This window comes from Trichoplusia ni, chromosome 18, assembly GCF_003590095.1.
Source record: "Trichoplusia ni isolate ovarian cell line Hi5 chromosome 18, tn1, whole genome shotgun sequence".
In the NCBI taxonomy this organism is placed as follows: domain Eukaryota; kingdom Metazoa; phylum Arthropoda; class Insecta; order Lepidoptera; family Noctuidae; genus Trichoplusia; species Trichoplusia ni.
Genome location: NC_039495.1, coordinates 6457582 through 6723690, shown reverse-complemented (window position 1 = coordinate 6723690; position 266109 = coordinate 6457582). Strand labels below are relative to the sequence as shown.

The 266109-nt window shown below is 36.6% G+C and overlaps 27 protein-coding genes across 42 annotated transcripts; 12 read left to right on the top strand and 15 right to left on the bottom strand.

Moving 5' to 3' along the window:
- The first annotated feature begins 22630 nt into the window (after positions 1-22630).
- On the top strand, positions 22631-34385 carry LOC113503217. Of its 2 annotated transcripts, none has more exons than XM_026885103.1 (2): positions 22631-23075; positions 30510-34385. In XM_026885103.1, exon 2 carries the CDS (start codon positions 30517-30519, stop codon positions 34015-34017), a length of 3501 nt encoding a protein of 1166 aa, XP_026740904.1. In that variant the 5' UTR covers positions 22631-23075; positions 30510-30516; the 3' UTR covers positions 34018-34385. The 2 variants fall into 2 exon arrangements, with proteins under 2 accessions (XP_026740904.1, XP_026740903.1); XM_026885102.1 differs by lacking the exon at positions 30510-34385 and adding an exon at positions 25610-29901 and having other exon boundaries at positions 22862-23075.
- A 638-nt stretch (positions 34386-35023) lies between these two features.
- Positions 35024-38004, bottom strand: LOC113503218 (chromobox protein homolog 1-like). Of its 6 annotated transcripts, XM_026885107.1 has the most exons (7): positions 37754-37889; positions 37488-37573; positions 37145-37241; positions 36762-36885; positions 36370-36516; positions 35960-36149; positions 35024-35732 (listed from the first exon to the last, which is right to left on the bottom strand). In XM_026885107.1, exons 3-6 carry the CDS (start codon positions 37232-37234, stop codon positions 35971-35973), a joined length of 540 nt encoding a protein of 179 aa, XP_026740908.1. In that variant the 5' UTR covers positions 37235-37241; positions 37488-37573; positions 37754-37889; the 3' UTR covers positions 35024-35732; positions 35960-35970. The 6 variants fall into 6 exon arrangements, with proteins under 6 accessions (XP_026740908.1, XP_026740906.1, XP_026740905.1 ...); XM_026885105.1 differs by lacking the exons at positions 37488-37573; positions 37754-37889 and adding an exon at positions 37897-38004; XM_026885104.1 differs by lacking the exon at positions 37488-37573.
- Positions 38005-39650: 1646 nt separating this feature from the next.
- Positions 39651-57636, top strand: LOC113502828 (serine/threonine-protein kinase Tao). 8 transcript variants are annotated; one of them, XM_026884550.1, is made up of 21 exons: positions 39651-39889; positions 40250-40336; positions 41138-41367; positions 42202-42319; positions 44545-44808; positions 45142-45264; positions 45456-45708; positions 46239-46375; positions 46966-47054; positions 47839-48146; positions 48265-48380; positions 48578-48748; positions 49149-49360; positions 49563-49713; positions 50045-50157; positions 50483-50609; positions 50929-51030; positions 51225-51359; positions 52973-53131; positions 53244-53362; positions 53440-57636. In XM_026884550.1, the coding sequence occupies exons 3-21, from the start codon at positions 41144-41146 to the stop codon at positions 53561-53563; spliced, it is 3045 nt and encodes a 1014-aa protein (XP_026740351.1). In that variant the 5' UTR covers positions 39651-39889; positions 40250-40336; positions 41138-41143; the 3' UTR covers positions 53564-57636. The 8 variants fall into 8 exon arrangements, with proteins under 8 accessions (XP_026740351.1, XP_026740353.1, XP_026740354.1 ...); XM_026884552.1 differs by having other exon boundaries at positions 39651-40047; positions 46969-47054; XM_026884553.1 differs by having other exon boundaries at positions 39651-40047; positions 48581-48748.
- A 76-nt stretch (positions 57637-57712) lies between these two features.
- LOC113502831 (protein NipSnap) lies at positions 57713-60761 on the bottom strand. The gene is made up of 6 exons (XM_026884558.1): positions 60537-60761; positions 60274-60456; positions 59574-59742; positions 59247-59380; positions 58873-59006; positions 57713-58664 (listed from the first exon to the last, which is right to left on the bottom strand). The coding sequence occupies exons 1-6, from the start codon at positions 60596-60598 to the stop codon at positions 58516-58518; spliced, it is 831 nt and encodes a 276-aa protein (XP_026740359.1). The 5' UTR covers positions 60599-60761; the 3' UTR covers positions 57713-58515.
- Positions 60762-61061: 300 nt separating this feature from the next.
- On the top strand, positions 61062-110206 carry LOC113502827 (rabankyrin-5). Of its 2 annotated transcripts, XM_026884548.1 has the most exons (21): positions 61062-61280; positions 61384-61689; positions 61865-62045; positions 62379-62479; positions 64591-64727; positions 100622-100848; positions 101240-101383; positions 101608-101977; positions 102214-102398; positions 102832-103019; positions 103376-103529; positions 104237-104399; positions 104730-104806; positions 105114-105282; positions 105796-106032; positions 106436-106653; positions 107059-107258; positions 107737-107849; positions 107948-108070; positions 108401-108525; positions 108714-110206. In XM_026884548.1, the coding sequence occupies exons 1-21, from the start codon at positions 61277-61279 to the stop codon at positions 108841-108843; spliced, it is 3552 nt and encodes a 1183-aa protein (XP_026740349.1). In that variant the 5' UTR covers positions 61062-61276; the 3' UTR covers positions 108844-110206. The 2 variants fall into 2 exon arrangements, with proteins under 2 accessions (XP_026740349.1, XP_026740347.1); XM_026884546.1 differs by lacking the exon at positions 61062-61280 and having other exon boundaries at positions 61328-61689.
- LOC113502833 lies at positions 66883-75687 on the bottom strand. Its single transcript, XM_026884562.1, has 3 exons — positions 74897-75687; positions 71881-72030; positions 66883-68727 (listed from the first exon to the last, which is right to left on the bottom strand). Exons 1-3 carry the CDS (start codon positions 74940-74942, stop codon positions 68468-68470), a joined length of 456 nt encoding a protein of 151 aa, XP_026740363.1. The 5' UTR covers positions 74943-75687; the 3' UTR covers positions 66883-68467.
- Positions 81301-96731, bottom strand: LOC113502832. Of its 2 annotated transcripts, none has more exons than XM_026884559.1 (5): positions 96177-96731; positions 90340-90479; positions 84425-84598; positions 82690-82846; positions 81301-81755 (listed from the first exon to the last, which is right to left on the bottom strand). In XM_026884559.1, the coding sequence occupies exons 2-5, from the start codon at positions 90392-90394 to the stop codon at positions 81632-81634; spliced, it is 510 nt and encodes a 169-aa protein (XP_026740360.1). In that variant the 5' UTR covers positions 90395-90479; positions 96177-96731; the 3' UTR covers positions 81301-81631. The 2 variants fall into 2 exon arrangements, with proteins under 2 accessions (XP_026740360.1, XP_026740361.1); XM_026884560.1 differs by having other exon boundaries at positions 96267-96731.
- On the top strand, positions 86392-90333 carry LOC113502829. The gene is made up of 2 exons (XM_026884557.1): positions 86392-88429; positions 88512-90333. The coding sequence occupies exons 1-2, from the start codon at positions 87192-87194 to the stop codon at positions 89269-89271; spliced, it is 1998 nt and encodes a 665-aa protein (XP_026740358.1). The 5' UTR covers positions 86392-87191; the 3' UTR covers positions 89272-90333.
- Positions 110207-110407: 201 nt separating the features above from the next.
- LOC113502981 (cytochrome b-c1 complex subunit 6, mitochondrial-like) lies at positions 110408-112530 on the bottom strand. Its single transcript, XM_026884762.1, has 3 exons — positions 112434-112530; positions 112232-112320; positions 110408-110768 (listed from the first exon to the last, which is right to left on the bottom strand). Exons 2-3 carry the CDS (start codon positions 112313-112315, stop codon positions 110595-110597), a joined length of 258 nt encoding a protein of 85 aa, XP_026740563.1. The 5' UTR covers positions 112316-112320; positions 112434-112530; the 3' UTR covers positions 110408-110594.
- A 449-nt stretch (positions 112531-112979) lies between these two features.
- LOC113503142 (histone-lysine N-methyltransferase SETD1) lies at positions 112980-133002 on the top strand. Its single transcript, XM_026884961.1, has 29 exons — positions 112980-113213; positions 113369-113605; positions 114042-114291; positions 114797-114985; positions 115298-115455; positions 115883-116062; positions 116421-116520; positions 117356-117466; positions 118795-118925; positions 119270-119421; positions 119860-119999; positions 120366-120530; positions 121019-121145; positions 121572-121756; positions 122121-122321; positions 122765-122974; positions 123409-123524; positions 123934-124048; positions 125446-125527; positions 125876-126012; positions 126307-126425; positions 126796-127042; positions 127594-127753; positions 128096-128222; positions 128593-128884; positions 129307-129502; positions 129970-130076; positions 130352-130546; positions 130910-133002. Exons 2-29 carry the CDS (start codon positions 113370-113372, stop codon positions 131081-131083), a joined length of 4602 nt encoding a protein of 1533 aa, XP_026740762.1. The 5' UTR covers positions 112980-113213; position 113369; the 3' UTR covers positions 131084-133002.
- A 1846-nt stretch (positions 133003-134848) lies between these two features.
- Positions 134849-156499, bottom strand: LOC113503141 (citron Rho-interacting kinase-like). The gene is made up of 33 exons (XM_026884960.1): positions 156106-156499; positions 155187-155284; positions 154607-154750; positions 153608-153804; positions 152806-152983; positions 151854-151969; positions 151288-151468; positions 150645-150780; positions 150301-150394; positions 149868-150050; positions 149231-149495; positions 148194-148296; positions 147870-147886; positions 147269-147490; positions 146836-146952; positions 146304-146456; positions 145694-145963; positions 145537-145605; positions 145096-145343; positions 143502-143658; positions 142374-142475; positions 140456-140623; positions 139954-140163; positions 139573-139689; positions 139105-139211; positions 138705-138770; positions 138375-138434; positions 138243-138302; positions 137796-137940; positions 137384-137495; positions 137240-137341; positions 136737-136993; positions 134849-136486 (listed from the first exon to the last, which is right to left on the bottom strand). Exons 1-33 carry the CDS (start codon positions 156311-156313, stop codon positions 135416-135418), a joined length of 5733 nt encoding a protein of 1910 aa, XP_026740761.1. The 5' UTR covers positions 156314-156499; the 3' UTR covers positions 134849-135415.
- A 978-nt stretch (positions 156500-157477) lies between these two features.
- On the top strand, positions 157478-168535 carry LOC113503207 (alpha-tocopherol transfer protein-like). Its single transcript, XM_026885085.1, has 5 exons — positions 157478-157987; positions 166268-166427; positions 166844-167024; positions 167453-167644; positions 168085-168535. The coding sequence occupies exons 1-5, from the start codon at positions 157840-157842 to the stop codon at positions 168325-168327; spliced, it is 924 nt and encodes a 307-aa protein (XP_026740886.1). The 5' UTR covers positions 157478-157839; the 3' UTR covers positions 168328-168535.
- Positions 168536-172372: 3837 nt separating this feature from the next.
- Positions 172373-175106, top strand: LOC113502958 (transmembrane emp24 domain-containing protein 2). The gene is made up of 4 exons (XM_026884723.1): positions 172373-172637; positions 173140-173321; positions 173704-173853; positions 174536-175106. Exons 1-4 carry the CDS (start codon positions 172496-172498, stop codon positions 174683-174685), a joined length of 624 nt encoding a protein of 207 aa, XP_026740524.1. The 5' UTR covers positions 172373-172495; the 3' UTR covers positions 174686-175106.
- Positions 175107-175497: 391 nt separating this feature from the next.
- On the bottom strand, positions 175498-185187 carry LOC113502955 (gephyrin). The gene is made up of 10 exons (XM_026884719.1): positions 185011-185187; positions 184083-184839; positions 181511-181665; positions 180246-180387; positions 179756-179835; positions 179429-179535; positions 178076-178235; positions 177579-177690; positions 176916-177121; positions 175498-176497 (listed from the first exon to the last, which is right to left on the bottom strand). Exons 2-10 carry the CDS (start codon positions 184828-184830, stop codon positions 176360-176362), a joined length of 1848 nt encoding a protein of 615 aa, XP_026740520.1. The 5' UTR covers positions 184831-184839; positions 185011-185187; the 3' UTR covers positions 175498-176359.
- A 142-nt stretch (positions 185188-185329) lies between these two features.
- Positions 185330-198068, bottom strand: LOC113502952 (DNA replication ATP-dependent helicase/nuclease DNA2). Its single transcript, XM_026884716.1, has 24 exons — positions 197926-198068; positions 197275-197848; positions 196608-196771; positions 195768-196211; positions 195386-195519; positions 194757-194967; positions 194228-194458; positions 193769-193907; positions 193164-193323; positions 192502-192617; positions 192099-192219; positions 191545-191733; positions 191142-191239; positions 190889-191027; positions 190265-190399; positions 189648-189814; positions 189200-189305; positions 188731-188866; positions 188232-188321; positions 187619-187722; positions 187084-187267; positions 186453-186635; positions 185975-186163; positions 185330-185627 (listed from the first exon to the last, which is right to left on the bottom strand). The coding sequence occupies exons 1-24, from the start codon at positions 197950-197952 to the stop codon at positions 185427-185429; spliced, it is 4242 nt and encodes a 1413-aa protein (XP_026740517.1). The 5' UTR covers positions 197953-198068; the 3' UTR covers positions 185330-185426.
- A 191-nt stretch (positions 198069-198259) lies between these two features.
- Positions 198260-200212, top strand: LOC113502957 (probable 18S rRNA (guanine-N(7))-methyltransferase). The gene is made up of 6 exons (XM_026884721.1): positions 198260-198422; positions 198504-198541; positions 198645-198823; positions 199089-199282; positions 199556-199745; positions 199948-200212. The coding sequence occupies exons 1-6, from the start codon at positions 198384-198386 to the stop codon at positions 200136-200138; spliced, it is 831 nt and encodes a 276-aa protein (XP_026740522.1). The 5' UTR covers positions 198260-198383; the 3' UTR covers positions 200139-200212.
- Positions 200198-201041, bottom strand: LOC113502959 (protein N-lysine methyltransferase FAM173B). The gene has a single exon (XM_026884724.1). The coding sequence runs from the start codon at positions 200808-200810 to the stop codon at positions 200214-200216; it is 597 nt and encodes a 198-aa protein (XP_026740525.1). The 5' UTR covers positions 200811-201041; the 3' UTR covers positions 200198-200213.
- A 97-nt stretch (positions 201042-201138) lies between these two features.
- On the top strand, positions 201139-207441 carry LOC113502953 (ATP-dependent RNA helicase Ddx1). The gene is made up of 13 exons (XM_026884717.1): positions 201139-201674; positions 202080-202197; positions 202373-202542; positions 202870-203004; positions 203273-203462; positions 203878-204065; positions 204348-204472; positions 204733-204870; positions 205146-205360; positions 205507-205622; positions 205703-205810; positions 206108-206242; positions 206913-207441. The coding sequence occupies exons 1-13, from the start codon at positions 201225-201227 to the stop codon at positions 207012-207014; spliced, it is 2190 nt and encodes a 729-aa protein (XP_026740518.1). The 5' UTR covers positions 201139-201224; the 3' UTR covers positions 207015-207441.
- Positions 207442-207444: 3 nt separating this feature from the next.
- On the bottom strand, positions 207445-219196 carry LOC113502956 (histone-lysine N-methyltransferase PR-Set7). Its single transcript, XM_026884720.1, has 6 exons — positions 218857-219196; positions 217516-217618; positions 216900-217323; positions 214212-214402; positions 213505-213717; positions 207445-211968 (listed from the first exon to the last, which is right to left on the bottom strand). Exons 1-5 carry the CDS (start codon positions 218864-218866, stop codon positions 213510-213512), a joined length of 936 nt encoding a protein of 311 aa, XP_026740521.1. The 5' UTR covers positions 218867-219196; the 3' UTR covers positions 207445-211968; positions 213505-213509.
- A 470-nt stretch (positions 219197-219666) lies between these two features.
- Positions 219667-222860, top strand: LOC113503062 (histone deacetylase 8-like). The gene is made up of 8 exons (XM_026884867.1): positions 219667-219860; positions 219944-220133; positions 220509-220650; positions 220781-220887; positions 221135-221327; positions 221702-221874; positions 222319-222519; positions 222639-222860. Exons 1-8 carry the CDS (start codon positions 219780-219782, stop codon positions 222845-222847), a joined length of 1296 nt encoding a protein of 431 aa, XP_026740668.1. The 5' UTR covers positions 219667-219779; the 3' UTR covers positions 222848-222860.
- Positions 222861-222894: 34 nt separating this feature from the next.
- LOC113503065 (ubiquitin-conjugating enzyme E2 L3) lies at positions 222895-225961 on the bottom strand. The gene is made up of 4 exons (XM_026884871.1): positions 225731-225961; positions 225127-225222; positions 224014-224200; positions 222895-223883 (listed from the first exon to the last, which is right to left on the bottom strand). Exons 1-4 carry the CDS (start codon positions 225755-225757, stop codon positions 223729-223731), a joined length of 465 nt encoding a protein of 154 aa, XP_026740672.1. The 5' UTR covers positions 225758-225961; the 3' UTR covers positions 222895-223728.
- A 581-nt stretch (positions 225962-226542) lies between these two features.
- Positions 226543-231287, bottom strand: LOC113503061 (eukaryotic translation initiation factor 3 subunit C). The gene is made up of 7 exons (XM_026884866.1): positions 231146-231287; positions 230847-230963; positions 229666-230083; positions 229090-229475; positions 227728-229011; positions 227355-227648; positions 226543-227237 (listed from the first exon to the last, which is right to left on the bottom strand). The coding sequence occupies exons 2-7, from the start codon at positions 230937-230939 to the stop codon at positions 227058-227060; spliced, it is 2655 nt and encodes an 884-aa protein (XP_026740667.1). The 5' UTR covers positions 230940-230963; positions 231146-231287; the 3' UTR covers positions 226543-227057.
- A 295-nt stretch (positions 231288-231582) lies between these two features.
- Positions 231583-233095, top strand: LOC113503063 (zinc finger protein 501-like). The gene has a single exon (XM_026884868.1). The coding sequence runs from the start codon at positions 231755-231757 to the stop codon at positions 233000-233002; it is 1248 nt and encodes a 415-aa protein (XP_026740669.1). The 5' UTR covers positions 231583-231754; the 3' UTR covers positions 233003-233095.
- Positions 233096-233376: 281 nt separating this feature from the next.
- LOC113503064 (synaptosomal-associated protein 29) lies at positions 233377-235451 on the bottom strand. The gene has a single exon (XM_026884870.1). It carries the CDS (start codon positions 235252-235254, stop codon positions 234451-234453), a length of 804 nt encoding a protein of 267 aa, XP_026740671.1. The 5' UTR covers positions 235255-235451; the 3' UTR covers positions 233377-234450.
- Positions 235452-235703: 252 nt separating this feature from the next.
- Positions 235704-237983, top strand: LOC113503066 (mediator of RNA polymerase II transcription subunit 31). Its single transcript, XM_026884872.1, has 4 exons — positions 235704-235990; positions 236155-236244; positions 236678-236847; positions 237108-237983. Exons 1-4 carry the CDS (start codon positions 235975-235977, stop codon positions 237252-237254), a joined length of 423 nt encoding a protein of 140 aa, XP_026740673.1. The 5' UTR covers positions 235704-235974; the 3' UTR covers positions 237255-237983.
- A 301-nt stretch (positions 237984-238284) lies between these two features.
- LOC113503140 (pickpocket protein 28-like) lies at positions 238285-243575 on the bottom strand. Its single transcript, XM_026884959.1, has 14 exons — positions 243510-243575; positions 243329-243404; positions 242858-243044; positions 242306-242512; positions 241552-241672; positions 240847-240995; positions 240637-240749; positions 240460-240548; positions 240199-240383; positions 240011-240096; positions 239856-239930; positions 239429-239570; positions 238782-238873; positions 238285-238433 (listed from the first exon to the last, which is right to left on the bottom strand). Exons 1-14 carry the CDS (start codon positions 243573-243575, stop codon positions 238300-238302), a joined length of 1722 nt encoding a protein of 573 aa, XP_026740760.1. The 3' UTR covers positions 238285-238299.
- A 2075-nt stretch (positions 243576-245650) lies between these two features.
- LOC113503008 (pupal cuticle protein-like) lies at positions 245651-253504 on the bottom strand. Its single transcript, XM_026884793.1, has 2 exons — positions 253081-253504; positions 245651-246620 (listed from the first exon to the last, which is right to left on the bottom strand). The coding sequence occupies exons 1-2, from the start codon at positions 253090-253092 to the stop codon at positions 245925-245927; spliced, it is 708 nt and encodes a 235-aa protein (XP_026740594.1). The 5' UTR covers positions 253093-253504; the 3' UTR covers positions 245651-245924.
- Positions 253505-266109: the final 12605 nt, after the last annotated feature.

Here is a 266109-nt window from a genome sequence, read left to right as displayed (position 1 = left end):
ATAGCGTTTTTTAGAGTATTGTGTCAAGTTGTACCTGGGTCAGGATCTTCCTCGCGGAAGTATTTATAATAAAAAACTACTAGTCCTACTGTTTACTTCATGTAACTTGTAGGTATATTTATTACTAAGCCATTCTAACGTACGAAATGAACCAAAATAACAATAAACCTTTATACAAAACCTTTGTTTATTAACTAGAGTACGAAACATAATGTTAATGGTAACAAATTAGATAGAAAGGCGTGTTAGCTACTTTGCTACATAATGGACAAAACGTATTAAAATAATGACCTGATTTAGATGCAACTAAAACACATAAAACAGTTTAGGCTAGCGACATAGTTGCTACAATGTTACTTTATTGTTGCACAACAACTGTTTACTGTTATTTCGTTTTTGACCTCCAAAACTGCTGATCTAATAATGATAAAAATTTGTTGTACTTAACTCAATAACTGCGCGGATGCTTTGCTTCCTTATGCAATAACGCATCTGCTTTATACTATTTTTTTTACTAAGATTTTACCTAACTGTAATTAATTGGTTACGGTATTACAATTAATATACACAACAAATTAGAGGCAGAATTGAGAAACTGGTCAAGTGCGAGTCATACTCACAATGCTGAGAGTTTCGTGCAAACGCGGAACAGAAAACCCAATTTGCAAACAAAAATTGGTTACCATCAAATTTATGACCGTAGCCAACGCTTGCTGCACCTTGTTTTTATTTGTTTTTAATCATCATCATCATCTCAGCTTATAGTTGTCTACTGCTGGACATAGGCCTCTCAATATGTTCTCCAGCACGACCGGTTCACTGCCACCTGCATCCAACGGCACCCAGCGGCTTTCACCTGGTTTTTATAGTGGCAGCAGAAATGTATTAAATATGAAAAGTTAACCGTCTAGCTATTATTTATGAGAGGCAGCCAGATGACGGATGGACAAACAGACAGCGGAGTCCGGATGTCAGGATTCCGTTTTAACCTTTGGGTACCCTAACCAGAAACAATATACCTAAGTATTTTTCTATCCCTCGTTGACGAATCATTTTCTTATCGAAAACCATTAGACATTCAGATTTCATTAAAACAACAATATTTCTTAGGGCGGATCAATAACTATCTTATCTACAATTTAAACATTATTTTACACTGAAAACAGAACGGTTCTTCTAAAATTTTCTTTACAAAAGTACCTGTAAGCTATACTAAGACTAGTTTCAAGCTTCTAACTTCCTCGAAAACAATAAACAAAGCATTTGTCAAATCACAAAGATTGTTGTGCTCAGTAGCACCACAGCACCGTTAGCCCAGTTACCTGGTTACCTAAGACATTTTATTACTCAGCTCACTGGATGAAATACCTACTTATGTTTAATTATAATAATGCATTAACATAATGCGTCAACTCAAGTTACAAGAATTTCGAAATGTTTTGACTGACTGTGGACAAAATTAAGTACTGTCTCCCATTCTTGAAGTACTTATAGTAAATATGTTATTACGTATCTATATAGAAGCTCTGCTCCACCGAGCTATTGATGAAAAGGACTACAACACTGATCGCTAACCTTCACTCGGTGGAGCTTCCGCTAGAAGAATAAGAAGTAGGAAGATGGAGAGGAAGTAGTTTTTCACGGCACGGATAGACGAATGGTGTGCACCCACTGCGCGCGACGTGTCGCCGGTTCGATCCCCTCGTAGTACAAGCATCTGTGTGACCCACGCATGCTTGTTCTGAGCCTGGGTGTTTTTGTGCATGTGAATTGTACGGTTGTGAAACCCCTTGCACACGAGGATCATGATTAGCAAATAATTCTTCCTTGGTTTAAATCTATAGACAGCCTTTTTATTACTGTTAATGCGACATTTTCGACCTGTTTATTTGGATAACAAATCAACTTTGAAAAGTTGTAAAAGCAAGTTAATGCCTGCAGAGAAATCGATCGAAGGCAGAAAAGATCTCGTCAAGAACGCTGGCAGAGAGGAGGATCATTGCGAGATATATCTTCGTGGATTTTCGGAAGAAACCCCTTTCCCGCCAGAATAGGATTATGATTCGAAAATGGACTCTTCCCATTAGTCTCTACTAAGGAGGGAGGGAGGAGTACATTTAGTAACCACACCAGAGTAGGTTGAAGTCTAGAACTCACATAGTGATTTCTTAATAATGTGGGCACATTATAACACAGGTCTTTAGGGTCTCGAGGCGTGACGCTTATGTTTATGTAAAGTTGTATTATAATAAAGAATATAAAGGGCATGCTCCGATTGTTCGTGTTGAAACGCCGGAGGAAAGATGACGAAACGGAAATACGCGCCGCACGAAATAGGAAACCGCCAATACCTTATCTGGCTTATCACTGCACTTAATATTGTGGAGGAATGTTACTGAATCCGTGATAGTACTGCAAGGTTACTCGAAGCCTCTAAGTGAAAAAGCAAAACTCTTACATCATTGCATTATCTCCGTTGTCAGTCCTGTTTGTTTGCGAGGCCCTTTTTCTCAGGAACGTGAGGAGTTATCAAACTGAAATGTATATTCCTTGATGCTGAAATGTAAACTTCTATGCAAAACAATCAAAAGATATTAACCGTATTGAGATCATCCGTGAATGCCACAAATTTCCTCAATTTTTTGTACTCTTTTCTTTTATTGTGCAGAAACATCATCGCCACCACTCCGTTTGGATTCAAGGAACGGGTTTTCAAATATGAAGCAAGATTGGCAAAACAAAACTATAAAGCCAAAAATATTTATTAGTGTTCAATTAAACTCCATTAAAACTCATAATCGTTTTATTTCAATACTGTTTTATTATATTTATTATAAGCTTAAAATTTCATTAAATACTCGTATCGTATCCGTGTCTTATACATATAAATAGTCAATAGTGTGAACTCGTGAGACAGCCTACGTCTATCCGACGCACAAACGCACTGACGCAGATCTATGCGAGCCATGTCCAAACGCCCTAATAAATAGCTTGTAAGACATTCAAGCGGTATGCGGTACAAAAGGTCCTCGACGGTTATCTGGTATTAAGTGCCGGCGAGACGATCGGACAGGATTGTCTCAAACTTTACGAAGTTTTAGGTCCGTTTGTAGCTCGGATAACTGCACAAGTATATCGATTACAGGCTAACACGTTTGTTCCTTTAATGGGCTACCATCTATGTCATAACGAGTTTCTGAGTATTTCGGAAGGCATTGTGATTCATCATTATGGGTAGTTTATAACCTAGAAAATCTAACAGCCCCACTCTAACTAAGAGGTGTCATATTGTCCAGGTAACTTTTTTTTTTTTTTTTAAATAAACTGGGTTGAAGAGGTCAGATAGGCAGTTGCGTCCCATTGCTAGACACATACCCCTTTTCGTATCGGGGTTACAAAACCCTGCAGGCTTTATCATTTAGCAATACTATGATTTTAAGTGCTTGACCACTAGTTTTAGAGAACATGAAATTGCCTTCGGTCATAGTTGTATTTCGGATAACATTTAGATTCGGACAAAAGAACAATGAGATTGCAATTTACATTTAGCGCGAGTCCAAATGTTATAGATACTAAAAGTTTGATTAGTAGGATACAAGACTAGGAGTGCCTAGCCGTTTTATTATTTTAAATAAATATATAGGACAGGCGATATATCAGCAGTACAGAAATAAGTACTACTATACTACTACTATAGTAGCTGTGGAAGCGCTCTCTTTCACATTTTTTTACACCATCATATTTTTCACCTAGTCTCCCTCACTCACTCAACTAAGCAAAGTGTGTATTATGAGTACTATACAACTGATAAATATACATTCATATTTCCAAATACATTAACAATTTATAGATAAATAACACGCATACAAAGAACAAATGATCGTGCTCATCACACAAACACTTTTCCTGGGTTGGAATCGAACCCACAACCTTGGTGGCGGCTTGATGGTGCTAGGCATTGTTAGTAATGTCCCTTAACGTCTTGTACAGACTACGCCTTGTAGATCTTCTTTCTGATCTATTTGCAGGCTATTTTTTTCAACAACCCACTTGACACTAAAACACAGCGGGATTAACGGCGACTTTTAACACAGCGTCTTTCTTGAATAAGACGTGAAGGAATTTGCGCATTCAAGTAATATTTACTATAAGATATTAATATAAATATACTAAATATTATATTGTTATAGTCCAGGCTTACAATAAAATTAAACTAGTGCAGATTTTATAGTTATCAGGCTCAAAGGAACTGGTCGTTCGCAATTAGAATTTAGCAATAAACCGTTTATATCGAAACAAAATGACCCGAAGAAAATTAAGTAGTGCTTTATTCAGCGGCGTAATAAAATTAGTACTGGGGTTCAATCACCATCTTTTAAACTAATCTGTAGAACTATATTTGACAGGTGTGGAAGCGAGATGCCGCTCTACTTAATAATACACCGTCTTGCTCCCACAACTGCGAAGGTTTGACTTTATATGGCGGTAGACAGTCGTACGAATTTACTGTACATTATAACAGGACCTTTAGCTTTAAATATAATAAATTATAACTTAATAGATCGTAAAAATTTTAGTTGTTTACATTTGTATCATGTTGCTTACTTGTATTGACAAGTATCAAAATCACAAGCAAATCGTGTCAATAGAGACAATGGAAAAAAATAAACCTCACAGAGAAGTGGACCTGTCTAAGTTAGGTTTATATATTTCCATTGTATTTAATTGTGAATATCAGCCGCTAACAGCAATTACCTACTGCAGATTAAATAATTAACATCAAAAATCCTTACTTGTAGGTTTTTATGAAAATAATGTTAACTAAAATATATATCTCCTTTTGACGAAGGGAAGTTAAAAGTAGTTTTTTATGTATATCAATACAAGCATATTGACACCTATTTGAATATTTTTAAATTTTTTTTAAGAAAATAAATTAAAAAGATATTAAAATTACTTTACATCAGATCGATTATTGACTACTGAGATTTTTATTTTTGTACTTAATTAACTAAGTTGTAAATGACTGTTATTTCGTTATAAAATATTAATGTTGATTTATCTAATTATTAATAAGATTAATTAAATGTACTTTTATATTAAGATGTAAATTATTGAATAGTCACTAAATTGAGTAAATGGTGGCGGGAAATGGAATGTAAAAAGAAAAGGTTGGGTGGAAAAAGGCGGGCAATTGGTTTGGTGACTGCTTATACGGAGGAGTGATATAAGGAGAACTGAGTGAGAGTTTTACTGTATTACTGTATTTCAAGTTAATGAAATAAAAAGACTTAACCAAGCTGTGCAGTTTCATTTAAAGTATTATACAAGGTGTCAAGTAACTCCATAACAATTTTATCAAAATTATATAATCATATACCTTGCAAAGACATGTTTACACACATATGCACAAAGATTTGATTTAATAATATTAGTGTCATAAATAAATAAAGTAAAATTAGTTCGTGCAAGCAACTGAACTCAGCTCAATGTTGACCTACCACTATTTCTTAAAGTATCACTGATGCAGGTGTGGAAGAGAGATACCGAGAGCTATATATAGCGCCATCACGCTTACACATCGGAGACCCCTCCGAACGAAGTAGTACGGCCCTTACCAGATAACTTTGACGAGCCACAATCACTCTTAGAACGTAAAGCCAAAACAATTTGTATTTCGTTGTGTTGAACAATAAATTTCTCAAATAGTTACCCCAGATACATATCAGTTAGTTAATAACATAGTGTTACGGATTACTATCAATCATAATAATCGATCAACTGAATAGTTACAGCCGCCGGCTAATGGGTACAATCAATTGTTTATCTTACATTAATATCTTAGCGCCTGTCTTTATTTGACACTGTCCGAGGTCGCAAATGAGTGCACCCATTATTACCTATGTATCTATAGATAATAGTCATGAAAACGGTTGTTATGAAGAAATAGGTATATTTCCAAAAATTATAATCAACTGTTTTTAGCAGGTAAGTCCAAATAAAAATGGTATTTATTTCCAATAGGCCTTTTCAACCCCCAACGCAAAAAGAGAAGGGTCTATCTGGTTTTCTGCCTGTGCCATCATTGCTCCAGAAAAAATTGAGCGGTTATTTTTAAAATTACACAAATAAACAAAACACCTTATTTCATTTGCATACTGCGTACCCTTTACGCGGTCCACAATCACGCATAGAAAATGCACAAGATTTAACCAATCGTCATAGAAGACAACCTTTAACTCAATGCAGTAAGGTTGTTTTCAACCATTAACATTTGTAATTAGTATCACTGACGAGCTGTACCCATATATTACAATTTAATTGTGTATCAACTGTAGCCTGAATTAATAAACCAATAAATACGTATAATTTATTTTGCTAACTGATAAATGCCTTAAATTATTATGTGACAATTATTAGTGTTTTGTACCTAGATATTTGTTTTAGGCTATATTTATTAAGTGTCGTAATGTCTTATGTTGAATTGGAAGTGTTGCGGAAATGTAGAGCAGGGCTGGTCGTCGCTTCGGGGCCTGTTCTTAAAGAAATTAAACCACGATTGTATAGTTCAAATGCATATCATTGGTGGAAGGGCTTAAGGTCAGTTCAGATATTCATTGTAACAGCATTTGGAATAAATCGAATTCTGTTTACATTCTGTATCATTGCTCTCGAATAGCACTAGGCATTTGTGCATGTGACTTGCTTGATAAACCCACATGCGGGAATCGTTAAAAAAGAAGAGCCTTATTTTAATAGAATAAATGCAATAATGTTCTAAAATTAAAATAATCGACTTATTAAAATATATCCTATGTATTTATCAGACGAGTACGAGTACGAGTACATTTATATCATTAAAAATGTTATTTTCTGAAAACACAGCATGAGACCAAAACATAGACAAGAACTTTGATTTGCTGTGTTAACAACAATATAAATAAAAATTACCGATAAAAGCCCCAAGCTTACCTACATAGCTTAACGCTTACCCCGCCCTAGTGTTAACCTCATCCCAGTTACAAGCAAGGCTCTAGCTCGGTCACAAGACAAACGAGGCTTTTACTAAACAAGGCATCAAATAAATAACCAACATAGCTTGAGAAATATCTTCAGAAAAATCCGAGGACATACAGCTACATACAATGCGGTTGTGCGTCAAATATAATTGTGTAACAGAAATAACTACGATTTCACTTCGCACGTGTTTTTTTTTATTAGAATGAAATCGAGACCCCGGAGGATTGATATCAATTGAATGGGCATGCATACATAAAAATAAATGAAATTAAATGTCGACCAATTTGTTATTTTTATTATAAACTATTTTTAGTACAAGCTTTTTATTTGAAGTGTACAAGTTATATGCAGAAGTGATTAATTAATGCTTAATTTTCTTCATTTAAGATTCTTCACTAAAATAAATCAGAACTATAACTTTAACTTTGAAGTGTCGAAATGGTATCAATAAGTATGGCAAAGAAAATAACAGTAATAAACTTAATTACTTTAGAAGTTAATTATTATCTTACTTGCAATACAGTCCTGCACTCGTCGGCAATAATATTTGGGCAACAACATAACTCTTGGGCCCTTGAAATTAAGGTTCTTATTTGAATCGTCGTTTTACAATGACGTTAGGGTTTGCTATGTCACAATACCTGTAAACGCGGCTGACAGCCATCTAAATACTTCAAATGCCAAACGGCCGACACCACCAAATGGGTATTATCAATACTTATCAGCGTTATTGGCGCGAAAAATGTCTTAGATACAGATTAGTGAGATTACAATTATTTAGAGAGACTGCTTTGTCACGAGTCGGTCTATGTTCACGACGGAACATTAATTTGTTATCTGTGGACTTAGATCAAAGAAATACTGCAAATTCTTATGGAGTTTTAAAAACCTAGGAAGTGTGTCAAGTGAAAATGTTCATTTCTTTCGTGGATATAGACATTAATACATAGGATATAAGCATTCGAAAAGATTTGGTCGTTTATATTATATGGTCACATACAGCACAATAGTCTATTGCCTACAATTAATAAGAATACATAAGTAAACGCGGGTGGCCGTTATTAATTAAGTAGGTATCCACAAGTTTCTTGGTTATCCTATTAAAATAAATTAAACAAAAAACTAAAATTTATAGAGCTAGCCCAGATCACCCACTGCCAACCTGACACACAAGGGCAAACATCAACATAAAAGTAACAATTGCATATATTATTTAGATGTTCAAGATTACCAAGTCGACCGCCATCGCGCCATCGCCCAGGGAATAAATACTGGACCAATTAGCAGGTAGCTGACGTATAAAACAGCAATATCATAATTTAAACTTCTAAAGACTTCCATTAATAGTGATTTGGCCGCAGGCATGGACAATTAAACATGATCTAACATTCAAGTACAATCAATTACGGTAAATGTCGACATGTTTTTTTTAAACGGTCATAAATAAAGTTGCAATGATAAAAAATGCTCAAATCAAAATGTTGGAAATGTCATGCATTCAACATGACGTGTGTATTAAAATATACGCTTAATGCTATTTGACTATTGACACGAAAAAACCAGACGAATTTCTACTTGTTGGGCGTAAGGCTAAAGACATCAAATTAATGATTTACGAGTATGTACAAACAAGTAAAAAAATTGTGATACCGTGATACGTTTATCTGAAGCATTTTCAGACGTTGAATACCATTTCAAAAATATTTATCTTTACATCTAAGAAAAAATACAAAGGACGAATTTGTTAATAACCAGCATAACACTAATATAGTTGGAAAATTATTTGAATATAACTGAGTGTTTACCATCATCATTAATAATAATTTTGCAGATGTGTAAGCAAGAAAGCACAGAGCGTAGAGCGACGTCCCTCTTCCACAACTGCAACACTCTTGATTTAAGAGATAGTGATACATTGCCTGAAACATCAAAGTCAGTGCTACGACATGCCTCGGTGGGCAACGAGGCTCACGAATCAAGTCATTCATAAAAAGAACAATGATTGTTTTCTTTATTTGAACATGTTTGACAGCCGCTTATTACTTTTTTTCAAATATGTATATTGTATACAGTTTAATTAGTTTTAGCAGCGTGTGTTTTGTAAATATTTTGCTAACAGTAGGTATTGCTTTTTTTTTCATTTAAGTTAGGAACGGAGGATTAAATTACAAAAAATATTTTTATTATTTTTAAGGCTGTCTATGAAACTTTTGATAACACCGGACTACAATTTGTCAATCATTTAAGTATCTATTTAATACCTTTAAACATGTAACATGTGGTGTGCAAATATAGTATCTGTTGAGTAAGAAACAAATTTAATGACGGTTTTCCTACAAATTGTTGATTGATCAAAAACAACAATCCGTCCAATTATATTTTTTACAAATTTAGTAACCTCTAGATTGGGATCTATTGCAGACTATTACCAAACTTAATACATGCATGTACTAATGTAACATGAGTTACAATTTGCAAGATAAGGGCAATAATTAACGGTATCTGTGCAATATAAGCTATTGCTTTGCCGAAATAGTGTGCTAAAATAGTTAATTGTAAATAAGCTGAACGTAATAATGAACGTATGTTTTAAGTGAGTTAGCATATTTAATTTATACAACCACACTTGTGAGTATCGAAGACAACAACATTTTAAAAAGATTTTAGACATCTTTATATTAATGTCTATAGAAAAATACTTGACAATTAAGAAAAATGTTTTTCTTATCCATCATAGAAATTCTTCCTATTATTACTTCAGCCCGCTTTTTAAATAAATTTATTAATTTCTTTTTCTTTACTTGTTGTTTATGTGGACAGCCATCTCGTCATTTTGAGTTCAACAGCGCATGAGACAAACTAGTCTTGACCGCCGAGGTCGTCGATTCGATTCCCGGATGCACATAACGCAGCGGCGTAAATATCGAACATTGTTTCTAGGGTTGACCAAGACTAGTTTATGATTTTTTATGATATTTCAATAAATAATTAGTATAATTAGTTTCAGTAAATAATTTTCTTTACTTCTAGCTACTACAACTAGCTATAAGTCATTAAAAATAATGATATTCCACATAGGTATTATTTTCATCATAGACTACAATTTCTTGCACTCTTTGAATTTTTCAAATATATATTATAGAATACGAAAAAACGAACAGTAAATTAAACAAATTTAAACAACACAAATATAACATTTTCTGTTACGTGACAGCCCTGCTTGCATGTAATATAACATTGTGTCTACAATAGAATTGTTACTTTGTGCGAGTAACGTTGTACACGAGGACATGGCCTAGCTGTCGAGATAATCCCCTATTTAATACCTACAATACAGTAACTGTCATCATTTAGGTTATGGAATGACAGAAATACATATCTCTATGTTAATTTTATAACTATGTCTGTATTAGTTTTTAAAGTACCCAGTTATCTATTGCATTGTTAATATGAATCGGAGTCTTATTAACAAGGTAGACGATATTGTGGGTTAATAATAGCAATAATTAAAAAAAAAACAATAATATGAAAATGTGTAGGTCTATTTTCACTCATACATCAAAAACAAATACGATAATTTGGTTTTATATCTTTAGTGTTGTTTTTTCTTTCCCAAAAATGCCATAGTCACTTTTAATTCAGGTAAGCAAGAGTTCAGTAATAAGGTAGTATTCAGAACTATTTTTTTTTATAAAAAAACGACAATGAGGAAATAACTCAATGCAAAATACTTACTCAAATTTTAAGACATTATCGATGTAATAATAGACATATTAATTCTAAACAACGAATAACAACCGGCAATAATCTCTTTACCCGCTAATTTGATACAATATTAATGGGTACAGACATATAATTTTTCACACTTCTAATAACATGCTTACATACGCAGTTATTTTTATGACATGTGAAGTTGATTATTATTTGTAAGGTTGGCACTAAATAGGTGTGGTCGACACTTTAGACCAAGGTAACGGATGGAGGCACAACCTGGTGCACCAAGACCTCTTAAATAATTTTATAGCTGTAGAAGGGAGATAGCGATCTTTATAGCGTTGAGTAGCGACCCGCTTCCCCAGCGACTTCAGTTTTAAATTTGGATCTAGTAGTAGGGAGTGCTAATCCAATAAAATTAGATCCAGTATCGAAGTTTTTAACAGGCATGATTGGCAAATTAATTAATTGATTAATTGGTACAAGTAATATTGCTACATGAATATGATTTGCGATGTATATTAACGCACTAATAAACAGGCTCAAGGTGGAAGATCTTTACGTTGAATAGGTTAAGTGGAGCAGTGATTAGGTATTGTTGGAAAGTTTGCTTGTTTGATTCCTAGACTTTTTAGGCATTTTGCCATGTTCCGAATCATAACCTTCAGCCAATTACTTTGATGACGTCTTCTAGATTGATAGGAAAACAGATACGTCAAATAAAAAAAAACGAACCCACGCGCTTGGCAAACTTCGACGGACGAACCATACAACAGGACCGTCTAAAGGGTCTACCTCCAAGGCGTAACATTATGTCGGTGCGGCGTAGAGCGGTGGTGCGCGGCGTCTCGTCTCGGCAATATTCCTTCAAGACGTGGCTTTAGGCCTCCTGGATGCGTTTGTAGTATGTTTTATCTAGGTCTACCACCACCATGTCACCACGTCTTAAGGTAATATTATAATAGTTCCCGGATGCGTGACAGCGCCATACACAAAGCGTGGGCGGAATCTCTCTTAAATTGGAGAAACCAAAACCAAAAGTTTGTAAAAATTGAAAATAATCGTGCGAATCTATGGTATCAATCAACAAGATGAGGAACCTCAAGAGATCCACGATGATAGGTTTTTAACAGCTGATCTTATGAAAATTTTGATATACATAGATACGTAACTCAAAACCAATTCAGTCTGAAGGTAGACTTTACAAGGCATTACTGGTAAGTTATACTCTATGATAATTAATACGAACCGGGAATTATTAATTGAACCTGTTGATTACTGTTATGTCCCTTATTTATTAAACACAAGAAACTCAACCGACGTAAATCGATACCGTATGCAAGTAAAACCGGGTTATTTATATTAGTTATTAATAAATAATGGTTATTGAGATAATATACTTCATAATAGAGAGATATTTAAGATTTTATAGTTTCAAATAAACTATGTTAAATTGTTCAATTAAAGAATCTACTACTATAAGTACTATTGTAATTGGTTTATGTATTATTTTAAGTTAGATTTTCAGGGGACTCTACGATTCTAGGGTTCTAGGACTAGGGACAAAAGTGAATAGAAATTAAAAACAATTTTCAATTAAAATTAAATGTACACTGAGCCAAAGGTGAAAATTTTGAAGATTTTAGAAAGCCGGCTCTAGTTGATATGATCGATTGAGTACGTTTATTTATCGGGATCGACCGACTAGTGTCATAGCATGAGCATTTACATGCGCCTTAAGTACGTGTTATGCCAGGTTTACCTACCTAGATTCTAAACATATAAATCATATCTAGAAATATGTTATAGCATGATGCATTTTATATCGGTATACCTAGTTACCGAATCACACATTTTATGCACCTAGCTCACGCATCTAGACTTGCAGTAAAAAGTGATAGTTATTACTTGGAAACATGCAAGGACTCATGCTAATTTAGAACGGCTGACTGATGAAGAGTTAGGCAGCTTTCTTATAATATCAGCCTGTGTCCTAGGCCGGGCTTAGGGCTCCTCCCAAACAGAGGATGATTAAGCATGGCAACTACACTATCTCACGGATGTCAATTCCAGTTTCGTCATGGTGTTTTTCTTCGCCTTTTTATTACTGGTGTATTAAAATAATTAGGAAAGTCTACATCACTACTGAATCACTTACCTGCTCTCGGTGCGAACCTCCAATTTCTTGTATATATTTTTTAATCTATGATCAAGAATCACTATGACAATTTTCAGGCGGTATAATTATCTTTGAAAAAAAAAATAGAGTCAAAACCAAATAGCAATGCTACATAAGGCATCCAAAACACATAGGGCGTTTATGTAAATACTCTGTTGTACGTATACATAATAATGCACGCATTTATTATAGGTCATGTAGCAACTTAGGTGGGTTCATAATGTAAGAACGGATTTAAATAAAACATTTAAATTATAAGTAGGTATACCAGTCTCAAAGTTAATTTATCTGTATCTTTGAGTAAATGCTTCCGCATAGCTGAATTAACCAGGAGGCCTACCACTACCTCTTAAAGTAAGGCTGTTGTTATTGTGGAAGCGAGACAGTGCTCTACAAAATGTTTTGCTGTCTCTTTCCTACAACTAATCCTATAACATTCAAAATTTTATAGATGGTGGTTTCCCTGGTTTCATGCTACGCCTTCGTAAACCACAAAGTAAAGGTTAGTCGAAATAAAGAGATTTTATCTAGAATACTGGATCTGTCAAGAAACGTTTGAATATTCAGTACCAAGCTGTCTCAAATGGCACTTAGTGTTGATAAATGGAGAAATGTCATTAAGTTAGTTTGTTTTATACCGACTTATAGTAAGGAAGAGGTTGTCAATTCGAAGGATTTTTTTTTATTATTTTGCTCACAAAATAATTTATATTACAGATACGGTTAAAGATACTTACTTTATTTGTTAATTATATTTAAAGAACGTTTTTTTGTTTCACAGGGACAACCCATAATGATTCAAGTCAGGGTCTGATGACGGGATTCTGAGTATTCATTTTATACGTTATCTTGTATAGGGAAAACCGATTCTAAACCGAATTCTATTTATTGAATATATCCAGAGGTCATGAATTTTCTTAGAAAAGATTCCCAAAATAGAATGCAAATGGCAATAATTATAATTTGTATGCGTTACTCTGAGTCCTCTAAACGTATTAATGTAAAATTAAGTGACATGTTGAAAGGACGTTGACAATAAAGGCAATATATGTCACAAATAACTATTTTATGATTTATACTGACTTTTATGATTTATGTAGGATAAACGTGAACATTCTGAAAAGTGCCGAATTCCGAGCTACTTGAGTGAAAGCTGAGCGATATTAACACGGTATTAAGCACGCGATCGTTGAGTAAAACGTCACGTGACAAGCAACTGCTAATTGGTCTATCTAATTGGTTATTGAGTGGAACTAAAAATTAAGAGAAGGTTTGTGTCTATCAAAAATGAAACCTAGAAACGAGATACTTCGATAAATGCGAACGCTCTAATGGTTTGAACTGTCAAAGTAATGAAAAGGCTTGCAATCAGGAATGTCATTCCTATGGATCGAGATCGGCGCTAATGCTTATAAAGATGTAATTTATTGGATGATGATAAACTCAGCGTTCAGCGCGATATAAGACTCGGCGATAGCAAAGTCCTTTACAAAAAAAAAACGACTCATATTCTAAGGAATTTGTCCTAATGTCGCGAAGTGTTTCACATACATTCTGAGTCTGGGTATTTTTGCTTTTATGCATGTGATGACAGCATTCGTGGAGCACACATCGCTTGTGAGTACAACAAATACTTGTTTTAGGCGGGGATGGAACCCGGGAAGCGTCGCAACATCAAGTTTTACGGGGTGACCTATACCACTTAGCACAACTTTCCGTCAAATACTACCACTAATATTGATAGTCTACCACTACGTCTCAAAATAACATAATATTCAGTTTGGAAAAACACGGCGGCCACCGCCCTTTTAAGACTAACTAGGTAAATGACAGCGATAGGAAGTTACTACACAAAAATAGTTGATTAATTCTAAGCTTCTATCTTCACAACAGAGTTTATTAAACTGTTAAATACCCTTACATAGTATCCTCTTCCGTTGGTACTCACCTATACAAATAAGTTACTAGTTGTTGCTTGGCTCGCGTGCGTGCGCTTCACTGCGCATGCCCAGAATCACGTTAATTGGATTAAATCATTATCAAACTTATTTCCAATTAATCAGCAATTTCCTCCTAAAAATTGCTCGAAGGAGTTCCGATTTGGATTATCATCTTATCTAGACATTCTTCGATAATTATTAATATTATAGCAGATTTTAGTTATAGTAATAGACATTACTGTTATCTTGATAAAATTAAATGGATAGAATTATATGAAGAAGTTTTGCATAGAATGCTTAAGACCCTTTTCCTAACCAACCTGTTACCAAATTGTGAACTGAACATGGTTAGATACTAAACATTTTTTTTAGTTTATATTTCACTTCCTCAAACATTTACATTATCATCACTATCATTAAATAAATAAGATCTGTGATAACCATTGCTCTGATATACCACACAACATAGCTTATCATTCCCCTCATTCATAACTATAATCACGATTTAAGTCTGATGAATCAATTAGTCAAGCCTACACGAATGCAGTAAGTTAATGAATTAGATAAAAGTATTGCGTCGAGCTGTAATGTTGCAATGTTGTAATGTAAATGGACATTAGTATAAATAAGTGTAAGCGTTCATTCTTCGATACGAGCCGCGCCCACTGCGCCTGCGCTCCATTGCGGTACTCTCGTAGGCGAAAGTGTTTTACAATGAGCAAATATTTCTGACTCCAGCCAAATTGACAGCTTTTGAATTATGTCGCTTTTGGACTGTGTTCCCGGCTGTACCATAATTGACAGTCAAAATATTCGCTCTGTGCATTCACGCCTTGCTCATTAAGCAAACGAATGTTATCTGTATTTTGTAGTAATTGTTCTTACGTGAGTCTAATCATTAAAATGGACTGTAATTAAAATTGTTCTTATTTATTGAGTGTCAGTTCTTACGCGATAAACATACTCGGTCATAAAGAATTTTAATTTAAACACTAGCTTAGTTAATTTGATCTCGTTCTTTCGCATTCATGTACCACAGAATTTGTTGAGGCTCTAGAATAATAATAATAAGGAATATTCACGAGGGCTTTGATTGGTTAGTAGAATGTTCACTGTAAGTATAGTCTTATAATTTTATACATAAGAAAGTTACAGCGGAAAAGAATTTTCGTCGTCCCTTATGCTTGCTCAGTTTAGCTTATCCATTCTCCTCCCGCTATACTGCCTTGCTAGCTGTCTTTTCATTCTGTTTATCAGATATCAGTCTTAGCTCAAACTTTTAGAACTTTTGACCCGAAACTTGACTACTTTTTGGTAAATTTCTTGATTCACCTATTTTATGGACTTAATTGTTTTGAAAAATTACATTCGTCGCTATGGAAGGTCCTATAAAAATACCACTTTATTCTTCCTACGATGCACGATATCTAACACGTTCGTATTATATCTGCCATACGCAAATAAACTAACGCGATCGGTATATCATTATCATCAGCCCATATTCGTCCTTTGCTGGACATAGGCCTCCTTAATTGCACGCCATCGAGATCTATCTGCGGCTGCTCGGTATATACCCTTACTAAAATCAAAATCTATTAAAGAGGTTTTAGTAGTGATGTTACTCTGCTATCAAACACAAAGCCTTGTTATTGTAGTGTAAGGTGCATGTCGGTCGCCGGTCTCGCCGGTGGCCCACTGCCGCCAGCCGGCCTTACTAGATAAGCCTTACGTAACGCACGCAGCCACTTTCATTCTCCGCGATACAATTTCACTATCATTATAGAAATAAATTATTTATGTTCTACACTTAATTATCTTATTATTAATGTACATATTTTGAGTTCTTGTTTATTTTTTATATGCGCAATTATTTAAATCGAATGCATTTATTTAGTTGTATATTTAAAGTTATTTTAATATCTTAAATCGTTTCGAAAACTGATGTGTAACTTAGACTTGGGTTCAGGGATTACCTACACCCCAATTAAAAATCTACTTAAAAGTTAAATTTGTGATTTTTTTGTGCCTCTTTGTAGTGTTTGGTTTTTTATTACAATGATTAAGAAACAATGAGCTATCTGCGGCTTGATCTACATTGAGAATATTATGATTCGGAGCACGTTAAACACAACTCAGTATTACCTAAATCCATTGTGGATTTATTATGAAGTACGTATCGTGATGCATATAATTCAAAAGTGATTGACATTTGACAACAACATTAAATATCAACATTGCCACTAAAGAGCTAAGAAAACGTTAAACGCCGCTAAATAGTGACATAACCTCAAAATATAACATTCCGACAATTCGTGATAGACAAAGACACACTTGTTTCTTGCGCGGTGCGTGTTACCCCACAATAAATTACAAAATAGCCCCTTGCCGGCAACCCAGTTGGCTTGAGACTATCCGATAGATATTGGGGCAAGAACGCGGTGTTGGGCGTGGAGGCCGCTACTAATAACTTTGCTGGCGGTAACTTGTAAAGGTGGTGTAGACTGATTGCTAAGGAGTTTTTTTTTCCTGTCACATTTACCGTGAGGGTACCAGCACACGAGAAACTTTCGAGGGTGTGTTAAGAAGCTAGACAGGTCTACGAGCGCGTTAAAGCTCTGACAATACGAACCACACGAAGTGAAGAAGCATCTAATATTATTGTAGGTATCATACATGTACATGGAGATCTAAAATAGCCCCAGGAGCAGTTAAATACCGGTAATTCCTGGGAGAATGAGTTTTAACTCTCGTTCAAATACTTTTATGTCCTTTATCTCTGTAACTTTAAAAACGATTTAACACAATGACCCACTTACAACCTCAAGTATGCCGAAAACCAATAACGAGGTAAGTAACCGATATTTTCATCTAAAATAAAACAAAAAGTGTGAGGAGTCCATAGGATAGATCATATAGATGTGTTTTTACAATGAGGAACATGCTTCATTTCTATTTTCATAGAATTGGTGTTTTCTCAAACATTTTATCAGTCAGAGTAATATAAGCGGCAATGTATGCCCACCGCACGCGATATTCCCGTCGACTTCTAGTGTTAACATTACGATCGAGATACTCATGTTAAAGCAATTTGTCCTAATATATTATTAAGCACGTCAGCTGTAAGAGGCGTCCTACTACTGTTTAATAACTCCTACAAGGCTTATATTACAGAGCATTTCTTAATTTAAGGCTAGAATGCTAAAAGTATCAATTTCGGTTGAGAAAAATGAAATTTATGCAAATATAGGATCGATTTGGTCGTCGTAGCTATTTAGAGGAGTTGTTTTTTAGGACTCAAGGACTTCCCGTAAGTTTTGGAAGATATAAGGGTAGGGATACTATTTTCTAAAAACTTTGCTTCTAAAGGTTTTTTCTTATAAAACAAATGAAGGGTTGGTATGAAAATTCCTTCAAAGGCTGAAAACTTCCGAAGCTTTAAGTCACCCGCCTTGTTGATTGTGAACTTTACTAACTACTGACACACTACTACTACACTACCCCTTTTCTCCTACTTTAAAGCACTACTAGTATTAATCTTTCCGGATATCACCAATATCTCACGTAACTCAAAAGCTATCCATAAATGTAAAAAACTAATCGATTCTAACACTAATGACGTGTATGATCTTTATTCATAACATGAGACATTTTCTTGGAAATATACAAGAAAATTTATATCCTGATTGTGAACATTCGTTGTAAAAACATAATTTATACGTGTTTCACATAGTTGACCCGAGAGCTATTGTATGATAGCTTAATTAAGCATTGGTATTGACATGTTTAAATTGAATATTATTTATTACAAGGCTTCGTGATAAATTAATTAAATGCGACCTTATTACAGAGGGCCTACCTCAATGTTTAAAAGTAATATTATTGCAGTTGTGGCAGAGAGAAGCCGCTAGCCGCACTGTATTTCCAAATCTACAAAAATACAGATTATGGTAGGGCCTTTGGTAGTAGGTATGGTTTAATGATGCATATAAGGTTTTCTTTTATATGAACAATGAACAATATTTAAGTTGTGACAACTTCCTTTTACGGAGCCAAAACATGCCCTTAATACTGAATCGTCTTTCAATGACTAATCGTCTGTAGGCATATGCAGAGTAAGTATAAAGTAGAGTCATATACGTGATTAAAAACCAATGATACAGTATGCGAACATAAAGAATCACAGTATATACGCTAACTTGAGAAATCTCTTAGATAATTAATCATTTGATTAAAAAAATATCTTTTCTGGACATTAAAATCCTCAGAATAAGAGGTTCTATACGCTTTTTTTACCTTTACCGACGTTATAATAGATCTTAGGTATTCCACAGAAAGGCCAGTTGGCCCAGCGGGTACTCACTCAGGCTATAATCTCGAGCACTCGGCCTTTAAATAAGGTTGACCTACATCGTGACCTTTCCACTCCCTAAACCATTGCCGAGGTGTGCAACCTATTTAACAAACTATGTAAAACTCTCGCAAAGACTATCTACAAACCATGACCTCTATTAAAATGTACTGGATTACTTATAAGTTGAGAGTTTTCCTCACAGCGCACCTGCGGACGTCCAGTGAAGTGGCAGTTCAATAGTTGCGGCCGGCTCATAGCGTCATTTACCTATTTCTGATTTGTTACACGCAGGACGCGCACACAATTCTTAGATACTTGCTATCATGGCGAATTTCAAGGAGTTAAATATTTTTTTTACCATAATAAGGATCAGTGTTCGATGAATAAGGTGTTAGTTTACCCGGTAAAATGAGGAATTAGAAAAGGAAATCTATCTTAGTCAATAGAATGAGCTAAGATTACTGGTGTATCATTATTATCTAGTAATTGTAGGTGTATAATTATATAGACTACTCTTCTATGTTGCAAATATAATCTTGCTGGTCTAACAGTGTTTGTTTTCTCTCCTTACTTGTGGTTGATGGTTTCTCTGATAATCTCAAACTATACTCCGGATAGCAAATTCATAGAAATCAGCCGAATCATTAAAAATACCAGAAAAGACAGACATATAGACAAAAAAGCAACGATTTTCTAGATTTAGAAATACCGATACTAATAAGTATCCTGAGTACTTACTAATATACAGTTCGTGCCTTAAATGTGCTGCGTGGGAGCAGGTAATATTAATGATCGCAATATTATTTCAATAAGTACGTATATGGTAGCTAAGTTGACTATTTAATATCCACTACTGTCTCATTTATTGAATTGCTGCATAACTGGCCGTCAGGACAATAATGACATTAAAAAATAATGAATTTATGAAACGAGGCTTTATTAATTCTTCAAGAGTTTCTTCGGAACAGAATACACCTATTTGCGATCACACCGCAAATACTATTGTTGTAAATATTCATTATATCATATTTTAAAGGTTTCCCAGTATACGTTTTGACTAAGCAAACAAGCCAACTGTTACAATGATAATTTAGACGTTTGTTACATAAAAGGATTTATTCGATTCGAATACCAGAATACTTTACCCATATTTATCATTAATTCCACGGCAAATGTCTTTGACACTATGCTAATTTATAATTTGTGATAAAATATTGATATCTAGGTAATTTTCAATTAAATTTCAAATACGAAATAATTCAATCCAGACTATTCCTTTATAAGTAATTGGCCGTATATTATGAGATACTTTGAATTATAATACTGTATTACAATTTAAGAATAGAGTGATTAATTACCGTTGATTATTATCGTACCACGCAGTTAGATATTTATCAATCATAGTCTGGATTATTAAAATTATCGTTAAATAAATCTGAACATTGCGAGATTGCCCTGGATAAGCTTTAACAATTTAATTGGGAACACGCGGTGTAATTGTTGTTGGCACTAGATGCTAATGTATTTGAACACCATTGGTTAAGGTTATCTAAATGTTAATGAAATACCATGTGGCTTTTGTAAAAACGTTGAATGATGTTGTATTCTATCATCATCATAACATGTATTTATGAATGTCTCACCGTCGGAAAAGTTTTTGTTCATAAAGAAATATCAGACCTATCAAAAAAGATTAATTTTAATCATGATTTAATACTGAAGACACAATAAATATGGCCAACTTATTTTTTTAGGTAACTGCTCGTTTCGTAATAGAGATCCACCGCTCTGGCTATATCTGATGATGAAAGCAGAGGTGATTTTAGGGACACTGTACCTAATTAGGTACGACTTATTTTGATGAACTAGACGAAAGCACTACAATAATTGTCACCTCTATGGGTCATCTCTTTTTTACAATCGCAATAATAATTTATGAGAATGTGCAGCCACAGAAACTTTATTCTTTCGGTAATAATCCTCGTGAAAAGCTTGGAAAAGTCTTTGGATGTCTTTCAGTCTACAAATGCCTGTTAAACGCAATGAGATCTACTTTGCACAATATATTTGATTATGTAGCGGCAAGGTAACAAAATAATCTTATCGCAAACGCTTAACGTAAAATGATAAGTAATGCCTTAATATCAAAGTTATATTCAACTTAATAGGCATTTTGCTGCCTCCAGATGTTTTGTGAAACTGCCTTAATTCGGGAACGTTTGTCACTAATTGTACGAATTATTGCAGTTATTTATAAACATGTGAATAATTGACATTGACCTACGACCTGCGACAAACAATGCAATATTAATGTTAAATAAAAATCTTCAACTACCTACTTTGTAATAAATAAAAGTCAATTTCATATAGAAGTACATATTTACTTACGATCCTGAGAAATTATGTATTTTACTACAATAACACTTAACAATTAATTAATATACTTTATGTAGGTATCTCTTATTAAAAAGAATCTTACCCAAGCTCAGACCTCGTATTTCCGCCACGAACACCCTATATCTATGCATTTATTCCATAAATAAATAAATAACTAAGATATGTGACCACTACTTTTGTAGTGGTTCGTAGTACTTTTGTACTAGGTAAACTACGTTCCCTTTACCTAATACAGAAACGGAAGTAGCACACAATCAAGATTAAATAAAAATATTCTTAATTTGATATGTTCATAAGGACACCCTTTTTATAGTTCGTACACTGCAAGAGGAGCACGTGGCTTAGCTATAACTGCAAAAGCGGATTGATCACAGGTTGAGCTACGTTTGATGCGGTTGTTCCGTAGATGAGTGACCATCTTTGTCATAACGAGTTAGTCCGTGTTTCGGAAGAAACGTTAAATTGTGGGTCCCGGCTGTTACTCATACATCTTTAACAGTCGTTACAGGTAGTCGGAAGCTAGAAAAGTTTGACAACCAGACTAACTAAGGGATATCGTGTTGCCCAGGTAACTGGGTTGAGCAGGGCACATAGGCAGTCGCTCCTTGTAAAATACTAGTACTTAGTTGAACCGGTTAGATTGGAAGCCGACCCCAAAATAGTTGGGAAAATGCTAGATGATGATGAGTTCATGTATTGCCTGAGTCCCTTTCTAATTATCTAATTATCAAAAAAAAACATTTGTACTGTTATTGAACTGATACATAAGAAAAAGCAATAAATAGCATAAGTTTGATATTGCTATTCTATTTTCAATAGGTACCTGCGTACGTTACATGTTTACCTACATCATACTTAACTCTCATTAAAATCTGCTTACTTTCAGCACTCGAAAACACTTATAAAAACCTTTTCAAAACCAAAATTCGAAGAGAAAAAAGAGTCATCGTTCAAATTATCAACTCTCTATCATGCTTCATGAATCATGAGATAGAGCCTGGCAATAGCCGGAGGACAGACAGCGGTGCCTGAATTAGGGTTCAGTCTTTTCCCTTCAGGTTCCTAACATTTGAAATAAATATTTATTCTATTTTTTTATAATAGGCCACGCTTAAATAATAATTCCTTCAGTGTAAGTGAAAGAATGAGCCAAAAGCCATGGCTTCCATAATGGTAAAATTAGAAAACAAACTATAGTGACTGATAAACAAGTAGAAAGCTCAAGTGGATTTGAACACTAAAATAGAGGTGCTACGGCACAAAATCCTTTAAATATTTTAGGGAATTGAGCTCTTTTACTTATGAACTGTAACATTTCTATTGAGTTGTTGATGTCATTACGTAGGCAGTGAACTTGTGTGTTAGTCACCATATACACCGGTTCCTAATTCATTTCACAATTAAATATTCGATTAGTGCATCATAGCAGGCTGGAAGACCAATTCTTTACGACGACAGCGTGAAATTTCAGAAAGTAAGTTATTTATGAACTAATTATAACAATGTTTGAGACGCCACTTCAGGGATCACATCGGCTTTTGATGAGATGAGGTCATAGCCAAACTTTGCGAAATAGTACACTTTTTTGTGTTCTATTTTCAAGGCTATTTCGGTACCTAAAATTATCCGTTGCAATCCCGGCTGTAATATTGTAGTATCAATATTTAGGAACTGGGAATACCGCTTATTTTTCCCAGCCGTCTCCCGCGACTTCGTTTACGTGTTAGTAATTCCTCAAATCAATTCATTAGCTCAGTACCGCGCAACAAACAATAGTTATGATTATTTGGCTGCGGAGTTGTTAAAACAGTGATATATTATATCCTTATTATATTCCTTGAATAGAACTTTTGACGCGTTCGAACAAAATTATTCAGCTTTACTACCTATATTAGAAACTAGGCATAGTTACGTAGGTAGGTGTAATTTACGTATGCACTGTCCCTATGAGTTGTTATCTTTCTATGATCCTATACTGTACAAAATATACCCACATGTGCAAAATAACTGGCGTCAAAGTTGGGATTAGATTTGGGCTATTTATAAATGTAAACATCGATTTCAATTCGTTCGACAAACTACTGGATATCCGAAAGATAAATTACCATATTCGGGATCGATATTAGTTTCGCGTAATTTTGGATGAGGGTGAAATTTAAATAGAAACGATATGAAAGTTTCTTCTGGGGTGACTAGCAAAATAATTAATACCCTCTAACGTTAATTTCTTCAAATCAAATACTTAATGTAACTAAAACTGAAATGCTACGTCCCTAACTAACAAATTAAAGCTTTGTTAATACCACAAGTTCGATTTTTTCCTGACCTTGGAATTTATAGCTATACAGAGGTCAGAGGTAGGTAATTGTTCGCCCGTGTGAGTGTTGTTATAAAACTATTTTCAGTCATTACCTACGTGAAAAATCCGATATTGAAGTGATACAGACAAAGTAGTTAAACAAACGAGATAGTAAAGTGTGTTAAGTGTTCATCAACTTTATCAATATTAATATTCGTTGTTTACTTACAATCTAAATATCAATCCGCTAATCAAAGATAAGCAAATACCACGGTATGATTGCATTGACTATCCGAACCAGCCGGCACAAATGCAGGCAGCGAAGGTTCATTACTTTAGAAAATAAATATCTTTTTTTATACCAATCACCTGTACAATAAATTGTTCGCTTGCGCGTATTAATTTCGAGTTGGGTGATGGAGAATAGACGCCTTTTTTAACCTTAATTATAGCTAAAGCTGTAATAGAGGATCGGGTTATCTTTTGAAATGACTTATTTAAAAATACTACTCAGTGTATCAGTATTGTATTCGCGGAACCTAAAGGCAGTGAATTCGTGCGATATTTTCCTCATCCTATTCTTCACTTACACTAACGTATTGCTTCGTATATTGTTCCGATAACCTATACATAAAATATAAATAAAAACTTACGCATAACCTAAAAAGAAAGTTCTTTTCGATCGGCATGCGACAACTGCACTATGACCGAACAAGAATGTGATACCATTCCCTTTTCTCACTCGAGTAACCCCTTGAAGCGGGCAAAACAATCAGACACTGATCGAAGCACAAGCGACCACGCGAAAAAGAAGACGAGAAACCAATCACCTTCTCTCTCGGGAGTAAGTACTCGGGATATCTCTACAACCTTCATCTTCCTAATTCTTAAATCTAAGTATGTGTATGTAATATATCTTATGTACTAGTATTATTTTCCTTAGTATGTAAATAAGTAAGTCTACATATTGCACTTTATGTATGTTTAATTAGGATAACATACGTGATTATATTACGATCTTTACTTATAGGCACACCTACCTCTTGATATCTCTGCATTAAGTCCGCCATTGTACATTTAATGTATAAAAGTGTAAATAAATAAATAAATATCTCGGCGTAAGCCTATAGCCGTTATAGCAATGACAATGGATGTTGCGGGTGCATTCAAGTAAGCTAGTTGTGTTCTGACTAACAATATATGGTATCTGCAGTCTTATAACAACACTTTGTGAATTGTCAGTGACACTCCCGATAATTTAAACGACATGGAGCAATGCATGGGCATGTCATGGCATGGCCCCGTATCGGCTCATTTTGGAAGCTACCACGGTGTAAAGAAGTTTTAGTTCAAAAAGTTTTCATTAAAGAAGATTAAATATTTATAATTTGTAAGATCACGAGCGGTGATCATGGTCCGGTATTCGGGCCAAATTATTTAAATTAATTTAGTTTATGTGATTTTGAATTTCTACTAATTGTTTGTTTTTCGTAATCGTTGTAAGCTGTGTTAATTAATAACGGATCTTTTTGTCTTCAATGATGGTGTCATTGAAGACAAAAAGATAGCCTGTTTATTTAGAAAGTTTTATACCTTTATTAAAAGTTGCTAGTAGTGTTTTACCAAAAAAAACAAATACAAAGAATACTAGTGTTATCGTTGACTACACACGCGTTTTTTTCTAAAACAATTAAATATTTTATTTACAGCTCATCAAAATGACGATAACGCTAGAAGGGGACACACTTGGCAAGAAACATGAACACTACAACAAACTTGTTCAAGACGCTGTGACCAAACAGAATTATGTATTAAATGAAATTAAACACGAAGACAGTGATTTGGACAACCTATTTAAAATTGACCTCGCTTGCAAAACCAGGCACGTAGATTTTATAATCGAAGTGTTGAAGTCTAATGACATGCTGTATGTGTCAAGAGCTATAAAGAAATCGCCGTGGCTGATCACAGATCCTCAGTATGCACACATTATTAATCCTGAGTATCTTCATTCACAACTCTTTCCAAGCATGCAAACAAAAGCAATAAGTAAACTGATGCTTAACATACGACTTAAACTAAAGGACACAAGAAGGGTTGAGGCTTTTTACGAGTATCTAAAAGAATCAAAGGAAGCGTACAAGTGGCTGCAAAATTGCTCCTTGCCTTTCATTGAAGTCGTCTTAAAAAATAACCGCAATATTCCACGGAATTTATTTAAACGACTGTGCCGAAAGTCAAGCTCATTTATTTCGTATCATGAAAATGTAGCAGATGTTTTCTCCCTAAAAACTACATTAGATGAATGTATGTTCTTGTTAAGGTCCCACACTACAGAATTTTTAGATGTAGTGGAGAAGAAGTATTTGGATCAAAGTGATTATTACTGCAGAATGTCTCCAATGGGACGAAGGCGAACAGAGATCTTGATGAAAAAATGTAGACAAAGAATTTTGGATAAGTTCCCCTTTTATGTGGGAAATATCGACCTTGCAGTCGTAGCCAAACATTTGGACAAATCTGGTATCAAAGCTTTTCTCGATGAACAAAGTAAAAATGATAAAGTAAAACGGTATTTGAAAACCTATGCAAATTTAAAGCCTTTTATAAATAATATGCCAAAAGATGAAAGATATCAGTTTATAAAGCTAACGTTTATAGACAAAGCAAATGAACAACCGTATCACAAGGTAGAGTGCAGCTTAGCAGATGATGTAAATACTTCTTTTTCCTGCAACGTCGAGTCATACCATTGGTACATACACGCTCCATATAGCGAAGCTTTCAATAATTTGGTAAAGTTAATGCGAGCTGAATCTTCGCCTTTAGAACGATGTCTAATACTTTCGGTATTAACTCAGTGTGCAAGAAATAGCCCACAGAACATAAAATCGTTGCTTGAATACTATTATGAAAAACATATCAATGAACCTTTCAAATTCAAAATTCAATTCGTCTACAATGTACTCAAACATATATCTAGTTACAATTTCAACGAAGAAAGCTGGAATATATTAGAACAGATTTTCCACAGTATGGAAGTATACACTGAATCGGAAAATAACGTACAAACCTGTCTTAAAGCCATCATCATACACAAGGTGACACAAGACGCAGAGGTGCCGGAAATAGTGGAAAGAAAGTTTCAATTTGATACTTTCATAAAAAGCTGCGGCAAGCTGAATCAGAAAGATAAAGATAAATTGTTCTCCTATCTCTTAAAGTTTGTTTCAGGAAAAATCCAAAACCAGATCATTGAAAATGAATGGAATTTGAACGACATGGTCTGTCATATCAATAACGCTTTGAGTTTACTGATAGATTGGAAGCGAGATATTAATGACTATCCCTTCATTTTAGACCACATTAAAAAACTAGCTAGCATTAAAAAGGATAAGTTGTGGAATACAGATTTGTCCAGTGTTTATAACAAGAAGAAATCATGGCGAAGGTATATGTTTGATGACTCTTTCACATTTTTAGTCAACGAAGAAGTATGTTTAAACGCGCTTAAACACAATGCACAGCTACTGGATAGTTACGATAACGAATTAGAGGTGTTACGAACCAACGACAAAGTTACGCTACGAAGACTTCTCGCCAAGATTCGAGTTTACTGGCCCCAAACCTTGGCGCAGCAATGGACCGACGCGTACTTGCTTAATCTTGACAACGCTACGGGACAGAAAGCTGCGATTAAAGGTCTTTTCATGCTAATGTCACAAAAACAAGTGATAGACATGGCAGAAAAACATAAACCAGAAGATTTTAAGATAAAGTGGGGCGAAATCAACCCAACTGATATTAACCTACGCAAATATGTTGCTCAAAATTTGCATCTAGCCAGACCGCTTGTTCCTCTTGAAACTGTGATGTGGTATGCTAAACAGGATTACTTGCAATATGCTGTACCATCAATAAATTCGGTAATGTCCTGCATGAGCAATGACCTTAGTCGTGATTGTTTGGTGACGTTATTAGAAGCACCGGTATCTTTACAGAAGTATGGAATCCGTTTCGCCTTTCTTAAACTGCAACCGCACGAAATAAAACCAATATATGCAAATATATGGCAATCTACTAAAAATGTGTCAATTCGATCGGTACTATTTACGCAAACATATAATGTTCTGTGTAAGACGAAAAATAAATCTGTGGAGCGAGAACTTTGGGAACTGTTAAGTATGTTTATAGATAATTTGTCGTCAGATGACAATAAACAGATATTTAACAAACTATCGAAACTCAAAGAACTGCCTCTTGATATACAAGCACATTTTTTTATGAAGTCTTACAATTTTCTGACGTTACTGCCCGAAAAAGCTAATGCTCAAACGTATGTTGACAGGTTATTAGACTATGCACCAAAAATAATAGAATTGCTCGATGAAGATTTCGTCGTAGAAAAAGTGTTGTCACCAATAAACACAAAGATTTTATCTACTAAAAGCGATCGCAGCAATGCTATTTCATTTCTTGCAATTTTCGTATTAGGCAGTAAAAATGAAGATGTCCAGTTACGAAGGTACAAGAGAGTGCTGTTACCAACAATGGAACTTGCTTTTTCATCTTGGGATTACATCAAAGACCGGGAATATATTTTCAAAAACAAGTTTAAAAGTCTCGTAAGAAGCTTGACTTGGAATTTCATAAAACTGGTATCTCTTAATAAAAGTGCACCGCCAGCCCAATTATTTACACTGATACAAAAACTTATGGAAGAGAAATTAGTAATACACAAGAACTATACATTATACACCAGTTGGAAACTGACTACGGAATATGTAAAGCTAATTGACGAAAACAAATCATTGTTAAGTGTATTTGAGCCCTTCGCAAATTCAAACATCAAAGTCGACACCTGGTTACCAGACGAACTGACAAGTCTATGGAACGATATAAATAGTAAAATATCACCAAAATTAGGTTTGAAATTTCTTGAGCATTTAAAGAAAGATACCGAGACATACTTTCCAACAATACAATTGCGTTTTGGTCATGCCATGTATAAAACATTTCAAGATCTGCAACATGGAGATACATTTACAGCTGAGACCTTGAGTCACATGCTTGACTTTGATTTCGTTCCCAGTTACATAGTAGTCAGTGAAGTGATGCCAAAATATGGCTCAAATCAGATTAAGGAGATCGTGGCACGAATACGTGAAAAACTTGAATCACATCCATCCAAGGAAGTGCAGATACATTATAATTTAGATTATGAAGATTTGCCTTGGCCTGACAATGAATTATAAAAATGGAACTTGGGCTTTTGCTTCACAGGCCTCCTACTACATCTTAAGTAAGAATGTTGCAGAAACTGTTGTGAAAACTCTACCAGGAGTAACGCAGCAACGGTAATCTCTTACTACTGCAACAATAATTCTATAAGAGGTAGTCTAGTCTCTCTTGTAGAACAGGATTGTATATTTAAATATGTTATCAATATTCAACCTTTATAAAATATTCAACTTATTTTTGTAAAAAGACAAGTTAATACTTTAATTTATAGTTTTAATCCGGTTATGATCTGTTTTCATCCGAACGTCTATTCTACACTTGGATTGATGTAAATGAATTATTTCATGATCTACCATATAACATTAAAGTGAACATTGACTTTCACAATCACGAGTAAAAGATTTAACGATTGCTGATTTTATTCACTTTACATTTTTAAACAGTAAGCCCAATTTATTTAATTAGTTACTTACATACTCATAATAATTGATTTGATGTTGATCCAAGAGGTTTGAGTTTGGTAGTTAGTGATCGTGACTACAATGCCAGAGGTGGTTGGTTCGGTTTCCCACACAGGACAGATGCTTCTGTAAGGAGCGCGATCATCTGTTCTGCATCTGGGTGTAATTTATTTTATGTATTAAGATAAGTTTGTTTATCAGATGTCTAGTACTTACTCAAAAACCAAGCTTACCATTTATATTAAATGACACACCTGCACATGCATTTTACTACACTTTTAATAAACATATTAATATACCCTAGTTTGTTTTATTTCCGTCAGAATTGGGATTGTTAACCAAAACACATACTAGGGAGATAACCGACGGTTTTAAATAGTTTAACGAGGAAAGTAGTTCCTACAAATGACATAGTAGAGACAGAATTTAGTATCACAAAATATTCGAGAGCTGTCTACACTAGAGAAAACACGACCTTATCCCGTCTATGCATACTTATATTATTTTAAACGGCTTCGATAGCCTATCGCTGAGTAATAAATAAAAATATGAGGAACCAAAAGTATCCAGCCTAATCAAATAAATATACAACAGGCAGGTAACACAGGTTTTACACTAAGGATAATGGAAATTTTGAAAATCATTAATATGATTTGACAAAATTAATATCGTTTTTAAAATGTCAGTCAGACTTACTGGCAAGATAGTCCAGATTTAGATAAGAGATTAGACCAGATTAAGATAATTCATTTTAATTTTAGTGTAAGTATATTAAGCTTTTATGTATAAAAAGAGGGAAGGCTAGAGTCCAAGATTGACAATTTATTATTCACAATTATTGACATGGTCATATAACTAAAGACGGAAAACAAGATGGAACTTTTAGGCTTTTACTTTTTTATTGCAGGTACAAGATGGCGCCGCTAGACTTGGATGGTGAAACACTTGGAGCGAAACGTAAAAATTACAATAAGCTGCTAAAAGAAGCCATCGCCAACAATGAAACAGTGCCTAGTTTCAAATTGAGCGAGAATGATGTGCAAAACTTATTTAATGTGGATCTTGCGTGTCACAACCGAGACGTGAATTATATCCTCGACGTGTTCAAATGTGGTGATATGCTATGCGTTTCGAGAGCTATCAGCCAGAGCACCTGGCTTATCACTGAACAACAGTACTCCAACATTATTAACCCCGAGTACATACAAAAGGAACTTTACCCACACATGTGCACCAAAGCTTATATCAAGCTTCACAAAAACATAAGACTTAACATCAAAGATGAACTTAGAGCTGAACAATTTTATCTTCAAGAGACGAAAAAAACTGAAGCAATTAAATGGTTACCGTATTGTTCAGTAACTTTCATTGGGAATAAAATTCGTGAACATTTCGACCATATTAATATTAGGATCTGGAAACGACTTTGTGAAAGGTCCATCAACATTTTCGAAATTGTATTCGAACACAGCCAGCGTTACAAGAGCCATCAATACGCACATGCTGTTCTGTTCCTTTTAAAAGTCGATCTCGATAAGTACCTTGACTTATTAGAAAAGGACCAAATATTACCTAAATTCAATGATAAAGCTACACATGTTATCATGAAAAAGTCGCCACAAAGGGTTTTTGACAAATTCCATGTATATATGAACAGCATCGATGTAGCAACGTTTTCAAAATATTTAAAGCCGGAAGAGATTTTCACATTTTTATGTACACAGATTAATAAAGATGCTAATTCGACATTGCATGTTTATCGGTCACTCTTTGATTATGACACATTGAAACACTTCGTAAGAAGAATGCCCAAAGACGAGCAATTCGATTTTGTTAAAAAAGTTTTTATAGTTAAACAAAACGCTGACATTCCGGACGATAATTTAGTTGAAGGTACAGAAGCCTATTTTCTCAGAAAGATGCATAACTACGGCAGTAGTCCTAGCTACCTCTGGTACCGATTTGCTACTTTCGAACGCGCTTTCGAAGATATCACTCAAATGCTGGATAAAGGAGTAAGCCATTGGGATAAAAATCACATGCTTAAGGTTCTCGTGTTATGTGCAAATAATAACATGAAGCACATTTACACTTTATTGGACTATTATATTGAAACTAACAAAAACGAGTCGCATAGTAACAAGTTTCACTTTACAACGGAGGTGTTAAAGGGTACCTCTATTTACAAATACGATGAAAAAACATGGAATAAATTAAACGAACTATTTAATTCTATGATGATATATGATGAAGGTTTAATAAACATTCATTACAATGAATGTCTTTTCAGGGAGTCTATTATCATATACAAAGTCATACATGACGAAAAGGTACCTGAAGTCATAGAAAACAGGTTTCAATTTAACACTTTACAAAAATACGTTACTAAGTTAAATGAAGAACAAGGAGAAAAGGTGTTTCGTTACTTATACGATCGTTTGCTTGGTCAATTTAAACCCATAAAAGAAGAAGTCGACTTGCTTGAATCAGTTAACCAGATAAAAAGAATTTTGAAATTGTTAAAAGATTGGAATAAGGAACTGCAGGATTATTCGAACGTGCTTGATAAAATAAAGGAATTAATAAAAATCCGAGAGACAAACTCTTGGAAGCATGATTTGTCTTCAATTTATAATTTTAAAAAATCTTGGCGTAGATTAATGTTCGAAGAGTCAATAGTTATGCATCCAAGTGAAGCAGTGTGCTTGAACGCCCTGAAACATGATCCACGACTATTGGAGCGCTATAACAACGAGATACAAGAGCTTCGAGTTAAGGACACTATCTATATGCGAAAACTTCTTTCTAAGTTTCGCACATTTTGGTCACGCACGTTAGCGAAAAACTGGGCCGAAGCTTATTTGCATGACCTTATCGAGAGGAATGATCAAGATAGCAAAAAGAAAGCGTCTGTGCGTGGTCTTTGTACTATACTCACACAAGAGCCGTTTAGTGACATCGTAGAGAAATACAAGCCAGCACAAGCTAAAATTGACTGGAACACGGTCGATGATCATGTCCTCAACATACAACGTTTTGTTGCGAAGAATATGCACCGCGCACGCCCGCAACCACCTCCAGACTCTATTTTGGCATATGCAAAAGGCGATTACTTACAATTTGCTCTTCCCTCTCTTATAGCTATATTTTACAATTTGAATATATCTCAAAGTAAGATTTACATACCAAAACTGTTAGATGCACCAGTTTCTATCCAAAAACACGGAATTAGATTCGCATATCGCAAGCTTAACGATAAAGACAGCAGCACAGTATTTTTAAATTGTTGGAAATCTTCAAAGAATGTTAGTATACGAGCAATAATTTTTAAATTTACGCACGAGCTCCTCTGTAAGGAAACACACCCAGACAGAGCGGTGGCTCTTTGGGAGCTAATCGAAATGTTTATTGACAGCTTGACGTTTGGAGAAGATAAAAAGATCTACGAACTTCTAGCAGGAGTGGATAAAATACCAATAAATGTTAGAGCTAACTACCTGATGAAATGTTATAAATTTATGAATAGCCTCATAGTTAATGCAAAAGAAACTGATCGTGACCAATACATAGCACTCAGGTCGAATCTCATCTGGCATTCCAGACAAATAATGGAACGATTGTGTCCCAACTTTGTTGTTGACTTAATAGAGGAGCATGTCGATGATACCTTCTTTGAATCTAAGGGTAACGGTATGCATGTATACGTTGCCACTGGAATTGTACCCGTCTTGTCCGCTTATGTACTGTGCACTAAAGATGAAAACTTGCAAATACAGAGGTATGAGCAAGTTCTTTTACCCATTTTAAATCGTGCTCTAACTATGTGGGAAGAAAGTCGTGATGGACATTTCTATATAAGATCTAATTTCATGAATTTGATAAACCAAATACAAACGGATTTAAGAGATTATGCTGTTGAGAATAATATGAATATACCTTTAAAGATGTTTATGAACATTCAAACAGAATTGCATAAATCTTTGTCACTAACCAAAAACTATGTATTGCTAACTAGATGGAAACTCATGGTAGCCCTGACCGTGCTTGTAGAAAAAGCTTATCCAGACTTAAAAGATTGGATGAACATAACTAAAAAAAATGCTCCAGAATTTGGTAAGCTTTGTTTACAATATCTAAAAGAGGATGTAACAACATATATGCCATGTATTTATAAACTTTTCTCTGAAGCTTTGAATCAAGTAATATCTTTATTACAAGACGATGAAAAAAAAGAAATTTACGATGCCTTTTTGTCTGACGAAGATTTTATTCAAGGTTACTTGCTTACAATACAAATGAATGGAAGTTTACGTAACAATGAAGAATTAAAGGAGAAATTGCTATCACATCCTTCGGTCGAAGTTAAGATGCATTACTATGATCAACATCAGCCCAACTCCCGTTACTTATTTTAGAAACTCCTGAGTAATCCTGAGTAGCGACGCCTTATTATTGTAACCACTAAATCACTGCTTCAACTAATTCGTTGATCCCTCACTACTTTTAGACTATGTATTCAGTGTGTGCTATAATAGTTTAGCTTTTTTGGAATGCACAATTCAATAAAAATATTATGTTTAATGTTTTTTTCCCTTAACCCTGCACTGTATCATTGCTAAGACAAGGAGCTATTATGTAGAGTATACGACGTAAGTGTACAATCGTCAAAGTAACAAAATATTTAAAAGTAATGTTTAGATTTATTGCTGACGTTTACTTAAGAACAAAGCAGTTAGAATTAAGATGTTTGTATTTTTTTTTTTTAATAAACGAAAATCATGAATTCGCCTCTTTTTATTAAATATAAGATTACCGATTAATCTGCAGAGACACCGGAAAACTCTGTCGGAGAATTGGTGTCGAAGAATCTGCGACACAATGGCAATCCGGCACATTGGGCAATCAAATTGTTATCTCATAAAAAACAAGTTTCAGCATCAGTGCTCGAAATACCAGCAAAGCGATATTCTGTGGCCGATTACCGAGCTCGTAGCTATGAACCTTATTGGTGTAGGATAGCTTCATGAAAAGAAACTTCATTCAAGCAAGTATTGAGACATGTCATAGCCACAAATCGAATTGATGTAACTTTGATTGTACCTAAATTGTTGTTATTCATGAATCTATAGATTTTAATAACTGTTGTTACGAGACTTACCTTGCCAGTCTTTAATTCAAGTTCTTTAAATTACTCAATAATATCCATCACGTAAAAGATATTTTAAATCTGACTCTCTTAAGGCTTCTCAGTACACCGACTTTGCTGCTTTAGCATAAGGCAAAGATTAAATACTTAGGAATGGCCTTAAACGTAAGACAGTGCTGTTGAAGGGAAGTCAGGAAAGGATTTCTACTTCTACCTACTACAATTCTCAACAACATAATGGGATATAACAGTAGTCAGTAAATAATAAGCAAAGATATGATCAAACATTATTACAATGCCGATTTTAATTCTTAAAACATATATATATAAGCACTAAAAATATTGCCACTTACTCTAACTTACATTAAACAAAAATAAACTTGGCAAAATACTTTACCAGGATTACAATATTATAGCTAAATGGAAAGTCATTTTTTCTAAATGATAAAGAAAAATATTAACCAATAATGGTTTAGTGTTAAGACATTCTTCGTAACATTTATAATAACAGTCAAATAAGTTAATCGCCGAAACCAAAAGGGTAGGCCATAACTTTTAGAGAAGTGAAAATATTAAGTAACTACTAAAAATATAATAGTTTGTCAAATTAATCGTGTCAATCACATAACAGTTGTTGTTTATTCCAGCTGTTTATTTATATAAAAGGAATCAACGTTTATAGGCCAAAACTTAAATTTAAAACAGAAACAGCTACAGATAATAGGTACAACAAGGGTTATCTTATGACTGAAATATTTATGTAGAAATACATAGTATAATCGTTTATACATAACAGTACAGAGAACTACCTATTCCATTATCCACAAATATAAATTTATTCTACGTCGCTATACTAAAATTTTATCAGAAATTATTTTAATTGAAACAAGTCTAAAAAAATGCTATTGTTTAAAACTGTTTTTGCTTACGATTAAAACTTATTCAGTTAATCATTTATTTCAAAACCATTTGTGGTAGACTGATCTGAAAACCAAGAAAAAGGGGAATCATTATTAAATTAAAATGAAATAGATGACAAGATTAATCAAATGGAAACAACTATTTTTCCTATATTAGAGACCAATCTTTGAATCAGTTAAGTATGAGATAAGTTTTATGTTAATAATTAATATGTTGATGCCTTGTTTCAATATTTCATTACTAGAAATTGTGGATCTAGGTGCATATAATGAGTTGCAGGTCTTACTCACATTTTTCTTTTTTAATCCTCAGCGCCAGCTTCATCGGGTGCTGGTGTGTGCCATGTTAACCTCTCTTCATAGAACTGGATCACAACCTGTGGGCACCTTACGTTAGCCTGCTTTGCTGGTACTAAGTCTGCCTCGTCTGTACCTTGCCATTTCATTAAAAACATTAACTCGCCACTACTGTCTGTTGCACCTGAAATTTTACATTAATAGCATATTATTAGTCTTAACTCTAAATTTGCTACTGGACTGGACTGGTTACTTCAACACAGATTCAAGTAGTTTCAATAAGAATATATTAATTGTGTTCATGGGCTACTCATCAAGACCTCACCGCCACATCAGCTTATTGTTAAGGACTTACCATAAATATGTGTGAGTAAACCAATCTTAAACATAAGAATAAAAATTACCAATAATCTTTTCAGGTTCCAGACCACGGTCAAACCCTGAGGCCTTTTTATCATCTGTTTTTGCTTTCTTAGCACCTTTCAGGTCTGGTGTTGCTACAGCAGATTTACGTTTCTTGGCATCCTTGTCAACTTTTACTGTTTTTCCCTCTGAAAATATTGAAACATAATTGTAATGAACTAAACTGTTCTCGATATTTGAACCATAGTGAGACATTTTAGATTTTGAAAGATTTAGTAATAAATAAATACATAGCTGTATACTCCCTTTACAAACCTACCATTTAAATCAACTATTCCATGGAATTAAAATTCAGCATTAGTATTATTCGCTTATGGTGTTATACATTTTTATATTAAGAATATTCACATGAATGTGTTTATACTTTACTCACCTGCTTCTTTCTTTTTTCTAGCCTCTTCAAAAGCTTGAATGAGGTCTGGACAGTCAAGATTCTCCTCTGGTTCCCAAGTGTTGTCTTCATCACTGTAGCCCTTCCATTTTAAATAATATTCAACCTAGAAAATTTAGAGAACAAAATTTTGTGATACTGTTTATAATAACATAACTTTAACATTTCTGGCATAATGGTTGCTCAAATAAACCATTCCTAGCTCTTATTCAGGGATTTTGTTTAAGTATGAAAAACATTCACTGAAAATTCAGTGTATCAACTACCTCTCCGCAGTTGCTGCAGAGTCTATATGTAAGAAGTAAGTAACATTATGGTTACACTGTGTGCTTTTTTAAAGTAAGAGTTTATTTTATAGAACTCACCTTCCCATTTCTTACGCGCCTGTCTAATACCTTCTCAACTGAGAATTCTTCTTCTCCTTCAGGCTCACCATCCTTCTTCTTATCAGCCATTGTTGGACTACAAAATATTAACGATAAATATTAACATAACACAATATATCACTAAATTTGTAACTTATAAAACAAAGTAAACAAACATAAGAAAGTGTAAACACAAACACAAAATTATAAAAAACGCGGGAATTGAAAAAAGACAGTTGATAACTATCTGAACGATTTTCACTTGGATACATTTACGTATTTATCTGGCATTGCTAAGATTAGAATATTAAATTAATAGGAATGTATTATATGAAGCAAATACGCTATATTTTCTTGAATTCCGTGCCTAACTCTTCCATACGGTGATGAAGAAGACCGGGCGATCTGCAACTTCAGCCAGCATATAACCTATACAAACATTACAAGCAATTCAGATAATACACCACCCAGGAAAATTATACTATCAGTAATGCTCTCTTGTATACCACACAACTTTAGAATAAACATGATTTATCAGTACACAAATTCAATACCGAGTCCCGCCATTTTGACTCGGAAGAGAAACCGTAAACGACTCTAAACACTTACTTGATATTCATTAAGAGTTTTAAGCTTGTTAGTAACTTAAATCAGGTTAGTCGCACAGTTAAATCGGAAAGTTTAATGTAAGTTGTTTTATTAACACACACTTTAGGAGTTTTGTTATAAACAAAACGAATTCAATTTCATACCGGTTCGTGGTATACTCGCTGGATGGATGGAGTTTATTTCGTTTTTTAGCTTATTCTATTCAAGCAAGACTGACTTTGATCAGGATCTCAAATGTTGCCAGAATAATGTTAGAAAACAATTCAACTGACAATTATTTTTCACAGTATATATAACCTGGATTCGTTCTTACCGAACTGGTCGACTTGTGGGAGGTGGACTCGGCAATCATTGTCCCGATAGTCGTAAGTGCCAATGGCTTAATAGCCAAGAGCCTCGATCAACATCTTCGGAGGCTCTCGTTGGGCGTCTGGGTCAAGGGTTTGATTCAGAAAGCGGTACTTCTGGACACGGCGCGCATCGTGAGGAGGTTCCTCTCTCTGGAGCCCTGACCACCGGCAGCTTGGGCCCTGTTCCCGTTGCCGGTTGGACACTATTTTTTATATTTTTAAATGTATGTTGTTTTTATATATATTTAAAAATGTAATTTACATGTATTTTAATGAAATAAAGGAAATAATAATAATATATAACGCTGTTAAAAAATATTTAATCAATTTCTGCCATTTTTCCATTTTAATACATCAATTTCAAACTATAAAGTAATAAGTGTGCAACTGTAAAATAATAATATCAGACTTAAATTTATTACCAAATATTAGTGCGATTTTATTGCTTGCAGTGCTAGTATCGTGATTTTTTTAATGAGATAAAGTTTATAGCAACCACAAGCTAAGGCGATCCATTTAATATATATACATTAAAACATTCGTTTAGCCAGAAACACAGGTATAAATAAATCTCTCTCGGATGGCCCTTACATTAGATTTAGTACATTCTAGGTCTCAACAAAATAGTGTTGTTCAACATTCGTAGCAGTGGATATATTAAAATATAATACATTATAATACGGAAGGAACCTATTAAACTTATACTTACATATATATGTTTAATAGGTAAGCTTAGTAACTTGAGCGGGTATCGTCACATTGTTTGCTTGAACCATATACCATTACACATATAAAACTGCTTACTGCAACCTGCAACGTCGTAATTTAGAGATAATTTGTAGTTTTGCAGTGCGGTGCGTTATCAAACAGCAAGGCCAAGATTCCGCTACTTTCAATGACCGATGAATGAATGGTAATGGAATTAAAATGAAATTGTTTGTATTCTTCCAAGCATTTTGTCAGCAAAAATTCATCGGTCATTGTAAGCAGCGGAATTGGAGCCCTGTCCTGGCGTTTACGTTTTTACTCCGGGTTCCGAATGATCTGGAATTACCCTACAGCAGTCTTAGTTAATATAAGGAACCAATGACAACTATTACTTAAAAGTCACGAAGTAAAGTAGTTTTGCAAATGCTGTTTTTTAGCGCGATATTGCTATAGCGAAATCGCCGACAACAGGTTAGCGTTGCTGCAAGGTTGACGTCTGTTTGACGAAAATAAAATAAGAGACCTTTTTAATTTAAAAATTTATGTGTGAGTCCTTACAATCGGCTAATCGTATTTTTAAACGTCCTCTCGGTTTGGTGCGCAGTGTTGTAGAGTATATGTATTTATAAATACAAATATCCGCATTATTACTATGAAACGATTTTACCATCCGAACTACTATATTGTATTAATCCAAATCATTAACCTAATCACAAATAATTAAAGAATTTTTCACAACGTAATTAGTAACCTTCAATCGACTACTCACCTCGTTCAAATCGAATGCTAAGTCGATTCAGCTTTTCGACGACATAAATTTATATATGTATGTATGTATTGTATTTATCTATCTGTGTGTGGTGTCTATGTATGTCTCAATACGGGAAAGTTGTAAATAATTTTCATTAAAATTTCGACGAAGCTCCTTTCATAGAAGCCTTAGATAAATAAAAAGTGACCTAATGATTACTAAGTGAGTTCTAAAAGTGATAGGAAACCGTAAATGGTGTGCCTAATGAAACAAAAAACTATCATTGCGCACGATACCCCAACGCCATTTTGAAGCGAAATTTTGTATGTAAGTGCCAAGTATTTCGCAATATTTTCAATTCACACCCTTGTAAAGGGGGTGCATGTGATAATTACTGATAACAGTGGATGTGAAACACGCCTGCGGAGGTGCCAGTATGTGATCAAGTGCCTTGACGGATGCCCAGAGTCGATAGTTACATTGAGGTGGGTTGCGGCGCCGTTTATCTGGAGCTCGCATTAATTAAATTAATAGTGGTATATTGAACTGACAAATTGTAAGCTAACGATGTGTTCAGTAGGCAGTAAAGTGAGCATTATTTATGTGGGATTGAAACGCTAGCAGTGTGTTCTGAGTGTTGTATTACGGCGTGGCAAGTGTTATCGGTGGCGTTTCCGACTGTTGCAGATAGCGGGTGGCGCGGAGGATGGCCCGGCCCGACGGGAGCGTTCTCAATAACTGACGGACGCTGCCGGCTTACAGCTGGCGCAAGCAGTAGGTTCATGGCTTTGTGTTCTCAACACTACATAACTTTACACAAGACATTGATTTTTCAAGTTTTAAAGGACATCAAATAAATGTGTCACTGTTCATGAGCCAGCTGAGGATGGTCCATAATGATATAATTGGATCCTAATATCATACTGTAGTTGCCTTCAATTTACTTCTTTTGACAGTCTGAGCTGCAAAGCACCATCAGTATCAAATGCACTTCTTATTAGGTTAGCATATAGTTTTCCTCCTGATACTGTCAGAATTAGATTCCAGAGCCATTTATTATTTTAGGCTCAGAAGGGACCATAAAATGCATGATAAAACAGCCTACATGTTTGAATCAGTTTAACAATTTATAATATTTAGTAAATGTTTGATTTTATTACCTAAATTTATACTCTGTAATATTTTCCTTAAAGAAGGAAATGAGAACTAAAAGAAGTCAATAAACAGTTATCTTTTTTGTTGTAAACATTATTTACTCAAAATACATCAGGAAGATGGAAACTATTTAGTAACTAGAAAACAGCAATTGCATAAAATTCATATTGGATTTGGCTCATAATTTATTGCTTTAAATTTGAACATTTTATTTTTCATCCAATTATTACATTAATATGTGTGTATTATTGTTTGTTAATTACAACTATGGAAAGTATATTTAGCTTTAGTTTTTCTATTAAACATTACCTTAACATTATCTCATTGATCATACAAGTATCAGCTGTTCCATTGCTGTCTTTAAAAAGTCAGTGTGGATATGTCAATTTTTTTTTGTAAACCTATCTAATGTTCTTGCAGATTAAAATGCCACGTCCTGGCAGTCTTAAGGACCCAGACATTGCTGAATTATTTAGCAGACATGATCCGGAGAAGATCTTCGAAGACCTCCGTGAGATCGGTCATGGGTCTTTCGGAGCAGTCTACTATGCTCGCTGCAATCTCACTAAAGAGATTGTGGCGATCAAGAAAATGTCATATGTGGGAAAACAGAGTGAGGAAAAATGGCAGGATATTTTGAAAGAAATAAAGTGAGTAAAACCCTTTGCCTGTATCCATAGTAACTAGCTTTAGTTATCAAACAAGTTCTATAAAATATTATTGTTGTGTATCTCCCAAAGATATCAACCTATCAAGCAATAGCTTTATAAACCTAATAATGCCAGATATATATGAATTAGGGTTCCAGGTACTTTAGAAATAACAGCCTTTACCTCTGATAATTATTTATAAACAGCTTGTTATTGTCACTTATAGTCTAATAGAACAGGCTCCTCATAATCAGAGTTGGCCAGTCATCAAGCAATTAGTCAGTGATGTCTTAGAATAAATATCACAATTACATACATCTTTGTTTACTGAACAAGACATCAATTTAAATCTAAATATGAGGTACATTATTGAGGCAACATTGAGAGCAATTCATCCATATTACACTCTAAATGTTTTTGTAAACTGTTGTCAGATTTATATAATGTGAATAATATTTTCAAGGGTGTTCTTACTTCTATTGTTGTTTTATTCCTTGAAGCTTATAATAAACAATTTAAAGTATTCTAAGTAATTGCTAAACCCTTAATAATGTAGCAAGTGATTAACACATTTTTATTTAATAAGGAAACCACCAGATGACCTTGTAACCATTAGATTTGGAAAATAAAAAAGTTATTTACTATGATTATTATAAACCTTGATGATTATGTATATTAAAGAAAACATAAATTATTAATATGAGTACTCTGTATCAAATAATAAACAGGGTAATACTTGAGTACAAAATTATATACTTTACCGGTTACTATAACATGTATTGTAATTCCAAAAGCTTTTGTAATCTCATTATTAAATCATGGTTGTACTTTTAGATTCTTAAAACAATTGGAACACCCAAACACCATTGAATACAAGGGTTGCTATAAAAGAGAGCACACAGCATGGCTGGTTATGGAGTATTGTGTTGGATCTGCATCGGATATCATAGAGGTAAGCATTATTAAAACAAATATTTCCCAGTTTTGTAACCACAAACAGATAGATTGTGGATAACATGCCATTAGATATACAATCAGATTTGGTTTTTACAATTTATTCACGCATAATCAATTAGATTAGAGCGAATTACGAAATTTTGGCGATAAAAACATACATATTATGTAATGTCACATTTCCCTATTTGTAATTTACCGAAAATACGCAAGAATTCAAATTGACGATTTAAGATTTTATCTTCAACCAATGCACGCGTAATTGTACTAAAGTATTATAGATCAAACCTGATTCTTTTATCGCGAAATCAATCCCACGAATGGTACTGATAAACAGTGGATCTGTGAAACGAATTCTCTGATACTGTAATACGATGACATGTTGATATTTATACTGTACCTAAATCTTAGTAAAATCTTTTGTCGAGATAGTGACTCAGTTTTAAATAAACCAATGTCATTTGTTTTGTTATTAGCTCAATATAAACGTGGTCACCGTGGTTCTAATTAAGTAGTCGCCTTTTACATACATTTTACTTTATAAGTGAGATATTTGTCTGTAAAATATATAACAGCTATCAGATAAATTTCGTAAGCTTCGTAAAAAAACAAAATTGATCTCCAATGACTACAAAATAGATCCTTTTCGATTTTCGTGCTAATAGGTGATAAAAGATAATAGTATTATGTCAAGGAAAACCTTTACTTCAAGAACCGAAGGCTTCTTGCTGCCTTGGAGATAACAGTTTTACTCAATTAATTGTACTTTAAGCGCGTTTTGTTTAAAGTCAAAGAATGCGGTCGTTAAATAAAAAAAAATACTCGACAATTATGTTAATATGAATGAAATACATTAAAATAATACTACGTTAAACAATAATAATACATTAATGAGTAAATGAATCTTTATATTAAATGCTTTGTTTACAAGCAACTTGTGCGTAACAGAATAGCCTGATCTGTTTCGTCATCCTAACCTCACGACGTCACGCCGTTCATCACCGCACACAACAAAAATGTTGGGAACACAAAAAAGGATGGTTAACGAATGCAACTTTGTGTTCGCAGAATTTCTATGACTAATAATATGAAAATTTAAATTATAGTTTTCTTATTGTATTCGCTGTAAGTTATCTTTGATTTCCCAGAATATTCTTGTAGTCGTGTTTTGAGTCATTCGTAATCTTAATAACTAAGTACGATGCTAATATTCCCTAAAGATTGTTTAATAGTAGTAGTTACAGTTCATAGTAGTACACCATTGATGGAAATAGAATTTATTCTATACTAGCTTTTCGCCCGCGTCGAGGTCGGTTATATCGCGTTTCCAAGAGAACTCTTCAAAAGTCCGGGCAAATAACTATCCTATGTTCTTTCTCAAGGTCAACTCTATCTTTGTACCAAATTCCATTAAAATCAGTGCAGTGGTTTAGACGTGAAAGCGTAACAGACAGACAGAGAGAGTTACTTTCGCATTTATAATATTCGTAGGGATTAGTAGGGACTATAAAAGCATAAAAACATATGTTGACTATAATAATTCGTCATTTTGAATAATCATATTGTATTTTCTAATCTTCATAAGAGTTTAACGCGAGTTCAATCACTGTTCGCCTTCTAGAAATAAGCCTAAATGCTACTTCAATTAAAACAATATATCATCCAGCAGCACGATCGTAACAAAAAGATAATAAACAAACAGAATGAAAAAACGTAAAGCACTGCTTGTTATGGATCAGTGAATTTAATTATTGTACAAAATGTCAGGTGTCGTCGAGTTCCGTCACACGTTGTCTAATTAATTCAAGCCGCATCGGCACGCGCAGTATATGCAAATAAAATAAATATGATATAATGTCATATTGTTTCCTGTTTTTGTGTTACATAATACAATCTGACTTCCGACATCGTGGATCGTGCTTCACTTGGCTCCCATTACTTTCATTTGCGACTGTATTGTTGTTTATTCGAATTAATTTGAAGCAATTGTTATGATTTTAATGATGTTTAAGTAAAGATTATCCTTATGAGAGACTAAATGATTGTTACAGTTTACACAAATTACACAATTGAGACATTTTTACAAGTATGAAAACTTTCAAGAATGTCTTATAGATGTATTTTGTTGTCGCTACGTTGTGCTTTCATGAAAATCAGGATGTAATTAAATAAACACGACAAAATTTAGCCAACATTTACAAATAAATTCTCCTTTCTTACTAGGTACACAAGCGGCCATTACGCGAGGAGGAGATTGCGGCGATCTGCGAGGGCGTGGTTTGCGGGCTGTCGTACCTGCACAGCCTCGGGCGTATCCACCGCGATATCAAGGCCGGCAACATCCTGCTCACCGAGAACGGCACCGTCAAGCTCGCCGACTTTGGCAGCGCCAGCATCAAGTGCCCCGCCAACAGCTTCGTAGGAACTCCCTACTGGATGGCTCCTGAAGTTATACTCGCCATGGACGAGGGGCAGTATGATGGGAAGGTCAGCAGTATACTTTGTTTTTCAATTACATAAATTTATGGACTACGATGTTCACCTTTTTTAAAATGCCTTTTCCCAGCCGTAGTACATTTTACGGGCTTATAATATTAGACGACCCTATCAACCCCACAAAGGCATGAAAGTTTGATATGTTTATTTGATTGAGTCTCGACTTTACTTCTTTGAGAATTTAACACTTTCTAGTACTTGTAGCCAATTACAAAACTTACTGGTTTTTTTAATACTATGTTGATATTAACGTAAGTTAAGGCAGTTTCAATAGTTTTTCTGCTGTGTTTGAGATTTGTTGTCAAAATTGCGTGTCCTTTTCAGGTGGATGTATGGTCGTTAGGCATCACGTGTATCGAGCTTGCCGAGCGTAAGCCTCCTTACTTCAACATGAACGCTATGTCCGCCCTATATCATATCGCGCAAAACGATTCACCCACCTTACAGGTAACTATCATATCATTGTGTTGTCTTTCCTATTTATTTGTGATTAATTACTTGTTAAAATTCGATTCCATGCATTGTGAGTGTTCTCATACTCTGTTGTTTTAGTATATTTCCATTTGTTTTGTTTATTCATTTTCATGCGCAAACCATTTATATCTGTTACTAATACAAAAAATTGATATACAAAAAAGTACGTATTGCAGGCGCCAGAATGGACGGACACATTCCGATACTTCGTGGAAGCGTGTCTGCAAAAGAACCCTCAGGATCGTCCGTCGTCTACTAAGCTGCTGTCGCACCCGTTCATCACGAGGCCAAGGTCGCCGAACGTGCTCGTGGACCTCATACAGCGGACTAAGGCTGCTGTGCGAGACCTTGATAACCTGAACTATCGGAAAATGAAGAAGATACTGATGGTCGACGCTGATAACGAGAGCGCTATTGGTAAGTACAACGTAATCTCATATATTTGGAAACACTTGACCGACTTTTGCGGTATTTGACCTTTTTTATCGTTCACATATGATTGAAGCTTATAAACATGTGTCGTTTTGACATTGTTTTTGTTAAATGCGATTTAGATGAAACTGAAAGCGTTTAGCTTTTGTCTTTTATTAATGTTGTGTAAAATGGTCGAATGTTTTATCGCTATTTAACATTTCAGCTCCCCAGTCGACCATACTAGTTATTATAATGGCGTTTGACGAAATTCTAAATAGTTTTACTTTTAATACGCTGAAAACTATTTTTCCGTATCACCAGTACAGTACTGACAGTAACAACTACAACAATACTTAGCCAAGTAAAGAGCAATATTAGTCGCCTAGACGAAGCTCCTACATTTTTCCACTGTTGTTCTCTTCGTCATAATCCAATATTCAAGCCAGATCTTCACTATTTAATATTAAAGACCATATTCTGTTATTCATAACTTTTAACTTACAGACATTACTAATAAACCCATTATTATGTAGGTGACAGTGAAGAGACAGCGGAAGAGCGGTCAGGCGGCGACAGCTCCAAGTCGAACTCCGCCACGTCCGAGCACAGCGCGGCCGGCGCCTCCAGCCAGAGCTCGTCCTCCGGCAGTCTGCGGCGGCGGCCACACCCGGTAACTACATATTTTATGGGAATAATAATTTATATAAAGCCCAAATTAGGTTTATCTCCACAAACAACAATAGTTTTGTAGCTACCTTGGGCCATCCATGTTTGTCTTTTATAGATCAGGGGTGGGTGGCCCCTGGTAGATACCCCAACATATTTAGATTAAAGTTCTCGACAAGGCCTCTGCAAGGAAGACCAGTGTCCCCGTGCAAGCCTTTAAAAAGGACCGGATCTCGTCCCATGAAGTTATTCCCTGACAGAAAAGAGATATATAATAATATAATAGGGAATTAAAATAAATATTAGACTAAGATCGCCTACTATAGACACAAAGTCGTATATTGGTCTATACGACTTTAAATGTGATCTTTGTTGACTAGGCTATACTGTCTGGAAAAAGTCAAATTAAGTTTAGAGTACAAAAAAAAAAACTGAATACAGTTTAAAGAAGTAGAGGAGGATGCAATTTAATGTTGAATTATTGATACATCTCTTGTTCTAAAGCATTAAATGATAGACTTAGTCGTTTATTTGAGCCCAAATAATATCAATTGATTATTTAGTTTCCCTAAAATATATTATTTCTTGTTTTAGCAGCAGGTGAACGCGAACCATCACGGGCAACATCAACAGCAGCCTCTTTACACGCATCTCAACCACCAGCACTCGTCGCACTCGGCCAGGTCAGTGAACCTTCGTATTATAATAGGAATAGTATGCACATAAATCAAGTACTCTCTGCTGCTGAGAGCCTACAACATCTTAAAAGATAATATTATAACAGTAGTGGAAGAAGCACAACATCTTATCTGTAGAAATGTTATGAGTAATTATAAAAATACGCTAAATAATTGATAAATGCAAAGAATATAAGAACCCTTACATAGAAAGTGGCATTAACAAGAATACAGTTACGAATTTTTCCTTATTGTATATTATGAGGAAAAGTTTGTGACTATTGTTAGTTTGTTTCATGCCAGTATTTAATGAAATAACAACTTATTGATTGACCCTATGTTGTTGTTATACTAAGTTTAGGAAAGAGGGTGATTTTTGATTTCTCCTAAATGAAGTTGAGTATTATGTCATGTTACTCTTCTCGTAGTTAGATGTATATAAATAAACATGCATGTTTCTCGTATATTGCATTTAGTAGTATTGGGTTGGAAAAAATATTGGGCCTTTGCTGTACAAATGTTTATTGTGCTTGTATGTGTTGTTCTGGGCTGGTAGAATGGTTTATTTGCATGGTAACCTGTCGTTGTTGTACATAATTGTCTATAGTTTGCATATATTTCGTAATGTATGATCTGTAGCAAAGCCAATAAGAATATTCGGGGCAAAGCCCTTTTTTACTGACTAGATGAATGTATCATATTTCTAAAAATAAGTTATAGCACTCGCACTCGTAGAGCTTGTAAGTAGTTTGCACGTCCCGCACTAGTTAGAAACGCACTTGCCTTTCAGAGTTCGCAAGAGCTGGCTTTACTCATGTTGGTGTTTCGTACGCAGAGAGAGCGAGAGCCCTCTGCCGGGCGCGCACGACGACTACGTGAACCGCGACGCCGTGCGCGACTACGCCAACCGCGACTCTCTCTGCGACGACTACGGCGACGACTACGCCAACCGCGACGCCATCCGCGAGGCGCGCGAGCGCGAGCGAGACCGCGAGCGGGAGCGGGAGCGAGACTACCGCGAGTACGTCAACGCGCCCGCCGCCTGGCACGACGCCGGCGACGACAACCGCAACACGCAGCGTCGACAGACCACGCGCAGTTAGTAGCCATTTACATATCTTGCTATCCATTTCATTTACATTGCTGTCAAATTGCAGATATGCCTAGATATAGTCATATAATATGAAGTCAAAAATTAATTTGCCTTTATTTATAGGCATAAGCAACAACGTGTCCGCAGCGATGTCGTTAGTATCGGAGCACGGTGCAAACAACTTCGCCACGATACGAACTACCAGTATCGTGACCAAGCAGCAGAAAGAGCACAACCAGGTAAGATTCATACTACTGAAAATAAAGTACTAAATAATTGTTATTAACACTGTTTAAACAGACAAGTCTGGCTCAGATTCTTGTATCCGCTCACTGTAGCGGAGTTGACCTAATTTTGAGCTTACTGCTAGACCTATTCTAGAGTAGGTCCTGTAGGTAGAGCGTGAGCTCGTAAAGCAGGAGTTGGTTCCCCCCAGGAGATGCACGAGCAGATGTCGGGCTACAAGCGCATGCGGCGCGAGCACCAGGCGGCGCTGCTGAAGCTGGAGGAGCGCTGCAAGGCCGACGTGGACGCGCACAAGGCGCAGCTCGACCGCGAGTACGAGGCGCTGCTGCAGCAGCTGTCGCGCGAGCTCGAGCGTCTGCAGGTAACCCACTTCGTATGCTCATGCGGGAGTATCCATGACGAGGAGAATCAGATAGGGTTAGGGTAGTGTCAGAATCTTACCGACGAAACCTGAACCGCTATACTACGATAACCTCGTTTTTGTGTGTATTGCAATGCGTTGTCATGGCTGGGACCTAGGTTTTATATATTTCTATTGGTTTTAATATCGTACAGGCATTGAAAAACTTTCACCCCCGAGGGAGTGGGTGTCCATGAGGATTCCCCCGCCTAAACAAAAAAAAAAAAAAAAGGCATTGAAAAACTTTGCACTTATCGCGTCTTGACCTGACAGCCTTAAAACAAAGCTTCTGTCGCTTCGACTTCGAAGATTTGACACATATAAGACAATAAATGTCCAATGTTAACTTTCGACGTTACAGACGAAACACGCGCAAGAATTAGAACGCAAACAAAAACAGAATGCTGCAGCGGAGAAGAAGTTGATCAAGGACATAACGGCGAGGCAAGAACAAGACCGCAAGGCTTTCGAGACGCAGCGCAAGCGCGAGTACAAGGCCAACAAGGAGAGGTGGAAAAAGGAACTCAGTATGGACGACGCCACGCCCAAGAGACAACGCGATGCCACGCTGCAGTACGTACACATTGACATTTACTAACTCGTGTCTTTTATTAAGGTTACGCGGGAATAAAAGCCACACCAAGTTATTTGACTCACTAGGTGTGGTCTGCGACATAATGGTCGATATCGATGACATTTTTAGCCTAGGATTTACAAGTTCGTATTCCAACTGTTATTGTGTGCTGTGTATCAAGACGTGGTTGTCCCGTTCCAGGTCTCAGAAGGACAACCTGAAGCAGGCGGAGGCCGCGGAGGAGATGCGGCTGGTGCGGTCGCAGCGCGAGTACCTGGAGCTGGAGCTGCGCCGCTTCCGCCGCCGCCGCATGCTGGCCGCGCATCACAAGGAGCAGGAGCTGCTGCGGGAGGTACGGGCTCTACACAGTCACGGGGCAATGCCAATAGTGCGAGTGTTAACACCCATCGAATCGCTAAAATCAATGATAAAAAACGGTTATATGCTTGTGCACATATACTAATTTGGCCTTCTACATCCAGTCTCATTCTGTCTGTTAAATCACACTGTACTTTTTAGCTTCTGTGCTTTTAATAAAAAAAGTTCATGTGCACTTTATTTATAAAACTTAAGTTTATCATCATCTATTACACTTTAAATATAATAAAACACTTGGTCACACTGTTCTTAAAATTCTGTTATCAGCAACATTACACTTTATAGGACGAATGGCATGTTTCCAGGAGCTGAACAAGCGTCAGAACCAGTTGGAGCAGGCGCACGCGATGCTGCTGCGACACCACGAGAAGACGCAGGAGCTCGAGTACCGCCAGCAGAAGGGCGTGCATGCCCTCAGGTAGATAACGTCAAATAGTGTTACAGACAAGAAACAAATATCTAACAATAAAATTGTTTGCATTAAACAACTTGACTCCACTTCATTAAAATATTCTAATATACTTAATTTACACGTAGATTTTAGTGTCAGTGTTCTGTCAAGTATGCTGTGGGTAAGCATCCTGTGTCACTATTTACCTGAAGTACTATATAAAACGTGTAACCAAACATTAAAAGTATAGTCATTTTTAATCAGAAAAACTTATGGCTACCTTTCTTTTAGTCCTTATCGTGATCAGTTGTCATCGTATCAGTTTTTACAAAGTTTGTACACCGTGTTTCAGGGATGAGCAGCTGGCGAACCAGCACTCGACGGAGCTGGCCAACCAGCGCGAGTACATGCAGCGAGCGGAACACGAACTGCGCAAGAAACACGCGCTACAGCTCAAACAGCAGCCCAAGAGCCTCAAGGTATACTACAATGCCTTTTATATACACCACAACTAACGAAATAAACGAACCATACTGTACTGTAAAATAGTGTAAATACACTAAAATATTCGAAAACGATTAATGATATGGTGTAATATATGGAATAACAGTAGAATGTATGCAATACAAATTTCACTACTCTCTAATAAGTATAGTCTTGAGGTAAAAAGCTTTTCGCTCAGATTTACCTAGATATGTAAAAAAAGATAGATCTATTGGTTGCTTAATGAAAATAATTAGTGTTTTGAATAAAATAAATTATATTGACTAACATTCCGTTAATTTTCCGTGTTTACAGCAAAAAGAGATGCAGATTCGCAAGCAATTCCGTGAGACGTGCAAGATACAAACACGCCAGTATAAAGCGCTCAAAGCGCAGATTCTTCAGATGACTGCGAAGGTAGGATATCCCTTATTTATTTGAAATAGGATTGAAACTAATCACATCTGTACCTTAAAAACAAGAAAGATATTTTCTACACGAGCCTTTACAGTTGATTCATACTTAATTATTGATGAAAGTCCGCTGTAACTTGAGAAGTGTGGTAGGAATATTTGAGGCAAAATAATTTACACATAGCCTTATGTTTCCAGGAGCAACAGAAGGAGGTTATAAAGACGCTGAAGGACGAGAAGCGTCGCAAGTTGGTGCTATTAGGCGAGCAGTACGACCAGAGCATCACCGAGATGCTACAGAAGCAGACCGTCAGGCTAGACGAGAGTCAGATGGTGAGCAAACAAGCTATCAGTCAGTGGCGAAGGCTCCATACAACTCGATTCCTACCGGCTTCCCTTTCGAAATATAGCAAATACTAGTGTCTATTATTTTTCATTATCATTTAAACAAATTAATAATAATATAATAATATATAAATATAATAACAATTGCTTTTAAAAATAACTATAAGAAATATCCGCCTACCATTTCACACCGCGCAATAAATCCCGCTCACGCACAATTGGTCGTCGTTAGTAAGGACTAAGGTAACTCGTAAGGCGAAATAGGAATCCAGTGCATAGTTTCTATTGCAGCGATCGTGACCTTGACGTCACAAACCGAGCAAATCTTAGGAGCTAGGGAAGCCGCAATTTTTCGAGTTATAGGGACGGAGAGATACGCCAGAACGAGATACCGAACTTCTGTCGCCGTCCGCCGTTCGCCAGAACGAGATAGAATGATAGTTTTATTTCACTTTTGGTTCGCGGTCATTTATCTGTCAAACTTTATATTTTTTTCACCAAACCATTTGCATTTCATTCGATATGTAAGTATCATAATTTAGAATTGTTCATGTATTATTGTTGAAATGTATTTATTTGTGTAAAGTAGTGTAAACTAGAGTGAATTGGTGATAGTTTTGTGTCGTGTTAGTGCAGTGTAGTGCAGTTTAGTATTATTGTTTGGAAGTCGTCTATTTCACGCAGGTATTTAGGTAAGTTGTTTTAGTTTGTAGTTTTAATAGAAGCAGTTGTTATTTAAGTAGTAATTTGTTATAATAGAGTAATTTCGATAGCATGGCGGCATTAGTGAATGTAGAATGCTGTCTGACAGATTATTTGTTGACTGAGGAAACTTCCTTTTCAAAGTTGAGTTTTGAAAATAAAAAAAATGTAATTCATTTAGGCCGTGCTCGCCCTGACATGATTATTTTATTATAAACGACGCGATGGGTTTTTTAAACATTTTAATAGGTCTTTTTACAACAAGTATCCTTAGCTCACGGGGAGTTGTAAATTAAATAAAATGTTTTGTTTTCCTTGCTTGTTATTCTCAGATTCTAATAGCTTATGGTGCCACACGGGATTTAATGATATTAATAATCTTACAAATTCATCTAAAAACATGTTCAGACCGAAAAACATATCCGTAGTTGTTTATCATTGTATGATTTCGGAAATCATAGGATAGAAACATTTTTTGCTAATACGCATGTAGTTCATAATAAGAATGCTAAAGAAAATTCATCGTACAAGATATAAGATACAACCCATAATAACTGGAATTCACGCATCACAAGCAAGGTAAGGTTTTTTTGGTCCGGCTTCCCTTCTAAGAAAATTCACCCTTCGCCACTGCTATCAGTTATGATTTAAACTGACGTTATCAACTTCCATTAGTCCTAACAGTAGTATTCGAGAAGGAAATTTTGCTAAATGGCCTTCTAAAAGTTTATCTGTTAGCTCAACATTACTACTAACGGTTACAAAGATAAACTAAAAGTTAAGGGCGATTTTTTACCCATAGCATCAAAATAAAAAGTCCACGTTGACAACTTTCTTTTAACAATCAATCGTCATTGTAACTAAGTGGAGCAGGCTTAAGCTTTACTGGTTTATTCCAGATGGAGTGCCAGCAGCTGAAGATGCAGCTGGAGCACGAGCTGGACATGTTGACGGCCTACCAGAGCAAGAGCAAGATGCAGGCCGACGCGCAGCGGAACCGCGAGCGGAGGGAGCTCGAGGACCGCGTGGCTGTGCGCAGGGCCCTGCTCGAGCAGAAGGTGCGCGATACATTATAAAACTATCTTGCCGTAGTCGACAAAATCGCATTTTTATTTTTATTTAATATAAAGCAATAGTGAGCTAAGAAAGAGTATTCGTATTCTTGTGCAGATGGAGTCGGAGTGCGCGCAGTTCGTGGCGGAGCGCGCGGAGCGGACGCGGCTGCTGCACGAGAGGCACGAGCGCGAGCTCGAGCACTTCGACAACGAGAGCGCGCGCCTCGGGTTCAGGTGAGAGGCGGCCCGGGGGGGGGGGCGCTGCCGGCCTGGCCCGCGGGACTAGACGTAACGGAGTGTGTTTGTTGCAGCGCGATGGCCATCGCGGAGGGCAGCCGGGAGGGCTACGGCGAGGAGGAGCAGTCGCTGTCGGGCTCGATGCTGTCGCTGGCGCACAGCAACTCGTCGGCGAGCTTCGCGGCCGGCTCGCTGTAGCCGCCCGCCCTCTAATGCTGTTGCCAAACCGCCGCCATACATTACTGTTACTCGCTTATAGACGCGATAGGTGTACGCTTCAGTAGATCATTGCTTGTTCGTATTCGTGATGAGAACTCTTTTGTATAATATTATATGACGGCGGCGTCGCGGTAGTGGACCGCCAGGCTGCCGGCCGCCGTGATAAGGCCGCAGCCCGGGTCCACGTCGGCGGCGGCCACCCTCGCGCGACTACCGAGCGTTACGAGACGCTCACAAAATCTTGTGGACCCCGAGTATAATTAAGTATTGTAAATTATTCATCGCGAATTTTGGAAGTGTCATACACTCGTTGCGCTCTCTAGTATTCGAAGCGTGTTACATACGATCGATTGTTGTTATTAACGTTAGCAATGTTCACGGGCTACCTCATTAGACTTGTTACGAAACAAATTATATGTGTTGGTTGATTGAATCGTGTGAATATTTTGTGGTCCGCAGAAGTATTATTCCGAGTATTGGGCATGGTGCAATGTTTTGGCAGCAGCATTAAACTCCACGTCCCATTCTATTTACTGAGACTGTCTGCCCTCCCGCGGTATGGAAATTCATGTTAATTGGCAACATGACGTTACCTAATATACTGTTGGACACTGATAATATTAGCCTAATTTTTTTATAATTTTTTGTTGTCTTCCAAAGTGAAAAGTTATTAAGGCCGTTTGGCAAATGGTTCGGGAGGGCATTTCCTATTTTATTACACTATTAAGTTTATTGCACTCCATAATTAAATACTTATATCTCTTAGCTACAGGCGAGTCGAGGATTAAACAAACAAAAGCAGCATCCGATATTGTAACAGGTTACTGTCGCTCACTGCATCGGGTGGGACCCGGATGTTTATGTATCTGTCTAATCGTAGACTATGTACGGTATATCGTTTAGTCATAATAGCAATACTATAATTTAGGTGAGTTAAATAAATTAAGTACTTCGTACTAAAGAAAAAGATTGAAGCCAATTCATAATGATATGTACATGTAAAGAATCCGGGTCCTAATAACATACCACACAAATTAATTGTTCGTCGACCCAATTGTAAATGCATCGCCATGTTTCTGGTATTTTGAAATCACAATCAATAAAAAAAGCATCTTTGTTTGTAAATACATAATATTATGTACCCTTGGTTTTATATTAGATACGACGGATCACTATTGAAGTGTAACATTATTTTTACATAACTTTAAAATATTTATATTAAAATCATGGATGTTTTAACCATCAATCGAATAATGTGCCTAAATCTACATAAGTGTTTTTTTATCAAAATATCGGAAACATGTGGATACATGAAGTGAAACTGTAATAGTAACAAAGAGGTTATACGCGAGTCTGTCTGCATATGTCTGAGGTTATTTAAATGATGCATCGATGTGAGAATGTGACGCTTTTTTCTATTAGAAATTTACTCACGGTACGACACTGTTCCGTTGGCTTGCCAGCCGCCACGGCGTTAGATAACAAAAATATTAGTTGTATATCTGAAAAGAAGATAGCAATACATGGTCGAAAGAATCGCACTACGCTCCTAACGTTGTGATCACACGATAATATTAAAAATTGTATTAAAAAAAGATTAAACTTAATTTAATTCCCGTCTGAATATTCGATCTCTTAGACATAAGAAATTTTATCATCTCTAGAATATGATTAGACCGTCCATCGTTGACCTGAAGCTCACGTGCGCGATGCGTACAGCGTACGTTGCGCACCAGAGGAACAACGGAACAGTGTCCAGTAGAGGGCATGATTACATTTTAAACTCTAGTATTCGTGATCCAGTCTTGTATAAATTTGTAGTTTTACATAAGTTTCCACAGTGGTTCTAGCTGATATTTCGTCTTGATGCTCTAATAAAACAAGATTGAAAATGTTGATAACGGAATACCACGAACACGTCAAATGATGAAGGTAAACTTTGCAGTGAAACCAAGGAATGTTGATCCTCAAAGTGTACGCTTAACAAGTTTGACAAAAGGCATTAATTAGATAAAGTAGTCAGTGAGACACCAGCCGCGCGCAGCCCCGCCCCGCCACTGTTTACAGAGAATGTTATTATTTACAACATTAGATAGTCCAAATTCTAATATTCATATCATTAGTTTTTACTTTAGGAACTTTTGCATGTTTGTGTAAACTGAAATTATTTGAAACACGGACTGACGGTATTTGTTTATTGGCCTAGAATTGAGTTTATTAAATGTTACTAGGATTTTTTATGGTAAACAGTATGTTTATTTTAGATATTTTTAGAAGTTAAAAGGAAGTTGTACGAACGCTTTACTAAATCATAATATCAACGCGCAGGCGGTGCTTGCCGCTGCGCGTTGTGTAAATGTATAGAGTATATATTATGTATTATTGTGAATATGTATTACGAGCACACGGTTTGCCTTAAGGGCGGAGGGGCGCGTTGGATCTGGCGTTATGTATATAAAGAACAATAATATATAATTAAAATATTATAAATAATTTGTTACTTTTGTAAGGTGCGAGTGCGGTTTTGTGTACATTGGAAGTGCGACGCGGCGGACCCCGTGCGGGGCCCGACTATGTGCTATTTTCTTTATTTAGTGTCCTAATACCCTATCGTATTGTGTACTAAGCTTATCAGTCAAATATGTATAGCAAATGTATTATTTAATTTAAAATGGATTATAGTCATAAATACCCAAATTTAGTTAATACTATTTTTAAAGTATTTTGTATTATTTTTATTAATATTCTTTTCCTAAAGCATCACATGATGTGATCGTATTATTTGAGTTGTTGGAGGTTTCTAAACAGATTTTAAGTATCGAAGCCTAAGTGAATTAGGTATAAAATTATATACAAAGCGTTTGACAAAAGTTAGCTGTTTACACGTGAGTCTTTACACAACGCTATTTACTTAACATAATATTATAAAATTTGCTTCAATTTCTTAATTAATGCCAGAAACTGGTAAATGGCACTGTGAATCGATCTCACGATATTCGTAGACTCCGCCCTTCCCCTCCAAATCTGACCAAATATATGACAATAATCTCTAGACACAGCCTAACTTGACTCGTCACCCTGTCTCTGTACATAATTAAGACTGCGAGCGCGCGGAGTGGACCTAAAAGTTGGAATTACGGCGCTCTATCTAACTGACTGCACTGAAATTGGTTTGCACTTTATTCTCTTATAAAAATAATACTCAATACCACCTAAATAAGTAATACTATTTCTGCTAAATTATCTAATTCTTCAACAGAGTAGTAAATAACAAACAATCGCTTATCCTGGGTTGCGTTATCAACCGGCTATCTTAGTGTCATTATATTTATGACAAAATAATGCCGGTACTATTCCGCTTAGTTACGTCCACTGTCGAACTCCGCCGATTTCGCAACTAATCAGGAAACGAAGCACTATGGAATTGAATTGTATGCTGTAACTTCGCTTGCGTGCAATAGATGGTCGGTACTTAACGTTAGGCGCGTAGTTTTTGCTCGCTGACATAGTCCCTTGCCTCGGCCGAGGAGCAGAGCGGACAGCGGTGTCGCGGAGGCGAGGCCGCGGCTGGCTCTGCCCTGGCGGCGGCTCGGGTATAGTGCGTAGGCGCGTCTTTTCCTATTCCAACCTCCCACCACTTAGCTGTTCTAGAGTTAGATGTTATCAGTTATCTGTCACCTTACAACGGTCACGATCTACAGAATTATTATTATGAGATAGAAGTACCAAACTCGTAGTTAGCGGTCACATATTTTGTAAATTGTAACTATACAATTTTTATATTTTACCATTGTATAGTCTTTTATCACAGATAGGTAGTTAGCAATATTGTGACCGATGTGACAAGGTGCGCACGCGGCCGCGGGTTATTCATTATTATAGTTTGCGATTGTTTGCGGCTCGCTCGGTGCACCGTTGTTTTCTTTTTATTTTTTGTTACATAATATTTAACAATGAATTTCTAGATTCTAACTATTATCACTAATAATACTGTAATATAATCTGGTTCATGAAAAATCAAACCGAAATAAATTAAATGGAAAGAAAATCAACCCTGTGTATTATTACTCTGACAATCCTGCTTTGTGTACACAAAACATTAACAATGACAAAGGAAACTACAGGTTAAACTGTTTAAAAAAAAATCTATTTCTGTATTAACATAAAATTAAAGAAACAGAAAAAAGTACGACATACAACAACAATACCAAAAGTACATGTTTTCAGATTATCGATTGATTATCTTGAATTAAGCCTAAGGTTGATCTTAAATGTATTTCGAAGGTATAATAAATGCTATCAAAAATAAGAATAAATCATTAAACAAATAACTACACTTTAAATCTGTCTCCACGTAAACAGTAACTACATCCAATTATTGCTGCAATATTTAATTTAGACTCAGTATAGTTCATAGACTTTGAAACAAATTGTAGAGACAATAAAGACGTTGTGCTTATTGTTAATATAACTGCAGAAAACAGGCATTTTATTAAAAAAGGCAAATACGCCTGGTTAACGATTTCTTGCCAAAACTAGTTCAATCTTAAAATATTGGCTTTTGATTTCAGCAACCAAATACATAAATATACATATATACATTCAAATTTATATCTTTTACGTACTATCCTTAGTAGGTTTTATAATTTTCGTATTTATATCTTCTACAAGTATTTGAAAACAATGACTTCATCTCATATATGAGCCCGAAGCCGAATAACATGCCCAGTTCTTTGCATTAGTTATCTCCCCTTCACTAATATACCTTTAGAATCGTAAAAGCAAATACTTATAATTATCTAAACATTTAAAGTCGCTAACTATTAAAACTGGGGCCATTGTACTAGTGATTTGTTTGCCCCATCCTACAAACGTTAAAGGCAGTAGTTCCAAGAGTGTAAATGCGGTTGTCGGAAGCGAGGGCTGGTTGTTTACTGGGTGGGGGAGAACTCTGTGGGCTCGAGGATGCGGCAGTGCATCTCGCGGATCAGCGGCACCGTGTAGGCCACGCACTCGTCCCAGCCCGGGTTACGCCAAGTACTCTCACGAGTCTCGCGACGGGCTTGGAGATTTTTATAGCCTGTAAACAATTTGTTTTGGTGTGAAGCTGGATGATATACATACATATTTTATCAAATTATTATTGTTATCAACAAATATTAGTACATCTTTGTTATTTATAACGCCATTTTCCATATTTATTGTGACATGACTGATAAGAATTTTGTCAACAAAAGAACTATTAAATTAGAATACTAGGGAAAACGAATGTTCTAGATAATACTTACACCAAATATGATGTACGTTGTATAGTCGTCCGACTTGCGAGAAGTAGCCGGCGAATGCCTCGTTCTGTGCCCGACGGTAGGTGAGGCCCCGTGCCCAGTTGTTACCCCATTCAATCATGGTGCCGGGTTTGAGACTGCGAACATGTGAACAAGGTTTTAGTATTTAAATACTTTCTACGTAATTCGTAAATTCGATTATATACCATGATTTATGAGAGTTTAATTCAGCAAATGGCATACTTATGTTTACTGAGTAATTTAGGTGTTGCAAAAAATTGATCCCATAGCAAAATATTTTTTATTGATCACTTCTTAAATATTAAAATTTGTCTAAAATAATTGATTTGTGTAAATTTACATATCTTTGTGTTTACCTGTATGATCGAATCTCATAAATATTGCTTGCTGATCGGGGTTCCCCATTGGGCCAGAAACTGAATGCAAGTAAGTACTGCAAGTGCCTGGACCTCACGAAGTTACCGCGCTCCTTTTCTAATGCCCTATAGTCCTATAAAAACAATTTTAAATTTTAAGTAATTTATTTGCAGATGTGATCTATACTTTTTGCTATAATGATGATTGGCGGTAACATAGTCTTATCTTGTTGATGTAATAATTTAATATGATAAGGTAATATTATGTATGAAATATATTGTTTTTCCTTAACAAATGCATACCCTAATTATTTTTTCGATACTCACAGCATTCTCTTTGAACAATATTTTAGCTTTGTCGATTTTTTCAAAGCCTCCAACATATCTCCACAAGTGTAGGGCCTGGTCCATGTCCCCCACAGACACCGTCCATGATCCCACTAACTCACAGCCAAGATCAGCCTTGTGAGAGTGCACAAACTCCACAGAGGTTTTGCTAAAAGTTAATGATAAAAGAGTTTATATACCTACAAATTTACAACATTTTTAGCTTACTTTTTCATAATATTTTATGGCTTTCAATAAAATAATAAATATTTGATGTTTAATTTTTAGCACCAATAAAGGATACTGCATCTACTACATCTTCTTTATGGTGAACAGATGTGAACAACAAAGTTTCAACTCAGATAAGATTTTACATCATAGCAAAGACTTGATAAATAGATATATTATGGATACATTTAAGTCCTATTCAGTAATAGGGTTTATATATCCCTATATCTTCTTATCAAGTCTTTATTGATGACTATAATATCATGATAGAATAATCAAACTGAACAAGCAGTAATGATCAATATGACTGATCAAAGGGTCAAGGCTTGACGCCGATAACGTCAATGTATAGAAATGTTTTGCTACAGAAATGCAGCGTTCTATTTACAGAATATTGCATAATAGGCATGTTTGTTCACCGCCAACCGGCACTAAGCACTACACTTATGTAAGAAAATTGACGTAAACATACTAATTCTGCAAGTATTTGTCGGTGGAATCGGGCCTTATGTTGTGTGTGTGTAGTGCATATATAATTTCCTTGTCGCTAAGCATCCGACTATGAGATTCCTTCGTCGGCTCTATCCTGCGGACCAGCAGCTTGGACAACCATCCATCGTCAGCATTCGATAATCGTGCACTTGTTGAAATGAACCTATAAAAATAACTTGCATTACACGACAGTTCCAAATTTAAATTCAACACTGTACAAAATAATAACATTAGGAAATATACCTTAAGTTGTTCGGCAATGATTTACTTAAAACTAGCACTCTATTTAAGGAATTCATATTCATCTTGGGAACAAAACACGCTTAATATGATTCTAAACTACTAAATAAAAGGTTGATAAAAAGTAATTCTTGTTATCAATAATTGACAAAATCACTTGAAGGTTATCTTGAAAATAGATTTTGCATTTGTAGTGACATCTATTGACAGTGACCCATACTACTGTACTTCAAGTTAAACTGCTTTCTTCAAGTTTTAGACTCCGTCCTTGTTTGACAAGTTATGATTCGCTTTTGCTCTCTCAACTCATATGTAATTTCATGCTTCTTTGACTTGCTCTACTGGATGGACCACTTCGTAATCTGTCACAATACTGCCAGTAACCCTCTGCACGCATTGAATTTAAACCAAAACAATCAACTGCTTTCCAATTTTAAGTCAACATTTTATAAAGTTTGTTTGAAAACAAATGTTTTACGTAACTAAGTTTGCTTTTTGGTTATGGTAATCATATAACAAATTTAATTAAAAGGTAGACAAGAAAATTTCATCGTACAATTTTTCAAAAATGTTTGGTAATGTTTTATCCGTGTAAAGAACTGTTATGTTTATTGACTGATGGCCGACAATTTGCTGACAATAGATAAATTGTCATATTTTCATACTATAAATATTTTTTTAATTGAACTAGAGAATTGAAGGCTTTTTATTAAGATCTTGCTTTACGCTTCTGAGACCTCGTGATGGGTGAGTAATTCTTATGAACAAGTTTTTTATTGTTAGCGAAACTTGTTTGTAATAGTGGGCGGTGTTGTCGGTGCTAATCTTGTGACTATGTCGGTTTGTTTAGCTTCAAGCGAGGTGACGAAGCTTCAGCAGCACTTAGCGCTGCTGAAGGAGGAGTATGGAAAACTGCAGAGTCACTGTGCCGAGGTGGAGCGGAAGTACACGCTGGCGGCGGCTTCGGCCGGTGATCTGAGTGAGACCAGCTTTGTGGCGCGCCTCCTCATGACTGTGGCTACCCTATACGGCAGGGAGACGTACTCTGACATCAGCATCAAGCTGCAGAGCAAGTCCATGCCCGGCCACAAGTTCGTCCTAAACGCGCGCTCAGACGACTGGAATGAGGATGCACTCAAAAATCTAGAAGAACTAGGTAAGGCTGCGTATCTTTTTTCATGTAGATAAGAGGACGTTACTAATACTCTTTATCTAATTAATTCTAATAAAGCATTGGTCTGCCCAATTTATATATCTATCTATGAAGTTATCTACTAATACATTAGATTACTTAATAGGCTTTTTTAAAATATTAAATTCTATGTTTACAGATTGGTCTACGCTTCCTGATGAGATAGGAGCAGCTCTCCTCAAGTGGCTTTACACAGATGTAGTGGACCTTTCTCGAGGAGATACTTTTGCTTTACAACTAATGAAGTCTGCGGCAAGTTTCAAACTTCATGGATTAGTTGGAAAGTGTGAACAAGCATTAATTGCATCAGTAGGAGTAAGGTGAGGAATTATTTCATTAGATTTTTTTAAATCAGACTTTGCATTTTGACAACCGTTTCTGTAGTTAGTATTATTTCTCAAAAATTAAGGAATTCTTATTAGTTGTGTAAGGAGGCAGATTTTTTTAAGCTAGCAGACCATTGATTTAAAAAACATATTGCCATTCCTTAACAACCATTTGACCATTATTACCCCTTATTGTTTCCGTCTTTGCATTAGACATATATTATTATGATGTCCTGACTTCTGTTCAGGATTTCAAGACCTAGCTGTGTAGTATAATATTATATGGATCATGTTATATATGTATAATTTTTCTGAATTAAATTTCAGGACTTGTGTGAAGTTCTACTCTGCAGCAGATGAGATTGGGGCAACGGCTCTCAAAGAGCATTGCTCGGGACTTATATCTGCACACTGGGATGACCTAACAGGTAAAAAATATTTTTTTATTTTTATTTTTTATTTTCATCTGGCATAATAAATTTATTACCCAAAGTGAGTCAATGTTGGACTTGTAAAAACTATTGTATATTTGCTTTCACATTTAACTCAAAATTTTATTCATAGATTTAAAGAATTCTTCCTTCATTAGAATATTATTAATAAAACACTATGAAACAATCTAACAAACCATAGAGTGGGTGCCTTGTAAATTCAGTATCAGTAATCTTTGAATTGTTTTATTTAAAAAAATGGTGTTAAAATATAATGATGACAGAACCAATGATCTAATTTTTATTCTATACTGTGTATTTTGTAAACAATTATGTTATGTCTTGGATAAATACAGCTGTGACATTGGCTGATATTGTACGGCAACCCTATCAGGCTATTGTTAATTATTATGCATAACTGCATATCATTGAGTTGCATCAATTTGTGTACTATGCTACCATCCATTACTGCTAATATGGTGACCAATTAGCATTAATTACGTATCATCAACTATGGAATATTGGAGGATAGGATACCTTGTTCTGAAATGTAAATATTGATCACAATGATACATTTGATTTTCGTATTTTAGATTATTTTTAACCGACTTCAAAAAAAGGAGGAGGTTCTCAATTCGACTGTATTTTTTTTTTTTTTTTTTATGTTTGTTACCTCGTAACTTGCGATTGGGTGAACCGATTTTCATGATTCTTTTTTTATTTGAAAGCTTGTGCTTCCCGTGTGGTCCCATTATCACCATTTCAATATCTGATGATGGGATCTTGTAGAAATCGGGGGAACTCTTCAATAAATAACAGCAGATTAACCGCAATTGTTGCTATAGCATATCTAAGCATTGTTTACGCCATCACACAACATATTATCACGCCTGTACTCACTACAAAGGTTATAAAAACTATTTCGAAAAAAAATAATGTTCAAGGTCACTTACAAAGTTTTACAAAAAACGCAATACTGAAACTAAAATAAACATAATTAGATGTTTGTTCTGATGAGATATCCGGTTATTCAAAATGGCCTCCATAAATTAACATCACTCTCAAATGGTAACAGACTGGGTGGAGGCTTTCGAACAAATATCACTGGGAATTCTGGGCAGTTTCACGGGGGTAAAGAACTCATTTGGGCAGCGCGTTTAGTAGGCGTATCTATACTAAAAATCACTAACTTTCCACTAAAAAGTGAAAAATAAAATTAATTTTGGAAAAAAATAAAAACCGACTTCAAGACTACACTAACAATATATGCAATTGAACTAAAAAGTATAAAATAATATTTTAATTACAAGCCAAAGAACACTAAAGGAAAATCAACGAAATTATTGATACTTATGCATACTATTTACATTTTAAAATCAGTTATTTTTGGAGTCGGTGCCAGGCAAAACAAAAACAATATATTAATGACACAAAAAGAAATTACATAAATAATTGAAAAACAACCGATAATTGAAAAGAAGACAATAAAATAATTTATCTATTAATAACACAAAAAAGAAACATAAACTAATACATACAAACATAAAACACAACCATCAGCGTCTTCTGCCCTCACGCGTCTGCCCGCATTTGGCACCGATCTCAAAAATAACTGATTTTCAAATGTAAATAGTATGCATAAGTATCAATAATTTCGTTGATTTTCCTTTAGTGTTCTTTGGCTTGTAATTAAAATATTATTTTATACTTTTTAGTTCAATTGTATATATTGTTAGTGTAGTCTTGAAGTCGGTTTTTATTTTTTTCCAAAATTAATTTTATTGTAATATAATGATAATATTTGGTTAGGATTGAACTTTTGGTTATTATTTTATGTTAAAACTATTTAGGTAAGACTCTCAGCACTTCAGTATTCAGTTTTAGCTAAATATCGGAATTGACAATTCAACTGCCTGTCTCACCTTCACAGTATAATGGGTATTATACTGCATGCAAGAGTAAGGTTGAATAAACACTAATAAACAAAAAAAATCAAACAGGCTACTGTAAACGCTAAAACGGTTACAGTCGTAATATTCCCGAGGGCATACGTTTTCTTTTGGTGATTCATCGATGATGTCTTCAATATGTTTTTTTTTTGTGCTTAGGCGAGGACTTCGCGCACATGTCCTCTGCTCTGCTGTACCGCATGCTGAAGAGCAAGACCGCGCAGCCGCTCCACGGCGCGGTGCGGCTCATGCGGGAGGACGTCGTGTTCCTCTGCCTCGTCGAGAACCACGCGAACGTGAGTACTTGCATGCATTATACTATGGACCAAGGGGGTCTATTATTGTGTCAAAAGTGATCTGCGGTGTCTAATACCAACTTTTAAACTTAAAGTAAGACTAGCCCGCTTAAAGTGAGGCATTGTAATTATGAAGGCGAGATATAGCAATCCCCGGTATCAATTATGCGGATCTTTGGTATTCTGTGATCTTATATCTAAAGGAAACTAAGCTATGATTTTTTGATACTACTTTATTTAGCGTAAACTAACTTAAATTAACCCTTCCTTTTACCTTAGACATGAATCGTGTCTTAACTTTAAAGGAGTAAGGTTCAATTTCGCCCTCGTTTTTAATACACCTTATGTGCATTTGACCGTAACAGTCCTTGCGTGTGCAGTTTAGCATTAACTACTCTATAGTCAGCGAATCTATACAAACCAAGGGAAACGTTGTGGCATCGCTAAATAATTGACGTGTGTAAAAAAATAACGTCACTGACTGACTAACTACGAAGACTGTTGCGTGTATAGTTTTTGTATTCGCATACAAAATAACTGTTGTCTTGACTTTGATTATTCAAGAACCTCAATAATAGCAGCATCTATTACGAGGCATTTTATAAATAATTCAGAAGTAAAAAAACATACTAATAAGTTCGAGTTCGGTGTAACTTAATTGATATACAAAATTAACAATGCATTTTAGCCCTATCCCAAGCCATGTTACGTTTAAAAAAAAAATTGGCGAAACGTAAATTCTAATTTTAACTGTATCGCAGATTAAGCGGTATGTGATATTCAAGGAACTCTTAGCTGTGTTTAATGTTAAAACCAGACATTTTCCAAACGATTTTCTTATCAACAAATTAGTTTTTAGTTATTTAAAATGTTTACTAATAATAGTTATTCTAGTAATGTATTTGCTGAAACAACAGCACACTGTATAAAGTTACAAACTATGGTCTTTTGTTTCATAATGTGTGTTACATGCTCACAATTATAATTATGACCTCTTTACAAATGCACATAATGGCTCATTAACATAAATATATACAGTCGAGTTGAGTCAAGTATTGTTAAAGTCACCTTATTAATAAAATTTTTGACAATAGTTATGCAATTGTGACTTGACTTCCTTTCCTATGTTGTATGTTCGATCTGGGGGTAGTCTTAATAATATGCGGTGGCTGGTCGGTCTCTTGACCTTGGCCGTTTAGTTGACAGTTTAAGTTCATAGTGGCTTAGGTACCACGACCTCAAATATTTGTTTGTTTGGCACGGCACCTACACACTTATTTGGATATATGCTTTAATAATTATATTGTAAATGGAAAGACAGCGTGCTGCTAGGGAGTTTGTTGCGCCGTTTTTTCTCTCACAGCAAAAGCACTTAGGAAGCGGTGACGGGTGGGCAAAACTGGGTGCTGTCCAATGTAATATGACCTTCAAAAAGTGCTACTTAGTAGTCTAATTTGAATAAATGGCTTTTGATTTTGATTATGTCCATAGGCTTGATGTTACTTAATACATTTTGTAAAAAAACTGTTATACTGCCTTCCTCGCGTACTATCTTTCACAGTTTTTATTCCGTTTTTAGCCAAGCACATGAACTTAAAAAGGCAGATTCGTGCCGGTATTCGAACTTAGGATCATTGAGTGGTTCCACTTTCATAGTAGGTAAATGTATTTCCTGATGTTAATCTTTCTACCTTTGTAATTGTCTATTATATTTTTCTTAATATCGTTCAAAATAGTATTTAATTGCTGCATTGTGGAAACTGTGGGTAGGTCTAGTAAAGGGTTCTTGTTAGAATTAGAACTGCATATAATTAACTAGCTGTTGCCCGCGACTTCGTCCGCGTGGTAGATGGATATAAGTTATAAGTAGTAGTAGTTATAAGTAGATATAAGTTAGGAATTTTTGAACGGAAGCCCTCGAAGATGAATAATTTTCCCTGCTTTTCCACATTTTCCATTGTATCTTCGCTTCTATTAGTCGCAGCGTGATGGTGTATAGCCTAAAACCTTCCTCGATGACTGGTCTATTCAACACAAAAAGAATTTTTCAATTTGCACCAGTAATTCCTGAGATTAGCGCGTTCAAGCAAACAAATAAACTCTTCAGCTTTATGTATTAGTATAGATTAGAATATCACTAGTAAATACACCAATAGAAAAGTAGGAATGATTTATTGAAATATTACATAGAAATAAGTATCACGTAAGAAAACTATACAAGCTATGAAGCTATAATCCTTAAAAACTATACAATGTTCAGTTAATCCTAGAACAGAAGTACAAAACGGGAATATCGACTTAATGGCTTTGAACTTAAAGTTGGTAATATCAAGCGTTATCCCGGTTTTGCTTTCTACCTTATATACAAAATCGCATCAGCCATACCTTAATTAAGCACATACTAAGTACGTATACATGAATAATAATTATAATACAATAATACGAAATTAAAAACTAAAACTAGAAACGTTTACTCTACGACACTCTTGCGCATTTTTGTGATCCACAAACTCTTGTTGAGTTTGGGTGTCTTTGAGCATATGACTTGAATTTGTGAAACCCAGCGCAATAGAAGGATTAAATTCCGTAGTGAGGCTAGAAAAAAGACAAAAGAGTTTCAGAAAATACCTCTCTAAACTGTAAAACACATTTTGTACATACGTGTAAACTATGTGTTGTTCTCTAGTTCCTAGAAGGTATTAAATCACAAAGAAATTAAAAAATCCAATGGATTCCTGACGCAGTCAAAAAAGAAATTGCAGTACGAAAATATACACATATTTTTCGCCAGCTATATCGCTTTTAAAAACGTTTCGTAAGATGAATATATTTCAGAGGTACTGCAAGTATTTTAAAGACTGTTCAAAAAGTAATCACCAGTCAAACTGCAGCTGCTGTGATCGGTCGAGAGTCTTTTGTTCGATTGGCAAAGGACAGCCTTTTGAAAATCATTTGCAAGAGTCGTTATGTAAACGCGTAACGTTTGTGAGAACAATCACAGACACCTATAAACTGACTAGTTATAAATATATAAAGCACCAGTGTCGAAGCTCTTTGGATTATTTAGTATCTAAAAGCACTAACTTAACAATATTGGCAGTATTAACACCCGTATCGAGGTACAAGGAGTCTTACTGAGAACTAATTAATTATAACTATATCACCGTTATTTCATAGCGGTGAACTAAACGTTATATTTAGTGCAGGAAAAACATTTTTCTTTCTCGTTTTTTTGTGTATGAATCCTTCATAGTTTAATAAAAACTGACTCCTAGCGATTGATTCCTTACCTAAATGTATTTTTGATCGTTTGAAAGCATCGTTTTACCGACTTAAATTGAGAATTATGATAACCAAAACGACAACTGAAGGTTAAGGTTGTGATGAACATAGATAGTGTCGAATTGGAAGGCAAAGGTTACTTAATTATCAAGAAATACACTAATTAAAAGTACCAAAAGCATGTATGTACTTGGCCTGGCATGGAATAGTAACCGAATGGAGTAAACAATTATAGTTGCTTGCAAATTAGGCTATTTTTTTCCACTATTGAAGATTGAAATCTATTTTGGTTTATCATTAGGACAATATCAAACAGTATTTATCACTATACTTACAATTTATGTACAAAATAAGACAAAAATCAACAGTCCAGACTTCTCTTCGACAAACAAAAAAATTGTATGGCGAGTCTAAGTTTTTTTTGCAAATAAATTAAAAAAATCTACAACAAATTCTTATTAGGTGATCATCCATAGTGCTATAGCTAAAAGCGCGTATAATTCTAAGATATTTGTTTTCTGTACTCCGTTACACCGGTCGCCCCTGCAGTAGCAGTGCAGGGTTTTCGTGGGCCGCTCGGCATTGCTCGGGTCTTCGAAACATGTCTCGTCGTAAACCTCGTGAATGTCATGGGTCGCCCGCCATTTTCCGTTGATCTTCTTTTGTTCCCCGTTCATAGTCTGCTGCGCGCAACCACGTTGTACGCTGTGCGATGCCACTGGAATATGAGAAAGAGATTGTTAATTTGATTGTTTATAAGTTTAACTTGACTGGTCTGACTGTGGCATGATAGATTCCGAATGGATTTAGGCGGGGGATTTTGGTTTTTTAATCCATCCTGTTTGTTCTGTGATTTATAAATCAGTTAAAACGCGCTTGAAATTAGTTCCATTAAAAGTGTATATCGACCCGCACCTGTTTTAATATTTTAAGTGCAATCTCAAGAAAATTTAGTTAAACACATAAAAATCTGATCGTTAAGAAAGACTTCGTTGCTTCTTACAATTTAATGTAAGCATAATATGAGGTGATGTCAACAGATGACAGCCTGGTTTGATTAAATAGGCAAAAGACCAAAGTGATGTAATTGTAAACTTAAAGATTCCTGCCACGTTAGTGAAAGTGCCGGTCCATCATTACATTATACGTACAGTAATTCATTTAATTAGTACGCAACCCGCGTCTTAAAGTTACCTGGTGTTAGGTCATCATTGTTTTACAATATTCTTAAATAAATTACCCTTAATAATTAATCCAAGTTCAATTTTTAACATAGTCTATGTATGCCATTACCCATATTGTGATTTATATTTTTTTCAATTATGAGGCCCCTTAAACGAATGAAAAAAATTTTAGACGCATTTTCCCACATTGAATATGAATGAAGTGCGTAATAAACTTAATACTTATTAATTCAGCGATGTACAATTTAGGGCAAAGTTATTAAAAAGCTTCGCCTTACAATGTTGAACATGTGTATTGACATGCACGTTTAACTTCGCCGGTGCGTACATGCGGCTCCGATGCGTGCAGCCGTCATTAGCATCGCACCACCGCGAGAGGAACTGATAATTCGTGACTCACATGCCGATTCATTTTGTTTGCCTTTCGCACAATATTATTTTACACTCACTGTTTTTTCCGATCAACTTTATAATCAGTCATATTTGTATGCTGTCATATTTACCTATATCCTCTGTTCGGGACTTCGTACCTAGTTTAATGTTTGTTCAAGAATTGCCTGCAACATGGACATCACAAACTTTTGTAATGCTTCAACATTTCTGACACTTGCATTAAAAGTATAGATATTTTGAAAGAACATTAAATATTGCTTACGACCGAATCTTTAAACATTGGCTAGTTAAAAGTGTTCATAGTGTTGAGCGATAAGAGTAATGCATATTTATGATCAGCTGCGAGTGAGGTGTCTTGTTCTTCGAAATGTCAACACCCGTATTATCATAATTTAATTGTCCCTCAGTCATTGTATTGTACTATATCCGCGTCATCTACCGGCTACATAAACTTCCCTCGTCCTGTTATCATAACTATCTTCCATCCCACAGATAAGTACGTTATAGTTCAAAAATCCTAGCGTTAAAAGACGCTCGACTGTAGGGAGATGACAGGACAACGTCACGGACTTATCAAAATAAATGTAATTTTTTATTTCAATACGTTTTAGTTCTTTCTATTGACCCCAACGATTGCACAAATATCACTTGGCTAGATGGCTAGGGCTGTAGCTATATGGTTGACCAATTAACTCGGTACTTTCTTTTGATGTTAAGTGACATTTAAGTGTGCGGTAAAGTTGCGTGGCGTAGTGGCCGGCGGCGGTAGGCCGTATGACACATATTCCTTTAAAGGAGCGTTTCGTAAGGACGCCGCGGCCGCGTTAACGGTACCCTATCGACACATTTTATTTTTATTGTCCCCCACTTCCTTTATGCACATGTTTGTTGAGTTCAAGTATTGACCGCTTGATTTATTTGTTACTGTTTTTTTTCCTTGTCCAGAATAAGGGTATCGAAGCACAATTAGAAGCGATGGAATCTATACTAATATATAAAGCTGAAGAGTTTGTTTGTTTGTTTGAACGCGCTAATCTCAGGAACTACTGGTCCAAATTGAAAAATTCTTTTTGTGTTGAATAGACCATTCATCGAGGAAGGCTTTAGGCTATAAACCATCACGCTGCGACTAATAGGAGCGAAGTTACAATGGAAAATGTGAAAAAAACAGCAGGTATAAAACATAACTTATATCTCCTACCCACGGGGACGAAGTCGCGGGCAACAGCTAGTGGAGAATAAAAATGTTTTCTTTTTTGCCTAAAAAGACTAAATAATCTCTCTTACTCTGTTACCCCTTTGTGTAAATTTGTTAACGTATAATAAATCTTCGTTTAATCAAATGTCGTCCTCATGTTTGTTAAGCGTAATCTGTGTAATAACTAAGGTGCCTGCAACGGGTCATTGCCATGTAATCCTAAGGCAGCTGGTGTCTAGCTCTCACTATAAATAGCTTTACCTTAGTAAATATATTAACATTTCGTGGTTACCATGTGTTATATTATTTTTATCGCGTAAAACATGTGGTTTATGCGCTTACTAAGTGCTTTTGGAAGCATCGTAGTCGACACACTTAAGACCACTTTGTTTGTTTAGGGCTCATACAAATCTAGTAACGGCTGAAAGGATCTAATATATTGTTCTTGTTTCATTCCTCATTCTTGACTAAGACAAAGAATGTCTTTCAACAGAATGACTAGGATTTAATTAATCCATGCCGGTTTGCCGGTCTGTAGATGTCTGGCCATTTTTCAAATTGCAAAAAGTCCGTATACCATGAGTCAGAGGTTAAAATAAGAACGGTTTTATAAAATTAATTCTCGTACTTCATTCTATTGATGAATTTATGGGTTTTTTTCTGGTATGAGTGGATGTATGAAATATTGGTTTGTTGAACCTTTTGTTTGCCGTATTGTTAAATTAGAAATATACGCTCGAAGATTTTTGAAATGCTGTTGCCATATTAAGGACCAAACACTAATAGATGTTTATTATGTTGCTAATTAGAAAAATCTTTATTGAATTTTCTACTTGACTCCTACACTAAAAGGAAACTTAACTGTGAATGTGTGACTATGTACAGAATCTTACAAAAAACTATTTGTTGTAAGAAGTCTTTCTCTAATAATATTATTATGCCTATTGAATAAGTATCCACATTTTACCAAATTCTGCTTAGGCTTAATGAGCTGATGCCGTAGCGGGCTAGACTGAGTCAGAGGCTTGTTTGCTTAACCAACATGGTACACGTAGTATCTAGATATAGAGAAGTTAAAATAATGTTAATAACTTACATCCATCATTAAAGTCGAGAGTGGTGACCCTCTTGAAGCACATGGTGGAGTGTTCGCACTCGGTGAGGTACTTGTTGCTGTAGTCGAAGAGCCCGCACGCGTGCGTCGTGTGCTCGGGGTCGCACGTGTAGCACTGCAGGCTCCATGATACTGAAAACGAAAGTATAAAATCATCATTATCCTCTTGCACTAATCGTAATTTTTATTTAATCCTCACATTGATTTTCATACGATACAACCATCGTTTCTTTGGTTGACCTCTTCTTCCACATCCAGCCACATTCATGTTCAACACTTTCCTCACCATACGAATGTCATTCCTCCGCATAGCAAACCCATATCATGTCAGATAGTTGCCACTTAGTTTCAACAAGTTTTTTTCTGGCCCCTACCACCACTTCTGGAAGACAACTGTGGAAGAAGGATAACGTACTACACGACGTAGAGTGGTGTCCCTCTTTCACAACTGCAATGGGTCCGTCCTATTTTAAGAGGTGTAGGCCCTCATAACTGTTATGTTATTCACTATATTTTGGGTTAAAAATGCCCGTGACCATGATACCTGCAAAGGTGTCGAAACGTCGGGAACTAAAATCAAAAATTAAACCGCGGTGAAATCCGTAAAAGTAGTTTCATTTCAATAAAAAAATACTTTTAAGTATCTTATCAAATATCTGAATTCAATACAACCCATGGCACTCCGGTTCACACAAAGTTTCAACGAATTCACCCCATTTTATTTTTGTCTTGTCAATTAGAATTAACTCGGGTCAATTACATTAATTGAGATGAAAGTTAAACTTGATCAAACCGTATCTTGAGACTATATGCAGCTCTTTCAGAATGCCCTTTGCATTCCGACAATATCATATTCCCTGCATCCTCAAATAGGTTGCAAACATTGTAGTGTCTATCGTCTAAATTGTCTAAAGCTTACTGTGTTATATTCAACGTACAAAAAACTACATGAAGTAACTTGGCTTATTAAAAATATTGCTGTGAAGTCCACCCGAATTCCGACAATCATTATAAAAAATTTCACCCCTGTGAAGATTATTTAATGTGACGATGAATACAAAACTAAAAATGGCATTCAAAATGTGTGCGTCATTGTACTTTTAATTGTTTATTCTAATAAGTAGAAAAATCGATTGTGTATTGCAAGAATGTTTTGACGTTATTGGGTTTTCCAAATAAGTATAAGTTCCATCGACATTATAAGAGGTCTTCCTTAATTTAATAATTCCTATGTATTAATTTACCTTCATTTCAGTTTTACCAGTACTAAATAACCAATTGGTATTTAATTTAGTTTTAAAGTTTGGTTTTCCTTACTAATTTCTGCAAAATTTTAGTCATTGAATTTTTAATTAGGTGTCATTTTTTAATGCAGACATACTTGACAGTTGCATTTGTTTTTATGCCATACTTTAGCGATAAGATAATTACTGTAGCGTTGAAGTAAAATATAGATAATCTGTTTACTACGTAAAATGTATGAACTCTTCAAACATTAGAAACAGGTGACATAAATAACTCACTATTTATAAAACTGTTTCTATTCTATACTGAAGCTTCAAATACTGGCAAATCTCTCAGCGAAATTTGACAAACACAGACTCAGTTTTAATTAACAAACGTTTTACACAATTAAAGTGCAGTTTCTTAAAATATTTTTATGAGTCTTGTCGGTATTATCTTATCGACAATCAAGGCTTGCTATCATCGTGTTATTAAACTTGTTATGGAGTCTCAAAGCGGTGAATGTTTCGCTACTAAACGCTCTAATACGATTAGCATTAAAAGATAGTCGCTATAAAGATTCAAGCATCGTTGAATTATACGTAACATAAAGCGGTTTGAACTTGGCCTACTCATATGTAGACATTGGCTAATCGTCTCATTAAAATGTAGAATATAACCTTTTTTGTTTTGTCAAGTAGGTTTGCGTTATGAGGTTGTATTCGATTTTCTTTAATTTTTTAGCGAATATTCTTTTCATGTTCGTTGAATGTCGAAGGTGCATATGATATTTGCGAATCGTTTTCCTTGTTTACCGGTTGCATATAATGGTTTATCAAAGTTTAAACTCCTCAGCTGCACACGTACTATGTGTATGCAGTTCCAGTCGACACGAGTCGGAAAACAATAAAATATTATTTTATCCGGTCCAAATGGGTATTGTGTAGCAAGTTAGATGATAATTCCTTGGAAATATTCAAACTACTACCGAAATATTATTTGAAGTCTTATTTACCTTACCAAGACCTTTACAATGTTTAACACTGGTTAAATTTAAATGTAAATGCTTGCATTACCCTGTGAAACAATTGAAATCCGGATTTTCCGATTGAATATATTATCCTCTATTATTTGCCTGACTGAGAAACCGATTGTTTTTATAGCTCAATACAACCTTTGAATAGTTAAATTGGAATTAGCCTTCATTACGCCTACCACGAAGTGACAGACCGAAACCATATGGGAATGAATAATGAAGTTCGATGCCCACATGATATTAATTTACTGATATTATGTCTAGCTCTATACACGGTCACTTCGCCGTTTTATTACCTATTGTTTTTACCTTTTATAGCTGCCGATGGCGGCTCTACTTCTAATACAACTAGGCCTAACTAATGTTTATGTAGTATTAGTGCGTAAGTATAATAAAGCAAGATATCCTGTTGATTAAAAGTTGTAATACACAGGAATGTTTTGATAAATGTGTGGAAGAACGGCGCTCCCTTTTCAGTGGTGTGATTACTTCGTTAAGCTAGGGGTGGTTATACGCTGAGATATTTAGTTGATTAAATTATTGATTCGGTAGACGATGAATATTATTTTAAATATCATCGTTTTAGTGCATTTTCTGTAATATAATGTAATTTGCAGTATACGTCTCATTATATTTGCATAGGTGTAGTATAGAGCACAAGCACAAGTAGTAGAGAACAATTATTGAGTTTATAACACTAAAAAAAGAAGTAAAAATATAACAAACACTTTCACTTACACTTCCAATACATTGTAAAAGTCAACACCGAAGTTAACAAATTCATTTTAATTTATAAAACCGACTTAAATACTACGACTACACTACAACTACGAACGTTTTAGTTTTAATTACATTTATGTGTTATGTATTTACAATGTCGCGAGTGCCGCGCATGTGGCCGGCAGCGCTTTACACTGGACTGAAATTGGCACCTCCGTAGTCCGCACTCAGATCCATGATTCACAGTTCACAGGAAGGGAAGCTAGTGGCGAAACGGGACATGTCCAAATAACACGAAAGGTTCTTATGTGTTCGGCAATAGCGCTGATTCATGCGGTCGATACAGGCGCCGGCGCGACACTGACCAACATTTGGTGCCTTTGGCGGGCTCGCTCTCTGACGTCTCGTTTTTGTTTGTCGCATCGTCCCAGGATTCCGTTGTTTGATTTTTATTTTTGGATTTAACATGCGTCGTAAAAATATTGCACTTCACAGACGGCTGCAGAAAATCTTTGCTATTTATATATTAAGTTTTTAATACGGCACATTTAATAAATGACCACATAAGCTCGATTGTCATTTCCGTTTCTAGATTTCTTCCTTATGGTTACGGTCATTTGTTAAAATGATGTAAACATTTTTTTTCTTGCGGTTTTAGCGACTGTTGATCTGGATTATTACATATTAAATTAGACATGTCTCCACCGATTCCTAAGAAAAACAGTTATCATCAAATGTGACAGGCGCTCGGACGCCCAATTGGGCCTATTAGCGATCCTTTGGATGTTTTGAAAACCAATAAAATAATTTCCTGTGTTACGTGAAGTCATTTCGAGAGTGTTTATTTAAAACTTCAATGATTTCTATTTGTGTTCAATTTTTTTAAATGTGACTTGTCGATGAGAAATGTATTTGGCAAAGCAATATTAAGGAAAATATTTTGTAAGTTTTCACGCTGCCGAAATTACATAGGGTAAATAAATACCTTTCAGTACTGTAAACTGATGTATATCAAAACGCGTTGTATGAAGACTACTCACATGTTTATTATTTTTACTCAAACGGATATTGAACCTGTTTTCTATGATGTTTAGTGTACGGAATTCGTACTGTACGATATACGGCCTATTTTTCAATACATGAAGTATGACTACATATAACCAGACGAGTGTATTGATCTTTCATCATTGATAAGATATCGTTTTCGTACTTTCATAATTGGCTGTCAAATCATGTACAATGGTCTTCTTTTTTGAGGTAGAACGAAGTCAAAAGGTTTTGGCAAGGATTTGAAGGAAGGCTTTCACAAAGAGTTAGGTAGCATAAACTAGAAAACGTACTCATGTAAATATGGTATTTATGAGTTAGCTCTTTTGGCGAGCGCCTCGTTGTGAAACGTTGCCACAGATATGGTCGCCTCGCAACATCCTTTGTTATTCGCGATAAAAAATAATCAAAAACAACATGTGTTCGAAATTAATAAGGAAAATGTATTTTTGTATCATATACAGCACAGCGGATTACCTTTCGAATTTTGATTTAAAATATTTTATTACGAGTTTTTAAAGGTTGCCTTCACCACGTCAGTCATCAGTCATATTAATGTCGCTATTTTTTTTTCTACGAGGTGTCACCTCTTCATTAGTTACAATCGGATGAAAAAATAGGAAAATATGCATATCATGTTCTTGCGATGTCAATGAAACAACAAGTACGCCTGTTCGATCTAATTAAATAATAATTCGATCGTATTTTTTATCTATGACATAAATTAAGTATCGTAGAACTATGAATTATCGTTGGTCGAGTATTTTTCGAGGTTATCACGAACAATGTTCATATTTAGGTCGGCGATAGTATAGTCAGCAACAGAAGTTAATTAACATAAACAGCCGTACAAAATTGGTGCTTATGTGCTACAAGGTAATATTGTACAGCTTTGGCCAAAAGTATTGAGCACCCATGATATCTTTCAGTTTTATGCGGAGTATCAAATAGAAATAGAACAAAACGTTTTATATGGGTTTATTTTACTATTTATTAATAGAAAATTAATATTTTGTGGGTCCACCCTTTGCCTTAATTACGGCAGAAATTCTTTTTGGTAAAGAGTTAACAAGTTTTTTACAGTCGTCAACAGTAATCGAGTTCCATTCTAGGCGCAGGCAGCGTTTTAAATCTTCTTTGTTGTTAATTGTGTGGCGCCTAACCCTGCGCTTTAATAAACCCCATAAATGTTCTATGGGGTTCAGATCTGGAGACTGAGCTGGCCAGTCAAGCAGTTCCATGTTATTTTCCCGAAACCATCTCATAGTGCGTGCAGATTTGTGGCATGGCGCGTTATCCTGCTGGAATTTGACACCATCCATATTCGTGTCGCCAAAAAGTTGCGTGAATGAAGGCAGTAATGCAGTTTCTAGTACATTTATGTACTTAGTAGAGTCCATGCGACCCTCACACACGAACAATTCGCCAACTCCAGAATCTGTCATGCAACCCCAGACCATTATGCTGCCTCCACCGTGTTTAACGGTTGGGATCACACACTCTGGCTTAAATTCTTCGCCCACACGGCGACGCACAAAGGTCACACCAGGTGTACCAAAAATCTGCAATAAAGAGAAAAATATTGAGTTCTGTAAAACTAATATAAATTCAACTATGCGTTTGGTTTTTAAAACATTTTATAAAATTGTATCAGGGCATTAAATTGACTTACTCACCTCAAAGTTTGATTCGTCTGACCACACAACATTTGACCAATCTTCAGCGGTGAAAGTTCGGTGTTTTAAAGCCCATTTCAATCGAGCTTTTTTGTTGTTATCGGAGAGCCATGGCTTCTTCCTAGCTTTACAGCCTTTCAGACCAGCTTCTTGAAGTCTTCTGCGAGTAGTTCGAGCAGAAATTGGCTTCTTAATTTGTTCCGACAACTCAGCAGCGAGCTCTGAAGATGTTTTTTTCCTATTTCTTAACGACTCTCTCAGTAACTGACGATCTTGACGGTCTGTGGTGATGCGTTTGCGCCCGGTTCTTGGTCTATTTTCATGTGATCCGGTAGTAGAGAATCGCTGAATAGCATATTGCACGGATCGGCGCGAACATTTCACAGTTTTAGAAATCTCTACTTGTGATTTCCCTTGCTCATACAGAAGCTGTATCTGCACACGTTTTTCTAAAGAAAGTTCGTTTTGTTTTGGCATATTGCAACGATAACACTTAAAACTTCTGAAATAAAATACAAAAGGCGCACTAGATCACTGGATGTGTTCACAACGAGCGATGGTAGCGAACTGATAAATAAATACAAAAATTGTAAAAACACATTTTATTGCACCCAGGTGTTTTATTGCTAGCTGTGCGGCGTGGGTCATTGTTTAAACCTTTGTAGATGGCCGACAAATGAATTCTTCAACAATAGATTTGGTTTACTCTCATTCTTTCCGTGAACGAGCGAAATTTGTAAGGTGCTCAATACTTTTGGCCAAGGCTGTAAATAGTTCATCATTCCCTTGACCTTATCCCATTTTTATTTCTGTTTTTCGTAGCATTTCTCCTTTTATACCTTGAATCTGGCGTCATCTCACAAGTAACACACTATAATAATATGTCACTCAAATAGCGCGAGCTGAAAATCTAAAAACCAAAGAACAATAAAAAAAAACACTATATTATTATGTCACTGAAAAATTCTGGTGCTTTATAAATCACATTGCGAAAACTATATTTTGCTTTTGACTGTACATCAGGCGACAATTACACTTATTGATTATATGATCGAGACGTGGGTGTGTCTGATGCCGTGTCCTGTCACTATTTGTAGTCTAGAATTAATTAATAGGTTTTATGGTAATGAAACATCGATTTTTCATGTAGTTCATTGACCTTTGTCTATTGAGTCGGCATCTCATAACAGTTGTGTATGTATTTAGTTAAGTGATTTATTTATTAAAGAGAGTCGTAGCTTCCCTTTAAGTATCAAGATAGTAAAGTAAACATCACTGTTGCCCTAGGTTTATGTAGGATGGCGCGTAGGTATTAACAATTCAAATTAAGCATAGCAAAATAAAATGGATTACTGAAATTATTATAACGTGTTTATTTAATTGTTATTGCACCATTTTTTTTGTATAACAGTTTTGGCATATAAGAAAACAATGGCAGTAGGTAGTGATACCAATTTATAATAAAAAGTTCGTGTCGTGACTACAAAAAAAAACTCATCAAGGCACATCCCTTGGCCAGTCGCGCGTGACTTCATTGAATTCCAGACATTCCTTATAGTTCCCTACTAGTCTCGACGCCCTCTATCGATTCTCCATAATAAAGTACTAAACTCGTTCATAACTATAAGAACAGAAAAACAATGTAAATACTCTTATACACTTTATGTTAAATTTCACACCTGAAAACACGTTAATAAGGTTAAGAATGACATACTAGCAAGTGATTTTTTTATCACATTGTTGGATTGTGTCCCATCAGGGCCGGATCTAGCTGCCCAGGGGCCCCGAGGCAATAAGGGAGTGGGGGCCCCCTGGTTAAAGTTAAAGTGTTGTAGTTCAAGTGTTTTCATTCAGTGAAAAATTTATCGAGCTTTTTTTAGATGCCTCTTTGGTGGTGGCCTGGTCATAGTGGGCCCCTAGGCACTGGCCTAAAGTGCCTTATGGATAATACGGCACTGTGTCCCATGTTTGTTTTTACAGAAGAAAAAGAGACGTATTCTCGTTAGTTCTTTATTTAAATGTTATGCAATTTACTAGTCACACATAAATAGTAACAGCTACTTAGCCAAGTAATATTTCGACAATCATTGTAGTTGATCCAAAATGCTCGAATGTATGAAAATCACAGCTCTAAGTTATGTGACTATACGAAACGAAATGTCATTTCCATATATTTAAGTGTTATCTAATTACGCTTGTGGCTTTAGGAATGTAACATGGCTTGGGGCTACCCCTAAGTTCCCTTAAAATTAGGTATTATAATCACAACATTGTCTTAGGCCCGTCGAACATGAAGAAATGCTAGTTTCCGATACTCTACGAATTCCATCCGATAAAGCCAGTTGTCAGATGTTGGAAAGTTGCAGTGCCTCGTGTACGTTGGGCGTTATAACATACCCATATTAGATTTACAAAATAGCATATAAATACATATGTGTATTATAGTATAACAAGTCTTTTTTCTATATGAAGTTTCCATATGTTAGTTCAGGCAACTCGTTGACATTTGGGCGGCCGTAAATCTACTGAGTTTGGTTCAAGCAAGGTCAAATTGACAGATTTCTGGGTGTCCTTTAATATAAGTAAGCCGTATCTAGAAGTGTCAAGTTTTTGACCTTTAGATAAGAGGTTGTTGACAACACATTATTTATAACTTGTGTGGCCTCTCGAATAAAGTGAAAAAGTGCATTATAATATACACTCTTAATATCATTAGTATTATAAAAATATGCTGAACCTGAACCAAAAGCTTCTTTTTCAGGCCTCTTATTGGGGGCAGCATTAAAAGCAAAATCTGAGCGAAGCAAAGAAAAAATGATTAAAAGTATGGATTGGCTAAATAAAAAATATTGACTATCAATCGTAGATAAAAAAGAAAATTTATATTCTTAAAGATTTAAAATGCTAAATTATAGGACATTTTCAGTTACGCATAGGTTACTAGATTTGAAGCACTTAACAATATTTTCTCACTTTAAAAGTAGAAATATATTATATCCAGAAAAGCAAATCATGAAAATGGCAATATATTTGATAAAAAGCTATTGGATAAATAGCAACCATGTTTTAAATGGAAAACAAAAACGACAAAAGTTCTCTAAGTATTTAATTGTCTTTTGAAATAAGTGAAAATCTGAGTAAGTGTAATTAACTTTCCAATAAATTTTCTCAAGTATTTCAAAACTGAAGTCAAAGGTGAGGAAGAAATATTATAAAATAAAACGACTTTTGTTTTCTTACTTTCCAGTACTTATTTATAAAAATGACTTAGTGCGTAAATGACGATACTTATGTGTTAAATGTTTTCTTTTATTTTAATCACTGATAAATTATGAGCACTTTCCTCTTAGGATATACATATTTAACTTGTTTAACATTTGACACATTTTCAATATTATGACCCTACATGATATACATAATTTTACAATATTACTTTTGGAAATTTAATGTCCAAATTATTATATATTCGCTTTACAAAATGCAACTTCATATGAGAATTTGACATTACTCTGCGGACATTTTTTTGGAATATCCATGGCATGTAATATTGTATTTGTAATTTAAGGAATGCGAAATGATTTAACACTGAATATATTCAATTAATATTACATGTAGGAACCTAATGCGTTTAATTTATTTTTTAAATTACAAAATTATATTATTGTATTTATTTTCCAAAAACATCTATAAATAACTTACGTAAATTATAGTATTAAATTAATACCTCTTTAATATACAAAAATTACTTAAATGTCTTAAATAAAAGTCACAATACCCTTTATAATATATCACAAAATATTGCGGGATGTTGCCTGCACGGAGTAGTAGAGCAAATACATTCGCACGTTATGACGTCACGTTGTGGTAATACCTTTAAACGAGAATACTTCTACACAATTTTATGGAATATATTTATCACATTTGTATTCCCCTCTCGCTCTCACATTTGCTTAATCCCTCCATTTTCTTACTAGTCTGTGTTTCGGCAACTTGACGTAACATTACAATTCCCTAAGCATTCCTGTTGCTACTACCTTAGACTGTTGATGTATTTCATGAGATTGAAAACTACAATCACACCCATAATATCCGTGTAACCTTCGTGGCTAGTCGTTGGTGATGCGTTGCATAAATTACTTCGGCAGTAGCAGTATCTGAAAAGGAAAAATACATAATTAAAGTATTTAACATATAAATATCTTTAGAGGATTAGACTCGGGGACATTAGCATGACATTCAAGTGTTAAGAAGTATTACAGTCAGATTAAAGTAAAAATATGAGCATTGAGATACTGTCTCTGATGCTGAACATGTGAATAGATTTCTCAATCAAAAAGGCCTTCAGGTGACATTTTCTCTGATATTGCAGTTGCATACTAAATTGAATGAAAATAATACCTGGTATATCCTATCTAATAAATGCGCAAGTCTGTATGGATGCTTATTCCTCTTTCATGCAAAAACCATGAACGGTTTTATACGAAACTTGTTACATAGATAGCTTATAACCAGGATTAGCACATGGCATAGTTTTTATCTCGATTTTATGTAACCGTGGGATCATTTTCGATATGTAGCTACCGGGCCTTCGGGCAACTCCTAGTTTTTTGTAGAATATTACAAGAAAAATAATTCGGTCAAAATGATATCAAAATCAAGCATTAAATGTGTAAATTACGAAAAAATATTGGGTACCAGCTTATTACAATGCAACGGAAAGTAGAACAAGTGTTGGCAGTGTTGCTGTGTAAACTTGATTCTGTAATGGTGTAGTAATACTGGTAATGTCAAGCTGATTGTAAACTGCCCAGTTATTACATTACTTTGACTGCTGTAGTTTGGAGACGGTTCTATTTAATTTTCTTGTCTTGTAAGTTAAATTTTATCCGCCTACCGGTTTTCGATTAAGCTGAAATTTGTCTGATGATATTTGTGTGACATGGAACCGATCTCTACCGGACCTCTACAATAAAACGATGTGCCTCCATCAAGTTTGGAGTCCTTTGATTGGACTTTGTTTATATACAGCGCTTGTTCTTATAAAAATAATAGATTTTTATAAAAAACTTATAAAAGTTTTATGCTTACCTAGTAGGAGTACTTCTTTCGCCCTTGTCGTCTACATTCAAGCAACCCTCCTCATAAGGTTCCAATATCTCCATTTTCGGTGACCACCTTCCATTCTTGTAATCCTGGTACTCGTGTTTCTGAGGCGCGCAGTCGCGGAGAATGCCATTTATTCTCACTGAAAATTTTAAAATAAATGCTATTAATATTTATTAAATATCTTATTTTATAAACGTTTTAAATAAAAAGTTAATTAAGGTGCAACTGTTTTTAATATTTATGAATTTTCAACCAGTTTCAAAATTCAAAAAAACTGTTGGTTAAATGGCGGTAATGTGAATTTTTAATCATTCGAGAGTGTGAAACGAGAGAGTGCTTTGTCCCGAAAATAACTGATGACGCAAAACACAAAATCTGCATATATTACTTTATTATTAAAAATTGTGTGTACTTCGTACTTCAATATTCAAATGTATATGACATTCTAACCTGAAAACACTGCAATAAATACTTCTTAATTATGTGACGTTCTTAAATATTTATCTCTTGGTAATTTATACCTCGAAGTGATAGTAACTTGAGATTTACAGCTACTTAAAACTGATGACGCTTCTACAGTCAATCATCAGTAGAGTACCGCAGTCTCGTATGTATGTAATAGAATGTCTCTTTGCGAAATCATAAAAAATATATTATGAAAAAAATATTATGTAAAAGACGAGAGGTCTCAATTCTTTGAGTTATGCTCGTTGATTACGCACATTTTGATTTGCACTAATTACTCTCATTTAAAAATCCTTGAAAGTGAAACTAAGTGAAACCTTAGACATTTCGTCATTTTCGTCTCATTTTCAAAATGACCTGTTTTCGTGTTGCAGTTGTTAATTTGATATTCATCAGATAATACCTTGTTACACGTAATGTTACTTCAAGGCCAATACTTTAACATGTCTACAAAAAAACACAAAGTATGTAATATCAGACAATTGACGCATGAACTAATGTTGTTCATTACTAATCAATACCAGTTTGATTGGCGGTGTTAATTAACTCTGCGGTTAGACAGTACTTCCTTCTCTGTTTATTAAGTATTGTGTTGGTGTCGTGTTTGGTTCCAAATGGATAACATCCTATACAACCTGTATATTATGTAGAGCTAATAAAATATAACAAATCTTTATAAGCATTTTGCTGGAGAGTAAACACACGGACAGAAGCGGGATATATTTTGCATATACTAGGAAGTCTATGAAAAAGTGACGCTCTTTTGCTCCGTGTAGAGCTCTGCCTTGCTTCTCTACAGCGACTACAGCAACACTAACATACTGTTTGACCTTAATCTAATACTAGCTATTGCCCGTGACTTCGTCCGCGTGGTTAGAAGATATAAGTTAGGAATTTTTGAACGGAAGCCCTCGAAGATGAATAATTTTCCCTGTTTTCCACATTTTCCATTGTATCTTCACTCCTATTAGTCGCAGCGTGATGGTATATAGCCTAAAACCTTCCCCAATGAATGGTCTATTCAACACAAGAATTTTTCAATTTGAACCAGTAGTTCCTGAGATTAGCGCGTTCAAACAAACTCTTCAGCTTTATATATTAGTATAGATGATGTTTGTGACGCTGCGGGGGTAAGGACTTATTCCGTTTTTTTTTGACTGATAAAAAGTGATGTAATTTGTGAGTGGCGTGTATTAAGTTATAAATACCGCCTACTGAAGTAGACATAATTTGGCAAGTATGTTATACATACCTCCGTTTTGTATATCGAGATGGAACTCTTGCTTCATGCACATTGTAGAATACGGGCAGTCCACTATGAATTTGTCAGAGTGGTCGAAATGAACGCAGAGCCGCTTCGTGGTGTTGTAGTAGTGGCCCGGGGGCGGGTTGATCAGGCACTGGTAGCATTGTAGCGATGATACTCCTGGAACAGTATAATGTAATGATGAGTACTCTGACTTCATTTCAAAATGAAAAGTTTAGCGTAGTTTCGTCTATCGCAAATTACGCCGGCAAACCTAGCATGTGTAGACTAGACTCGCACTGAAGTTTAGCTTGGTTTAGCTGGCGATGGACGATCGGTTTGAATAATAGGTGACGATTGTCATCTGGACAGTTGCCACGTGTCAAGTTAATGGCCACATGTAAGCGTTAGGCGTTGTTGTAGCGCACATTGGCATGTAATTTGAAATCTCTTTTCTGAAACATATATGATTTTAGCGTGTATTACCGGCATTACCAAACTATATCCGATTCCGATAATTCAATCACATTGTATATACCAGTTATTTTTATGAAACGATTCATTTTTGCGTTACGATCTTGCAAATTTGAACGTGCGTGTTAAAAATATATAAATTTAGGAAATGAATTGCATCTTTTTCATTTAGTTCCGATATTTCAATGGTTACGCCTATTATCATGATCTGGTGTAACTGACGTATGATTAAGTACACATCGCGTGCTCGCCGCCATGTTTTCCGGTATTAGATGAGAAGTTGAAGAACTGCTTGAAGTAAGACTGTTGGTGTTGTGGAAGAGAGATGCTGCTCTACGCTGTGTAGTTCGCTGTCTCGTTCCCACAACAAGGTTCTTTTTAAGAACTGGTGGTAGGCCCCAGAAGTCAATTTCGATCGCTACACTTAGTGCTTACACGCGATCTCCAGACACACCATAACTATAATTTTGATTTGAATGACAGCGCCAGATACAAAGTTTTCAAATGAAAGAAAAGCTATTAATTGCATAATGCATAGACTAAATTTATTATAAACTCCAAACACAACACCTGATCATTATTCCTTTATGACAAATTATGTTAACTATTGTAGAATGGATTGAGCAAATTAGTGTTAAGGACTTTTCAGAATATACATTATTATGCATTTACCTAAATGTCACAAACATTAGCACGGCCTTACAGTCACATTCTGCATTTATGATTAATACGTTGTCAACTTAATCGTTGTTTAAGACATGGAAATTATCATTGCTAAATGTCAAAATTGCAGAAACACTTCATATATCTTCATACATGTATGTTCGTTATTCAAACATAACATATTCATATGAATATACTCTTAAATTGCTCGACCATATCGAATTGTATTTTCCAAACATCAGTTGTTATCAGATTCGGAGTATTTGTTAAAATGGCAAAACTATCGTGTTCTCTCGCTTGCTTAGGAATGTACTTGACAGAAGTGTAGTGCACTTGGCGAATATGTTGCGTCACCGCGGCGTGTGGCGGCGACAGGTCCGTGACTCATCTTCATGTGCGCCTAACATGCCTTTCAATAACACGTTCCTGTATTTTTCAATGTACTGCACGGATACCCAAATGGTTGAGGTTACACCGCCAAACCCAATGTGCGCGTTGTGTCGCGGGTTCGTCCCCGCGCAGGGCGAACATTTGTGTTATCTACAAATGCCTGTTCTGAGTCTTGGTATCTTTGTGCGAGTGATTTGAATGTTTGTGAAACCCGCGAGTGTCGCGGGCAACACAAGGATTAAATTCCTTAATGCGGGTTTCGTTTTATTAAAAAATAAATATATTTACTTAATTTTGCTTATAATAATATATATTATTAACAAGAAATCGCTGAAACGTCATTCATTTACGCAATGCTAATGAGATAGATTGCAAGTTAGTTGTATTTAATATTATATGTTTAGCGAACGAAACGTGCTAGCTACAATTTAATATACTTACTGACTTGTTCAGGTTATCGACCCTAACGCATGGATCGAGTTTAAAATCACGACTTTTATGTATGAAATTGCTACTTTTGAATTCGCGTCTTATAAACACGTTACATTTGTCATCATGATATCGCAACACTGATTAAGTGATGACTATATGGTAGCTAATGGATTTAGAATAATATTCTTATACATCTATAACATAGAGGTTTAACCGCCATGTTTATTATTTTGTATGTATATTGAGTGAGTCACAATGTTTTGTCATGTTCGACTCCTACGCAGGTCTACATTACGCATGCGCTTCGTTGGACGCTTGTTCTTGGAATTGTCCCTTTTCTGAAATAATTGCTATAGATTTATCTATAGCGTTAGCTAAGTTCGTGAAGCAGCGATATAAAAAAATATACTTGGCTGCTCTATAATTTTGGATAGATAAAAAGTAAGTGAATAAAGATATAGTTTTATCTGTTTGTATCAAGAAAACTATCCAACGTCAAGTAGGTTGGGCGTCGGGCAGTGACCTCTAATACATACCTATATTTATATGTATTAACATTTGGTATGAAATCATCATCTCATTTAGCTTAGTTTAGTTGTAAGTTTAAAATTCAATGAAAAATATCTCTAGCGCTAATCCTTTACTATCTTTCTCTCTTTCAGTAATTAGTAATTATTTAAATATATACAACCGTTATGTTAAATCTATAACATAATATACAATTAGGTACCAGGAGTAAAAAATTCGCTTTGATTTGTTTACATAATCTAGTATGAACGATCAATTGTCATAATGTAACTTGACAGTTTGAGCCATGAAATCCGTCTTCGCTTTATTATTTTTTATCATCGTGGAGTGCCGATGCGTCGGTGTAGATTATTACCTCGGCAAGGAGCCAGAGCCCCAAGAACAAAATGCAAATGCAACCTTGCCTGAACCTGTAGCCGATGAACAACAGACCAATCATCGAAAATACTTGAATGCTTCTTATAAAGAAAATTTAAATCAGAGTAAAGAATCCGATTACGGACAGTATGAAGGACTATCGGAGATTGAAGAAGACATGGTAAATAAAGCTTTTGAGTCCAAGCAACCTAACGACATGTCTAACGAATATTTCGATACGAAGGCAGAAGATTTAGAAGTCGGATATGATCCTAATTTGATGTTGCGTCACAGTTTTCATGATGTATCAAAGAAGAAGTTATTGCACGATGTTTCTAAAGACTACGTTTATAATTACGAAGAACCACTTAACATTACTAATTATCAAGTGCTACGTGATAAAAATGAAAGTATCGAAACTACTGAATTCGATTTCAATAAAATTGTCATTCTAAAAAATGTCAAATCAGAGACCGAAAATACCCATCCGAAAGTATCTATTGACTTTTATAATTTAGTACCAGCAGTAAGTGTAAATAAAGATAATGATGATGCTGTCAGTAATTACAGCGTTTTAGACAATAATGTCTGGTATGTCCCAGAAATTACTCAATGCTGGGAGTTACCTATGCTGCACGGTGAATTGGGACAGGCTAAGAAGTCTAATGAGGTTTTTCTCATGTATTCTGGTGAACTTAAGAACGTAATTGAAACCACTAACGAGCCGAGTCAACCCTCTAGGCCGCTTTACATACCTGTATCACAAACTATGAACAAGTGGTGTGCCGCAGGGCCCTGCTATGGGGATCATACGCTCTGCCTTTTCTCTGATAGATCTAACTCACAGTTATGCAGGGCTGGTTATATCGTTTCAACTCCATCAATGATTGAACAAATAGGTTTAGTGAATACGATTAATTCAATGCGCAATCGTATCGCTAATGGAGAAACAGATCTATATCCGCATTTACCAAAAGCTGCCGATATGAACCAGTTAATTTACGACTTTGACCTTGAAAGTATGGCTGCAGCTTGGCTACACCAGTGCCTACCAGGGCCTGCCTCATGCTCAGCTCTTGAGGGCACCTATGTTACACAGCTCGAATGTACAAAATACGCAAGGCATTGCTGTATAGACTCCTTTAAAAGTGAAAAGGCTTCGAAATGGTATTTTCGTTGTATACAATGTATAAGTAATATTTTAAAATTAACCTTTTAGTCAAAATAATAATACAGTCATTTTTTTCAGTATACCAAAATACGAATGTTACGTTGATCCTATTATTGGTTGCATTCACGTTTGGTTTGCGGCTGCCGGTAAGAAGTTAACGACGACTGACATAGAATGTGGTCATATAACACGAGAGACTTACTACACTGTCCAATTGCTCTGGGCTGATACTCATAAAATTGGATGTGCATATGGTAAAAAAGTTGGTGGAGATATAAGAGTCGTGTGTAACTTTTCTCCCGGTGCTCCGTTTTACATTGAAACCAAGTATTTTTGCGGTTTCATCACACATAAACCAGTTTTGGAGAACCAAACCGACGCTATAACTAAACCAGAGTTTTTAGCAAGTCTTGGTATCGCTTTAAGTCCAGTGAAGAGTTTCGATGAGGCGGATCTACAACATACCAGTCACCATATTAATTACTCTTTAAGGTTTTCTGATATAGACATTCTGGGAAAGGTTTACAAGAAAAAATGGATTCGAGAGAAGTTAAATATTACACAGAACAGTACCATGGGGCTCGTTGCTCGGTTGGTGGCTAGATACACTTTTGGAGAAGACGGAGGGTCTCAGTGTGACATGAACGAGGCTATCTATCAGATCGGGGAGCCTGGTTCGAGGTGCGTGGAGAGAGGGAGACGGTTCCATGCTCTCTGCTACGACTTCCGCGACCCCACGCCGGGCTACAGGCTGGTGGCCGTGCTCGCACCCGTCGCTTTATTTTCCCTTATTCTCTACGATTTGTTTAGCGGTGTTGTGAGACAAACAAATAATTAGAGCCATAAATTCAGTTTGTGCAGTAGGTAAAAAATATTGTTTTGTGAATGTGCGCGTTTATAGGCTTTAAAGTTGTTAGCCAAACTATACCATAAAAATTTAGCTTTTTAATATAAATTGAACTTATTTCTAAGTTTTTGTCACTTATGATTGACATTCCAGCATTTTTATGTAAAGCCACTTTATCCATGTTTTCAATAAACGATAACCTAACTATTCATCTGGTAACTAAGGTTTACGGTTGTCTTTATTAACTGTTATTATACTTATTATGCAGTATAATGTACATCTATTTATTGCAAACTGTATGACCGCAAATAAACAATGGTCCTATACAAATACTGTCCTATCTGAACTTTTGTGTCGACTGACAATGCCTTCTTATATGGATTGGACGTTCCTGTGTGTTTATCTCATCCTACGATATGGCACTGATGAAGCTTTTAATTTAAAAATAAAATGGTAATAGAAATGCTATAGATCATTAATTTAACAATGAGGACGTTGACGCGTACTCGTCCACATCCATGAAATAAAACAAACAAAACTTCTTGCCCTCGCAAACATTAACTTTTTAGACAGTAAACAAAAGCAAACGTTCAATGTCTTGAAGTAATTCATAAAGATCGTCGAGTCCACTCAAGCGTGTAAATTAAATTGATGATTTCCCCGTCGAACATAATCACTTGTGAACAAATTGTAACATTACTGGGAAGTTTATACAGTCAATATTTCCGGGTTAACCATTCCTTGTTTTTATTGTATAATGCTCATTAACACTGAAACTCGTATGCAATACGATAGTTATGCCTCTGTTAACAGAAAAAAATACCTACTGTTAAAAGCAATTGCAATACACTAAAGAAAGAAAGTATAAGGTAAAACTATATATACTATAAAACTGCTTAATGAAACTGTCATCCTATGGAAGTTTCTGGAGAAATTGGGATTCCTATTCTCTTTTGCAATGGACCTGTGGTTAATAATTCAATAATCCAATGCATGACAAACTCCTTAAAGAACTCAGTCATCTTGCACTTAGATATAAATAAGAATCGCTGTACAAACCTGTTGTTATCAAGGACAGGACGGCGTACACCACGGCTAGTATTCGATGCTCCATATTGATTTATGTATTATCACACTTGTACTGGTTGTCTTACTAGAAGTGCAGTTCTTCGCTGTGATTGAAGGTTTCATTCAATGATCTGTAAAATGAAAAATTGGGACTTAGAAATATTACATTTGAGCTTTGTACTATGTGCGTAAGTTGGAATGTATAATAAAGATAAAGGTACACAAATCCCTTCTCGACAACTTTTCTTTAATTATACAGCTAAATTATTTTCAAGCTTAACTTCCGATGAAATGTGATGATTACTTAAGATGCCAGCTACGGAGATTGTCAATAACCTTATAAAGTTTAAAAGCAAACTTTCATCTGCCAAAGTTATTCCCCTATCGAAATACAAGATAAAACATTTTCAAGTATCCCATAAAAAACCCAGTATATCTAGGTATCGGAGTCTCTGCGCCGGTACACAACACGTGCCTGACTCGACGCCCGACAGTTACCGAGAACGAACTGTTATACATTTAGCATCAAATTGGCTCTGATTTGATGTTGCCTTCATGACTGCAACGCGCTCAATACTGTAGACTTGAATAGGCGCACTCGTGTTATTTACAAGGTCCTGACACGCTTATTTAATGCCTTTCTCTCTGCCCAGGGTTGACTTTTGACCAATGAAAATGTATTCGTAATTAATAATTATGGTTTTAAAATAAGACCTCATTTATATTGGCAGCGGTTTTTTTTTAATCATAGAGATATGTTGAAATTTCCGCGCTTTTACATGAAAGGTGAAATTTTTAAATCGTGCTACTACATCGATTTATACCGGTCAATCAATTGATTTCAAATACTGATATTCCTACTTTATTTAGGTTTATGTGTTATTGAATCATTAATACTGTTTTTTGCTAAAGATTTTCTTAAATGCCGCAAGATAAAAACTAAAAAAGAATATGTTCCAAGCAATTACATAGCTCATACAGTTTTTTTTTTTGTTAGATAAGATCGCAGCGATAATTGGAGACTTGTTCCGATTACAGCCTACCGATATTAACGACATTTTTAGGCGTATAAATTGAGAGAAATTGCATATTTACGCAATTAGCATTACATAAGCTATCAATACATCTAACCTTGTTTAAACGCGTTTTGTTTAGGATTGAGATTAAAATAAAATTAAACCACATTACATAACCGAAGTTGTACCTAATTGGATCAGTTGAACAAGTTCAGAAGTGCAAACACAGAGAATTACAACACTGTGTTGCGTACGAGGCTTGCCTTAGTCCAACCATGAAATTGTATTATCAGAACATTTGTCTCACGCCTTTAAAAATGTACCTAAGGATTACACAATTGGCCGGTTTCTTTTCTGATAGCGTTGACTTCGAAACTGTTCGGGCTGTTGTGTTGTAGCAAGTATATTCACAGTGATATTAAATTAAAGCTGTCAGTTACATAATGAAATATCAATAAAACCGATTAGCCGATATTTTTACGTGTACTGTCTTACAAAATGTTGGTAACCCGTATGTTTACGTTGCTGAATTAACCGAAGTTGTATCAAATTATATCGATAGCATATGATGGTGTTCATATTATTAAACTCGTATCTATCGATGAGTGAGTCGGCTATTGTAGTGCCCACTTACAAGGTAAGCGAGAATTTAAGTGTACTTGAACGAATATAATGGTTATTCAATACAGGCTGAATATTTGAGTTAGCAGATTCTTACACAAGACTAGCTAACTAACTCTTGTTACCGCGGTTATAAATCATACAACTTAGAATTCATATGAATCTTTGTTTTGATACATTAATATAGATTTTTATACTACGCCTAATGGAGCAACAAAAGTCTACATGTGTATGACGGAGACGGAGCCCACTACGATTATTAATGTAGCGATCATTAACTTACGAATGCATTTCAAACTTGTCAAACTACTAGACGCGTAATAAAATAACTATTGATTCTAAAAGAGGAAAATATGTAACAACATTGTAATCCGATCGTTAAGTCCTATTGTTATCAAAGTACATCTTTACGTTACTGAATGTCAACAAGAGAGTAGAACGCATTTTTTTAAGTTATCGATAAATTTATAACGTAATTAAATACGTTAGCGGCCATTGGTCTTGTTTATTGTTCTTTTGCCATATGTCTTGATATTCCGGTTTCATCCCACCTTAATCTTTCAACATTGCTCTGAGATCGTTACATCACTTTATTTTTAAGTTTTGCCGTTGGCAGGTTAAGGACATTTGAAATTTTAATGTAAAATTATATTATTTTATTATGAATCTTATTAAAATTTGCATATTAAAGTATCGCTTATAGAATCTATTATGATGAGCCTCATGAGTTAGACAAGGCAGCATAACTCTGGTCCCGCGGTCGGTGTGTGATGGATTGCAACGCATTGCCAAAGACCGACATAAAAGCGCGGATGACGTAGCAGGGTGGTTCAGGTATAGTCAGTAAGAGTCTGACACTACCCGTTCCCTCCCCCCCGAGGGAGCGGGTGTCTATGAGGACTCCCCCGCCTTATAAAAAACGGCAACTCTACGTAATTTCTAGAAACGAGTATAAGAAGTATTTATATGTTGAAGGCTCTACAAACAATATTTTTATGCTAATTGAATTCAAATAATTAATTAGGGTCAATGTCTTGCAATAGGGTAACGTACCTTTACGAAACAATAGAAAGAGTTAGAAAACATAGTTTCATGGTAATCTCGTATTTTAATAATTTATAAATTGCATTGCATAATGTTAATTGAAACTAGTACGAGTAAGTTGTAAAGTTATTTGCATAACAAGCCTAGCAACTACTAAAGCTTTTAAAGTATTAAGTTACCGTCGACTAGCCGACAAAAACCGTCAAGTGTTAGCAAGTGGTCGATGTAGTATCAACTGTGAAGCATTGCAGATAAAAATAAGTCTGCACATGACCCATTCTTGAGCTATTCCTATATAGATAACGATTGTGTGTCTAAAACATTTTATATCATAACATATTAATTTGGATTTCCTTAATAACACAGAATGAATAACATTAGTCACAGTTCAAAATGTAGAGCGGAAAAACTATCACTTGGCAAGGGCCGATGTTATTCAAAATACGCATGTGCATACACGAGGCCAATTCGTAAATAAATTAGATTATTTCAATGTAATCGCCAAATTGTTATTATAACTTGTTGCTGTATATTAAAACCTTTGTTTTATCTTAGCTGTATTAAGACAATGTTGATTTTGGACTCACTTAACTAAACAATCGTCGCTCGTGCACAAAGTATCGTAATTAAAACATTAACAGTACAAACAAAGACAACTCTATCCATTAGCACGTAATTACGCAAGACAAGTAATTACTAAGTATTGTGAAGATTCAACTAATATGCAATATTTATTGATGATTCTGCTCTGTTTATTTTGCCCATAATCGTGACCGATACGCTGTAATGCAAATTGTTTAGTAAAGGACGGTTTACATTATCATCGAGTTTTGGAGAGTGCAAGTAGGGAGGCAAGTATTTTAGTATACGCGGGAACAAACGTTTGCACTTCTTTCACTATATTGTTATTCTGTCTCGTCTATATGAACAGGATGCTACTGGAAATAAAAATATTCAACCAATTAAGCCTATCGAGATCCATATCTGGATATAGGCCTCCTATTGCACTACAGCACCTGGTCCTCAGCCTTTCGTGTCTAGTCCGGACCAGCTACCGTTTATAAGTCATCGGTTCATCGCATCTGGTTGGGGGCTTCCTACATAGCGTTTACAAAAAGATTAACCGACCCTATTTAGATTCTAATTGAATGGAAAGTATAATCGAAATCGAGGAGTAGTACTAAATCACTCTCCTAAACACTATGATAATGTAAACCGGCCATAATACAAAACTCGATTTATTCAAATATCAGAATGTTTTACAAATATCGTGACATTGAACTTAGAATACGTACCGATTGGTCGAATAACAGCTATAATGACCGGCCTCGTAATACTTGGTGGTTAACAATAAGGGTTAAAGTTTACAACAGAACGTTTGGATTGGGTTTCGGTAAAAATAGATGAACTGAATTTATGTTAAGTTTGTTTTTGTACTTTTCCACGTTAAATTGTTGGTCTTTGACGCGTTTGAGTTACATCCCGAAAAGGAATTTAATGTTTGTTTGTGTTTAATTTTATTGAATACTAGCTGTTGCCCGCGACTTTGTCCCCGTGGTTAGAAGATATAAGTTATGATTTATACCTGCCCTGATTTTTCACATTTTCCATTGTATCTTCGCTCCTATTAGTCGCAGCGTGATGGTTTATAGCCTAAAAACTTCCTCGATGAATGGTTTAATCAACACAAAAAGATTTGGACCAGTAGTTCCTGAGATTAGCGCGTTCAAACAAACAAACAAACAAACTCTTCAGCTTTATATATTAGTATATAGATTTTCTGCGAGTTTTAATTTTAAAACATTGATTTTATGGATTCTTAAAACTCTTGGACTCCAATAAACGTTATTGATAGCGTATTCAATCATATTAGCGATAGCATATTGCTTTTTATTAAAGTTTCGCAAGTTGAAGTTATTAGTGTAGGCCATAATAAAATATTACTAAAACCAAAAATGTTAAATCTTCTAAACGATTTCACAAAATTATAAGTTGAGATATTTTGCAAGACAGCTGTTGTAATAGCAGAATTTATGATCGAGATCGGTAACCTTGATATTTTTAATGGTTGTGCTTCTATAGCCTATTCCACCAATAACTATTGATTGCTAAAAGTTTTTTTAATATTATTAAATACCTAGGTAATCAGTGTCAAGGACCAATACAAAATAAATTAGGTAATGTGAATAAAGTTACTGCATCGGTCAATGAAACATTCCAAATGACAATTGAATAATAAAATCTAAACGAATTTGTGTTAATGGCAATGACGTGAGAGTTTCGTGACTAAATCAACATGTGCATAATAAGATTTACGATGAAGAAACAATTACGAAACAATTACGATGAAGAAATTAGTACTAGCACACGCAAACAAACAAAAAGGATTTATGCAATATCGCGTTAAAGGACAACATTATTTTCTTGAACTCGTTCTGGGCTATGACTAATTCGCCTTAAGTTTATAGGTAGTAACTCATTTGAAATTACATGAACGGTTGGTATAATAAAACTGTTATTGCAATTTGTTTTTAATGTCATTAAGTTCTAGATTTTCTAGTGAGGTCTGAATGACTAACCGATACTGTACAATGGAAACAGGAAGCTGGTCTTATAATTCCAGGAAAGTTAATTTTAATTGTTCCGTGATACACGGCAGTATTCTCGTAAATTGATAACCCTGAAAACGTGTATCATAGTGTATTACTAAGTAAACATACTCAGCTGCAAGCTAATGTATGATTACATCTTCAAGGTCTGTATGAATGGACTTCTGCACTCGCGGCCGAACTTCTAATCGATTTTATATAATTCACACAAGTAACCTTGACTTTCCCCCAAAACAATGTTATTACTAACTTTAATAGGTCCTAAGTAATACATATTTATTTGGTAATGTTTAACTTTTAACGACATGTGATGACTTCTGTTTACCCATCTTTCGATGACGTAAAGTTTGCTTATGCCAAATGGGATGGTTACAATTCAAATGTTTACTTATAACATGTTATTGATTCGAGGCAATGTATGAGAGCTGTTAGCACTTCGTTTGTAAATATCATTACGTTTATCGTGTAACAAACTACTCTACATTATGTCTAACTAGCGTACCAAAGCTGTAAAGACCTAAATTTAGATTTTGCTTACTTGGTTCCAACTTGACAGACCGGCTTGGCAGACAACGCAGTGCAATATTCCGAAATTATTTCAATTTGCATACGAGCATGCTTTACTTACTGTTGAACATTAACACATTCACGTAAATTAAATGCACTTCGAGTAGACTGTATAAAAATTTGCTTTTATATTATTTTACACTAGTTTGACACAGCTTCGATTTCGTAATTAAGCACGTGTGTTCGTTTATGTTGCGTGGATTTAATATAACTGCACGTGTAGCTCCGTCGGGAGTCGGCGGCTGACTGGCCGGCCAATGCCAAGACAATAGCTCAGACATTTCTCGCGCAAGGACTTGTGACAAACGTAACGAAGGGCGCGGACCTGCGGAGTGCGGAGACCGCGCACGCACAGACGCACACCTAATCTGCGTCTGCGTCGCCGCGTGTTGAGCAACACCGACAAGACTCACTCAAACCGCGGTCACAGAATTGTTAGAAAACAAACTTTACGCTGTATGACCCTGTACCGAAATCGATTTTATTTTGATTATAAATTGATTTGCAAGATCTTCAACTATTGGACTTGTTAATATAAAAATTTTAAATTATAAAGTCGTCGCATGACAAAATAAAGATATCTATTAGTCTGCGAAATATTCAGGCTATGATTAGTCCAAGTAAAATTAATCTAAGTCAGCATTAAACAAACCTGACGTATAAAGTCATTGACTTTCAATCAATCGCCTGTTCAATTGTGTAAATGATTGGCACAATAACAAGTAGAAATAATTATTCGACTTTACAGTCTACATTAAGAACAATTTACTTAAAAAAAACAAAACGAAATAGTCAAACGAATTCCTGATGAATCCAACAGAGCGACGATACGGTTCATCATTACATGATTACACCGAGCACTACCATCCGGCCGACATCGTCCGTCAACCAGCACCGCGGTGCGCACATCAACCAATTGACTCAGCCCTGACACGCCAGATCAACACTTGAGTTCATTATCGATTATAGTCTCTTCTCTATAAGTACGCCTCTTAGATATAGAACAAATTAAAAAAAGATACTTTAGATTTAGATAATAGAAGTTAGTGAAAATAGTTGATGAATTTTCATATTTTTGTTATTAAAAAAAACTGCACCGTCATTTCTCCTAAGGTCACACGTCTGTTTGCGCTATCTTCACAATAATTTTGTATTACTTTAAGGTTATTTGGTGTTAATAGAGTTGAGATCTGACTGTTCAGTGTTCAGTGACCTTCCGTCCCGGCCACCAAGGTGGTAACCATCACCTACGACTTCGCTAACGATGTGTTGACGTGCTCTTTGTGTAGGCGCCGCCTTTAGAAGACACTTTAAATTATCTACGGAGGCGTAGAGCTCACCTATGTACTGCATTATCTATGAAGGGAATTGCTTTGAACACGATGCGTAGCCGCATATCCTGAACCTAGCCCTGGGCAGTTTTCATTTTAGTAGCACGGAGCAGTTACAGAAAGAATTAAGCACATATAGGTATGGTTTGTATTCTAAACGATTATGCAATTTAATTTAATTAAAACTCCATACGACGAAAATCTATTAAACTGTTAATAACACGTCGTCGTCGTAAGAGCGAGGACAGCCCACATGTGTATGCCGTAATACTTTCTGAGTAATTGGACATGGCTGTGAATATGTAATTACAAAGTATGCTGTAAAGGTTGAGGTATTTCCGATGACTTTGATGATTCCGATAATACACACTACACATGCGTATTAATTAATTAAAATATATTTAAAATTATTGTAGAGCCCAGGTGCAGTTCGTTGTAATCGACATAAAGCAATAGCACCGGGAAGGTCCAAGAGTATTTGTCGGCGAAGCGATGAAAGATTTGCGTTACCCCTAAATGAAAATCGGTCAAGAGCAAGTTAGACTTAAGATACATAGGGTTCTGTACAAAACGGCTAAAAAAAACAAATTGATTGAGTGACAAATTTTTAGGGCTTGATCCTAGTTCGAACTTATTCTTTCTTTTACATTTAGCATTTGTGGTTATAGAGGCATCAGAAATTACAATAACAGCCTCGTGACGGAGGAAGGACGGAAAGACATACGGTTGGACAGCTGAGGCTCAATATTAGCGGCCCGTTTAGGTACTTAACCCTAAAAGAAATTGAAGAAAGGGGAATCGAGCTTTTAAGAGTCGACTGAGTCGTATGGAATAAATGTCACTGAGCCATCGTTAACCTTGATGGTTCTCTCTAGACGGGAAGCACAACAGGATACTTGACAAGAATACAACAACTTGGCCCCATACAATGTGACTTTTAATGTAAAAAAAAGCAATGACAAATCGATTAGCATAATAGAAGTGTGGGAAAATGGAGAACCTACCACGTCCTCATGAAGTAATATTATTGCACTTGTGTGAAAGAGATGCCGCTCTACACCGTGTAGTGTTGTCATGCTTCCTCTGCCAATATTATCTACTTTAAGACGTGGTGTTTGGGTAACAAGTACATGATAAGTATTATAGAGGTATTTTTATGTCTGCGGTAATTCAACGTGACAGTGTAACTAAATTTGGCGATGCATATATTACAACAGGACAGATAATATCTTTATTCTCCACCCACGCTGTTTGTGAACTTCTTATGTTTATTAATATTTGTTTTTTTAGGTACTGATGAAATCAGTATGATTATATTTAGAGATTTTGTTTGTCGCAATTTAGATTAGAATTTACATCAAAAGGTCCTGATCTGAAGATTCTGTCTAAAGTAATTAATACAGTTGGTTTATTGCAACGCTCTTTTAAAATAGGCCAATGAAAACATTTGCTTCAACAGTCGGACTAAAGCATGTTTAAAAGGATGTTTTAAAGTCAGCATCCAGGCTTTCTCATTTATATAATAACATGAAGATCGTGCTTTTTGATACCCGCTGGTAATACAAAATTGAATACTACAATGTTCCAAATTGGCAGAGCATTACGTAACCGTGAAAGTGGGCTATTGTAATTCATCAAGTAATATTATCGCGTGGATATGTGACGAGCATCGCTTACACCTCACACGCACACTTGTTGTATTTTAATTCAGTTCCTCGGCATGCGAAGGTTGCTTCAGCAACTGATTTATTGTTGTAATGGGGAGGCCACGAAAATCGCGGCTACGCTAACCTATATACACACGGAATTTTTGACGGTCGACCTACCAATACTTCTAAAAGTAATCTTATTGCTGTTGTATAATAGAGATAGAGCACTACGCCATGGAGTGCGCCGTCACGCTTCCACACCTACCATAATATTACGACATAATGACGAATACGACAGAATGAAATTCCCCAAAAAGACCTACACGAACTGCAATGCAACCCTAAGCTACATTAATGCCGGTAATACTTCATTCAACATTGCTTATTTACTAGGCCCCAGTCACTAGGCAATGAATGATGCAAATGCGGACGGATGAACTATATAGGTGCGACACAAATTGCTACATTTAAATAGCTCTATTCAGAGGTTCCAAGTTATGGAACCTATTGTATAGGCAATGTTGTATTAATATTGGTTGAAATATGGAAACCACGTGGTTTCGACATTTCCTATCTGACTACCCTGAGAAGAAATGTTGAAACAAACTCAGGGGTCGCAGACTAAACTTTAAAAAGTTCATTGAAGTGAAAATATACGTGTCTAACTTTCGTGTAAATAAATTGCAGCTCTACCGCACCGCTTATGATACTCCGCTGTATCCGTGGCCCGAGCACTCCTTACAAATCATTAACGACAACAATCAGTTTAGATGCTTCCGTTACGTGACATCTTTCTTGACACATGTTACTTAATACGCGGCAAACATTACAGGTAATACAGATCATAAAGATCGTGGTAATAATGTAGGCAATTGGTGTTAAACCACCGCATTGTCGTCTACAAGCTATGAAACATAGAACTTACGTCTAAAAGTAAAAGTAACAATATCTTAGTTTACATGTTGACAATACAGACAAACAGACAAATTATCTGATTTACTGAAGTGCTTTATGTACTTCAAGACCTTTCTCTTTAAACAGGTGGTCAGTTTGATACCCGTCGAGTGATATCTTGAATTAATTAAACCAAATTAAGAAGCAGTATTTTCTTTCTACATAAATTGGCTCGGCGTTTTTGCCAATGTATAATAGAGTCGTATTATCGTATACTTAAGTATTTGCTGGCATTTGTGTCGGCTTTCACAAAACTCTACTCTAAAAACTTGACGGCACTTATTGGACGGAATGGTTAAATTTCTTGCTTTTATCATAAAGCCTATAGTAACAAAAATACTTTTTTTTGGCAATAACTCTAATTATCGCTATCAGCAAACTTTGCTATTAAAAACCTGCGATGCTAACTTGACTACCATTATTAAAAAAAAAACGTTTGCCTGCCCTTTAGTTAACTTCTACCTCTTGTTTTTTTGTTACAGTTAACAGACATAGTAAACGCGATGTCGACGCGCGGTGAGCTGCCGCTTGAGCTGGCGCTCCGCGGGCGCAGCTCCTCCATAGCTACAACACTGCTGCAGCACTGCGCAGACGCCGACGCCCGGGGCCCGCGCGGCAGGACACTCCTGCATCGCGCCGTCGACGCTAGAGACGCCTTCTCCGCTAAGTTCCTCGTCGATAATGGCGCAGATCCCAATTTAACCACAAAGTAAGTACTTAACATAGGTATTAAACAAGAAACGATTTATCCACTTAATCCACTTATTTACGCAACCTTTTACTTGATATTGATATAAAAACAGAGGACGATCTATCGATAATTTATCTCTCCACTAAAGAGCCTGGACAATGACACCATGTTATTTTGTATGCGATCATACATAAACAATGGTTAGCCCTAATCCTCGACACACAAAGAGGGGTATTATTAGTGTCACGTCTGACTCTGACTGCCATGCAATGTAATGCAAGAATGGTTATTTTCTTTAGACAATTTGCGTGCGTAAAAAATATTATAAATATTAAGTGTTATTTGTATTGATAGTAAATCAAAAATCTTAAATTTATGTTATTTTATACAAGAATTCCGATTTGTTCAGGGAGGAAGGCGACACGGCTCTTCACCTTATAGCCTCACTCACATCCAGTTCATGTGACGAAGAGACAATGGAACAGATGGCCGAAATCGCTGACGTCATGATCCAGAAGAGCGCAGACATTAATAGACAGAACCGGAAAGGATTGTAAGTATTCAAGCGCCAAGTTATGTTATCAATGTATGAAGCAGAAATTCTATCCCAGCATTACTTGTAGAAGACAGAATCGTGCTTCTCGTTTTAGAAGATCTTAATAATAGATTCAACGAATGAAAAGTAAAAAGAATCCAAGTAGATTATTAACCAATCAAGCTATTTTAAGCTTAACAGTTTCTGGCAATCAATAAAGATAATTCTAATTTCTCTTCTAGTACACCTCTCCACCAAGCAGTGATAGCTAGGAACCAAAGGATATTCGACTTGCTCCTCAAACAGCCCACCTTAGACACGAACCTCCGCACGCTTTCCGACGAACACCCACCCCTGTACTACGCACTCGTCGACGACAGACGCGCCTCCATATCATCCAGCGAGACTTTAGTCATGAACGGATCCAATCCCTTCGATACACCGGTTACGAACAAAAACGCCTTTACCGAAGACCCAGTGGAAGGCAAAACTGAGAATATCATCGAAAGAGGTTTCGCTGCCAAGCTCTTGGAGAAGGGATGTCAACCAAATCCTTTGTACACAAATTCTGGAGACAGTTTGCTTCATATTCTTGCTCAAGGATGGTTTGAGGTAAGCTTTGTTTGTCTGGTAAGATTCTTCCCATTTGGTCCACTTCCAGAATGTATAATATTTTGTTCAAAACGCATGTACCGGCTCCAGTCCTTCATAGATCCAAAATTGCTGCTTGCCCTGCGTGGATAAGTTCTTCTAACAGGATACTCTTGGGTTCCTCATATTTTAATCTTCTATTCTTGCCAAATTATTGCACTACAGTTATCTCACAGCTATTTGAATACATTTGTCAGGATTCAGCAGTATTCCTGGTGTCCCACCTGAGCGGCGATCTGAACCACAGCAACGAGGCGGGCATGTGCGCGTTACACGCGGCGTGCGCTAACGGCCTCGCGAGGCTCACCGCCGCACTACTGGAGCACGGCGCCAGGCCGAACCTGCAGACCGCGTATGGGGAGCAGGAGGATACTGTGTATAGGTAAATGAGTGTTTTATTGTTTAGAATGCTGCGCTTCAGTAAGAACTCTCGTGATATCAGTTTGTTGCCTGTCTGTTTATGGGCAGACAAACTAAATGAAATTTGGTACCTGTCCTGCCTGTTTAAGGGCGGACAAAATAAATGAAATTTGGTACCTAACAGTATAGGCGCAAAATAATATTAATCGGTAATCTTCTTAGATATAGGTCTCGGATTATCTTTCGCAGAAGAGTAATTATATTCACAATTGTTAATGTCGTTAACATAATGAGCTATGTTATGCTTTAATATATTGATTACCTCAATAATAATACTAGAAACTCTTTACAAATATTTTTTATCATTTAAAATATATTATATATAGTAGGCAATCGCCTCTTTACCCAAAAAAATACTTTTCCTTTTAGTCATTTATAACTTGTTTTTCCTGTAGGCAATCGCCTCTACACCTAGCAGTATTAAACAACCACGAGGGCGCGGTATTAGCCATCATAGAGCACAAGAAGCTTATCGAGCGCGGCGACATGCCGGCTACGGACCGCAGTAGCGTAAGCCTCACTCCCAACCTCAACCTCAAGAACTCGGAGGGCGATACGCCAGTCAGCTTAGCACTTACTGAAGGTAACACTTTAATAATGTGCTTGAACGATTTCCCTATCCTGTGAGTCATATTGGTTAGATATTGTTTAAGTTTTGTGGCGGGACAAACGTATTAAGCAATAACTATACTGCGAAAATGGGTGTAGAACATTTATTGGAATAACAGAAAAAGGAATTGGAATTGAAAAAAGTTCTATATACGTAACAAATATTTTTGCAATGTTCTTTATAATTGCTTCTGCATCTAAAATCTATATTGTTAGGATAAAATTTTCATTTCATGTAATAAATCAATTTTAGAGAGTCTACTAGACCTTATATTTCTCGGACCGTCCATCATATAAGGCTGATCGAAACACACTTTTCTTGATTCATAGGTCACAAAAACTTGGTGGCACCATTGATTGAGGGTGGGGCTGACCCCAACATCCGCAACGGGAAAGGCTTCACGTTACTACACCAAGCTATTGTTGAAGAGGATTCCAGGACAGCTATATACTTGCTCGACCATGGAGCCGATATGAACGCACTGTAAGTTGCTCTACTTGCGATGAAAAACAAACATATACTTAAATGTATGTTTGAAACTATTGACACTTGAGGAAACAATTTCTATTTACCAACTTTTGAAGACTATTTTTTCAAGTTTGAAAATGTATTACACATAGTTTTTGACTTTACATATATTTGAAGCCTAAAATGGAAAATAAATTAATGTACTTGACTGTTTCATTTAGATAATAGAACTAGGCTAGATTTCCGTACACATTGCTATCTGTGCCAGCATGGTACTAGTGATACTATGTCCAAGCTATTTTATTTTACGTATGTTCCGATGTCCAAGGATAGTTTTTCGTAACCCGCGTCGTTAATTAACGACGTTCGCCCATCGTTAATTAACAGCTGTATGTGTCGAACGATCTCAAGCAACGTTTGTCGCGGTCGGTCCATAGGTTGACTACTTATGCTATATAGAGCTTCTTTGTGATTCGGAGCTCACGTTAAATTATGGACCCCGTTCATTTGAAATCATTGACCATCGCTGCGGGTAGTCGAAAGATAAAAGTCAGACCACCAGTTTAAATGAAGGGTTTGGTTTTGCCGTGATTAAATAAACATAGTCAGACGCTCCTTGTAGCTACATACAGTTAGACAGGAATCTGACACAAACATAGTCATCAAAAGGTTACGATCTGATGACAAGGCTGTAAAAGCTTAATTTTTTTGCGTGTTTCTAGTACGGAAGTGGGCGAGACGCCCTTACAGCTGGCTATACACTGCCGGCTCGGGCTGGTGGTTGAGGCGCTGTGCGTGAGAGGCGTGGACATGAGCCGCCTCGACGCGAACGCCGTGCCGCCGCTGTGGGCCGCGCTCGACTCCGGCCAGGAGGAGGTCGCCAGCGTACGTATACACACAAATATATAATTACAATACATTAATTCAAGTGTACTTTTTTCCAAGATGGGAAATCATCAAATGACTCGTTGTCAGACTCCTACTGACTTGTTCTGAATGTTCCTTCCTTCGCCCTTCGTCTACAGGGTTCACGGTAAACCTTTCGGAAAATCCCGCTGCCCCAGCAGGCATAAGTGAAAATACTAAGTACTCATTTTTAAAAGTAAAAAAAAAACTACCAAGAGACTGCATCCGGTGTCGCCTACCCTATACTGTATACTTCAAGTACATCCTACCTCATTTATTTATTCTTATCTTCATTTATTTTTATTTCAGATTCTTGTGAGGAATGGCGCTGATGCTGACTGCTGGGGTCCTGGGCCAGATGGATGTCTGCAGACGTTGTTACACAAGTAAGATCTGGCTGTTTACTTAAAAAGAATGTAAACCATTTTTAATGCAAGGCAGACATTGTGTTGACGGAACTTATATGGAACAAATTTTATCAAAAGTATTTTAGATTTTATGGCCTACACTGTAAGGTGCATTTTTCATGTAGAGCTATGGACGAAAACAAGGAATTCCTGCCGAATTCCTGACCTGATCTCCCCACATGGTACATATTATACATTTTTGCATAATTTAACCAAGAGGCTAAACTATTAGTCTCTTATATTCTAAACCTTATAACCGATACAATAAGGCCCAACTTTCTTGTAGAGCTATAGACGAGAACAAGGAATCCCTGGCGATGTTCCTGATCCGCTCCGGTTGTGACGTGGAGTCTCCGCGCCGACTCGGGCCCTCCGGTGAGGGCGCTGACGTCGCGAACGAGAAACACTCGCCGCTACATCTGTGCTGTACTTGGGGACTGACTGACGTTATACAGGTACGTTTAGGAAGGGGCTTTCTTGTTTTTGAGTCGATAGTATCCAACTAGAGTTTTCAGCCCAGAAAGTTGCCAGCGGCGGCAAAATTGACATGAATTATATAGAAGACAGTGGCTTAAAATAATGTTAGGTGCCTCCAATGTTCGACTTGTAAGTGGTTTGGTAGGTATGACAGTAGCTGGATATTGGTTTCACCTAATATCGTAATTTACAAATTAGTTTTTTGTGAGTTTATTTACGTGAATCCTCTATATGTGTTGGTATGAACGCATAAGTAATGACAAAGCAGTTTTTATATTATCTGTATAACGACGGTCGGTTGGCTTGACGTAGGCGCCCTCTTTCTCACCGGCTTTGTAACACGTGTCAATTGTGATTTGTAATTCTTTTTCATTAATTGTAAAACCAGTTAAATACTAATTCAAGTGCTTTATTTATATACAACAATATGAAGTCTCATGTATTAATACATTCTATTAAATATATTATTAAACTTATTCCTAATTCCCCAGACTCTTTTAGAACACGGGGCCAACATAAACTCTAAAGACGTGGACGGCAAGACGCCCCTCCACATTGCCATAGAGAACCAGCACGCGGGCATCATCTCGCTGCTGCTGTCTCAGCCGGGCATCGAACTGTCGGCGCGGGACAATCGCGGCGTGTCGCCCTTCGCCGCCGCACTCACCGCGAGGAACAACAAGGCAGCTCAAGCTATACTAGAGAAGAATCCATCGGCAGCTGAACAGGTTAGTGTAGAGTATTTATAAGCTTCGGTCTAAATTGCAAAAAGTATTTAGACTACTCTACTCTAGTTTCTGCAACTGGGGGAGTACGAAATTGGTAGAATAACTATCAACTCAATATATTGTAACGAATGTGATTGGCTTAGAAATCAGTTTTTGGACTTGGTTTCGTAATGAACGTTGCGTCGAAGAGGAGCACTCCACTACTCAGCAGGAGACTCCATTCGTCATCTTCTTTTGAAGTTGCAATAGTTTTGAAATAGTTTTTCCCCTCCCCGATAGAGGCCGCTGTTTAGAAAGCAAGAGTAACAAAACTTCCACCTAACCTCAGAATCCGTCTCAACTCTTTGAGACAGGAGCTCATTGGTTTAAAAAAGTCCAATAATGAATGTTATAATGTTTCTAGGTGGACAAAAAAGGCCGCAATTTCTTACACGTGGCGATCCAAACCTGCGACGTGGAGAGCGTGATGTTCCTTCTCTCGGTGGAAGTGGACGTGAACTCGCGCGTGCAGGACGCGTCGCTGGCGCCGCCGCTGCACCTGGCCGCGGCCGCGGGACACGAGGTGCTGCTGCGGAGTCTGCTGCTGGCCGGCGCCAGGCCCAACGATAGAGATGCGCATAAGTAAGTGCTTTGTTAGGAAATATTTTGTATACGGGCTTCAATAAGGTGACTAGGAACATGTACGCCCTGTTTTTCACGCCATAGTGTGTCTGGTAGCTTGAGGCGGGTTTATAATTGTGACATTCTGTTGCTGTTTTTTTTTGAACGAGTATGTAGCCTGAAAGCTAATTCTGCCTGTTTTACCGGACTTAAGACATCACTGAAGTTAGTTAATTGACGGTTTAGATTTGTGGGTACTAGGCCTTTCGTCAAATTCGAGACTCGAACGCCCTGACGCCGAGAGACCGGACGATTTAAGCTTGAGAAACTATAGGGTACCACTCCACGCTGGAGTGGCACGCAAGTCAAGAGGGGGTAGCTTAACATATTATACGAGTGTGGTGTAACCTGAGTATCCCCTGGCAGACGCACAGCACTGCACGTGGCGGCGGGCGCGGGGCACGAGGCCATCGTGAGCGCGCTGGTGTCGGGCGGCGCGGAGTACGGCGCCGTGGACGCGGCCGGCGACAACGCGCTGCACGTGGCCGCGCGCGAGGGACACGCCGCCGCCGCGCGCGCGCTGCTCGCCGACACTGACATCGATGCGGCCGCCGCCAACCTTAAGGGTAACGAATCCCCAGCAATATACATACACAACACAACCTACATAACTTGCCAACGCACCTTTTTTTGTAAGGCGAGGGAATCCTTATGGACACCCGCTCCCTCGAGGGAGGGGACGGGTAGTGTCAAATTTACTGACTAAACCTAACCGCGGGATGACGTCAGCCGCGTTTTGTTGCCGCGTGGAAATGCACAACATTTCTACACTGTGCCGGCCGCGGGGATGCCATCGCACCTACTTCTTTTTATATCTTCTGCCTGTAGTTGACCGGTAGAGGATACCTCAGGTATTCAGTCTGCCTGTACAATGGCTAACTTTCCGGATTCATCATAAACTGGACGCTAAAAATATGTAAAAATATCATCCTAATTATCACTGGCTTAAACTACCGGAATACCTAGTCTTCCAGAATATATATTCAAAGATACCACAAAACCCAAGCAGTACTAATACCACTATATATAAAATTCTGTTACCAGGTAGGAATCCTCTTCATGAACTGTGCTGGTGTAAAAAAGACAATGCGGCAACAATCTGTGAAATATTCCTCGAGTTTATGCCAGATTATCCTATCAACAGGACTGACCTACAGGTAATTGTTTACTGACAATATTTTCCGTATTTATAAAATAGCTCCATTGTTTTATTTATTACAAAATCTAATTATATTTTATCCATTTCATCTGTTAGGGTAACACTCCACTACTCCTAGCGTATATGAACGGGCAGGGCGCGATGTGTCGCGTGCTGGTGCGAGCGGGCGCTTGTCTCGCGCAGGAGAACAAGGACGGAATATCTATATTTAATTATCAAGTAAGTTTAATTATGTGCACATAACTTTCCTATAGCTGACATAGTGAACGTGTCGGCGGATTTCAAACGTAGATATAACATACATGAAGAACTCTCTACATGGTGGTCATAAAATAATATCAAAACTTTCTTTATTTTATATCTATTCAGCCCACTGTACTCTACACTCCAGGGAGTACAATAACATTTAAAAATACTAAGGCCTTAGAGAAATAGATGGGTACTTAGAAATGTAGTATAGGTAGGATCCTTTTAGTTTATCCTGCTATGTTAATCTGGCAGCATGAGCCATGTTTATGTTTTAAGCTACTAAAGCTTCTGCCTGTGTAGGTGGCAACAAAGCAGTTGCTCCATCGTCTGCTGGACGTGTTGCCGGCGGAGGCGCCGTGGGCGGAGAGCGACCTGTGCCAAGAGTGCGGGACCAAGTTCACGCTCACCATGAGGAAACACCACTGGTATGTCAAGCACTATAACATACTTACATGCTTAACCACTCACAGTATTCGAAGCTTGATACCACTTCCTTAGATTACACAGATAACAGCTATGTTTAACCACTTACGTGCTAATGGATTTGTATATCTTGACGAGAAGAATTTTAAATTAATTAAGATATGTATTACTATCTTTTAATATATTTCAGTCGGCATTGCGGGCGTATGCTGTGTAACAAATGCTCTAGCCAGGATGTACCTATTCTCAAGTTCGGCATGAACAAGCCGCAGCGGGTCTGCGAGATCTGCTTCAACGTGTTGCAAGTAGGCGCGAGTTAGTGACGTAACAATAGCTCTTCGGCACTGACGGAACACATGTATGCAAGCCATGATTGGTTGGAACTCGAAAGCGCTCGGACTACGACACTACACATACACTGTGCCTTTTATATCTACAACATTCCGGTGTAAGCTGTCTAGTTTCGTAGTCTAGGCACGCCATCAGATATGATCTAAATGTAACCCATTCATAACTCGGTATGCGATTTTTAATGTGACCATTAGTCGCGTAGTTTTTTATAAAATATTTTATTGCGAAAGTAATAAATCACAGGCACACCCCAGTGACTAGAACAAGCAATATTTCTCATATTTTCAAATGAGACTAGATCACAAATAATTGCTTTGAGTTTTTTTTCCTATTATTATAGAGCCTAAGTACGTATATTATGATGTCTAGAGGCATTTTCTTTACTCATTTTATGAAATTTGTTTAAAATTCAGACTTGGATAATGTTGTCTCTTTAGGTATTAATGTATTGTTATGCATCAACAGTTATATGAGAATGTGATTTAGTTAAGCTTTTAAGGTCACAGTTGACTTCTAGTTGCGAAGTATACCCTACTATATAATGCCTAGAATGTAATCTTTGAAAGCCAAGAGCGCGTCCATTAGATACTTAAAAATAGTGCCTCCAATCTTTTTACGACACGATAAATTGTTTCTTTACAAAATTATGCCAAAGTTTTGAACGTGCTTTTGTTTCCATATTTTAGCTTTAAAATATTGAGTATATTTTATTGGCTTATTTATTCTATATTGTTGGTATTATTGTTCAAATTTTATATCGCTTATAATGTTCACACATGAAAATGTCTCACATACATATATTTATTTATGTAGAAGTAAGTTTATTTGATTTAGTATAGTTTTGTTCTATACTGTGTCTAGTTACTAAAGCTCACATGTGCGCAGGTAGTGTGCGCTGGCTAAAATACGAATTAATAATAGTTACATTACTATAGTAGCCAGCGGTCTATGTGAATTACTGAGTCACATCTACCCACAGAGGCATACAAATGCCGTGCACTGAGATTACAGTTTGAAAATTTATAATTTGATGCGTGGTTTAATATGCGTAATAAATGTTTTCCTCTTTGTTGTCTTATTGTCCGACAATCTTTTATTCCTGTATCAATATCACTGCATTTTGTAACTTTCAAAGTCAATTTCATTAATTTAGTTATAGGAATTTTATAAATAATGAAATGTATACTTTTAATGCTTAGGTTTAAGTCAACTATTATACAATGTTTACAATTTGTAAAATTAACATTTCATGATGTTTAGCATTTGTTTTGACATTCCGATTACTGTGCACAGGTTTATGAAATACACTCTGTATAAATTGTGTTTATTACACCTTATTCGTTTTATTGAGTGCCATTTTATTTGTTTCAGAGCTTACTCTTATTTTTGGAAATTATTTTTTTACTATTGCGAAATTCCTTTTCAGAATTTTATATTTGCTATAATAAAAATATTATACGCAATATGCTTTTTTATTACCATTTTTATACCATATATCTTAAATAATGTTGTATTGTTAAATAAAAGACTTAGTAAACGGCGATTATTTATTTACAAATAAACAATAAACTTCAACTCTGTCGATCCTTATACTTGGTACATAAATAAATTTGCTAAAACTACATCTACCCTTTTGTACCAGCAAATTCTATTGAAACAATTACTTTGTAACATAACTTTAGCTGTTGGGTGGCAGTTCGGGCAGAAAATTATAATTAATTTACTTTAGCCTCTTGAAGAGGTCCTTGGTGACGCACTTGTCGAGGACGTGCAGGTAGTCGATGAGCTCCTCCTCACAGGTCTCCGCGGTCTGGGAGCGGGAGTTCACGCGGTCATTGCACTCTTGGTACTTGGCCCAGTGGTTCTGGGCATCGGGTTTCTGTGAGCACACCTCCTGTAAAATCATGTACATATTTCATTATTATTAATACACAAAATGATGTGTAAAGAGACAAACAACATTATAATCTCGTCAACATACATCAACATGGACTAGAATAGTGAACAAATAAATATACAAATTTAAATACAAATGATATCATTACTTAAATGACAATACATAATTAAACGAGAATAATAGATTACAGTTTCTAATAATGGATACAAAAATTACTATTGAGCCAAACCTACAACAAAATTAACTCAACTTAAATAGGAATTCATGATAACCTTTTTATTTCTTGAGTTTCTGAACATAAAGAATCTATAAACAAGAAAAAATAATTGATATTTATTATATGCAAAATTGAACACCAGCTACCCCACCGGATAGAGAATTAAAGAGTAAAGGGGTAATAAAGTAAAGGGGGGGGATAAAGAATAAAAAGTAAATAACTGATGATAAACATAAAGAAAAACTGGAATTTAAATAATAAATTGTTTTTTACTCTGCCTCCGTAGTTTCTACTTAATGCCAATAAAAAATTTCACCAGAATCACAGATTACTTTGGGTATCTATTCATTATTAACTGTCTCCAAATCATTATTAAAAAGAGAGAGAGCCCTTAGCTGTGGCCATAATGCAGGTTACTAACCCAACACACAGTTGCACCTTATGTCAAATTAAATCTTGCTGAACTCAGTATACTACTGCATCATTTTTAATTCCATTCGCTAATATGAATTCAAACGAACTTCATGTTCCTTCTCAAAACAATATTCACATTATTTGGACTTTAAAAAGGGTTTTGGATCAGTTAAGACCTATGATTGTATGAAAAGTGTGTTCCTTAATCTACATTTGCTCAGGATAATCATTGAAGAATTGTTGTGATGGCTTTGCGGTTCTACACATGTATTGGTATGCTTGCGGTGCAGGTTGAATCCTAACTCATATTTATTTTAAGACGCCCTTGACGAAACTGTGAAGGTACAATGTGAGGAAATCTGGATTCCAAATATTGGATGGTAAAATTGCCAACCCGCAATGAGCTAGCATAGTGGCACAAGCCCTACCTACACAGGAAGAGGTCTGGGCCAGGCCAGCAGAGGGATGTAGGTCTGTAGGCTGGTATTATAATCATTGAAGCAATTGATCATGTCATTAAAATTAAAGAAGACAAGCTAATTTGAGACATCTTTGCCAGGAACTCACTATTCTTTTAAGTAAACATGGACAGAAAAATAACATTTCAATCAGTACATATTAGAACATATTTCACTAAGCATTTGGTTCTAAAATTGGAAAATTTAACATGAAGCAAAAGCACCAGATAAGGGAACGCAAGACAAGGACCTATACATACTTTATGCATTAAAGTAAGGTTATAAAAGTACTTCTTGAAAAAAATATATTTAAGTATCACATAAAAGATTTTATTCTTTACAAGTCACATTGATTTATAAAATATATTTACCCTTAAGTGAGTCTGGGGATCAACCATTTCTTCTTCGGCCTCCTCCTCAGCCTTGACCACAGGAATAATGTTTTTGTTGGACATTTTGTCTGAAAATGAGATTCACTATTTAACACTTGGGTCTTACGACGACAATCTTACAGATTACGTGAAATACCACTTCTTTATTAGCGAAAAAATAGTTTTTTTAGCAAAAAGTTACCTAAATCGATGATGCAACGACCGACGGTAGTGAATCAATGTTGCCAGCCAAAATTATATATTGTTTTTGCATTTCGTTCCAATATTGCTATCAATGGATATTTTTCTCATTTGAACAATTGTCTCTCAATCCACGTTTTTTAAATATTAATGTTATGAATATTAAGTTGATTGAATTAGTCTGGTACGACAAAGGAAAATGTGTAAAGAAAAATCGATAGATTAAGTGTTTTCTATTATTTTACACTAGCAACATACTACAACAAAAAATCACTGACAATGACATTAACCAAGTAGGCAACATAACGGAACCAATAACTGTCCATGAAGAATGAGATTTTTGACGTAAAAAGACATACATAGTGTAGCTTCTAAAAAGTATACTTCATGATAAACATTGTGCAAGTAGTCAACTGAATATTTCATTAAAATGTTTGTCTAAAGATAAATAAAAATATAGATAGTAATGTTTTCATTATACTGCGATATATTAAATGTGCTGCTTTATTCATATGTAATAGAATAGAAAGTAAGTATGTTTTTATCTACTAGTCAGCTCTGAACTGGTCGTCACCATGGAGAGAGCTTGCTGTAGAAAATTATTTTATATTTCGATATTGTGGTGTTAAATAAAAATAATTCTGATTGCTGCTGTGTAATTTAAATTAGCAAAATTGTAATTGATACATGGCTTAGAATGGCTTTGCGTCAAACATCGAGTATTCGACAAAAAACTGGAATCTATACGATATCCTAACATATTGTTTTATAAACATTTCAGGTTCGTTCTAATAGAAAGGTGATGGTTTTACACGTAATTTTCGAATTTCTGATACAGTCCAGAAGTCCCTGTAATTGATTATTATGTAGAAAGATTATTTGTTGTAAATGTTGAGGTTATGTTTTATAAAACATTATTACTGTTTTGTCTTGCAGAATGAATGGAGGAATGGAGCATAAAACTCCAGGTCACAATGCGGTGCTTCACAAAGCACCTAAAAACTACAAACTGCTCATGGACCCATTTCTGGTGAAGGGAGCAAATAAACTGTACAGATATGATGGTAGTGTTCCTGGAGATGCCTCATATCCACCTGTACAGTGCAGAGATCCTCGCTCACAGCTTTCGAGGATCTGGAATAGACTAGAACCAGCTGATTTACCTGTCCCTAGGTACCCAACTTTTACAATTTGTTGTATTGTCAAGCGTTATTTGACATTATCAAAACATTTCATTATTTGATGACAAATGCTTCTATAATTGTGTCAAAATCAAATTAAGTCGTTATAAATAAGTAAATTATGATACAATTGTGTAAATTTGATCTTCTAAACTTATTTTGTGGACATTTGTAGCTATAAATCTTATAAGTTTTCTAAAAGTCACTACTCGGCTTATACTTATAATAGAGTCAGGTTATGTGTGAATTTTTATGCTGTTTTAGATTGAATATACAGATAAATAGCTATAAATTAAGTGAATACAGTTAGATAAATGTAATTTTGGATAAAATCTCCTTTGTTTTTATTTTAACATTTCTGACAGTAGTGCCAACATAAAGTTTTTGTTTGGAGTGGGAATTTTAAAATGTATTTATTTGCTTTCCAGGTTTAAAATAGATAATAATTATGTAGGAACACCTCCACAATTGGAAATAACTATAGCAAATTTGAATGACAACATAGATAAAACATTTTTGTCGGACATGATGAATAAGATTGGTCCGTATGAGGAATTGATAATATATTACCATCCAGTTACAAACAGGCATTTGGGATTTGCAAGAGTAGTGTTTCAAGATGTAAAACATGCAAAGCAATGCATAGAAAAATATAATGGAAAATCAGTCATGGGCCAGGTAAGAGTATTTTCATAAATGTTACAATGATGCAATTCATACATGTTCAGAAAAATTGTTGTGAAAATTATTTTGTTTACATAACTTATGTATAAATTCACAATTTAAGTACTTTGGCCTGTTGGGAAATGTGACTTCCAATTGATAAGGGTCAAATGCAATTTGAATTAAAAACAATTAAATTAACATGCAGAGCAACAGTTCATATTATAATACAGTGTCCTATTATAAGTAAGTAAACATATTTTTAGGGACTTAAAAATGCTAAAGTACATGGAATGTAGTACCTTAGAGGTAAACAGTTTAGTTCCTCTATTTGATATTACCTTAGAAATAAGAAGTAGAGGTTTTATCATGTTTAATAAATAAACTTACTTAAATACATGGAAGAAAGATATAATAAAAATTATATGCTTAGGATTGCAATTAAACCATCGGAGATAATGTTACACTAGGTATTGTGGTTCCAATTTGTTTTTAAATTAATCTTAAATGAATATTTTAGGTGCTTGATGTCTTCCACGATGCTTTTGGTAAGAAAGTTCACGAAATGTTCGAAAATAAGACTGTTGACAAGAAGCCCCCGCCTGTCGCTACGGTTGTCAAGCCCCCAGTAGTTGCTGAAGAAGTGCGGCCTCCAAAGGTGGATCCTACACTCAGTAAAAGATTAGAAGAAACTAAGATCACTGAAAAGGTGAGTACTCATTATTACGATATTTCATGTTATTTGGGAACCATTTAAAGGTGCTTCAAATCAAATGCCCAAACCAGTGTTAAGTTTTATCAAACGAGGATACAAGTGATACAATAATTCAACTCGTAACAACTATATTTTACCTGTGACAAAAAATTAATGGATTTGATTTTATTTAAATCGGTTTTTATCAAATAAGTCAATAGGATCTTTGTTAAAAACCCTGTGACTATTTTAAATGAAAAGTTTGTTACAAAAATAGCTGTATATAGATTCCCAAGCACAATAGACATAACGAATTGTCCTTCCAAGGAGCCGTACCCTCGCACTCACGCTTCGTACAAGGAGGTTGAGCACAGCGACAGCAACCAGCGGTGGTCGGACGAAGAGCGAGAGTACCGACACAGGCACCGCAGCAGGAGCGAGCGAGACAGGGACAAGGATAGGGACCGCGACAGAGATCGAGACCGGTAACTGTTTTCACTGAGTATTGTGGTTAATAATATAAATAAAATTAATTCTGACTGGGTGAATTCTAATAACTGAAGTACGGTACGCTATTTTTAATTAAGAAGACGAGAATATTGAAGAGACAGACAATATCATATCCGTGAGTACTTCAACTAATATCATATGATGGTGTTAGGTACCTACTATAGTTTGTAATTTTGTGTAAATAATCATATGCATTTAATCCTAATTATAAACTGCTATTTTCCAAGCAAACGGTGTAAGAGGAAATGCCGGCGAAGGTAAAACTAACTTAATTTTTTGTGTTTGCGTTTTGTTACTATGAGTGTGTTTGATTTTTTTAGTAACTAGCGATTTTTAAGCTTTATGATTTACTTCTATAATAATTTTAGTATGTTTTTTTTTTATTTTTTAACCTCTGTGTAGGGAGCGTTACCGCGAGCGTTACGCCCGCGGCACGAGCGAGACGAGCGAGGCCCCGTACCCGAGCGCGTCGCACGCGCCGGACGTGCCGTACACGCCGCACACGCCGCACGCCACGCACGCCCCGCACGCGCCGCACGCACCGCCCGCTGCCTTGCCCTACGACCCTTACTATCAACAGAGGTAATTTATACTATTTTAATTTAGAAAAAGCATGTCCTGCAAATCATGTAATTACACTAATTACTGTCGCTTTTACTTGACTGTTCTTTTGTAATAGTATTTACTAAACTTTCAAAATGAAAGGATACAAAAATCCTTTCATTTTGAAAGTTTAGTAAATTTTGATATTTTAAAGTCAAAAACTGTATATTTCTATTGATATATAAAATATCTCCGATATTTATTATCTTTTGATATGTCCGTCCTATTATGATATTGAGCATAAATGATACCATGAAATAATTTAAATCTAGTTTTAAATATAAATTTCGATTGAATGCCGTTATTAATCAATTTGGTTCCGTTTTTATCCCTGCAGCTACGGCTACAGTTACAGCGCTGGTGCGGCGGCGGGTGGCAGCAGCATGTGGTGGGGGGACTGGCGACATCCTCACCACACCTCCCACCACCACTCACATGTAAGTACCATCACCACTCACATCAAAAACCAATTTATCTTTGGCGTAAACTGGTTCCTTGCAATGCGTGAAACTTACATCAAAAGAATTGATTACTCGATTTCGTGAAATCGAAACTGATGAAAGATATTGATTGCACTATAGAATACACTATAGGTAGTTCACAAGAAAAAAAAGTACCAATTGCGGTTTTAGAACTGTATTTCATGTTCAGTGCGAAATTCAACATTAAAAAACCATACATAAGGTCCATACATTTGTCCTGCAACTGTTTTGATGATAATAATATACCTAATGTGTGTTATTTGATGTCTTTATGACAGTGAGTGTACTGATACTAACAGCTCGGCTTGACAGCGGGTCTCATTACATCATCATCATCACTTGGGACTCATTCGACAGCGTTAGCACTGCCCACACCATTTATACTTTGCTTAGCCATTCTGTATATATTTATAGCAATTTTGATATCAGTCTCCGATTTGAAACAAAATTATATAGAAAAAAAAATATAGATTGTATATAGGGCGTAAAACGTAAATAATATCAAATTTTCTGTCATTTTTAATTTCTTCATTATTGAATGAAAATTGTACTTACAATAAGTCTTACATCTATTCGTATAGATTAGATTCATACGACGAGTTCCTTATTATTTGTATAATATTATTAAGCCAATTGTTTTACAATTCCAAAAAAATATGTCGTTATTCTATCATATACATATATGATATAAACCTAGAAATATAAACAAAAAATCCATAAATCTAGGTAAGTATACAACATTGATGCTTACCGTGGTCACAATATAAACTGGTATCGATATAACATAAAGCTGGAGCGTCGTTCGTCGGCCACGCCTGTGTGGGTGGCGCCGACCACGCCCGCCCAGCGGGACGCGCCCTCCCCCGAGCCCAAGGAACGCCGCGACAAAGACAAGGACAAGGTCGGACAACGCTTGCCTCTACATGCACTACGCACTAGTACGATTAGTGTATTGTATTAGCTTGTTCTCATTGTTAAAGCTTATGTTTACAACGGATTTTTAGAGTAATTTTTAGGAGGATGATTCTTTATTAAATGTATGTAATGGTTTACTCTCCCGTATGTATCGGGATTGCACCCGTGAGTAAACGATTTCATTATTTATTAAAGGATTTTTGAATAAAACTCCTAAAATCTATGGCCTCGATGCAATTTCTAAGAATATTACAAGTGAAATTCTGAGGAGTTTATTTTAGTATTCATGCTTAGTTTACATTTTACATAAATTTGATCAGACCAGATGCAAATGCCCGAAAATCGTAATTTTATTTCGCTTCTGATAAAATTCATATGAGAGGCGGCGTTTGAACTTTTTCATTCGGTCAAATAATTGTTAAATTTGTCAACCTATGACATGTATAAATAAGCTGCTTAAAAATATATAAAAATAAACGAATCTTGTTGTAAATGTAAGCTTAAAACATAAAAGTATTAAATGTGATGGAACAGAATATCTGTAGTTATGTAGTTGCGTTGGTATATGGACAATTGCACAACAATTATGTACTTAGAATTATTATTATTGCACAAAACTGCACTATGTTGTATGCTAGGTAACTTGGTATTTATTTATCGGTATTTATAATTATGAAGGTAAGTATAGGTCATTCCCCGCATGGCATAGACAATATCATATCACCTGCATGTTTACTAACTTTTTTAGCATGTATCACTGCCTGTGCTACAAATAATTTGCATTGCGAAGTGTTTTTGTTAGCTGTGAATTGTATCATGATGCACGTGAATAAAGTTGAATTTTGTTTGCATAATTGATGTTATAAGGCCTTACTCACACGATTCTCTGATAACCGACTTTAGCCTTTACTGGTTTCGAACTTCTTTGAGTTCCTGTATGTTACTAGTCGGATGTAGCTTAAGTGTTGTGGAGTTGTTGGTTCTTTTATGCAAGGTCAATCTATAAAGAAACAAGTAACGATACTCAACGTTATTGATATTTAATTTAAAATACTGCATGATTTGCACGTTTTGCTAGTATTGTAAGTTATGTAATTAGAAACGAAACGAATACAGGTTTGTTTTAAAAATCACTACAGCATCATAGATTAACCAGATTCGCAGCTTATATTAACAGTTTACATCAATCAATCAATGATAATTTCAGCTCCTTGCTCCTCCATGGTCCTAGAATTGCAAGCACTGTCAAATACACTTTCTTCAAGCCTGCAAATTTCAAATGAGCCCTCACAATTGATAGAAATTATTATATAGGAAGTTCCTGTGGAGCCTAAAGTTGAGGTAGTGGAGCCCCGCCCTCCAGAAGATACTACAGATAGCAGGGAACCGGAGCCCAAGCCGCCGCCACCTGCCGAGGAACCCAAGAATTTTGATCTGGATACCAGGTATTATATGATGTCCCTAACAACTTAGTACTGAAAGTAAAATTATTAACTTTGGCGTTTGCTTTTGGAAAGAGTTTGGCGTCGCGTATGCAATTTTGCAGGACATCAAAATGAATAGTTGTATATCATGCGCTAACTTGATCTCAAGTCAAGTTAAATAGAAGGTTTATATGTTATTGAAATCTTGAGAAGAATGACATGCATAATAATTTACTATTCTAGACTAGTACAGAATGTAATTAGTTTCTTCTAACATCCAATCGCAAATTGCATACATTTATAACTTTCTCGATCGTTTCTGTAAACAAATCCAGTCATCTTATACCTAATCCTGTTCTCCACAGGATAGCGATGCTGCTGAAGGGCGCGTCGACAGGTGGTGGGTTGGCGCCGCCGTTTCTGTCGCTCGGCATCTCGTCCGAGGAGGAGGACGACGACCGCATGCCCGCCAACATACCGGACATCGACACGCACAACCCGCCCTCCGACGATGACGGTAACACACTCGTATAACACTATCTTTTAACAGTCATACACAACACTAGTAGAGGAGCTCGTGGCAGCGCTGCAACTGCAAAAGTTGATCGATCACAGGTTAAGCTACGCTTGATACGGTCGGTCCGTGGATTGGTGACGTTACGGAAGCGTTGAATTTTCGGCCCTTGTTATCTTTGACAGTCGTACTTAAAAAGTCTGATTAGTCTGACTAAGAGGTATCGTGTTGTCCAGGTAACTGGGTTGAGGAGGTCGCACAGGCACTCAATAACCCCAATTTTGATTAGTGACGTACTTTTTTTAAACATAACTGAGATCGTTTTCAGTAACCCACTTGAGTCTCATTTTTATCTGACTCATGCAACTTCGCTTACTAAACAGGGCACTACATTACCTGTTATTCAAGAACTTGATCTAAACCCCAGTTTTTCTGTACCAGGTTCCATTAGCGATGACCGTGAGAGTATAATATCGCTGAGCTCAAACAAGGACGTGGACCCCGAGCCCCTCTCCACGACGCCCTCGCCGTATCTGTCGCGGGAGATCTACCTCGACTGCCTTCATCACTCTGTGGAAAAGGTGAGATTACCTCTTCGATACAATGAAATGTATCAAACAAGTAATCAACGCATGAATGTTAAGTTTGTTGTGAGTGCACTAAACAACAATTAACTTAATTCGGTAGGTTAATGACATAGTAAACTATTTTGTGTAGTGCATATCTTAATAATACATAAAAAAAAACTATGATGCCACAGACAAACAGACAGTCAAACTTATAACACCTCTGTTTTTGCTTCGGGGTTCAGGAAAAGAAACTTCAAAACATTACAAAATTAAAGTAATATATTATGATATAGATCAACCAATCTACACATAATATCCAATATTTACGATTACTCAAAATAAGTTTCTACAAAATTATATGTACTGTTCTCTCTATAGAAACCGAACGCGGCGCCCGCCCCTCCCCGTAAGAAGTTACCGCAGCTCGACAAGATCGGTTCCGACATATCGTCCTCCGAAGACGAGCTGCTGACAGGCGAGGAACCGAAACGCTCTCCCGCCGCGGAACAAGACAAGAACCAGGATAACTTGGACGATGACCAGGTAAACTTTGATGTTCGTGGTGAGGACTTCAGAAGCAGGGATATATGAGATAAGGGCTCATCTTGACCGGTTTGCGCCGTTATAGGACGATATTCGGAATGTTTAGTCCAGTCATTCTAACTCCTTTCTGGGACTGTTGGATAAAGATGTTTGAACTCGTGTGAACCTTTTAGGAAAGTAACATTAATTTATTTTTGCCGGTGACTGATGTTGGAACTAAAAGGCCAATAAATTTGTCAGCTTTTGTAGTAATGAGAGTACCCCTAGCGCCACTATTGCCAGGTTAAATAACTTTATAGTCCTTTACTATAAATCGCTCGGTCCGTACCGTTAATGCCTCCCATTAGTTTGCTCTATAATATGGTTTATAATAGATTTATGTTTTCATACATCTATCCAATGGACTATAAAAAAGATGGTGAGCATTGTACCATACAGTATACATTGAAAATCTTAACATGAAATTTAAAACATTATTTTACCTACAGATGTCGCTATCATCGCTGTCGTCGACGGAGGCTAAGATCGAGGAGCAAGTGCCGGCGGACGCGTACTACTACCCGCCGGCGGCCGCCCCGCATCCACATTACTACCAACCTATGTGGCCACCTACAGGTGACAATACTTACAAACAGATACTTAAACAAAGCTTAACGAAAATACTAAGTTAGTCCTATACCAATTCTGTTCATACAATAAAACAACTTTTCTTTACAGAATAATTAATTCCCAAAGTACCCTATACTGCCAATCTCGAGATTGCGATCCGCGATCAAAATACATAATCGCAATCAGCGTATGGGAAGCCAAGGGGCGTCTTTTTCCATGTTTTTAATTTTCCTGTGTAGTCGCCGCTTTCTGTGAAGGTGAACGCACTTGAAGCTGAACGCATTTCTGACCCTATAACATACGGTCCCACATCTGAGTCTGGGCTCTGCGAAGGTGACCGCACTTGAAGCTGGAGATATTTTTGACCCTAAAACTTACCAACACTTACTACCACATCTGAATATGTGCTAATTTCCTTGTTTGGATCTCCAGCGTACCCCCCGCCGGGCTACGCGGCCCCGGGGCTGGGCGCGGGGCTGGGCGCGGGGCTGGGCGCGGGGCTGGGCGCGGGCGCGGGGCTGGCGGGCGCGGCGCTGGCCTACGGCAGCTCGCTGGCCGCGCCGCCGCTGTTGCCGCATCACTACCCGCCGTACGCCGACACCAACCATCCTGCACAGGTAATATATGGACACATGTTATATTAACTTATCGCCATCGAGTACTTAATACCTATGTTAAGTAGTCGACGGCGATAAAAGGCTCCTACAAAAGCATTACAAAGATGCTAAAAAGCGCCGGTGCTAATGGCTCTAATATCCAATGAAAATCATAAATACACTAAAATCATAGTATTTTGTATGATACGTAATGTTATATTTCACTGTAAAGAAATAAGATGCAACATGTATTAAATTATTATATATTAATTACAATCATATGTGTTAAATGTTGGTCGAGGTGTTTTATCGAATACCGAATTATCACCGGTAATACATACAACGAACATGTCATGATTCACTTTATCAAAATCCTTCTCAACAGGAGCTTGACAACCCATACTACCCAACAATCAACAGCGTAATAGAACGAGTGACAGCAGAACTGAAGCAAATACTTAAGAAGGACTTCAACAAGAAGATGATAGAGAGCACAGCGTTCAAGAGCTTTGAGGTGTGGTGGGACGAGCAGAGCCGCAAGATCAGACAGCCGAAACCGAAGGAGGATGCTAGTCAGCCTATACAGGTACAGGCAGCTCCTGTAAGTATATTTCATGATGTTATTAGCTTATGGTGTTGGGTAAGGATAGTATTATTATTTTAGGATGAGAATATTTGAATTTTGACAAGTTTGCTTGTTGTTAACTATTACTAATTTTATCTTCTGCTCTCGAAAAACGTAGGACCCAAATGTGTGTTGGATTCAATTGTATATTTATGTTCGCGTTTTACACCGGTGTTCATGGATGACGTATGTTAACGAGTAAAAAGTTCTAAATTGCTCCAATTTCGGCATTTTGTTCTTATTGTTTTAAACTAAATCATATATTTGCAGAAAACGAAGAATTTTATTGATGCATGACTCCAAGTCAAGCTAGACAAAATGTCTCAGTTTTATACTATAGGCACCCTTTCTTTTAAGATCCTTTGCTGCCAAAACATAAAAGAAACTCTTATTACCATTAGCAGGAAATTCCAACAAAGAAAGAGGAGGCTGTGGACTCAATAAAATCCATAATGGAGTCTCGGGACCTCGGCCTGGAGTTGGGTGGCTACGGGGCCGGGATTGGGCTGGGCCTGCGAGCCACCATCCCCAAGATGCCCAGCTTCCGACGCAAGAGGAAGATACCATCACCCGTGTTCATGGATGACGACTCCTCCAAGAGGCTAAGTGATCAGGTAAATAGGATACTTTTATCTATATTGTATGTTGAGGTAAAATTAGAGGTACTTCTCTCAGTATCAAAAGGATGTGTGTTTGTCAAGTAAACAATACTGGAATGGGGACGTCAGATTTTCAAAATTGTAACTCTTTTGTACGTCGGAGTAGTGTAATGGAAATATTTAAAATTTTGGTCAGAAATCTCAGTAGTCTTGTTTTTAAAGCGTATTGATCTTCCAAACAGTCACTAGTCCAGTTAGTCCTGTCTGAACTTGAAATTTGCCCATACTATTGAATTATTATAAATAATCGTCAATGTCTCCTTACATCCCCGGGGTGGGGAATTTCTGGACATACTTAATGGCTTTCAGATTAGGTTTAAGAAAAATGACAAACTGCGATCTTTAAAAACAACAAATATTACATATTCTTTATTCTAATGTGTTTGTAGGAGGAGATGGTTCAGAACTCTGATGAAGAGAAGGAGGTACCGACGAGCCCTAGAAACAGAACGACAGGATCCTACTTGTCCAGAAGTCGACGGCGGCAATCCAGCAGTTCCTCAAGGTCAGTGATACTTTTATATACAACTTAAGGTTGCCGCTCAGCATTTATCGTCCATGATCGCGAATTTAGAGAAAATAAAATGGCGGAAAAGTCTGTCAATTGGCTGTAATATCAAAAATTTATAACAAAAAAAAACGATTTTGCCACATACCGAGTTGTACTAGTTAAGTCATCATCATATTATTTAACATGCCTTTCGAAACACGGAGGAGCTCCTTATGACAAAGATGGTCACCCATCTACGGAACAACCGCGTCAAGCGTAGCTTAACCTATGATCTATTCAGTTATGCGGTTATAGCTTAGCCACGAGCTCCTCGTTGTACTAGTTAAGTGTTCTGCTGATAGCGACCCAGCATTGTAGTAAAAGAAACAGTAAAATAAGGTCTAACGGCTTCTTGTTATTCCAGATCATCATCATCATCATCATCCAGCCGGTCATCGTCATCGGGCTCGGAGCGCAAAGGCTCGGCGCCACGCATTTACTCCGACACAGATGACGACTCCGAACTCGATGAGGCTGAGGTACACATACTTATGATCTTTATAAAATTAGTTGTTTACTGGGAGATTAAAACCTGGTTTAATAACAAACATACTACAAATTTAAATTATTTGTTGACAATGGTTTACTTAACTTTACGTCTCGAGATCACCTAATTGGTTTTGAAACTTGACATAAAACGTTCAACAAATGTAATGGAAAGATTTGAACTCTCAGTGATCTCGGTAACTTTATCGGTGAAGCGACTGTGCGTGTAGTCAGTAGTCGCAAATTCGAGCTTGTTTGCGATTTAAAATGTTTCCGTTACATGGAGTATCGAAATAAAGGTTAAGTTCATCAATAAAAATCTTGAATCTTGAGTTCGGCAGTTTGTTTGGCGACGTAGCCAAAAAATCACATTATATCATTCTGTGTCAGTCAATGTAAACTAATACTGTGTTAATCATTTCATTATAAGGCTTCCTTTGACATTCGTTCATTAACTTCATTCTACCTAATGCTCAACATACTTGAGTTATTGGGTCTAAAAACAAAAACGAATGAACTATGTGTTATAATATTTTATAGTAACATTCGTGAGGAAGATTCATTATTAAATGATGCAACGGTTTATTCACGCGTATTTATCGGAATTGCCCGACTAGTTTCCGACCTAACTAGAGTCCTTAAACATGAGCTGGCGCTGCGGCGGCGCTGTGAGTCGAACTTCGACTTCAATCCGGATACATACAGTGAACCGCGACAATAAACCGTATCATTTAATATGTATGGAAGTTTACAAGCAGGGTTGTTCCTGCAGTAGTAACACAAGCTGATACTTTCAATTGCCCTTTCGCATATCATGTCCATTATCATCCTGCTTCATTAAAAACCTTTTTCATGATACATGCATACTAAATCAGTACCCATCCACATTGTTCATAACAACCTCAGCGTGAACGTTTTAAACATGTAACATTACATTGCAGCCCTCCCAGGCGGTTGAGAACGATAAGCCGCTTTGGAGAAAAATGGTAACAGACATCCTCAATTGTTACTTAGATGGTCGTTTAGTCGCAGTAGAAGTGCTAGTGCATCTGTGTTCGGCGGGACTGTCTGTGGATCAGGAAAATGGTGTCACCCGAATAACATATCCAACCTTGTTTTTTATTTGTATCAATTAGAACTTACCTAAGGTGTAGATGACCAAAAGTATAAGGAGTACCTAAGTACTCCCCCTCCAATAAGGAAGTCTATCTATTGGATAATCTCTTGAAATTATGTTTAGTCCTCCGTTAGACATAAAACATGAAAGCGGATGGTTTATTCTGGGTGTTACCCAAGAAAGCATGAGAAAGATCCGCAGATATTCTCGTCATGTAGAATAATCTTAGCTTTTTTAAATAGGTTTGTATATTTGTGTGTGTTTTGTTTGCAGCTCAAGGTGGTTTCAAACAAGGAGAGGCTAAGGCGAGTGTACTCGTCGTCATCAGACAGTGAGGAGGAACAGAGCAGAAGAGGTAAGATACGACTTATTTAACTGAGAATTTATAATGACTTATCTAGGCTGAAGGAAATTCAAATGTTATTAAACTTATCATTGACCTTAAGCTCCCTCTTACAGCCAAGTTGAAGTAAACTATCGAATTAGAGAAAAAAGTATTTATAATATGCTCAGATCATTCTGTCCCAATGTAAGGCAAGGTATCGCTGTAAAAGTATGCAATAATGTTATTTATGTTATGGCGTTTATTCAAAAAACAGCAACCTTAAAATGCAACGAATTCTGATTTGTACTTTAATTTGTTAACCTTGCTCCCACCCTATAACAAAATTTCAGTTTTCCAATACACATGATATTATTACAGAAAAGACTCCTATCCCTCAAATGGAAGCCTGGGAAGGCTCAGGCTCTGGTGGCGAGGCGCCCGCAGCCGCCAGCCCGCCGCGAGACCTGCTGCTAGACCGCGTGTACTCAGACTCAGAGGAGGAGAGGGAGTACCAGGTACGTGGTCAAATAGAGCTGATGTAGACCTTATTGATATTAAGTGAAGGTTGTTTTTTGAAGAAGCTGATTGGTACAAAGTGAAATAATATGTAGAGATTATTATAAAGTAAATAGGCGTGTGCGTTGGCCGTTCAGAGAATACCAAAGATATGTCTTAATTTATCCTGGATGTCGTATGGTTGTCGAAAATCCATGTTGAAAGTTTACCGTTGAGTCAAGTGCAAGGTCACTTACGCATGTTATTTTTGGTTAATTGTTTTGAATAATAATAATAATTATTCGATTTTACAGGAGAGAAGAAGACGCAATACAGAATATATGGAACAGATCGAAAGGGAGTTCCTCGAAGAGCAAAGAAAGAAGTTGGAGACGGATACGCACCCGCTGCCTGAGAAACCGCCAGATGACAGGTAAGCTCATTACACGATGTATTAAAGGATTCGCGTGATAATAATAATTATGGTTTAGAAGGGAAACGAGTGTTTGCTTGGGTGCTTTGCTTGTTTCCTGACTGTGAGTGGACGAATTTTGTCTTTGGACTGTGTATAGTCCGTAGCGTGATAAAGCCGCGTACTTACGCCTTTTGTGTCTCGCAAGACCGACAACAGACGAGTGCTGACCTTACCTATACATTTAAATAGTCGTCAGTCTATTGTCAGGTCCGACGATAGATCAGTCGCATAGTAACAGTCCCTCCCTGAAAGCCGGTTTTAGGCCTACAAATCAGATATAGATTAAACAAAATTTCTCCATATCAAACAACACACCTCCTTTCCTCAGTAAACCGGACGTGAAAGCCGAGGAGGCCCGCAGCAGTCCGCTCCGCAACCACGCCAAGTCCCCCGATGCGGGCAGGCGCTCGCCGCGCTCCCCGCGCGAGGACGGCGAGGTCAGCGAGGACGAGCTGCCGCTCACCGCGCGCCGCACGCGCGACCCGCGCGACAAGCCCGACAAGCGCCCGCGCGTCGTGTCCGGCAGCGACCACAGCAACACCGAGACCGCGCTCAGCGTCAATGGGGTCAAGGATGTACGTATAAGATCACTTTCAAACTGAATAGAAATGTGCCGCCGATTGTGAACTTCAGTGTAAACATGAAGCTGATATGGTATTTTTCTTCAGCGATGCTTATTCGCTGTCGAGAAATATACTGTATTGTACGATATGGCATATTGACTCCGCAGAGCGTATTTTCGGTTAGGTAATAATGAATAAGTGCGTAAAGCTTGCTCAAAATCAGACGGCTGAAACTGTTGACTACTTTAAAGGCGGATTTACACTAAGAACAGCGAATTCAATATAAATACCTTTTCAAATAGTCCGACAATGAGTTACAGACTGCCCTTAATCTTACTAAATTACAACAAAAAAAAAGAGTAAAGGTCAACATCATCAGCCTAGCTTTTTCTCAACTATGCTGTGGTCGGTTTCCAGTCTAACCGGTTTCAGCTACCAGTGTTTTACAAAGAGCGACTGTCTATCTAACCTCCTCAACCCAGTTACCTGGGCAACACGATACCCCTTAGTAAGACTGATCATTTAACCTTTATTTTAATATTTAACAAATATATATATCACAGGGTAGCAGCGCCCTATCGGAGACCTCGTCCCCGCAGTCGCAGGCGTCGCAAGCGTCGCAGGCGTCACAGGTGGCGCTGGACCACTCGTACTGCCGCCCGCCGCCTGAACACAGCGAGCGGCCCGAGAGGAGGCCTTCCAACCATCTGCAACACGATCATGGTCAGTATACGTATAGTCATAATGTAATTTAGCAAAGGATTGAGTACTGTTCAGTATACTTGTACTTATTAGTACTGTAAACTAGCCTGTAGGTCTAGGGGCTAGTGGCACTGACTACTATAACGGACATATAGGACAAATGTTTGTGTGATGAGCTGATTTATCATGAGCTGCCTAAAAGCATAATTATGACAACACTGCATGGCTGAGTTAAGATTTTTTTATTATCAATTCTTCCCCGTGGCATTCATGTAGCTGCTACTTCATCATGACTATAATGACATATCGTAAACGTGCTACAAATGTAGATGGAACAAGTGTATCATAATTTGATGTATCCAGGTTACACATGGATGGCGGAGCCCGAGACCGTCGCGTCGCCGGTGGAGGAGCCGGAGACCAAGAAGGACGCCAAGCGGCCTTACAAGAGGAAACACGAGCCCAAGAAGCTGGCCGAGATACAGAACAAGTATGACTGTGTATAGTTACATAACGTTTAGGAACATAATTTGCTTAAAGTAGAGTAATCATGAAAATGGATCGTAAATGTAGATTCATAAGGTTCATAATAAAAGGACCTATTTTAAAGGATTTTAATAACTGTTTGACATATTTTCGTTGCATACGAAATTATCAAACACATTTCGTTAATTTGAGTAGACATTCCGATTAGGAATCCATTTAGGAGTCATCTGAAATCGGAATCACGAAATCGTTTGATCAAAGTATCATGACATAGTTTCTTGAATGACAGGAGGGCAAGACTACTTATTTTAATAGATTAGATTGTACATATCTTTACGATGAAAAAATATTAATTAATTTCCAATATCCAACAGACTGTACGAGCCTCGCGAAGCGGACTACGACAAAGTGATGTTCCCTAAAGTGACATTCAAGGCTCGCGACCTCATGGCGGAAATGCAAGTGATGTACGAGTTCCTGACGCGCGGCATCGACCGCGAGGACGTGGAGTACCTGCGCCGCGCCTACGACGCGCTGCTGGCCGAGGACGCGCACGGGTACTGGCTCAACGACACGCACTGGGTCGACCACCCGCCCACAGACGTCTGCTACTCGCCGCCCAAGAAGAAGTCCAAGCGACATAATAATATCTATGAGGATCTGCAGGTATGGGAGTCCTGGATGTTTTGTCTAAATGGGATTTGACAAAGATTTTCGACAGTTTTGGTCAAATCAATAATTGATTACTCTGCAATTTAAAGAGCTAACTGTTTTTCCGTGAATCATTAATGAACATACATATCACGTAGTATTAAATAACTAATTTATCCTTCAATTATCATTTCTCTAGTCGCTTCTACTCACTTGTTAGTAAAGTCTATTCTCAATATTTTGTTCAAAACTCAAAATCTAATGTTTTTATTTCAACAAGCTGTTTTCCAGGCTCTTTTAAAATGTTACAATATTGACTCTAGACAACATTTAATATTATTAAATATTCAAATGTGCACATTTAATATTGATATACTTTAGAAAACAGCCAACATATTATGTTGGATAATGTAAAAACCCCTACATTCTCAACCCAGGGTCACTCAAGCGGCTCGGCCCGTACAGAAGGCTACTACAAGATGGACGCCCGCCTGAAGGCCAAGTACAAGTACCACCACGGACGCAGCTCGGCCGCCGCGCTACACGCCCACACCGACGACAAGAAGGCCAGCAAGATGCAGCTGCTGTCGCGGGAGGCCCGCTCCAACCAGAGGAGGCTGCTTACTGCCTTCGGTGAGTAGGCCATACGAACTTATAAGGGCAGATGTACCAGTCTGGGACGGCCACAACCGAAAATGAACCTTAATGCTATAGGTATAAAGTGCAGAAATGTTTGAATATGACAAGCTCAACACTAGCTGCTGCTGGTAAACAACACTTAATAACAGTAAAGTTAAAGTTGATTTTCGAATGTCGTAATAAATATTCTTTGGACTTAGCTCCTGTCCGTCTGTGATGACCTAAAGTCTATTGTTGAATGATATATTTGCTTCAGCTATCAAGTCACAAGAGCAGATATTGACGTACGTTTTTGTTTTTGAACGACGCCCACTCAAAGAAATTTATTCCTTGTGTCACATTAAAACCAAGACTTAGTACATGTCTTAACTACTTACTCGGCTATCACATTTCTTATTTACTAATTTCAGTTCAAGAGAGATAAAATTACATATCAATTGACGTTTTTTTTTGTTAACCAGGTACTGACACGGACTCGGATCTGTTGAAGTTCAACCAGCTCAAGTTCAGGAAGAAGCAACTGAAGTTCGCCAAGTCCGGTATCCACGACTGGGGTCTATTCGCTCAGGTAACCAACATCGTTCCCCGTTACGACAGCCGGTACCCACAATTTATAGTGCCTACCAAAATACCGTGGAACTCGTTATGACTTTCCAGTCACGGACCGTAGTCATTATCAAGTGTAGCTTAACCTGTAATCGTCCAACTTGTGCATTTGTAGTTTATTCACAAGATCCTTCCTTTACTGGTATCATAGGGGAGATGACACTAGCGGATACAAAGAAATTAAATGACTCGCTCTTATTACACTAATCATTTTTTTTCCGTTTTTCTTCATAACAGGAGCCTATAGCAGCGGATGAGATGGTGATAGAGTACGTGGGGCAGATGATCCGCCCGATCGTGGCGGACGTCCGCGAAGCCCACTACGAGGCCACCGGCATCGGCAGCTCCTACCTGTTCCGTATCGACCTCGACACCATCATCGATGCCACCAAGTGCGGGAACCTGGCCAGGTTCATTAATCATAGCTGTAATGTGAGTATACAGACAAATCGAACAGCCCGGTACAAATCGAAAATGATGGAACGTAAAATCGGGATAAAAAGTATCCTATTTGTTAAATCCTGGTTATAAGATATCGGCGTACCAAGTTTCGTCTCAATCCGTTCTGTAATTTTTGCGTGAAAGTGGAACTAACATCCATACATTCATAGATACAAAACTTTCGCGTTTATAATATTAGTCAGATATAGTAATATTGTGGGCTAAAACTACGATTCAAATAAAGTACGCAAAATACTTATATAATAATATAATACCTAACCCTAATATATATTTTGTATAACGTGCTACCATTCCTATTAAAAAAATACAAATAATCTCTCATTAACTTTCCAGCCGAACTGCTACGCGAAGATAATAACGATAGAGTCTCAAAAGAAGATTGTGATATACTCCAAGCAACCGATAGGCGTCGACGAGGAGATCACCTACGACTACAAGTTCCCACTCGAAGACGAGAAGATCCCGTGTCTGTGTGGCGCGCCGCAGTGTCGCGGGTTCCTTAACTAAGCTTTTATTAAAAGCCAGCGAAAAAAACTTAAGAAAGCGAAACAGTAACAACAAAACAATAAGGGAAAGTATGCCAAACTCGGCGCAGACGGTGACAAGCACATACAGTAAATGAACAGCCATATTACACAATCTCGTTATGCTTGTCGTTCCGAGTGTTAAATGTAACAACTGGGTATTCACTATTCTGTGAAGATAATACCGAAATTTTCATTATTTTTGTATTTACTGGCATGGCATCCTACGGCCATTTAAAAGTAGATGTTACAAAAATATTGCTTTGCGAACTTGGTGCTTGGTGGTTGTTTACTGTATGTGCTAGAGCTGCACTCTGGTGGCCGAACATTGCAGTATTATCTTCTATTGCAAGATGGTTTTAAACTGTATTCCAATTGTCTGCTTTTATGACGTCAGGGATAATCTTAAACGTATCGTCTTGCTATTGTTTTGTTGCCTGTGATTGTTGGCTGTAAGCTACCGGTACTTACACTGTCGCCTGTCGCTCTGTCGGTCACAAAACACATGAACTATAAGGCTGAAACTGGTCTGCACTTGTCCTTACCCTAGTAGTCTGTACAGATCGTAGATCATAGTCACGCGATCTGAATAAGGATGGATAAAAACTGATCACTTACACAACTCACGCAACGTTGCCTAAGTTTAAATTTTCATATGAAGTCAGTCTAGGCGTCGTTTCGTGTGCTACGTGTGAACAGTTTGTCTCTACCTTTATACTTGTTTATACATCGATTAGCCTTGTAAACTCGTAAATTAATGGATGTTTGATTGTATCTGACGGATGAATTCATCACACCATATTTGCCTGTACGAAAGGCTAATTGAACTACAATGAATTTCATAATATAAAATGTATCGATGTCAACGTTAATATATTGATAAATACATGATTTCCTATTCAATAAAATAATATATACATTATTAATAATACTTAAATGAAACGGAAAGCATTTGCAACGAGTGGAGTAACTTTCAGTGTTGTGATTTAACCAGGTAAGATAGTGGAATGTTTTCAAAAGTCCTCGCCTACCTCTCGTTATAGATCTACAGATATAAGATGAATTACGCGAAAATGTGTATTCAGGGTTCAGTTTCATATCTTCTTCCATAGTATTAATGTTTAAATAATCTTAATGTCGAGCCAACTTAATATTGTATTGACTCATTTTAGAGGGTAACTGTTATTACGTGTATAGTAATTGCGAATAGACTGCTAATGGTAAGTACCAAAACCTTGTGGAATGACTCCGGCACGGACTTATAACCGCCTGCCACTATTTGGCAGCGTGCCGCGGGTCATACAACCCATGAGTGGTCACTCTCTACAATTATGTGTATGTATGTAGTATCGTGGTTTTGGACACTGCCTCTTTGAAACGATTTTGTCATTTGTATGTACCATATATGAGTGCTGGTGTGACTCTCAAGTGTTTGTTTATTGTATTTAATGTGGAGACCCAGTGAACATATGTATTGTAATTATTAAAATAACTGCAGCAACTGATTCTTGTATTATATTATAATATTTTGACTGAGTCTAAATGTATGATTCACTAGGCATAGAATGTCTGATATAGCGAGCTGTATAATTATTTGTGTTGTACATTATGTGTGTAAAGAGATCTCTGCTATTACGTCAGATTTGTGTAGTACACTTTTTAAGTACATCATCTTGTTAATAACTCGAAGACAATTCGTAACCAAATAATATGGGGTGTTAATAAACCTTACTTTTCGAAATAGATACTACCTTGTAAGAAACGTGCGAGTTTCGTTTGTGACGAATATTAGTAAACTGAATAATGACTGTAGTGTGTTCTACTCGCATCGACTTTCCAAATTCCACTTCATATTATGTAAAATGTAATAAGATTGTAAATAAAAAATTCCAACAATTGTAACTATTGTTTAATTTCAAATTAAAGAATTTATTTGCGTATGCCTACGGTATGTGGGGCAATTTTGAGGGTAGTCCGGAGATGAAAACGTGCACTGTGTGAGCCGGTAGAGGGGTGCCCCTTGCCCGCGCAGAATCACTGGTCCGTCTTCCCCACACGCTTGCGCTGGTGTGACGTTCGGCGAACTCGCATTTAACTAATTAACCGGTCAAGTGCTTTTATGGCTCTCGACACGAAAAAAATGGTTTGGTGACAAATCATCTCGGGCTACTCCGGTTCCGTTTTACCGCTACGGAACGAACCCCTAAAAAACTGTCAACTTATGGCGGAAATGTGTTTTGAAATTATGCGTGTGTGTAAAATAATATCTGAAGACTAAAAAGCGACCCGAAGAAAGTTAGAGAAGGAGCGGGACATCAAAAAACTCAAGAGATTTGTTGCGCTGCCGTTTCCATTTTGAGGATATTTTCGGCATCAATCGATAGCTGATTAAAGAGCAAAGCCGATATGCGCGGGTAAGCGAATATTTTGTTTACTTGAAATTTTAAGTAGGAAAACCCAAGTAAATATTTTAGGAACATATAATAAGCTACCTGCGTAATGCTCGCTCATACTAAAGGCGTAACCTCATGGTTGCTCGTCCCTCGCGATCTGATTCACTTAACCCCATTTTTAAATTTCCCGCGTCTCGATAAAGCGACAAAATATGGTCGCAGGAAAGGTAGCGACAAAGCTGAAAATGTTGAGCTACGGCCTTTGCAGTCGCTCGTTAGCAGCGACAAATCTGGTCATGTGATATTTAGTGATAAAGCTCAAAATGTTGAGCTTTGTCGCTGGGAAAAAAAAAGATCATAGGTAACTAATACACTACAGAATAGAGAAAAGAAAAGGAAAAATTAAGCGGTCGAGACAAGTCTATTTAAATTACATAAGTGGTGCTGCAAACAATTAATTCCCGTAAATAATGGAATCGGGCAAGGTAAATACTTAAAAACATTTCATAAATATTAGTAAAGTATGGACACAATGTACGTTTAAACCATAATTTTGTTTCCTTATACAGTTTTATCGAGTTTAAAATGTACCTTTGTAACTTTAAATCACACTTGTTTCTACATTATAAGTTCACAGTTAGATTATAGATATTAATGCTTTGTTTTTGGGGAAGTTTAAAATGGGGTCGCTCGACCAGATTGTCGCTGTAAACGAGCGACGAGCGACTGCATGAAGCAGCGACATTACGAGTCGCGGGAAATTTAAAAAATGGGGTCACGTGATCGGGTTTGTTGCTGTAAACCAGCGACGAGCGATTGCGTGCGGTTACGCCTTAAGTGACCAATTGTCTGTTCCTACTGATGTGGTTAGTTACTGAGTTTATGAATATTATTTTGCTAGCCCTTTTGTATGGAACCATGAATGTCGTGACTGCGTCTCGGTTTTTCATTCTTCGCTAGATCTAAATCAAAATCAAGTTTTCCAGACACTTTTAAAACGTTATAGTAGCGACTAGTTGCACGATTCCAAAGTTTCATTCTCATGGAGAAGAATCGGCAAGACACTCCATGATCTAGACGCTTCTGCGCATGCCATGTAGACTGAATGCGGTTACCGTTTCGGATAGATAGCGCAAAAGATGTTTTGCAGTTTGCTATTAATATTACTTATAATGTGATTATGTCTCCAAATTAATTAACTACCCCGTTGGGTCAGTCTCATATTCTATTATAGTATTGTAATGTTATAGTTGTTGTATCACTTATAAATAGACCTATCGTCTGCATAGGTAAAATTGTGATGGTGAGGGATAATAATGTTTCAGTCGGATTCGGTGTTAATTAAAACCAAATTATGAATATTAAAAAAATATATATTTTAACATGTCAAAGAACATAAACAAAGATCACTTACATTTAAAACTACTTTAGAAAGAAATTAAGTCAGTTATAAAATCACAGTAAAAATAAGTAGACAATGCAGTAGGCAATACAAAAGACATCTTTTGTTACTTTTAAAACTCATACGAAAACATTATCTAATTAAAATTTGACTTTCTAAACCACACAGTGTACCTTAAATATAGAAAATTGAGTTAAATTATGTAATAAATAAATGTACATACTACTTGTATGGTATAATAAAATTATGAGCTAATATGGTTATAGTTCAAAAGTAAAATTGAGCTGTTTAGGCACGGTATAAATAATATAACCTATCAAACTTATTAACGCCTACAATTAAGAAATACTATTTAAAATACCAACACTACGAGCTACTAAGTTGACTGACACACACACACACACCTATCCTCAGGTACATAGCAATGTTTTCCTGTATCATACAAGCTCTATACATAATATACGACTGTACAATCAGACTCGCTACTCTCTGGAGCTTGACTTACAACATACAATAGTTATCACTGGAAGCGCACTTGTCTAGTGAACATTTCTGCGCATATGTCCGCCGTGCCTTTCGAGGATTCTGGCTTGCCCTCACTGTCTTCTGTTTCCGAGTCAGAATCGAATTCTGATATAGTTGCGGGGGATTTGCGTCCGTTAGTTGTCCGTTTCAAGTCGACCTCGGTGGTCAATATCTCCTTGATGACATCGTCCGGTGTTTGTTCCTTGCGATGCTTGTTGCGCAGCTGGCGCGCTCGCTTCCTGATGTCCGCGAGGAAGCCTGTCGTCACCTCCACGCTCTCCTGCGACACGTCTTGAGGTGTGAGGTCGGTCAGTGACTGCGTCAGGTCGTTCATTGACCCCTTGGTATCTGACAGCGTTGCTAAGGACTCTACTGAAGCGCCGACGCTCCTGAACGCCGCCATGCCGTCTATGATCGAGACGTTAAATCCGTCGTCTGTCTTTGTTCGTATTATGATTCCATTTGGCGCTGTTCCCAAGAACACTGGTTCTTTCATCTTGAGAGTGAATATTTCTGGCAAGTAGCAGTCGGATGCGGTCGAGGCAAGAGAGGTGGTATCACAAGTGCATGGCGGAGCCCTATATGCGTCGTCGTTTAGATAAACTATAGTGACTTTGTCATCCCCTACGACGTACAAGAAGGGGTTGACAAACTCCCAGCTGTAGACGGCTGTACTCCACTTGGGGTCATCGTTTCGCGTACGTTTTCCGTTCTCATCAACGAATACACCGCACTCCGCGTAACATATTAGAATTTCTACAGGATTGTTTTTAATGAGGAGGAAGGCTTTAGGCGGTGAGTGCTTCTTAGCGGCTGCGGCGACTGTTGGTTCGTCCATGCCAAAAGATTCGAGGGCACCCGAAGGCAAGTTTACTTTGAGAGGTTTCTCTCCGGCGATGTACAGAGTCCTGGCGGTGAGTAGCAGCGAGCTCGGCGCGCGGTCCACGGTGAGCGAGCGCGACACCTTGAACTCGGAGGCGGACGCGTCGTACCGCAGCAGGAACACGCGCCGCCCGCAGGCTACGGCCACGCAGGGGCCTTCTGTTACCTCGCTGCCTGTGAGGGCCTGAGAGGACAAATATTTTTATTTTATAAAATTTGAGAGGGCAAATTTCGATTCCAACTAAATCAATCATACAATATTTATTTTAATATCAAGTCTGGGAATTGTTTTTTAGTTTAAACACATGAGGAGAAATATGATAATTAATAAAGTCTGTCGGTTCATTTACTCAAGGCTAGAACATAGCATTTCTCACAGCTTCCCCTCCCTTATAGCCCTTGACATAACGCGTATGCGTATAGTGTCAGTGTACCTTGAGGAGATGCGGCGGCGTGTTGTCGGGCAGACGCAGCGGCGCGGCGGGCAGCGCGGGCTGCAGCGCGGCGGCGCGGCGCAGCGCGGAGCCCAGCGCCAGCAGCCCCGCGTGCGCCAGCTGCGCGCCCGCCTGCAGCAGCGCGCGCCCGCCCGCCAGCGCCAGCCCGCGCACGCCGCCCGCGCCCCCCGCGCCGCCCGAGCCCGCCCACTCCACGCGCACGCCGCCGCGCAGCGAGTGCAGCCCGTCCGAGCAACCTGCAGCGCAACACGTGAGTTATAGTATACTGTCAAATACTTAGTGCTCCAAGTCATAGTCTTAAAGTGATCTACCCAACGTATGTTCACACTTTTCGCTAATGGAAATAATAAATATAACCAAACGATATACAGTGGAAAAACACAATTAAGTCTGTTTTTTAATCAAACTTCTAAAAAGGATTCTTCATTCTTATAGCGCTTACTTATAAGAGCTAAGTAAAAATGTCAGCTTCATTTCCTCACCAATGGCGACAGCATTAGGCGCGACGTATATCGCAGTGTGCGGAGTGGAGCGCAGCGGCAGCAGCACGGTGGGCGCGTACCCGCAGCGCGCGCCCCCCGCGCCCCCGCCCCCGGCCGCGCCCCCGCCCCCGGCCGCGCCCCCGCCCCCGGCCGCGCCCCCGCTGGGCGCCAGGCGCGCCGCCCACGCCGTGCGCTCCGCTATGCTGGCGCAAACCACTGCTACCTCTGAGCCGCGGTCGCAGTTGTCAATCTTTATCTGAGGTAATAACGAATCTTTTATTAGTACACTTTCATACAGATCTCAAGACTTATTTTCCATTCATTTACTTTAATTCATACTTAAAAAAGGTACAAACGATAAAAAGATGCATCGACTAGACTATACTATATTTATGAGAATGTTGCAGAATTACCTTTAGTTAGACATTGGAGGAAAACAAGTATCCCTAGATTTCTTTATAAAAATTACGGAAACCAAGAAAAGTTATCTATAAAAAATTATAATTCAAAAAGCATTATTTGCCCACAAATTCAGTGGATGCGTAATACAACTTACAAGGAAGGCCCTGTTGGCTTCGTTGTGCGGTAAGTTCTTGGGGTCGGTGGGCAGCAGTCGGCCGTGCAGCTCCCTGTTCCCGCTGGTCAGTACCAACGTCTGGTCCACGCACTTCGCGCGCATCCTCTCACGGCTACCGTCTGACCTGGATATATAATCATATGCTTATTTTAACAATTTATATTCAAGCAATATTTACCGCGCTACCGAGGCGGAAACACATGTCAGCTAGAAATACAACACTCAGTAAGTTAACCTTTTACGACTTAAAAGTTCAACCAATTCTAGTGAAAGTTAGTATAAAAAAACTTGAAGCCCAAAAGGATTTCCTTTATGACAATATTTCTGACATTCAGATGGTTGGATTCTGTTGTTCTAAATCATGTCTATTTTTCCATATGAACTACGAATTTAAATTTAACTGCAATAACAAAGCTAATATATTACCAGACTATAAGCAGTCCTTTATCTTGAGATCCATCAGGCGAGTCGATACTCTTCTTAGGCCTAAAAAAATATCATTTGTTAAACAATTTAGCATATTTAATATATCATATACTTGTTAAGAATTATATTTACCCATTCGCGACTTGCTTTGGTTTCTCACGCTTGGGCGTCGACGGATAACTGGAAAAAGAACTGGTAACAACAATTTAGTAAGGTGAATGTATGTACAAATATTTTTGGGCATTTAAAAAGAGTACACATCCTACTTAGACATATTAAAGTGCTGAACTTGAGTGCACTTAGCTCACGTGACTTGCCGAAAAGAAATGACAATAAATTTCAGTATTTAGATCGTCGATCGGCGCTAACGCATGTAAAGATGTCACTAGTCTAAGTGGATGGGAGCTCCTTTTAAAGTGCATTAATTCATAATGTGAGTGATATAATTAATATGTGTAGTACCTAGCATCGGGCGCCGAGCAGGCCGCCAGCTTGGCGCGGAGTCTCTCGACCTCCTCGCGCAGTTCCCTGTACACAAATATTTACCTTATTTAACTCAATAGTTAATCTGCATTTGCTTTTTTGACGTAATGTTACGGTAAAGCATAGCTTGTAATTCGCAAAGCATACTATAAGTTCAATCAGTCGTCATTTATTTAGGATCCTCCATAAATGATCGTTGCTTTTTTGTTTAAATTACTTCAGTCCAGTAGTAAAATATGTATTTTTTTTTCGAATTACGTTAAGAAATAGGCGATTTGTAACTTATTCAATTTTATGAAGTCTTTTTGCCAAAAGTTTGCACAAAATACGCGATCGCTAGAATACAAAACATATGTAAAAGGCGTCTAAGTTAATTTACCTGTTAGCCCTCCTGAGCGGCGGTGAGGCGGCGGGCCTGCGCCCCGAGCGACCGAACAACTTGTTGCTGAGTGAACACTTCTTACGACCCGCCTCCTCTACTTTAGCCTGAAAGGTAACAAGTTAGTGTATATATAAATAAATAAATCGGACAAAACTACACATGACTATCTTGATAACATAAAAATAACAGAATTATTTCACCGAATAAATCCCTTAATGAGCCGCATCAACAGTAACGCATAACGGTTTAGAATACGGTTTGCAAAAAAAAAATGCAAAAAAACTGTTGGCTGGTTAGACTTAGGTTGATTTCTGCATGTAGTATGAAGTTCAATTTCAACCTCTAACCACACGATTAACCATGAGATTTGTGGTGAATTCATTACTCCTTATAGAACTACTAGTTGAACATCATATCATTTAGACTACAGTCGTATAATCGTACAGTATATAACACGGTATGTACCTGCAGGAAGTCGATGAGCTTGGCCTGTTGCCGCAGCGTGGCGTCCGCCTTGGTCTCGCGCGTGCGCCACCACGCGGCCGCGCCCGCCGCCGCCTCGCGCGCGCCCGCCAGCTGCTCCTATACCACGGTACCGTATGATGGATTAGTTTTTAGTATGCGACGTTTATGTGAAGTGTAAAGAACACGACTGGTCTTGGAATTCCTACATGCAAGGTTAAAATTAAGGTTAAAAAAGGGTACGTGCTTAACGTAACTTAATTTTATTAAAATAAATATCGTTGCTCATTTGTTTGAGTACATTGACTTTGTGTTTCAGTCACAGTCGGCAAATTGAAAGTAAAACGTTGTCTCGCAGACGCCGCCGCAGCCCGGCCTGCGTACCTGCACGTCGGCGAGGCTGGCCTGCAGCTGCAGCGCGTGCGCGTGGTGCTGGTGCGCGCGCGTGCGCAGCGCGGCGCACTCCTCCTGCAGGTCGCGCAGGCGCCGCGCCGCGCTGCCCAGCGCCGCGTCGCCCGCCGCGCGCGCGCTCTCCAGCTGCGCCACCTGCGCCTCCAGCTCCGCCACGCGCGTCTCGCGGGCCTCCAGCCGCTCCTGGAACCCATGACCGATGATCAGCGATTACATTCAAGCTAGACTGCTCATTTTAGTTCTAAAATAGCGATTGCAGAACCAAAGTTCAGTTCCATCCTTGCTCTTTCACCTTCCGCGCTGCGCCGCCTGCTGCTGTATACCTTTTTTTTCCAAAATGAAACGCTAATGACTTCAACCCACGTCAAGGGCACGGCGTGGAGATATATCGGTCTTCCACCGACTTAAAACACCCCGGGCCCCTTCTACTGCTTTAGGCAGAGTCCTGCGACTCTGGCTGCTGCTGTACACCTACCCTGAGCAGCTGCAGCTCTGTGTGCGCGTGTCGCGCCTGGTCGCGCGCCTCCTCGTGCTGCAGCGCGGCGCGGCTGGCGGCGACCCCGCGCTGCGACGCCTGCTGCTCGGCCTCGCCCAGCCGCGAGCGACACGACTCCAGCTCTGTGCGGACGCCTTTCAACTGGCTCTGTAAAACAATACGTAAAATAAATACTTTTCGGAATCTAATAACCTTTTTGATTTTGATAATTGTAAGCATACAAGTGAAGTGCAGTCTAATAAAGAACCTGCACAGTAGCCCCGCTACGCTACGCGATCTAGACTAAGATCGCTTATACGCAAACTGTCTGTCTGTCTGTTAGGCTTTCACGTCTAAACCGCTGAACTGATTTTAATGAAATTCGATACAGAGATAGAGTTGACCTTGAGAAAGAGCATAGGATAGTTTTTATCCCGGACTTTTGAAGAGTTCTCTTGGAAACGCGATATAACCGACATAGGCGCGGGCGAACCCGCGGGTGAAAAGCTAGTAACAATTAAAATCAAAAACGCAACAGCAGTCGCATGCATTTTCCGAATAACAAAAATAGCTGAACAAAACAAATAACGACGAAATTTTTCTTTACGATACTTCCATATTCATAAATATTCAACACCACAAATGCTACCTACGAAGATGCGTAGACAAGTCAAGTTTTGGGCTAAGGCCACCTCACATTGGATGGTTAACAACAATAAGAGACCTCGCGGATGGCCGACAAGGAGATGGCTGGGCAAAGTCCATTCATAGCTGCAGGCAATAAGCTATAGACCGAGTCACTTGAAGAGGAAAGGGAGGCCTTTGCCTTGCAGTGGAACGCTAATGGCTAATGCTTATACGAATATAACTATAAATTATATAAATATAATATTAATCATTATAAAACGATTTTAAACGAAAGAAGCCTTGTCTTTTACACTGTCACAATCCATTTTGATCTAAATATGTTTGATAACTTCAACTGCATAATAAAACAAAGGCTAATTGATGCCACAATAAATGACATCCGCGATTTGTTTAAGTAACTACTTAAATATTTGTGTATTTAATTGGTATGCGACTTTTGTAATGCATCATAATAAATAAATTATGTGATAAATGCATTGAATGGAAATGCGTCGGAATGTGACAATGGTGTCCATAACAAAACGAGAAGGTAGGAGGCGGTATAACATAATGGCTAAATAACATTCCGAGAAATCGCTGTAGCTTTAGAATATACATATAAAATTGTTGTAATATTAAATAACTATGTATTATGGATACATCTAATATATAAAATTCCCGTGTCACGATGTTAGTTACCGTACTCCTCCGAAACGGTTCGACCGATTCTTATGAAATTTTGTATACATATTGGGTAGGACTGAGAATAGAACAACATCTATTTTTCAAACCCCTAAGTGTCAAGGGTTGCCCACACAATTTTTATTTTTTTATTTTTTGGACAAATCTTTTTTAGAAATAATTTATTAGGCAAAACAACGTTTGCTGGGCCAGCTAGTAGTATTATATTTTAAAGCTAAATTTGATATTTCTGGAAGCTATAATAATATGTGTTATACATGACATGATAGCCAAGAGTGACAATACAACTGTGTGGTACATCCTGGCCTGTTGGAGCCAAGAGTTTTACATATTAACTCTGACATATATGTATAATAACGTATGTTTAAATTTATAACATTAGAGGAGATGCCTATCATGTTCTGCTTTATTTATAGTCACTTTCACAACATCCTTACTGTAATATGGGTATTAAATACTTGTGTTTACACCATAGTTTAGTAAAAAACAAAAACATTTTTTTTTACGTTTTTTGTCTTCCAAACAACAATGTATCTTATGTATATGGATCAGGGTTCAAATCTAAATGTTATGGAACATGGAATATTACCTCTAGGTCCTTGTTCTTGATCTCATGAATGTCAGCAAGCTTCTCGAGATCTGTCAGCTGTTCCTCCAGCATGCCGCAAGCTTCTTGCAAAGCCTTGTTGTTCTGTAATACAAACGGCACACATTTTAGGGTGCAAGTGACTAACCGGAAGTGAAGTAATATGACTTAATTCGTAAGAATTTTGTGAGGGTCATTCATTTGTTATTGTTCGTGCCATGTCGTTGTTTCTTATTTCGGGTAAATGGTAAAAGAATTAATATGCTATAACCATTAATGTGGTCAACCCAAAGTGGTGGTGAAAGGTCACAAAGTGTGAACGCTAGCAACTACGGTTACGGCTTAAACGGAAGGATCACGATGTATTCAATAATTAGTAGCTAGTTCCGTATATAGTATGCGCGGCTACCGTGACGAAGTGCTTGTTGATGGCGGTGATGGCGGTGTCGGCGGCGCGGCAGCGGCCCTGCAGCAGGTCGGCGGCCAGCGCCAGGCGCACGCGGCGCGCCCAGGCGCCCTCGCGCACGCGCCGCGACACGCCGCCCGCGAACAGGTTGCGCAGGTACGCCGGCTTCGGCCGCACCGGCGGCTTCTCCGGGGCCTTGCGTTTGAAGCGCAGCGTATCCATCGAGCCCACGCTATCCTCTTGGCTACCGTAGCTCTTATTATACACTCGACGCACTTTTTGAGAAGCCAGCGTAACGATTTCAATATGTTACAACTTTTGAACACTGTATCCTTTTTCTTTACACTTTGAATCTCCAACACAGTAGCAAACACACAACTAATTATGAATCGCACGACAGTACACTAATACTTTATAAGCCGAATTATTATGACCGACAGTGAAATAGGACACGCGTTGTCACCGCATGAAAGCCGATGAAACTGAAGACTATGACTCGCTAGCGGATCATCGGACGCCGAAACAATGATGTTTACACGATGGGCTCAGCTGCGGCATTCAGACAAACACAACAACGGCTCGGTTTGGGCAAACCGATTGTGAAATATTAAACAAAACAAAACCTTTGGGTTTATGAATGTATAAATGGATAAATATTGATTAATTGTGTGTGGATGCAATCTGAGCGGGTATGTGTTGTTCCGCGTGGCGACGGGTGTAGCTACCTGCACGAGCTCGGCGTTGTGTCGGCGGACCTCGCTGAGCTCGTCCCGCAGCTGCGCGCGCTCGCGGCTGGACAGCTCCTCCTGCTCCTCCGCGTGCAGCCGCCGCCGCTCGCTGTACTGCAGCTCACTCTTCAACTTGCGGATGTCGTTGCGGGACCTGCGCCCACACGAAAACATATTAACTTTAGAAGTAGCAACACATTTAGGTATCCCCTACATATGAGATTTATACGAATTATAACACTTTCCTATTAGGTAACAAAGTTTCATTTAGAATTGCAAAGTTGCAAACTATTATATTAGTACACAATTTTTCACATATAAATTGTTACCACTGGCGTAATTTACAAATATGCGAAGTTCACAAGACGCGACATTCTACGTAATACACAGTGTAACTGATACTTTAGAAGTAAAGAGACCGGCTCGATACGCACTGCTGCCCTTAATCCCTACATAACTTTGTCCCACTATAGTTTGTAAACATTTTCGAAGTATCTTTTATATTTGGACAAAGGTAACAATGATTTGCATTGCATAAGATACTTTGATTTAACTATATTTTTATTTTATTTTAACTGGATTTTGACAAGGCAATTTCAGCTTGTGACCCAATTATTATAAATATTAATGTTTCCTGAATATAACCAAAGGAACTATTGTAAAATATATTACAGTAAATATTATACATACGTATATATGCGCTTATAATCCATACTCCCCGATCAAAACTTTTAAGACACATTTTGTGCCATAATACTTAATTCTCAAATAGTTTTCTATTATTTTAGTTGAGACGTTTTTCCTTTGATTTTCACATCACGCGTATAATTCGTCCAACCAATAACAGTTTTCGAAAGTATTTGTTTAAGATACGGTTAGATCTTCACAATGGAAGCATCATTGTAATCTTATCTTATTGACATGTCAATAACATTAACTTTTCAATTGAAGTTACTATTGCAACACAATAGATGATTACAAAGATTAATTTCAGATGTGGTTTGAGATTACAGTTGAAATTTTAAAATAAGTAAAATTTTAAAGGCTTTAATTTTAAGAAAGTGAGACATACTTTTGATATTGTTTAGAAAACCTTCTTTTCTCTTTAAATTTGTTGACTATTTTTTGTATGTATGGTACAACAATCGAAACTTTCGCTTTGGTAATACGGAACGACAAACTACATGCGCTTGCGCCGCGGCAAAGACAAGGTCGGGTTCAAGGTATAAGTTGAGTTAAGAACTACATGTACCTGATCAGTACCCTTATGACGGAATATGACGGATATAAAATTATGACGGAAAGCAAACACAAGAATTCAATTTTGTCAACCAAATCGTCTCTAAACCGTGACAAACAAAAATGTCTTGGTTACTAAATGTTGTTTAGTTTTCTGTACAATATTCCAAGATCAAAAATCATTTATTAAAAAAAGGCTACCACTAATCAGCGCTTTATTGAAAGGTGGTATGTGAAGGGCGATACGGGGAACTGTCTGTGTAACTTTGACATTCAATTAGTGCTACTTTGTAGCCTATTTTGAATAAATGGATTTCGATTTTGATTAATTACAAATAGATATCTTCCTCACCTGTCAACCTCTACTTGTATAACCTCGTGCGTCTTCTGCAGCTTATCAAACTGTTCCTTCAAGCGCTGCGCTTCCTTGCTGGCCAGGTCATACAGAGGCTTTATCTTGGCCAGCTCAGTCTGAGCCTCGCTTGCCTTACTCTCGGCCGCCTTGCGAGCTTCCATTGCGGTGGTCAGGCGTTCCTCCGCGCGCTTCAAGTCCCGGGCAGTTGATTTCATTTCAATTGATAGCTCGTTGTATTCGCGTTCCTGTTGTTATTGATGTAGGATTTTAGATTTAGGATGAATTTAAATTAGGTTGCGTAACATTTATATGACAAAGCTTGCCCTTAACTTATGGTTTAGAATAGGATTTCTACTTGCATCGTAGTTCATATTTTTCTGTACAGTTTCGTAAACAATAGGTGAGAATAAGTGATCATAGTTAAACAAAAAATTATACCTTTCTCCATCTCGCTAGATTTGCCGCTCTAGCTTCTTGACGTAACGCCGCCATTTCTTCAGCACGCGCCTATAGACACAAAAGCTCAATTCAAAAATTACCGAAAACAAAAAAATGCGATGTCCCACTCATATTAGAAAAAAGTCCATAAACATACCTGTAGCTGTGTCTCAGCCCTTTCAAGTTGTTCCTTGAGTAGGGCCAGCTGTGCCTGTGCCTGCGCCTGCGCATTGTCCCCGACGCTCTCGGTATCGCTGTGGGTGTCTTTCCGGGTATCGCTGCGCGCGCTCGCGGGTTCGGGCTGCGGTCGGTCACTCTCCGGCTGCGCGGAGGTCGAGGCGGCCGCCGCACACGCGACACACGATCGCTTCTCCAACGCGCTCACTTCGCGTTCTAGCTGTCTTACTAACTGTTCTAGTGTGTTGACCTGTGATAAAAAAAATAAGCATTTAAAAAATAAATCTTAATTATGAACAAAGTTGTCCAAAACTTTTTAAGTTTTAAACCTAAGAATAAAATTGACACAAATTAAATATCTCCCGTAACTTCCTGGTTTTAACAAATCAAACAATAGACTCCTTACACATCCTCAAATGATGTCGGCACGTAAACCCTGTAATTCAAATACTACGACACTTAAAAACGTCTTCTAACTTACAATCTCAGTCCACCACATGTTCTGGCGGAATTCAAAATACAATTTAATCGTTTCACGCAACTCTAACAGTAAGTAGTTATTGTTTGCGTTGTCGTGTGTGTATCGATACCTTCTCCCTGTGTCTGGCGTCCTCGTGCAGCGCGTTGGCGGCGGTCTGCTGCGCGTCTTGCAGACGCTCGTTGAGACGGGCCTCGGTACGCGCGCATTGCTCCTCTAGCGCCGCCTCGCGACGGACCGACTCTTCGACACTGCGCTCTAACTCCTGAATAACAGTTATTCATTTCGTGATGTAGATATTAAAGTATTGGATGCTATGGGGGTCATAGGTCACAAACATTACATATTCTATTGATTTTATTGCCTGTGATTGAGAAAAAACTATACTTGAAATGTATTTTATATTTCAAGTTTGTTTTTAATTGAACTTGGGATCTACATTATTTTGTATAAACACCGGTCTGTTTTAAATGGCTGGTAGTTTATTGAAGTCAACGATAAAACTGTAAAAGGGTTTGGACAAATACATCAATTTGGGACAAAATCGTAATAGTTGCGTACCTGAGATGAAAGCTCAATCATTACAAAAAACTGGTAAAATTTTCTACATGCGATTATTAAATATAAATATGTAAGCATATTACCTGCACTTGAGCTTGTAACGTGGAAGCTTTGACGCGCTCTTGAGCCAGCTGTACTTGTAACTCTTTGAGTTGTTCCGATGACGTGTTGGCGGAGCGTTGCTTCTCGCCAAGACGCTCCTGTGGGACACATACGTATTGCGTGCTTTTTAAAACAATTATAAGAAGCACTAGTCGTTGATAACGTGTTAGTCTCCTAAGACGGTTTGGCGTAAGACAAATAACTGCAAATGTTTTGTGAAGCTCCAAAAAGGAGGCAGGAATTATTTGGCATTGAAATCGCTAAATTTAAAGTATATTTTAAAACAAAACCTTTTCAAACTGCTAAATCTGACCATAGTATCCAGATTTACTAATGTAATGTTGCTGTTGAACAAGCAATATAGAATGATTGTTAATGTTATCACCAAAACGATAATATTACGGTCGACATTACCTGTGCGTTCGACAACTCTCTCTTCGCCTCATCCAAGTCATCTCTGAGGCTCTTGTTCTCCTCCTCCATGGCCAGCAGCTTCTTGTCGAGCGCCTGCCTCGCGCGCACCTCCCTGGCCGTGTTGGCCTCGGCCGCGGCGATGCGGGAGGCGGCCTCTCGGCTCTCGGCCTCCCCACCGCTGAGGGTCTGCCGACGGATCGCGCGTTCCTTTGCTATTGAGTCCTGGGAGAAATTGATCGATATATTACATTACGGGTATTTATACTTTTTGTATTGCGATTCTTAATCTATTTTTTACTTAAAATTACGTGGATAAATTACTAAAACTACACTACACATTGAGTCCTCAAAAATGACAGACACATTGAGTCACACCAGTCTACACTGTTACACTACTTACAATAATGTATTACCTTACGAAAACTGTTGCAACCTAAAAAAACTATAAACTAAAATACTGGAAGGAGGAAGGAAAGTACCAAGATGTCATGCAATGTATATATACCGCCAGAACTTAAAGTAATATTATCGAGGGTGTAGAAGAGAGATGCCGCTCTACTTTGTGTATTACTCTGTCATGTTTCCACAACCACAATATTACTTTAGGATTTGGTTTGACTAAACATACAACATAAGATTTTCGCGCATTTATTTGGAACACCCAGTTAATGTATCACACCATTTAAATTCGATGCATAAAAGTCTTTAGACCAAAGCGGCAATGCATTTTAACTTTTAGTTCCAAAGAAATGTATGAGATTACCCACGGTTTCCGAAAGGCTTTTCAACTTAAACTTTATTCAAATCAACTGATCACGACTTTCTTTTTTGCAAGAAAGATGAACAATCGAATAAATATAGAATTTTGTTGATAATCTTTTCAAGAACCGTTGATAAGCCATTCTTTATACACAAAATTAACTACATAACAATAGGCTGGTATTCTTTAGTGTTGCACTCACAATCGGTCTCACGTTGAATTCTGTTAGCCTCCTGTGTCGCAACTCGTGGACATGTTCTATTATGTCCTGTCGTACAAGGATATTCTCTAAATACATATTAGCCCCAAGCTTTAATTGTATAAGTAGACTGAAAGATTTGATTTAAATTGATGAACAACTTTTTACTAGAATTATACACGGTATTTGAGTGGTTGCCGTGGAGTGTCGCGAGTTCGATCCCTGCGTAGGATCGAATTAGTTTGATCCTCGAATGCCTGGGTGTCTTTGTGCACGTAATTTGAATGTTTGTGAAACTCAAGCGACACTAGGATAATATTCCTTAATGCGGGAGTAGTTAAAAAACTGTTTGCAGTGTTTCTTCTACCCACAAACTTTTGCAAGAAACTTGTGTAAGATAATCCTTTTTATGACAATTTATACGTTATTAACAGTCGCCAAGGTCTATAATACAAGGAACATTCAAAGTATTGTACTGTTTCCTTATTATTATATTTTAAGAAGACGCATTGTTTCGTGAGTCACCGAATACTAGATAATGGACTGTCTTCGATTGTTAAATCATTGTTGTGTTGCAACCACTGTTCAAATAACAACATAGGATATTTAAGAATGGTTAGAGATAAAAAGCAAACAAAACATATCACTGCCTGAAACTAGGCGGCCATTGTGGTTAGAAAGTATTAGAAAGTATGGCCAGATATAAATTTTGTTAATAATAGTAGTGATTAAATTAGGACATAGTATATCAAGAGAAGATCGGATTAATACTTAAAAGTATGTCAATATAAGTGTATCACTTAGTTATACCACTTTTATACTTCTTTCCGGTAACTTTTCTTTAAGCAGTTTCAACAGTCATTCAAAAAAAAAGAACTTACAATAAACTTTTTTTGCGGTACTACTTACTGAGCAAGCCAAAGCGAAGCAGGCAGAGAAAAATCACCGTTAAAAACACACTTCATGACTTACAACAATATTTGATTTATAGTGACATAGCTACCTTGTAGTGTTGTTGCTGCGCCCTCGCCGCGTCGGCGTCAGCTCGCGCGCGGCGGGTCTCCGCCTGCAGCGTGTCGGCCGTGGCCTCGAGGCGGCGCAGCTGCGCGGCCAGCGCGTCCCGCTCGGCCTGCAGCGCGGCGGCGGCGGCGCGCGCGCTGCGCAGCTCGGCGGCGCCGCGCCCCGCCAGCCCCGCCGCCAGCTCCTGGTTGCTGCGCTGCAGGACCATGCGCTCCTCGCGCTCCACCTCCACCTGACGCTCCAGGCGTCTGGGGTGTAATCATCAACGTAATTATTAATTAGAAGATTAAGAATGGATTGCTGTGGGCGGAATAGTTCAGATGTTGGAGTGAAAATTTTGAATTTTTAAAGTAATACGCTATCTCAACACCTGAGCGAAATTATGACAATTGTGCGAAATTACACATCGATTAAATAAAACCTGGAATGGTCATGTAACTGGATAGTTTAAGTTAACTTTAAAATCAATTAATAACCTATTGCAGTCCTCCTCCAAGTTGCGCCACTACCAAATTAACTATTTAATAACATTATAGTTAAAACAATCGTTAACGCTTTTCGTTTATCTTAATAATTCTTTCCATCAATTCATACAAACACTAGACGTAAACTCAACCTACTTGTTCTGCAGACTAAGCGCAGTGATCTCTGCCTGCAGACGCACCCGCTGGCGCTCGGTCTCGGCGTCGGCCTCTTGACGGACGCGCTCCACGTTAGCGCTCGCCATAGCCTCGGACTCCGCTAACTTCGTTTGTAACGACGCGATCTCACGACTGCGCATCGCTGCTAGCTTTTCTGCTGACCTAAATTTGAAAATGTTACTTTTGTTTAGGTGAATAAACAATTTTTAAAAGTTGCTGTTACTTGTATTAGACAGTTGTCAGATTGACTGATGGACAGAATAAAATCATGGCCCTATAGTTCATATTAATTCAAACATTGAAATGACTACTTAGCTGAATCCGGTTAGACTGGAAGCCGACCCTAACATAGTTGAGAAAAGGCTAAGATGATGATGATGACTGACATAAAGGTAAATACTGAGTGACTTACTTGAAAGTGGCCATATCTATTGCAGTGCAGTCGTGAGAGGCGTTGAAACCGCCGCTGTGATCTTCGCTGTCTTCCGGTGCAACGTATGAATAGCCTGACAGAAATGTAAATAACTAAGTATAAGAAATATTGTTATATTTCTTGATTTCATTATAAAAGCCTAATTTCAAAACAAAATCAAAACGTTTAATTTCTTTGTTTTACAAAATTTTCTGCAGAAGTTCGAATATTCACTACAAAGTGAGCGATACATTATATACAAATTGAATGCATGCTAATAATATTAAGGACTTGGAAAATATAGTACAAAATTAGTTATGTAACGAAGAGTGAGTGATACTGACCGACGAAGGGCAGTTGTCCGGCGAAGGGCGGTCGCGTGCGGAAGGGCGCGGCGCTGGGCGGCTGCGGGCAGCGCGGCGCCGCCGTGAAGTACGACGCGTCCTCCGAGCCACGCACACACGGGACCCACGGGGGGGCCTGGGACACACATATACAATAGTACCTAACATTCGTTTACATATAAAACTGGAACTAGGCCCTGACGTAAGCCAAAACTTTGAATAAAACGCAGATCATATTACTTTGAACTTTAATTTTAAAGAAAAGAATAATACATAATTACAAATCAATTTTATGGCAACAACTAAACAAATTGTTTAAATATCAAATTTACCCTAAATCACTCTGTTCTCTATTTTATAAAACGACTCCTGCATTAAGGAATTTAATCCTTGTATCGCGGAGTTTTCACAAACATTCAAGTCACATGCACAAAGACACCTAGACTCAGAACAAGCGTTCGTGGATCACAAAGCTTGTCCTACGCATCGAACCCGTGACACGTCGCGTACAGTGGATTTGGCGTGGTGACCTCAACCACTCGGCTATCCGTGCAATCAAAAAGTCAATCGTTTACTGAAGTGTCAGTACAGCGTATTTAATTAATTACATACAACTTTGGCTAAGATATTATGATCACATTACCTGGTCCCGTATGTTGTGCGCGGGCAGATGCGCGAGCGCGGCGTGCTGCAGCGTGTCGAGGTAGGAGTACCGCTTGCTGGGCAGCACGCGCAGCAGCCCGCCCACCAGCGCGCGCCAGTCGCCGCTGGGCTCGCAAGGGGACTCGCCCCACGGGAGCGACGGGGACGACGAGCGCTCGTACCTGGACAATATGATCACATTTCAACATATACTTATAAAAAAAACAAATCTTTTTCTGTCAACCTCCTCTTAAAATGAATCTAAGTGGTGGTTTCAGGCTTGATTATATGGAATGGATAAGACAAAAATCAAGTACCTACGACTTCTGCACGTATATGAGCCCTCTTCAAAAATAACAAAAATATTAGTCAAGTCAAGTAATTAATCGATGTTTGAATAAATGTTGCTTACCCCGTCGCCCCCAGATGCAGCATTTGACAATAAGAAGAATAATATGACAGAATTGTCCCTTTTAAAGGCCAGATTTAATAAAAACAATTGGTGAAATTCTATTTTTTTTTCAATCGAATTTAATATTCTAAGAAATAAAGTCATAAAAATCTCACCTTTGTATATTACTCAGGATTTTAGGAATAGAATCCTCGTCATCAGATGAGAACGGTCGTCGCAGCGTCACGAGCTCAAAAGCTATCACTCCGAGCGACCAGTAGTCACAGGACGACTGTGAACAGAAAATTTTGTATTATTAAAAATTCCACATACTTATTTTCACTACAAATAATTTATGAATTAAAAATATACATATTAAAGCCATCTAGTCTCAAACTGAGAAAAGCTTGTATTATGAGTACTAGACAACTGATAAAGATACTTATATATCTATATTTCTAAATATATACACATTATTGATAAATTAAACAACTGATCGTGCTAATAACACAAACAATTGTTCTGGGCGGGAATCGAACCCACGACCTCCGGTACACAAGTAAGGGCTACTTACCACTAGAACAAGATGCCAGTCAAAATATCTCAATGCTCAACATGTAAAAGTCGTTTTATTACAACCACTGCCTACAAACTACATAATTGTTAGGACTATAGTTTAGTCGAGTTATATCTACCATTCCACTAACTTTAATTTAATTTATCATGCCAAATATGAAAAAGGTTTCTACTCTACTGACCATATTACTACAATATTAATATTACTAGCATTAATTAGGTTTTAGATATTGCATTTTATTGAAACATATAGCTACATTGATTTAACTTTTATATGTATGGTACATTCACACGTGCGGTATTTAAAAAGTCCCAGAGTTTGTCTAAAATACTGTTTGTACTTGAAAATAAAAAACCCTAGTCAAAACCACAGACCAATACGAAAAAACGGTCGTCAATTGAAAAGAAAATTGTGCATTTCACTGCACATTAGCCGATGAGGACTTTTTAAATACGTCGCGTAAATCATTATAAATCAATACAAATCTACGTATGTATTCAATAATATGCAACATCGTATGTAAGTAAAGCACGTGCGTAAGTTCGACCCACAATGGCCGATGTTACAAGCCTCCCGCAGTACTGTAGACACACAGTGTGCGCGGCGCAGTCGGCGGCCGCCAGCAGCTCGGGCGCCATGTAGTCGGCCGTGGCCACCGCCGCGCCCAGGCAGCCGCCTTCGGACAGCCGCGCGCTCGAACCGAAGTCACCTAGCTTCACGTGACCGCATCTGTGTGACGTCATATGAAGCTGTAGTACAATTATAATATTTATAAAGGCATTTTATACGAATTTATATAGAACGATTAAAAGTTAAGGTAGTTGCATTGGGGCGGGGAAACAGCCAATCGCTCTTTTAGTCTCTCAATGCGAGGCTAACTACAAAACAGACGGACAAGAAATGTCACGGATCTGCGATAAACTTTTGGTCAGTTTCTTATATTTAAGCGTAATATTTTAGTTCGAGCGACTCCAGTCGAAAATTCCGGTTTTTCTGGAACTATTTCTTCGGATACCACACATACCAGGATTAGTACCTACCATCTTGGATCTAGAAATCAGACAGTCATACCTAGACTGATCACTGCCAAACAGCAAAATAATAGCAATCGAGGACTATTATTAATTATTATCATAACATAGTTAGATGTAGGTAGTACTTTTAAATGTTTCGTATTGTACTGTTGCACCTATTCCAGCTGCTTCTTCATTTGACCGAATGGTTGACTGGTAGATAATGTCTAACAGCATAAAGTCCGCCTCATGTACCACAATTGCACATAAAGGTTTGAATTAAAAAATATATAAATCGCAAAATACTACCTAAAATGCAATTTTAAAGCTCCATCCATACCTATCTAGCAGTATATTATGCGGCTTGACGTCTCGGTGCACGTATCCCATGCCGTGCAGCGCCTTGAGCGCGTGCGCGACCTCCGCCACGTAGAAGGCGGCGTCGCGCTCGCTGAGCGGGGCCGCGCGCCGCGACAGCAGCCCGGATAAGTCGCCGCCGCAACACAACTCCATCACCAGGTACAGGTTGTTGCAGTCCTAGAGTAACAAGGAATCGTATTCATAAAAACGCACTAAGGAATAAAATTCTTGTATTGCGGTGGTTTTTACAAACATTCATATCATATGCACAAATACTCAGGATTAGTATTTGTGAATAACGCTACGCGGGATTGAACTTGCGACACATCACGCTCAGTGAGCTTGGCTCTGTAAACTTAACCGCTCGGCTATCCGTGCAGTGACTACTGTTATTGTTATGTGACTTAACTCTTTCTAAACATCTAAAAAAAAATTGTACGACTTTTTGTTGTTGTATGCTTTTGGTTAGCGCGCTGGACGGTTAAAATTCACAAATCATCCCAGTGGAGCAAAGTTTGCCGGATCAGGAAGTAATGGTAAAAAACTTGAGCTGTTGAACTTCCTAAAATGATTTGTTTACGAGGTAGCATGTGTCGTTTACAATTAAAAATAACACATGTTGTAAATATTAGTCATGGGTGCGTAAGACTTAGTCTCCAGGGGGCTAAGTCAAAATAACTACTTCTGATTTTTGTGAATTGTAGAACACAGAATCTAGTTCTGACGCCGACGCCTTGGAATTTTGAAAAATCCATCTTCCAGTCACTTATATTATCAACTAACTGTTTCCCGCGGTTGTACCCGCGTAGTATCATTGCTCGTGGTTATTAAACAGTTTTTTTTTGTCTTTGCTGCAATTTTTCTACCAGTTTTAACGAACAGCATTTTTTTTTTAAATAAGTTTCACAATCAGAAGACTTTTTTACATTCTACATGTAATTGCACAGTTCAAATAAAAGTTTATTTAATTGGATCTTACTTGGAAGGCATACTGCAGCTTAGGTATCCAGGGCCCGGTGGCAGTGGCAAGCACGTCGCGCTCGTCATCAGCGCGCTTCCGTGCCTGCTCCTTGCGCAACGTCTTCATAGCGTATACATCACCAGTCTGCTTCTCTCTCACCATCTATTGAAGTGTATTGGTCAATGTTGAAGTATAGTACATTAATTTTAAGTAAGTGGTTCTCGAAATAAATGCAGACATGTGAAAAAAACAAATAAATGATCCGAATATTATGTTAACTACCATGAAGTTATTACTTTTAAGTGTAAGTTTAAACTGTTCCATTTCTACATCTGGTATAAGAAATCAGTATTTTAGATCTCCATAAAAATATTTATTCATAACTACCAAGGAGTACCTTCATGACTACCTTAAATCAAGGATTATTATTTGATGTCACAAACATTATAAATTCATATAATAAATAACATGTGTGTTTACTATTAAGGGGAGGGACTATTATTTTTTAACTAAAAGGGAAGGGTGTTACAACACACAAATTATTATTATTTATGTCATTTAATATTGCCAAATAGTAAATTAAAAAAAAAACACTTACATGGACTTCTCCGAAGTGTCCACGGCCAATGGTTTGCAGCATCTCAAAGTCGGAGATGCATACCCTGGTGCGGCGCAGCTCCGCCAGAGTACTGCGATCTGTAAATAATAAAATTTATTCAGTAATTGTTATTTATATGTGAATATTAAAAATCAACATGTAAGATGGACTCATAGTAAAATTCATTTGTTTATATGTATATAGTGCCTTATGGATAATATGGCACTGTGGCTAACAACAATAAAGCTTACCAAATCAAATGTATTACTAAAATAAATGAGTCCTTATATTGTTTACCTCTAGTCTAAGTACCTAAAGGGATTGGAACATTTTCAACAAAAAGTGCTATATAAATTAAATAATTACAGAGACTTAGTTTGATTTGTAGCCCTGATTTATCTTCAGAAAGTTCACTAGCAGCTTTTAAACCGTTGATTTGAGTTGATTATCTTTATCATCAGTCATTAGTGTCCCATTGCAGGGCAAAGGCCTCTCTTCCCTCCTTCATTTAGTATCAGTCTATGGCTAACAAGGTCAGTTTAGTGTGTAAGAGTTGATTAACTTGCAAAAACTTATTACAAAATAATATAAATTTGCTTTTTAACTTTTACTTAAAACATAAAAATGTAAAGGTCACTATTATACAGCATAATGTATCTTCACGTCTTAATAGCCACTACTAAATAAATGACCTTTTAGTAGCAGGCGAAGGGAAACTTTAAGTAATAAAAATGGAAACTGGTTTGCATGGAAAATGTCTACAATTGTGGGAGAGAAAATAGTGTATATTGCATGCTCTTTATTTAGATCACATAGCTTGACCTTAGATAGTAGTTGCTAAAGAAGTAGTCTGGACAGTTGAACAGTTGGATGCCAGGGTCAATAGACACATCCTGGTTGTAACACAGTAGTAACTTACATTTGTCCAGGAAAGCCTTGACCAGGTCGTCGCTCTTCTTGACCGGATCATCGTTACACTCATCGTATAAAACTGTTAAAGCATCAAATAGAGCCTCGCGGTCTATTGTCTTTTTGTTAAACTTTGTAGTCCCACCTGTCACTTTACCCAATATCTGACGATTTAACCGCGTGATGCGCACAGCTATTGCCTCTTTCGAAGGCTCCATTATTAAGTTAGTTAACTCATTAACTAATAAATATCACAAATTATAAGCATACTTTGTTTATTTATTTATTTCCTGAGAGGAATAAGTCCAACGCATTGAGGCCGGTATTTTAGTCGTTACTATTTAAAAATTGAATTTGCCGACCTTCAATGCGGGTGACAATTGACGTTTGATTTTGAGTGTTGCCAACTTTTTCTTTAACCGATTTTTTATCCTCAATGGTAAGAAGACATTCTCGACTATTGCATTGATCTCTTAAATTAGTTATGCTATTGGTCAAGAGATGGCGTCAACAACTTCAATTAATGTTTCGTTGAGGAGGGATAATTTTTTGCTAAAATGCTTTTTAATATATTTAGACATACTTGCGTCATAAACAAACAGACATTAAACTAACCATTTCATTTCAAATAAACTACGGCTTGCTCAAGGTATAGGCAGGCTGAATTGGTAGTTATGTTTGCCATGTTGGTACAAAATTGTTATTATAGGTATATCATTATGATCAACAATTTTGTTACACAGCACATCGTACCAAAAAAGTAGCTTATAAATGTCTTTCATGTATTATCACGTATGGATCGGTTTCGCAAGTCAAGACAAATTGATTAAATATTAATACAATGATTAAAATTAAATAAAACAACTAGCTCGGAATGCAACTCGTAAATCGTAGATGCAGGAATCAATAAAAGTAGACCATAAAGAAATGAGCTCATAGGAGCGTGTTAAAAAGCGAATTACCTTGCTCTTGTGATAATAAGGTTAGGTACTACTTAACCACAAACCTATTTTAACTATTAAGTTACCGAGCTTTAAGTTAAGTTCAAGTTATGTTTTGATAACAATAAATTATGAATAAGAATGAAGATCTGCCTATACATAAAATTGTCTTTGCATACCACAGTTTTAATGTTCACGTGTTTTAAATGCTTACTTGCAACAATAACAGGAGTTAGTTTGACACACATTTATATTACCTACATTTTGACGAATAAACAAAAAATATCACGTAGGTAAGGAGAAAAAACATTACCTACATGCAATCATTATATCGGTTGTAAAGATATTTTGAATTGAGAATTATTGCGCAAAGGTATCACTTAATGTACTGTGCTTTGTTAAGAAATAAGTATTCATTTTAAAAGGATTTTTTCCAGTCGCGGTCTTTGCAACAAAACCTAAAATTAAAAATGACATTACTTGTCTAATAAAATAAAGTACAAATTTCAAACACAGATTCTTTAACTTTAAAGTTTGAAAGGGACTCAAAAGTTTCATTTATATACAGAGTTAACCAACGAAAAACAGTTGCTATTGCTGGCCGCACCGTCCGGCGTCCGGTACCTCAGGCCGCGTGCGGTAATCTCATCGTCCTGACGTCGTCTAATCATCGCGTTGTTTATAAAAGGCGCTGAACGCAATACTGACGCAGTTTTGTCCTTACTTAGCTGTTGTTCGCAATCTTTGCGCGCGGAATTAGAGCATCGAGTTTCTGAGTAAAGTCTCGTGATTTGTGAAGTGGTATGGCGCTGTTACAAGGCCCGTCCCGAAAGCAAGCAGACCTGATAACCCAGGAGCTGGGGGAAGCTCCCGGGGACATCGAGCGAGGGGTCCGGGACCTGAGGAGTATGCTGGCCGCCTCCCCGTACCTCCCAGATCCTGAAAACGTGGGTAAGTGGTGATTGATAACTATAAGCACATTATTTCCTTATATGAGGAGTCAAAGATATGAAAAAAAATGGGACAAAATATATGTTCAAAATTCAAACATTGTTTTGTTTTTTTTTCTACATGGTTGTCGAACACTGTTATTAGATAAAGCTGTTAGATATTTAAAAACAAATAACGGTCAAAGCGAGTCGCACTCGCAACAGTGAGGATTTCGTACAAATACACTACAGAAAACAAATTAATTTTGGATACCGATATACATTTGGGACCGATACAATCGTTGCTTAACCTTGTCATGCTTATGATTTTAATTTCAAACAATTTTATAGCAATAACTGAAATAAATAATTTGTAAAAATCTATCTAGTAATCACGGTTCATGAGATACAAACGGACAGACATCGTAGCCCTATGAATAGGATTCTGATTGGTTTCTGTCAACCCTAAAGTACCTACCTACGACGGTGTGTATACGGTGTATTCCCTGCAATTTTCTATTTCAATTTTATAACAACTAAATAACTAACGGTCCCATAACTTACCACAAAATTGATATAATTACACTTATGTAAAAAAACATACACATAAATAAAATTATATCTATCCCCAATCACCGAAAATAACGTTAGCAATTATAAAATGGTGAACATGCATTGTTTATCGTTAGATAACAAGTATTTTGATAAAATAAATGATAAAAGTTTAAATTTAAATTTAAAATAAAAGTGATTTACATCAGGAAATCAAATAAATAGTTATTAAAATATGATTAATTTGTCAAATGACCTTTTGGAAATCGTAAATTTCAAAAAGGAATTTTACGTATGCTAATTTGCTTTGTGTTTATTAAAACACATAAAAATTATAAATAAGATTAAAGGATCTAATAGCAAATTGAAATATGAACATCGTAAATATTTAATTAACAAAATAATCAAATAACATAAGCCTGAAACCGCAACAAATTCTTCAAAAGGTCAAAGCAATTGGCAATTGTATATACATTGTAAATGTTTTGCATAACGTAAATGTTTGCCTTAAACAATCTAGTATCTACCTAAATAGGACCCAACTACCTTATATACAAGAGAGTGGGAAAATCTGCTAGCCCTCTCCAGCGAGCATGTGCTCTTTTTTCTCTATCCCACTGTGTCCCACTGCTTGGCAAAGGCCTCCCCCAAATCCTTCCACGACTCTCTATTCTGGGCCGCATGGAACCAGCCTGCGCGGTAAGCGTTAAGGTCATCTTAATATGAGTAAAAAAAATATAATCCAGAAATTACAATTTATACTAATATTAAAAAGTTGAAGAGTTTGTTTTTTGTTTGAACGCGCTAATTCAGGAAATACTGGTCTGATTTAAAAAAAAATCTTCAGCTCGCTGGAGCCTGAGGTTAACGGTCACTTACAAAATTACAATATTAGTAAGTAGATAGGTGAATATGAATATGAGGGATGAAAGTTAAAATGGCGCAATTATGAAGACGTTCCTGACGTTCCGACGTTGGAGACTTGAATCATTGAATATTAATCTGTTACTTGCGTTGTCTCGTACCAAGAGCAAATTCGTATCGAGTTCCAAGTATTTATTTGAGCTCGAATTTATACTTACCTAAGTATCAACCAACTTAGGTACCAACGACAACAAGTTTTGTTACGTTTCGGTGATAATTAAACCGAGAGTTCAAAGACCTATCTGTAAGTTAATTCACGCGACAAGAGCATTAGATAAGCAGATTAAATACCCTATTTATGAAAGTAGGGTGCGATACCTGTTAGCAATTATTTTTATAAACTTTAGTGAGAAGTTTAGTATTTTTATAGTTGCAGTACAATTTTTTTTACTAAAAATAAAATACTTAGAGTTAGTTCGGTCCTTTTCATCCTTCCCGGGTTTCACAAACATACAATTCACATGCACAAAGACACCCAGGCTCAGACAGAACATTCATTCGCAGATCACACAAGCGATTGCTTGTATCGAACCCGCGACACATCGCGCTCAGCGGTTTTGGCGTGATGACCTCAACCACTCAGCTATCCGTGCAGTCAAAATTATAAAAAGTTGCTTAAAAATTTTAACGTGACCTTATTTCGATGCACTATTATTATATTTATTCACGTGTCTCGGTCTACATTTTGCAGACGAAACAAATTATTATCATCAAAGATAAGAATTTCAATAACCGGTTATATTACAAAAGTGCAGGAATTAATGAATATCGTTGAATTGATTTCATTTTATTAACATTTTTATTGGTATCAGACACATTGGAGACTTCATTGATATAAATTTTGCATGTAATCAATAATTTACAGGCGTTTCCCATTGCTTTATCTTTTTCCAAATTTTCTATTTAAATCTACGTCTAAAAATAAGAATGCTAGGGTTACGAAAGCGCTCTATAAGGCACAGAGAGGTCTCTACACTCTTCTTCTTCTTCGTGCTAGGACCCTATAGTCACCTAGTACCGTAATATGGGCTGAATAAGTCTGGCGGGCGAATTTTGAAGTGATTTTTAAATGTTGTTCAGTTCATAATAAATTAATAGCTCACGACGACTCATGCTGCTTTAAATATAAGAAGGCTGTTTTTGGATAAAAAATATCACATGTGAAGAAACCCCTTTACAAAATACGTCTCTACATACCTCAGCAATCCCATTTACCCTCTTAATCGGTAGCTTTAAATGCCTCAGTACAAACTACTTAGGTAGAAAATAATTTATGCTGAACGTCAATTCCATATTACTTAGCTGAAGACCAAGATGATTTTTTTAATAACGGTTTTCATGCGTATTTATAAGAATATAACGTCTAGTTTCGGAACCAACCGGTGTCCTCAATCATGAGCTGACTCTGCGGCGGGGTCGAGTCGAACTGTTATTAAATAAATAATTTCGCATTCGTCTCACGAAAGTTATTTAAATAAAATCTAAGATATATTATCTAGCTATATTCTAAGATAAAACGTGTTATTTAACTTAGTTTATTAATATTGACATAAGTCTACATAAGCGGAACAGTGATACTAATGTTGTTAGTCACTTAGCTAATGCCTAATGTACACAAAGATGGTAGTAAAAGAGGTTCTTAGTAGGTACTTAGAACAAGTCTTTACCACTATTAGAAGATTACGATTCTTCCCTTTTAAATTACGACTAGCTGCTGCCCGCGACTTCGTCCCCGTGGGTAGAAGATATAGGTATAAGTTATGATTTATACCTGCCCTGTTTTTTTTCACATTTTCCATTGTGTCTTCGCTCCTATTAGTCGCAGCGTAATGGTTTATAGCCTAAAGCTTTCCTCGATGAATGATCTATTCAACACAAAAAGATTTTTTCAATTTGGACCTGTAGTTCCTGAGATTAGCGCGTTCAAACAAACAAACAAACAAACTCTTCAGCTTTATAGATAGTATAGAGTATAGATTTTCATTGGAATTACATTATTTTGATTAATTTAATCATATTCATTACCAGTGTGCTCAATTCCATATTATTTGCTTTTAGAGCAAATAATATGGAATTGTAATATGTTCTTTTAAACAATGAAAACTAGATTCAGTTTTAATCTGCTCGTGTTTGCCAGATGTCAACAACCCAGAGTGACCTAAGCGAAATTAACTGATTTGCTTTTCTTTCATTATTACTGAGACGTCTACTACGTCTGTCTGTCTGTCACTCTGTAGTCTATACCAAGCTTAGTCTCATAAACCATGACCAGACAGTTAAAATTTTGGCCATCCTTATGTCTGCAACTATTTGCATGTAAAAAGATATTAAATCGACACTGCAGCGAGCATACTATAATACATTGTAGAGTCGCTTCATAAATTGTAAAGATGAGCATAGAAAAGGAATATTCAACATATCTTGTCCGTTGCTTCCTTATTATCAGTAATGCGGACAAACAACTCGACAAGTATGATAACTAAGCTTTATATTTCTAATTTATTAAAAAAAAAACATCATAACTCTGATATTACTACAATAAATTAAACTAAACTAATATTTACATTTTGAAAGCTATATCAATATAAAAGAAAAATATACATTATTTACAAAGCGTCAAAAAAGATATCCTCATCCCTGCCAAAGCCGGGAAACGTGCCCAGAAGGCTGGCTGCATTGCCACGTTGTATGGCAATGCTAATTCTTTGGGCAAAATATAGACCAGCCTTCTGATCACGTGTAGAGTCGACCAAACGCTATATAACTAAGCTATGTTCGTGTAAGGGCCAAAAAGCCGGTTTTAGGTATTAACTGTTAAATTATACGCCTGCTGGTATTCGGTGTCTATGATTTTGTAACGTCTAGCCACAGTAGGGCTAGGGTAAGTAATAGCTGTAAATTACGCAAGCTATAAATTAGTTACCGAAAACATTATTTGTTAACAGATTTTTTACTATTTATTCACTCAATCACCGCGTTTGTGTGATCCCCGAAAGCTTGCCCTAAATTTACTTTTTACTTCTAAATGCCTCTCAAGGGATATTGGTCAAATACTGTTTCGAAATGAAATTTCATTTCGGCAAGTTTCAGCTGTCATCTCCTCACATTTGAAAGTTTAAGATCAACGATAATAATTATTATGCTTATTAAATATGCATTAGTAGGTATGCTTAGAGCAATCCATTTGCAAATAAAATAAACAGCAAATTTAGAAACAACAATAAGGTTGGTCAAATTATGTGTTTCACTCAAATAAGCACCAGAAAGTAATTTTGCACGGTATTTTCTATTTTGCAACAAGATTTAAGTTTTATAACCGTCTATTATTTACTTAAATAATTCGTTCCAGCACTGCGAGACACAGATAATGTTATGCGTTGCAAAATGAAATGCCAGACGCAAAACTAGTCGACTTGCATAAAATATGAATATATATTATAGATATTCTTGGAATGCATTAAGTGTAATGTTAACATTATCACTTATTTAGATCTAAATTTATCAATAACAAAGCTTTATATTTATTCCAACGGAATCGAAAACTCAGAATGATAAGACAAAACTTAGGTGCTTTTTAAGGACCACCATTTTTCATCACCTGTCATTACACTGGAGTAGGTATGCTAGCAGAATTTGTAATTGCATTGAATTGCACAGGGTGTACCATATTTTTACTGCTTATACGACTTCCAAAACTTTTTCTACGTCGAAAATAATTGGGATTCGAAACAATGCGTAATAAACCTGCGTTTGAAAGCTAATTGGCAACCAAACGTTTAGCATTCGATCGGTTACAGTGACGAAATCCTATTTATCAACCTTAATAAGTCTTAAGGGACCGACGTAATGTCCCTACGTCGTCCTCATTAGCAGGCCTTGCAGGGTTGCCATCTTTTTGAGTTACCCGGGATTTTCCTGGTTTAGCTGGCCCATCCGGGGAGCGTCCGGGGGCCTTTATTTGTGGTCCGGGCTTAAAAATTTAAAGTGTTAGACAGCCCGACACTCACGCACTGCCCCACCATGATCAAATGCTGAAAAAAAAAACCTGTTGACATGTTCGGGTTATGAACTTTAAAATACTTTTTTTCCACGTTTTCATCCTGGTTTCCAAATTTAAAAACCGTAACCCTATTTAAGAGGGTCCACACTAAAGTGGCTTGTTCACTAGTATACCATTGTTTCAATCAAGATCCCCACGAGATTGTTTCGCAACTGCAACGGCAGGTGCATTATAATGTGCTACGCTCGCTGTACGCAAAACTACGTGCGCAAGCGACGTTCCTTGACCAAGTTAGTTAAAAAGTGTAATTGCAAAACTATTATCACTGTTACAAGTGTAATTATGTGTTTGCTACCTGTAATATCTCGTAAATAACGTGTCGTGTGACAATATTTGTTTAAATCACTATGCCTGTGTCAATATGGGTAACGTTGTGTTACAAGTATTGACGTCGTGTTTTCGTTATTAATTATTACCGATATTGTACTAAAGTATTTGCAAAGAAGACTATAGATATCACTATAGATATGACAAAGAATTAAATTTAGAAAAAGAATACATAATTTCATAACAATTTGAAATTGGATAATGTAAGAATAATTACTAGGACATGTCTATGGGTGAATCACAGATTATGTATCTATACTAATATATTAAGCTGAAGAGTTTGTTTGTTTGAACGCGCTAATCTCAGGACTAGTTCAAATTGAAAAATTATTTCTGTGTTGAATAGATCATTCATCGAGGAAGGTTTTAGGCTATATACTATCACGCTGTGACTAACAGGAGCGAAGATACAATGGAAAATGTGGAAAAAACAGGGCAAATTATAAATCTTCTACTAAAAAATTTCTAACTTATATCTTCTAACCACGCGGACGAAGTCGCGGGCAACAGCTAGTTTATAATAAACGCAGTAAGCTGAACAATTTATCACAAGTAAGAGTACTGTGTTGGCATAATAGATCACTTGTACGTGCCTCCGAGCTGTTCTTTCGTCGGTAGATAGTATCGCCTGTCTGCCTACTAAGAGTACTAAGTAGCGAGTTACTCGTTCTGATCACGCTCGGTTCTTAGGGAAAACAATAAATGCGCAATTAATTGTAAATACCGTAATTAATAGGTATTTTTCGCTCGTGACTCAGTAAAAGCACTAACCTTGGTTAGTGGAATTTTGGATGATTAGCGTCATATTTAAGGAAACGTTTTGTGTTTTTGAAAACGTTTAAATTTTGCATAGGAGACTTAGTTTGAAGCAGGACTAGCGATCTGGCTAGATAAAACTAGAGCAAAAAACTTCTTGTCTTCTCGGGGACAAAAACCCGTCCTTCGCAAAAAATCGAGTCACATGCATGACACCCAAACACAGTAGAATAATTCATGAATCAATGGCATGGCGATCACACGGCTGTCCGTGCAGTCTCTACTCGCTAATGGAAATCCTGATACTCTGATTAAATTCGAATAATGTTTTGAATTTTTTTACTATGTTTACTGGGATATCCGTCCACTGCTGGACATAGGTCTCCCCAATTGCACGCCATCGAGATCTATCTTCGGCTGCTCGCATCCATATCAAATTGTTTGCAGTTTTGCGCATGACCCCAGTTATAACACTTAACAACGCATATTATGGCTTATTTTTAAAATGTTGTCACACTAGTCTGGACTTCTAGATAATTAAACAAACTCTAGGAATGTTTTAAAATGAATGTTATTTTGAGCCGTTTAACATGTTTTCCAGAATATAAGACTAACTGAACCGGTCCTACAAGTTAATCTGAATGACAATAGATGGTGTTTGGAGGAAAAGATTAAGAATAAGTTTTATTGACAAAGAGTGGTTATTTATGGTACCTAAACTTGATGTTATATTTTATCTCGTATCTAAATATTAACATAAAACCTTGAGAATTGACATACTAGTTAACAATTTTCCCTAAATGTCACATTTTTTATATTTATCTGAACTATTTGGATTTCCGTGCTTATAAGTTCTTACTGGCCGTTTAGATTCTCCTCAAATTCAAAACTGGTTTCCGGTATGTTATCTTTAACACGCATTTTAATACGCGCATTTTGACGTTGTTTTTCTTTTATTTACGCAGTGAGAAACTGGGCCCCGATTCTGATACTTACAATGACCGATGAACGACTTTCAATTGGATTAAATTCGCACAATTTGTATTATTCTAAGCATGTTTCTAACAGAATAATTGGAAATACAGTACGGAGCGAAACGCTCATGGTCAATACAATGAATTTCTAATTATTGTGTTGGTAAAATGCTTAAAATAATGAATATTCATATAAAATTCATTCATAGTTTCGAATTTAATCCAACTGCCATTCATTTATCGGCCATTTTTAATAGCAAAATAGGGCTGATGATTTTACCTCAATCTAAAGACACATCATCGTATCAAGCTGTTGGACTTACTCCAACTAAAATTTCCCCGATCCTATCTCTGCCTGGACAAAAGTCCTGACTCCTCGATTGCTATACAAGCACTCTCACCTTAGTGCGATTTTTGCCAAATGGGTCTACTTTTTTTTTTGGTAAGGTGGATGAATCCCTATGGACACCCAATCTCTCGGGTAGGGAGGTCATGGCTAGTGTCAGACTCGTACTGACTAAACCTGAACCGCCATGCTACGTGGGTACGTCACATGCGTTTTTGAGTCTTTTGAATCCGTTGCAATCCTTCGTATACCGACCACGCTATTTCATAGTACCTTATATTAATTAACTGCTAACTAAAAACAGCCTAGTCACATCGAAATGGTTTTTAATTAATGCAAGTCTAAAATAACTTTCTTCCACAGACAAACGTGTGCTGGAGCTGTTCGTGCGCGGCTGTCGCATGGACCTGGATCGCGCGCGCACCAAGCTCGAGGCGTACTGCCTAGCCAGAGCCCGCTTCAGGGACCTGTATGAACATCGCTCACTCACCTCACCGCCGCTCAGCGAGGTCTGCAAATTCATGTAAGCACGTTTTACTTCATATTTTTTTGCTGATTCTGATGAAAAAACAGCACATTTTAGCTACGTCTCGTCGGTTCACCTCCAGGAATGGCATGCAGCATCCGAAATTACATTTTTTACTACTCCCGCATTAAAAAATTTGAACATTCAAGTCTCATGCGAAAAGACACCCAGACTCAACTGGATCGAAACCACGACACGCCTCGCACATTGGGTTTGGCATGGTGACCTCAACCACTCGACTATCCGCGCAGTCATTACTTTGGACATGAATTTCCAAAAAGTACTTTGATATTTTATTCTAAATTCATCCAACGCTAAACTTGCCAGAACTTATCAACCAAATCTACCTAGGCAGTTCTTCTAGAACTTGTTAAGTTGTTAAGTTTCATGTCACCTTCCATGTCTTCTCACAGGGATATAGTAGTTCTCCCAAAGCTAACAGACGAGGGCTACCGCGTGACCATCTTCAGGATACGGCCGGAGTATCCGGAGAGCGCCGCCGACGTCGCCAACGCGGTGCGCGCCGTGCTGCTCACCAGCGATGTAAGGATGTTCGACGAGCACCAGATTGCTGGAGACGTGTTCGTATACGAGGTAAGTAAAGAATACAAGGGAACAGACGAGAGAAGATGCAAATATGTATATCGTTCTATGTATATCTTAATGAGCTACTTATTTGTATAATTCTACTAGCCTATATACGTCGTATTGCTGGTTACAGGCCTCCTCCCGTATAGGTTTGAGCATTGATCACTACGCTAGCGTATCGTGGCTTGAGATTCCAATCTTTTAAATCCAGGTTTCCTCGCGATTTTTTTCTTTAAAACTGTTTCTTAAAGTAGTAGTTAAATTACACAGCTACTTATTTAGATATCATTTATCGATACCTATATGTATATGTATATCCTCTTAAAAACTCAAACATTCAAATTGATTTTTGGCGGGGTGATTCCTTGATTGACACTATAGTAACAATTATCATTTTCTGCATCTGATCTTCCAATCCTATTTATATCTGCCAGGTCTCTCACGTGCGTGGCTCAGTGGTTGCCCACGTCGCTGCTGCAGCCAACGCGGTCCGCCGAGCGATCCAGCTGGCGCAAGCCGCTTACCCTCAGCGGCTGAAGAGGATCCACGTCGTTGGCTCTCCGCCGTTCCTCGCGTCCTCCTTGCAACTCATGCGCAGCTGTGTCAACGAGAAAATTAGGAGACGGGTATGTGAAAAACACGGAAGGCCTTATGTAGTTACGGCATTAGCGATCTTTAAATCTTGAATATTCATTTAGCCGTTCATTTTTCGAGTGTGCCGTCCACCAGTGCATAGTCCTGTTACACGTAGATGCCAATTAGCTAAATATATAAGAATTGCGACAAATTACATAACTAACTACTGTCATTATGGAAATCACAAAGTTTCCACCATTATCTACGATCTCATAAGTTCTCGATCAGTCACGCAAACTAGGTTATTTAACAATGAATAACCTTTAGAACAATAATTAAAGTACACTTTCTGTTGAAACTGACTGCTTCTAACGTTTTATTTTTCCTAAAAATACTATTTTGCCCGTAAATAAATTTTACAAAAAATAGTGCTTCTTGAAATGTTGTACCTCGTCATGACGTTAGGATTGAACATGGTCATTTTTCACAGTACTACTTGCATGCAAAAGTAGACGAGCTCCTGGATCACTTCCCGGCACGAACCCTCCCCTCAGAGTGGGGTGGTGAAGAGGAAACCATCGACGTTCTGTCCAAAAAGTGGCGCCGGCGCATCGACGAGGTGAGCCCCTACCTGCGCGTCTTCAACGAAGTCTGCAATGCTGCGCCCGCGCCGGCCAACGATGTCGACATCTATGGAACTGTTGGAGCTTTCAGAAAACTTGATATCGATTAAACGTCAGCAAGATTGTAAATGTAGGTGAACAGATTTGTGGAAAAGGTGGATTTTAAGAATCTTCGAGGGCATGTTATAAATAGGTACCTTTTTATCATTATTTCTTGGTTCTGTAAATGTACTTTTGTGTACTTACTTCTGCCTGCTTATGCCCTTTGTTCATAACGTATGTTTCTGATACTCGAAAATTTTATAGTCCTATTCGAGCTTATGGATGCTATCGGGACCTAAAACCGGGTTACAGAGGAAGAACCTATATGCAAAACAAAGGTCTACAAAAAAGGTTGGTGCAAAAAAAAGGTTTGAATAAATGACTTTTGATTTGATTTTGATTCCATCCTTCATGCACATCTTTGGAGACAATTGTTAAACAAGTACGAGAAAAGGTACATATTATCAGGGCCCCTATTCTGCTATTTAAAATGCCGATGAATGAATGAAATTTGGCTTAAAATTACAATTTTCGTTTTATCTTAAGCATTTTTCTACACAATAATTGGAAATATAGTGTGGGACGCTAAACTCAAGGTCAATACAGTTAAGTTTCAATTATTGTATTGGCAAAATGCTTAGGAGAATAGGAATAATTTCAAATTTAATTAAATTGCCATTCATTCATCGGCCATTGTAAAATAGCAGAATCGGGGCTCAGTATTTTTTGAGATTATTACATCGAAATTCCCTAAGAATGAAAATTGTTCACCAAATTGTACGATTATCGATTGATAGCCAGTGGCTTGGTGTTAAATCTATTCTTTAGTTTAAGCCTAGAAGTAATGCTCACGATTTGTAATATACTGTTAAAATTAAGTACTTAAGATAAGTTAACAAATATTTGTGATATTTTGGGATTAAATCGCTTTTTACTTTTATAAGTGTGTTGATATTTAATTAGAAGCTTTAGCTATACACTTAGGTAACCCTTTGCTATGCTGTCTTGTGATACCTTGAAATTATTGACACAAGCTCGTCGATTCCCTTGCAATAAGCCAACAACCCTCCTTCAGGAGTCCGAGGCTTAATTTTATGCTGGTATGTAAAAAATATTTTCTTCTTTAACTACCATAAAATAAAAGATGATGGTGGTAAAGCCTCCTTACATCTACACAGCTTACGGACAGCAATGTGAAAAACATTTTAAGTAGGTAAACAAATACATAGATGAAAGATAAGTCTATTGCCAATAAAACATCGTCAATTTACGAAGTTGCTATTTTATATGAACAATACTGGTTATTTATTTCGTTTGACGGTTCAATAAACTAAAACGTATATGCAAATTAATTTACGATGTGCCATCCAGGTGTTCCGATGGTATCGATATATTTATGCCATCATTTTGTATTAAATATTCAAATTACTAAACAAAAATGATTAAAAGCAACTGGTTTTGTGGTTTATTGTAACCGTGTTCTCCCACGCGACTGGCAAAAATAGAATTTGATGCAGTGTCATCATGATATTTGAGTTTTTATTAAAAAGGTTTTATTATACATTTTTACGCCGCATGCTAGTTTTATTTTTTAAATATTTTTTATAACCACATTTCAGTATGGGGCGGAACTCTCACGGTCAATACAATGAATTTTATATTATTGTGTTATCAAAGTGCTTATGAGAATACGAATAGTGTCATTTTAATCCTAATTCCATTCATTCATCAGTCATTGCAAATAGCGGAATTTGGAGTCTTGATCACTATCCTCTTCGAAAAGCTAAGCTTCTGACGCATGTGTGTGAGTTGGGTTGGGTACCTAATGGAAGGCGCGCGCGATGCTTCAGCGCGCCTCTTAAAGCGATGAGGAAGACACTGCTCTTCCTCTCAATGATGATGCAGCTCTTTTAGGAGCTCCCATGTCGGGGTTCGCGGTAGACTGCGAAAGCGTTCCCGCTTGGCCCCCGACTAAAGGAAGCGGGAAGCATTCCAGTGGTTTTAGCCGGTAGGAGTCCGGCACACCCCTTCGCCTTCCCCAGGGCGAAGGGTGTCCATGAGGATTTCCACTGGACAAAAAAAAAAAAAAAGTGTACCTAATGGAAAACTGTCAACTTGATCACGCGAACATTATAAAATCAGAAAATATCAAATTTGAGGTTTAGTTTGTGTGTTTCTAGGTATCACTTCGCGCTCATACTATTTTTAACAAGGTATCTATCTGGTCATTACAGTAAAAACCCAAATTTTATGGGGAATTTTGTTAAGTAAAATTTTCAGTCCAAATTTATCACAAAAGTGTAACTTGTTTCAATTAGCACCCAAGTTACGTAGTCACTTCGTATCACGATGTTGTTACACTAGTTACTGATGTAATGTACTTTTAACCTGATACCTATTCATTTTATTTATAAGATGAGGTTAGGTTTAAGCAATTTCTTAGTCAAGTTCTAAATCTGAGCATTAAAAAACAAGCTAAATTATTGCGTAGCATTTTGTCATGTCATTATGCTTATAACTTGGATTTACTTTGATCTATCAAGTTAACTATTTTTGCAAAGCACCACTTAAGACCAATTGAGTCGCAAATATTGCAAACTTTGACATTTTCAAATGATTTATTATTTCCGTCAGTTTTGGTAAAGGGTTCAAGCACCTATGAATTTAACCTGCCTTCACAAGTAACTTTTACAATACTTAAGTACTTTTTGGTCAATGAAAATAATGATTAATAAAAAATGAAATTTTTAGATAATTTATATTTTTTGGCAAATGCAGGCCGTAACCACAGCCATGGTAATTATGAAAATGACATAACATAATTATATTCTATAGCATTAGCCATTCTTAATATTCAAGAAAACGCTGAAATATATAGAGATGGCTAGTCACGAGACTTATCGAAATAATTTTAATTTACAATTGAATACTAATGTTAAAAACTGTAGATATGTCCCTTGGCTACAAGTGTTATATAGTCGTTAAATCTAGTTTCCGATCTCCCCCCAACAGATGGCGCTGTTGATCATGCTCTGAATCGCGCTATGGTTGTGTTACACAGACGTGCCTACACAGCGTAAAATCGACCTCTATTGATACTACTCGAGAAGTCATTACTGAACTTTACAATTTTTGAGAAAATCTCGTTTACGAGATTTTGAGAAACCTATTTTCAAACTTCGTACGATTGTCTATGAACTAGTGAATATGCACTGTTATAAATAATATGGATCTTTTTTTTTCTTCGAACTACTTAATATGATTTTAACAGTAATCCAATTAGTAAGTATTCACCATAACCACAATTAAAAATATTGGGTACCTAGTATGTATCTCCTTTGAGCTTAAAAATAAGACTTACAACAGAATGGTCTTGTTTACTTCGAAAGTATAATTTTAGCAGTTTTCGAAGCTTGAGGCGACTATCTTCTACTAATGCTTCAGTTTAGTCTTACTTTGAAGATGGTGGTCAAGAGTCCCCCTGAAACTGTCAGAATTTTAGTTTTCTTTGTAGTTTTGTTTTGTTATAAAAGACAAACATTAATAAATGTGATGACGCGAAAAAAAATAAACAGTGCCTTTATTTATGTTTTTCAAAACTCAATACTTAAATTCGTGCCGTTAAAATTACATAATTAACATCATTAACATTTTACAAAGTTGTAATTAATAAATGAATGTAACAACTTGATGCATTGCATTTATGTTGCAGAAAGACATCAGGCCCAGAACTTTTTAGAGTGCGTCCTCCCTAAGACCTGGGAATAAAACATATTATGGGACAACTCTATTGAATGGTTAATACATAAAATACATTTCTTTAAGCGTTTCAGTAATGATCATCACACTGATACTACTGACATCTACCGCCAAGTAGGGTCACTAAAACTCTCAAAATTGGGATTTTTCAGGTATAAGTTCATTTGTCATTAATTTCCTAACTATATTAATTATCTAGCTAATCTTAATAGAAATACTGCTACTACTTAGTTATTTATAACGGTAACATTTCTTCAAAACAACCACAAACTAAACGGTAAAATCTGATCGCACTGGAAATGCCGTCAAATTACAGTTATCAGCTTGTCAAATGGAGTTGTGAGTTGTCTTGTCATTGATAGATGTCAATTGTCAAATTACGTGGCTTTCACAAATCACGTAGGGAAAACAAGCTTATGTTAGCCTTATATTAAACAAAAACATTATTTTAGGCAAATTATAGTCCAAATAACAAAAATGAAAAGTTCGTGGAGAACCTTCAGTTTCGCTATACTGTTTGCAGCGTCGTTACTAAACACAGCGCACAGCTATACTATCACAGTCGACGCGCATGCCGAAGAATGCTTTTTCGAAAATGTTGAGGCAGATACGAAAATGGGTGAGTTATTCTTGATTCCTTACTTAAATTCTATTGGGGTTATACAGTAAGTCACTATAAAAATTTCAATAACAGTAACTATCGGCAAGTCACTTATAACAGGTGCAGTAGGTAGGAATTTTTCATTCTAATTAATTTAAAACTTTGCGAATCCATCCTTTTTCTGAAGCTAACATTATAAATAACAATGTTCTTTAACAGGAAGCTTTATTATGTGACATTTTCCAATACAATGATAAGACTATACAAATGGTAATTAAGCTACACTAGTGACGTTTATATATCAGTTACTCTTATTGTCCATTCTAAAACACTATAGCTAACTTTCAAAACAGTTATCTTTAGTATAATATTCACTATGTGCATTGGTGAAGTTCATCTAATAACACTCAATTTATTTCCAAGTACCTCAACAAACGAACACCAACTTTCTTTGCTGCTCAAGCTACTCCAACTCCTACTCTCCCCTAAGACGTCCCACTTACCAAAAACTTTTTTCTAGGTCTGACATTTGAGATAGCTGAGGGTGGTTTCCTGGATATTGATGTGACAATCACGGGTCCCGATGGAGCCGTCATTTACAAGGGAGAGAGGGAGTCTTCCGGAATGTACACATTCTCAGCTCCTACGGCTGGCAGATATACATACTGTTTCAGTAATAAAATGTCTACTATGACACCAAAGGTAAGTTGTATAGTTGATTTAAAATACTGAAATAATTTTAAGAATGTAGTGACATGGACTTCTGTGTACACATAATATGCCTTTGTTTGTATATTTGCTTTGTTAAATAGTTTGAAATTTCTTGTTGTGACTAAAGCAGACACTCAGTTTCAGAAATTCACATAACAATTGAAAGTGGGTAAATGATATAAAAAATGTTCCTCTAAAGATTTTTGATTGTTGTACATTTGTGTGTTACCAGATCAAAGTTAACTAGTAAGCATATGAATACTAAATTGGAATACATAGATTGATTTCTTATAAATAATTTAATTATTAACTTCATTAATTTTTTATTCTGTCATAATTACCACGCTAAAATGTTTTTTTTTCCTCCTTCCAGGTGGTAATGTTCAACCTTGAAGTAGGAGCTGCACCTCAGGCCCAGACCGGCAACAAAGAGGAAGAAGTGAACCACAACAAGTTAGAAGACATGATCAAAGAGCTCGGCACCACACTTAAGACTGTTAAACATGATCAAGAGTATATGCAGGTATGTGCTTAAAGCATACAATAACTATAGAATGACAAAAATAATATTGGTAGAAGTAAGTGGTCCAGGTACATGTTATTTAATTTATCTATATTAATTTTTAGGAGGTGGTTTGTGGGGGGTAATTTCAAGAACTACTGAACCAATTTTGATTAAGCCACTTTTTATTAAGGATGATATGCTTTGCCACCTGATGAAGTTGGCATGTTGCCTAGTTCAGCTAGTTCTATACAGACATACTTTTTAAGAGACTATTTGAGAAAAGCATCAAAATCAAAATCAAAATCAAAATTCATTTATTCAAATTAGGCTACTAAGTAGCACTTTTTGAAGGTCATTTACATTGGACAGCACCCAGTTTCGCCCACCCTTCACCCTACTAATTACCAGCATGTAATACAGGTTTATTAATGGTTTTATGTCAAAAACTGCAGTAATTAACTAAAATATAACCTGTTTAGACCACCAAACTTGTGGCAACTACCTACTAAATGACGCGTGTCTCAAATCTTAATTTATCTTATAATAACAACTCGAATTTAGTATTTTGAGGCTCCAAGTAATGTATAGCCCATTCAACTCATTTTTGCGCTAGTCGCCACGTGATGGTAACTCGTGTAAGTTGTGTTTTTTAAAAAACACCTTTAGTGACGCGCTAACAAATGTATCTTTTGTTCCCCAGGTACGTGACCGCATTCACCGCGCGATCAACGAGAGCACAAACTCACGTGTAGTCATGTGGTCGATCTTCGAGGCCTCCGTACTCCTCGTCATGACCCTCGGCCAGGTCTACTACCTCAAGAGGTTCTTCGAAGTCCAACGCGTTGTGTAACAGCGTCCGTCTTCCATGTACCCACATATTTCTACACAAATATGTATGTACAACCTAAAGGATGTATTTCGTCATAAGGTATTTTTATCAAGCACTTAATGAAACTACGCTTATGAAAATACATCCTTGTATTATAAATCTCGCTCCCGTTAAAGTCAGAAGAATAGAATTATTAAATGTAAAGGAATTAAATAATTATTTATTGAATTTTCATCACAATATGCTTCACCTGTACAAACAATACATGCTCATAGTTTCGCCAGCTGTTATAAGCTTAAGTAGGTACTAAGGACTACAGGCGCCATCTATGTTTAAAGCGGGGAGCGAGAAGTATGGATTCTTTGCGATCTGAAGTGTGTCTGGGTCAGTGTGCAGTGTTTGTTACACAGTTTGATGACTAAATAAATTAATATTGTTTGTATTTCGGTATTTTATTCATAATTATTTATGTTTGTTTTCTTCACATTTTCATAGACTTTAGACTAGGCATTGTAATGCATGGAAAAAAGGATCCATTTATTGTATATAATGAATCTAAATTTAAGGTTAAAATTGAGACATGAAATGAAGTAAGGTAATCGAAACTGCACGGATAGCCGAGTGGTAATGGTCACCACGCCAAACGTCTGTGTGCCGCCATTTTAGGATCACGAACGCTCACTGATTCTGGGTGTCTTTGTGCATGTGACTTGAATGTTTATGAAACCCCCCGCGACACAAGGATTATTCCTCAATAGGGGGGAGTCGTTTCTTTTTAATAAAATGAAAAATAGCACATTAACAAAATACGAGGGTTAAAGAAAAACAAGAAATGTTTGAATTAAATTTATTAAGTGCAGCAAATAAGTACACCTGCACCAACAGTGAACTATAAAAATATATTTCGCTTATTCTAAATTGATATAAAGTAATACATACCTAATGTGAAATGTATCTTACTATTTGTTATAAAGTGCACTTCCTACTTTGTAACGATTAATCAGATCTAATTTTCTACAAAAAATTTATAAAAATAACGCATTTTCTCTTCTGCCGACAAAGTTAAAGTTACACCTACACATGTATAGATTTATTTGAGATTCACTAACAGTGGTGAATATCATTTTTTACTATTAAGATAATTCACGAGATTTTATCACTACAGCCAAATAGATGTGCATTGCTAATTATTATTTTTTTGTGCTACAGTTCTACTTCGTAAAGACGCAGCCGACTTCAGTTTTATATCTTGGTACACTTTTCATACTCAATTTTTAAGTCTGGCTGATAAGAAATCTAGTTAAGATTGAACGCCGCATAGGTCACCGGTGACCGATTTAAAAAGTATAAGGCCGCATTCAAATCAAACATATAGTTAGCCGCCGAGTGCCTATTGAGGAATAGGCACTTACTACTTAATACTCGCTACGCGTAATTACCGTGTACTTCAGCTATATTCAACATGCGGCCCGCCTTTGTTATTGGCCCAACTGTAGTTACAAATTTATTGAAAACCTTTTTACATTACGCCCTCATTGCGTTCGAATTAGGAAATCTATTTTTTTTCCTGACAAGTGTTTTTGGCCCCTATAGCAAAAAGGTTGAATATGGCTGGTATAGCTGTCATAGCTCGTACAGCATGACAATCGGCGGTCTGTCTACACATTTACGTTTATGGTGTTAAGTAATGTTGTCTTATGAGGCAATGTCCAGTCGTCCAGTGATGAGCGCGGTCACCACGGCCCCGGCCGGCAGCCGCTGCTGCGAGTCCGTGGCCGCCGGGAGCTCTAGCAACACGTTGGCCCCGCAGGCGCTCAGGAGGCGGCTGCTGCACTGTTAGGGGATAATGGACTTTATTTATTGGATGTTAGAGTTTATTGTATAGTCTTTTTTTAGAATTATATTTGGAAACCTTTTTTTCTTTCTAATTTAAATGATAAAGGCAAGAACCTTTTTCTACCTTTTAGAAAAGATTGATCAGTAAAATGATTTTATAAATATGAAATAATTTATTGTATTGTACGGAATCAAACTTTGCCAGCCAAAACTAACCAGTAAGGTTTAAAATCAGGATAGGAGAAACAACAAAGTTCTTTTAATTTACGTTAATCATTTAAAAATAAATACTTTGACTTTTTCATATCCTATTCCTATAGGTACATATGGCCAGTAATTTATAGTAACTCATATATTTAGACAATATTGTTCTAAGTTATTGCTTCCTAATCTATGTCTAATAATAGCACCTTACCTGGCTTCCAAGCATGGTAGCACTGGGCATATCTCCATCAGGCGACATGGTAAGCGAGGCTCGTGCGTATTCCGGTCGTGGGTCGAGCTGCGCCGCATGTGCGAGACGCACGCGCATGCGGGGCCATGCGCCGCGCACCCCGCATGACACGCGCAGCGCGCGGATCACGAACAGGAGTGCGCACACGTATGCTGACACTGGGTTACCTGTTTATGTAAGGTTGGTTATAGCATGAGCTTGCAAAAATAATAAATAAATATATCATACATAAGAAACCATATTGGTTATTGGTAGACAAGGTAATTAAATTAATCTAAAACAATCTGTTATTAGGTCAGCATCAATGAAGTGCAATGTTTTCTTTTCATTCGAAAGGTTGGATACAATGTTTCCAAAATGTCATATCTTATGGAGAAACACAGTCAAGAAACTCCATCTATCCGAGGATAGGTGATTATTGTGTGCTTTAAACTAGCCAATGGTGCGAGGACACGGTATTGCCAACATTAATCAGTTTGTAATTGGTGTAGATCATTAAGTAAAGTAACTACTATCGGTAATCTAGATTGCGAATGTGTGTGTATGTGTGTTAATGTGGCTAATAGGCTTGATTACACGTGTGTGTGAGTGTAATAGTGTGTTTGTGTGTAACGAGTTTCTTACCGGGTAAAGCAAATATGTATTTCTTCTTGCCCTCAAACTCGCAGGTGGCGAACGTACTCGGCTTGCCGGGCTTCATGCGCACGCGCCCGTAGTGGAGAGTCGCGTTAAAGTCCTTTAATAGCAAAAGATTTGAATGTTTTTTTATTTGTTATACTTTGATAAGAATTTGGTTTCTATAGAAGATAGCTTTTGATACACGCTTGCTAGTCGAGGTAATCTTAAAATGTCTTGATAAATATTACCAAACGTCCATTCAGCCCGCCTCGTCAGATCATGATTAAGGACTCCGGTTGGGTCTAGGGAACTAGTCGAGCAATCCCGATATATACGCGTGAGTAAACCGTTGCATAATTTTATACTAAATTATTCTCTTCACGCGGTTTTTAAGTTTACATATCTAGGTAATCTAGGTTATAAATGTTTTAGTCATAGTTGTAAACAAAAAGTCTATTTTTCTTCATTATAAATTAAAACTTTTCCACCATCCACCAAGTTACCTTAAGCAGCACAGGCTTCAACAGATCCTTCTCGCCCATGGACACTCCCCCGGTACAGACGAGCACGTCGGCCAGCTTGAGCGCGGCCGCTATCCCCGCCACGATCTCGGGCGGCGTGTCGCGAGCGATGCCGCAGTCGATACTGTCGTAGCCATGTTCTCTGGGTATCAAAAAAATATTATAAACTTGGTTTGAAGAGTGACCAAGGATTTGCAGATGAACGGTTTTGTACAAATACACCAATACCAATACAATAATTGGTCACCTGTTACATTTTCGTGAATGTAGTAATGCAGAAACATCGATATTGATTCTTTTATTTGTTGTGTTCATACATTATCTGTTTAATTTTCAACCGTCTAGCTATCGCGGGATAGAGCCTAGTGACAGAAGGAAAGCCAGGCGGCGGATCCTTAGAAATAAGGTTCCGTTTTCGAACTTTAACATTAATTTTCTTACGACTTTTCGTGTGGGCACGCGCAGAAGCCACGTATTTTTCACGTAAAAAAAATATTTACTGCAAGCTCGTAAATTCATCCAGCCCCGTATCAGAAAATTCATTAATCTAATATTTAACCAAAAATTACCATTTTCATCCGACACAAACAAACCTAATTGTTTGTAATTTAAAATAAATTTACTTGTATTTTTAAAGCCACCAAGCAAGCATAGTTGTCAAGCCAAATATATACAGATCTCATCCGCGATTAGGTCTTAAAATAGCTCATAATCACGTTTATATCAAGCGGCTGTGTTTACCTGTCAATCACACCGGATAGTTGGCAGTCGCGCAGTATGTACTTACACAAGGTGTTATATTACGAATATGGTGTAAGTCTGTTGTATTAATGGGGGAATAGGAGAGTTGATGTATTAATTGTAACTGATAGAATAGCGGAAGACGTAACGATGCAAATTTACACTATGCGTGATCGGGTGGGACTTATATTTCTCAGACACAAGTGAAAAGATTTTTTTTCTAGGTTTTACTTTGTGTATGTGATTTTTTCTTAAATAAACGATATTCTTAGGCTTGATTTACCTAGTTATGTCTAATGAATCAGAATTAGTTTTTATTATTCCCGTCTCAATTTTCATTATAAATGAAACAAATGTACCTGAAACACAAAAAATCTATAGTTCGTATGGCACCGGTGCGTGTCGCGAGTTCTATCCTCGCGTCGGGTAAGCATTTGTGTGAGCCACTAATAGTTGTCTCGAGTGTGGGTGTCTTTCTGAATTTAATGTATAATGAGTATATGACTCCCCGCGACACAAATATTAAACGACCTAATGCGAAGGTAGTTTAAAATAAATAGGTGTTTAAAAACTTGAAGCGGAACAATTCCTCACTTGAGCAATACTCTGAGCATGGTTCGGTTGGAGTCTCGAATGTGCGCCGGCTTCAGTTTAACTTCAGATGGCTCTTGAAGCTCATTACCCGTGGAAAGTAACGCCACCTGGTGAAAAATCGAAGTAGTTACATAGTGATATTTTGAAACTTTACTTATGTCGAAAATCAGCAACTAATGGAACATACAATACACATTGATTATTTAAATAATTAATTCTACAATGATGTTAAAAGGGGAAGATTGCGATTGCATAAATTAATAAATAAGAAGCACACAGTCTATGATGAGAAATAGTGTGTTAAAAGAAAATCAATTCAATTTGTACCTTGGGAGGCGCTCGCACAGTAACATTTTGATAACCTGCTCCTGCTAGTATTCCGATCTTTGCCGAATCTAGTATTTGACCTGCAAAGAAATAACGAGAATTCTTTATAACTTTTGCTCCGCCCACATGAATGACGAATTTTAAACTTTTCGGACTTGCAAACAGCAATCCATATTTAATACAGAAAAATCTGAATGTAATTTGTACTTTTCACAGTTTTTTTTTTTATTATGGAGGCACTATCCTCTGCATACAAGTAAAAGATACCGAATTCTGCTAAATAAAGTGCATATTCATTAGTAATGTACTGATAACAACGATTTCAAGAGACCAATAAAACTTCTATATTTTTTATTATGATCTATCAAATAAATAAGGTACATTTTCCTTTACCATTTTCTATTTTAAGAATACTGTTCATTTAAAAACAGACTTTCATCCTAAACTTCTAAGGTTCATTTTCCTTTACCGTTCCACCTTAGTTACGTACCTTTGTCGACCAGCACGGTTCCCATGGGTATATCAAAGCCGACACTCCTGACATCCTGCTGTGGTTCTGGAGCCTTCAGTATCTCCACTTCCAACTCCGTCTGACCATCCTCTGATGCCGATACTAGTCTTGTGTCTTCCACCTGTTGTTAATACGTCATTTAATGTTTAAGCAACTTTGAGTCTTTGTTTTGGGGAATAAGGTTGAATTTACTAAAACGTTACTTCTTGTAGGCTGGTGCTATTATTTCACAAAATTATACAGTACTAAGCCTGCGATTAAATACTTTTTGATTACTAGGTACGTATAGTCAGTGGAAATTAAACCTTATAGGCGGAATCCAGCGCTGAGTAGTATCCAAACCTATTTTTTTATTCATTTATCTCTTAGGCTATTCATACATACATTTACTCATCATTCAAACGCCACGTTGTTTTTAATGATTTATTTTCGACTTTCTAACAACTAACAACATTTTCGATTTAAAGTCTGTTAAGGATAAAGTCTATCAGGTTTTTCTTTAAAAATCTTCTAACACGTAAAAATACTAGTACTTAAAGAGTATAAAGTTCGTTCGTGTCTTGAACATTCTCAGCCTGGTCACTTACACTTGGCGAGAGTATTGGGACGGGTGCCAACAACAGATCTGTAGACTTGTTTGATATCATACAATCAATTGTAATTTGATCTCATTTATTATTCATTTCATTTCTAAAGGCTTTTAGAGGTATAAGCAGCCTGCTCAGAAAGTAACGCAAAACGAACTATTTACGTCTTTTTCGATTCGTTTTATCTTCATATTTATTGTTAATGATGAAACGTATGACAGTGAGGGCCAATGCCACTATCAATAAAAGTGTACTGATAAAAATAGGAGAGTTTAAAAGCCACTATACCAGGGCCCCGATTCTGCTATTTTACAATGGCCGATGAATGAATGGCAATTGAATTAAATTTGAAATTATCTCTTAATTATTTCCAATACAATAATTTTAACTTAATTGTATTAACCTTGAGTGTACCATCCCGCACTGAATTTTCAATTATTGTATAGGAAAAATGCTTAAGAATATACGAAAAGTGTAATTTTCATTCATTCATCGGTCCGTTATTGCCGATGAATGATTGAAACGACTATTCGTATTGTACTGGCGAAAAAATTCCTAATTATTGTGCTGGCAAAATGCTTAGGAGAATACGAACAGTGTTTCCGTAATAGTGTTGGTAAAATTCACAATAAATATGTGACCAAGCCATTAATGTACCTGTACTACGCAGTCAGCCCCGGCCGGCAGTGCGGCGCCGGTGTTGACGCGCGCACACTCGCCGGCGCACAGCGGTGCGGTGGGCGCGTCGCCCGCCGTCACCGCGATACGGACACGACGCACTCCAGCACCGTCTATACTCAGGCAGGCGTATCCTAGGATACATAACCATGTGTTTAGTAAGTCCATGTTTCTTGTGAGGTGACGTCCAATAGAAAGATATCATGTTGCGCCGACCCAAAATAAAATAATTGGGATAAGGGCAGTGGAATGATGATGGTGATGTTTAGTAAGTCCATAGTACTATACGAAGTAGATGTAAATGCAAGGAAGGATGAATAATGGATGCGGATGGATGAGGATAAGCTTTCCTTTGATACTGTCGGTTCATAGATGGGTGACTATCTATGTCATAACGAGTTCCTCCGTGTTTCGGGAGGCACGTTTAATTGTGGGTCCCGGATGTTAATAACACATCTTTGGCAGTCATAAAGGATAGTCAGAAGCTCGAAAAATCTAGCGCAATCAATCTAACCAAAAATAAAATAATAACTATAAGGACAGGGGAATTATGATAGATTTTCCTATAATACGAGTCGGAGTCGTTTATAAACATACCCAATGTTTGACAACACGGAAAGCCTAGTGTGTTAGTGGTCATCATGCCAAACCCACTGTGCCTGATGTATCGCGGTTTCGAATCCCGCATAGGACAAGTATGATCCAAGAATGGTTTGTTCTAAGTCTGGGTGTCTTTGTGCACGTGATTTGAATTTTGGAGAAACATTAAATACCTTACTGCTGGAGTAGTTACCTAATAAAAACGCGTCTTATTGAATCTGTGTGACGATTTGCAAATATTCTTGAGTAGTAAAAACTTCTTTAAGACATGTCCGTAAAGTTGAATTTACGAAAAAAATTGTTCGTATAACTACCTACTGGCTTTGTATTGAAAACAGTTTGACATAACTTTGCTTGGACTGTGTATCTACAGACATCCACACACAGTGTATATTATGTCTTAGAGACATGAATATTTTTTTCGACCTTCATATATTTACACTACATGCGATTTCAATAGGTGGTATATTTTCTTATCTAAGGGGTACTAATTCTATGGTTATAAGGTATTAACTAAGTACTTATTCATTCATTACATTATTACCTGCCGCGGCTTGCATCGTAAATAATCAGTAACATCCATTTTCATTACAAAAGAACACACTTTCTATATTTTACATACAATTTGGAACACGCCTGTTTTTTGTTCCAAATATCTATACTTATAATAAAATTGTCAAATAATAAAAGTCATTTAAATCAATATTTACATAAATATATTTATTTAGGTGGAGTTATTACAAACAAGAAAATTGCCGATCGTTTCTTGAAGAGACGCATATTAATTGCCTTTTCAAGGTCAAGTGTATCATGGAAAAAAAAAAATATTTTGACATATGTAGGTACAGTATCCGTGCCAGAAAGGGGGGGGGGCGAGGGCTACAAGGTCAGGAGTCTTCTGCCTCCTATCGTGCAACCAAACGGTATCAAATATCAATACTGTTTGGTTGAGAGGTAATCGTATTTTCCTAAATAGGCGCCCCAATATTAATATTCCTTTAATCCTTTTCTTCCAGACGGGAAATTATCAAATTACTCCTAATGCTTCCGCTTGAGCGGAAAGGTGTGTCAGGGATTTACTGAATAAAACACGCCGCGTTAACCCTTTTGCCCAATCCCGATATCCCGACAGATTACAGCCCTATTGGGGTCCATACTCCTTGCGAACATCTTTTTGAGGGGCGCGTTTGAGTGCAGCTCGGGAATATTAGTAACCGTAAAGGCCGGTTTAAGTTACTGCTAGCTTACCTATGTATGTATTACGTAAGTATACTAAATCTCTAATCCTTTCTTGGAGACCAATTGGTCTTGTTGTTTATCCGTGAGAGCCTAACCGACGGACAACTTTTGGTACTTAACTAAACAAAAAAAATGTCCATGTCAGAATGAACGTATTGAATACCTGGCTTAACAAACTGCCGGAAACCAATTACCTACTTTTATGAAAATAGATTCGAAATTGCATGTTTTGTAATCACGTTTGTTCATAGCAGGCTTGGAACAGTATGTCATAGATGTGAAATTTAATTTCATGCCCTAACAGTTATTAATAGCCTTTCGTGCGAAGATTCACAAGTTGTATAACTTGGAGCGTGTTAATTTTAAAACGTTTTCCTTTGCATAATAAATGCAAAGAAAACCGCTTCATTTCGATAATAATTAGTCATGTAACTAGTTGAGTTTTTTTTTGATTAAGTAAAAAGTTTTGTAGCATATTTTAAAATACCTACATCATATTTAAATTTGAAAATCAATATTGTTATTGATTATACAACACTGAAATTATTTACTAATTATAGTAATTATGTAAATATCATTTTAAAAATAGTTATGTCCCATACAATTTTATAAAACGTAAAATTAAAAAATAATTAATTTTACGTTTTTAAAAACTTTTATGAAAAATTGATTAGTACTGCTTAGAGATTTAGAAAGGGACAAATTAACTTACCATCTTTAACTGAAGCTGGGAATGGTGGCATGGGTTCCTTAGCATACAGAGTCTGCGCAACAACTTTGCCTAAACCTTCTTCAATAGTAACTATCTTAAGCCTCTCCTTCCATTCCGACATGACGTCATCAACATGTTTCCACGCTTCAGCCATCTCCAGCATTGGGAATGGAGACTCCCGAGGCCTGAGGGCCACTTTAGACACATCCACGTTGCTGCTATGCGTACAAGTATGGTTGAACTGCATGGAATTATGGATGTAACTAATTTCTGCTACCTCGTTGTGTATCAAAGAGATTGCATGCGGTAAGATCGGTTTGACAACCTCAAAGCATTCTGTGACCGCTTTCTTGCTCCCTGGGAAGTTGACAATCAGAGTCTTGTCCCGAATACCTGCTACGGAACGAGATAGTTGAGCCATTGGAGTTTTCTTCAAACTGGCTAAAGTGACCGCTATAGTGATACCGGGGACTTCTCTCTGGATAACCGCTTTTGTAGCTTCTGGAGTTACATCTCTAGGTGTTAGCCCAGTCCCGCCTGTTGTTAAAACCAAATCTAAATTTGTTTCACAAAAGTATTTTAACTCCCTTTCAATAATTTCCTTTTCATCCGGGATGATAATAGTGTGGAGATTTGCCTCCGGAAACAACTCTTTAACAAAGTCAGCTAATGCTGGCCCTGCGGTGTCTTTTGTGTTGTCTTTAAAGCAAGTATCACTTATAGTGATAACAGCTACTGCTTTCACCATGTTGACAAACTGAATAAAAAAAAAGAACAAAGAAAAATTGATTAAAAACTATTTGTTTAAAAATAAATGCTTTAACACACAACAAGAAACAAATAATAATTATTTACGGTATCATCATTTGTAAGCAATTCTTAAAATTAAGATAGTTACATGACTTAATATGAAGAAAAAAGTGTTTACCTTCAATTTTATCCACTAGTAGATTAATGACTTGTAGTTAATAGTGATAATGCCAGTGAATGAACCAGAAGCAGACCTTTATTACATCACACTGATAGGTGATGTGGTAATAAAACACAATAAAAACAAAAACCGGTCCAACGCCGGCTACAAGCGATCACAAACTAAAACACACTTTTTAATCTATCCACACATCAAACTCAGCTGTTTGACAGTGACAGATCCGCAAGAACGCCAACGTTGCAAACAAAATAATGCGTTCAGAAATTTTAAACACGGAATAAAACGCAAAGTTCAAATACGAAAATTAAAATTAACTTTTATTTTGCGAATTATAAAACAGAAACATGATCACTTAAAACAAAAAATATCTTCAGCTTTTCAACATAATTTAAATTACACAATACTGATATTTGTCACGATACACACGATTTATATTTATCACGTATTTTATTTACACAGTCTTTGTCTAGATTCACGGCAGTACAAGTCTGGATCAGTCGTTGTAGGGGCTCGTAGCGTCGTAAAGCCTCTGAGTTGCCGATTATTAGGAACTTATGTTTAGCGCGAGTCACGCTTACTGCTAGACGGCGTTGGTCATTCAGTACTTCACCTTCCTGTTGAAAACATGTTCATTTTACTTATTGTTCTTACTAATTAAGCTGTTTTCAGTATGCTATAACAAGTCTTACCCTTAATTAAAGTTTTTTTAAATATCAAAAGTTATAATTTCAAATAAGGCTACCAAGTATCAGTATCAGTTTTGATATTCTGGTTTTGGAAGATTGGTCCTATGTGATTTACAAAGGACAGCACCCAGATTGCCCACCCTTCACCGCTAAGTGCTTTTGTTGCAAGAAGAAATAGCGCAACGAACTGCCCAGCAGCACACTGCCTTTCAGTTTACAAAATGTCATCCAATGTCCAATATAAATATTAATATAATGTATAACCAACAATTTACCTTAACTTTCTTGTCCTCCTGTTTATCAGTTCTCTTCGTACAAGAGTATATGATGACGGGCTTGTCCTTCCCTTGGAACTGGTCGACAGTGCTCACGTCTACCGAGTGACGTAGTAACGAGCGTCGCAGTAGCGCCACCTGGTCGCGGTACGGGGCTATGACGCCTATGTCTGATGATTTTACGTTGCCCTGTTACGGGGATAATTGGTTTGAATTCGATTAATATATGATTATAAACATTATTCACATCACATTTTTACGTCTTAAAGTGTACCCAGAAATCGTAGCGTTTGTTATAAAGAATAGATTTTTTGCATCCTTCATAGATAGGTGGTAAGAAAAAGCTATTTATGTATTATTAATTATTAATATTGTTCTTATAAATTACATGTAACTTAATGATGTTGATGTGAATAAAATTATCTACTTAAACTACAAATGCAACGTGATCCCCAATTAACTAATACAGTTCACCGACCTGTTTCAAGGCCTCCACAATAGCAATAACGACACAAGCTTCAACAGGGTTCGTACAAGAATTCTTGCTGGATACATCAGTCATATCCTCTGGAGTTTCCACATTGAGGAACAGCGCCGCATGCTGTGGTTCTGGGCTGCAGACTGTTGATAGCCATGGGGAAACAGATAGCCGTGAGATTTTCTGAAACAAAAAAAAAATATTGATTAAAATTACTTAGTTTTTTAAAGTCTGATTAAAGAACCCTATGAATATATTACCACTAGTGCCAAATCAGGTGACCAAAACTTTAGTAAAGCAAACACAAAAAAATAATATGCCACGACGATATAAAACTGTGATACCCTTCGAGTCACCGACTGCCGAGACACAGACGCTAGTTACAGTGCTATTTCATGATACAACGTAATATTGTCAACCGTTTATAGCTAGTTTACACTACATTAATAATAAATTAATAATTTCCTGCTTAAAAGATGCAAAGGTTTATTCATCATTGCACGACCCATCATCTCAAGTTTAAGGACTCCGGTTGGATCCTAACTAATCGGGCAATCAATTAACCATTGCATCTTTTATGTATGAACCAATTCCAAACAATAGTTATTATAAGAATATAAGCATTTCCTACCTTGACATCTATATCCAGTTTAGCCGTAGCAACAGTCTGGTCGGCGCACTTCAGCCTGTCGTTGTAAGCCACGCGGTTGGCGAGGTCGGCTAGCGCCTGGTTCATGCGGTACTGCAGCTGGAGAGTAGATGTCGCTTCCTCACACATCAGGCGGTGGAATAAACTCTCTTCCATACCAAGGCGCCTGAAATGAGGTTGAAATATATGGAAAAAAGAATTAATTATTTTTTATTTGGCAAACTTTTCAAAGTGAGTAGTTTGGTAGAGTACAGGGATTTTAGTGACTATATTGGCCAAGGAAGTTTCGGAGGAGAAGTACAAATTCTTGTACATGAAAAATTAAAAAAGTAGGCCAAAAAATATAAGTATACCTTTCAATCCATGAAAAAAAGCAAAGTCTAGTTAACACATCTCAATTTTAAAACTTTGAACTAATATTTTGACATGGTACAGTTGATTATGAGTCGAAGTTAGAGAATTACCTTTAGATAGTATTACGGGGTTAGTCAAAATACTTTTAAGATAATAGTACTACCTCGCTGCTTTGCTTCTAACAACGGGCGGCAATTGTTCTGGATCTCCGACCAACACGAATCTCTTCGCAGCGAATAAAGGTCGCAGTACTGTGCATTGTAACACCTGACAGAAAAAAAAACATTGTATTACAATTTTCAATATAAGTGTTCCCGCACTTAGGAACTAACTGAGGATAAAAACGGGATTTTTTCATATTCAAATCGCGTGCTCAAAGACACCCACACTCAGAACAAGCATTGGTGAATCGCTTTAAACACAGGCAATATTTGGCGCATGACATGTTATCGAATTGGGCAACAATTGAAGCGCAACATTTGGACATGATTTCGGAGAAAACTTTGTCTTTCAATTAAAGAAAACAACATAAGAATACGGTAATCAAACTCTATTGGAAAAGACCTACCGTCTAAACTCAAAAAGGAGCCTAGTTTTACTTACAGTATTTTCAGCTCCATCAAGAAAGATAAAGCACAGAAAAAAATAATTTCATTACATATTTTAAAATTACATTAAGTGTTGCCTTGTTTTAAGGCACAAAACGGACTTAATACATTCAAAAAATTGGTTAATTATTTCAGTTCAATAAAAATATCTTATATATCTTTATTTACCTGTGTCGCCTCGTCGACGATACAAAGATCGAAAGTAGTACGCGCAAGCATTGCGTGGGCGGCACCTAAACATGTCACGCCTACCACTTCCTGTAAATCAAGGAAAATTTAATAAAATTAAAGCTATTAAAAGTAATTATTTTCTGACAGCATAAGATAAGTTTATGCCACTACATGGCTTATATAAATTACAACTTTGACTGATAGGATAAAAAAGAGGTTGAGGTCACCACGCCAAAAGCAATGAGCGTGACATGTCGCGGGTTCCATTGCCTCGTAGGACAAACTTCTAAATGATCCGAAGCTTGTCTGGCTTCGGGGTGTCTTTATATGTGAATGTTTGCTAAACCCACGCTTCCCAGGCATTGAGGGACACGATTAAAAACAATCGGAATAGCTAGTTGTAATAATTAGCACAAAATTGTAGTTCAGACATACATGAACCTTATTCCCTTGCAATAAAATCCATTTTATTACTTAGCAATATAAGCTTACTTACCATAGAATCATACAGCTGTGCAAGTTGATCAGGAGTATTACAGTCTGCAGTGAGAGTTTGTTCGCTGCGCTTGAGTAGCGCGGGGGCCACGCGGGCGGACGAGCCCAGACGCATCACACGCAACGATTCCGGTAGCCTTGTGTAACAAATCATATATATAAAACTTTAAAAGCTATACAAATAATATATACAAACATATCAGCCCTAACACGTCAAGGAGTGTTAGTTTGAACTAACGGTCAGCGATGTGGGCAGCTTATTCGTGAAAATTCTACCGCATTTTTGTGATACAATGTGCATGTTTTAATACATAAGATCGTTATGTATTTTTATATTACGAAAATTGGTTAATTTTAAATGCTTATTCATCAAAGGTTGTACGGTACGGCATGCACTATGTTAAGATACCATAGTGCATATGCAACAGTAGGTAGAATAGGCGTTTGACAATTTGGCATAATGAATATACCTGCTAAGCACCGTGTCGACAGCTGAATGCGTGTGCGCAGTGACTAGGACGCGTTGTTTTAACGCGACCAGCATCTGAATTAGCACGCTTATTGTTTGTGTTTTACCTGGAAATTAGAGAATTGAGTTTTTTAATACTGGTATATATTTCTCTATTATGTCAACTAAAGTATTAGTTGACATCGTAGAGATTATCTTGTGTACAAAATGTTGATTTATTTATCAATTTTAATATTATAAAGAGCTATACTGCGTGATCTAATATAAAATGAAAATAACCGTACGTCATGTTTATGTGTCAGGCTATAATGTTCATCGCGCAAACGTTTGTCCTTGTTGAGAGTTATAGCAGTAAAGGTCACTAACAACTAGACGAACCGGCCAGTGACTACTGCAAGACAAATTTAGAACGTTTCAACTAGTACCTAATATCAACATTAAATAGTTACCAGTTCCAGGCAGGCCTCTCATGAGAGCGTAGTCCTTGGTAGCCAACGCCTTCAGAACTGCCCGCTGTTGCTGTATGTTCAGAGACCTCATTAACTTGGTCCCCAGCCGGCCGACATCGCGATGTAACTTCAACTCGAATTGTGGAGGCTCCTTGTCTATTATTAATCTGTAATATGATTAAGATATAACAACGTTTTTGAAAGATTCTAGGTTACTAGAATTACTAAGCGTTTTTATTCGATTGGAAATCAAGAAAGCAAGCCACAGCCTTTTTTTTGGGTACTCCGTAGCTTCCAAATCAAATTGGTCTATAAGTATACCAGTTTATAGAGAACCAGTTAGATTAAAATTTATTATCATCATCCACAGCCTTTGTCCTCGCACTGCTGGGCATAGGCCTTCCCTTTCTCGTGCCAATTTCCACGGTCCTATGCCAGCCTCATCCAGACTCATAACATTCGTATTTATAAAATTAATACAATAAAATGTAGAAATAGAGGACCATTTGCATTGCAATGGGACAGCAACAGCGGATACATAAAAATATAGTAGCTAACCGATAAAAATAGATATTTTAAAGTAAAAACTACACAGTTCCAATCCAGATAGTACTCACTTTCTAAGTCTCTCTGCGCGATCACTATCTTCCATAAGCACACCCAAGTTAGTCAAGTTCTGTACTGTGGTTGCAAACGACTCGTACGTGTCTATGTGGTACACTGTATCTTTGTTTAGACGACGACTTAGGTCTCTGAAATTATGATAAGATGTATGTTAGTTTGGTTTACCAGTAAGATAAGTACAATGCAGTGTACGCCTGGCTAAGGTCAGCTTCTTGGGGTATAACGCCGCATCTAAGTAATATAATTACAACTTTGAGCGTAATAGAGCACAACACGGCGTGTAGCAGCGTTCGCTTCCAAGCATCCATCCAAAGAGTATGAATACTTAAAGGTGTAGGTTTTAAATTAACAAATCGAAATCACGTGACTTGTCGTGGAGGTATGCTGTACACATTGTATATTATACCATACGTATACATTTAAGCAACTTGATCTTTTAACAATGAAAATTACCTACTAACGCTGGACTCAAAATAATGGAATCCAAAATCACGAACCTTCAGCGAGCAACTCTGACGACCAAACTAGACCAACACTCACTCATTAATTACAAGGAAGAGGTATGGCTTTGGGACACCAGGAACATTTATAAGCTAGTTTTATAATGTAAGACGTACCTTTCCAGAAGTATATGTATCTCCTTCGTATTTGCCACGCTAATAACTCCAGCCGCGATCCATGGTCTATCTTCAATACCGACAATAGAGAATTCACCTTCTTGCGGGCCTTTACTGGATTTCACATCCACATTATCACCTGAAAAGTTATCAATGAATAAAAGACTCATCTCAACTTACAAGTAATTTAGACTTTATGTTAAAGGCATAAAGTTCATTTCTATAATTCTGATTGGTTATTTATTTACTTTACCTTTATCTACTGTGCGTTGAAATATATTCATATATCGGTCTCCTGACGGTACAACGCTTTTTAATTTTAAATTCGCTGCACATGCGCCGCGTTTTTCTCTGAAATATTAGAACAAAATGTCATCTCGCTGAACAAGGACAAAACACACCGATACTCTAAATAAATTCTGTAACACTAATGACAGCTACTGTCACCGGTTTTTATTCTTGATTATAATCCGCCAGTGAGTTGCCTGTTCAGCAGAAATCATTAAATGGGTGATCCATTTATTTCAGAGACAGGCTTAAGTAAATGAATGGGAATGACTATACATTATTTTATACATGCAACTATCTATCAAAACCAAATACCCGTCAATATATTTTTATAATATTATACAGCGTCTTTTCTGCGATCTCCTTACCTTTTCTGGACGGATTCCGTCCACAGCGCATGTAAGGGCGACTTAACCATCTGTCCTCTTTCCTCCATTTTGAGCAACGCGGTCCAGTGCAAGAAGTATTGAATGTGTTCCTTAGACAAGTGGCCCAAGGCTTCAGTATGTAATTTAGCTAAAGGATGTTGCTCCGATACATTTGGGCCGTCTGTATGCCTGTTAGTAAAAACATTTTGATTTTTGAGTATTTTAGTTATTCTAGTATAGTGTGTTAGTTGTGGAAGGTAGGTAGTAAAGCGGGTTCGATCCCCGCGTAGGAAAAGCATTTGTGTGATCTGCGACTGCGTGTTATGAGTATGGGTATCTTTGTGCACGTAACTTAAATGTTTGTGAAACCTTCCGCGACACAAGGATTAAAGTCCTTAGTGCGGGAGTCACCTTTGTTTTTAATTGTTTCCGAATTATTGGCAAATGTCCAAACGCATGAACCTTCTCGTCGAATCATGGGACCGATAGTTATGTTATAATAGAAACCTGAAGATAAAAATACATAAATAAATTATACATTGAAAAATCCTTACCATAGATGTAAAGAACACAGTGTGAGGTAGGGACACTTAGCGCAGGCGTTGTGATGGTCGACAGGTTCAGGTAGCTTCTGTTGTAACAGTACCGAAGCATCCTCTATGTCCGTGAGTTGATCTGTAAAGGAAGATACACTGGTATAGCCAACTTTTTATCAAAATTGATGGATTTGAGGGTATTATCTTATTTATCTAAAAAATGCTATATGCCATTGGAAATTAACAATTAAATCGAACTATTTTGGGAAATATTTACATGACCCGAAGTTTGGTGTTTGAAAGGGTGAGTCATGCATAATGTAAGCAGTTTTGTTATAAAAATAATCAATTTAAGACTTAAGTCCACAGTTTCAGACAGTTCTGGAAGTAAATTTTTACAGATAGGTTCGTATTTCCGTACCTGTGTCAATATCCTGTGGTGAGGCAGCCAGGTACTGCACCAGCTGATTGCGGAGCATCACCAGGTCGCGCCGCTCCGGGTAACCACAACTAACCTCCTTTAGCTCTACGCGATCTCTACACGGGAGAACGAAAATATTAAGTATAGTTAGTATGTACGATCTAGCAATGGATACTCTTTTGTCACAGTTTAGAAGAATGATTTAAACATAATTATAAACACACAAATTTGAACTCTCTGCTTTACTCAATAAGATATAATTTAAATAGGGGTAAGATAGAGCTTAAAAATCCTAAAATATTTCCATTCCAAATCACTAGAGCTATAGCCCAGTCTAGTAACACATATACATTACTTTATATTTAAGTATAATATAAAGATATATAAATAGGTCGGTTATATCGCGTTTCCAAGAGAACTCTTCAAAATTTCGGGATAAAAACTATCCTATGTTTTTTCTCAAGATCAACTCTAATCTAATCTTTATACCAAATTTCATTAAAATCAGTTCTGTGGTTAAGACGTGAAAGCGTAACAGACAGACAGAGTTACTTTCGCATTTATAATATTAGTAATTAAAATAATGTAATTTGAGTAGATATAACTAAATATTTGCATGTCATTTAAATCTTTGTGTTCGTAGTTAAATTCTGTTATGTTACTTCAGATACAGCAGCAATCCCCTTTGCGCGGCCTGCGCGGGGTCCTCTCCATCATGCAGGTTGAGCATCATGCCGTACAGGACCAGCTGGCCGCGATGCTCCGCAGACATGGACGCTTTGCCACTCTTCAGCTCCAGAGGAACAATGGCGCGTTGCCGACCTACACGATACAATGCGTAGTACTGTGTGCTGTGGATTTTGTTGCGTAGTTTTTTTCTACATAGAAGTGAGGCGGTATAGGGCTGCGATACGGGGTGTTGTCTTTAGATGTTTCTTGTCTGGTTCAAAAAGTGCTACTTGGATACTTTTATTTTAGTTTTGAGTTATTATTCCGAATGTCTCTCAGGTAGTACTAACATCAAATTATGCCCTGTAATCGGCTAATTTCATTTCATCCATGTTTCTTATCAGCCCTCAATACAATTTTAAAGTCTGTCGACGAACGGTGGGAACGATAAGAATTCAAATTACTGAATTGCAAATAAGGTGCATAAAATGAGTTGCAAATAAACTGGCCATTGGAAAATTTAAGGATAATTTAAAAGGAACAATAGAAGTATTATTGCTGTGACGTATTTTGGTGCACATAAGTGACGAAACCTTACCTTTTCTATCATGTATGGTGACTTGCACAGTAGCATCGATCTTGCCTTTCAAACCAAGTTTCGGGCAACAAAGATTCTCTTCTATATCCAACACTTTATCAATGTGACCAGACCAGTTGCTTTTGTCTATTTTGACATTCTGAAATATTGATAGAATTTGCTATATAGTCTACCTTGCATATTTACTCTTTTTACAGCCCACTTCCAAAATGTTAACTGATAAACATTTATTTAAAAATTCTCAGTGAAGTAAAATACAAGAAGGATTTTTCAATTGCCAGATAACTTTTATTCGACGAATATGTTTGACGTTTTGACAGCTTTTGTATAGAAAATATGTGAAATGGCCATATTTATTCCTCAGATAAGAGTTATCTGACGAAAACTTGAAAAATCGGGTCTTAAAGAAACTTTCGCCCAATAAAGAAATAATAAGCAGTAAATATATGGATACATTACTGCAACAGTCGGAGGTTTCTCAGCTACATAAGTGTTCATGAAATCAGCTAGCGATGGTATATAGTTCTGTATGTTAGAGCGCGCCTCCGCCTCACTCAGGCCCGCGTCGTACAGTCTGTCGACAGACTCCTTTATAATATCCGCGGCCATTGCCCGGAGAACTTCTATAGATGTGATCTTCTGTGTAAGGGCTTTTTGTACAAGCTCGTGGATTAGTATGCCGGTTGTCATCTGAAATAAATGTAAATTATGTCAGAACTTTTTGTAACAATTGTAATCTATTAAGTTGTGGTATATTTACAATACAAACTGACATCAAAACAAAAATAGTCCAAAAACAAATACATATGAATTAAAAATGATTAGTAGAAGTAAAAGTTGCCAATGGTTGTAATTGGACTTCAGATCTCAGCAAATTATTAAACTATTTATTGTTTTATGCTTGATTTGATGTCCATTACTGTACCTATTTAAAAAAATAAAAAAATGACATAAAATTATGCATATAAGTATTTATAAAATCACTCACAGCCATATTAGCAGAATCGATCCCTCTCCAGCGCTCCTGCAGCACAGCCTTGCGCTTGCAGAACACTCCGGCCACCACACTGGTGCTGGACACCAGGTGGTCCGGGCGCAGGACTAGCAGCCCTGACGTGTTAGTGACACAGAACCGGCCGGACGGGTCCCGGGACGCGAGGATACTTACTATCTCGTTTGGGACTAGTGGAGTGTCTAGCCTGGAGATGTGTAGCAACTTTTAAATCAATTTTGTTCAAGGTTATAAGGTTGAGGGTAGTTTGAAAAGTTTTGTGATTTTGCAGTTATGGGTGGAGACCATGAAAATGGGCGGTAAAATTAATTGTTAGTCTGTGACAATGAATTAAAGAGTTCGGCTAGGATTACGGCTGTATGTTGTCACCAACCGCATAGTCCACATTGTTTGCCGCCGCAATTAGTCGCCAAACCAAATTTAACATTTAGCGAAAGTGAGGAGTTCCGTGGAACTATAACCACTTTTAAAGTTATATTATTGCGGTTTGAAGGAGAGATGCCGCTCTACGCTGTGTATGAGGCTGTCGAAGTCGAAGACAGAGGCAATTCTCTACCCTTTAAGCGCGCTGTTTCTTTTTCGCAGCTTTCAAGTTATTTCCTTACCATATTCCTTCAACATAGCATGTGGCCTTTCTATCATCACACTGCAACCTGAGCTCCAGTCTGTTGGTGTAGTCCTTTATACTGAGTATCTTGCAGCGCTGCATTGTACTCAAGTCCAAATCTTCAGTGGCATCCTGTTTAATAAATATTGTTGAAGAATTCATTTTGAAATGCTGTACTCCTATAACAATTTTGTAAAGCCTAACATGGTCCCATGTTACAAATAAGGAAAACAATACATAAATAATAATTATTATTGGTTAGTATTTTTTTGTCAAAACCAATTACAATACTATAAGTAGTAGGATAATGAGATGATTGACCTCTTCCCAACTAATTGGTCATCATTTAAAAATTTTGTTATGAAATAAAATTATTATACCTCCATATCATCAATGACCCATTCATCACCAAAGTCATCACAGACTTCTTCAGAGCTAAAGTCTAAAGCTTTGACGCTGGAACTTTTCTTAGGTGAAGACTCTATATCCTTCACAGATGTTGGACTTTTAATATTTTGTTGGTTTTTAGTAAAATATGATGTAATTGACTTCTGGGGTGATTTGCTTTCGTTCATATTTTCTTTAATAGGCGTTTTCTTCTTAGGACTATTGCTTTTGCGAGACCTTGGACTTTGTCGCGGAATGATTGAATGTTGCATTTTTTTCGGAGATTTTGTTTCTTTTGCAGTTCCCAATAAAGCTTTCCCTTTAGGAGACCTTGTGTCACTATCTGTACTTTTTGTGGGATTTTCAATTTTAATAGCAATAGACCCTTTAAGACTAGCTTTCTTTAAATGATTAGAAGATGAAGGAACATCTTGCATCTGAAAGTACAATAAATTCAAATATTATTCTACAAATTTTTGTATGCTCTAAAAAGCTCTAATTTTTCACATAAGAACACATAATGTCACATACTGAAAGTTTGTTTATATGTACTATACAAAAGTCAATATTGAACAAGTCTTATTGGTGGATTTAGACCATTGTCATTGAGACCAAATTTCAGTAATTTATCGTCATTTATTTATTTAATTATCACACTAATCTACCATTACAGGTTACTTAACCTAATGCGGTAGCTAGGACTAAACAAAGGTCTAAGTATTGTCCTTTGTCACTATATATAAAAAAAGGGCCGGTGCCTTAAGTCATAGCACAGAATGTAATAGTTCATAGTAAACTGAATAACCAAAACCAAAATGAATAGTAAATAATACCTCCAAATCATTAACATCAAAATCTTCATCAAAGTCATCACAGATGTCTTCTGAACTGAAGTCTAAAGCCTTGACAATAGGACTTCTCTTTGGCGAAGATGGAACATCATTTATTACTTTTTCTGGAGTTTTATTCTTATTGTCTGGTGAGGACTTGAAGAACTCTGAAAAAATATTAAAACAAATTTCAGGGTATTATTAATTATTAAAAAACACTTTACCCACCTTTAAGAAATGTTGTATTAATGAAATCCATCATCATGGGAAACTTATGTGATGGGTTTTTTTAATATTATTCTTATAATATTAGCATGATATAAGAATATAATTTGCAATATTAATACTGTACTAAATGTTGGATTTAATATAGTCAATAGAGGAAAATTAAAGATGTAATAGTATTTATATAAACAGTATTACAGTCTAAAGGCTTATTTATTTTTGCCTTAGCATACATTTAATTTATTAAAAAAAAATTAAGTATTACCAAAGAAAATCTCTCTATCACTCTAAGGTTTGCTGTAAGAGAACCCAACTCTGGGTTAAGCTCGCTTTTGTACATGAACTTTCCAGGAACATATTGTCCAAGTGCGTGTATTTATGTGCAATCAAGTATAAATAAATAAAATGGAATAGGTATTTCCTATTCTATTCAACATTTACTTACCAGTTAGTGGACCTTTATTGGGACTCTGCTGTTGTGGGCTGTTAACTTTTTTCAACCCATTCTTATTAGGGGACACTTTATGAGTAACATGCTGTATATAACTTGGTTTCATGTTAGGACCTGACACAGATGACTCATGATTCAAATATTTTTTAACATGATTATCAATATTATCATTAACAGTGATTGGATTCACTTCGCTCTTTACAGATGTAGGACTAGTACTTTCCCCATTTTTCTTATCAAAATATGATAAAACTGACTTTTGAGGTGATATGCTTTTGTTAATATTCTCTTTATTAGGCGACTTCTTAGGACTATTGCTTTTGCGGCATAGAGGACTTCTTCCACCGTCAGGCTTCAGCTTTTTCGGGGATTTCGACTCATAAATAAGTTGCCCATTTACGAGTTCTGGTACAACAGAAATAGGCGAGGAAGCTTTTCGCTTAGAATTGCTTGTCCCATTCTCAGCTTTCTTAGTGGGACTTAGGGTTTTAGTTGTACCAGACCCTTTTTGACCAGCAGTCTTAAAAAAATATGATATAGGTTTTTGTTTTGAAGCAACATCTTGTGGCTGTAAATAAAATAATTTATTTAATTTCTTCTTCTACATCAACCTTACCCGGTATATTTTAACTCCAGTGTCCATACCTTCTTTAAACTTAACACTTTCGGCATATTTGTCAATTAAAACTAAATAAAACAAGGAAAACAAAGATCTAATTATAGTAAAAATAAATGAGTCAATAAATTATCTCAATAAATTATCTACTCTCCCGCTAAATATTATGTCAATAAATTGTCGCATATAATCTGACGTTTGAACTTCGAAAGTCGTCAGCTGTCCTAAAACGGTGCAGATTATAATTGATCACAGATCTCTCAAAAATAATTTTATCAAACGAACTGATTGTATGAACGCGTTTTTATAAAGAGCCTGTGGCAAATGTTGTTATTGTTCCTAACCTAATCAACCTTCAGAAACAATCTGTCATATTATTATGGATGAGTGAGGTTAAGTCTCATGCCATAACCGAATTTGAATATTATTTATAACGAAAACCTTTATTTTCAACTTTGCTTAAAAGTTTAATTTATAAAAGAACAAAATGTCTAAACGGCCCGAACATCAAGCACCACCAGAAGTCGTAAGATATCCTTTAATTAAATAGTGTATGTGGTACATACTTAAAAATATTTGTTTAATGATATTTCTTACTCTATTTTAGTTTTACAACGAAGATGAAGCCAGGAAGTATACACAAAAGTAAGTTGCTTACGTTATAAACCCTAAACTAAGAAAAGTTTTTCCAGTTTATGCTGTTCTGTTTTTAACTCTAGACTTATAGGTAATGTTTTTATTTTTCTAGTTCGCGTATTATCGATATTCAAGCACAGATGACAGAGCGTTGTATAGAGCTACTACTGTTACCTGAAGATGTTCCATGCCTTCTTCTTGATATTGGCTGTGGTTCAGGACTGTCTGGCACAGTGCTAGAAGAAAATGGACACATGTGGATTGGAATGGATATATCGCCTGCTATGCTTGGTAAATTATTACCAGTAAACCGAAACTACCATAACTAGTGTTATAATACACTGTCTTTACATAATTGATTTAAAAGATATTTGTATCATTTAAAGTATGAAATCAGCTGGTTATGAACCCTTCAATGTCTTTGATATACTTTACTTTTGATTAAAAGTATATTAATTTTATAATTAAATACTCTCAGACTTTAAAAAGATCTTGTTTTGCTGGATGTTGCCTTTGGTGGCTGTACTAATACTTGTTAACATATTGTATGTTTCAGCTGTAGCCAAAGAAAGAGAGACTGAAGGTGATTTAGTTCTATCAGACATGGGTGAAGGAGTTCCATTCAGGGCCGGCTGTTTTGATGGTGCTGTCTCTGTGTCTGCCATCCAGTGGCTTTTCAATGCTGATAAAAAGTCACATCATCCTGTCAAGAGGTTGCATCAGTTCTTTAGCTCTCTATATGCTTCCCTGGTATGCTATATATTGTTTTTAATACCTTCTAATAGTAATAAAAAACATTCTTGTAAAAAATATTTGATTTTGATAGGCTGTATAATGTGTTTCTCAGGTCTGACAAAAAAAAAATAGCCAATGCTTTTGGAAAAAGGCTAGGCTGATGATGATGCTTTTGAAAATTGCTTTTTTATCATTTGGGACTAAGGTTTCAAGTGTTATCCTTTATCCTAATTGCAGCTGACTATTTTTCATGAATTTTATTATTCTGATTACATTTTTGTTTTTCAGTCAAGATCAGCAAGAGCAGTATTTCAGTTTTACCCTGAGAATGAGAGTCAGATGGACCTATTGACTTCCCAAGCTATGAAGGCTGGTTTCTATGGAGGTGTTGTTGTAGACTATCCCAATTCTGCTAAAGCCAAGAAGTTCTTCTTGGTACTGATGACTGGTGGATCTGGCCCATTACCTCAAGCCCTTGGTAATTTAATAATTGTTTTGCTACACATTTAGTCTAAGAACAATCTTGTTTTTCAGACCATTTGCTAATTGCAATTGCTATGAAAATAATTGAACATTATGCATAAAAAATGTGCAGCAACAAATTTAATCTGATTAAAGAAGTCTTCATACATTCATAAAAATACTAAAGAGGGTTAATAATGTGTCTAATCCATGTTCAGGTACTGATGAAACAGACAACAACCTGCAAGTAAAGTATGCCAGAAGAGAAGCAACAAGAAACATAAGAGGCAAGCCATTAAAGAACTCAAGAGCATGGATATTAGAGAAGAAAGAAAGAAGAAGAAAACAAGGCAAGGAAACCAAGGCTGACACAAAGTATACAGGCAGGAAAAGAAGTGGCCGCTTCTAGAAATAACAAATATGTACAGTCTATATTAATTTAATCACTACACTAGATCTAAAAATAAATAAGTTTTATAAACATTTATTTTTTAATTTCATATTTCCAAATAGTGTCCACACCACTGCCAACAGTTTCCACAGGTACCATGTTTGGTAGTGGGAACCTACAAGCTACCACCACAGTGTCGTTTTTGGATTCATTTAACACTTTCTTTTCAAAATCTTGCATCATCTCTTCAACACCAAATATCACTATATTGTTGTATGGCTTGAGGTCGAAAGTCCATAAATCTTTCCGGAAGAACCTGCTGCTTCTGTATTGAGGGTTCAACCATGCTGCTAGACGAGAATAATACACTAACCAGGGGTTGAGTTCTACTCCGTCTGCTTGGAAACCGAGCTTGGCAGCAGTAAATACAATTCTCCCGTCACCGGAGCCTACATCTAAGAGTTTACCGCTTCGACCAGCCAAAACCTTAGCAACTCTTTCAAGTTGTACGTTGGTAGCAGGGACGAAAGGTAAACAGACTTTTCTAAGCGCTGGAAGCACAGTAAATGGTATGCAGATAATACTAACTCCAACCGCAATTCCGCCGGTTGCATAAATCAATAATTTTCCAGTAGCCGATATCGCTGTCGATTGCTTTGGTTCTGAGCCCTGAAGTAATTCTAAATCCATTTTGTTTAACAAAGGTTTAAGATCATGGTAAAAAATATGTACCACTTTGAATTTGATGAGGTTATCTAACTGTCAGTATTAATTTTGACATGTTTTGAAGTTCGAAACTTCAAATTAATATTCATTCATAGGAATACAACAGATTCATTTTATCTAACCATATGCATGAAACCACGGACCTAGTTTAAGAGAAGAATAGTAGGCACTTTTATATTGCATCAATGAATACATTTATGCTAAAAATTTGATATTCAAGCATCGATTAGACTTTCTCGATGTCCAATTCTCCATGCTGTCCTGCCAAATGTGACGTGAAATGTCAAATAAATCGATGGTTGTCGACAGCAACACGGCTTTATTTTGGCCGGTCTAGTTCAGTTTTATTTATATTAAAATTAAAATATCGCTCTTAAAATGACTGCTTTCGAAGAGTTTGGTGTTCTTCCTGAGCTGGGGAAGGCTATCGATGAGATGGAGTGGACACTTCCAACAGATGTTCAGGCCGAAGCGATACCTCTGATCTTGGGTGGTGGAGACGTCCTTATGGCTGCTGAGACTGGCAGCGGAAAGACCGGAGCCTTCTGTCTGCCGATCTTGCAAATAGTTTGGGAGACTTTGAAAGATCTTCAGGAGGGGAAGACTAGTAAGGGTATAATAACGATATCTTCGGATTGTACGTTGTCGTTGTTCGATCGTACAGAAGCTTTAGCCGTAACGCCAGATGGCCTGCGATGCCAGTCGCGCGACCAGAAAGGCTGGCACGGCTGCAGGGCCACTAAGGGCGTACACACGAAAGGTGCTTATTATTACGAGGCCACTGTGACTGACGAGGGGCTGTGCCGTGTGGGCTGGTCCAGTCAGACTGTAAGTTGAATTTTCTCCAATAAACGGATTTTCTGTATGTATTTTGAAGTACTGAGAAGTATAAGTGGATGGTTGGATGTTGTGTAGGATGTATATGCATTACATGTCTTTTATCCACTTATATTTTTGATAACACATCTTTTTCTATATATTTTTAATCAAGTATCCAGTTTAAGTTTATTTCATATGTATGTATCATATGCCGTTATTTGTATTATCAATTGAGAATTCTTTCTATTGTTTTATTTATATTTTACAATTTATATACATGTCTATCTATACATTTTCATCAATATTGCATAATGTTTTAAAATAATGTCATTCAATATATGACAGGAAGTTTTGTAATATTTTAATCTATAAATGTTTGAATACCTCTCAGTGTATTTAATTTGATTTTTTCAGTCAAAACTTGATCTTGGTACTGACAAGGATGGATATGGGTTTGGAGGCACAGGCAAGAAGTCTAATGCCAAAAACTTTCATGACTATGGCAGTGCCTATGGAAAAAATGATGTAATAGGTATGATGCTAAATGTAATAATTATTTCATAGACCAATTTGAGAAATAACAAAAACAGGTTTTATAATGCACATTCTCTTTTTATTACATTGAATATATTGAATAATAAAAATAATTTGATAGAAATAATGTTCCTACTGTGATGCTATAGATAAATGATTTATTCTCTTTGTAGGTTGTATGTTAAATTTGGATACTCAAGAAATTATTTTTACCAAGAATGGTGAAAACCTGGGTGTTGCCTACAACATAAAGAATAACAGGTCTCCAACAGAAACCTACTTCCCAGCAGTTGTGCTTAAAAATGCTGAAATGAGCTTTAACTTTGGCAAGACCCCTTTTAAAGTAAGTACTATAGGTATCTGAATGTGTGAAGTTAACAATAATGAGGAATTGTAGTATTTATTTTTGGATAAATTGTAGAGAAATAGAGGTAATTAAACTTGGCCATGGGTCTTAAACTAAAAGGGTGAGGGGGCTGATCATATTTATGGTAACTGAAACTTGAATTATTAAAAAAACTTTTTCAAGGCAGCTGTACTCATATCACATGCATTTATTTTGATCATCCCCAAAATTTCAGTGATGTTCATGACACAATTTGGTAGGGTTGGTTGTGTCAATGTTACTTAATAAATAATATTTTATGAATTTATGTGCTTGTCTATTCAGTACCCACCTCCAGAGGGCTATGTAGCCATGGCTGATGCCCCCAAGGATTGTGTGAAGACAAATGTCGTGACACCTGATGGGGTTTCTGAGGCTGCCAAACCAGCGAATAAAGCACCACAATCTATTATTATTGAGGTAAGTGTTGATAAGATTATTGAATTTGATTTTTAAATATAATAAGAAGAAATGTCTGCCTAATATATGACAATCAGCTGATAAAACTTGTCCTAACATTTTTATGACTGAAGACAGGCAGTTTTTTGAGTTTTAAAAATAAATAGACCCTACCTTTGTTGAATAGATTATTGAGATCATTATAATTTGTTATGGGACAAACTGAAGCAGATATCTTTTTCATTTCACATTAAACCAACAAAAATATAATCAAACCATCTTTCATCAGCCCTCCAGAGAATTAGCAGAACAGACCTGTAATCAAATAACAAAATTGAAGAAGTATCTCGAGAACCCAAGCATTCGAGAGCTACTGGTCGTCGGCGGGATCAACGTTAAGGACCAGATTAGTGCTCTTAACTCTGGTGTCGACATTGTTGTTGGTACACCTGGAAGACTCGAAGATCTGATCCAAGGAGGTAATATACTCTTTTATTTATTAAAATGAAAGATAAATTATACATTTTTGTAAAATAAAGTATTCCATGAAGTACCACTAATAAGACAATCAATAAAATCCAATATTATAAAAGCCATACAGACCGCATACGACCGAGAGATTTATACCTATATACGCGATTTCCGTATTATGTCGAATTCTAAAGAAATATTTAAATATTGACGCGAAAGTGAACCATACAATATAAAAAAAACAACTTAATTTCTAGTCCTTTCGTTTTTTTTACCTAATGCGGTGTTAGTATGAGACTTATCATCAATTTGTAACTAAGCAGACTTTCCGGCTAATATTAAAAAAATAAAGTACTTTTGTTGTAGGTATATAATGATATATTTCCTCTTTCTTTGGATCCATATAAAGCAATCTTTTCATAGGCTATCTCGCTCTCACCCACTGTCGGTTCTTCGTGTTGGACGAAGCAGACGGCTTACTGAAGGCCGGCTACGGTCCGCTGATCGACCGCCTGCATCGGCAGATACCAAAGATCACGTCAGATGGACGACGCCTGCAAATGGTGGTCTGTTCTGCTACGTTACACGCGATGGAAGTTAAGAAGATGGCGGTAAGTTTGTTTGTACCACTGACCTTTCAGATGTATGTTATCTGGTGGTTTTCGGTCACTGCTGACCGACGTAAAGATTGATTTAGACGAGGCGAGAAGTAACTTGCTTGTTGCGTTACATTGCTGCCGATTATGTGTCGCTTCACGTACCAGAGTTTCGTAGTACCGCAATTTTTTGCAACGTGGACTATATGTCTCACTTCTTCATTTCTGACAACTTAAGTTGCATTTGCTTCTAGACTTTTGACAACATTACACATATTTTGGTTTCTATTCCAACAGGAGAAGTTAATGCATTTCCCGACGTGGGTAGACCTTAAGGGCGAAGATTCCGTGCCGGACACGGTACATCACGTCGTCGTTAATGTGAACCCACAAACTGATCGCTCATGGGAGACACTGCACAAGTGAGTATCAAGTTCATCAAAACTTGAAGCACGATTTTTCTTAGACCAAATGAGAGGAAATTGTTTTCCTAGCTGACCATATGTTACCTATGTGGGTAAGAACATTATTAATCACAAAAAACAAACAGAGCTATGTTAAATCCAATGATGCTCAAACTTCCGAACTAAAAGATACATAATGGCATCAAGTTTTATAGCAAAATAAATATTTTGTTGGAATGCGTGAAAATAAACAATTTTCAATGTTTATTATTCAACAGGCATATCCAAACGGATGGAGTTCACTCTAAAGACAACATCCGCAGCGGGAACACGACGCCAGAAACTTTGTCGGAAGCTGTCAAGATACTTAAGGGCGAGTATTGCGTGCGAGCCATCAAGGAACACAAAATGGACAGGTTCGATCATCTATCGTCTAGGTTTAGTGTCATAGGGCTCAAGCAATATTCTTTATACTGCTATCAGGATCGAAAAAATAAATATTGACATAAATTAATCTTTCAAAATTTGATTTTTAACCAGCAATTTCTTTAACGACCGGATTCCTAATGATGAACTTTCATGAACTTTAAATTCCTCTCAAAAATTTGCCAAAGTATTACCAAAATCATTAAAACAAAATATATGTAAAATCCTGTAAGTAGTCATTTTCTTAATCGTATATTACACACAGGGCCATAATCTTCTGCCGCACAAAGTTGGACTGCGATAACTTGGAGCGCTACTTAAAGTCGTACGGCAACGAGTACTCGTGCGTTTGCCTGCACAGCGACCGAAAACCCGCCGAACGTAAAGGCAACTTAGAGAAGTTCAAAGATAATCAGGTCAAGTTCCTTATTTGTACTGACGTCGCAGCCAGAGGCATTGATATATCCGGACTGCCATTTAGTAAGTATATTTTGTACTATATCTATACCATAATCTTTACCATTCAAACTTATACTCCTTGAACACAACCCATTTCCTATCTTAAGGCATAATACAAATAAAGTCGATTTTCGTAATGATTATAATTGGGTGTCTATTTTTGTCAGCGATCAATGTGACTTTGCCGGATGAGAAGTCTAACTACGTTCACCGTATCGGTCGTGTCGGTCGCGCTGATCGTATGGGTCTAGCTATCAGCTTGGTGTCAACAGTTCCTGAGAAGGTAAATGACATTAAGTAGCTCTTTAAAATGTTGTGGATAGACATCTATTGGTAATTACTTATGAGAATATTTATGATTAGGTATGGTATCACGGTGAGTGGTGCTCTTCTCGCGGACGCAACTGCTGGAATACGACCTTGATCGATGACCGTCCTAAAGGTTGCTGCACCTGGTACAACGAGCCTCAGGTAAACTAGACTATTCAAATTTCAAATTATTTTTGTACTAAAAATCAATCTTGTATCAGTGTGTGTACAGTACAAGTTACATATTTTTTAAAAGTCGACTAGAAGTCAAACCGAATCAATTATAGAGGGATTAAACGATTTATTTATTTGTAAGTAAGGGATCTTATATGATATAGAGAAATTTTCAACAATATTACGATGTGTCATACAGGGTCATCGGCAAAATCGTCCTTTATTTATAGTACAGTTGATCTACATAACTTTATGATAACTAGTTTCGTTTGCCTCTGCTTACAGTACCTGGCAGACATTGAGGACCACTTGAACATCACGATCCAGCAAGTGGAAGCAGACATCAAGGTACCCTGCAACGAGTTCGACGGGAAGGTCGTGTACGGACAGAAGAGGACTCAAGTCGGGACTGGATACCAGGTATAAAACCTACCCGCATGATCATTTTAAAGCCATATTCAAGAATTAAGCTGCGTTTTCCACCAAAGATGAGCGATGGAAATGACCTTTAGAAAAACCTATTTAGAAAGTGGACGTTTTGAGAGTTGGCATTGTGGGAAATGGATTTTTTGGGAATTATAGATTTATCGTCGTTATGGGAATAGGACAAATTAGGAAATAGACATTTAGGGAATTACCATATTAAGAAGTGGATGTTTTGGGAGAGTGAACGTTTCGGCAAGTTGTCCTTATGAACCTAAAGGGGAAATGAGTCATGCGCGGAGACCGCTGAGCCGTTGCCACCAAGTAGGCCGTTTTCCAGGCACTTTCAAATCGTTAAGGTGATGACTCTAGTTGCGTAGTATTCACTTGACACGAAGACAATTTAACACGTAAGAAAGACATTTGCCTTAGTGTCGGTCCTGCACACGACTGTTACAATTTGCACTGTTGAACCATTTATTTTTATGACAACAAGAATTAATATTTTAGTATGTTTTGATTGCTTATTTTGCACAAAAATACGAGGCAAATCAAATCATGTTTTAAAGTTTAATTTGCTGTCATTAATTGCTGTCTTTAAATAAAATCACCTGCTCCTTTTAAGCTGCTGGGCAAATCTCAAATCACCTGTTGTTTATAATTTCAGGATCACGTGAGTCAGATGGCGCCAGTAGTAAAATCGCTACAGGAGTTGGAGTCGCAGGCGCAACTCTACTATCTCAAAATGCATCATAATGTAGCTGCTTAATATTTTACCATACATGAATATTTATTATAATGAATTATATTTATTACTTTGATGAATGTTGAGGAGTTTCAAGGTCTGCTAATAGCCATTGCGCTAAGTGCAGAAGGGAAATGACAAAATTTGTGTGACTATATTTACCAATTATTATTATCAATGCGAATCCTTAGGATTTCCACATGTGTTATCACTTGAATGCCTATTATAACTCCGTTTCATAATTCAAGACTACGCTACTAGGAGAGTTTTAAGAAAAACGTCGTGTCACACAAGTTTCCCTAGCCCATGAATATACTGCGCTTTTAAAATGACTGATATTACATAACGTAAGTTTATTGCCATTTTTTAAGAGAATTACTATGCGGTAATATTGTGTAATAAAAAATAAGCTAATACATGTTTGTTTCAGTGTAATAAATAATAAAAACAATAATTTAAGTTCATTTTCTATATTTCACCCAATTCTCAATCACTACTGATTATTATTAGGGCAGTGTGTGGCGGCCCGCAATAAATTATTAAGTCTCATAACACCGCTACTTAGGAAAATAGCCGATAACAATACTGTTATAATAATCATAGTTTCAATCCATCTCAATTATCATCTTCATATTTCACAAAGAATATAAAATGTGTTCTATAAAAACTGTTCCGGAAAAGAAACATCAGATTTATAAAAATATATTATTTGTATTCTAAAACTTCATACGGTCACTATAGCATATAATCTTCATTGTGTAATATGAAGGGAATAAATTTAACTTGAAATTTTAACTGTCTTTCCACTGTACAACTGCTACGTAGCTATTTAAAAGATTAAATTTAAAATATCTTACGAAAATAGACTTTGCATCGTTTGATATAAAACACATTTTCGCAAGATCACATCTATATACTCAACTAGTCAGCAGTTACAGAAGCAGTGGACAATAACTTTAATGATTTACAATTATTTTAATTATAAATAATCGCTTATCAACTTATATATCATATTAAATTATTCTTCAACATTATAAGCAATAAACAAACCAACTCATAGGCATTGCTGTAAGTTATAGTAGATACTTTTATACAGTCTTCGAACCTAGCAACGTTTAGGTGTTTTTGATTCTGAACATCTTTGGTAAATTCACAGTCATATGAACTATGATTTAGTTAGAAATCTTAGTAGGTGTGGAATATCACGGACCTTAGCTGTGAGACTACAATAATGAATTCTCATCTCTGATGTGTTTATGAGTTACCTTCAGAGCAGTGAACGTTACAGTACTCACAGTTGAAGCGGTTATTGCTTCGCATAGGCCAAGTCCAGAATCAATTGTCAATCCTTATGCTTTCTGATCAATGTAGGAATAAAATTATCTACTAGTACATTTGCAGTGAAAAACACTAATACAACAACAGCTAGATACAAAGAAAATATAATAAAATAATATCATACTAATTCCGCTGAAATCGAGTTTAATCGACAGATTCTTAGGCGCTGATGATTTTAAGAACTAACGAGTGCTTTATGAGTACCGTTAGCATACCAACATTATTTTCAGTAAAACTATTAATCAATTACGAGACAATTAAAAAATCTGTAGAGCAAACTGATTGTATTATTCGCGGGACAATTCATCATGATAAAACAAAATGCATTCGAATACAAATATATTAATCTATTTAATTTAACGATTTAGTTAACCTAGTATTTGTGAAGAAGTTCGGGTAAGGAAGGTATGTTACTAACAAATTTTATTGCTGGTCTCACTAATTTGAACCCTAAATCGACAGGAATAAAGAATAAGCTTGAGTAGCGACGTAGTTTACTATGAAGATAAGGTAGGTTAGGAAATCACACGTTTATGAAGTTAGAGAGTAGGAACTACAAAGCAATAGAAATGTTACAGCGATATGTAATGTTGCTGGATCCTCTGTTAAGGCTTCAGATGGCACCACTATCCCCACTTATGTACACTATATATTATTTAGAATATTATTGCAACAAGCGATATATTAATTTATATGGAATTTGTTAATTAGACACGATAACTATGCAAGAGTTTAATTATATAAATAGATCCAGCCACATCACCCTATGTTAAGTAGAAAAAATGAAGTGCACGTTTGGTACAATCACATTATTCTTAATAGGTTCGCCAGCCGTTAACATTAATTTGCTACTAATTAGTTTTGATGATAATAAATAACATAATAAGTATAATAGTTTTATAACTAGAAAGTACCGAACGAAGCAGATTACCGAAGACACAGACCGGCTAACCTCATCAACTATATTATCATTAACAATTATAATTTAATAATAATTACTCTTTTGGTGACCACTGATACCCACCAGCCGCATAACCTACATTATACTAAGATACATATAAAAATTTCTTACGTTATACAAAATTTCCTTCCTACTTTGACATGTATCAAAAATGCTGTCTCGATATATCTGGAGTCGATAAGGCGCTTGAACAGAGGTTGGGGTGTGCACGTCAGCAAGAGAACATCTCGCATCTCTTTCTCGTATATTTCGTTCCGAGAAGAGAATCTCTATCACAAATATGCTTATAATAACTAACACGAGTCTCGCGAGTAAACATTACGTAAAGAAACTGCAAGGCTTCGTATTGCTCCAACTTTTATTCAACATACCACAGGAAGTATTATGAAGCGTTTAAAGCCATCGTTTCATTTCTGATGTGAACCGTGATGGAATATAAGCGTTATATTACTTCCTGTTCTTCAACTCGTATTCATTTACTTGGACTTTCCACCTTTTAGCTTTGACACGTTTACGCAACTTCTATGGAAGCCGACGAGTCTAATATAAATAAGCGTATCGCCCGATGTCATTGCCCTGCACACGCAACTTAAACTCATCTCACAGATAATATATTATTTTGGTGTATTCTATGATTACTTACTAGTAAGAACCGATTCGGATCTGTTTCAAAAATCTAATATTAAAAATAATTGTTCTCTATTAGGGTTGGAGTGTTCGTTTCAATCACGTACATTAGTAGCGTACGTAACGGCGCCTAAAATACTATATTATATTAAAGTATGTTATTGCTATTATGGTGTTCTGTTAATGTAACAATGGATGGATACTATTTTTTCTCTCACTTCGGTGGGCAATCATAGCTTCGCTTTTCGAATGAATAATACGGCACTTTATTCAAAATATTCTATTTGAAGTTCAAAAGAATTGCATAAATAAAACAAAAATGAATTACAGACAATTTAGGACTCAAAATAAAATAAAAACATACCACACAATGAGCAACCATTACAACCTCACTCTCCTGAAAATGTTTACTTAAAATTAAAATAATCTAATAATATAAATACGAAAACTATTCGAGTTTGTGTCGTGACCGAGTTTGTATCGTGGCTGGTAGCAAGTCTTTGATATAGAAACAGTCTATACAACCATCGTCATATTATGTCTTGGTCATATTTGTACCTCTTAGGCATCATTTCCTAAAGTAATTTGGATAATCTTAGACGTGGCTTGTGGGAGACCGACAGTAGGAACCGACGGATCCAATTTTAATTCCTTACAAAGTAATTACGTAGACTTTGTCAGGATAGGGCAATACAGGGTGTTCCTGTGTTGCCAGTTTTAATGTTTCATTCCGAGTTTTAAGGTAGTCGCTCCTCTTAAAGCCGACATCGTCGTATAGTAACATGCGTCACGTGCAAGCCTTGTCGATCGTTGCCTCCATCACCTTGCACACACACCTGAGGCAGTGCGGCAACATTATCCTACTAATTGAAACTATCTACTTGATATCTTACAATGGACCTAAAGTATACCAAAATAGCTCATATAAAACTGGAACGATTTGGTTTAACAATATTCCCTGCTTTAAGATATCTAGTTGAGAGTATCACAATTAACAATACCCAGTGGACGTAAGGAGTATTCCAATTATACTTATACCTACATTATTTAGACCTCTACATTGTTTAGTTTTCTTTATTAACCAATCCAAACCCTTACAACCACTGGGTAACATTCATAAATTCCATATATTGGTCTAAACATCGAAATCACAATACATTTTTATTCGGGCAACCGAGCAAATATTCGCAAATAATCATAACACATAATTATAAGGTTTAACCCACAAATGAAATAATATCCAGTAATTATTTTTTCAACGTCAACCGCGCGTCAGTGGTAATAACGAACTACGAAAACGAACCTTAACTGCTTGAAATAAAGGCTAAAATGTTGTTACCTCTGTCCTGCGGTTGACCGTACCTGAGATATATTATCTCTTTCCAAACAAACATGAAATACTGTTACAAACTGCAATACTATTATACTGCATAGGAAACATTCGTATATCATTTTTAAACGTCTCTTGGTAAAAGAAGTCCGCCAAAACAGCTTTTAATTTGCTGTAAAGTATTATTTGCAACAAATGTTCGATCATACTAAAATTATAAACCTATCAACTTCTATTTTAATACATGATTAGTGTGTTTTTCAGTCCTTTTCTATATCTTAATCGACTATACCTCGTTCCACATAACTTTGAACGGAATAAACTTTATACTTTTATACCAAAAACTATCCTCGAATCAAAACAATGTCTTGTACAGTCAAATGCACCATACAAATAATTTGAAACGAAAGATTATATTTCATCAAATACTTGTATGAAATGGCTGTCTTTTTCGCTAGCTTCATTCAGCTCTTGAATTCACTGTTTTGGCGTCATCTTTAACATTTTTGTCTTTCTTAACTTAGTCACAAACCTCGAGGGTTTAAGGCAGTTTATTATAAACCAACAACTCCGCAACATCCGAGAGTGTAGGCAACTTGTCTCACTAAACACATCATGTCCAATTTCGAACATAAAACTTTTATAACAAACAAACTTCATAGTAACTAAGACTAAATTAATAAATATTCTTACAAGTCCAATGAGATTTTTGGGGACCATACCTGGAAAGAAACGAGTTTATTAGTATACCGAGTTAATTTAACTTTGTTTATAAAGCCTCGTATCTTTTAGACAACATTTAGAGCGTAGCTCGTGAAACAAAAGACCCAAATGATAGAACATGACGCGTGTCAAATGTTGCCTATGTGGATACGGGTTTTAAGACTTTCATGAGATGAATTCATAATTCTTTGTATTCCAAACTAGTCGGCAAAGAGATAAAAATCATAAATACTTTTTTTTAAGGATGTCTGAAACGGTATGCGTCATTTCGAAGAACTCCGTGACCTTTTTGGAATATAAAAGATTTCTAATCATAACACCCATTTAATTAGCGTACCTTGTTCCGTTTTTTCATAACGTCATGGCTTCGGTCGCCTCAAAGACATGTGGTAACAAACACACACATATATCAGTTGTTATCTTTTTTAAGGTATTTTTATTGTTAGTTGTCACTTATTTCATAGTTCTCTTCATATATTAGATTGTATATGCGGGTGTAACACAGCACAATGGATAAGTACGGGTTATTTTTTTATTCTAATAGTCTTACTCGAATAAATTGAATGTATCCTAGAAATATGGGAAATATCCCTCTTTATAGTGAAGCCATAATATCTTTAACCCTAGTACAAAACCTACACTATTTGAAATGTCCATATTATTCGACTAGCTTTCACTTGTTACTTCTTTCAGTTTCGTTGTGACACCGCCTTATATCCCTGTGAAGCGATTATCAAAAACCTCTGCTTAGAAAATAAATGCGATGAAAAAGATTACATAAGATTACGCTAATTACTCTTATTGGTCCCTTTTTTAGGCGAAGGTCTCTCCTCATTACACTTTAGGTCAAATATGACATTTAAACAAACTTATGCTAAACTGATTCTGAAGTAATGTTGTCTCTTCGTCTACTAGTCTCAAAAGTAAGGTACTAATTACATCCCTGTGTGAGTGTAGTCTACAAGACGGTTCCGTAGATAGTTTTTTCCTAACTGCCCCCGAAACAATGCTCCCAATATGCATCAAGTCGTAGAAAATCATAAGAATCTAAAAACCAGTAAATGTCTGTCTCCTTTTCTTCTCCCAAATCACCAAATTACATGGGTGTTTATAAAATGTATCAGTACTAAAAAGACATGTTGTAATTTCATTATTATGTTTGTAAATAATATTCTAAGTTAAGCAAGAATACATCTACCAACACTTATATTTGAGTTGTTACAGGCAACGAAACATCACCGGAAACTGTTTTATTCATAAGGAGCGCAAAATTCACAAGCGCGGTCACTATAAGAGCCTAACAGAAATCGTTGTAAAGGACAGTAGATAAATGTAAGCAATGTAGGAAAACTCACTTCATTTATTTATTTTCTTTAGATGTTTATATCCTTATAGCAAAAAATATCGTGTGGAGGTATCGCATAATCATTTGTTTGGTTTTGGATACCAAGTTATTGATGAATCTGTCTTCATGTACTCTAGCTATAACTATGAGGAGATTTCTGAAGACTAAGGACTTAATAAAAACCGCTCACCCAGGTCAAAGCGCAAGCCAAGGATGGTGCTGCAGCGACTCCTTAGAGCGGTCGCCGTAGTCGTAGGTGAGCTCGTCGCCGGGAGCGATGTCGTGCGCCGCCAGCAGCACGAGCCGCGGCCCGTCCACCCACAGCGCCTTCGTCAGCAGGTTGCCGTTGCGGGAGTGGTTCACCAGACGCCCCAGGCGACCTGACTCCGCTGTGGCGTCGATACTGGAATACAAAGTATTTGTGTGATGTTTGTTACAATTTAATCGGTCTAGGACGATAGGTTAACTCTAAGTATGAACAGCAATGATATAATGTAATTCAAAATGCTACCAACTATGCTATGCTATCCAACTACCAAAATTGTTACAATTATTTATAATATCGATGTTTAGCAGGTTTTCAGTAGAATTCTGGTATTTAAGCAACTGTGATTCTCGGCTATCGTATTCAGGACCCTTTCACACTTAAAAGCGTTCAAGCGTATTTTACTGATTGTAAATAATGCATACTGTAGTTATTTAGTTTTACCAACAGCTTCTGTGTACAGTTATGCTTATGTATATTAATAATAATATCTAAGACTTACACAGTCGACAATGACTGTAAAAAAAATCTTCTTCTAATTTCTTTTAAACACGTGAATCTCTACAGTATCTCATCAACAGACCGCTGACAACATATCCAAACAACAAAAAGACGTTTCTATCGTTACTCACCAATACTGTTGATCACCGTGCCTGAAGTAGTACATATAACACCCGGCCTCCGGGTCCTGTGCGTATCTGACTTCGCGCTCCCTCGCCTCCGCCACGCCGACCAGTTCCCCGGCGTACTCCACCACGAACTGTCCGCGCCCAAACGGGCGGGTTGCTATCACACCGCGACCCTTGCCATCGAAATATGCAACCTGTAAACAAGAATTTGCTTTTAACATCAGAGTTCATTGATCTTTTATTGTACAAAACGGTTATCGTTATATGATTGCAATTAAAGAAACCAAACAATGATTGTACCGATTGCTACTTGCAAACAGGATGACAAAACAATGAGCTTAAACTTGAATGAAACAGGAAGGATATTCGATATTTAAAAAGGCAAAACTCATTTAAATCTTCAACTTGTGTTACGTTTCTGCTGTAAACATGCGATTCTAATTCAATTGTTATTGGAAAAAGTGCCTCTTATAATAATATGCATTCATTTAAAATGACGCCTTCCAAGTAGAATAGTGCTAAAGCATTTGTTATGTCATAGTCTATTACAGACTGAGATGCAGTTCAAGGTCGTTTTACGTAAGTCTATGACAAAAATCTGATGCATCTGAAGTCACTAAGACTCAATGAGACTCGATGCGGCAAAAATAGAAAGACGCTGTACATTTTATGTCGCAAGAATTGAATCAGCATTCAGAACGATGAACGTTAAATGGTAATAACAATAAGAAAACCTGCCCACCCCTTAGAAGTTACAAGCGTGACTGTAACATTGTTTTTTCTTACACAAGTCTGGTTCGAGGGGCCACCAGTCAACCAGAAACGAGCACCTAGAGAATGACCGTTTATATTGAAATTCTGTGTTAAAGGTCACAGAACTGCATCAGAATTCTAACCTTTAGCCTTATTTCTTCTATAAGTGCGGTTTTTCATGAAAGCAACTATAAAACTTGCAATTATGTAATTCCTAAAAGTCCTAAATCGTGTATCCAATAACTTCTAATCAGTATTATTAAAGCGAATGTGAAATTCTTTGTTACGATCTTAGGGAAAATACTGATTTAAATGAAAGGTATAAAGTTCGCTGGATTTCCAGGAAAGGATAAACGCTATATTTTCCTGCGATTACATACGGTTGAAGCCACGGAAAAAACCTAGTAAGCAATAAAAACGGAAATGTTCTAGTCTGGCGAGAATCGTCCTCATCAAGATAAAAATAAGAGAAAATGTGACAATTCACAATATCTCTCCAGTTTATATCAGACTGCAACTAGGTCTGTGTAGGATGAGCTAATTTATTCATCACAGAAATAGCACATACCAAGATAAATCCATTAAATTGGGTCAACATGATAACGTAAATTATAAAATGTAAAGAATGCTGTTAGAATATTGTTAACGCTAATCTTTGAACAATAACTCATTATTCAGCAATCAGTAGACAGTTTGTAGCGGCCTTGTGTGTCACTTAGGTACTAGGCGGTACCACTGATAGTGCTATCAGTAACCTGCGCTTGCCCGGGAAATCTGTGTACGTAATCGTTTTGTTTCCGCTATTAATTAGCGATGACACGGATGTATACGTATCGTCATACATATGACTTGTCGCTATGTGATGTAAAGACTGCTATTACGATGTTTACACTACTAGAGACTTGTCATTTTAAATTTACCTTTATCCTTTATTATATTTAAGGCATATTATAAATAGACTACAGTTTTCGGGTGATTAACATATACGAAAGTTTTCGCTTCACATGGAAGGTTTTATTATAAATCGATAACATGTTGAATCTTTCAAAATAACTGTACCAATTATAATATAATAATACTTGCTAATTAATTTGCCCTACTTTTTATGTATAAAGACTTCATTTAAGCTCGATGTAAATGTTCAACTGTCTCATTATAAGTTTAATTGATCAATTTAATCGAATAATTGAAGTGGTAATTATCAAAAAAACACACATCACTGTTGTTTGCTAATATGGATAATTGACACTGACGATAGTCGAAACACAGCGATTTGTTCCTATAATTGCGACAAATAAACACAAAATTGTGTTGATAATTATGTTTGCATGAAATTGTAGACCATTTTATAGTTCCTGGTATTAATACCAAATAGCCCATGAATAATAAACACTACCATGAGCTACAGTTGACTTCTTGTTAGTCGTGAATATTAAATACGAGTAACTTTGCCTGCCTTTTGTTAGTATGGTCGATTTTATATTTATCTAGTGAACTTACAGTATGAATCTTTTAATTTATAATTGTACGGGTAGTCTCCGACTTCTAGTCGTAGCATCGTAATGTGTGACGACCCGTTTGCGTATTATGGTATTTTATTTTATGTTAAAATAAATACCTAAAAACAACAGCGTATGGTACTGGACTATCTATCTATTGACTTATATACGGAAAACTTACGTTTCTGCTATAGTAATTTAGTATTGATTTCGGTATATTGCGTCGACGCCAAAGGATGGTCGACATAATGACGAATATTCTAATAATAGTAATTTATATAGATCTCGATAATACGTATAACTAGAATCGACGTCACTATGCATTCATCTGAATGCATGACGAACGGAAGCACGAGTGTTATGACACTCCTGACTAATTTACATTTTATTGAGATCAGTTTATCACCGGGTGTACGGAATAAGGATGTAGGAAACTTACTTGCAGTCCATCCTCCCTTTGTTCTCTCACAGCTCGCTCTAGGTCCCTCATTTTCTCTGCCATAACACATTTGGAAGTCTTCCGAACGCTGCGTCTCACAGGGAAGTATTCCGTGAGCTTGTGGTTCGAGTTTCCATTTACAACTTTGTCTATTTTGTTGATAGTCTTTTCGATAGGAGGCGGCGACGGCGGAGGTTCTACTTTAGGACTTTTGAGTTCCTCTTTGAAGTATTCTGTGAGTTTATGGCTCTCGGCAGCGCGGGCCGCGGCGCGCGCCGCTCTGGACCTCAACGTGTGTCCGTTAGTCATATTTGTGTTACCGTTGCTAGTTTTCAGTGGCTTAGATTTAAGTTCTATCTTCTTCAATGGGGGCTCAGCATTCAGGTCCGCATTCTCAGTCTTTGGCTGTGTAGCTGCTATGATTCTGCAACCGTAAATATTGGTGATAATGGGGCCTTATTGGTTAAAATTACTCCACAACCAACTTACTTCCCATAAGATATATGTTTTAGTGTAAATTGAATATGAATAGGTATAGAATAGAATATGTACTATAAATTAACATGTATGGTGTATTAATATGTAAATATTCATATATAGATGTTGCCTCAGTTACCTGCGCTTTCTATAGTTACGCGTAGGTCTGACAGGCTTCTCCTCACAGAGCTCTATGCGGTGGGGGGTCTTCACACCCTCCTGAGCTGCCATCAAGCTACTGGCTGGAAACCATACCATAAGCTTAGCATATAAACATTACTCAAAAGAATTGTAATGAATGATTTGAAAATGAAAAATTAATTAGGTATTTACAAAATTAACAAAAGACTTTCTTGTACATATTTATAATGTTTTACAGTTTCTTAAAATAATTACATTAAGAGTGATAAGAATGACATTTGTAGATAAATAAGAGACAGAAATAAATAAATAATATTCTACATTATCACAATCATTTTGCATGTGGACTTATTCTAAATGATAGGTTAATTAATATTAAATTTAATTTCAGATAATTAATAATAATTAAAAATATTTATTTTTCATAAATATAAATACTATAAATAGTAAAAAACTATACATATTAAAATTTTAATTAATAAAGAAAAAAATTGCCTACTTGATATGTTTATTTTTTAATATCTTTATTAAAAATTCTAAGTACTAATATCCTGTTCATCTAAACAAATACAAACAATTAATTTATAATAATCAATTTAGATAATAATTATTTTTATACCTTACAACATTTTAACACTATACAAAAAGATAGATGAAACCACTTTTTTTGTTGACTGACAAAATTAACGTCTTGGGTTATTTTTTTTGCATAATTTGCATATTATTTAATGTAATATTTTTTGGCAGTGTTCTACAAAAATAAATATAAATAATTAAAAAATAAGTTAGTTAAGCTAGAAGATAAAAAAATTATACCCTTTTTTTTACAGGTTGTGGTTAGCACTTTCTATGATTGAATTACAAATAGTTTGATAATGGCTGACTGCATGTGACCTATATTGATTTTTTTACGAAATAATTAGAGTTATTTAAAGAATTATAGATATTTTATAAAAAATAATAAAAAAATATTAAAAATTAAAAATTTAATAAATGGCTTTTATTTTAAAAAATGTGTAAGCAGCTGGGCAGCAATGTTATAGGTTATGTTCCTGTAGAAATTATTATAGGTATGGCATCTTTAGAAATATTTCAAAGGTGACCATCCAGAACATGCCATTAGTGCCTTTGGTTGTAAAATACTTTTTCAAGTTATTTTAAATAAAAATACTAATAGGACTAAATGAAAAAAATAATACTTTGTCATGAATGCAACGTGTTACGAGTAAAAAACTTAGATTAGCAGAAGAGGGTATATACCGCGAACAAAGGACACCTCAAACATAACATGAGCATCATGACAATTTAATGTATAGTTATGTAAATAAAAAATACTAACCTCTAACCATTTCCGCTCGCACTTGATAATCACTGTTAGAAAACCCCAAAACACCATCGAAGATTTGGACAAACCAGACACAAACAAACCAGACTGGCTCGTGTTACCAATATTTTGTAACAGACCTTGTCATATTAGGATCGTAGTAAATTATCATGTGATTTGCCCATTCGAAGTCACGTATATTTCATCTTATAACTCTATTTCACGCCGCCTTAACTATAAATCTACGATATTACACACTAGCACATGTATTTCAGTAAAAAATACAAAAATCATTCAATTTCGTCAAAAATGTCAAGACTGACTCTAGGATTTCTGTAGAAAATGGACGCTTGTTTTTCCTAAGTTGCCTACTTCTGATTGGCCATAGGAATTTAATTTAACCAATGAGTTTAAAAAGATTACAGCATAGACAATAAAACCAAGCGTTTGAAAGGAATTGGTCTATGGTGATTTCGGCGCGTTCTATTTTATAAAACATGAATGACTACGTTTAAAATTAAAGTCAAATTGTAAGAAAAAAGAATATTCACGTTCCAAACTTTATTCTCCAGACAGTGGCGGCACAAAACTATTCAGAAATAATTTTTCGTATTCTCCACGTGTAGCCACGTCATGAAGCGTCTATATCACGTGAACAACAAAACTGAGCTGAATAGTTTATCAACTAAAATCAATTAAATTACTTCATTTATAAAATGTGGAATTTAAAGTGGTATAAAAATACGACGAATACAATTTTTTTTTATTCTTGTCTTTGAAGTTGATAGTCGAAGTTCTGCTTATTCCCTATGCTTAAGCAGTCTGTGGTTGTGAAAAGAGTTGTCATTGCTAAGTGTCAAACTTAAAGGCGCAAAAATATTTTCAAAAGGAACAGAACTTGAAATATTGATTTAAATTAACTTTTTTACTGTATAAAAATGAGCAAAAAAAAAGCTTGCTACATTTGGGACGAAAAGTTAATTGAAGAAAGTGATAGACTACCTGCAGTTATCGGCCGGGTATAGACATAAACAAAAACTTTTAGCAAGTTTTATGTCCATCTGTTTCATTTTAATATACTTTCGTTTTCGATGGTTTCCAGGCTAGCATGGTACATAATATAATAGAGGCCTTTAATCTTATGGGAAAACTAACCGTAGTGAGATCAACTCCTGCTACTTTCGAGGATATGAAAGAGTTCCATTCGGACTTGTACCTTGATCAATTAAAGAAATATATTGAAGTAGACGAAGATTACATGTCTACAGCACAAGACGAAGAGTTTGGCATTGGTAAAATTTATAGTTTTATCTATTTATTAAAGGATTTCTGTTGTATGATAACAAGATGTCAAAAATATACAAGCAGAAGATTAACAATTTTGAAATCTCTTGTTCTTTGTATAATTATAATCGACCCTATTTATACATTTTACTGTTTATTTTTGTATGCTTTGCAATAGATAATATTTAAGAATGGTTCTTCAAGTAATATTATTCAAAAATATAAGTTACCCAGGCATAGCACTTTCATATCTGTTGAGATTGTTTCTTTATTCTTATTTGTTATGAATACTTGAATCATGTAACACAGATCTTCTTTTTCTTTCACTTCTATTCTCAAACCTTTACCTTGTATGACTTATCTATGTTCCTGAAATCTTGCAGGCTATGATTGTCCTCCCGTCTCCAACATGTTTGATCTTGTCTCTTGTATTGCTGGAGGGTCTGTGACAGCATCTAGATGTCTGTTACTTGGTGTATCTGATGTTGCTATCAATTGGTGTGGGGGATGGCATCATGCACATAGGTAATTGAAAACAGGCTTTTTTTGTTTTATATTTTACTGAATTGAAATCTTACCCACAAAATTCATAATTTATTTATACAAATACATTGCCTACAAGTGTTGTTATACTTTAAATTATTCTTTATTTCAGGTTAAAGGCAGAAGGATTCTGTTATGTGAATGATATAGTCATAGCTATAGAAAAATTAAGAAAAAAGTTTCCTAAAGTATTATACATAGATTTGGATGTACATCATGGTAACTTTATTTTCAATAATTCTAACTTCACTTCACTACTTCCTACAGTGCAGTTGCAATGTGGGCAACAAGGTCTTATACATAAATCATTCATATTAATAAAAAGTAGTTTTGGTAGTGTGATAACTTGCTCAACATGATGTAAGGTGGTGTCTCTGTCCACCAGTCATACTTTGTTAGATTGTGCTAGACCACCAGCTGTGCTGTTAATTATAATTATGAATTATATTAAGCACATTTTCTTCAGGAAATGGTGTTGAAGAAGCTTACAGCCAAAGTGACTCAGTATTCACACTGTCTTTCCATAAGTATGAAGTAGGATTTTTCCCTGGGACTGGAGGCATTGACAATATTGGCTCCCAGGGTGGCACAGGGTATGCCTGTAATTTCCCATTACATGCATCATACACTGATGATACCATGGAGTATGCTTTTGAAAAGTTAGTATGTATTTTTTGATATATCAAGGACATATCTATATGTTAACATGCTATTGATATTGCTTACTTGTCTATCAAACTAGTTTACTAATGTATTAATATACTAATTCAATTCTTTTGTGAATGCTGGTTAACCTGTAATTGGTGACTGTGTAAGTCTTAGACATAATTATTAATAACATAAGCATTACTGTACACAGAAACTGTTGGTAAACCTATATAAATAAATAAAATAAAAATATAATAAAGCTTTAAATATTATAATTCAGCTGAAGAGTTAATTTGTAATAAATTATTTTTGCATTTCATAGGCATTTTATATTATCTTTAGCCACTGAGAATATTAGTTATATATTTACTAAATATAATTTTAGAGTATTCAATGCAGTATACAGTACGTTCGAGCCAGACGCTATAGTGACGCAGTGCGGCGCAGACGCACTGGCGCGCGACCCTAACGGCGGCGCGACGCTCACTACCCGCAGTTACTGCACATGTGTTCAGCATGTACTAGACAAGAGAAAGCCTACTCTGTTGCTAGGTGGAGGTAGGGCTGCACTAACACTACGATTTGATTAAAATTAATAAAATAAAATAATGTGTTATTATCATTATAATTAAAAAACTTTATAATTGAAACTGTGAATGGTTTTATAATTATAAATATGAAAGGAATATCTGAGGGGCCTTTTTACCTGGGGAAAGCCTCATGGAGAGGTGCGCCGGTCTCCTACCGGCTAAAACCACTGGAGTGCTTCACCCTTCCCTTGTACCTGAGATCTCGGGAACGCGATAACATCCGAGGGACCTGCTACAACCTAATTTTATTTTCTGTTGTGAAAACGCGACACTATACGTCTGTACCGTCTTGTTTCCACAACTACAAAAGTCTTATCCTAAAAGTTGTTGGTAGGCCCCCAATGGGCTTTATTCTCTCTTTATAATGTAGCCCTTACAAACCATTTTTAACTTATTTTTTTCTTATTACGAGGTGGATATAATCACGCGAATGCGGCTCGCCTGTGGGCTTCATTAACTGCGCTAGTGGCAGGTGTACAATTAGATGACCAAATACCTGAACACAGTGACTGGCCCCAATATGGCCCAAGTTTCACAATGGCAATCGAACCTACCCTCACTAAAGATTGCAATAAGAAGGCGTACATTGAAGAATGTATTACGAAGATTCTTGGTAAGAATTGTATAACTATTGAGGCCGTCTATGATTCGGCTTTTATTGAAGTAGCCAATACACATACTAGCATTATTCTGTTCTATTTTATTGTTAACATTATTATATGGATTTTGCAGACCATCTCAACAAGTACGTAAAACCGATATCTGAAGAACCAGCAACCAAAAGAACTAAGACTGAAGTTGAAAATGTGATCTCAGAGACAAGATACTGCCACAATAAACTAGATTTCAGAAAAAAGGTTAGCATGTTTGCCGTCAAAGAAAATAATGATACATCAAAGAATGAGTCTAAAGTTAATGATGTTTACGAATTTATAGATTAAATAATTTATTGAAAATAACATTTTTATTTAGTAAATAAAACCATAAATTAATTCGAAAAAAATATATTTTTAAAGTTCGCACTGAACTGTTCAGCACACAGTAAGTTACCAAGTAACATTGACAAGTTGTGAAGTTAAACATAATAGGTAGAGCTTTAGATTAAACTTATGTTGATGCAACCCAATCACCAGTTACTGTCCACTTAGTCTAGTCGCCGGACTGCAATAACGAGCAACAGTTGATAATAACACGACATATTATATTCGTAACATTAAACATTGTTTAAATAAAAAAACACACTAAATGTATTACAACTGAATTTATAGACAATTTGTTCAAATGCTAACTAATAGCTTGGGGTCTGTCAACACACAGGTCTTCCATTTATTTACATAGCATAGTTTACATACAACATTACATAGATAAAAAGCTACCTGTCATTCAGAACATCGTAAGCAGAAACCTCTAATCAGACTAATACAATTTTGAAATTTCCATGATCAAATGCCAACTTTAAAAAGAAATTAAGTTATAGATATTACCCAAATTAACAAAAGTTCTAACACACGTAGCATTTAACATTTTCCGATTACTATATACCTAATTGTTTATGTGCTTATGTCTGTATTGCAAGCAAGGTGATTTGAAAGCTAGTACCAATGTAAAATCAAATGCAAAAATTAGATTGAATCTACAGCAATGGAATTGAACTGAAATGTATTACCGGCAGTGCATTCCAACTGCTTCAGTAGGTCTTACAAATACTGTCTTGGAAAAATAAATGCATTCTTAATAACTTATTTGCACATTGCTACAAATAAAGCAGTTTAGTTCCGCTGCTGCAAATCCAAGCTAAACAACAATGACTGAGTTAGCTGCTTTAGTCTGTAGGCCGCTTTTCACTGTGTTTTTTAGTGAATTCCTCTGCATTCTTTGTAAACTTCTTCCTGTCTTTAAGGAACTCCTCAGCAAGTTCCGCACGCAACGGGTGCTCTGGTTCAGGGTCATTAACAAGTGCCACTAGAGCTTGAATAACTGAAACAACATTAATAGAATGTTATAAATTTGAATGAATAATGCAAAACACACTACCAACTCATTAATTGAGCTATTACTGTATGCAGTCAAGTATATTATCCTCTATAGTTAATAGATTTTTATTTACCTTGATCAGTCTTAGTAGCTGGCTTCCAGTTCTCAGCACTTATGATGGGCAGGCACACTTGGCCTTTCTCATCAATATTTGGATGATAAATCTTTGTTTTGAAACTAATCTTAGGAGGTTTGAAAGGATACTCTGCTGGGAAGTTAATCTCAATGCGGAAAGCACCCTTGTTGTAAGGAGGATTATCCTGAAAGTAGAATAGAAACTATATGAAATAAATGTCATACCAAGCAAAGGATATGAGATATTGCTTTTTTACATGAAATAGGATTTAAAAATAGTTGAGTATTGTAAATAGCACCTGGTGAGTATAATTTATTCACTTTTCTTGTTGCCTTCCAATGGTTAATTTGATAAAATTGTGGCACTCCTACTGTTTCATCAGTTAAAGGTTAAAGCCAACTAACAGCCATTTTTTAGACGTATTAATAAGTCATATGTTCCCATGCAAGCCTTTAATAAGGACCGGGTCTCTTCACATGAAGTGATCCCGTGACTATAAAGAGGTCCTGGGTCACATTAACAACTTCTGAGAATAGACCCCAAGAAAATAATTGTCATATTACCATTATGAAATTCATAATTAAATGCTTTTGCAGGGTTTCTAATCTAGATGTAAGTATGACCAATAAGACCATGATGCATAATTATATGCAAGTTACAACATTATGATGTAACATGCTTTTATAAGAATACAATTAAACTTGTTAATCTTTGAATAAATGTTTTACTAACTTATTACAGATATATCATACACTATCTAATATAAACTTAATAACGTAAAATTTAATTTTTAGATTAACTTATTTTATAGTATTCACAACATAATACAGAGAACATATGATACGGCTCTCACACAGGAAATAACTATTTACATTTCAGCATTGGCCTATCTAATTTGATGGATACCAGGTAAATTACAATGTTTATGAAAATCTTTTATCTCCAACATGGTATCTACTTATCAGACAGTGTTCTGTAAAAGGCTAATTATGATAAAACAGGAAAATATACACACACATACATAGTTAAAGTATTTACCACTCTCTTTATCACTTAATAAAGCAAATTATAAATATGGAATCATATTATGTGTTTAGGTAAAGTACTCACCGGAACAATTAATCCTTGCCATGTAAGGATATTAGATTCATCCACTTGAATGTCCCTAAAAGACTTTAAGCCCGACTGCCTGATGTCATTAAGTTCCTAGAAAAAAAGATCACATAAAAAATACTAATGAGTTGTAAGTGACTAATGATGTGGTATTAAGCTATGATAAGGAACAAAATAATTTTGCAGAATGAATTTGACAATTATTATGCTTTTGATTATTTTTATTGTAATAAAACTTAAGACTATTCCAATTATAAAATTTCGCTTTAACAGCTTAATTTACTGTTCTAGAAAAACCTTTTGACTTATTAAAAATAGCAACTAGTTTGTCAAATAAACATCTTTAAGGATACAATTTGTGTATATTTTGTCTAGCTATTGATTATTAATAGCTCGTTCATCCCACGTAGTAACAATAATAAAATAGGTCTTATTTGCGGTTTCCTAAGTTTTTGCTTTATTGTTCTATACTTATTTCGAAAAGTTAAAAAAAGTAGTAATGACGTAGTATTTCCAATGAAAGTTCATGCACTTCTACTGTAAAATATCTCGAAAACAATCAATTAGAATTCCGTTCTATCTATAAAAAATGATGTCTCACCTTCTGTAGTCTCCTCGTTGCAGCCATTGTATTAGAATCTGTCAAACTCCCAACCTAAGATTTTCTAAGATGATTCTTGATAAACTCAAGTTTTTGTATTATGTACAGGTCCACACAAACACCATAATTATTGGGCACAAACAAATTATAGCAGGATTTATCCGCAAGATGCTGAAATATTATCTGCAAAATGCGACGAACACCAACAAAATTTAGGTGCGTTATGTTACTCTATCGAAATGATAACGTCGCTAACTTCAAAGTCTTCAAACTCGACCAATCGGTAAAACCATTAAAGAGAATATAAAATTGATGTATGTGTTATTGCAAATTCGATTGAATGCAGGAAAGATATCATTAATGATTTATTCCCTGATAAAAATAAATGCTTCATATAAAAAAATACATGGATTGTTAAAACAACTCAAAACCATAACTAAACGTTTTATGGGAACGACGTGTACGCTCTCTGGCGGCGAATATGAATATTATTGTATTGATGGTCACCTCACCAGATGACGCATCACCTGTTAACTTATCTTACAAAGTAGGTTAAACTGTATTTTGATAGGAACTTATAAACAACCTGTTTACAGATTATGAGTTAAGTAGAAATAGATATAATGATTTGTTTCTGAAAGTTATACGAGCTCCTAGCCGTTTTTTAGGGTTGACGGTTTCTAGGTTCATCCCTAGGTCAGAAAAACAATCTTTAATGATGAAGCTATAAAACTGACTGATAACAGTACGACAATAATTCCTTGTTGTAAGAGTAGTTATTTAAATAAGGCGTAACGGTAAAAAAAAAGAAATTTTCAAATATAATATTTTATTTAGCAACTGAACTGCAGGGAGACCACAACATTTAAACGAATGCAACTGGAGATGCAATACTAACTTGTTTTAGATTTCAACTATACCCATAGCTGAAATATTTTTGATTACGCAAATGTAAAAAAAAACGGTTACATTACCAAATTTGTTCTACCAAGGTAAAAAAGAATGATAATTTATCCTCTCCACTTACATAGTTTGAATATCTATCTCCTATAAAATATATTAAGGGACTAAACATTGTTTCAAATACATTGAAAGGTTTTATTTAAAACAAATTTTCGGTCAGGATATTATGAGTTGTGACAGATAGAGAAAGACCAGTAGCATATCTTGGGCGTTTAACTTTTAGCGATCGATTTAGGTTACAGTTTAGAAAAGAATATTTTTCAATGTAAACAGAACGATACAGATTCAAAGACATGTATAGGGATTGAAATATGTATTCAAATATATAAACAAGCTACTGGTCTTCTTTATGCAGTTTAGATATTTAGTCGTCCCCGCGTTCGTCGTCCCGGCGTCGGTTGCGCGTGCGACGGTTCCAGCCCTCGCGCGGACGTTCGCGCTGGCGACCTTCACCGCGACCACCGCCGCCGCCGCCTCCGCCACGCTGGAAGAACGAGCCTTGCCTCTCAAAGATGCGCTCGTTGGAGTCCACCAAGTTGCCGACCTATGAATATAAGATTAGATTAGTCTTAGTTCGCGTATTGAACAAAGCATACTTTATGACCTTGACACACATTACACAATGAGTAAACGCAGTTGAGAATGGTTTGTTTATGTGTACCTTATCAGCAAGCTGAAGTGCTAATGCTTGCATCCTGGTAGGCTCTGAACGATGCAGTATGGCGCACTCGCTGGGGTCGTCAAGGGACGCGAGCAGTTCCTCATTGATGATCATCTTGGACACCAGGGAGTGTACGCGCTGGCGAGGAAGCTCGAACATGTCGGCAAGCGAGCGTAACGACAGCGACGCGTACACGTGAGCGTAAGTGAACAGGTAAGTGCGGACTGACTCCTCACGGATTAACCTGCCGAGCATAGCGCGCACATTGTCAGCGCCAACCATTAGGTCCCAAACCTGAAAATTATGAAGAACTTAGTACCTTGACACTTATTATAAACAAGTTATGTTTTAGCATATCTAGAGTAACACGAACCTTAGCATTCATTTTTTCATTAACTATGAAGTTAAGGCAAGCTCGCCAATCTCCACGACGCATGGCCCTCGCGGCCGCTACAGCGTGCTCACGCATAGATTCCGGTGGTCCAACAAGGGCTTGCCGCTCACTAGCACGCAAGTTCTGGTAGAAAGTTTTACTGATCATGCGACGACGAGCATCGAACTCATGAGCAGCCATGTACGGAATCTCGATCAGCATAGCAGACACTAGGTATACACATTCAAGAAGCTCTAAGTTGATGTGCATGTGGAACGGCATTTGACGCTGTTTCTCAATCTTCTCTTGTTCTTTAGAACGCTCGTGCTGACGTTGCGGTAACAAACCTTGAGCCAGAAGCTCCTTAGGTTTGCCAGTCATCATCAACTCTGCTAAACAGCCGTGTGCCTCTTTTACGTTACCGCGGCGGAAAGCGCAGAGACCCAAGTTAGCCATAGTACGGTTGTACAGGATCTGAGTGCTAGGGTCAGAGTGTTGAACAGTTTCTTGCAAATGAGACATCAACAGCAAGTCACGAGCTTGGAACCAGTTGTCATGTAGGGCGTGGTGGTAGATGTGGGAGAGGATCGCGCGAGTTCTCAGTCGGTCAGTTTCATCATGAGCGTAAATATATTTACAGAATTTCTCCATTTTCTTAATTGTAGTCTCCTCATCAGGAGGTAAGTCTTTGCGCACAGCGCGAGGATCGAACTTGTAATACAGATGATCGATCTTACGTAGGTAGGCGCGGCAAATCTCTTGAGGCGTGCCGTCACGTTCTACTACCTGGCATACGCGGTCAATTAGAGCAGACACGCGTACTTCATCCTTTAATCTCTCGACGTATTCATTGGAGTGAGGGTCACACTCCTTAAGCAGCTTAGTGAACTCATCATCAAGTCGCTCCAAAGCAGTGAGTAAACAACCGCGGACGAGGAAAGGCGGCGTGACGAGCTGCTCGTTTTCTTCAGTGATAGTTTCACTCAATTGCATGTCTTCATGAGCCAACAGTAATGTGACCATGTGGTCCACATTTTCGACGAGCTTCGACCAGTATTCGGGTTTCATGGCATCGGATACTTTGGGATTGTAGTCGAAGAGAGCGGCGACTGTAGCGGCGCGCAGTTTAAGCTGCAGGGCATCTCCCAGGTTGTGTTGAGCAGCGACGGTACGCAACTCGTGCAAGAGCTCCAATTGTGCGCGACGGTCAGTACGCTTGCGACCACGAGCGGCGCTGATTTCGCCCAATTTCTTGACGACCAGTGCAGCATCAATGTCACTGTCCTAGAACATAACATATTTAGGTTAGTATGAATACATAGAGACATCTTGTAAATCACATAAATATACGATATACAATACCTTAGCAAACATTTTAGGTTTGTCAGATGTAGCAGCTCCCTTCCTGACGGTTTCCCATTCGCCGCCATCGTCAGCTTGATCCTTTTTGCTCTTTCCTATCCTGACGTTGTGTCTGTCCTCACGTCTCTTGGCCTTGCGCCTGTCCTTGTCTTCGTCGTCATCTCTCTCCGTGTTTCTCTTCAAGAAACGTTCACGAATGGTGGTGGCTCCACGGGTCTCGTCGTCGGAGCTGGAGCTGGAATCGGAAGAGCTGGATCCCCAGTCCATGGAGTCTGAGGATTCGTCGTCCTGAGGTGGAGGGCGCCGCGGAGGCTCGGGCGAGCGACGCACTCGCGGCTTCTCTTTGACCTTTTCTTCATCATCAGACTCATCCGAAGATGACGAGTCTACAATTAAAAAGGATAGATTTTTTATCATTTCATTTCTGGGAGTAATGTGAATATATAAGGTAAGCTAATAGAGGCAACAAGAATTTTCAATTACAAAACGTAATTTACTGAGCTGCCTCTAGGTAGATTAAATAAAACATATTTTACTGCATCTATAATTCTGGAAAAGACTGAACAAGTTACATACCTTTACGCTCATCATCATCATCTGGTAAGTCAGGATCCTCACGGAATTTGGACATCTCAGCCTCAAAGTCCTTAGTATACTTCCTCAGCTTCTGTCTCAGGGATGTGAGGGCTTTGCTGTTGCCTTTTGACAAAGCTTTCCTGCTGTCACGGTCGAACCATGCTCCAACCACCCAGTCATCCAGCTCTGCCAGAGCCCTAATGAAGAATCTGGGAGCAACTCCATTTTCTTCTTTTTGTACTACTGGTGCTGCACGGGTGTAGGCTCGCTGAAGCTCTTCAAACGAATTTAGGGCGGAAGAGAAATCTTTGATCTTGCGATGGTTCCTGAGGGAATGGATAATAGCTTCCAACTCCTCATATCGCTTCTCCTTCATGGAGCGCACAACGCGCTTTGTTTCTTCCTCATCATCACTGAACTGCAAATTTAAGTCATGTTTACATATAATAACTACATTTTGGTTCAAATATTCAATGATTGTCAAACAACTGCATTTAGGAAATTTCAAAACAAGTTTAAATGTTTGAATGACTTAAAAAGGGGCTTATCATTCTATCTAAAAAGTAGGTTACACTGATCTGCACTTACATTTTAAGGTAGAAAAATAACATTTTACGATTTAACATTTTACTCAAACAGAGGGTACTTTTATGCAGAAGAATGTATCATGAATCCTAGAATAATTTTGTAGATACTGAAGAACAGAAAAACACAACAGTTCTGCCTGTCATTTTCACTATTTCCTAAGGATCCAAATTGAATAAAATATATTGGCCCTTTAACTTCTTCATAATACATCAGCACATCACCATCAATATTGCATGTCTATTTATATGAAGAAATGCAAAATTGTGTTTTGGCACAAATAACTCAAACAACTTAACATTGATAACAAAAAGAACCTCAGTTGAAAACAATTAACAAAAATTAATGATACATGCTAACAAGTTGAATGGGCCATAATTATAAATGATGCTGTAGAAGACTGTGATGAAATTGATTTGTTGTTATTGTAATATAAACATACCGTAAGACAAGTCAAACACTACTAATTCAATAATTATTTCAAAATTTATAACATCAATCATGGTCACTAGAAGTTATGTCTGTTTAAATAAATCATGTATTTACTATGAATCATGTTTATTTTTTATTTTGTACTTCATTAAGGATATAATTACCGTGTAGACCGGCGCTGGGGCGCGTACTACTGGCTCGTCCTCACTCTGACTTTCCGACTCGGAGTCAGTGCCAGTCGCGAAGAAACGACTCATGTTTACGTAGTTCTCTCAATTCACCTACACAAACAAAAATAAGCCATTATAACAAAAATATATCAATTATTTCATACGCAGCACAAGATTTAGGTACTTTTAACACAGGAAAACTTGAAATATGGAAGACTTATCATAGGGTGTTGAAGCAGTTGAGGTTAGAACTTTCACATTGTAATATCAACACGATAGACAATACTGCTTACCTTCTATGAAAAGTGCTAAAAGTAATTTTGTTGTCAACAACGTTTACAAGTGTCCAAATCATGAAAATATTTTACAAATTAGATTTAACTGGAGAAACTCCAGCCTGCCCACGACGCACCTTCACTACACGTCAAAAAGACACAGACTCAAAAGATTTACATAGACTGCGGGAAAAGCTTTTCCACAGGTTACAAATTCAGGAAATATATATGAACTAAACCAAAAGTTGAATGAATTAGGTTTTGGTTATTGGAGGGTAAATGGAATGATATAAGTAAATAATAGAATTATTGCGCATAATCCCAGAAATAATATAATTACTTACATTTTATTTCTAGACATTCGTGAATTTAGGCTAGGCAGGTTAATCGACTAAAAGCCTAGAGATGTGCAGAGCAAATGGTATAATATATTGTATTCACTTCTCGGTTCACTGGACTTCGCTCACCTTCCTCATTTGTCAGACAATTTACGAAACATAACGTCAAAATCTTCGTACTATGATGATGTCGTAGACCCGTCATGTCCGTCGTTGATATCATCGTGTAATGTGATGTATTTACTAATGAAAAATTGTTTTTCCACAATTAGTAACGTCGATATAAGTAATGGAGTTTTCGGGCTTAATTCTCCCTTTAACGAAGAATATATGTCGCACTTGCCTTCTAGAATCAGATACAACAATGTTTATGAACATACAAGACTTGATTGAGCACGAGATGATTAAGGTTAAATTAATTGATATATTAGTCTTCCTGAACTGTCTGGAAAACAATGATGAAGAAAACTGGCCTCAAGGGATATGCTCTTCCTGTGTATCTACAGCTTTAGTCGCCTATAATTTTAAATTGAACTGTTTGAAGGCGAATACTACTTTGTCACAAATTCTTATGATACAATCTCCAACCAATTTACAACGCACTGATATTGATTCTATTGATATAAATGTTGTTTATCAAGACCACGAGTATGATGTTCCACTGTTCAGTAATAACCCTACTTTAGATTTTGATACCAATTTATCGGGAAGTAAAGAATTGACGCCTTTGCCACCTGTAACCGAAATAACTTTGACTGAGCAACCACCGAGAACCGAAGGAGAAAAAAGATATGCTTGCACTGTGTGTTCTAAATCATTCACTAAGATTTACAGCCTGCGATACCACATGAACAAGCACAGTGAGATCAGAAAGTACTTGTGTGCTAAGTGTGGTAAAAGTTTCCATACATCAAATGGACTTAATCAACATTTGAAATCACACAAAGATGTTGCACAATTCAAGTGTGGCTTCTGTCAAAAGACTTACAGGTCCAGGCAGTCTTTGAAGGAGCACTTTCGTGTGGCACATTCAGGCAACCGCATGTTATATGTTTGCGTCACATGTGGAAAGAGATTTACAGCTGGATCCACCTTAAGGAAGCATATTAAGGCTCATAATGGAGAAAACCAATTCCCTTGTCCTAGCTGCCCAAAGATATACACTAGGGAGTCGTATTTGAGAGCTCACAGCCTGGTCCACACAGGACAGGAGAAGCCAAGACCATTCACATGTTCACACAAAGACTGCGGAAGATCATTTCCAACTAAACATTCCTTATTTGTGCATAATGCACACACACATAGCTCTGAGCGTCCTCACAAGTGTAAAATTTGTCTCAAGGGGTTTGCTACTTCTACTGGCTTGAGAATACACTCAGAGTATCATGCTGGCAAGGAGGTTACTTGTAATATATGTGGCAAGAGGCTGAAAAATAAAATTATCTACCAAAGGCACAAGAAGATTCATGATGTGGATGCCAATGACATGATTTTGGAGACTGTGGTGGACAATGTATTCTTTGACCAGGCCTATTGAAGAGGGGGCTTGTATTTATAGTTATGAAGGGCTTTGTTTTTAGTAGATGCTGTCCCCATTATTATTCCAGTTAATAAAAACAATTGAGGAGAATGTTGTTTTACTGGCACCTGCATGCTGTGTTATCTTTATTTTCTTGTCCTTATTTGGCACATTCACATCTTATTGTTTATAGAGAATTTGTTGTTGAAACCGGTGAAGGTCTAGATAACATATTTATCAACTTCATTGTATGTGTAATTAGTAATTTATCTATATAGGTGATGAGTAATATTTACTGTTTTGGTAGGTAGTTAAAAATACCCTATTGGTATTTTTACGGCTTGAAATGCATGGACTAAACTAGCATCTGTAGAAAAGTAAGGAAACAAGGATTAGTAAGAACATTTTATTATAATAATAATAATACATCATTCATTCATAGTAACTGTTTGGTTCATGCACTACTTTTTATGATGACCTTGTTTAACATACTGATTCTAATTTGATACATGTATTTGGGTTTAATTAGCTTTCCTGATAAGGCTATTTCTGATTATTAGTAAACAATTTTGCTATTTGTTTTGGAAAACATAAACATTAAATATAACTTACAAAAATAATAATAACTTCAAAAAGTAGGTACTCCCAAACCATTTAGCCTACAAAAAAAATATTTGGTTTCTAATAATTTGCTAAACAAAGATTATATTATTGGTCAAATTCAAACCATTTACTGCAACACAATACAAAAATATCTATAGTTACTACATATTTTCCTACTAAAAGCTATAATAGTGATCGATTTATAATCTACAACAAAAAAAAAAACAAGGAAATTACACATGTTTCATCTAAGTTGTCAACATGCACCATTAATATCAATATTTTATAATCAACTGCAAATTTTGCTGCTTTTTGCATTCTAACATATAACTAAGAATATACTGTATACTGAATACACCTTCCATTCATATTACTAAAAATTTAATTTCTCATAGCCCATGGTATAACAAACACACAACTTTAATTATACTAAGCCCAGTAAGTATATTTATATAGAATCATTTCAGGACACAGATCCAATCAAGAGTATAAAATTTAGGGCTCTCAAACGTAAACAAACATATAAAATCGATATTCTTCTTACATAGCAAATATACATACAGTATTTGCTAATCCTAACAATTGTAAAAGTGATGTACAGTAAAGTGCAGTGGATAGATATCACTGGTTGAATAGAAACAAAGATTTTGATACAGTTCTGCAGCTTTAAAAAAATGAAAGAATTTTTACTAAAGCCATCTATTAAAAAAAAGTGTTTTCATACAAAAATAAACATGTAACATCACAAAAAGCAGGAACCCTATCAAAATGTTGACTGAATTCATCCCAGTCATTTCTATTCACCCCTTTTTACCAGTAGTTTAGTTAACTTACATTGCAGTTCTTGAAACCATAGGAATGTTTTAGAGACCAAGGAGTTTATTCATCTGTTTGTTTTGTTTGCCAACCTTAATGTCAGCAATTTCAACCTTATCTTGAATTGTATCAATGAGTTCAGATTGTTGTTCAATTTCATCACCTAGGGCAATTCCAAGGCCTTTGAGTCGAGATATAGCTTGCACCATTTCATCAAGGTTGGCATCCAACACATTGTTGACACGCTGGCTGTCAGTGATAGGTTCAGCAACTTGAGCGTCTAGCTCACGCAAGCGAGTGGAGGGGTGCGACCTGAAGTGATCATTGTTGGCGGTTTGTGATAAATTGTCTATTGTTTCATTTAGCCTGGTGCTGCTGGGGCCCGCATTCGTGCTGGGAGAAGCTTGGCTTTTCGGGGTCTGGTCAGATTTTCCGGAGATATAGTTCTTAAGTCCGTAGAACACAGATTTAATTCCATTCAAATGTTTCTGGCTGTAGTTCAAATTGGTGTTGATCTCGTCGAGGCGTTTGTTCGTGTTTTGTAGTTGCTCTCGCTGTCGCGTGAGCTCTTCAGCAGTAGCGATACCAATCTGCTCGGATTCGCGTAACAGCCCTATGCTTCGCGCAGATGAATCCAAGGTTCGTTGTTCGATTTCTCTTTGTCTTTGCAACATAGCTTGTCGTTGTTGTTCCAACGCTGCGATGTGACTTCCGTGAGAGTTGACTGGCGGTTTACTGGGTTGTGGTGCTGGGATTCTTGATCTAAAACTATCCACGAATTCGTCATCGTCAACGTCGTCCTCCTCGAACAGTTTGTTAGGATTAACGTAAGTGTGTCCTTTCCTAGACATTTCGTAACTTTAAAAGTGTTTATGCCTGAATGACAATGTCTCTAACTAAAACCTTTAGAACAATAAACAAATACGTCAAACAAAGAACACACAGTTATTTACGACAAATATGGTAATTTTATAATGATTGGAATACCCTGCTTGTGATCGCAATTTTACACAACACGATAACGATATGAATGAAATGAATGACATGCATGACACATAAAAGGATGAATGATGACGTTGGATTAGAGAGTTGACCGATAAAATGGTATCAGACGCGATTCATCCTAAACAATTAAAGAACTTAGATTGGATAAGAATATTTATTAATGGGCATAGTTAACCATATTATTACATAAATATTCTATATTGTAATTTGAACAACTTATTATTTTCAATCTTGATTCTCATTTAAAACCAAGTTTCTCTATGGTGGATGCAAAAATGATGCAAAAGTCAGCCAAAGGCAGCTAGAAGCTGGTGTCAGATTGACAATGACAAGTTGTCAAAATAATAAAGTTTCATCCTGTCGGACCCGAAACAAGCAAACGTAAAATTCAACCTAACAAATGATAGTTTCCGAAGTCGAACGCGATTTAAGTAATATTATGAAAACAATATAACTTCTTTGAGTATGTACAACATGGACATTAGGTGTGGAAGAAGATATTAACACCGACCGTCACGAAACTCAAAAAAGTTCAAGTGTGTTATGTTAATAGAAAAAGCTTCAAAATGATGGCTGGAAAAGGTTTAATTTACTGTATTGTGAACAAATTTTGATAGCTTTATTTTTTGTTTAAATAAATACGCTCAATTCAATTTCGTTGCAATTCAAAGAGTTGGCAGCAAAGTAAGACAACTTATCAAATATAAAAAGACAGACATCTTTAGATTCCTGATATTTTTTTACAGTTATGCCAGAGACAGAGGAGCAGAATAGAATAAGGTTTCAAGTGGAATTGGAATTTGTACAGTGTTTGGCTAATCCAAACTACATTCATTGTGAGTCACATTTTTTTTCTCTTAAAACTTGTTTACGTGTAGTGTAGTAGCTTATGTAGCCTGTAAATACATTATAAATATACGACAATGAAATACACAGATTGGACCAGGGAACTTCCTCCTGTTCTAGTTGTAGTAGAAAAGACTACCTACTTCTGGGATACCTCTCACTGTTATACAAACAGACCTATTTCTGGGGATATCTCTCACAGTTTGAACACTGTATGAAATTAATAGTACATGCATATTAGTGGTACTTTAATAATACTTAGTATGATCTACCTTATAACTGTATTGTAGGTAATGTTTAATTAATCAAGACTTAATATCAGTCTTCATATCCTACCAGTTTATATTTTACTCATTAGCTTGATAAATTTCCACCTATTCTTGTTAATAAAAACTACATACTAAAAATAATTTTGTGTTTCAGTTCTAGCCCAGCGAGGCTACTTAAAGGAGCAGACTTTTATCAACTATATCCGATACCTACAGTACTGGCGGGAACCAGAGTATGCACGCTACCTTAAGTATCCAATGTGCCTTCACTTCTTAGAACTCTTGCAGCATGAGGCGTTCAGAAGAGAATGTGTGTCTGCTCAGGTGAGTTTAGATAAGTCTCATAAATATTGTGAATATAATTTGTCAACCATGCAATGTGAGATGTAATGATAAGTTCTTCATGATGCATATAACATATCATTGCTGCACTGATGTATAAATTATGTAAAAACCTAAAATTGATTAACTCTCATTTTACACAAAACAAGGATTGTATAATTCTACATTAATCATCATAGAAATTACTATAGTTTTGAAATAAACATTTACTTAAATTTTTAATATCTAATAATATGTTTCAGGTCTGCAAATTCATGGATGATCAAGCGATTTTGTTATGGCAACACTATACGCGGCGGCGTACGCGCACGCTACAGCCACCGGACGCCCCCGCACCCCCTGCCCCGCCCGCGCCCCCGCAGCAAGGCCCGCCCAGGCAACAGTCTTAGACATTAACCTATGATTAATTGTTGCTAGAAACCTATCAACAGATGGCTTTCATTATTAGAGATAGAAATTTCAGAATTCAGCTGCCAAATGAGTGCAATTGCCTTCTTTTAAATTCGATGAACAATTTACTAATATGCCTCGCGTATTTGCAAACTGTTCAATTTTACCGACTAAATATTTTTTATGACCGCGCGCTGTTATCTCCCGTTATGTATATTACAGCGCATATTCACTATACAAGAAATGTATCTCTACTAATGAAAACATCTTAAATATTTTACTAAAAGTAAGATTAGTTAGTAAAGGCTAGAGATCTAGAATATAATAATATGCACAGAAAGGAATATTTTACTTGAACTCCCTTGTCAAGTCATGAGTGAATGAATCAGAACAGAGATGGCAAGCACACAATTTGCTATTCACGTCAGATGGATCAAGTTATGTTGTAGTATCAAATACATAATAGTTAAATTACTATGCATCAATTAAAAAGCATTTTGATACTTCTTGTCAAATGAATTAAAGTGTTACTTGTGAAAAAAATTAAGCACTAATTCATTGAAAGAACTTTGCCAGTACAAAAAAAAATCCTTTAGTTTTTGTGTATGGCCAAAATCGTCATATCGCCAAAATGTGTAAATATGTAACGATTTTGATGTCTTAACACAGACTGAATATGTGTAATTTCTAGAAGTAAGTTAATGTTAATAAAAAATTGTTTTATGTAATGTTTGTTTCTATAGCATTACCTTAATATTACTAGAATACTATATGTATTTTGATAGGACCATCGTAGGATCATCAATCATCGACCAGGATAGGACCATCGACATAAAGTCTTGTAGATATTTTTTAGCTGGTAGATCGTGTAGGTAGTGTAATATAGTAGAATAGTAATATTACTAGCTCAAACCAGTAGTTCAGACCAATATAAACCTTATTTCCTTACAATAAGATCTATTTTACCCTTCATAAAACAATGTACTTACCTAATCGAGGGATTTCAGGAGGTTAAATAAGTTCCAATTGCAATTTCTCATTAGTTTATTTAACAAAAGGTTGCCTAGGTCGTCGTCGGCGCGCTAAGCACAGTGCCCGTAACGTTAGGTAGTATATGAGCTCCACTGCGCTCATCATACTGAACCCCATGCAGAGGCCTAGCAGACCTCCTGTGTTTGCTGTAAAAAACATCGGAAATGAAGATATTAATAAGATATACTAACTTTACCTACTTATTATAACACTACATACATCTTTAAAGTAACTTTCGTTTGGATAATTCATACTAGGTCATACTAGTTCAATGATACAAGGGTTTACTCACGAGATTGCAAGACTAATTTTGGAGGCAAGGAGTTCTTAATCATGAACAGACGCGGCTGTGGGATCGCGTGTCGGACTCGATGCCGATGTATCATTCGGATACGATTGGTACTAAAAAAATTGAGGGCCAAGTCGGAAAGTATAGTTTTCGATGACAACATGAGAAAAGAGATATAAGGTCTAAGTATTTGAAAGGTACTTACATAAAAACTCAGTGAGCCCAAATATTTCTCCTTTAGTAAACCTCATAAATGTGTTATCCTCGAAATAAAAATGTACGACGAGCATGTTCTCCCTGTTAAAGTAAAACGTATCGATTGAATATAATCTGAAACTTGCCAGAAACACTTTTAAAATAAGTTATCAGAAAGTCCCGGGTCGTACTATAACAAAAATACAATTTTTAATAGAAAACTTAATAATGCTGCGTTGCTTTAGGTTTTTACAAATGGCAATTAATATAATATATTTCAATTATAACAATTGTAATAAAACAGTTGAAATTAATTGGTTATTTATATGGTGCATGAAGACATGTCTTAGTAAGATCAATTATACATTGCCCAAGTAATGGTTTATAGATATTGCGAGTAGAATTAAGCAATGGTTATGTTTATGTAGAAAGTTGGATAAGTACATTGATATCTAAATGGTTCAAGATTAGGTATAGGTACTCAATAACTAAGTAAATTTAGTCACTTTATACTATCTTTAAAGTAAGCCATTTTGCTTATTTATGATTGGTACAACACAAGAAGTCATCTTCCTGAATAAGTGTGCGGTATTCGCACCCTAAAAATTTAGTAAATACATAAATTTTATCATTGGCGTTGGTGTGCTAAATAATTACGTGAAATATTCAGGGGTCTTGTTGCCAAGGCTCTTGGCTAGCTGTTCTACCAGTTGGTTCTTCAGCGGCGCTGTGCTCAGGCGTTCCAGATATGCTATTTCTGTGCACGCCGGCAGACACTCAGAGCAGGAAAGATCGCGGCCTGTTTGTCAAATTTAGAGTTAAAAGCAGTCAATTTTGAAGACAGTGTCGCGACAGCGCGGTTCTGCAGAAATAGGCTAAAGAAAAAGAAAATTAGGAAAAAAAAATATGCACTCATCAAATTTACAACCGGACCAAGCGTTGCTAAACCTCCATGTTTGTTTTCATCACTTTTTGTTATAGGAGTAGCAAAAATACATCATTTTTGTAAATTTCAGCAGTCTAGCTATAATGGTTCATGAGATACAGCCTGGTGACTTAGGACATACATAATATGATATCTCACCTCCTGGCAAAACTCTTGACAAATTCGAATAACATCTGGCATCTTGTTTACCGCAAATGCGTGTTGATTTGTTTTCTGAAAAAACATACGTTTTTTCGTTTTATGTAATTCGTCCAATTACATAAGTTAATGGGTTAATTGATAAGTGAACTTACTGGGCATGTAATAATATACGCATTCGCATGTATCTAGCATGGTCCGAGCTTCACATTCCATTTCGCAGTTCCTCAATGTATAGGTTCTGTAAAAACAGGATCTTTATCGATCACACGACGCCATAAATAAGGTGCTCAATACACGTAACCGTTACAACATACGTATATGAAAGTATTTCAGTATGTACCTGAAGAATACCAGGTCTTTCTCGCTAGAAAAAAGACAAAGCCTCTTCTTTATATCAATCGTTTGCAAAGATGGTTGGGCATCCAGTATCCTTGGTATAATCGCGACTCGCGCCTCGATACCAGGCCCATATATCTCACCCAAGTTCCTTATTTTTGGCGTTTCCGTCGGATTATGGAGGAGAATCTAGAAATATTAACATCTATAAAACGATCTAGTATGGAGGTAAGATGCTGTCTTAAATAGCGAATAAATACTGAACCTTGAAGCCAGCACTTTTCGTGGAAGAGCAATAGTATTCTGCAATATTTGCGTCCAAAACCAGGCTGAGACCGTGTTGAGTGCCAATTCCTATTGTAAAGCGGAAAAGCAAGTATAAGTACACCTTTATGCTTCGTGCAGCTCCAACTTGTTAGGTATTTCGTTTTCGGGTTATTACCTTTCGGTCTCCAAGGGAATCCATCCGATGGAGCGTCTGGTGGGTAACCGTTTTCAGGAGTCCAGTCAACAGCTGGTGATGGAAACGTTATATTTAAGTCATTCAATGATCTCCTGCAAACAAAAAAGATGAATAGATACATTTAATTAGAACTTAATACCTAATGTCACATCTGTACCTAGTAGCATCTTCTATGATTAACTTTCTTACGGATTTCGAAATAAGTTGTTTCGGTGTACCACATTAAATGTGCAGCAGAGTCCTTCGTCGGTGAGCTGTGCGTTGAATAGGTCCTCGCAGTTCATCGCCATGGAGTCCCATATGCAGCTCGCTAGCATTTCGTTGCATGGTTGTGTCACCTGCATATTGGACGAAGGAAATAGCGTTCTGAGATATGGGATTTTTCCGTGTTATTTCCACTCAGATAACACATCTCGATTGCGTAACGTGCTAAGGATATCCCTAATAATGTCTATAGAAAAAAGTTTCCATAGGTATGAGTACCTACTTCACATAAATGACTAACACAAAATTGTAGGTTTTGTCAATGTATGATATTAGTGTTTATTTCCGCCATTTCCAAGTTTGTTTAGCAAGTCGATCATTTTGTTGTTGGAACTTGTCGTAATGTCTTGTTTCGTTTATAGATTATACGTTTGAAATATTTGAATGTGTTATACAATCGTTTCATGAATGGAAACGTGCATTATTTTCTTTTGGCCTTAGTAGTTTCTACAATGTGATTCAAACAACGCAAGACATGTCGTTAGAGACGTTAGAGGGTGGTTTAGGATATGATCTGCTCTGGGTTAAATAATATATTATTAGTTCAGATGGTAAGGACAGATGGGGCGTGGTTCCAATGATTCAGGGTATTGCCTACTAGATAGGAACGGTATTAGGACACAAACTTACATTTATTAGAAAAGATCGAGTATGGTCCCAATCGGCGTTCCCCGCTAAATCGTCCTCAAATATCTCCGAGTCCTCCTTTGTAGAGCATAAACTTAGTAACAGCTTTTTGTCTACGGGATCCCTAAAATTTCGGTAACGATTTAGAAAATGATTGGTTTTAGCGAGTTCAATTGTCTCTCATGTGAAGGAAGCTACATAATATATCATGTAAATATAGGTTATCTGATATTCTGTTTCCTGAATGCTGTTACACTTCTGCTAAAAAAATGCAACTCATTAAAAAGGTTTTAATTACTGTACGCTTGATTTCTTTCTTGTCTTACTTGGGCAACGTCATTATAGTTGTTGTAATTATTATAATCGGCCGAAGCAACGTTGTTAGTAGTTACGGCTGGATGGGCAAAAGATAACATCCGCCAATTAAGTACCTACATCATTTAATGTTTGTCCAACTAATACTTAAGTAGGTTTTGTTAGAATGTAAAGGAAAAAGCTAAGACAACAATATTTATATTTTAACCGACTTCGTTATTTGATCTTTAGATGCACAGAGCCCTTTTTTGTAGGATTCTTTACCCTAGCTGTCGTAATACCATATTTTTTATTCCTTATGTATTGTACTATACTGTAGAGAAGCTACTTTTAAAGAAAGCGTAGAGTGACGTCTCTCTTTCACAACCCCAATAGACTTACTGGACCTTGTCTACTATAGCCATGTTCATACTCGTATATAAAGAAAAAAATGTCAGATTACCCTGCATCCCAGTACCGTTCAGCAACAGACTTCTTAGCTTGATTATTGTTGCATATCGTGAGAGCCGGGAATGGCAGGCTACTCAGCGGCATGTTCTCAGGGTTGATGCTCACGATCATAGGCGAGGAACGCCACTTCCCGTACACGTTTAGGATGAACCACCCCGCACTCACTAGCGAGCAACCAAACGCTGTTAGCCAAAAGAACCTACAATAGAAATGTATTTGATTATTGCATCTCTAACAAAGTACCGCTCATTAAGTGGTGACGCAATTTCTGTGCTCTTTTAGTTATCACTAAAAAAATATAGCAAATTCATTGTCCGTTATTAACTTCGGACTAAATGATTGAGTTTTTTAAGATTTACAAAGCTCTTCTATCCGATGGCTTAAAAAAGTAGCTGGTGCGAAAGGCGAAGGACCGGGACTTATGGCACAACTTTGAGGCCTATGCCCAGCAGTGGACCTCGATAGGCTGTATTGATTGATTGATATGTTGTTTTGGGATCTTTGACTATTTTACCTATTCACAATAAAATGGTAATTATGAAACCTTTCAAACCAAGTCAATTTCCGCTCTCCGACGTATCGAAGTCCATGCAGTGTGGAGGTAAGCAGATAAGTTCTGAGATCGTTCGAAAAACCTTCGGTTTCCTCTTCAGATGTTTGGGAACTTTTTGTTACCGGCGGCCTTTCCTGAAAACAGGTCGAACTCGTCAGGATTTCAAAGGCAAAGGTTGCTTATATTAGTGGAATACTTGACTTTTGATATTAGTGACTGCAGTTTACTTTAAATGTACGTTTCATTCGAGTATCGTATATACGTCTTTTTTTCTGATAATGCTAATTCTATATTTACCTGTGGAATGGAAATCTGTTGATGGAAAAAAATAAACGCGAGTATGCTTTGGTAGATCTATCCCCGTGTGTAATTGTAGTAAGGAGTAGAAAAGTCAGAACATGAAAGATGTACTCGTAAGCTACACCTTATTTTATAACCTCGTTGTACTCACTTCGCTCCTACTCCTGTTGATACGTATCTTCGTGTCCCACACATACCACGGCGGTGGGTCTTGGTGACCTTGCGTCCAATAGTTTTGCTGTTAGATGAAAATAACAATTACCATACTGTAACGTAACTTCCTCTAGCGATATTATCTCGTTCACAATTGAATATAACAGAATGTTACGTTTAAATTGCTTACCTTTCTAAATATGTCCTTAGGCGCTTTTCGAGGGCGTATACCTAACTCCTTGTTGGGGTATACCATCATTATCAGGTAGACGTTAGCTGTATACGGGACTGTTGGTTGATGACTACTGAAGTTACACGTGTGTTGATTAAAAACCCCTTTATGGTCATCCAATTGCCGGCTATTCGTAACCCAATTTAAAAAAGCTAATGTTTGCGGTCTAATCGTTTGATGGCGTAGACTATCGCTTGATAGATCGACCTTGCACCGCCTTCATCGCTGGTTTTCGATGGCTAAATTATACATTTTCCAGTTATTTGTCCTGTCTTAGCCACATAATTATGAGTCTTAGTTGTATCGTAAGTAACACAGAGAACCTTTACTTTTGGACCGTGTAATTTGTTTTAAATTAGACTTGTAGCAAGAATTTCGGTAGCTTTAAACTTAAGCGCGTTTTGTTGTGTTTAACTTTCACATATTCTTTATTTCACATCCTTTGTTGACACGTTTCCTGTTCGGTTGACATTATAAACTGTTTGTTTTGCCTTGTTAATTACGTTTGCGTTTTTATAATTTTAAACACAGAGAATTACTTCAACCGTTTCACTATCTATTTAGAGATCTATGCGGTTTCGTCATGGCGTGTCACGTTATAGTTACGAGAACTGTAACCTTATTTTGTTAATTTTATTTATGTTGTATTTCAATTTAACAACTGTACCTTAATCAATCTACTTATAGCTTTTTGAAATAATATACATTATACAGTCATATGCAAGATAATTGCTAAGTGTCGTTCGAATATATTTTTGTCTCTACATTCTGCTTGATAATGAAAAAGACAGCATACGATACTGGCGACTTCATACTAGGCGTGGATCTTGAATACGGCTCATAGTCTGTTTAGTTCCAATTTCAGTTTCATGAATAAGAATTTGAGATTGAACTTGAATGTGATTTGTAAAGAGGTTTTTCTTCCAGCGTTTATATTAAATTGTAGAGAAGAATGCTTGGCAATGGCCTTACTATTTAACTACGATTATTAAGTATTTAGGCCTGATATGGAATATATTATTAAGATACTTGCAATGTACAGGCAATGTCAGCAATGCGTATAAATGACTATGTATTGAATTAAGGAAAGATTTATATTTTTATAACATACATTGTTACGCATTTTTCTCCTGTTCTCTGTACCCAGTTAACAAGAATGTAAGGAAGTTTGAATGTTAATAATTTTAGTACAAAAGTGAAGTAAGCATTCGTCAACAATAATTCAAGGTTACGCTTGCATCATTAAATTATTTAATGGTAGTCTAAAAGACAGAAAAGGGTCTATCTTTTTCTGACACAAAAAAAATATTTAGAAAACATTCATCTTGTAGTTATTCGGTCTAGCATTTGTATTGAATAGGTACATCCAAGCACTAAGCAAAGTTAATTATTTCTCTGTTCACTATTGTACACGCCATTACAAGTTGGCCCTGCTCTTGTGAGTGACGGTATAAACTTAGGTTTCCTCACCGTCGCAAACGACTTGTTTAAGTTTTCTGCATTCCGGAGCTTTAAGCTATTATGTATTGATTTTTATGTTTTGAAAAAGACTTATGTTTATCGGCCTTGAATAAGAATGTCGTGAACATGTTTGTTTGATAGGTGTTATACGGCTATAAACTGGTTCATTTTCTTTTATTTATTACTGTTACTGTTGTGTAGGAGCTTCCGCTGTTTGTCTTTATTTGTTTACGAAATGTACCTTGACTTAGGTAAACGTTGATGGAGCGATCTATATCAATCATCGCCTTTTTATGAACTTCGCCTAGTCAATGAGCGTTAAATTACACCAATTTATTAAAGGGGAAGCTCATCGTTCTAAGTGTAATTGGAGGCAATCAATCTTTTTAAGGTTTGTAGACAACCAGTTATTACGACTGGTTTTGTGTTCGTATTTCTAATATACTTCTTGTTAATTAGTAAGTTCTTTATGGAAATGTGTAAGCGATGCAGTCGATAAAAGCCTCACTTTGCAATATTTGCAATTCTTCTTTGTGCGTTATTAACGTCACTTATTAGATCGGTATTTCACCGGCTAGCCTTGCTCGGCAAATGTTAACACAAGTAGGTATCGACCGTTAATAATTTAAACAACACAATATTTTCCGTTCTATATAATTCGTTATTAACGCATACATACAAATTATTTATTATGTACAAAAAGTTCGTTCAATAGAAATTTCTTATAAAAGTAACAAAAAAGCCACAGGAAAGAATAGGCTGACGCACTTGCACTTTGTTTAATTCCTAAAAGAAGAAGAGATCGGAGGAAAAGAAGACGCCTCAACGATAAACTGGCGCGCGACGAGCGCGAGTCCCGCGGTCACGAGCCAGCTCAGTGTCCAGGGAGCCAGAGGAGAGGAGTCAGGGCGTTCACCAGTGCTGCTGGGGCGCGTGCGCGGGCGCGGCGTGTGCGACCTGCGCGTGCGCGGCCAGGTGCGCGGCGCGCGCGGCGGCCACCTCGGGCGTGTCCAGGATGCCGGAGCCGTCGTTGGCTAGCCTGATGTTGGCGGGCTGGTGCTGGGCCTGGGGAGCCTGCCACGAGGGTGCGCCGTTCCACTGGGAAGGAGCGTTCCACTGCTGGTGGGCAGGGGCGGCGTTCCACTGGTTGTGAGCGGGAGCGTTCCACTGCTGAGGAGCGGGGGCGGCCTTGGCGGCGTTGAGGGCGGCGAGGTGGGCAGCGCGGGCCTGGGCTACTTCAGGGGTCTCGGCGACGGGAGCGGGGGCGTGTCCGGCGGCGTTCCAGGCGGGAGCGGCGGGCGCAGCGTTCCACTGGTTGTGAGCGGGAGCGTTCCATTGCTGAGGAGCGGGCGCGTTCCATTTGTTCTGCTCAGCGCCTTGCCAGTACTCTTCGTTGTCCCAACGGGGGTCGTAGGAGCCGTCGTCCTGGGGGTTGGGGTTGTTCTGGTTGGCCTGAGAGAGAGCGGCCAAGTGGGCGGCGCGCGCCTGCGCTACCTCGGGGGTGTCGAGGATGTTGCGTCCGTCCTGCGACAGGGCGATGTTGGCGGGGGGACCGGCCCATCCGGACGCATGAGCGCCACACGCCAAAGCCAAGCAAGCAACAACGATCTGTGAAAGATCAGGAACATGATTAGTTGCAAGTAAGTTAAGTATACCTGACGGCACAATTTGTACGGTTGTGGGACAAGCTAGTTTCATTTACAACGGATCGTTATCGGGTATTGTGCGCGGCTCTATCTGATCCGGAGTTATTGCGGCGGGTAGCTTGCTACTACGCCTGCCGTATCCTTTATTAAGGCGATAATATTCAGAGTTATTGCCGTCGTACCGAGTGTAATTGCAAGCCGCGCTGCTTGTTCCCTGCCCTCTCGTTATATCTCGGACAAGTTGATACAATATTTATATAATTCTCGTTGTCGATGATAAGTCGGCCGCGGTCTGGTCAGGTGTCGGCTGGCTACGCAACGTTTACCTGACTTTATGACCGGTACAATCGCAAGTACAGCATGCAAAGCATTGACCGACATTTAGAATAGAGATTGTCTCAGATTTGCGAGTATTTCATCTATGGTCATAATGCGTCTTTTAGTGTTTAGATACGCTTCAGCAGATCAGCTGATAGCAAATATCAAATAGTTCTGACGACTATTTTGGATGTAATGTTAAATGCAATCTCATTATCATGCAACACATCAAGACTTTATGTTGAGAAACGATGTTTTTGTGTCCAATACATTCAGGTTATGTCAAGGTATATCTCTGAGACGTCACTATTTAATTTATAGTATTGTGTGCGAAATAAATAGGAATACATTAGTGATAAAATATTGATATAAACAAACAATGGCGGTACAATTTGAATGCAACAGGCAGAGTCGTGCGGAGGCTTGGCGGGAGGCGGGCTGGGCCTAACTCTGTTCTGTTTGTCGAATGTCCGAGCTTACAAGATTGGCGAAACACAATTGCCAGATGTCACGTTACAAAACAAAGCATTAGCGCTGTGTACTGTCCTAACCGAATGTGAAACTAGCCGAGGAAAATTGTAACCATCCAACACACTTTTTTGTGTTAATTCGAGCACTTTTTCTACACATGTCTATCATATAAATTTCCAAATCGAATTACACAGGTAAAGTTTGAGATGTGTAGGGAGCAATCTAAGGAATTAGGTACTAAAAGAACTTGAAAAAGTAAGCAAATAATAGGAACCCACATCGTTTGTAAGTGCGATAGGACATATTAACTGGAAATATATCACCTGAAAGGTGCTGGTACTAAGATACATAAGCCACAATAAAAATATATAAGGCTTACACGTAATATATTAAGTTCTTACATCAATGCTGCGGTTTACAAAAGGTCTTTTATAAATTATAGCCGTATTCTGGTGCAAGTTTAATGTGGTGACAACATGCTCCAAGAATGCCAATTCAATTCATTATCAATTATCAAATAAAGAAAGAATAGTGAAGAAAATGAGAGGAAATCGGAGAAGGTAGGTCAAATTATGTGGATATCTAAGATAGTCCTTATCATGATCGCTGCATAAAAAAACAGTTGAACAATGAAATAATTCATGTAATCGACGTTCATAAACGTCAAAATCGCGCTTGCTTATCAAAGGGATATGATCAATTTAATTGTCACATTATAGTCAATTAAACACAACTAAATCTTGTATGCAAATCAATTCAAATACCAGTACTATATCGATTATGTCTCGATTCTCGATTCGAAGTTCGATTTACAGTGATTGCTGTAAATATATAAGTTTAAATGTAATTTGCATAAATGTAGTTCTTTGTGTGCTTAAAGCAGTGGTTATTCTAAAGCATGATTAAGACATTCTTTTAATAATTATATCTAAGTTCTACTCCTTCGTGATTGGTTAAAACCAATAAATACTGTGGTCTGGGCGCTGGCCATTTGGACCTGTTTAACACAGACACTAATTCAATTTGTTAAACGATCGTTAAACCTGTCTGTCTGTACAAGGGTCTTATTATTATATTCAGAATAGCTTTAGTTTCTTAGTATTCAAACAATTAAGTATTGAGTTCTTAAGATTTGATCATGCAATATCCATTTAATTCCGATGTAAAAAGTGCAAGTTTTAAAATGACTAGTTGAATTCACTGTTGGTTTTGAAAGCATTCTTGTGTGAAATAATAGTGTCTATGCAGGCCTAATTAATAATTTTACCCTATTTATGATTCAGAGCGTTAAAATTGATGTAAATTAAATGAGATGAGTGCATAAGCGAGGAATTTGCGGCGTAAGTTCACGTAATGATGTCAGGGATTGCGGCCGTGGGCTAAGTGACCGGTGGGCCGAGATCTCTGATTCAGAACTCGATCGATATAAATAGGTGTCATAATCACAGGCTTGACGAACAGTGGGTGTTGTAAGAAAAACAAAGAAGTTGTAGGTTTAAGCATTGAATACTGACAAAAAACAAAAGAGGATGAGAAGAGAATGCTTATGTACTCTAATTGAATGGGTACTTAGGAATACACAATGAAACAGTCGTTAGTAGATTATCATGGGACTCGAATGTCCAAAGCGGGCGAACAGTTAAAGCAAGCAAGTCTGACACAAGTGGAGAAATTCCTAAACATTTTATCCCTAGAATATTCCTGTAATTTTGGGACGAAAAGGCTTTTATTGATGTGGGGTCAATTATTAAATCCAATCACGCGTGTTCAAACAATGGTAAAAACTTGCCACTAAATAAACAAGCTGATTTGCTTCTTGTTGACTTGCTGTCAATTCTCGCAACATTCTATTTTTTTGCTCCACTGGGTCGTAATTTGAGCTGTAATGTTATTCTATGAATGGAATTCGAGTAGAATATTGACCGAATTTCGTATTTCAATGTCAATACGCACAATATTTTGTGGTTGAATAAGAAAAAAACTTGAAGATATAGCGTTTTCAGAAGTTTAATAGCCGTATACCAGAAGAAAACTTAGATAAGTGACGACTTGAGAATGACAAAGGCATGCTAAGCCTATATTTTGACGTGCGTCGTTGTTGCATATGACAGCAAGAGTGTTCAGAGTTGTCGCTAAGATATTGTCAAGTAGTCGCCTACGCTTTCGTTATAAATCCATTTGAAATAAAAGTCGGTACATTGAGAGAATGGCGTCAAGGTTTGAAGGCCAGCCGAAGGTCGGGGAGCAGGAAGTACGCCTTCCGGACCTGCCCAGAGACAGCAACTGGTAAAGTGGTTACCCTCGCCCGTCATGCGACTTTTGCAGTTTTTTCCACTACACGTTGATTATTTGCCCTTTTAAATGTTATGTCGCGGTTTAATTATATATGTACCAACTTGTCGCGGTTGAAGTTTTGCTCTGATTTAGTTCTCGATAAATGTTAGGGCAGAACAAAGCAAGTCGTTGTCAGATCGTGAGGTTGTTTTATTGATCAGATGCTACGGGAATCGTAGTATTGACGACGATATCAATATTTTTATACACTTTATATACTTCTGTTTTTCAGTACGGGCGACACTTTTGTTCTTCAGCGAAACAAAGAATTGGTCATATTAACCTACCGCATATTTTACAACAGATATAAATAGACCTGTTTCTCATAATACTAAATTGTAATGTAAACTTTAATAGTGGTATGACTAAGCGCACTCGTTTATAGCAGGCGAAATAAGTTGCATTTTAAGTGTCGGCTGACGCAAGTTCCTTTAGCATTTGCAAGGGAGGACAGCGATTAAAAAGTAAACGAACAATAGGCGATTAATCGATAAGTCGTGTTATATTTTGTATCGATGTTCGATGTCAGAATAAAAGATTTTATATGAAATCTGGCTTTGTTTGTACAGGTTAGGCTAAGGAAACTACGCTAGTCCCGGACAGAGATAAGGTGGGCGTTTTATAATATAATTAGGATATTGATAACGTGGTTGTGGGGCGTTGCGTGGGCTTGCCCTTCTAAATTGGTGCGCGAAGGAATGCTGACAAAAAGCAGTGGTGAGCGGCGAGGCAAGCGACACTGCTCAGGCGCGCCTACCGACAATTAAACAACTTGCTAGGCATATTCAATAGCCATCACGCCGTTATGCCAAACTAAAAAACTAGTTATAACAATAAAAAACTATCCACGGTTTTCCAATTTTAAACAATAAAGATGGCAGCCAAAAAAAATAGAAACAATAGAAAGAGTTTTTAAATTTAGAAAAGAAGAATAAATAAATGAAGTAGGGAAACAAAAGACAATCGCTGTTTAGTTACAAAATTTACGGGCTTTAGATACAGAAACTTGTTAATGTTTTGTCATTGTTAAAGTTTAAGAAGCTGCCCTAGATATGCGCTGAAATCAAATATGATTTATCGTTGTAATGACATGTTGCGTAAACACCGTGAAGAGCGTGGGTGGTCTAGGGCCAGTCGTGGGATTATAAACTAGCTTATATTACATCTATTGTGATCGAATCTGATCAAAAGGTCAGCTTATTGATAGTCTATTAAATACCTTAGCGTAACAAATTGTTGGAAATTCAAATTTTAATATGGAAACAGAAAATATTTTTTCCTTTTCGTTTTTCGAAGAATATGAATGAAATAATATCATTAAGAATTTACGCAAGCATGCATAATACCGCTGGACAAATAAGCCTGTGGATTATGAAACTTCTAATTAAGTTAACGAAAGTAATGAATAATATAAATATTAAGCATAGTTTGTATATTAGAAAACTAGTTCGCGGACGAGTGTCAGTGCAGAAAAAGTAACGCCTGCCAAGGTGATTGAGGAGGTACCAAGCTGGTTGACATTGTGGCATAAATGGAGCATGAATAGAGAAAAGCTCAGCATATAGCCTTGCTTTGTGAAGATACAGTTTGAACTATACCTAACCTTCGTAATTTGTGGCTAAAATATATAAGAATGCGCGCAGGACTTAAAAACTTTTTTGACTAAAGTTGGAGAATTGATGTTCTAAATTAAAATGCGAAATTCTGTTGTAGGTTTTACACCAAGATTTTAAACAAAGAACGTACCTAGATGTCATTTGTGTACATAAATGTTAAGTTTCTCACCAGCGAAGTTTTCATAGAATTCGAATAAAGTTTATTGTTATTATTATGACTTGCATTAACTGAAACGCCTGTTATCGATTTCACAGACGTCAATGCTTTGAATGACTAGTGCGTCGCAAAATAGATCATTTTTTGCCCGTACTATGTTATTTGGTTACTCATGTGTCAATTGAACAAAACCTTTGTGCAAAATCTATAAATTGAGACTTATTATTTCGAACGTTTTGAAACTGCATTTAAATGATCAAAGTAGAGTTACATTACTTGTTATTAGTTCAAGAGCTTTCACGCTTAAGGATATCTATGCTAAGGACTAACTTCTAGTTTTAGAATTCAAAAGATCCGTTTGCATTTGGTCAAGTGAGTGACATTGACACAGCAGGATTCAGGCTGTTTGTGCTCTGATTCACTTTACGAGTAACAGCGACGGTACGGAACCTTAACCGCATTGCAGTGCGAAACCACTTCGTAAATATCTCTTCGACACGTGATCTTGTAATTTTACGTAAAAGTGTAAATATAGTTAACATACAACAAGTACACAATAGCAATTAAGTAAAATGGAACGACATTTTAGAATCTGAGTGTTCGAAATTTAAAAGAGTATTTTTTCGAATAAGCATGCCAATTAACAATAAAGTCGTACTTTTGAGCAATGTTAATAATAAGGAAATGAGTTAGTTAAGCTATTAACATTTACAAACAATTTCTAGTATTGTGAGAGAATTTGCAACAAGTGCACCGTTAATAATACAATACAACACTTTAGTGTAATTATTTGCAAATTGCGATTTTTTCGTAAAAATAATGGAAGATTTTGTTTATAACAGCCGCCGTATATAACAGCCGTTTGGTGTTAGACATTGTAATGTGAGGCATGTGAGAAATAGAGCGCGAAAAAATGTTATGATATTTGACAATGACCCGCGGTCGCGTGCATTGCCTTATTTTCGACACAAGCCTACTTGTTCACGCGAACCACGTTATTTTACTACAATTTAATACTACATAAATTTAGAAATTAGGCAAATTAGCGAGTTTATGGTTCGTTAAATTTGAGGTTTTTCTTTTTGTTTTCAGCTGTTTTATAGTAATTAAGTTTTTAGCTAATTAATTTATTCGCAATTGGTTTTTATTGCCAATTTTATTTATATTGATATTTCTTTTATCTATATTTGTGAAAAGATACTTGGATTAGAGTTATGAATCGGGGGTTTAGGACTCTACATTTCGGATAATATTCAAGGCACTGCCACAATCACTGCGGCAACTAATCCAATATCAGATGCAACAACAATAAATTAAGTTATCGAAAGTCCTACTGGCGGACACTTTATCAACTGAACGGAACCGTATCATTTGCATAAGTGATCTATGGCACATAATTGGATCGGTACTGATAACTCCTTAGATCAAATTATCGAGCCACGAACAATACACCGAAATGAACTTGTGCCTGTCAAACAAGACCCAGCTGATTGATCGAAACGATGACTATAGAAAAAAGTACTCACCATGGATTTCATTTTTGTTTTGTAGTTAGCACAGAAGTGAAAGAGAAAGAGTAAGAAATAGATATGTGTTTTATATCAAGATTGATTTATAGCGCTGCTGGAAGACTAGTATCTTCCAGGAATCGCTATGTTGGAGTGCAACTTGCGTCTGGTTGAAATGAGGGCGGGAGCGGGCTTATATAGTTCGGCGCGTGCGCAGAGGGGGTGCGCGCGCGCCGCCGGCCGAGCCACGCCGCGCGTGAAAGTATTGAGACATGCCATTGATAATAGGCGAATATCATACACATTTCAATGGCACTCGCCGGTGGATTCGGCTGCGCATGAGCTAGTGTGTGATCTGTTCCCAGGATGGCAACATATCGACCATAACTTAGTGATTACTCTTCGAGTGTTTGTTTTTTAGTTTTCGTTTATTCTAAACAGTTTTAGTGATCTGTTATTGATTCTTTTACAATATATAAAGGATGATAATGTGCTATTTGAGATAGAATTCGGGTATTATTTTTGTTAGTTTGTTATTGAAGGTATCGAGCACGTAAATATTGTTTTAAATTGTGTTCTGATACTTGTTTTTCTTTCGTACTTTCATATGTAACAGAATCTACGATCATGATTTATCATGACACATTCAGAATGACATTTAGGCAGAACAATAAGATAGCTCATCCTGATTATGTTATTAATGTAGCCCCCTTAAGGTACCTGTTATTTATTTGGCGATATCTTCTTAAACGCCCAATGACTTACTAAGTTTTCATGTGTATTATAAATGTCGTAATCATGTTATTTAAAACTTAAACACAAGATGTTGGGAGTTGTTTGAGACAAGAAGGTACCGTGACCTGTGTGTCTTTTTTAAAGCGACACATCAATTCTAATTACGCAACCAACTTCGCATATCGTAAATTTCCTAATATGTTCACCATTATTCTTGATCACCTCTTGTGTATCACGATCTTCCACAAAACCTTTGTGAGGGAAATCCAGGTTTTTTTTTTAATTAGAATTATGTAAATAACCTCAATAACTACATATTTAAAACTGTTTATTTTTCTTAATTAATTACCACCTCATTAAACTATTTATAACAAAAATGTAGAGCAAGTCTATTCAATGCATTTTAAACTTATTTTACGTAAATTGCAATTTATAAAAGATGTGCAATTTCGTGATATCCTTCAATTTTATAATAAAAACTTTACATAGAAGTCTGATCTTAGATTATTCTTTAGTAAATAAGTACCTAAGTATTTGATCTTGTTAATTTGCACATAGGCAGGGGTTGTCATCAGATAGGAAGTCACGTGACGCTTTTATTGGCAAGGTATCTACACACCGTGATTTTTTAGTCGTCTTACAAAAGCAGCCCAGTTCATGTATCCAATGACTAGAACACGTTCAAGATAAAAAAATAGGTATTTATGAGATTTGAAAAAAATAATTAAATGCAATTTTTATTCAATATTATGATGCAATTCGTAGTTATTTTAGAAACACAGCTCTGTTGCGAGCGCGGTCCGAGCCTTGTAACAATGGTGAGGGGCGCGGGCGGCGGCAATTTTATCATTTTTAAGAGTATATTTTACATTTCTCTTGTTTAATTTTTTTCCGAACTTATTATCTTAGTTGATGATAAAAAAAAAATAATCGCGCCTAGGGGTATTTTACGTCGGATACATGAACTGGGCTGCTTTTGTAAGACGACTAAAAATCACCGTGTACTTATACTTAGTAAAGATGTTCATTCATATTATTATGGAAGGTAATATATTCAGTTCATATATTCTTTGTCAGTATGTGTATTCATTGACACGTATTTTCGTAAAGCCCAATTGTAGAGAATCAAGTAACCTCGTCAAAATAACGCAAAGTGTTGTACATATTTCATCATGTTATACTATTATGTTTGTAGTAGGTATATTTCTGAAGAAGTTGGCAGTAAGTAGAAGCAATATCAACTAGAGTTGAATAATACGCCCAATATTCAGGGGTAGAGCAAGAAGTAGAGTAGGTAGTAGTGGTTTGTCCCTTTTAAGAGTATTTTTTCGTAGTTTAGAAGGTAAAACAAGGTTTTAAAGGTCGAGTAAGATATTTGTTAAACGAATTTGTAGGTTTTGAAAAATGACATTTGATTCATACAATGATTTTGCACAAAATGAATGGAAACAACAAGAGAAATATTTTCGTACGGAAAATAATTTAATTAATTTGTGAAATTCATATTTTTTTTCTTCAACATGCTGTGCCCAATTTGTACCAGACGGTATTATACATTTCCGCAATTGATCGGAAGTGTCGACTTCAAATTTAGAAGCGTGAATAGTTTAACCACACGAAAAGCGTGAATGTTTATCGCAATAGATTGTATCGATATCGTGATAATCTGTCATTAAGAGACGTTTGACAGTTGGTCATTATTCCTTTTTTAAATACACTTGTCAGGCTATTATAACCTGTGGCGCCAGTAGGGCAGAAAGCGAAACGACCTGTGCTATAACTGAACTAATTATGCAACGAATGCCTAAGTGTTGCCAGCCTACACGCGGAGATTGTACGTTGATTAGCAACACTGTCTGCTATCGGCTTTTTTGCCACAAACAACGGTACAATTAATATTTTCCTGGCGATAGTCCGAGATTGGAAAATGGAGGCCTTTCTTTTCTCAGCAGTATAATCACCACAGCCCAATAAAAATAAATGATTTTTTTCAATACCTAAAGCTATAAACTATCATTTTTATGTTTTTTAACTTCTTAAAATTCCCAAGGTAATGAACGTTATACGCAAGTGTATTCCAAACACAACAACGAAAACCTTGTAGGAAGCAAACAAAAAAAAAGAAAACAATTGCTCTTGAGCAAGTTACTTGCGCAGTTTGATAAGCTACCGATAGGATCTATATTTTGATCGCTGTATATCGATTAAGTGTTGCATTTACGTAAGATAATAGGTTTTCGGAATATAGATCACTGCGGTGACATTTGAGGTCATTTGACGAACACACTGGAGTATTGTTTCGTCTCTAACCGACATTAGCACTTGTACAAATAAGTACATAATAAGAGGTTTTAAGATATGTATCGTAACCTGCATGGTCAGATTAAAACTAGACCGCGGAGATCTTGACCGTTACTTTATTTGAATTTGAATATGGAACTATTGTGTAACAGATGTTTTATGGCTATTATTTTATTGTTATGCGCTGAAACGGAACAGCACAGGCTGGTTTTATGTAATTGATTTTTTTTAAGTGTAGCTTAGTTTTAAAGTATCCTAGACTGCAATAAAAGTTAGCCAAGGTAAAGTTTGAACATAAACGTCCTTGCTAAATTGTATGCCTAGATCTTCGTGTAGGGAAATGAAATGGTTCAATAATTAAAAAAAAGCTAGTATTAAAATAAATATTCTTCCAAATGACGCAATATTGCTTTCATATTTCGTTATATGAGTTAAATTGCATTGTAGAGGTAAAATACTAAGGTAATGTGTCGGCGTATTTTAAAGATATGGCGAACTCGTAGATGATATACATCTTCTGTCACGACGAGATGAAGTCTTTGGGTCATATTAACAAATACTTAGATGGCATACTGGAGACACTGCAGTTATATATTAAGCACTTTGTAGGAAACATACTATGTACGTATAGTCAAAAAAGTTCGCGAGGTTTTGGGATTGTGCTTCAGGATAAGCAGAAATGGAAACAAGGATTTTTTTGGATTGGTGTTTAGGTTATAGTCAGTAGAGCCTGAAGTCAAGAAGTATGGAGGTTTATGTCTTTCAAAACTTCATAATGTTGCTGGGTCCGACTGTTATAGGCTGACCTTTGGGCTTTGATAGTTATTACACTTCTGGCAACCAGTTTTGCTTGTGGGATACTATGATACCTACCTGTTTAAGTGGGTTGGTGGGATTAGGTTAGATTATTTAGGTATTCTTCGTAATTCAGTGAGACTAGAAGCCGACACTTATCTAGTTTTGAAAAAAGTTAGCGATGCTAAAAATATGTATATATATTTTTAGCATCGCTAATCTATCATCGCTATCGCTATAAATAACAAAAAATGCGGACGTTTATAAAGTTTTTTTTCGAAGTCGGTTGAAAATAGTTTAGTATTGTGCTCATCAACTTTTGAAACGGATTGAACCAAAAAATCAAATGCAAAATTACTTATACAAATTAGGCCACTAGCAGTTTTGGGATGTCAAATTACAATGGACAGCAACATGTTTGTATGTGCTTTTGAATGCTCCTAACCATCCCGAAAATCCTAATTTCGAAGGACTCGAACTTTTTTCATTTTCATTGATATTTGTCATCATTAGGTAACTGAACAGGTATCTGGTAATATAGTTTGCAATATTGCGATATAAAAATAACCTATTACCATATCTAAAGTAATTAATGTCTTTATCAACGTATCGCCTTGATCTGCTCATTTAAGTCAAGACTCAAGTACAAAAGTAACATATAGCCAAAGCCGCGGGCATCAGAAAAACACTGCATAAACAAATAATAACAATAAAGAACTAAATGGATATAAATACTCCTTCAATGAAAACATCGGAATAAAAGTTAATAATCCCGGAGGCATAAAACTCATCTCTATTTGTCGTTCGGGCAGCTCAAGGCTTGTCATCGAGTAATCGTTTTATGTGGCAGTAATGAGCCGAGCAGCGCACGCGCATGTTACCCGCGGCGCCAACACGACCAGGGATCCTACCACCACCTCCTTTTTCAATTGTGGAAGCGAGACAGCGTGCGACACGGCGTAGAGCGACACTCTCTCTCTCTCTCTCCTACAAAGCTAGAGGCAGCTATAGACCCCCATCATTGTCTTATAAACAGCATTATTGACATACGAACATGTTTACTTTATTACACCTTTATAATTATTTTCAATTTCTTCGCACATATTTGGAAGATATCATTTCCATTTTGGAGTTTCTTATGTGACTGCAATTATGGTTATGGGACATTTATGATGGATTTTATCGTGCCTGCATTTAGCGAAGATTTTAAAATATTTTTGCCAGTATTATCCACATGGTGAGGTCGAAGTGATAAAAAATGATTTTATTGTTTTGCATTTCTTTGTGGATGATATTAATTAAAATTTTTCTCAATAATACGCACTTGGAAGAGTCACTAATTCACCGAGTTGTAAAAAAATGGGAGACTCTGAAGAAAATTGTTGTTGCTTTTAGCTAGGCGATCAGATTTATCTGGATCTTAGACTGTCATTTACGAGATTCTCATAATCCGTAATGCATTTGTGATAATTTCATCTGTTTAGCCATTAGCTTTTGAGATGAAGTTGATGACAGACGGCCAAACATGGTCTTAGTAATTCCTGAGGAACGGAATCTTGTTCACGATACAAATATATATTAAGCCTTATTTCCGATCGCTATGGAAGCAGCTGTCAGACATCTGAATATATTGCAGCGTTGACTAGTGTAGCGAAAAGCACAATTAGTTTAATATGATGCATGAGTTGTTTCGACATTTCATGAGCAAACAACACCTGTTTACGAAGCGAGTGATGTAACGACCATTATGTTTGGATCGCGGTGCATCTACTATGCGATCGCGATCTTTAGAATTCGGTCAACTATTGACGGTTGAGCTGAATAAGTTGTAGACAATGGGGTCTCCCAATAATACTATTATATGAGTTTATTTATATATGAGTTTTCAGATTGAGACCGTGCTTTCAGTAAATTTAAAACTTAATTAATAAGAGCATTTAATAAAGTTAGCACATAGACGGAAGAGAAATAATGCTCAGCAAAAAATAATAATTGGACATGAATAAAAGCAATACTTGTGATTGGCTCAAGAAAAAGATATGTAAAATATATGGTATACTTACAGACATAGAATAAAAGATTTAATTGAGAATAAATTAGTGTATTTTAATCGTTTATTTTTCTTGCCCTCCTTTTACTTCCGTTGATTTGAACTTTTTTATTTTCAGCTATAATTTAGGTTGCATTTCCAATATTCTTACGAATGTAATTTTTTCATTGTCTCCTAGATTACAGGTTGATACCTGGTCTAGGAGGCAAAGCTCAAATGTCTGTGGTTTATTTGGCTGATAACGAAACATTATTGATATTATTTGTACCTATTTGTGTTTCTTAAACGTATTCAAATTCTATACCTAGTCATTTACTTAATTTACAGCTAGTTGTGTGTAAACTTGATCTTAACGCCAAATGAATGTCTTATTCCTCGAATATAATTTATTGCTATAAAAAGTGAACTCTTGTTAAACCCTGGCCGTATTCATTCACGACTGTCGGCTACCGGTTTGCGGGCTGCAGTCATGTGATTTGTTATCTGACATCACATTCAACCATATTTACAGCCTTTCTCTCGTTACGGAAGTTATAGCTTCAAGTGTCAACTGATTGTTCTAAAGGCCGCCATGTTTTAAAGATAATAAATTAATATAAGTAGAGAAGGCGTCACCACAAACGTAGTATAGTACTTCCTCAGGCATCGTGAAGTGATGATTTGCGCAAGATGGCTGGCAGGAGCTGAATGCGAGCAGCCGAAGATAGATCTCGATGGTGTGCAATTGATGAGGCCTATTGTTCAGCAGTGGACAAATATGGGCTGATGATGATAATGATGATAAATACATATAATTTGCTGTTGTGGTAGGGAGAAGAGGACTGTATCAAACGCTACAATGACGTCCTGATAGGCCCCAAATTTAGTTATCACAATTCACAATTTTAGTGCTCTTAGAGCCTACCATGTCATAAAGTAATATTGTCGCGAATGTAGAAGAGAGATGTCACTCTAAACTGTGTATAGCGCTGTCACCTTTCCACATTCACTGCATACGTAAGGGTACGCATAAGGGTCTACTACTTTAAGATGTGGTAGACTCTTCGAAATCCTTAAAAAAATACCTGTTACATATTTAGATACAATATGCTATTTAATTTAAATTACTAATCAATTTTACTCAAGGCGATCACACATAATATATATATTGTTTCTGATATGAAAATAACAAAGGACAGTAAACCTAATAAAAACAATATGTGAAGTTTCTTAGAATTACAAATTCAATGACAATCGTATACGTTATTAGTAATTGAATTATTTGAATTATCTGCGTGGGTGTAATTTCCTCATTCTTGTGCAGACCGCTCAGTAAAAAAGGCGTAAAATCTGCTTCGGTTATTAAACCTTAAACTTTCACTATCAATTTTATTCCAAAACGACATATTTCCCTATACACGATACATGTCTGGCTTGTAACACGGGGGAGAGTGTTACTGTCATGTGTTAAGAGCAATGTATTGTGTTCTCGTATTGTTTTGTAAGAGTGCTGCTGCACTGGGTATGGATCGCGACCTTGTCTGCATTTCCCACTTGCTTCCGTTTCACTGTGACATATTTGTATTTTTTCGTACTCTTTTTATACTCGTTTTAATTTTATGGAATCTGGTTAATACATACAATTCATTTATTTTTATTTGCTGTTAATGTTAAGTCTTTTTTGTAAGGAGTTTTATTGCTCAGTTTAATGAAAACGGGATTTAAGCGTTTTAAAGGTAATTTTTGAAGGGATTTTTTAATTTGTTCTTTACTGTTATTATTAAAACGGTACCATTAGAGCATTTCAATCTGAATTAAAACTTACAATTTAAACGGCATTATTAGTAATTTAATATTGCTCATAAAATACTTCCTTCCGTGTAGGTATGCAAAACAGCTTCTGTGAAGATTTTGGTGTAATTTAATAATTTATTAAATCAAAAGCGGGCTCGTGCATATATCACGTGCTTGAGCAATATTACAACAATATTCATAAAGTTTGTGTGTCTAAGTGGTCAAAGCTAGCGCTCATGTTAATTGCAAAGTTCATAAAAAAGAACATTTTTATGAATATGACAGCTTTACCTTCCAATTTCTAATAAGTCCTGACAAGTTTTAAAAGTTCCTAAAAGAGATATCGGTAAATGTCAGGGATACGTCAAGTACACAACGTACGAAGGATAGAATGTTTATCTCTCATTTGAGCCATGCGCGTGCGACGCTTGATCCATATCTAATTGTTGCTAATCTTAAGCGTAGAGCACATGTGCAGACGCGGCTACGAAAGTTTAGAAAATTCTGTAGACAGTGGAAATTTATGAAAAGATATATTTGAAAGTTGAATACCTTATTTTCCTGGTGGGAAATGTTGAAAAGCGAAAAAGTTCCTAATTTGTAACTTACTTAGAAGTTAGTTTACGGGGGAGAACTTAGCCCAGCGGTGGGTTAGGTTAATACAAAGACTAGCTGCTTTATACGAATTTACCGGCAACGTAGATGGTGTTTTTTTTTTTGGAATTATATATAAATAAAACTAGAGAACGAGCTCCATAGAGTGCAGTGTTGATAGACCTATATCCTGGAATGAATTCAATTGTGATTAAGCTGGTTGAACTTTGCTAGTGTAGGTTGATTTGAGTTATTTTATTTCCCACGGACACGGTTCCGTTTATTCATTTGACGTCATTTTTTTATTCATTTTTATTACACCAAGTACTACTACTAATAACTAATCTAAGTATAATCGATAATTTTGTACTTCCTGCGTCTAATTTAGGTTCCGTTAAGCTTGAAATACTTCTTTTTTTATAAGAATTAAGCTAACCAAATTCTCATGTGAATATTTGAATACCAATACAGAAGTGCTAAAAAAAAAATGTGAATTAAAAAATGAATCCTGTAGAAAATTGACATTAAGCTAAGGTAACTTAGGCTAACAAGGTCGTTTTTTTTCTTTAGCCTTTTTTGCCCCATTGCATGACAAAGACCTCCCTTCGCTTTTTCTACTTTACCTGGTCTGTTGCTATTTCTATCTATTTTTTTGTGGTATGCATCCAGTTTGCATCTTGTCCTTCTTTCCATCTTATGCGGAATCCTCCTCATCGCCGCTTTTTTTATGGCGATACACACAGACATAGACATAGATACACACTTTGGCCCAGGATTGATCGGGCAAACGACATACGAGTACGTGGCCGGCCTATTCCCTATTTTAAATAGGCAGCATTTCAGAATTTAAAATGTTCTTTAGAATATGGCTGTTAATTACTTTTGAGTCATATAAAATGACTCGTTGGTCACTTGCCAAAAAGCTCCAGTATTGCACGCGTCAGCAGTTAATTTCCTGAATGATTTCTGTTGAGAATTGAACCCAAACTCACCCTACCAGTTACCGATTGTAATGGTTTTAAATGTAATTGCCTTGATACATGCAATATTAACGTTTCTATTACGTAAGTAGTAAGGTGGGTTAAGAATGTCGTGACGTCATCCCGTTGCCAAGTGCCTTTGGTGTTTTCCGAAGGTTTCGAGTGAGTGAGCTCTTGTCTTCGGTACCTTTTTAAGGCAAGGCCTTCAGAAATTCTGTTAGTTCCAGCCCTAAATATCATTCAGTTTAAAAAAAGTCCAACGAGCCTTGTAAGATAAAGTTTGTGGCTGTATAACAGCGCCTTTGCCTGTATTAAGCTTCTAAATGAGTCTTCCAATTTTAAATCTGAATGGAACTTGACAAGTGATTTAAACGCCGAAAACTAAAATTAATATTGATGTAATTTTAAATACACAAGAAACGATAAAAGACAATAAAACGAAAGAAGAACGGGGACATTTTAGGATTTGATACATCAAAAGTATATTGTAGAAAGTTTAATCCTCGATTATTGGATATTAATTTTACTTTCTTAATGAGTACACAGCCTTATCGTTTCGCTCATTGTTCATACGTCTACATCAGTCGCCATGACAGCTCGTATTACTAAAACTTATAGCTCATTTTCAATGTATCGCGCGGAAATTTACGATTATTATGTTCGAACTAAACGTTACACATTACTCTTGTCTCATGAACTTGTTGGCGTTTGCTGTAACTTTTGTTTATTGTAAATCAATTTAAGGTGAGTTTAGACGAGGCGAGTTATCGTGTGAGTTGCGATACATTGCCAGCGATGACGTATCATGGCGGACCGGCGGACAGACAGCAATGATTAGTTATATTATATTGAGTATTGCGGTCTGTCATTCTGTTTCTACCGGACTGTATCTCAAGAACCGTGATAGTAAGACAGTAAAAATTTAATTCATTTCATTGCTGTATTTGTATTGCCGCTAAAATAACAAATTAAAATACTAAAAATAGTGGCTAAGCAAAGATAGGTACGGTAATAGATTTGATGGGTGAACATATTTTTCTTTACTCTATTTATATGGCACCCGTACTACTACTACAATACCAAAAATACTCCCCGTGGCTTTGGAACGTATCTCGCTCGCGCGACATTTCTCGCGTAGTCTAAATGACCCTTTATTCGGCAAGTGACGTCTGTTACAGATTTGGCAGTATGAGACATGGCCTTTGCCATTTCCGCTCCCCTGTTAACCTTACAGTGAATTTAATACCTGTTTTTGAGTTGTCCGAGTTCGGAAATCGAATCTTCATAAAATCAAAATCAAAATCAAAATTCATTTTTTCAAATTAGGCTACTAAGTAGCACTTTTTGAAGGTCAGGTTACATTGGACAGCACCCAGTTTCGCCCACCCATCACCGCTTCCTAAGTGCTTTTGCTGTTAGAGAAGAAACGGTGCAACAAACTCCCCAGCAGCACGCTGTCATTCCAATTACAAAATTATTATTATTATTATACAGCTTTATAATAGCATATGCTTGAACTGCCTTCAATTTCTGTGTACAGATGCTTATTAAAGAATTAATCTCTTGATTCACTCACTGATTGGTTTTATAAGTATAGTCTCTTTCATAAACATTTGCACCTGTGAAATTGTCCACAAAAATGTCAAGTTACTTTTTTTCAGTGCTTGTTGATAAAGCTCCCTTGATTTTGCATATAAAAATAAAAAAATGTACGAAATGCCATAACAATTTCCATTATCCTCGATTGAGTGTTTAATGGCTTTTATCAAGTGCCGCTAATTATCAGGATGGATCATTATACTTACACCCTGAATAAAAACAGCTGAGAAATATTGATAACCGTGGTATTCATGATCAGGCTGTGATCGTGACCTGTGCCGGTACTACAATACCTCTGAAGTAAAACTATCGACGTTGCGGAAACGAGATGCCGCTCTATAAAGTATATAGCGCTCTCTCGCTTACTCCTGGGGCAATCTTACTTTAAGAGATCTGTGGTGGGCCCTACTGGTAGGAAGACCACATTCATAAAGAATTGTTTCACGTTATTGCTTATTAAATAAGGGCGAGGAATGCATAACTAAATGATTTAGGTATATTAAGAGTGTTAATCGGAAATATAGAGCTCGCTAGAAGAGTTTTGTAGACAAGAGTATTGTTTTAAGGTAGTTTCACATGACACCTTATAATGTTACTAATAGTTTCAAATAAATTACTATGGCTGGATGATTACGAAGTTACTCAAAATGTATGTATATCACTGCGTTAATAGACATAATAGTTAAACCACAGATATATGCACAAATGATTCACGGGACATGGAACTCATTTCATACTTTTTTTTCAGAAAAACGTGTTGGCGGGTTTATTCCTTTATTTAAGTAAAATAAATAAAACAAGTGGAAGGATTTGGAGCAGGCCTTTGCCCAGCAGTGGGACACAGTGGGCTAGAGAAAAAAAACAATATTTGATATAAAAATGTATCAAACATTGTTGTATTTTCCTTAGTTCAATAAAACCAACACCATTCAGATGCCGCTTCACATCGACATTAAAAGACAGACATAAAATTTAACGTCACCTATTTCCATGTATAGATCGCGGTCTGTTTCTATCTCTATATACTAGAAGTGCAAATAATGTGTTTCACGCCTTATCAGGTAAAAGCCAATCTAATAATCTTTCACTGCACGTGACCGGTATGAAGGGCGTCGGGTCAACTCTGCTGGTAGGTAGGGCTGCCTAACTCCGGTCTTTATTAGAAGTATTGGTGTCTCTTTGTCTAAGAACTCAGTTAAAAATAAAATGCGACTTGAACCTAGAGTAAACAACAATAAAGATTAACTAATTGAATATTCCAGTCGTTACTTCTATTTATTAAGTATGTGTTAGACAAAAACATACTCAAATATTGTTGACGTTTTTAAACAAAGGCGTTAGTTTAAAATAAATTCGTGACAGTACCAAATTCTACTGTTATTTACTTCCTTTGTTTTTTTTTCAGAATTGAATTTTCTTTTGCTGTGTTTGTTCTAGTACCAGGTATAAAAAAAAAGGTTTTTCGACTCCAGTAGCTTCTCTGCTTTGTAGTCGGCCTAAATTGCTATGCAATTTTTGAGCAATGAGATGTGAAAACACAAAAATCACTTTTTAGAAGAAAAAAAAAACAGTTGTATGGCAATATCAATTTTTATTTATTTTTCTTATTATGGGATACAAATGTAAATGGAAAAGAAACATACCCACTTTCTCGATACAGACCAAATACTTACCTACAAAGCAATTTGTATTATTAAGCTGAAGTTATGTAACATAATGTAACACTAACGATAGATTTAATGATAAGTGCACAGTTAACGTCAGCAGTTATTGAATTCATAAATAAAGTCTACAATCCTAACATTTAAATATTAACGACTTGACACCACAATATCATCAGTTTGTCACGCCGTTACAATTAATTTTAATTAATTGTCTCAGTTTGGATAACAGGTAACAGGTAACTATGTGGTACTTAATAGGGCCACTGGCAGATATTGATGCATAGGAAATTGACATGTTAAGAATCTTTTCTAACTAGGGGTAAAGGGTAAAACGGGAACCCTATTACCCCATTACTAAGGCCCCGTTGTCTGTCCGTCCGCCATCAGAACCTCTGAGAGGCAGTATAATATATTTTTAATATATAAAAGACTAGCTGTTGCCTGCGGGGCCGCACACTACAAATTCAAGATGATTTCGGGAACATAAAATCGGGATAAACACTATCCTGTATTAAACTATCTGTATTATAAGATTCGTCTAAATCCGTTTTTGCGT

Bases quoted from the DNA above. Each gene is read 5' to 3' on its own strand.
- LOC113503217 (XM_026885102.1), top strand. From the start codon at position 25,619: ATGACGATAACGCTAGAAGGGGACACACTTGGCAAGAAACATGAACAC.
- LOC113503218 (XM_026885104.1), bottom strand. The intron at 36,886-37,144 runs GTGAGTTCTATA...TAAATTTTCTAG, and splicing joins GGCGCGTAAGAAATGGGAAG to GTTGAATATTATTTAAAATG. The intron at 36,517-36,761 runs GTGAGTAAAGTA...CAATATTTTCAG, and splicing joins TAGAAAAAAGAAAGAAGCAG to AGGGAAAAACAGTAAAAGTT.
- LOC113502828 (XM_026884550.1), top strand. From the start codon at position 41,144: ATGCCACGTCCTGGCAGTCTTAAGGACCCAGACATTGCTGAATTATTT. The intron at 44,809-45,141 runs GTCAGCAGTATA...TGTCCTTTTCAG, and splicing joins AGGGGCAGTATGATGGGAAG to GTGGATGTATGGTCGTTAGG. The intron at 53,132-53,243 runs GTGCGCGATACA...ATTCTTGTGCAG, and splicing joins GGGCCCTGCTCGAGCAGAAG to ATGGAGTCGGAGTGCGCGCA.
- LOC113502831 (XM_026884558.1), bottom strand. From the start codon at position 60,598: ATGAATATGAATTCCTTAAATAGAGTGCTAGTTTTAAGTAAATCATTG. The intron at 60,457-60,536 runs GTATATTTCCTA...TTATTTTTATAG, and splicing joins TCATTGCCGAACAACTTAAG to GTTCATTTCAACAAGTGCAC. The intron at 59,743-60,273 runs GTATGTTTACGT...ATTAACTTTTAG, and splicing joins GACAAATACTTGCAGAATTA to CAAAACCTCTGTGGAGTTTG.
- LOC113502827 (XM_026884546.1), top strand. From the start codon at position 61,368: ATGTCGGTTTGTTTAGCTTCAAGCGAGGTGACGAAGCTTCAGCAGCAC. The intron at 61,690-61,864 runs GTAAGGCTGCGT...CTATGTTTACAG, and splicing joins CAAAAATCTAGAAGAACTAG to ATTGGTCTACGCTTCCTGAT. The intron at 64,728-100,621 runs GTGAGTACTTGC...TTTTTGTTACAG, and splicing joins TCGTCGAGAACCACGCGAAC to TTAACAGACATAGTAAACGC.
- LOC113502833 (XM_026884562.1), bottom strand. From the start codon at position 74,942: ATGAATTTGTTAACTTCGGTGTTGACTTTTACAATGTATTGGAAGT. The intron at 72,031-74,896 runs GTAAGTGAAAGT...TTTCGTTTTCAG, and splicing joins TTTTACAATGTATTGGAAGT to TATCATGGAGCCTGCAGTGC. The intron at 68,728-71,880 runs GTAAGTTATTAA...CTCATATTCCAG, and splicing joins TCTCGACTTTAATGATGGAT to TGGCATCGCACAGCGTACAA.
- LOC113502829 (XM_026884557.1), top strand. From the start codon at position 87,192: ATGAAATCCGTCTTCGCTTTATTATTTTTTATCATCGTGGAGTGCCGA. The intron at 88,430-88,511 runs GTATTTTCGTTG...CATTTTTTTCAG, and splicing joins AGTGAAAAGGCTTCGAAATG to TATACCAAAATACGAATGTT.
- LOC113502832 (XM_026884559.1), bottom strand. From the start codon at position 90,394: ATGGAGCATCGAATACTAGCCGTGGTGTACGCCGTCCTGTCCTTGATA. The intron at 84,599-90,339 runs GTTTGTACAGCG...ATACTGTTCCAG, and splicing joins CCTGTCCTTGATAACAACAG to GAGTATCATCGCTACAATGC. The intron at 81,756-82,689 runs GTAAGCATAAAA...TTTCCTTTTCAG, and splicing joins GAAAGAAGTACTCCTACTAG to ATACTGCTACTGCCGAAGTA.
- LOC113502981 (XM_026884762.1), bottom strand. From the start codon at position 112,315: ATGTCCAACAAAAACATTATTCCTGTGGTCAAGGCTGAGGAGGAGGCC. The intron at 110,769-112,231 runs GTAAATATATTT...ATGATTTTACAG, and splicing joins ATCCCCAGACTCACTTAAGG to GAGGTGTGCTCACAGAAACC.
- LOC113503142 (XM_026884961.1), top strand. From the start codon at position 113,370: ATGAATGGAGGAATGGAGCATAAAACTCCAGGTCACAATGCGGTGCTT. The intron at 121,146-121,571 runs GTGACAATACTT...TTGGATCTCCAG, and splicing joins ACCTATGTGGCCACCTACAG to CGTACCCCCCGCCGGGCTAC. The intron at 124,049-125,445 runs GTACACATACTT...TTTTGTTTGCAG, and splicing joins CCGAACTCGATGAGGCTGAG to CTCAAGGTGGTTTCAAACAA.
- LOC113503141 (XM_026884960.1), bottom strand. From the start codon at position 156,313: ATGGAGCCTTCGAAAGAGGCAATAGCTGTGCGCATCACGCGGTTAAAT. The intron at 150,051-150,300 runs GTAAGTCACTCA...TTTCAAATTTAG, and splicing joins ATAGATATGGCCACTTTCAA to GTCAGCAGAAAAGCTAGCAG. The intron at 142,476-143,501 runs GTAGCTACACCC...TTTGTATTACAG, and splicing joins ACAACGCCGAGCTCGTGCAG to AACAACAAGGCTTTGCAAGA.
- LOC113503207 (XM_026885085.1), top strand. From the start codon at position 157,840: ATGGCGCTGTTACAAGGCCCGTCCCGAAAGCAAGCAGACCTGATAACC. The intron at 157,988-166,267 runs GTAAGTGGTGAT...TTTCTTCCACAG, and splicing joins CCCAGATCCTGAAAACGTGG to ACAAACGTGTGCTGGAGCTG. The intron at 166,428-166,843 runs GTAAGCACGTTT...GTCTTCTCACAG, and splicing joins AGCGAGGTCTGCAAATTCAT to GGATATAGTAGTTCTCCCAA.
- LOC113502958 (XM_026884723.1), top strand. From the start codon at position 172,496: ATGAAAAGTTCGTGGAGAACCTTCAGTTTCGCTATACTGTTTGCAGCG. The intron at 172,638-173,139 runs GTGAGTTATTCT...ACTTTTTTCTAG, and splicing joins TGAGGCAGATACGAAAATGG to GTCTGACATTTGAGATAGCT. The intron at 173,322-173,703 runs GTAAGTTGTATA...TCCTCCTTCCAG, and splicing joins TGTCTACTATGACACCAAAG to GTGGTAATGTTCAACCTTGA.
- LOC113502955 (XM_026884719.1), bottom strand. From the start codon at position 184,830: ATGGTGAAAGCAGTAGCTGTTATCACTATAAGTGATACTTGCTTTAAA. The intron at 178,236-179,428 runs GTGAGGAATTGT...TTTGATACCCAG, and splicing joins ATGCTCAGAGTATTGCTCAA to AGAACATGGCTACGACAGTA. The intron at 177,691-178,075 runs GTAACTTGGTGG...TTGCTATTAAAG, and splicing joins TGAAGCCTGTGCTGCTTAAG to GACTTTAACGCGACTCTCCA.
- LOC113502952 (XM_026884716.1), bottom strand. From the start codon at position 197,952: ATGCCGAAAGTGTTAAGTTTAAAGAAG. The intron at 197,849-197,925 runs GTATGGACACTG...TTTTATTTACAG, and splicing joins AAGTGTTAAGTTTAAAGAAG to CCACAAGATGTTGCTTCAAA. The intron at 190,400-190,888 runs GTACGTCTTACA...TCATAATTTCAG, and splicing joins ATACATATACTTCTGGAAAG to AGACCTAAGTCGTCGTCTAA.
- LOC113502957 (XM_026884721.1), top strand. From the start codon at position 198,384: ATGTCTAAACGGCCCGAACATCAAGCACCACCAGAAGTC. The intron at 198,824-199,088 runs GTAAATTATTAC...TGTATGTTTCAG, and splicing joins TATATCGCCTGCTATGCTTG to CTGTAGCCAAAGAAAGAGAG. The intron at 199,283-199,555 runs GTATGCTATATA...TTTGTTTTTCAG, and splicing joins GCTCTCTATATGCTTCCCTG to TCAAGATCAGCAAGAGCAGT.
- LOC113502959 (XM_026884724.1), bottom strand. From the start codon at position 200,810: ATGGATTTAGAATTACTTCAGGGCTCAGAACCAAAGCAATCGACAGCG.
- LOC113502953 (XM_026884717.1), top strand. From the start codon at position 201,225: ATGACTGCTTTCGAAGAGTTTGGTGTTCTTCCTGAGCTGGGGAAGGCT. The intron at 202,543-202,869 runs GTAAGTACTATA...TTGTCTATTCAG, and splicing joins TTGGCAAGACCCCTTTTAAA to TACCCACCTCCAGAGGGCTA. The intron at 205,623-205,702 runs GTAAATGACATT...ATTTATGATTAG, and splicing joins TGTCAACAGTTCCTGAGAAG to GTATGGTATCACGGTGAGTG.
- LOC113502956 (XM_026884720.1), bottom strand. The intron at 217,324-217,515 runs GTAACTGAGGCA...TTACGGTTGCAG, and splicing joins CGTAACTATAGAAAGCGCAG to AATCATAGCAGCTACACAGC. The intron at 213,718-214,211 runs GTGAGTAACGAT...TTTGTATTCCAG, and splicing joins CACGGTGATCAACAGTATTG to TATCGACGCCACAGCGGAGT.
- LOC113503062 (XM_026884867.1), top strand. From the start codon at position 219,780: ATGAGCAAAAAAAAAGCTTGCTACATTTGGGACGAAAAGTTAATTGAA. The intron at 220,888-221,134 runs GTAACTTTATTT...CATTTTCTTCAG, and splicing joins AGATTTGGATGTACATCATG to GAAATGGTGTTGAAGAAGCT. The intron at 221,875-222,318 runs GTAGGGCTGCAC...TCTTATTACGAG, and splicing joins TACTCTGTTGCTAGGTGGAG to GTGGATATAATCACGCGAAT.
- LOC113503065 (XM_026884871.1), bottom strand. From the start codon at position 225,757: ATGGCTGCAACGAGGAGACTACAGAAG. The intron at 224,201-225,126 runs GTGAGTACTTTA...TTCTACTTTCAG, and splicing joins GGCAAGGATTAATTGTTCCG to GATAATCCTCCTTACAACAA. The intron at 223,884-224,013 runs GTAAATAAAAAT...ATGTTGTTTCAG, and splicing joins AGCTACTAAGACTGATCAAG to TTATTCAAGCTCTAGTGGCA.
- LOC113503061 (XM_026884866.1), bottom strand. From the start codon at position 230,939: ATGAGTCGTTTCTTCGCGACTGGCACTGACTCCGAGTCGGAAAGTCAG. The intron at 230,084-230,846 runs GTAATTATATCC...TTAAATTTGCAG, and splicing joins CCCCAGCGCCGGTCTACACG to TTCAGTGATGATGAGGAAGA. The intron at 229,012-229,089 runs GTATTGTATATC...GTTATGTTCTAG, and splicing joins AACCTAAAATGTTTGCTAAG to GACAGTGACATTGATGCTGC.
- LOC113503063 (XM_026884868.1), top strand. From the start codon at position 231,755: ATGGAGTTTTCGGGCTTAATTCTCCCTTTAACGAAGAATATATGTCGC.
- LOC113503064 (XM_026884870.1), bottom strand. From the start codon at position 235,254: ATGTCTAGGAAAGGACACACTTACGTTAATCCTAACAAACTGTTCGAG.
- LOC113503066 (XM_026884872.1), top strand. The intron at 236,245-236,677 runs GTGAGTCACATT...TTTGTGTTTCAG, and splicing joins TAATCCAAACTACATTCATT to TTCTAGCCCAGCGAGGCTAC. The intron at 236,848-237,107 runs GTGAGTTTAGAT...AATATGTTTCAG, and splicing joins GAGAATGTGTGTCTGCTCAG to GTCTGCAAATTCATGGATGA.
- LOC113503140 (XM_026884959.1), bottom strand. From the start codon at position 243,575: ATGGTATACCCCAACAAGGAGTTAGGTATACGCCCTCGAAAAGCGCCT. The intron at 243,405-243,509 runs GTAAGCAATTTA...TTCATCTAACAG, and splicing joins CTAAGGACATATTTAGAAAG to CAAAACTATTGGACGCAAGG. The intron at 240,384-240,459 runs GTTCAGTATTTA...TAATATTTCTAG, and splicing joins CGAAAAGTGCTGGCTTCAAG to ATTCTCCTCCATAATCCGAC.